Here is a 280,829-nt window from a genome sequence, read left to right on the forward strand (position 1 = left end):
AGGTGCTTGAAGTTTCTAGCAGCGTGGGACGGGAGGAGCGCGACCCTCCCGCCGGCTGCGCGAAGGTGGCAGGAAAGCACGTGAGCGTCTCGAGGTTTGTTGTCTAACGCAATTAACCAATTACTTCCAGGTCAAGAGGGGGCAAAGCTATAAATGCTGCCTGCTGCTCCAACCGTGTTTGCTCAGGGGTGGCGCGGGAGCAGGAAGAGTCGGGCGCGGGGCTGTAACTCGGACTTTAAAGAAAGCAAACGTCAAGAAGTGGTTCCTGCTTCACGGGGAGCTGTGGCAGCATGGGCCTGGTCCGTGCCCTCCCTGGGCGCTGCTGGAGGTGTCGCCGAGCAGGAAACGCTGGGAGCAGCTGGCAATTTTACCGCTGAATTGCTGGGATCTGCACGGAGAGATGCTTCCAAGGAGGGGCCAGGCTCACGTATTTCCCCCCGAATTCTGTACATCAGGTTTTCCTGATTCTCATAACCTGTGCAGGACTTAACCTGGAGGAGGCGCGAGTGGCGAGTGTCGCTGCCCTGCTGCAGAATGGCCCCAAGCACTGCTGGCAGGCGTGGGGATGCTTTGGAAGGTGGCACGGGCTGGGTGGGTTTGCCCTCAGCCCCTGTTGTCAGAGCACACTGCCCGCTTACTTAAAAAGAGGGGAAAAAAGCGCAGGAGAGATCAGCGCCGCTTCCTCCGCGCTCCGACGAGAACGGACACGTCGGGCGGTGCGGATCAAGGCAGGAATTTTCCACGGGGCCTTGGAGAATTCGGCTCCGATGGAAAGATAAACGGAGCGCGGAGCGGGTGCCGCTACCCCGGCCCTGGGGCACGGCGGGCAGGATGGCACCCTGCCCCTCGGAGGGACACCGGCAGCACTGTGTGTCTGTCATGCTTGGACGGACAGCCGGACGCCCGCGGGGTTCCTCCGTGTCCGCTCCGCTAGCGGCCCTGCGTGGGGCTTTTCCAGGACACGACCCACGGAGGTGTCACCTCACCCGGGTCCTCGGCTCCTAAACCAGCAGAGCCGGCGTCATCGAGGGCATTAATTGGCATTAAGGGACACGCTCTTCCCAAGGGGCAAATTAGCCCACTGAAAAATTAACGAGTCCCTGGCCCCACAGTCCGAAGGGATGAGGAGGAGCTGCGTCAACTCGCCGCCCCGTTTAACCACCTCTCCCCGGGAGCAGCTGCTGGAGCGAATCCTGTCGGCATCCTCAAAGCGAGGGGGACCCTGCCAAGCTGGGTGCAACTTCTGGCTCCCGCTCCTCTCCGTCTGGGTTTCTCCCCGGCCGTTTTAGATCCCGCAGCCTTTCCTACGGTCCCTGATGACCCGGAGCAGGTGGGTGCTCTCGCCCCAGGGATACGAGGGTGATGCTGGACGCTCTGGAGCCGCCTTGGACACTTTTGCTGCACGTGGTGAGCTGAGCGCTTGTGCCACCACACACAGAATCGAGTCGTTTTGCTGTCCCCCTCCCTCTCTGCCAGCCTGCAATCAGGGACCTCCTGCAAAGAGGCCACGACAGGATCCAGCAAGTCTCACAGAACGTGCTGGCCACTGGCAGCCCTTCCTGCCTTGTCCGCAGGACAGAGCTCCTCCATTTGCTGCCCCTGCTGGAACATCTGCCCCCTCTTACCACCATGCGGCGTGCCAAGGCAGGCTCTGCCCGGGGTGAAGTACCGCTCCAGACACCCAGCACAGCACCAGGGGAGGCAGCGTGACCCCTTCGCCGATCAGTAGTGGGGAGTTTTCCTTCATGGTTTTAGAAGCATCTATATAAAATCTATTTTAAGGCTCTTAATCATAGCAGGAGCTTGGCCGCTCTCGGCTGTCCAGCGCTTGGGGGAAGCTTTGTGCTGCTGCAACCTTTTACTGTGGCGATCCTGAGTCACCGGCCACAAATCTGACCAGATGTTTGAGCAGACCGCAGGCGGGAGAGGTCCGAGCCCCGCTGCTTTTTCCAGGCACTTGGGTGTCCAGATGAGGGGTGAGGAAGCCCTGGAGCAGCCTCTGCCTTTCACCACGGGCCATGTGTGGCCTCAAACCACGGCCGCGCTGCCTCTTACCCTGCAGCACGGTCCCACAGGGGGGAAGGTTTGCGAGGGAAGGGGCCGTAAGCCTGGGGGAACCCCGCTCATCTGCGGTGGCAAGCAGCCAGGTGGACACCCCAGGTTGCCTCGCCACCCAGCATGATTTTAGGAAGCGAAGGGGACTCCTGGAGGACGGGGTAAATTGATTTAACACAAGTATTCAACAAGCCTTGCTTTTTCTGCATGAGCTGCCTGCTTCTGAGCTGGAGGCAGTTACCCTGCCTTATCTCCTATCAGCTCAGCTGAATGAAACTTCCCCCAAACATCACAAAAAGCTCATTTGGGCAGCTTTGCCTTCAAGTTAGGACTTTAAAAAGAACAGGCCACACATTCTGCCCTTTTCCCTGCCATCGCCTCCCTCCACGTCCAGTTAGCACACAGACAGACGTACTGCACGCTGTTTTAATTTTCAATCACATTTTTTGAAAATGAATTCCAAGATACAGTACGGCATCTTAGTGTTCTACACAAAGCAAGCTTTCAGCAAAAGTTTGGAGGATCTTAAGATGGTGTAAAAATATATCTTAAATAAAATAGTTTCTATAGGAGAGCAAGCCGTGTTGTACATCTCTAGGTCCTTAGAATAATTTACAGAAGGCAGAGGCCTGGTTGTACAATCCACACACTAGAAAAGAGTTAGTGTACATTCATGCTACAAAGTTAGAAAAGGTGGAAGTTCCAGATGATTGGGGCAGATCTCCGAACCAAAGCAGCGGATGCAACGAGTGCACGAACAAGCGCCGCGTATTCCAACGCGAGGAAGTTTAACACCTCCAGTCAATAAAGTCAGGAAGCAGATTATGAAGACTCACCTTCCGAGAGTCGTTCTACGTATTGTAACTCGTTCCTTTTGCTTGGCCAAAAAGAACAACTTCTATCAATAAAGGACTAGCTGTCTTACTTACTAGCTCCAAACTGGAACAAAGAAGTCAGATCTCCATTTTCAGTGCTACAGACTAAAGATCAAGGCTGTTCCTGCAGTTCTAACCACGGAAGAGGATCATACTGTGGTCCGAAAAGACAACTGCACGACTCCCCAGCCGTTTTTAAAAAAGAATTAGCATCTAAACACTCAGGCTGCTGAGCACAACACAGCAAACAGAACAGTCGCCCCTCCAATCGTGATAAAACCACGCCTAACCAGAGCATCGAGTCTGGTACATATTCTAAGTGGAAGGAGAAAAAAAAAAGATCTGTCCACAGATTTCCCTTGGGGGGGTTGGCACACTTTTTGGGCAAGTAACAGAAAAGTTTTGCCAGCCAGGATTTTGGACAGAGCCGTGTTCCAGAGCAGAAGAGGCAGCGCTAGGCTCACAGTAACTGGATACAACAGCTGCATCTAGTGGCGAGGGTCTGGTCGCAGGGCAGCACGCTGAGCTCTGCGGGCAAACCCGAGCGCAGCAGCCCTGTGGGCTGGGGGCTGGCAGCGGCGCGAAGGCTGAGTGCAGGCATGTAGGAACTGGGCTGTGAAAACGCTGCGTTAGTTATTTTCCTCACCTCGTTCTGAGGATAGCGTTGGAGCTCATGCCAACATGCTCCTAGTGCAGCTAATGAAGGGAAAGTGTACGCACCCCACTCCAGGAGGATCAGAACACTCTGGCAGCTCTCAGCACACAACACGGACCAGTCTTTGCAAAGACGGCTCCGTTTAATTTGTAGAAACGCCTGTAAAATAACTACGTTAAACAATTTCCAGAATAAAAAGCCTTCGATACTTTCTGTACCAAAGGCAGTGACCACTGGCCTTTCAAAGGCCATCTCTAAAATGAAGAAACAGATCGTAGCAAAGTCCCTTAAAGCGTTTAATATCCTAGATTGCAAGCCTTAAGGACTCGTTTAGTTTCTTACACCACTGAGATGGTTTCGTTTCCACACCTCGCCCCTTTTTATTTCCAAACTACAGTTCTACTCCTGCGCAAACTGTTCTGCAGTGTCTGGTCTGCACATACTACAAGGAGATGCATATAATCTAATTTACACTGTTTCTTAAATAAAAAAAAACATTTATTAATCAAGAATACTTTTAAATCCAGGAGTGGGGAGAAGAACTCGAGAAGCCTTACACGCTGGGCCTTAGCCTACTCCGCAGCACCCCTGAGGGAACGCGATGTTGAACACTGCGCACCCACCCCAGAACAGAACACTCTCCAAGAAGAAAGTCAAACGCATGACAGGAGGGGGCTTTGAAAAGGTAGGAAGGCAAAATGGTCATTAAGATCCGCCTAAAAACAGCTAAATAGTGCAGTGAAATGCTTTTAAATACCACAGACACCTCCAGTGACTGGCAGCCAGTTTTATGAGAAGCTCTGAAGACAATTTCTAGCTGAGCTCTACTGAACTGGGCGTTCCCAGCCGGAGTCCCAAGAGGCGGGCCTGGCCTACCACGAGCACGGCCAGATTCAGTTCGGGAGCAGCGTGTTCCGATCTTCATTTGCCCCTCTTGCCGCGGCCTCTCCTGGAAGAAGGTTTGCCTGTGCCCCCCATGGAGGAGCTGGCGGAAGATGCCACCGCAATGTTGATCTGTCCTTCCTGAATCTCCTGCCGGGTCTCAGCTGGGAGGTGATTGATTTTCTGTTGCGTCTCCAAGTAGAACATGACATCTCGCAACTGCTCCTGGATCTCCGAGATCTGCAGGTCCTTCTGCTCGCAGGTTTCCTTTAACACTCTCTCCTCTTCCTTAAGCTTGTTCTGGAGCAAGGCTTGATTCGCTCGCAAACACTTATTCAGTTCTTGTTCCTCCTTCAGCTCGTTGGAAAGTTTAGCCACTTTGTTATTCAGCTGAGAACACCTTGCAAGTAGAAGCACAAGTCAGGAAAAGCAGTGTATTACACTAAATTACACATTACTGCATCCTTTTTTATTTCCAGTCCTTAGGGAAACTGTCTCCCCAACTGTCCCCAGCCCCACCAAGACCGCCCAGAACTTGGTTTGGGCCTTTTGGCAACAGATGGGCAAAGGGAGGAAACACAAAAGGACTGAACCTCCCCCCCCAGGATATTTCTACCCAGTTTAATGCTTGCTAACACCCGCTTGCCTGCACGGTGCTACCTGCACATAAACCAGGATGCTGTGGGAGCAGAACCACACCTTTGACCCTCAAACAGCATAACCCAGGAGAGCCCTTTCCCTTGCGAGTTGGGCAATTCCACCTCGTACCAAAGACTAAAAGTGCAGGCAACGGACAGGATGTGGGGGGAGCACGGGACTGTAACCTTGAACGTGCATCTGCAACTCCAAGAACGGGTGCCAGAAAGGGCACAGGAATTACAAGTGGTCCTGACAGCTAAGGGCAGCCAGGGATTGGAGATAATGGCTCCTGCCAAACTGTAAGTACAAGACCCTGGAGACGGCCCCTCACTCAGGAGTGAGGTGCTCCCACAAGGATGTCAGTACCTTCCTGCTCCACAGACAGTTCTTTCCCATTCGTAACAAGTCAGTGCTTTTCCCCTGAAAGTTTGCTGGCATCACACAGACCCTGCTTTCCACTCCTCAAGGTGAGGTTCACGAGCTACCACTCACTAGTTTGAGTCCCTGCTCCCACCGGGGCTGTGGAGAGGCAGCAATGCCGGGAGCCTGGCGGGCTGGGAAGAACAGACCACGCAGCCCCACCTAGGGAGCTGGAACACGCTGATCTGCGCTCTGTCCATGCCTGCCATCCTTCATCTAAGCACCTCCTAAGATCTACATTTTTCTCGGTGCCGGGTGAGATGCCTCTGTTGGGCTGCCTTTCTCCTCTTCGGATGCATCCACCGACTGCAAAACAGACCGGCGTCTACTTCTGAGCAGGCAGAGGAAGGATTACTGAAAGCTAAATATGCAGACCGTGTAAAAAGAGCCACGGGCCCAAAAGCTGCGTTCCACTCAACAGGCACTTTCAAGTTGGGAACACCTACAGAAATGAGAGCTTTTTATAAATGAGCGGAGTTCTCAGTAAACCAGTTTAAATAGCTCAGAGTTGCCCAAGAATAGCAAGATTCTTTTTTTTTTTTTTCCTCCTTTTTGGATGTCAGCGTGCAGAGCTTTAATGGCTGCATGGAACTAAACCTGGCAGCGGTACCCACTTCCTTTCGACAGACTGCTTTTCTTTGAGCAAGTCATTCAGCCTCTGTTCCAGACTGTCACACTTCTCAATGGTCTCTTTAAATTTGGTCTTCATGTTGTTAATCTGTAAAAACAAACACACAGGCATTTCAAACAGATCAAAGTCCTGTGCACTTTCATTATGACATTCATTTTTCTGGTGTGGTTTCTAGACTTTGACCAATTACTATATCCAGGTAAGCAACAGCTTTGAGGCAAGAAAAGGCTTAATTTTGATTAAGACCCTCTGCGTTACACTTTGCGGTGCCCGACAAGGAACCACGTTGCCGTGGAAGTTGCTCCTACAGAACAGCAACTCTGGCTGCAGAGCTGCGCCAGGGACCCCACTCAATAACAGCAACAAAACCCACCACCTATATCAGCTCCTGAACTTCTTAGTGACTGCAGTTCAGCATTTATACAAAAGGCATCTGAGAGAACGGCTACCGGTAAACTTAAATTTCCACCTGAGAGCTTTACAATGCGGAGCTTTTGCTCATTTTAAACTAAATGTCAAATAAGTATGGTCAAAGTCTGAAAACAAACGTGCTACTCCACTCAGCACTGACTCAGCAGCGCGCTGTCATAAGACAGTGACCTACTGACATGAATATCCTGCTCATGTCAAAGGCAAATGGAAACACATTGGATTCGTCTCCTCCTCTACTTCGAAACTAGAGACCACTGCTGCTGAAAAAAGCATGCTCCCATTCTCTAGGCACTACACAGAACACATCGAAACTTTTAACGTACGATTTAGAGGAGATCTATAGACAGAAATACTTGTTTCCCCTCTATAAACGTCAAAGTATGCTTGCATGTACTGGAGAGAGGAATTTAAAGGAAAAATGCTTTCCTGGAGGAGCAATCTGGATAAATGTCAGTGTCAGCACACACGCTGTCTTCGCTGGTGCCAGAGTCAGTACAGAGCAGGTTTTAAGCCTTCCGGCCTTAATCACCGAATGTTTATGCAGCTGATGGTTAATTTGGGGAAGTAGCGTGAGCACTGATAATGGAATACACTGCAGAGTGGCACTGATCCAGGCACGACTTCCACGGTGTGAGTGCCATGAATAAAACTGTAAGGATCTTTAAACGCAAAGCCACATTTAAGGTGTATATCACAGTCGTTTCATCACAGTTGTTTCACTTTGCAGTTGCTTTGCGGATCATGTTTCCTGGTCACGTGCAACACAATTTTTGCTACACCTTTTCTGGGGATGTCTGTGAGATTTCTGGGTCTGTTCTTTAGACCAAAGTCGCTGACCACTATTTCACTGGTCCTAATTTCTGCATTTAGGATGCTACATAACCACACGTACTACATAGTTAATTAGAAGTCATGCAGGAAGTTCAAGTAAGGACTCAACCTTAAATCCTGACTCACTTTAAACCTAGCTGAAAGGATCTACGTAGAGTGAAAAGCATTAAAATATTCTCTCTGGATTTTTGCTCCTGACATTTTGAAGCAGCCCTGCCTACAGAATGCTTTATGGGAGGAGACTGCGAACTTTTCCCACTGGGTGATGAGGAAAGGTAGGGGATCACAAAGAAAGGGCAAATCAATATGCATTTGGAGCAGAAAGACAGCCGAGCAAATTAAAGTCATACTGTCCATGCTACACTAACCTTCCCCAGAGAAAAACGTCAGTGTGAGACTGATGGCATCAGCGAGCAGGGATCCTGCAGCAGCGCAGACTTGTTTCCACCACTGCTGCAGCTTCCCGAGCAGCACGTTTAAATCAACCTTAAATCTAGGTGGCAATCTACCTACTTCTGCATCACTGAGCAGCAAATTGCTAGATGTGAGCACTGAGATAAGGGATACATCTCGGAGCCAATTTTCTCAGCTGGTAGCGAAACAGGCTACGCGAGGTCACGTCACGCGACGCGCAGGCTGCGTGAGACGCCGAGCAGCTCCACTTCCCATCCGACTTCCCAGCGGCCAGCACCTTGTTTCAGCGGAGCTCCAAACATCCCCAGAGCAGGGCTCACCTCTTCGGCCGTGTCCTTTTCTATCCGGACGATCTTGTTTTCCCAGTAGATGCGCTGTGATTCCAGCTGGCTCGTTAGCAAATAGGAGTACTACAAACACAGAAGCACGCGCAGAGCCGTCAGCTTTTCCTAAGGGTGGCCGCACCGACTGAGAAGCCCAAAAGGCTCCGATGTAAAAAATCGATTTAATCGAAGGAGATTGAGCACAGAGGGCAGTCTGAACATACGTGCAATCTGCAGATCCAGCAGATAGGCGTTTCACCAATTTGATTTCAGAATTCAATCACATGATTTTCTGGAATCAAGTGAAGTCCTCAGAGCACAACAGCAAGGACCAGGTGAAAGTGCCACCAAGCTGTACCCACTACCACACCAAATACTTTTTAAAGAGACAGAATCCCTCACTGTAGTAACAATAGGGCTCAAAATCTTGCACTCCACAGGAAAATGAAGCATCAATCATCTCTGCCATGAGTCTGAGATCCCAGAGGCCAAGTTCCCCATTTCTAGCCCAAAACCCAAGGGGGAAAGGGTAAATGCACACATCTGGCTTCACTGTAAGAGCATCTCTGGCAAAGCATCCCCAGCTGTGTATAGCTATTCACATTTACTGTTCTCCAACAAGTACAGCCCATTCCAGTGTTATTCTGGCATTTGAACAAGGATGTGCGCCTTACATCCCCTCTTTTCCCTCCTGGTTCTGCAAATGAGTTATGAGAAGGTTGGAAAACGTGATCGTTTCTTACCATCAGGCTAAGAAGCAGAGCATTAGGCATTCGCTGTGGAATTAAACATGTGCAAAAAGCCTTGAATGCTCTCAGTAGTATCAGGGGGCCAAGACACACTGCCAAATTCATTCTCTCTGCAAACATTTAGATCTCATAAGCCAGACAGAGAGGTCTTTGACGTACTTTAAGCACTGACCTCCTGGCAATAAGGGTTAAAAAATAGCTGGGTTTGCATCTAAATGTTACATAGAAAACTCAGGGAAAAACAAACAAATATTTATTTGAGCAATAAGCTCACAAAGGCTGGTCTCTACAGGCTTCTCCTCTACAGATAACCTTGTGTCTAATGCGACTGAAATCCTGCTGCAGTATATCCGCTCACTGAAGCGGTAATTTGAGTTTCCCTTTAAAATAGATCACTGGCAAGGGAAAACTTGCATGAACCTTTGTTTTACCCTTCTAGTTAGTGTGGGAGAAGCCGGCCAGCAGGCACAAAAAATCATTGTCTGTTGAGCGGACGGGAGCAGAGCAGGGCTGGTGTCAGACAGGGCTGTCAGCTTTCTTTGATAGCCAAAGTAGACACGCAGCTATGGATTCCTACTTACTTGCTTGGCGTACAAATCAAACTAATCAAATCAACAGCTCCTTACCCATCCTGGGGCCTTATGCCAAGTCACAGCTCCACTAGGAAGGGTCTGAGAGTGAGTCCGGGCATTTGGACCCATTTCTCTTTGCAATGACCTCAGTGTTTGTAGCAGCATAAGCAGCTAAATCTCCAATCTACTGGTGAACACAGGACGAGACTGCAGCCAGCTTACTCTTAGCTGCATTGGCTCTGCAGAGCCAAAAGGAGTTTTTTTTTTTTTTTTAAAAAAAAAGTAAAAATATCCTGCTTCTTTCTGAAGATGATTGCCTACATGCAGGGAGCAGGTCTGCTGCATAAGCTGATGTCATTTTCTTGTATTCATATCTGATTTGAAACATTTCCACACGGCAGCACAAAGCAGAGCCCGACGAGCCAAAATATTTACCTCTAATTGTAAGGCATCAATTTTCTCCTCCTGACACATATCTCCCTCGCACTCATACTGAACTATCTTCCCATCAGTTTTACTTGCAACCAGCCGGTGGACGTAGTTATCTGAAGAGAGAAAATTCAACCAAAAAGGAGTTTTATGCTTAAGAACACCCAGGTTGACACCAGTGGAAACACTTCATGCAGCACAATTAACCACGCAGACTGCTGCAGCAGCACATTAGCACGGCAGCAAGCCAACAACAGATGAATTTGTTATTTAGCAGGCTTTGCATAGACACCTTGCAGGGTATTTATTACCACAACCCATTCTCATACCTGAGGGCAAATTGATGGAAAGGGAGTAACAAACACATTCCACGGAGGCTACAGGACCGCTCCAGTTCGTTATGGAATCGTGTTCTCCCTCTCCCATCTGCTACAGACCCACGAAAACTGCTATTAGAGAGGAGATGGATGTTCCCAAAAGAGGAAGGATTAGTACGGATGCAGACCCCTTAACCTCCAAGCAAACTGTCACTAGCGTTCTTCCTAACACTGCTGGGGTCCCAGAAGCTGTTTTACAACCAAGGTCATCCTACAAGGGTGGGGGGGGGGGGGGGAAGAGAGAGCGCTCACCTCCAGCGTAGTCCCAGACTCTGTGGTTGGTCAACTGCATTGCGTAGGTGTGCTGGGTCTCCTCGAAGTGTTTGTAAGCGTGTCGGCTCACGTAGCGGCCGCAGCCTATGTGCCCACATATTAAACAGATCCAGAGGTTCTGCAGAGAGAACGGGAAAGCTCTGTCCTCGCAATACCGTCAAACGGCGGCACCGGCGCCTTGAGAAAGCACCATCTGACACCAACGGCCTGCTGATGCTGTGCACAGCCAGGAACCTCCTTAAAACGCGAACAGTTTGCTTTCCCCCCCCCCTCCAGGAAACCTCATTCAGGTGGAAGAGTAAGGAGAAGGAGCCTGCAGATGCCAGGCACCTTGACAGACTACCACAGGCATGGATGGAAGAACGGCCTTGATTAACGGAGGTGGCAGCCTGACAGAACCACAAAAACAAGCTCTGAAGAGCACAGACTAGAAGGGAGCACCGAGTTCAGCGTTCGTTTGGCCCCCTGCTATCACACACATCTTATCTCAGGCACCGATCAGTTTATTACGCATTAACGCTCTCTAAGAACTGAGAACGTTTGTCACAGCAGGAAACCTGGGAGATACCATCCCTTCCCAGTACTGATTCCAGCTCAAAAGGAAAGCAGCTACACCACTGACTGGTGAAGTGAACCCAAAAGGAGCCACAGAAGTACCCTCAGAAGCACCTAGAGCAGCTGTGCAGTCAGATCTAGTCTAGATCTCACTCACCATCCACCCACCTACTTACTTCTTGAACTCCACACTCAAAACACTTGTTCTCTTCCACTGGCTCAGGCGTTTGGCAGTATCTGCAGACAGGACACCTAGAGGGCAATAAGCAGCATGATTAGACACACGGTGCTCCAACTTAATATTAAGGTAATTAAAACCAGAGCCAGAGAGCTCCGAGTGAATGCCTTATGCTGTGGGACACTCCCTGTGCGCACGCATCTTTCAGCTCCCATTTAGCCCTCGCAATCTTGCCTCCATTCCACAAAAGGCTACTGCTTTTAAGCCACTAAGTGCCAGAAGAACAAGCCAGTTTTTCCAAAGCCATTTCGGTCTCAAGTCAGCGCTCTAGTGACGTGAGCGATACGCGCAGAGCAACGTTCAGGTCCCAGAAGGGCTCTTCCACACCCTTCTCATACGGTGAAGGCAGTCAGATTTTATACCAAAGAGACTTCTCTTCTCGTTGTCACTTTATTTCTTGGACATTCTCCATTATTGCAGAGGTTTCCATGCAGCAGCTACACGCGGCTGTGGAAGGACGCTGTAACTACAGCGTGCTACGGGGAGCTGAGTACCAGCGAGGTGCCTGCACTCTGCAACACAGCTTAGTGCTGAAACATCCCTAAGGACATGGGGGGGTGGAACGCTGCCTCGATTTCAGCCCAACCAAAGGGATTCAGGCCCAGCCCTTCTGGAACAATGTCTAAGTCTACCCTAGAAGAATCCATAGCGGGCACCCTGCTATCATTTCTTCTGAAACACCACCGCTGTGCTGCCGGGAAGACAGAACCAGGACCAGAAAGGACGTTTGTCCAGGCCTCAACCACCACAAGCTCAGCTGGGGAGCGAGGTAACTCAGGCTCGGGATCCTGCTGCCAGCACTGGTTACGTATTCTTCATTAGCTGCTGGATAAGCTACAGAAATATTCAAGAGAGGAGAGCACGGGATTGCAGCGAGCTTTCTATACAAATTCTGGCACTTACAGCCTCTGAGGCACCTAAGCAAAGCGGACAGGGATTTTCCTCTACTGTTCTCCTAGACTGGGAGCAGAAGTTCTGCTGAAGTTGTACGTTAGATATCTAAGTGTTATTCTGGATCTCGATCCTACACTGGCTAAGCTCTACTGCTTCAAATTTAAACTGCTTTTGATTTATGGGGCAAAGCAGCCAATAAACCTTAACAGCTACAAATCCGATAAATCCCACCGAAGTTCATTTACTTTGCCTCACAAATGATTTCCTAGGCCTACGTTTTTCCTCGCACTCTATCACAGAATCAGGCGGTCGGTGGTACCAGTATCAGAGAAGAGAACGCAGCGAAGAGGAGCAGCCTTCTGCTGCAGTACCTGTGACCGCCTGACGTGCAGTAAAGCGGCAGTGCCCAGAAGAATGCCAGCTGTGCGCGACTGATAACGCCTGGGTGCCAACCGGGGGGCTCAGACACCTGAAATCCTACCTCTGGCGACGCGAAGGATGGCAGGAGCAAGAACAGGAAAGGGTTAGCAGCGGCCAGAGAGGAGCTGCTTTAAGGACAGACACAGCCCCAAGCCCAGCGCTGCCCCGTGGTGGCCCTGAGCCACAGACACAGGGCAGCTGCCCCCGCCAGGAGCACAGCCTGCCCTTGCTCAGCCCACGCCCCCTTTAACAACGCTGCCTGCCCAGAGCAGCTGCCTCCTCCTCCTCCTGATTTACAGAGTGATCTTGTCCTTATTCTTTCCTCCCTGCCTCCATTTGTCTGGTTTTCCAGCCCTGCCCCCCTGCACAGCCTGCTCCAGCCCAGCTTTTCCTCACCCTCTGAGCTTCCAAGTGAAGGGAGGCGAGGCTGCTGCCCTGCGTGTTCCCAAAAGTTCCCAAAAGGATTTCCAGGCTCCAGCAAGCGGCGCTCGTCTGTCTGCAGTGCAGCCTCAGCCACGCCAGGGAAACTAACCCCCAAACAGACACAGGAGGCTGCACAAAACAGGGCTGCGTGCGTGCAATGCTGTTTGTCCCACTATTTTTATCCTACAACATTTTAAGACAATCTGCATTATTTTACAGCTGCCTCGTTGCCTCAGCAGCGAGGCTCACAGGAAACATCGCTCCATTACTTTTGGCTGGGAGATTTCTCCCTGGGAGTCCCTTAACGGGAAGAAAAAGAGCATCAGAACTGGCAGCAATTCCTGCCCCCACACTTCGATGAGAGGAACCGGTCTTGTCAGCACGTAGCCACCACAATCGGAGCAGGGTTTTAGATGTGGAAATAAAAAAAAAAAAAAAGAAAGCCTCTTACGTGGTGTCCTCCCAGCGCTGCAGACACTGGCTGTGAAAGCTGTGGTTACACAGCGTGGTGAGGATCCCGTTCACGGACTCGTCCATCCTCTCCAGGCACACCGTGCATTTTGGCAGCTCGGTCAGATCCATCACGGGCAGGCTGGCCCCCTTCGAAAGAACAAGCGGAGACAAATTGCTCAGCGCCCTCCGATCACCACAAGCGAAGCACCCACACAGGAGAGGTCAAACATCTCTCGCTACTGGCGGCACTAGGGTACAAAAACAGAACCAAGTGATCCTGTGAGCCTATGCGGCAGGGAGAAATTTACCAGGAAAGGAGGCAATTCAGCGCTCCACAGAGCACAGCCTCACGGCAGCGCAGGGTCAGCGCGGCTGCTGCAGTCCCACCACCTTTTTTGGATCCACCAGACCACCGCACCTGGCAGGGTTAGGTCAGAGACGCTGCACAAGTGAGGCGCGAAGCTTACAGAGTCACCAAACAACCTCTCCCAAGCAGAAACAGCACTGGAATGTGAAACGGGCTTCGGATCGAAGCAGCGAAGCGCTTCTTGCGGCGTTCCGTCCGGCAGAAGTGACCCTGGTAAGCCTGCCAGGTCCAGGGGCAAAGAGAGGAGAAAACAAAAACTTACGTCTTCCGACTTGAAGACCTCAGCGCGCTCCACGTACACCAGCTGGCACACGTCCTCCTCGATGGAGTTGAACTGCCGGCCGTTGCACGCCATGTAGAAGCTGTCTGCGTCAGCCTGCGCGCACGACGAGGGGAGGCGGTTAAAGAGAGAAGGCTCGCAGCTGAGACGGCCGAGGGAGAGGAGGAATCGGCTGCGTCCTCTCCCCCCCCCCCTCCACCCGGCCTCAGAAGCGCAGAGGTTTCAGAGGACGGGTTCTGCCAGCAGGCACCGCACCTCGGGCTGGGCTCAGCGCTGCCACCCGAGGACACGAAGCGGAGCCGCGCTGGCTGCTCCAACACCCGAGCGCTCGGCAGGAGCAACGGATTTCCCTTCAGCACCCGCCTCGCTCCTCGTCAGCGATTTCAGCGCGTTTGCAAAGCGAATTCGGTCTCTTTGTAAAAGTTGACGAGGGCCCCGTCGCAGGACCCCGATACTGGGCTCAGGGAAGGGGACGGGCTGACTGAGGGCAAGGATCCACTCACTCGTAGCAGCTCGGGCAGGCTCCGAGCTGCTTGTAAAGAGGCAGAACCAAACCCAACCCTACCAAACCTCACCCGTTTTCAGGGAGTAACCTCCCCGAACCCTTCGCCTCGCAGACAGTCGCACACGGGGGGAGCTGAACGCCACGTTCCCTTGCCCCTCGTCGCAGGAGGCAGGTAACTAAAAAACCCACGGGGTTTGCTTTTGCTACCTGCAGGCAGCCGTCAGGGGTCACTGGGGAACAGGGCTGGGGGGATTCTTCTTTACAGGAATTTCAGGGTGACTTGTTCGTGGTTTTGAGGCTGTTCAGCGCTAGGTATTTGAAACTGGATACGGAGACACACAAAATGCGTCTTCGCGGCCACCGCACATAGCACGGCTTGCACGCAAACACTGCATCCGCACAACAGGCACAGAAAACATCTCGTGGCCGGGGGAAGCGCTGAGCAAAACGTCCCTCCCGACCCCAAAATCGGTTATTTGGGGCCAGTGAAAGGAGGGTACAGGTGAGGGAGCGCACACAGGAACCGGCAGGGGGAACGCTCAAAGCCCCACGTTCAAGAAGAGCAGTGGGCAGCGCCCGGTGCCACCCGGCCCTCAGTTTCGGGGGCAGACCGTCCTTTTCCTGCTGCATTGGCAGGGGCTGGGAAACCACGCGGTTCCTCAGCAGACCAAGTTTTTCCTAGAATAGGAAACAAACCCCCCCCCCGGCTGGGCTCTTTCTGCTCAGCTCTCTCTGAACGTGCTCCGACGGCAGAGAACAGGGTGTCCGGGTAGGCCTAACAGCTTTTAAATCTCCTGCCGCCAAGAAATCGGCTAGACAGACCGTGCAGACGCTTCCCTGCGGGTCAGGGTGTGGGAAGAACCCCAGCGAGCAGCCCCAGGGAGGCGCTGGGCAGTAGGACAGAGCTGCGTCACCGAGGGTAAAGCACGAGGTTGGCTAAGAGCTGGCCAGCAAAGCCACGCAGCAGCTGTACAGCCCTCCTGAGGCACAGGGGCTCCCAGCTCTTACCTGGGAGCTGAACTTGATCAGCACCATGTACTGGTTGGGAGTGGAGTCTCGGATGATTTTCATGTGCTCGATGACCTCGTAGAAGGAGGCCACGAACTTCATCAGGTCGTGGCTGGTCATGGTAGCGGGCACCGTGAGGATGCAGAGCATGGCGCTGCGCCTGACGTCCTCCTTCAGGGAGGTCATCTTGCTGGGAAGGGAACGGTTACACGGCCTCACGTCACTCCAGAGGGGCCAGAGGCACAGCTTTTATCACCCTTCCCGCAGCCGCAGCCACTAGGATAGTTTTGTTGTCAATCCGAACGCTCTTTTGCACGTTTACAAACGGTTACAGAGAAGCAAGGGGCTGCTGGAGCCTTAAATACCCACACGAAACTCTCACTTTTTAGCAAAGGATCAAAACAGCACCTCCAATAAATGACGGCTGCGTCGGGAAGAATCTGTCACCTGTTTTTCTCTAAGAGCAGTTGAAGCTGGCAAGCCACAGACGCTCAGAACTACTCGCAGAACAAACGAGCCACGTTTGTTGCCATTTCAAACGCTCATTTTGTGTCTCCCGACAGCTCTCAGGCAGACCCGAGACGGAATTTCTCCTGCAATCGCCAGGGAAGGGAGTGGAATTATAAGCCCTGAAACACGGGACGAAGCCTCCTGCTTCAGCGAGCTCCTCAGGCCTGCCGCCAAGACCCTGCGGACCGCAATTTAACCGCGGGATTCCTTGAAAAACTGTCATTTTTTTCTTTTCTAGGAACCCCATTTCTTACAGCCAGCCCCCGGCAGGAGCCCCGAGCCAACCCCGAGCTCCAGCACCACCCCAGGCCCGTGGGTGCGGGGTCACCCTTCCTGCCTGCCGCAGCCCGGGGCGACCGACCCGCCCTTCCTGCTGGCCTCACCGTGAGTCAGGCGTCCTTACTTTGTTTTGTACAGGTGCATGATGCCGTGAACGATTTCAACCGAGGGATTTCCGCTGAAGAAGGAGATCTGGTCAGGGAGCTGCTTCGAAGGCGAGTCCGGAGCAGCCTCGCACTCTTTGCTTTGCTCGTCGGGTTTGGCTTTGTCCTCAGCAGACGCCGCCTCCGAAGATTTCTTTCCTTCCACGGCGCCTTTTGTTTCATCTTTCACAAACCAAAAGCTTTCAGATTACTAACCACGCAACGAGAAATGCTTAATGTTCTCCAAGCACAGCCTGCACGAACGCAACAAGAGCGAGAAGTCAAACTGCGAGGAGGCAAATTGTGCCCCTGGAAGGTGGCAGAACGAGACCCAGCTCAGCTTTTTTGTTCTGCGGGAAACTCGGGAGCTGCCAAAGGCCCCGTGCAAGCCCCCGGCAGGACCCCAGCGTGTGAGTCAAGCTGGGCAGGTTCTGTTCAGTGCCCCGTTTAGACCCCGACTGGTGCCGGTACCGGCAAAGAGCCACCCGCACAGCTTTACCGAGCACAAGCAAGGCGAGCCCCACGTTTTCGGTTCCCCCTGTGCTGCTCTGAGGGCAGCGGGGACACCGCCGCGACCCGGGCGCTGCCGTGAGCGGGCACTCCTGCCCTTAAACCCCCACCCGGGGCACACCCAAACCCCTGCAGCCCCCCCCCCTCTAGATGCCAGCCCCTCCCCGCAGCCCCACCGGGACCAGCAGGCTCCTGCCGGTACCGGGCACCCCCCCCCGCCCCGTACCTGCCCGCGGCCGGATGGTCTCGATGATGACATCGGTGAGCTCCCTGCGGCCCAGGTGCTGGTGCAGGATGGCCGCCCGCTCTCCGGGGCCCTTCCCCTGCAGGCAGGCCGGGGCCGCGCCGCTGCTGTCCGCCGCCATGTCGGGAGCTGTTGGGGGGGGGGGGGGGGGAGAGGAGGCGTCAAGGCCTAGTACCCGGTACCGGGCCTACCGAGCCCACCGGGCCCAGGCCGCACTCACCGGCCGCGCTGTAGGCGAAGCCGGCGGGCAGCGGCGAGTGCTCGCCCAGCTCGAGGCGGATCACCACCAGCGACACGCTCATCGGTGGGCCCGGCACGGCCCCGCCGCCGCCGCCGCCGCCGCCGCCGCCGCCCCCGGGAGCTCTGAGGCGCCGCTTCCGCCTCGCGCACCTCTCCCCTCTGACCCCACCGGGTCACGCCGGCGCGATGACGTCACGAGGGGGCGGGGCTCGGTGGCCGGGGGAGAGGGGGCTCGCCGCGGGGCTCGCGCGCTCCTCGCGAGAGTTGGCGGTGAGTTCTCGCGAGATTTTGGGGGCGGGTGGAGGGCGCGGTGAAGCCGTCCCCGGTGCCTGGCAAGGCCCGGCCTGAGGGGGGGGCGGGGTGAGGGGCTTGGGGGGGGGGAAGGGCCGCGGTTGTCGCCCCCTCACCCCCCCGGCCCTGGGGCCTCTGTGACCCCCGGGGGGTGTGGGTGGGGGGAATGGGGGGGCTGCTCGCTGCGAGAGGTGGGGGTCGTCGTTCTGCCTGGGCAGGCTGCCCCACAGCCGCAGGCCGCAGTGGGCCGCAGGGCCAGGCCTCGTCGCCTTCGCCCAAAGTGCCCCAAAACGCCCCCAAAGCACCGCGACGTGTCTCAAAACGGCCCAAAATGCCCCCAAAACATCACAAAACACCCACAAAATGGCTCAAAATGCCCCCCAAACACCCCAAAACACCATAAAGCACCCCAAATAGGCCCAAAATACCCCCAAAACACCACAAAGTGCCTCAAAATGGCACAAAATGCCCCTCAGGGGCCACAAAACACCACAAAGTGCCTCAAAATGGCCCAAAATGCTCCTAAAACGCCCCCAAGACACCACAAAGTGCCCCAAAACAGCCCCAAATGCCCCTGAAATGCCCCCGAAACACCACAAAGTGCCTCAAAATGGCCCAAAATGACCCCCAAGAGCCACAAAACACCACAAAGTGCCTCAAAATGGCCCAAAACACCGCAAAATGGACCCAAACACCTCAAAATGCCCCCCAAATGCCCCAGAACACCACAAAATGGCGAAAAATACCCCTAAAATACCCCCAAAACACCACAGTGCCCCAAAATGGCCCCAAATGCCCCCAAAACACCACAAAGTGCCGCAAAATGGCCCAAAATGACCCCCAAGAGCCACAAAACACCACAAAGTGCCTCAAAACGACCCAAAACGCCACAAAACGGCCCCAAACGCCACAAAACGGCCCAAAACGCCTCAAAACGCCCCCCAAACGCCCCGAAACAGCACAAAACGGCCCAAAATGCCCCTAAAACGCCCCAAACCACCACAAAACGGACCCAAACACCCCCAAACGCCTCAAAATGCCCCCAAACACCTCAGTCCGTTCCCCTCCCGCCTGCTCCTCAGTGCCCCGCCGCCCCCTCAGAGCCGCGCTGGGTGTCGGGCGCTGCCCTGGCCGTCGCCGTGACCCCCTCCTGTTTCCACAGGGCCGGGACATGTTCCTGAGGCGCGCTGCCCGCACCCCCTGCCCGCGCTGGGCCGGGGCCCCGCCGCACGCTGCCCCCGCCTCAGCCCGGCGGAGGCGATCCGGCCGGAGCCCTTACAGAGCCGTGGTCTTGGACGCGAGCGGGGTGCTCCTCCCGGCCCCGCACAGGACAGCCGCGGGTGCGTGCTCTCGTTTCTCATTTGGTCTTCTCGTTCCTGTGCGTGTAGGCAAAATACATTTCACACGTCTCCGGCAGTCAGCTCTGCCGCAGGTGAGATGTTCGAGAGCCTGCGGTGGCTGCGATGGTCACCGCTCGCTGTGCGACGTTCCCAGTTGCGCCACCAGAAGCAGCTGGCAACCGTGTCGACATCTCCAGGCCAGAGCCAGGCCACTTCTGGTGATAAAACGGCCCTGTAATGGCACTGGTTGATAGCACCTAACGCTGGTGTCCTGCAGGACATAAAGAGCTGTGTTTTCACCCCAAGGGTACCACACTAAAAGTAAAGATCAGGTTCTTTGGCTGGGGAAATGCTAAACCTCTTATCTCTGTGTCTTGGTAAATTACCTCAGCCCATCACGTCGATTCTCGTTAGTCTTATCTATCAGGTTTTAGGTTTGTAGAGGGATTTCAAGCTAGTTTCCCAGTTCTGATGATGCCATATGTGCTCTTTCCTCGCTTTCTTACTTTTCTTTACATAGACTGGGAGGCCCGGAATTGTATTCCAGCCGGCACCATCCAACGAGCTGTAACCTCTGGAGGGGAAAACAGTCCCTCTCTCAAGTACTCAAGAGGAGAGCTGACGACTGTGGAGTTTTTGCAGGAGCTGGGACAGCAGTGCTTTGAGATTGTAAGCCAACTACCCCTTCCTCTCTTTGTGCTTCCTGACTGCATGGAAAGGGGATCCTGCAATGTGGGAACCTGGTGGTTCAGTAAGGAAAGAGGAGCTTTTAAAATAAATCCTTCAATGGAAGGGTTTGGATTTACCGTCTGGGAAGCATTGCTGTCTGATCAGGGCAGGCTTCTCACTGCCATTATCATTCTGCTACCCAGGCAGGATGGTGAGCAGAATTTGCCTTCATTTCCACCAGCTTCTTCCTCCGTATTTCATAACTTTCTGATTTGAAGACACCTCTGGGATCACCTGAGATGAGAAATCAGAGAATCGAAGACCAGCTGAAAGGCTTTTGCTGCTAGGTCATGCATGAACGTGCTTGACAGATGGAGACTGGTCTCTGAGTAGGGTTCTTAGGATCAGTAGAAGCCTGATGAGGTCTTTTTGAAACATCTGAGTCTGAAATGCAGATTCCTTTCCCTCCTGTTGAACGGTAATCCAGTATTTATCTCTAACCTGCCTCGATTCCATGACAGGATCAGCTTTAGCCTATTCCTCTTTGCCAAAATCAGCTCTTTAGCTCTGCTGCTGCTGTAGAATTAGTAACCTGAGAACCAGATTTGGTCTAAGCAATTTAGCTGGGAGATTCCCTGTCTGCCTTCTGCTGCCAGAGGAAGCGGGGCAGCAAGATAAGATGATCGGGCAATCTACCTACCCAACCGCTCTCATTTCCCTTCCTGTTCAAAAACCATTTATGGCTAATTATCATTCTTGGGGGTTTCTCTGGTTTCTTAGGCAAACGTCTGTGTTCCAGTGGACTCTTTTCTCTCCAACTTAATCAGGCGTGAGATGATAAAACAGCTCCCCACAATGGCAGAAGCAGTACAGTGTATCCGTGCGGAAGGCCTTAAGACAGCTCTTCTGAGCAACAGCTTCCGTCTGTCAAACGGAGAGAGCTTTCTGCCCCTAGACCAGCAGCACTTCGATGTGGTAAGCCTGGATGGATTACAGGGTGTGTTTCTGAAGCTAGGACTGTAGAGAGCAGTAACTGAAATTCTTTGCATGCAGGTAGCAAAGGAAAGGCTACCAGCAGCACCAATTAGCAGAGGTACAATTAGCAGTCACCTGAATCATGTCCTGTCAGCCCTCTGGTCCTCGTGTCCTTTGTTTCACACATTCCTTCGCCTGTCAGCCTCACCCCCACCCTCCTGTCCTCCGTTTCCAACACTGCACAGACGCTGTGGTCACAGCAGACGCGTGCATAACCCATTGCTTGTCGCCACAGGTAGTTGAAGCTCATCGGGAAGGAAAGTGCAAGCCAGATCCTCGTATCTACGAGCTGTGCTTGGAGCGCTTGGGCGTTCGGCCTCAGGAATCCATCTTCCTCGACAGCAGCAGCCAGAGCCTACAAACAGCGGCCCGGCTTGGCATCAAAACAGTGAAGGTACAAAGCAGTGGAACCAGCTCAAGCTGTGGGCACGGTTTCTAAGCCCAGCAGCTGTGTTTGACTTGAGTGGCCCAGGATTTTCAAATGGAAAAGTGGCAGACTCACGTTGCCAAGCCTTTTGTTTCAGCCTGTCCTTATTCCTCCAGGATGTGGCAGGGTTAAAGGGGAGGATTACTGGCAGAATCCTTACTGGCACGTTTCTTTCATAGCTCTAAACCCTACAGCCAGCATAACCGGGGAGAAGTTGCTTCTCTTTCGTGGACCTCGTTTCCCTGTTAGAGAAACAGCCCTAACCGTATGGTTGAGACAACCACACCCATCTGATGTGAGATTGTAAAACATATTTAATAAATTTCTGGGAACTGAGGCTTCAAGAATCTGCCACCCGGGCAATGGTTAACTCTCGGGCTTTGGAGATAGAGAGCACAGGGGTTTTACTTTGGTGAGGGGACCACTGGGAGAAGGGTAAGTACGGGACCGGTGGGAAGAGTGAACTCGGCTCCCCGGGGTGGCACGTGGGGAATTCCAGCTTTTATCCCAGCCCAAGCTCACGGTGCCAATGTCACTGCGAGAGGTACATCGTGGGGACAGAGACCGAGGTGGGAGGCTCAGCGAGTGCTGGTAATGACACTTGGTGCTGGCTGAGGCTGACCAGTGAATTCCTGCACGCCTCTGAATCAGTGCCATTAGGCTCACAGATAAATGCATCACAAGCGCGCAGAGCTCCTTTCCTAGGCAAGTTTATCTTCTAACTCCCTCTCTCCTTCTTTCAGGTCGATGATCTAGAAGTAGCACTCGAAGAGCTGGAAACCCATCTGGGCTTTCCTTTACAAGGCTTTGTGCCATATACTTGTTCAGTGAGAGCAACCGTGGAAATTCCAAAAGATCGTCTGCAAAAGTACCTTGAAAATGTCTTCAGCGAGCAGGCAGCAGGTAGTGCAGCACTTTTTGCTCTCCAGCCTGAACACTCACGTATCCTGGAGCCGTTGGCTCTTTCTGTCATATGGCAGATGGATTGAAAATAATATTAAGGAAAGGTTTCAGTGATCCGTCACTGCTGGACTGGGAAGCAACATTTTAGGACTTCATTATCTGGGAGGCGTTGAGCACAAGTTGCCAAAGAGATGCCAGGAATATTCCTGACCTGTGTCCATCTGTGAGCTGCTGCTGTGGCCCCCAGGGGTCTGTGGCTGAGGAGCAAAGTGTAGGTTCCTGATTGCTGCAAATGAGTTTCCAGAACCAAGCATGGGAAGGGAAAGTAAAACCTGGAGAAATGGTGAGAAATAATCGCAGATATTGCTTGTGTTTCCTGACCCTCTGCTCTGATCTCTCCAGGTCCGCTGGTGTTACGGCAGTTTGGCCGCGGCTGGGCTGCCCGGACCTATTACGTCCGGTTTGGAGCCCGCTCGCTGGTGCTGAAGAAGGAGCTCCCTGACGGCCAGCTTCCCCCAGGCCCTGCTGTCAGCAGAGAATACAGGTGAGAAGGCAGCTCTGCTCCTCACGCCAGCTGGCTGGCAGAGACTGTAGTCCCAAACCAGCTTGCTGTGCCAGAGATCTCTGCCTCGGCAGGACTCTTGCGGAAGGCTGTGCCGATATTCCCGTGATTTCCCAGAGTGTATTGGATTGATCTTGAGGCTTTGGGCCTAAGACTTTGGCGTGCTTCTCTTCCCCCACCTCGAGCCACCTTACTTTAGCGCCTGTAAAACTGAGCACAGGGCTCTTTTTAATATTGTGCATCTGCCTAGCGACAGTGCAGTTCAGTTACTGATTCCCTAATGCCTTTCTGTGCTGAAACGGCTCTCTGACTTGCCCTGGCAGGGTACTGAAGGCACTCTCTGAGGCTGGTGTTCCCGTTCCCACTGTACTTGCTCTCTGTGAGGACAGCAGGTAATCTTGTCCCTCAGCTTTCCCTCTCCGCTTGACAGCTTCAGCCAGATTCCCCCAAGGAGCGGGGAGAAGGAGTGCTCCTGTCAGGGTGGGTCAGGTGTAAGAACCCAGGCAGGCAAATGTGTGTTTCTGTGGGTTTGCAGAGCAAAGGCACAGCGACAGATCTTGCTGGCCCGCAACTCCTAGGATGGTTTTGTGAAGTGTTCACAGAGTGATTCCGGCCCTCTCCCTCCCACCTGCTTTCCCGTGGCTGTGCTGGTGTTTGCCATGCTCAGCCGTGTGGTAGCATCGCTGCCTGCTGCTAAGCAGCTGTCGGGATCTGCCCCGGGAGCTGCTGTGTCTCCCAGCCCCGACTCCTAAATTGTACTGATCTAATCAGTGTTTGCCCAGTCTTGGCTCGTTTTGGGCGCATCCTTATTTTAGCGCTTAATCAAAATGCTCTCTTCCCCTGAAAAGCAGCTATAAAAATGTTGTAGTGCTTCCCACTGACTCGGTGTGCTCAGGTAAGGAGGTGATTTTTAAAACTGCCAGCTTCTGGGGGCTGGAGGGGCTGCACTGGTCACGCCACAGCCACGTGCCACCGGCTGGCAGCCCGAGGTAGGCTTGAGCCCAGGCCACAGCTGGGCGTGAGCGCCCAGGGAGCAGTGCTCTGGAGGCTGCTCTTCCCCTCGGAGTGCAGGTAAAGTCTGGGGGCTTGTTCCTGGTGCAGGTGAGACCTGCAGGGTGGTAGGTAGCGGGATTAACCTCGGACACACCAGTTCCACCTTGCTTCCCCAGCACCCTTGGCGCGCCCTTCTACCTGATGGAGCACTGCGCCGGCCACATCTACAGCGACGCCTCCCTGGCAGCGCTGCTGCCCAGCCAGCGGGGGGCCGCCTACGCTGCCATGAGCCGAGCCCTCGCCAAGATCCACAGCGTAGACCTCGGAGCAGCCCGGCTGGAGGACTACGGGGAGCGTGGTGAGAGAAGGCTTTGTATCCCTGTCACCGTTTTCTCTTCCCGGGTACCAGCATCTCGAGGGACAGGCTCAAGTACAGGACTTGGACCAAACCTGGGGAAACCTGCAAAGGCGTGCGGAAGAGTGCCTGCATCGCCAGGCCTCTTGGGGGGGCGTGGAAAGCTGCTTCAAATTCTCCAGGTCTGTGTTTCCTGTTCGTAGCCCCCGGAGCTTCCTGCCATCGGCAAGAGCTGCACTGTGGGTGTAGGAGTGACTCGTTTGCTGCCATCTCTGAGCACACAAAACTCTGCTCAGCTCCTCCAGATTCTCTGCAGGGCTACCTCAGCTTCTCAGAGCTGGCGGAAAGGTTACGTTGTTGTCCAGGATTTGATTATTTCCACCAGAATATCAAATCCAGCGCCCGGATATGAATGTATGGGACCCCTGGAAACCACAGTTAAACTCTCGTAGCTTCTCTCAGGGTGCTGGACTGAGACCTGCTTGGCTGTTTGACTGTTTCAGCACGTTTCTTTTATTTATCTCTTCTGAAAGCTCCCTGTGCCTGTTCTTTTCCCTGAGAGCCTTCGTTCCTTCGTTACAGGTAATTACATTCAGCAGCAAGTTGATTCCTGGACAAAGCAGTATCGAGCTGTGGAAACTGATGTCATTCCAGCCATGGAGAGGCTCATCAAGTGGCTGCCTCTGCATTTTCCTGACTCTCAGAAGGTGACGGTTGTGCACGGTGACTTCAGGTACTGCTTGGCTGACAGCATTTCTGTGGAACACCTCCTAGGTGGTAGAGGGGGAGCAAAAGTGCTCCCGTATCTTCCCCCTACTGATCCTCTCCCGGGAAAACTGGGGGCAGAAACCGGCAGCACAAACACCGGTCTAACGCTGGGGAATCACAAGCTGTTCCTCGGAACTCAGTGCTGGTGCAGGCAGCAATGATATTTGGTGTTTACGGAGCTTGTGAGGCTGCTGAGGCGTTGCAGGAGGTACGGCAAAACCTGCCTGCTGCCAGCCTTAGACATACAGTCATCCAGGAGCGGTGTGGCTGGGATCAGAGGTGCTCTCTGCACCCTGGCAGGATTACTGCCCTCTCTGTTTCGTCCTCAGTGGGCTGCTGCCCTCTCCTGGGGGTCAAATTGTTGAAGGCCGTACTACACACAAGCTGCAGAACATGACGGGGGAGGGCCTCGAGTTACTGCGTGCCCTTAAAGTGACCAGAAGATCTCCCTGGTCAGCGATTTGCCAGCTTTGCTTTTTGGCTAGCCTGTCCTGGAACATGTTAATGATCCAAGGCCCCACATAAGTGGGTTTCGTTCTTCAAAGTGCAGTTCAGTTCATCATTAACCAGGGAGTTCGCTGTTGAGTAATCTCTGTCCTCCTTGACCTATGCTTGCAGAAATAAATTATATTTCACTTGCATAACCTCTCAGAGGACTCAGCAATTTTTGCACAGAGTGAAGAGCACTGGAAGGTACCTACTGCTGCTGAGCCCTGGGATTTTTTTTTCTGCCTCTTGAGACTTTTCTGATCTCTTTTTTCCCTCTGATACAGGGTGGACAACCTGGTCTTTCACCCAGAGAGGCCAGAAGTCCTTGCTGTCCTTGGCTGGAAGCTTTCAACTCTAGGAGATCCCATCTCCGATTTGGCGAATAACTGTATGGCCTTCTTCCTGCCACCTCACTTTAACGCACCGAGAGGTACAGAGAGGGGCAAAGGCACGTTTGACACACACAGAGAGGAACCAGAGTTCTGAAACAGATTAGCTCCTGCCCTTAGAGAGCTCAGCTGGCAGTTGGCTCACTGCAGTTCGGAAGGGCTGTGGATCGTGTACCATATTCCCTGCTCTGCCCTTTCTCTGAAGAGCCCTACGTTCCTCCAGGGCAGAAGCATTTTTCTGCACTGCAGAGGTCCCTGTGCCACGATCACCCCGTCCCCAGTTTGTCTCCTGCCTGCCGCCCGTGTGGTGAGGAAGTGCCCCCGGTGTGAGCCCTGCTGCGCGCTCCACAAATCCTGCTTGGTGCTGGCCCCGGGTCCCTGCACACAGATCGTTGTTAGCAAGCAGAACCGCGTTCAAAAATCAGTCTGGATTCTTCTCCCTCTCCCTGCAGCCCCTGCAGGGCTCTGCCACAAGGCTCCTGGTTCCCCTAGGAAGGGCCGAGCTGCCCAGTGCCTGCTGACTCGTTTTGCCCCTCGTGTCTTCCAGGCTCGGCGCGGTGGGGTCTGGGGCACCTGGGGGTCCCCACTGCAGAGGAGTATTGCCAGATGTACTGCGGCCACAGGGGAGTGGAGCGCCCCGAGAACTTTCATTTCTACATGGCCTTTGCCTTCTTCCGACTGGCCGCAGTGCTGCAGGGACGCTACAAACGCTCTCTGGCAGGTGAGGAGCCCAACCAACACGGCCCAGTTCTGCGCAGGTCTCTGAAATTTCGGGCAGTAAAGCAGAGCCTGGCGTGCCTGAGAGGCAGCCGGGTCAGCAGGAGAGCAAGGCAGTCCTGGGCTTTGAGGACAGCACGTTTTGTGGTCCAGTCGTGTCCTGCAAACATTAAAAAGGTCCAAAGGGGGGCACGCAGAGGGCGCTTCCCCAGCTGCTGCTTTTTTGGTGGATGTAAGGACTGCGTTTGCCTTCTGTGCTGATCGGAGGTTGGGTGCTCACTTCGTTCTTGGGAGGACTCAGCAGAGGCCAGAGCTCAGAGACGTGTCCTACAGGCGGAGCTCTCAGACTTCTGAAGTAAGCCCCAGCCTCAGAGCACCCGGGAAGCAGGGAGGTGGTGTGGGCTCTCGGTGCTGTTTATCTGCATACATCAGGTCTGGCCTGGGAGTTTTTATCAGAGGAAAATAAGATGTTGTTTGCAAATTCCTTAGAAGAGAGTCTCCCCGAGTCCTTCTGTGCTGGCCTGGACGAGGACACGTGGCTCTGTTTGGGATGTGGCTGTGTCACACGGGTGCCTTCTTCTTCTCTCCTCCCCAGGGAGGCCAGCGCCAGGTGAAAGCCGCCCGGAGGACGCAGAGTTGGTGGCAGACCTGGCCTGGGACTTTGCCATCAAAGAAGGATTCCGTGTGTTTGAGAGCCTCCCTGCTGCAAAGCCTTGTGCACGGCGTTACAGCACCTGGGCCAGGCAGGGGCCGTTCCTCAGCAGGAGCTGTGGCACCCGGCCGTGTCCCGGGGCTGCCTCCGTGCCCCAGGTCCCCCCCTCACTTCCCTCAGCAGCTTCTTGGGGATGGCCCAGGGTCTTTACTGCAGGCTGGAAAGGATCTTGGATGTCCAGGGGAGTTTTCTGATTTCCCAGCCCAGGTGGACTCTGCGACCTCTTCTAGACCTGCAGGTGAGCCATCTGCCTTCCGAAAGCAGCTCTGCTCCCTTACACCGGCGTGGAGGGTCGCGGCATGCCTCTAAGTGCCTTTGCATTCCTAATCGCATCAGACACTTGGCGCTCAGAGTCCTGTGACTTGGAGAAATTGCTGGCTACAGAGTTGGTATTCTAGGAACCAGCAGTTTGAGAAGCTGGCGCTCCCTTCCCAGATTAGCAGGTTACGGCCAGGCCAGCTCTGATAAATGGGGCTGCTCCCCCAGAGCACTGCCACCAACGCTGACGGAGGCCCAGAAATTGGGACCTTTCAGTCCCGTGCTGCCAGCCCAGTGCTTGCTCACTCCCTTCTCCCGGCAGGGCTGTCTCTGGGAGGGAAAGGCCGAGTTAATATTCTTTGTAACAGTGCCTCCTGGTGCACTGGCTGGGGATGGCCCTTCAGCAGGGCAGGGAGCTGCTGGCGTGCTCCACGTTTCCTCCTGTTTGTTCCCTTAGCCTGCTCTCCCGGCAGGGGCTGTCCCTGCAGGCTCCCCTGTCAGCAACCAACTTATCCCTGCCCGGTGATAAGCGTGTGATCAGACAGAGCAGGCTCTGGGATGCTGCTTGGACTTTGGCCCTGCCACCGTCCTGGGCTCTCCCGAACGTAGCGGGTGCTGCTGCAGCCCTGGCCCCTCGGAGTGGAGGGACGTCGGTTCTGCCCGGTGTGGCGGTGAGGAGGCGGAAAGCAGCTACCCAAATGACTCACCGGGTCGTGTTTGGGGTCAGTGGCAGAGATGAGGGAGTACCAGCAAGTCCCGAACGGTAGAATTTTAAGGACACATCTCTTCTTTCTGCCGGCGCAAGGCAGGGCAGGCCAAAAAAGAGGTACGAGGACGCCTGGGTCCCCTGCCCAGGCTCTGCAAACCGATTTCTCTGTGCTGCCACTTCCCGGTGCTGCTGGCGGACGCGGGGTGGCTCAGTGTGCCTGCGGCTCTGGGCTGGCTCGTGTTCCGAACGGATTTGCTGGGAGTGGTGTCTCGTAAGTAATCGTTCCCAGTGCGTGTCATGAAGGCAAACATCGCTCTCCTCGAGTTGCTGCCGAGAATTGGGCTCTTAACGTACTCCAGTGACCTTATCGAACGCAGTGGGTTACTTAACTGCCTTTTAACTGCCAAAAAAAAAAAAAAAAACCAATCCCCGTCTGCTGCTGAGCCTTTCAGAAACGTTTCCTTGTGCTCACGCAGCAAAAACCAGCCTCTCAGGGTGCTTAGCAGCTAATCCCGGAGAAGCCGGAGGAGAGGAAGCCGGCTGCAGGCAGTTTGGAAGTGCTGAGAGGAGCACATCCCCTCGCCCTTCTTCCAGACGCTCATCTTCAGACGTGGGGGAGAGTCCCCAGGTCTTCAAACGCCAGGGCTGCCGCTCCGTCCCTCCTCCATGCCCTGGGCTTGTGGTGCAGACACCGCTCCTGGCCTGGGGGAGCAGAGCCCCCTCGTCCCTCTCGTCCCTGCCTTCTCCCCGTCCATCCCACCGCTTCTTCCCTTGGCATCGCCCCTGCACTGTCAGCTGTGGAAGCACGTCCTAAAGCTGGGGGGAGGAGGCCCGGGGTGGGGTCCTGCTGCCTGCAGAGAAAAGATAACAGCAGTGGGGCCTTAAAGAGCTGAGCAGGCCCGGCCGAGGGCTGCCACAGCGCTCCCAGGCTGGGCAAGAGCCAAGGGAAAGGGCCAGCTGGCGCTGCGGGGGCAGGGCTCGTCCCTGCGAGATGAAATTCGGCTGAACAAGGCAGCGCCTGGGCTGATCCTGCCATGCCCTGCACGGGAGCGCTCAGCTCCCAGAGGCTGCCCATGCTCGCAGTCCCCCCGGGGAGGGCTTCTCGAGGGGAGCACAGCAAAGCTCAGCCCCTCTCTGAGCACACACGAGTGCCTCTGGCCGAGGCGGCGGGCCCGCGGCTGCAGTGTCACGGCTGGGGAAGAGCCAGGGGAGGACGGAGAAGGACGTGATGTGTCTCGTCCTCTTCCAGCAGGCAGGGTGCCAGAGCCAGAGCAGTGGCTCCGATGCTGGCTGGGCAGGCCGTGGATCAGGCTAGCCAGGTGAGCAGGCGCGTACACCTCGCAGCTGATCCTCCTGTGGCCCAGGTAAAGCAGCAGGGGGACACCTGCCCTTTGGGGCCGGGAGGGGCGCACCGGGAATGTCACACAGGCACTGCAGCCTGGGGCCAAAGAGCCCAAGGGGAGATTTGTCCTGTTTGCTCTGGGATCCTGGGTGAGGATATTTCCCCAGGGCGTTCGGAAGGAGCTGAGGCATTTGCTGCCGGGCTTCCCTGGTCCTGCAGTCCCTTACTTGCCCTGCGTGGGCGTGGATCTCGCTCTCGCACAGGTCTCTGGAGCAGAGCGTCGCAGCCGTGCGGACCCCAGCCCAGGCCTGAGCCCCACGCCCAGCTGAAGGTCCCACGAAGGTCTGGCCGAAGGTCCCGTCTGCCTCACAGGACAGCACGCTCCAAACCGGAGCTGAGACAGCGCTGGGGAGCCTCGGGTGTGAGGCTAAACCGGCCCCTCCGGCGTGGGAGGGGTCGTGTGGTATCTGCAGCCTGGGAGCTTTTGAGTTTCAGTGGTGTTCGCTGTTATCAGGCTCGATAGCTGCGGGGCAAATTCCGTCCCTGGGTCACGAGGCTGCGGGCACGAGCCTTGCAGCGGGGAGAGCTGGGCCAGGTTTGGAAACGAAGGAGATGGAGCAGAGCCTCTCGCCTTCAGCACATCTCCAGCACCCCGTGGGTGCTGGGACTCCAGTGGTGGGGGAACTGGATCAGGTCCTGGAGGACTCTGGCTTCTGGGGAGTCCCCGGAGCTGAGACCCCTGGAACTGGGAGGAACCGGGAGGACTCCACGGCCCCGGGGCTGCAGTGGGTCTCTCGGGGTTTCCCTGGGGCGATGCAGATCAGCGGGGGCTTCCAGTGCTCCACACGGACCAGCAGCAGGGAGGACTGGGGGCTTGCGATCGTGGTAATTCCTGGGCGCTTTACGTGTTCTCTGGCATTAATTCAATATTAAAGTGCTGGACGTAATTCTTGGCATTCACCGGCTTAACAAGTTCGTCTCTTCGGTATCCTCCGCCCGTTTTGCTCCCGTTGGGAACTCCGCTGGGGACGGTGGGATGTGGCGGCGTCCTCGCACTGACGTGGGTGGTGACGCCCGGCGCTGGCTCCTCCAGCACGGGAGCACCCTCGCAGCCCAGGTCCGCAAAACCACGTTATTGCAGCGCCCCTGCTGCCAGGGGAACGAGGGGTGCTGCGGGAGGGCCCTGGGCCGGCTGTGCCCTCGTCCCGCAGGCGAGCGGGACCCCAGGCCGAGCCTCAGAGGCCGGGGCTCCCCGGGGGGGCGTCTCCTCGGTGCCCGCGGGGAGAACCCCACGAACGGGGCCTGGGTTGGAGCCGCTGAGCCCCCGGGGGGGGGAGCGGGCTCGGGGCGGGCGGAGCCTGGGGGGCAGCGGCGGCGCCCGCCTCGGGCTGCACGTGCGGGCACGCGGGTGGGCGGGGCGAGGCGAGGCGGGGGCGTGGTTACGAGCGGCGGGGGGCGTGGTTACGAGCGGCGGGGGCGTGGCGCTGAGCGGCGGGGAGCGCGGTGGTGAATGGCGGGGGGCGTGGCGCTAGGCCGCGGGAGGGGGCGTGGCCACGCAGAAAAGGGGCGTGGCGCGGCGGGGGGCGTGGCGCGTGTGGCGGCGCCGTGCTGTCGGTGCGGCGATGCTGCGGCTGGCCCTGCGCTCGTCCCGGCTCTGCCGGGGCCCGGCCCGCTCCGGGGCTCCGCTCTCGGCCGCCGCCGCCTCGCCCATCCCCGCGCCCAACCCGCGGCCCGAGATCGCCTACGACAAGGTAGGGCCGGCCCGGGGGGGCGGCAAGGGCTGCGCGGGGGCGAGCTGGCGGGGGGAAAGCGGGGGGGGCTGTCCCGACACGGCTGGGGGTGTCACGATATGGGGGGGGGGTGTCCCGGCGCGGGAGGCTGTCACGACGCAGGCGGGTGTCCCGGTATGGCTGGGTGGGTGTCCCGACACGGCTGGGGGCTGTCCCGACATGGGTGGGTGTCCCGACATGGCTGGGCCGGCGTCCCGACGCGGGTGGGTGGGTGTCCCGATACGGGTGGGTGATCCGACACGGGCGGGTGTCGCGACGCGGGCCGGGCGCTCCTTCCCCGCGGCCGTGGTCTGGAGCTCGGCGAGAGCGGGCCCGCCCCGGGCCGGCCCCGCGGCCCCGGCCCCGGCCCCGGCCGTCCCCGCAGGTCCCCGCGGGTCCCCGCAGGTCCCCGGGCTGCCCGACACCCGCTGCCGGGGCGATGCAGCCCCAGTGCCGCGGGTGAAACGGGGCGCGGTGCCGGCGCCCGGAGCGTTTCCCCCCTCTCCCGAGGCTCCCCGGGGCTTCGGAAGGACCCGGTGAGAGGGGAACCGCCGCGCTGCGGCTCCTTTTTGTTGGCTGGCGGCTGCCGGTCCGCCTAGGCCAGAAAATCGCCTTCAGATCCGCGCGGTTTTGGAGCCCCCGCAAGCTGAGTCCCTTGAATTAAACAGCCTGCTAAGAAGCCATCAGACAAATACAGCTCGCAGCGACTCCTCCTAGGTCTGGCTCCGAGGCGTGACACTGCTTCGCTTTCTTCCTTACAGATCTTCATAAATAACGAGTGGCACGATGCGGTCAGTAAAAAAACCTTCCCAACTATCAACCCAGCGACAGGAGAAGTTATCTGCCAGGTTGCCGAGGGCGATAAGGTAAATATTCCCTCTGAGGTCTGTTTGTTTGCAGCACGCAGGGATTGCGGAGCGGCTGACCTGCACCAATGCTGCATCCAGTGCTGCTGCTGTCCTTCCCGAGCAGTGCTCTCACAAAACCCTCCGGCTTTGCCTCTTCCCAGTGGCAAGCTGGGACTGGAAAGGGTGGGGAGGAACAGACGTGGTGTGGAGTGGAGCCTGTGCTGGGAGGAGCAGCCGTGGGTGGAAGCTGCTGGGCCAGGAGGGGTGAACGCTGAGACCCCTGCTGTGGTGGGAGCGTGACCCAGAGTCATGGCAGGAGAGGAAACAGAAGGCCAGGGTTGCCTGAACGGCCTCCACGTGCTGTACACGTGTAGTGGGAGACCGTCCCCAGCCCAGGGAAGTAAAAAAACGAAAGAAAAAGGGTTGGGAGCAGCCATATGATTGCCCTGTGCTTTATGCAAGGCCCTCCTAGGAGTCTGTGGCACAGCAAGGTTTTGTTTCCCAGCAATTTGGGGCTCATCCTCCAGTCTGGAAACTCGTCTGTATTCCCCAGGGGAGGGGTGAGCGAGGGAACCCTTTGTTGTTTGCTTGTCCGCGGCACAGTGGCTTGTCTTGGTGAGACCATTACAGCAAGGCAGAACAGAAAAACAACTAAAAGCAAATTAATGTCCCGACTGGGCAAAATGAGGGATTAGAGATACTTGATACTTACTTATCAAGGAAAAAAGTGCTTTAGAATGTGCTAGTGAAACCAAATCCTGAAAGAGTGTCAAAGCAGACTTCTAAAGCTCTTTCCTTGCCTTGTTCTAGGACGCAAACATTAACCCAGCAGATGATATTGCAGAAATAACGTCAATATTTGCACTCCACATAGCTGAAATAAGAGGCACGGGTGGTGTTTCCTCCTGGAGCCCAGGGAGGGCATCAGCTGCGTTGTGAGAGGGAGGCCGGGGCTGGTTGCTCCCTTCTCAACCCCCTTGCTTGGACTCCTCTACAGGCCGATGTGGACAAGGCTGTTAAGGCAGCCAGGGCAGCTTTCCAGCTGGGCTCGCCTTGGAGGAGGATGGACGCTTCTCACCGCGGGAAGCTGCTGAATCGCCTGGCTGACCTGATTGAGAGGGACCGGGCTTACCTGGCGGTGCGTATCGCGCTCCGTGGTCCCTCAGCCGGGGCAGAGACGGGTGGTGTGCCCCCTTCGGTGTGGTGAGGACGTCAGCCACAGCTAACTCTGAGCTGCTTGGGAACCTGAAAGTTCAAAAGCCAACATGCAGAACTGACACGAAGAGCAAACCGAGAATCAAATCTAAATCTGTACGTGTGATATTCCTCGTCTCGTGCTTCAGGCAATCCCAATGTCTTTTGTAGGCGCTGGAAACTCTGGATAATGGCAAACCGTACTCCATCGCCTACTTGGTGGATCTGGACATGGTAGTCAAATGTCTCAGGTAGGCATGGAGGCTACGGTGACAGCGCGGTCGCTTCACGCCCCGAGCTCCTGCTTAGCTGGCCTGTGGAAAGTGAACCTTTGATGCCTCTGATTCAGGCTGGTTCTGACCCCTTGGTATTATCTGGCCCTTTCAGTCTCTGTTTCCATCTTTCTTTTTTTTTTTTTTTTTTGTTATGAAAATTCGTTGTGTTTGTACTTCCTGTGATTTTTCCAAAGGGCTTTTGTTATATGCATGCTGCTCTCTTACCATATGCAGAACTTGCACAAATCTGTGGTGCAGTGCAGGAGTGACACAACAGATGCCATACAAATTGCTGGCAAACGTGCGAGACGAAAGTTTGCATTTACTGTCCACTCTTAAGATCACCTTCCTGGGAAATACTTGCGTTAGTGTGCACTTTATGAAGCGACCGAAGAAGGGAGGAAAGCAAAGAGCTGGAGGAAATCTTCCTTGTTTTCTGTTTTCAATTCAGTGACCAAAACTTTGTTGTTGCCAGGTACTTTGCAGGCTGGGCTGATAAATTCCACGGCAAAACCATCCCTTTAGACGGAGACTTCTTCTGCTACACGAGACATGAGCCAGTGGGAGTCTGTGGACAGATAATCCCCGTAAGTAAAATGTATCAATAGGTCTTGAAATAGTATTTCAGAAAATGAGTGTTACAGCGAAGAGGTATCTTAAAGTGCAAGTCTGTTGTGAAGCGCTGCTTCCTTCCAATGCTAAAAATAGAGTGATCCTGGCTCCAGCTGGGAGGGCTGTTACTTTGCTCTGGCAGCACAGGCCTACTTGTTGATTTCATGGGGTCTGGGTAAGATTTATTTTGTATCTGCTGCTGCTGCTGCTGCAAAAAAAAAAGAGAATATTAGCCCCTTTATTAGCTCAGAGCCACAGTTAAGTTTAAACTTATGTTTTTAATGCTAGGTAGTAGTTTGTACAATGAGGAAACGGAGCACTAGCATGCGAAATTCAGTTTTATGTAACTGGTCTTATTTCTGTAACTGGTAGCAAGCAGAGCAAAGAGGTTTGTCAACAGCAAGGCCTCATGTATGCAACGATCCCTGGACGGTGATACCTGCTTGTAGGAGTAGCCACATTCTGGTTGTTGCATGCTGTGTTTGCACGGGTTTTGTGTCTGCATTGCACAAGAGCTGAATGGAAATGCCTCACCGCTCTGTGAGCACTGCCCTGTCGTTACAAAGGGTTCCTTTCAAAACACGTAAAAAAAAAAACATTTAATGGCTAAACGGAGAGTAAAGATTAATTCCAAAAAAGCTGTGGTTTCGCAGTGGTACTGAGAGGCTTCACACGTCAGTACAGTTTTCCTGGGCAAGCAGAAGACAGTGCTTGAAAAGGAGCCAAAAACCGCAGCTAGGGAAGGATCAGAGGCTGCTTCCATAGGTGCTGCACCTCCAGATTTGAATAAAGCTCGCTCGTTACTCGCTCGGTAATTGGAACTTGCAAGCTCAGACCAGCAAATCTCTCCTTGTTTTCCAGTGGAACTTCCCGCTGTTGATGCAGGCATGGAAACTGGGGCCTGCCCTGGCTACCGGGAACGTGATCGTGATGAAAGTGGCGGAGCAAACCCCCCTGAGTGCCCTCTACATAGCTAATCTGATCAAGGAGGTGAGGGGAAGGGCTGGGTTTCCGTCGGCTGACTCGCTGGCACTGCTGGAGTTCGGGGTAACACAGCCAAACTGGAGGGCACGTGACAGGAATAGAGGAGGGCTGTCTGGTCTGGAGAAAGGCTGGATTGTCTTGGATATCTTAGCGTTTGGGTATCTTAGCGTTTGGTTCAGCAAAAAAAACACATTCAAACACCTTCATCCTCATAAATGCATATGCAGAGGACATCCCCCTGGATTTAGGGAAGGACTCTGAGGTTCAATTGAATAAACTTCAGGGTGATTAGAGAGCTAAAATACGTGCCAAAATAAAAGCTAAAATAATGTATAACTCTAAGCCATGTTTAGGGTGCAGGGTGGGGCGAGGAGTTGTCCCGGTTCTTGCAAATTAAACGTTAAAACTGAAGACCTGGGAAATGAAAATGAGCTAGGAAAGGCTCTGTTCTTTGTGGGAGGCATTTCGGAGCGTTACTAACAGCCGAATGTAGGTGAAAGCCTTGATTCGTGGAAGGAATAATGTTGCCCTCTCCTGCTGTGAACCTGCAGGCCGGATTCCCCCCAGGCGTGGTGAACATCATCCCCGGCTACGGGCCCACTGCGGGGGCTGCCATCTCTTCCCACATGGACGTAGATAAAGTGGCCTTCACTGGCTCCACAGAGGTAAGGGGGGGCCTTTACCTTTAAGCCCTCGGGACGTAAAGATTATCTCGTGTCTGTATTGCTTCTTTTGTACAAAATACTGGAGGTGCATCACCTTCTACAACTTCCTTCGAGAAATACAGCTGACTTTACAGCATGACATTTAATTCTCCTTTGTGCAAGACTCTTTTTAGGTGCTTTCTTTAGAGTATTTCCTATTGTTTTCCTTGATCTGCTTTGTTCTAGAGGTGAAACTCTAGGCGGACTTCCCTTAAAGCCCTGACAATGAAGGGATTACTGTCAAACTGCTGACTGCCACCTAAAACCAGCCGCCCTGCCGGGTGTTGCTGCGGGCTGGAGGCAGTCCCTAACGCCTCTTCTCCTGGTGCAGGTCGGGCACCTGATCCAGAAGGCTGCAGCAGAGAGTAACCTGAAGCGGGTGACACTGGAGCTTGGAGGAAAGAGTCCAAATATCATCATGTCTGATGCCGACAGTAAGCACCTGCTAGCGGAGCGTTTGGTCTGTGCGTTTCACGCTGGCTTTCTGCAAGCAGAGCTGGAGGGGAAAAGAAAGCTCTCCTACGTCGTGTGTCCCCAGCTCTGACACCACCTGGCTGTTCTCTCTCCGTGAAGTCTCTGTGCCTCCTGCTGCAGCTGCCGCATTTGTGATCAGGGCTTCTTCACTCCCACTTCTTTCCCAGTACTGGGAAGAAGCTCAGTTATCAACAAATGAGAATTGTTTCAGTATCTTCCTTCAGTTTTCTCAGTTCTGTTTTTCTTTCTCTCTCTTAGTGCTTACCGCCCTTTTCTGTTCTTATGCAGTTCTGGTTCTCTCATCTCTTGCATATGAATTCATTTTTGATCTGGATGAACCAAACGCATTAGTAAGGAAGGAAATTCTACTAGAGCCAAACCAACTCATCTTTAATATCTGTTAATTTCAAATAATAACTATAATCTGCCTCAGATCAGATTTTTTTTTTCTATTATGGGGTGCACTAATGGATCTTTATGCTGATTAAATCTGTATCTAACTACCAAAGCATAGAAAATGCCCGTCAGCTGAAAGGACCTTGTGTCACTGATGCTCCAGTAGCTAGCATGATAATAGTTCAAAAAAAGTCACTTACTGACTTGGGCTGGTTTTGTCTTCCTCTTCTCCCCCATCTTAGTGGACTGGGCTGTGGATCAAGCCCACTTTGCCCTCTTCTTCAACCAAGGGCAGTGCTGCTGTGCCGGATCCCGAACGTACGTCCAGGAAGATATATACCATGAGTTTGTGGAGAAGAGTGTTGAGAAGGCCAAGTCCAGGGTGGTTGGAAACCCGTTTGACTCTAAAACGGAGCAGGGACCTCAGGTGAGAGCAGGAAATGTCTGGAACTGTTATTTCATGAAATTATCCCAATCTTGAGTCATTGTGCATCGGTAGGTCAGGATCAGGGCTATGCTCCAGTCTCCCAAATAATCTCCTTTGAACTGTGCCCATTACCTCCGTGTGCAGGAGGGAGAAGTTAATTAACCATTCTGGTTATTCCAAAACCTCCACTTGAAACTGGCACTTAAAAATCCTCATCTCCCTTGGAAGCTTGCTTGGCAGCCTATTGAAATGGGGAACTGCGAGAGCCCAGTTGCATGCCGGAGAGGCTGCAGCCAAATCCTTTTTTACCCCCAGCAAACATCAAGCTGACCTGTCTGTCCTGATGGCTCTTAGGTGGATGAAGAGCAGTATAAGAAGATCCTCGGTTACATTAGTACCGGGAAGCGTGAAGGAGCCAAGCTGCTGTGCGGTGGCAGCCCCGCTGCAGACAGAGGCTACTTCATCCAGCCAACTGTCTTCGGCGAAGTGCAGGACAACATGACGATCGCCAGGGAGGAGGTGAGACCTGCGGCACCTTTCTGCTGTCAGCTTCGCACTTCTTTCTTGCTTTGCACCCACCGGTGTAACACGAACCAGGTCTGCAAGCACTGGACATTCACAAAATGAGAACAGAAAGAGAGACTTGGCACTTTTTAGGAAGTTACCACAGCAAAATTCCCTCCAAATTACATGCTGGGTGCTTCATAATATGGGAAGTGACCACAGTGATACTTTGAATGTAGCGTCCTGTGTAACTTCCAACATACACACATAACTCCAGCATCAACCACAGCCTCTCCTGGGATCACTTCACAGTTTTTCACTTGATCTGTTTGGATCTTGCAGATATTTGGGCCTGTCATGCAGATTCTGAAGTTCAAAACAATTGAGGAAGTAATTGAGAGAGCAAACGACTCCAAGTATGGTCTAGCAGCAGCAGTCTTTACGAAGGACCTTGACAAAGCTAACTATGTGTCTCAGGCCCTGCGAGCTGGAACAGTTTGGTGAGCCTTGACACTTTTTTCTCCTTAAACTGCTGGCAGCTTTCATGTGCGCTGTGATTTCTTGTTACACTTGCTCTTTGTTAGCCTGTCTCTGCTTTGGATCAAATTTTACAAGTACCTCACTGAATGTAATGTCAGACCTTCAACTGCAGTGCTACTTTTGGTGAAATTTAGGAATATTAAGTTTCCATGCTCTCATTGTGAATTAGTGAGTGGGATGGGGGAGCAGAACTCCAGCAGTGCAGTTGGCAATGACAGCAGCTCCTGCAGGGCTCTGGGCTTGTGTGATGCAAGACACGAATTGATTTCATGGTGTTCTGTTTCCTGGCTGATAAAGATGAGGTTCCAGTATTGATTAAATTTGCTGGTTGAGATAACTAAGAAATGGGGAAATCGTGCCTAGAAATTCATCCGTCCCTCTGCTGTAAACAGCTGAGATGTCCATTTGCTGTGGAAAAAGCTCTTCTGTTAACCTGTTCTGAAGCTATAGGTGCTTAACTCATGCTTTCCTTTTCAGGGTGAACTGCTATGATGTGTTTGGTGCACAAGCCCCATTTGGTGGCTACAAAGCATCTGGGAATGGGCGAGAGCTGGGAGAATATGGTCTGGAGGCATATGTAGAGGTGAAAAATGTGAGTATCCCCCTATGTGAGTTCTTCTCAAACATCTGCTATAGCTCCAAATTGTCTCTGTACCTGCTGGCGTGGGCCTGAGAGTTACCGTTCTTTCTAATGCTTGAACCGAACTTGGAGCTGTGCTTCTGAAGTAACCACAAACAAAACTCCGTGCAACTATTTAAATCAGAAAGCTAGTCTTGTTTTGTACAGCTTTAGAAAACAAGGGTATGTGACCTGACTGAGTGATTACCAATTGCCTGCACCACTTGGCACAGTTTAGCTGTCTCTCACTGTAAGGAGTGGAAGCGTGCTGGCTTCTCTGCAAGCTTATTTCGTGGAGAGCCTGCGCTGGGGGCGAGCGTCAGTGGGGTGGAAGCTTCTGTGTGTCCAAACTGGCAGATGAATACTGGGCACTTACCGCTCAGGAGGAGGAATCTGAGCAGTGACCCCCAGCATTAATGCCGCTCTCTGGAGCAGCATTGCTGGCGTTGGGCAATCCGCAGACGGAGTAATTTCCTGGAAGGCGAGGCAGAAGGGCTGGCACTCGGTCTTGCTCGCAGCTGTGGTGTCTGACAGGTGATGGAGCTCGTGGGCTGCGGTGGTTTGCCTGCGGCTCCCGAGTCACAACCCAGCACGAGGTGTGGAACAGCTCAGGGCCTCCGGCGTGTGCCTGGCAGGGAGCTCGTGTGGTGTGGGAGCAGGCATGGTCGGCTGTGCTCTGCTGGGGCTCCTCTCTCCCAGCGAGCAGGGACACCTCTGGAGAGGTGCAGGGACACCTCTGGAGAGGAGCAGGGACCACCTCTGAGCTTCCCCCTGCCTCTTAGGACAGGTCTCCTGACCCCGGTCAGTGACCGCTGCCGGGGACACGCTGTCCTCTGGCTCGGGTTCCCTTCGGTGCGGTGCTGCTGCCCTTCAGGGGAATACAACTGGCTGCTGCCTGCAGGAAAGTGACCTGTGACTTTTGTTTTCCCTAGGTAACGATCAAAATTCCACAGAAAAACTCCTAAAGGACAACAGCCTCCCCCACGTTTGGAGAACACGTATGCAGCTTTGTGAGAAATAAAGCAAAGGAAACCTCTTTAACACGCAAAGCTTAGGTGGCAGCCGTGTTAACTCTGCGTTAAGAAATTATGCTTCGGAAGGTGCCCGGAGGAGCTCTGTCTTCAGAATACTGCAGCCACTTGGTAACAGGGCCATACTCCTGTTGCAGCTGATGAAAGTGTTGGGTTTATTCCCTCAGAAAATCATTTATTTGCTTGTTTGCGGTAGGCTTTGTAAGCGCTTCACAGCCCCAGTGCAGCGTGGGGGGGTGCTCCCCTTTTGTACCTGTGCACAATAAACAGTTTTGTCACTAAAGCTGCCCCTGCCTTCTGTTGGAGCACGGGGCGGGTGGCAGTGAGCTAAGGAGGGACTCGGATATAGTGCGATTGTTGATTATTTGTGTGCGATTATTGATTTCATGTGTGCGATTTATTGATTTATTCACTTTTATTCGTGCTTTTCACTCCCGGGGCGGGGCCCGGTACCGCCGCCCCTCAGGGCCTCGCCTCAGATCCGCGGGCGGTGCCACCTCAGCTCTCGCGAGACTTCGCGTCTGAGTGGGGGGGAGGGGGGGAAGCGGCTATAGGGGGCGTGGCCTCAGGGCTCCCTTGGCCCCGCCTCCGCCGTTCATCAGCCCTTCCCCTCGCGTGACGTCATCAGTTGGCACCGAGCTCCAGTCAGGCCCCCGGGGCCCTCCACAGCCCCTCGGTGCTTCCAGAGCCGCCCTCAACGCCCGCCTGCGCCCCCCCCTCCCGCCTCAGCGGCGCCCCGGAAAATTCCGAGGAGGCCACGAGCGGCGAGCGGAGACCTCGCGCCTTCCCTCAGCGCCGCCCTTGGCGGCGGAGAGAGCCGCTCGGCTGGCCGCGCCGCCAGGCGGGGCTGCCCGGCGGAGGTGCCGGCGATGCCTGGCTCGCGGGCGGCGGCTCCGGGGCTGAGCGGCGGCGCTGGGCCCGCCCGCGGCCTTCCCTGCGGCGCTGCCGGCCCCCGGCCCGCCCGGCCGGGGATGAGGCGCTGCGGAGCTCGGCCGGGGCTGCCCGTGGCCTAGCGCGGCCCCCGGGCCCTCGCCGCCGCCGCCTCCCGCTGCCGCCTCCGCCGCCCGTTCCCCGGTGCCGGTGCCCGTCCCCTGGGCCCCGCGGGAGGATGTCGGGGGAGCACGACATGGACAGGACGATCAAGGTACGGGGGAGGCGGCGGGGGGGGCGGCCCGGCTGGGCCTGCTGCTCGGTACCGGGCACCGGGCGGGGGGGAACGGGACCGGCGTCCCGGTGCTCGGGGCCGTGAGGTGCTGAGCCCCGGGGCCGTGAGGTGCGGGCTCCCCGTGTTTGGGCCCCGCGGCTCCGGGCGTTCCGGGGTTGGGGTGAGGCCCCCGTGGAGCCCGGCGCTTCCCCGGCGCTCCGGTCCTTTCCCGGGGGTTGCTGAGGGCGGCTCTGAGGTAAAATAAGAGGGAAGCGAGGCACTGGAGGCTCTCCGGGGGCTCCTTGCCTTGTGCACAGCGTTCGCTGTCGCACAGACTCCAGGAGCCTCAAAAAACGCAAATAAAGTCAATAAATGCTTCCTCTGACGAGATGGGTTGCGAAAGGACGTACACAAAAACTTCCCGCATATCGGTGTCTGCCTCCTTTCCCTGCTACCTGCCACTGCGCCTTTATCTTCGCAGAAATAAACAACCCCAAAACCCCGCTCTGCTGCGTATGCGCAGGCATGGTCCTGTACCTGCCCCCTGCCCCTCTCAGTTCAGAGGGGTCCGGATTGAGATCAGATCCTGGGAAGTGTTTTGGGGTTTTAGGCGTAGTCTGAGTCCAGAACACAATTTAGCCCTTTCAGGCATAACACAGAGTTCTCTGCTTCACAAATACCTGGTTATTGTTTGGTTATTATTATACTTTATTTCCAACTTTCCCCCGGTACTCGGTGGAAGCGGGGAAGCGCCTTGGCCAGCTTTCAGGCTGCCGGGGCCCGGATCGCTGACGGCCTGGGAGGAAGCTCGAGACGTTGCGCTGGGTGCCCTGAGCTTAACGAGAAGGAATTGAGCTGTTGAAAAGAGCTCAGCCCTTTTTGCTCCCATTAATTTTTTGGAATCGAATGTATTTTAAATTAGTTTACTCCTTTTGCCCGCTGGAAATTAATGTGAGGGGTGATCTTGGCATGCAACCCGAGGTGTAAAGTTCCTTTCCACCTGCATCCTGAAGGAAACGGCAAGGCGTTCAGGCTTGCTAGATGAAATAAACGTCGACGTTTTCGGAGAGCAGCTTTTAATCCGTACATTGGAAATATTTCATGCAGTTTGAATGTTGTGAACCCATGCTGATTCGCATCAACGTACAGCCTTGATGCTAGATTTGGAGCTCTTGCCTCTGAGGGAGGAGGAGATGTAAGCAATTCTCTACACTGATGAACAGCAAAGTTCTCAAATACTGCATTTCACGTCACTAGGAACGGTGAATAGTGTCTCTTCATTACCAGATCATTCGTTTTTACTGCCAAATTCTAAAGCTACTTTTGTGTGAGGATTGGAATCCTCATAAAAATGCAGGGGGAAAAAAAAAGTTGGCTTTTTACTTAAAACAACAGTGAATGCCCAGAATATGAAAGAGGAAATAAATTATCCTGTATTAAAAATTAACGGATCTGTGGTAATCGAACTTGTCCCTCAGGAGCTGAGAACTGCCCGGTCTTATTCTCACGTCATTTGACTCAGAGAGCACACGCTTCCCAGTTCCCGATCATCGTCTTTGTTGTGCCTCGCTGAAATGGATAAAACGGTCTCTGTGCCGTAGCAGAAGGGGCACGAGGTAGCAGAAACTGTTTTGCCCAGATTGGGTTTGTGTGTGGGGACGGGATCTCTTCTTAATCCAACCTGTGCAGCTGAAAAGGTGGATACAGCTGCGGGGCAGGTGGTTTCAAAGCCCTTCTTCGGTTTTGGAACAGGAGCAGCAGACTTCCAAGCTCTGCTGTAAAAACCTAACTGGTTATCGCTTAACCGTGGTGTTTCTCCAGAGCACTTCAGCATTGCTTCACCCGTTCAGCAGGCTGGCTGTCTTCAAAAATCAGATGAGCCTGAGCTTGAAAACACGTGCATGAGAAAGTGCTCGACGGTTTGGAAGAAGCCTTTCTCTGCTCAGTAATGCTTTTCTGAAACTGCTTTCATTCGAACTGTAATGCCTTCAGTTCTGCGTCTGAATAGCGGGAAACTTAAATCGGCTTTTCCCTTACATGCCTGTCACAAGTCGGTAAAATTCGTGTTAATTAAATTGATAAGAGAAAGTTTCTGTGTGCTTCTACTTGGAAACAACAAACCATGTATGATCCACTCTTCTTTTTCTTCCCCTTTCTTTTAAAACCCTTCCAAAAATCTCCAGTTAAAAGCAAACCTTAACTTCTTCCTTTCCACCTCTCCCGCTGGTCACTTACGATTTACGCAGTGCCCACTGCAGACTGCATCAAAAATGAATTTTCCCATTCCTCTCTGCCTTTACCCTCTGTAACCCCTTCAGGTACTGCCTTAAATATCAGCTTCCCTCCGAAGGACTGCAGGTTGTGAAGGAAAGCGAAGGAAAGGGGGAGCGCTGACCTGCAGGAGGTTGCTTTGCGGGCGGGCAACTTCGTTTTTTTCCCCGTGCGTCTGGTGCCAGCTCTTGCTACCGCCTGCTCCTGTTGGGATTTAGCAGGCACCTTTCTGAAAGCTGCTTCTCGACGCATGTAGCAACGCTGATAGAAGCACGAATGCGGAGTTTTGCGGCGTGTGTTACGCCGTGACTCCAGTTTGTGCCGCCGCGGTCCCGGCCCGCGCGGGGACGCGTTGGAGCGTGGCAGCGCCCGGGCTGTGTCGTAACAAAGCCGAGCCCTGTTCGCGTGGATTTGGACAAAAGGATTACGAACAGGAGCTCGGCTCGTTATCAGACAAGCCAAAACTAGTCCCGTGGCGTTGTATGTGCAGTAGCGTGATGCCAAAGGTTTGCAAACCCGAAGAATACAGAAAAGTGATTTGCCTTTTTAGTGTATGACCCAAAAGTACGTAAAAATGATGAAATTGGGCCTTGGTATTAATTTGCGATTGCTCATTTCTAGGCAGAAAGCTGCTTTTTCCCTTCCCAACTCTTAAAGTGCCCTTTATATGTTTCTTTGTTAAAACCACAGGGTCCTGTTTGCTGCTCTCAGTAATCCTGCCTCAAAGTGCTGGGGCGAGCAGTCCCCGCAGCACAGAGCCCATTTTGTGCCGAGATACACTGCGTTACTTTGTGAGCATTTGCACTTGTGCTTAATTCCCCTTGGGGAAGCAAAACCCAGGCTCTTTCTGCGCTCTGCTATCTTGCAAATCAGGTCTGCTGAGCTGGTTTTTTTGGATGGGACTCAGTAATTTATTTTTTTTTTCATTCTCTTCTCCCTCCCTCTTCTCCTTCTCGCATAGGAAACGTCCATTTTAGAGGAGTACAACATTAACTGGACGCAGAAGCTGGGAGCTGGGATCAGCGGTCCCGTTAGGTAAGGCGCCGCGCCGCAGGTCTCTCTGTGCTCTCAGCCGGGGAGAAGCCAACAGCAGAGTGCTGTGATGGCGCTGAAGGCTCCTTCTGAGCAAATAAATGTCCGTGCACTCCGCGTGGGTCGCGGTGGGTGTGTGAGCAAGGCGTTGGCTTTTACTGGGTACGGCCGAGGAACGAATTCGGCTTGCTCCCGTCTCGCTGCCGTGCTCCTGAAGCAAGGCAGCCACGGGAATCGGCTGCGAGAGGACGGCGCCAGCAAGCGCTGCTCAGACACCTTCGTCCTCCTGCTGCCCCTGCCAGGGCGGTGCAAAGGTCTGCCCCGGTGTCGTCACTCGGGGCTGCAGCTATTTTTACCAGCTGGTTTATCAGATCATCGCGCGAGGCCCAGGCAGGTAGCGCCACCAGCTCCGCGCCCAGCACCGGGCCTGCCCGCCCTGGGCTTCTAACCGCGGCAGGCACCGGGTGCTTTCTGTAAAACAAAACACGTTCCCTTTTCGACGAGCTCTCTGCCTTCTGGGAGCAGGGATTTGCGCTCAAGCTCCGGGAAACAAATGTCTGGGCGCTCGGCAGGGCGATTGTCTGCTGCCACCATTCGTCTTCCTGTCGAGGCAGTTGCTCTCTCCTCATCCATTTTCTGCTGCTGCATTGCCTGTGATCTTTATGAAAATACCCCTTTGTTCTCGGTGCTGCTCGCTGCCCGTTAACGTGTGGGCCCTCTCCACTGGCGCAGCTCAATTGTTAGCGTTAAATGGGGGAAAGAGGGAAAAAACCGCGTGCGGCACAGTTGGTGGCCCCGCCAAAACGAGGATTTCCACTCAGAAACGCTTTATTTATCGCAGGCTGCGTCCTCCACCGGGGATGCTCAGGCTGCCACTGTGGGGTTTGGGGTTTTTTCCGTCAAAAGTGGCTCCTCACGTTGAGTGGACGGAGTGCCTTCAGCTCGCCCGCAGTTGCTCTGAGTTCTCTCTTTGTGCTGCTCAAAACAGAGCTTTGTGTCAGGCATAACGTGCCTGATTGCGTGGGGGGCCGAAAGCCGAGGCTTTCGGGCTGGGACATGGAGGCAGGTGCCCTGTACGTTGCAGACCGTGGGTACTCCTGTTAATTTCCGTGCGCAGAGCAAGCTCGTAGCTGCAGATCAATTGCTTGAAGTGTCTCGTTAACACCCCTGCTGACTGAATGATTTTATTGCTGTAATACCAGAGTCTGCGTGAAAAAATCCTCTCAGGAGCGCTTTGCACTGAAAATCCTTCTCGATCGTCCAAAAGCTAGAAATGAGGTACGGTTCCCGGTTGTACTGCCTGCCTTCTGACGCGCCGCGGAGGCTCTCCCCTCCGGGGAACGGCTGCGGCGGTTCCAAACCCCGCGCTCTGCGGATCCCGCTGCGCAGGATTCCTCCCCTTTGGTCCTCCAGGCTCGCTGCGCTCGGTCCCTGGAGCACGAGGTGGTGGGTGAAACACGGGGGGGGGTGGTTTCTGGCCCTGAATTTGCCGTGGGTGTGAGCTGTGTTTGCACAAAAAGAACCTGTAGAGCTGCATTTCGAAGCTCGAGTTCTCCATGTCCCGCGCAACGTAACATCAATAGTTTAGAAGAAATTCTGTTTCCATACATCGCTCTCGGATGCCAGTACCGTAAGAATTGCCAAGAATGCCTCAAGTTGCGCTCTAAATTGTACGGGTTTGGCTGAATGTGAGAAAGTAACTAAGCTCCCCGCTGCTGTTTGTGACTTTCTGTGGCTGACGTGCCAAGGCGTCAGCTGTCAGTCCATTCAGAATGACAGGCGTTGGTTCAAGTTTTCATGACAGTGAAGAAACGGTCACTATTGTCCTCAAAGTTTTAAGCAATTTCCGCTTCCTGTTGGGGAGCAAGTTCTCATTTAAAATTCCCGTGGGAAAAAAAGTTGGTAGACAAGGAGCATCAGACCTTGCCCTGACCTGGCCGTCCGGGTAGCTTTAAATGGGGTGGAATTCCTGAGGTCCCTGCTTCAGCGAGTCTGAACAGATGAGGCTCCGTGTGTCCCGAGTGCTAGCCTAGTCCACTTGGCCATAAAAGCAGTTGGATTATGGAATTTCAGGTTTTATTAACGAATTTCCAGATACTTGTCAGTTGAAATCATATTTTTATTGCAGCTTTAAGGCTAGTCCTACCTTGAAATGTCTTAGTCTGAGCGGTGTAATGGCTGCTGGTCACCTATATAAATCCTTGGGGGTGTTTCTTATTTTTTGAATGACTGAAGGGCAGTTTTAAACTGCGTGTGAGTGGTGCTGAGCGCAGCAGAGCCACAGGTGGGCTCCTGAGTGCTGGGCAGAGGGGGGCAGAGCTGCTCGGGCGCGTCGCTGCGTACAGTAACGTTTCTTCCCTTCTCTTCAAGGTACGTCTGCACATGATGTGTGCAACACATCCCAATATTGTTCAAATTATTGAAGTTTATGCTAACAGTGTGCAGTTCCCACATGAATCCAGCCCAAGGTAAGATTACATAGGGTGATTCACTCCCACAGCTTGCTTTCCATGTTTAGGCCAAGGTATAGTGGAGTTGGCTTTTTTTTTTTTTCTTTTTCCCCTAATCACCGTGTAACCAAAATGAACATTTATGGAGCTTTCCAGACATGATATTTGTACTTCAGGCTACGCAACACTTATTACCCATCACCACCCTTCCCCCTCGATGCCCAAGCCTTTGCATATTTAAATGAATTTGCGTCCTTCAGTGCTGGTTTTGAATACGCCTTCGTTTCTTAGGTCTTCCATTGATCCAGTCTGTGATACCTGCATTGTCTGAGAGGATAAAATAGCTTCCAGCTTCTGTCCTGCTTCAGTATTACTTTAGAAGCTTGAATTGAATTGTTTGTAACCTTTCAGGGTCCTTCTGCTTTCAAAGCACTGTTAAAGCAGGATTGGAGCTGCAACTTTTGTTGCTACCTGGAATCCTAAGGGAGATCCTTTCATATGATGGTGAGACAGCGGAAAACAGTGCCAGTCTTCCTTTAAAAACAAAACAAAGGAAGAATTGTTTCTCAAAATACCAGGTGCTGCCCTGTAAACCCTAATACATCGTCCTGCTTGAAACAAACATTGCAAAACGTGAACCAGACACGTGATTTTTCATACGTTAATGTGGCCTGGGATAAAAGAAGTCTTCATATTGGTTGTTAGCTGGGGCAGGGGGGGATAGCTGGGAGAAATAAAGACCCGAGACCTGTTTTAGTCTGATGATTTTGCTGTGTGGTGAGTACTAGAAGTTAGTTTCTTGAGGATCGCCACACTTCCTATTCCCTGTCCTTCACAATGATGGCAGTAGAGCTGCAAATTGAAATCGGGAGGTGCAGCAGAGTGTCCAGACTCAAAAGCATCGAGGATTACTCTTGACCTCCTGCTTTTCAGTTGCCACGAGCACGGTTAGCACCTAGGCAGCTAGCTAGGCAAGCTGGTGCGTCTGCGAGGATGGGCGCAGACGGGTGCAGGCTGTGCTCTCAGCCAGCCCGGGTTTGGAAGCTGTTTAACGTGTTTAATGCAAGACTCTGCCTGCCCTATTATTGTCTGAGAGCAGATGACACACCGATGTGTCTAGATGGCTTCCAGGCCCAGACTGGCTCACCGGTGGGAAGCCGCAGTGGAGCTTGCATCTGTCTGAATGCATCCACGTAGACGTCCTCGGTGTCTGCTCCAGCTGGAGGTGGGAGCCCAGCACGGAGAGCAAACTGCAGGCTCCTGGCTGACCATCAGTGCGTCGGATCGTGCTGGGAGCCAGAAAGTCCTGCAGCTTGCGTGGTTAAAGTCAAAACTACTGCCCCAAAATGGCTAGAACGACTGTAGAAGCAGCAAGTGTATGTGTCTCTTTTGGCCTGCATCAGTAGATACGAAGTGTGCATTATTAGCTTAGCAATTATGTTTTGGTTTTTTTTTGATTATTTTTAATGTAACGACATGAAATGCTTTTAAACAGGGCTCGGCTCCTAATTGTAATGGAGATGATGGAAGGGGGAGAGCTATTTCACAGAATCAGCCAGCACCGGCACTTTACTGAGAAGCAAGCAAGCCAAGTAACAAAGCAGGCAAGTCATAATCCATGTATAAGCGAACCCATGAATGATAATGGCTAAAGTATTTAACAATTTCCTGGGGCGGGGGGAGTGGGGAAAAAGGAAGCTAAAATAATCCTCCGTTCTGATCCAACGATCATTGCCTGCTTTGTTATAACCTGACAATGCCAGAGTTTTAAGAGAAGCAAAGAATCTGAAGGTGTGGGCTAGCTCTGCTGGGTTGGGACCCTGATGTCTCTGCTGTCCTTAGCTTTGCTTTTCCTAACGTGGTCTGCAGAACGCAGAGAACTCTCTTCCCTCACAATCTTCCTGCTGTATGCCTCGCTGTTGTTCTCAAAGCGTTGCCTCCGATCCTCCGCAGGCTCTCAGCAGATAACGCGAGGCTCCTGAGCTCCGGTTTGGGAATGGCTCTTGGCCACGCCACGGTCTGAGCGTTTCGTTCGCCCCTCGGGTGGGGCAGTGCAGGCAGTAACGCTCGTGTGCCCTGGGCTGGTGGTTTGGAACCTGGGTGCTGTTTGGTTTTGTGTGTTGGTTTTTTGCCTGTCACGTCAGGTCCCTAAAGGATCCTATAGCTATAGCTCATGTTTTCTGTGCTCTTTGTTCTGCTTTCCTTCTTCCCTCTCCGTTTCTTTAGGCAGCTCATTCTTGAAAGCTGTGTTTTTAGAGGCTCCACGATATTTACTGGGTGTCCATAGGCTGTTTGTGGCTTGGCTGTGAGCACCTTACGCTGCTAGAGCAGGCAGAAGGGTCTCTGGGGGACTCAGTGCAGTGGTTCAGTGTCAGTTTGCCTCGGTTCCAGGTGGGCTTGTTCCCTCTCCCAGCTGTTGGGTGACTTGTGGTGGCCAGCCAGGGAGCCTGGGTTAGTGGGAAGGCTGCAGGAGAGGCGGTGTGGGTGCGTGCTGGGATGTCCTCTCCAGGGAGCCCCAGCAGAGGAGCAGCACGTTCCTGCAAGGAACCACAAGGCATAAAGATGTTGCTGTCAGAATGGCTGCGCCCTTTCTTATGCGCAGGAATCGGCACCCCAGCATGAACTGAGGGCCCGAGTTGCCTTCGTGTGCTTCTTGCAGAGGTGGTAGTGACGTTCCTAACAAAAGATTTACAAACTGTAGGTGAGAGACTCTGTTGCAGATACGAGGCAGTGAATATCCTGTTCCCACACCAGTGGTCACTGCAGGGAATGAAGGAAAGAGAACCTGAAAGGAGATCTCACAGCATTTGAAGTAAATTGACACGATTGTTTATGAAGATACCCCTATCCTGATCTCCTGCCTCCCCCTAAGCTGGGGAGATAATGTTTGGTACTGAGGCAAAATGGAGGGCCCCATCATTTCGTCTTAATTTTCTGTCCTGTGCTTTGAGTTTTCTAATGAAATGCTAATTGTGCCGTTACCGCTTTGGCTGCATCCAGCAAAGAAATTAGGAGGAATTACCGAGCTCTTGACAGTTTATTGCCATGTCTTTTGAGGGATTTGATTTTGGCAGTGCAAGGCAGTTTCTAGGATTAACCTGTTGGAAAAATCTTGTAAAGCTATGTAAAAAGATGAGATCTGAATTGAATGATGATTTTGTGTGCGCTTAGGTATTCACGTGCCAAGTAACTCTTTGCATTACTGTTTATACAAATTTACTTTGGAAGAGACATTAAAGCCTTATTCTTTCACCTGGTGGTTCTTCACAGCTGTCTTCAACTACAGATCTTAGCTCCTTGTACCCAGTAATAATAGTTAAAACCTTGTGAGGCAACCTCGTTTTATCTGAGTGTGCTCGTGTTTGTTCCTGAGCTGCGTTAACACTGGAGTTCTTCCGTCACAGTCATTTGCAGTGTTTTACGGGCTCAGCGCTTTGCCCAGGGTGCTGTGTGTGGGTACAATCCTCCAGCAGGAATACCTCTAAATAAGGGTTGTGGGGCTCTGCCTTACTTTTCCTTCAGTAATGCTATTTAAGTATTTATGCTTTGTTTTTCTTTAAATTGATTGCACTTTTAAATGTACGGTCTGCAGAGCTTTCACGACTAGGTTACAGGCTTCTAAACCATGGCAGCGTAAGCAGTTGTCTTTCAAAGAACCAAGTAATGCATTTCTGTGTCGTACTACATGAAAGGAATAAACTGCAGGCACTACCTTCCAGAATTAAAGGACAACGTTGCCTGAATGTTGGCTCTTAAGTCAGTAACAAATGCGATAAAGTATTTGCAGAAATATTGAAGCAAGAACTCACTGTTAAACAGAATGTTGTCGCTGGAGAGCGTGCAAGCACGTTTAGTGGCCCTGTAGGCCTGGCACAGCTTATAAGGGGACACTGTCGTGATCCATTGCACTTCTGGGGGTTGTGGCAAAGCCCTGAGTTGGTCAAACTAAAGAGGTTGGGAAGCCGAATATAACTTAGCTTTTGTTTTCCGTTTGCTTTGAGTGAAATGCAAACTGAGTAGCTCGGTCGGTTTCATTTCCCAGTCCTCACGCTTTCCTGCACTATTGCTCTGTATGGCCGGGGTTGTCTTCACTGAGAATCCTACCCAGGTGGAATTAAAAAGGTTGGGGCCTAAGCGGTGTCGGCAATGTCCTTTTTCAAGCTAAAATAACTCTCCTGAAGCAGGAGTTCTGTAATTGTAGTTGATTTATTGTGCCCTTTTTCAGATAGCTTTGGCTTTGCAGCATTGCCACTCACTAAACATTGCACATAGAGACCTCAAGCCTGAGAATCTCCTCTTCAAGGATAACTCTTTGGTAAGGTTAAGACGTGATATTCTTTTTGTACTGCTGAATTCTGTAAAATGGCTCAATGTTGATTTTCAGAATAGCTTAAAAATGTAAACCATCATTAATGCAATGTTTTGGTGACAAAAAGGAACGATTTCTTTGGCTTCGTGCTTTTCCATACTCTGATCTGCCTCAAGTACAGATCCGAGAACAGTGCTGCTGGTGTTCAGTGTGGGTCAGGTTCTCCACCTCAGCACAGAATCCTGCTGGGATGAGGAGAAAATTCTCTTTGCCCACTTCTCCCCCTCGTGTCATCAGGATGTTTTACACGTGCAGTGTAGGTGCTTTGACTGAAGCATGCTACCATGCTGCCTCTTTCTTTCCTCTCCTGCTCATAACCACCCTGCATACGCAGCGACCTCCCTACAATGCATTTAGTGCTCTCCAAAGCTGAGAGGGGGCTGCTTTGGTCCAGAGCACCCAGGAAGACAAAAATGATTGTTGCAAAGATCATTTTACCATCTTTTAGCTGCTTTGTGGAATGATAAAGGTATAAATATAAAAGAGGAATACATGTGGCAAAGGGAAGATGAGTAGGAAGCCATAAGGATGTGGTAGAAAAACTGATTTTATGCTGAAACCTCTTCTCCTTGTTTTAGGATGCACCCGTTAAATTGTGTGACTTTGGATTTGCCAAAGTAGACCAAGGTGACTTGATGACACCACAGTTCACTCCATATTACGTAGCACCTCAGGTAATGAATGATTACAGTTCTAGGTTACAGGGGGATAATGATCTTTATTGCCTGTATCTTCAAAAAAATGTAATTTATAAAGCCCTTGCTGTCTTATTGAAGGCTTCTGGGTGCAGGAATCTTGAGGAGATGTATAGGAGCCACCTTTCAAGGTTGAGTGCTACAGTGATGAGATCACGAGGCAGATTTCCCAGACTGAGCTCTTAGTGTTGACTTCCTGCTGATGCCTCTCGACTCTCCCAGTCCTGACTCCTACCAGTGAGATTACTCCAGCATTTTAAAAACTGGCCTCTTATAGCGTTAAAGGAATTGGTTTGGAAAAGTCCCTGCTTCGCAGTCCTCCTTCTAGCTCAGGCTCACACAAGGTTATGAGCTTCAAAATGACCGTGCTGAGACAATAAGGTGCTGTAAAGGCAATTGCTTAGAAGGGGGGCAGTGTCAGAGGGTTATCCTTTGACTTGGCCCCCTTGTCATTATGCATTAGGACATAATTTATAGTTACAGACAGGCTGGTTTTTGTAGTGCTGCTTTACCCACTTTTTCTTTTGTGCTTTGTGTTGAAATCCTGAAGAAAAGATGATAAAACGGCAGATAAATACTTAATTATGGTACTGAGCATGTCGGCAGCCTTACTGACTAGGAAGAGCAGCTGCAAAGATCAGACCATGCAGCCACAGCTGAGTGCCCTGAACGTTTCCTCAGCTGGAGCTTTGTGGTGAAGGGCATATGCACTACAGATAGGGTTTTTAAAACTAAGTCAGCTACCAAGAGCATATAAAGTTTTTTCCTAAGTATATTTAAACTGTAGATTTTTGTAGAAACTCACAGATTTGATCAGGGAGGGGCAAATTTGACTTGATTTGTTCATGGGGGAGGCACAAAGGGACATCTCTGGAGCTAGGGTTACCCGCCAAACACACTTCAAATTCCAGTTCCAAAGCATGGAGGTGTTAGAACTTCTTGGACAAAACAGGTGAGAGCAATTGCTTTAATTCAGGCACAGCTGGGGGCTTCACCTAAAGTAGCAAAATATTTCAGGTGGAGTTTTCCCCCATGTAGTAAGTTTCAGTCTTTCTTAGAACAGTTTGAGTTTGGTAGAATCTTCAGTAGCCAGAATAAATCCACCAGTGGGAAATGATGAGACATCTTTGGCGTAGGCATTGTTGTTTGTGGTATCTGTAAATGAGGTGTATTTTGCAGTTTTTTTCCTCTCACTGCAACAGGTATTGGAGGCACAAAGACGACATCAGAAAGAAAAATCCGGTATTATCCCCACCTCACCGACACCTTACACTTACAACAAGGTAAGCTATGAAACAGTCTACATGTCAAGATCTTTAAAGCATATTGTTTTGGCTTTTTTTTCCCTCCACAGGCGTGTCTGCTGTAAATGTAGTTTATAGACACAGTTTATCACCTGAGACAATAAACTTTGTCATCAAATTTCACAGTTATGACCAGGAGCAATAAAGTTTTGATCTCTATGACACAGGTACATTAAAGATACATTAATATCTTCTCTGTAAACCCATCACAGAACCTCTCCAGCCCCTCAGCTCCCCAAATCTGCCCTTGGGCAGCTTTCCACCGTCACCTGAGCCTGGAGTTCAGGACTCTCCTTGCACTTGGCTGCGTGTTCCTGCCCCTCCTTGCACTGGCATAAGCCAGCGGGGTTCCCATGGAGGACTGATAGGGCTGGAACCCAAGCCAGGAGAGGAGGAAAGATCAGCCGCACAAATGCTGGTGTTGGCAGGAAAGAAATACTGCGGCTGCTTGAGCAGGGTCAGAGCAAGGCCTTCCAGCCCCAGCCTGCACCGTGCCAAAACCAAGTGATGACAGAGCTGAAGGATGGGGTCCAGTCGAAGTCTGGGCTGCTGCGGCCCTCTTCCCTCCTTTGGTCACGTTGGTGTTGCATGAACACACGGTGATCCAGGTGGGAATGGGTCTGGCTTTCAGCTTCTTTTCTGAGGTGCTTTTTGGCTGGATCCACCCCCAGCTGGGCCTGTTCTGTACCTCACATGCAGTAACTGGTGCGGGGCAGGGAGGGGAGCGTGGAGGGCAGTTGAGAGCACAGCGTCAGCAGCTGTGCAGCTCCGGACCTTCTGGAGCCTCTTCAGCTCCACAGTTTTTGCTACAGACCTCTCTGAACAAGTATTTCTGGCAGCTCATTTGTTTGATGGTGTTCAGTATTTCAGTCACACATTCTTAAAAAAGTGACTGTCTAGTGCCCTGGTTCACGTTCTGACGGTCAGAGACAAGGGTTCAGACTATGTAGCGTTCTTATTCACGTTCTGACGGTCAGAGGGAAGGGTTCAGATACCCCAAGAGATGCAGTGAGCACGCAGCTGGCTTGTGCCTGACACGCTGCCTGTTTCCAGGCAATTCACTGCTGCATAGCAGAGCGTTACAGGAGTGTGCTCTGTAAACAAGAGAGCTTGGGTGCTGGAAGTAGTTTGGTTTGGCAGCATCGTGTGCTTATATATTTGCCAGAAAGATATTTTAAAATACACTTTTAAAACAAATTACCGGGTAGAAATAGCAAACTGGTAGATTTCTCTTAAAGGAGGGGATAAAACATAAAGCAGCTAATGGGGAGAAAAATACTTAGTAAAATTTATTTCTGATGTAACTTTGACTTTAGGAGAGAGGAGGAGCAAGTCTGTAAAGGTGTTTGGATGGGTCTTTAGGAGGAGGCTGAGCTGTGCTTCTGTTTTTGTAGGGAGTTGTGTAAAGCTTTTAACGTAGGTACACCACTGCTTGCTGCAAATCGCGCCCCCAAGTGATCGTTTCCTTGCTTTCAGAGCTGTGACTTGTGGTCCCTGGGTGTCATTATTTACGTGATGCTGTGTGGGTACCCTCCGTTCTACTCCAAACACCACAGTCGGACAATTCCAAAGGACATGCGGAAAAAGATCATGACAGGGAGTTTTGAATTTCCAGAGGAGGAGTGGAGCCAGATCTCAGAGATGGCGAAAGACATTGTGCGAAAGTGAGTCGCTTGAGGAAAATGTGGTATTGCTCTTTGCTTGTATTAAGAAATCGGAAAATCACATAAAAGTACGTGGTCACAAAGGGATTATTTTTCCAAGGGCGGGGTAAACTGTCTGCAGAACATACAGCTGAAAAAGTTTCTGTGTTCAACACGAAAGAAGTTTGGTAATATTTTTCCCCCCTCTTTTCTTTTCTCCCTAACTGTTGCGTGCAAATTTTGATGTTTCCCGTGTCTAAAGTTGCTAGAGTACTGTGCACGTAGTCTGCGGAGGGAGTGGGTACGCTGCCTTGCCTCAGAAGAATATAGGCAGCTGGCTGGCACGTCTGCCAGCTCTACGTGGGCATCTCCTGTGGCGGTGTCTAAACTCCTGTTAGCATCAAGGCCTAATAGAAACCGGACAACTGAGTACAGTAGATCTGTCCCTTAGAAGCCTGTGCACACACTACACAGCCTAAAAGGAGTCGAGAAGGAAGCATGGGAAGGGGGGTTAAGATCTGTCACAAGGTGTCAGACTACGAGATGAGGTTTTCCACTGATATTTTATTCTAAAAGGTTCTGGGAGCTGTTTTTTCATGCAATACACGTCTCTCGATTGCAAGCATTTCACACGTTGTGATCCAGTGAGCCTGTTTGAAAGCAATGTCCTGACCTCACTTCATTTTTTAAAGCAAGAGGGACTTACTGCCTTTGTTTGCATCACCAGAGGAACTGGGAGGATAAAAGCAATATAAATAGAAAAAAAAATCAATCTGTTAAACAATTTAAAACTGTTGCTGTCTTTTCTGATGTAATGTAAAGCCTCCAAGGACTTAGCACAGTTTGGAAGGGGTGCTGAGACCTGTTTATAGCAGTGCAGGAGAGCCCGCAATCTTTCAACACACAAACTGCAGGTTATGCTGCAGTGAAAATTCTGGTTAAACCAAGGTCAACAGTCAAAAGATGTAATTGTGTTTTAAAATAGCCATGAAACTCAGCTCGCGGAATGCTGTCACTTGTTTTCATTTAACTCGATTCTCTGAAGAACGCTGTCAGGGCTCCCTTTCCTGCCTGCCTGTCTTTTCCGTCCGGAGTCTGAATTGGAGTTTGCAGTGCAGGAATACGTTGAGAATTTTGGAGGATTTTCCACGTTATTTATGTATGCAGCTATTCGAGTGGAGCCTTGCTTTTGGAGGTCACGTTTTGCATTCAAGTGACCGCTTCCTTTCAGGCGTGTCGAGTTGATTTCTGACCTCAAGCTTTACAAGTTGGAGCGCTTGAGAATGGATTAGGACTTTGAAAGCCGATGCAGAAGGAATGCATGTGTCTTGGGTCTTGGATTAATTCTGAACCGACGACCTGTTTGGCAGCGTGGCTTTGCCAGTGAAATTTGTGAGCTAGCCTGTGGTCCTGCTGACATTTTGTAAAAGTTATTTCCACTTCCTTGGTGCATTAAACAATTCTGCTCTGCAGCCAGGAAGCTGATTTAGAGCACTGAGAAAGCGCGACAAACTCATCAAGTCATTCTGTTTCTGATTTAGACACTTGGAACAACTTGTCAGTGCTCTGTGTGAAATGTTACTTATTTTTACTAAACAGTTACGATTATCATGAGAACGTGAGGTTATCCACAAAAACTCTTTCCACGTTCTCGTTCCAGTCAAAATTAACTCCATGGGCTTTTCCGAGGTTTCAGAATAATGTCACTTTTTATTTCGAGTTGCTGTAGCTCGTCAAAGCATCTGTTGCTTGAGGCTTTTAGAAAGGAAAAAAGCCAAGGGGTTGCCTGGTGAAAGCAGCTAACTCAGAGAACAGGTTTCCAGCTTTGAAACTTTGCCTTGCTTCGCCCTGCCCAGAGTCCTTGGTATGCATAGAGACTGTCATGCAGAGCGTGTTGTTTCCAGTTTATCTGGAAGGTAATTTCCCACATGGGAGGATGTTAATACAGAGTTCAGCTGAGCACAGTTTTACCAAAATGGTCTTCAGTGCCTGTCTTTACGCTGAGTTGCTGAATACAACTGAGTGAGCTGTGCGAGCATTACAGTATCAACTGCAGCAAGGGGCGGTGAGGCTGACAGAAAGTCAGACTGCCTTGGGGTCAGCTTCGTGTTTTAGTTATTAGGAGTGGTTTCTTTTTTGGTCTCTCTAATGTTTAGAGATTGCTAAGTGCTCTGATCCCAGACAGAGCAGCGTGCTGTAAATCAACAATGACCGCTTTACGGACTGATTGACTCCTCTCCCAGGCTGCTGAAGGTCAAACCTGAGGAACGGCTGACCATTGAAGGTGTGCTGGACCATCCCTGGCTCAACTCCACGGAGGCACTTGATAACATCCTACCCTCTGCCCAGCTGATGATGGACAAGGTCTAAGCAATGTTTCGTTTTATCAGGAATGTTGCACAGAGGAGCTGGATATCTCCTGGGTGGTTTGAGTGTTTTCTTTCACGTAGTGTTCTGCAGACAAAGAGCTTCCCTTCTGCTTTAACGAGAGCCAGAGATATTTGTAAGAAAATGGAAACTGTTTGGTTTGAGGTTCATGCCAGGAGGAGAAGCTCCAGGACTGTCAGTAAGGAGCAGCTCTGTGCTAACAAGTGGAAAACAGAGTACGGCAGTAAAAATGACTGCGGACTCTTCTGTAGGTCTTTGCTCTTTTTTCCCCATGTTTTATATCTGACTATAGCTATGACCTCATGAATTAGAAGCAAATGAGTACCCCTCCTTGCTTTTTTTAAATGCTGCACAAATAGGAGTACAGTCAGCTCTCATAAGCGTATGAACATGAGACAGGGATGATTCTTCGTCCTGTTCAGCCTCTGTGAGGTTGGGGTATATTTTACTACAGTCAGTGATGGCAGTTCTAAACGTGTCTTGTGTAATGCAAGCCTAATTTTTGTTACACATCTCTGAAATGGATAGGATAAATGAATAGGATTTTGATGCTTTTTTTTTCTTTATTCTTTCTGTCCATGGCTAACATTGTCCATATATTGTCCTTTAATTCCCAAAGGAGCTAATTATAACATCAAGCACAACTCTTCTCGTTCCAGGCAATGGTTGCAGGGATACAACAGGCTCATGCAGAACAACTTGCGAACATGAGAATCCAAGACCTCAAAGTCAGTCTCAAACCCCTTCACTCCGTCAACAACCCCATCCTGCGCAAAAGGAAATTGCTGGGGTAACTCTCTAAAGCTTTTTCTGAAAGATCAAGATGTAGGCAGCTGTGATGCCTGGAGAGTGACTTAAAGTGTGTTACGGGTTCATTCAATTGTAACCATGCTCCTAAATTTCTGATTTGGTTTACACACTCTTCATGCTGAAGTGGATTGTTGGATTCAAGTGATACTAGAATAATACAGTGCCTCTTTCAAGATCTGCCAGTGCAGGCAGGAAGGAGATGGAGTAGCGTTATTATATTATACAGGCAGTGGAACAGATCCATTATGAGAAGAAGAGGCACACGTTGAATAGGGAAGGGCAAACTGGGAGAAAGAATTAAAGAATTCCAAGATTTTTTTCAGATCCTGACATCTGACACTTATGTTACCAAAAAAAAAAAATAAAGTAACCTCTCTTTGGGTTACCTGTCTGAAAAATAGAAAAATGTATTTTAGAATTATCCTTCAATTAATTTGAATTAATATTTATTTTTCTTCATATTTAAAGCGGTCTCATAATGCAGCACATTGTAATAATTAATGCTAAATCTGTCTCTCTTTCACAGCTCTCCAGACAGTGAGAGAGCTGTACTGGTACAGTTACGCAACGTGTAATGGACTCGAGTTGCATTCCAATTGTAATTGTTTCCTCCTTGTCCTTCTGCAGCACTAAGCCGAAGGATGGTGTTTACATCCATGACCCGGAGAATGGAAGTAACGATTCCAATGTGGCTCTGGAAAAGCTCAGAGATGTGATTGCTCAGTGCATTCTACCGCAGGCTGGTAAAGGTTGCCACTTTTAAGAAAGTTACATTCGTAAATATGCAAGGCACTGACTTCGTGCTGTGCCTCACGATCAGTCTGGATTAGCAGTGAAGAAGGATAGATGAGCTGTCTTCTTCAAAAAGAAGACAAAGCTCCTGTCGTCCTAGTCTGTCTTGTTTCTGTGGACACCAGTTTTAGTGCATGTGTAATAATTAGTGCCAACAGTAACATGTGGAGCTGTTAAAATAACTTTGAGACAGGAGTGTCTGCTTTCAAGCCAGTTTCTTAGTTTGCATGAAGCAAGGGGGAGTAACTGTAGGTGTTGCTGTTTACTGAAGCTCTGAGTGTTGCTGAGAGGCAGAATGACAAACCTCCTGTTCATCTTTGTTCTCCTAAACAGGAGAGAATGAAGATGAGAAGCTGAATGAAGTGATGCAGGAGGCATGGAAATATAATCGGGAGTGTAAATTGCTGCGAGACACTCTTCAGAGCTTCAGCTGGAATGGTGAGGAGCTCCTTTTTCATTCAGAGTGGTGCTAATGCAGAGTGAAGGAGAGAGAGCAGGGACCTTATTATATGGAAATGAAAACAAACTTGAGTTTGTGCCTCGCTGATTGAGGTTTCCAGTTTCAGCCCTTCTCCAACATGGCTATTTTAGAAATGAGGTTTGAAGTTCTGCTTTAAAATTCCTCTTTGAGGTTCAGGGTAGAGTTTTCAAAGGCACCAAGTCATTTGGGAACTTAATAGCACAGATGGATCATCACTTCAGAAAGTGCTTTAGCTGATCCGAGCTGGTTTCCTTCCAGCTGTTTATTATCCTCTTTCTGTTGGAGGCTGCTGCCCTTATCTATGTCAGCACAACATCTCTTCTATTCAATTTAGAGAGGAAATGGAATTAAACTAGGCCAGCTGCTTTTGGGAGTGTCTGATGGCTCCGTGACAAACCAGGGCAGTGGCACCAGCCAAGTTCACAAGGCTTGGCCATGTCTCTTCCTTAATTTTTTTTCTTTTTATTTTTAATTTAAGTTTTTAAGTTCTCTTTTTTAATGGAACTAGAGATCTTAACTGATTTGGTGGCCTTGCAAATGTTGTCCTAAGTGTCTCTGTATTTTGTGTTCGGCCAGCGTACGATGCCAGCCATAATTACTTTCCTCCTTGTGCCCAGCACCTGCTGACTACCTCTTCTTTTCCTTTCAGGCAGAGGATTCACAGATAAAGTGGATCGACTAAAACTGGCAGAAATAGTAAAACAAGTTATTGAAGAGCAGACAAACTCCCATGACTCTCAATAGCTGGAGCTTCTTAATCTTATTTTTTTTACCATTTAAGATTTATTCTTTAACTGTAAAAAGTATTTTTATGTAAATTAATAAATCATAATTATTTCATGAAATTTCCATACTGCTTGAAAATGCTGTATAGTTGTAGATACAAAAAATCATTGGTACTGTAATATTTTTTTAAAACTCAGTTCCTTGAGGTATATATGATCACTTACGTACTGTTAATCATGAGTCCCCCAGATGGGGCAAATTGTATTGTTAAAGACCATTCTTTTTCTTAATAACCAGTTGCAGAAGCTGCCTTCCATCTGCTATACATACAGCCAGCTGCAGTGACTATAGATGTGAACAAGACAGCCACAGTTTCTCAACACCCTGCTCAGTAAGTACTTGAAGCCAGTGCTGTGAAATACGAACTTCCTAGCTACCCTTTGCACCTAAATTCTGAGTCTTCATGTAGAGGCAACAAAATAGCCTTCTGTTTCGCTAGATGACCCAAGAGCGTGCTTGGCCTTGCCAAGGGCACCTGAGTCCATACGCTTGCTGCATTTTTCAGTTCTGATCAGTAGCCCTCTTTCTTTCTTCTGTAACCCATCTTCCTTGGACCTACTTTAAGGCTTAATGGCCATTCAGCATAAAACTCCTCTTTTTACCATACCGTTCAATGGCGGAATCAAAGAATGTTCTAGTTACTTATGCACAAGTTATTTTTATTTTCATGATGGGATCTTCTGTAGACAACAGTAAGCGTGGGGTCTTTTTTTTTTTTTTTTGTCCCCAGATCAGAAGTTCTGTTTCCACCTTATTTTTTCCACTCTAGAAGATCCAACTTTTGTTTTCAGACTTGTCCTCTTGTTTGAAAGAGATCATCCTGGCAAGGGTCATAGTGCTGCTGTGTGAATCCACCAGTGATCCTTCTCTTGTGTCACCATCTGGAGTCCAAGCTCCCCCTCTCTTTGATGCCTTCGAGCTCCTCCTGGCGGAGCAACAGATGCAGGGCTGCTCCTTGACACATGTCCTTATGCTGCCTGGACCATGAGGCTGCCCAGGGCAGATTCTTACACTAGTCTGGAACATTGGCTCCAAAAGCTGCTTTTTTATTTTAATGAAACAAACAAATGAAAAGAATCTGTACATATTTCTAGTTTTCTACCTTCTGACACTTTTCTTTCTTTTGAGACTGGTCGAAGGCTTTTTATAGAGATATTTTGGTACTAAACCTGTGCAGACATTGAATGAGTTTGGTCTGCAGACTGAAGTGCCAATTCAGGGCTATTAGTAACGACTCTTGAACATTATTGTTATATTTCATAGCTCGTTAATTTTGGGTTTACATTTACAAACCTGAGCCATGAATCTCCCAATCTACTCTTACGACAGTCCAGCCTTGTTCTTTTTTGTCTTTTTTCTATAACAGACTTCCTTGTAACCTTTAGCTTGGATGGCAAACCAGTGTCTGACTCTTTCTATGAAATTTTTTAAGCAGTAACTTAGTTTTTCTACATGAAGGAGATGCTTCATTTCCCATTCTTCGTCAGCACCTTGTCAGCTTTCTTTTAATCCTGTTGAGAGTTTTCCAATGCTTGATTTATTCCACAGTAAGAACCACAGTCCCTATTTAACCATCACTTTCTCTGATGGAAATGGGGAGTTTTTTGCATAAGCCAGAATTGTACTTCTGACACTACATGGAATATTTGTGTACTGACATGCATTGACAACTGTAGAGAATTAGCAGGTGACAAGAGTATTTGTCGTTTCTTGGTAGTATCAGCAAGTTTGCAGGCCCTATGTGCATTTCTGTCCTTGCCCTAAATTCCAGGTCATGTCAACATCCATGCAATCTTGAAATGTATAGATCATTTCCTTTTAAACTTGAAATCTGTGTGGTGTGTGTGTTTGTTTTTCCTCTGGGAAATCTCAGTGTATGGGAACTTTTAAGCATGGAAAATAGAGAGCAAGGAAATCTCTTGCGTTTGAATGGGAGTGCAGAAAACTCCCTACAAAAGCACTTTGCAGCTCTACCCTCTGAGGAGGAAGATACTCTGGCAGTTTCTGGGGAGTCAGAACTTCTGAGCAGAAAAATGGATCAGATTGTAGCTACTCTCATTGTTAACACAGTGCATTCAGCAGGCTACTGCCACGCCACAGTCTGCTGAGATCCAAGCAGCTTGTGAGCACTGCGGAGTGTAACACACTGCGACTTCTTTTTTCTCTGGCAGGTTGCTCTAGTGTTAACGATGACAGTAGCAAGGCTTGTACGCTGATGTGTAATGGTCTTTGGGACATGGCTTCAGCCTACTTCTGCAGTACCAAGAGAGGTTTGTACAGTGGGGAGCACCTTGGAGGGAGAGCAGCTGCTGCTCGCTGCCATCCAAGGCAGCTTAGAAATCAGCAGACGGGATCTGTGTGCGCCTCCTCTCCTGATGCTCTCCGCACGTACGCAACAGAGTCATTTCAAGCAGTTACTGGTAGTGAGGTGGGTACACTTGTGATTGACTGTGAGGTGTTTTGGTGTCTGGAGGGAAGTCGCATTTCTAAGGGCTTTTGTGATGAGGAACTGCGTTTTATGGGTTTACTGTTGATTTTAGTGTCTGTGAGAAGTAAGAATGGCCTGATCTGAAATGGAGGTAGGGAGGGACAGATTTAAGAAAATCCAATTTGAAAATTCGAGGTCAAATGGTTTTATTTCTATGAGAAAGTTGATTATTTTACTCTTGAAAACAAGTTGTTTTAGATTTCAAAATTAAATAGACTTGAATGGATCTAATTGACTTATTTTAAAGTTATATTTTACTTTATTCTTCCTGTGTTTTGTATTTTTCAGTTGACATAAATGCAAGATAACCTTGTCTTGATTATGTAACATTTTAGTTTGTAATAAATCTACTGATGCTTTACAGCAGACTGTGAATATTGTACATATCTTGAGATGGAAGAGTTGCGTGGGAACAAAGAAGACATTCTTTGTAAAAACACTAAAAGGATATGGGAAAGCTATGTGCTTTTTTTTTCTTAGAGTTTTATTTAAGACAAGAATCTCAGAAATCATTTGACCTTTTCAAAATTTTATGTATATCTGACTTCTCCTGTGACTTGATTATTTTAAGGTATATATTTGAAAGGTTAGGAGAATTTGACTAGGAGAAAGAGTTTTTGATTGGAAATAGCAACATGTCAAAGTTTTGCTGTCATTACTTCAGTTTTTTCTTTAAGAAATCTGAATCTGTCATCATCTGCCATGTTTAACTTCTGTGTATTAAAATGTTTGCATTTCTCCTTTCCAGCGTTACCTGTACCATGTTAGTTTATTTCGGATCAGTATTATATTGTAAATATTACGCATCAATGTATATAAATGATTTTACTAAACTTAAAAGTTACTGGCTTCTTTTTTTTGGTCCCCAAGTCTCTTTAGCACAGAAGGGAGAGGACGGTGGTGCCCAGAGCCCCGGAGCTGTGCTGCTGTGCTCCTTGCTGCCTCAGCACCATCAGAAACCGCTGCTGGTAGGCATTTGCTTCAGTAACACAATTCTTTGAGGTGAATGAGCATCCAACAAGATAGGCTGGGTAAAGCCCTAGGAATTCGTGTGCTCTGCCTGGTGACGTAGCCTGAAAAGCGTCTCTAAATGCCATTAGATGGCAGCAGGACATCCCCGCTGCTGCAGGTTAACCTCTGAAGGTCTATGTTTGTTGTTTTTTTTTTCTTGTAGCTACAGCTTCCAGGGAAGGAAATTGGTCTGTGCAGCTCGAGTAGCACTTAGTGTTTATGACATTCCCCCTGTTGAGTGTAACAACTCCTCCATCCTGCCAAGAGCGTTCCAGGTGTCTGTAGGAGAGGAGGACGACCATGGCAGGGCACTGTGGCAGGAGTGGCAGCTGCTGAGAAACCGGTAGGTGAGAAGTAGGTTGGCCTTTGTTCGGGCTGGTGGGGAGTGAGAGAACAATTTCCAAGTATCCCAGGTGTATTTAAGGCAGCCAAATGCTCTATAAAAGTAGAAGAAAAGACCCTTTTGTACTCACAGAAGAAGGTTGCCTGGCCCAAGGTATGCCTCTCCCTTTCCAGCAAGGAAACTTCCCTTGAACGGTTAAAACTTGGTGACAAGCACTCAGCTGAGTGATGTGCCCTGCAAGGATATCTGTCAACAGCCACTGCAGGCTCTCACCCTGCACCGAACCCATTAGCAACCAAATCCTCGTTGTTTTCCTGGTAATCTTCTGTTGCTTTCCACTTAGGAAGGCTTAATCCCCTTTTAACCAAATTGCTGTAGCAGCACTGGCTCGTCGCGCTCTCAGCAAACGGGGTCAGCCCAAGCAGGGCGCAGCAGGCTCTTAGCGGTGGGATGGGATGGTATTTAACGGGATGCTGCTCCTGCTGGTGCCTGGAGCGCAGCTCCTGTCCTCCCCGTGGAATGTTTGTGTTCAAAGTGGAGCTGGAGAAACGGCCTCTCCTCAGGCCCTTCCGTTCCAGCCGGCCGCCAGCCCCAAGAACGGCTCAGCTTCGCCTCCCACCCCGTGCCAGTGGCCGTGGCTCCAGCCGGACGCAGCCGTGGGTCGTGCCAAGGTGTCTCCTGATGGGGAGCAGGGTTCTCCTCGTGCTGGGCTGCTTCCTGCTCCTGGGGCTCCTGCTGCCATGTGGAGACTGCAGCCCCCGGCCCACCTGGGGCAGCACATCCTACGAGATAGTATTTCCAAGGAAACTTGGCCCCAAGGCAGGGAAAGCCAGCCGGGACAGCGTGTCCTACGTCATCAGCATTCAGGGGGTAAATTATACCATTCACCTCAGGCAGAAGAAAGACTTCATAATAAAAAACCTCCCTATATTCACTCGTGACTCTCAAGGGAAAATCATGATCGAACAGCCTCGTGTGCTAGCAGATTGCTATTACCGCGGCTACGTGGAAGGCATCCCAGACTCCATGGTGACTCTGACTACCTGCTCTGGGCTCAGAGGACTGCTGCAGATTGGAAACTTGAGCTACAGCATCGAGCCCCTGGCAGCTTCCTCTGCATCTGAGCATCTTCTGTTGCAGAGGGAGGTGGCGGTTCCTGGAACGGTGATCTACAAAACACCCCAGAGAGGCAGACAATTTCCAGGTCGTGGTACAGCAAAAGGGCAGTTCCAGCCCTGGGGGCGCATGCGGTATCTGGAACTCCTTGTCGTGGTGGACAAGGAAGGGTTTGACGCTTTTGGTGGACATATAACTGACGTGACATTGGAAGTTATTGAAATAATCAATCTGGTGGATGGGCTGTTTTCTTCTTTCCGCCTTCGCGTGTTATTAGCTGTGCTAGAGATTTGGACAGAGAAGAACCCTATCAGCATTACCAAAAACGTAACTGAGGTCCTTCACAATTTTAATCTTTGGCAGATCCAGCAAAGCCCTACGCATGTTGCGCATGATGTGGGGTGTCTGTTTGCCTCCTTGGACTTTGGTCACAGCACGAGAGCATTGTACAGGAGCGGCAAATCGAACTTCGCCAGTGCCTGTGATAGAAAACGCGCTTCTGCTGTTGTTTCGTTTGCCAAGCGGACTTACATGGAGACTGCTGTCCATGTCGCCCACGAGTTGGGGTATGTCCTCGGCATTGATCATGATGACAAGTACTGCAGGTGTGGAAATGCCTCTAAATGCATCATGAACGCACAGAGCACAGTGAGCTACGAATTCAGCAACTGCAGCACAAGGTACTATTTTGATTTTATAGCGTCAGGGCGAGGACACTGTCTGAATAACATCCCAGCATCAGTAACGACGTTTGTACCGCAGCGCTGTGGGAACGGTGTCCTGGAGCTCGGGGAGGAGTGTGACTGTGGCTCAGAAGCACGGTGTAAATTGGACCCTTGTTGTGATAACAACTGCCAAAAGAAAGAAGGAGCCGTTTGCACTTCTGGACTCTGCTGCAAGAATTGCAAGCCTCTCCCAGAAGGAGAAGTGTGCAGGGAGAGCACCGACCCGTGTGACCTGCCTGAATATTGCAATGGGATATCTGAGCATTGCCCAGCGGATGTGGCCAAGCAAGATGGGACGGTGTGCGCTGAGGATGGCTACTGTTACTCAGGCAAATGCAAATCACGCACGTTACAGTGTAAGAAAATCTTTGGCGAGAAAGCAGAGCCTGCCCCACTAAAATGTTACAAGGAGCTGAACGTGAAAGGGGATCGGTTTGGCAATTGCTGGGGAGATGGGCTAGATACCAAATTTCAGAAATGTAAGCTAGAAAATGTCCTGTGTGGGAGGGTGCAGTGTACTAATGTTAGGCACCTACCTTGGCTGGAAGAGCACTCAACCATCATTCAAACCCCAGTGGACGGTACCTTGTGCTGGGGCACAGACTACCACTTGGGCATGGACACCATGGATGCTGGAGTCGTTGAGGATGGCACGCAGTGCGGGGTGAAGAAGATCTGCATTAACCGGACGTGCATCCTGAGGGAGAAGTACTTGGCACTCAGCTGTTCTGCCCAGAGAACATGCGGAGGAAAAGGCATTTGCAACACCAAAGGAAACTGCCACTGCAACAGTGGCTGGGCACCTCCCAGCTGCCAGTTTGTTGGCTTTGGGGGAAGCATCGACAGTGGGCCTACGCCAGTCACTAAAAAGGGGCTTTTAAAATTCATCGTCAGGATTACCATGCTAACCGTTACCGGTGTGGTACTCGCAGCACTTGTCATTGACCGTGTGAGAAAGCTCAGAGCATCCCGAGTATTAAGCAGGGCGGTCGGATGCTTTCAGTCTAGAGAACAGGCTCCTGAGGGGGATGTGAAGGACTAGGTGGAAGAGGACAGCGCTAAACCAGCTGAGAGGCAAAACTGCCCTGCATAGGACCTCATGTGGCAGCAGTGGAAAGCAGGACTCAGCTTCAGCCTCACAGCTGCAATGGACATATTTAAAATTGATCTACATTCAAGTGTACAGTTAGAATAGCTGTAGAATAGCAAAAAGAAATTGTTTTCATACACCTCAGTAGGAGAAAGAAATTGACTGAAATGACAGAGGGACTCAGGTTAGTTTGAAATGCTCCTGCACGTTTGCACTGGCGGCCGCAACTGAGACAGGCGTCAGTTGTTGTAGAGGGACAGGTGATGCACTTTGAGGAGTGCTGTTGTGGTTAAGTCTCAGAAACTGCGCTTCGCAGGTGATCTTTGGGCAGGGATTCCCCTTTTGGGAGGAGGTAGAGCGGGTATTGAGGACACCCAGCTCCTCAAATCTCACGGAGCAGCAAGGGAAGAGCGGCGGCAGCTCCCCAGCTGCCTCAGCCCTCAGAGTGCCCCAGAGAGCAAAGCGTAGCAGGGCCGTGTGGCCTTCATCCCTGTCACCTCACGGCATGGCAGCCAGGAGGGCCGCGGCCTTTCCGGAACCTTCTTGAGCAGTGCTGAGGGGATCAGCTGCAGGGCACCAGCTGTGAGGTGCCAGCTCTGCCATGGCCACCAATTGAGCACCTCGAGGGAGATAGGATCGAGATGGCTGTACAAGGGTTGGCAGAGCCCTCACCGAGGTGTCTGACCTCCATTTTGAAGGCCGTGGTGGTGAGGTGGCTCCAGGCAGGTCATGGTGGCCGGGCGAAAGCCCTGCTCCTCAGGCTGGGTGTCTGGGCAGCGCTGGCGGCTCCTCTCCTCCCCGGGGCAGGCAGCCATCGCCTGCCACCCGGCTATGCTGTGCATGAGATAATCCGGCCAAAAAAGCTGTCCCCCGTGGTAGGCCGGGCAGCATCGGGAGAGGTGTCCTATGTCATCAGGGTGGAGGGTGAGAACCGCGTCGTCCACCTCACGCAGACGAGGGGACTTGTGGTGAAAAACCTGCCGGTCATCACCTACAGCCCCCGAGGGAGGAGGGTGGTGGAGCAGCCCCACGTCCCCGAGGAGTGCTACTACCTGGGCTACGTGGAGGGCAGCCCCGGCTCCCTCGTGGCGCTGAGCACCTGCTCGGGTCTGAGGGGACGGCTGAAAATCGGGAACCTGAGCTACGGCATCGAACCTGTGCCGGAGTCCCTGACCTTCCAGCACCTTCTCTATCGACGAAAGACAACCCAGGACAAGTCTTCGACGTGTGGATTGACTGTTGAAGCAATCCAAAAGCAACCAGGCTGGATGGGTATTAAAATACCCTCAACGAAGCAAGACTTTTCTCAGAGACTGATGCACACCAGGTATGTCGAGATATTTATTGTGGTGGACTACCAGCTGTTTTATTTCCAAGGGAGCAACGAAACCTCTGTGATGCTTCTGGTTACAGATACAATCAATTTATCAGAAACGTACTATTATCCTCTGAAGGTTCGCATCTGTCTGATTGGGCTGGAGATTTGGACGCATGGCAACTTAATCAGGTACAGCCTGGATATACAAGAAGTTCTTACAGATTTTAATAACTGGGGAAATATAGATCTTTCTAATAGGATGAAATATGACGTTGCACATTTATTTACTTACACAGACTTCGGACTTGTCGTTGGGCTGGCCTACGTAGGTAGCATCTGCTACCCTGGTTATCAGTCAGGTGTTGTGTCTCACATACGAAGAGATTTCATAACCTTTTCAATTATTTTCACTCACGAGCTGGGTCACAATCTGGGGATGGAGCACGACAAAAAAGAGTGTGTGTGTGGAAAAGCCACCAAGTGCTACATGACGGGCGAGTCGCTCCATGGCGCCGCAGCTTTCAGCAACTGCAGCCTTCAGAGCTTTTTAGACCTGCTCAGCAGAGGGGACGGTGAATGCTTAAACAACATCCCCGAGCCCAACAGATTTTTCTATTTTAAGCATTGTGGCAACAAGGTGATAGATGAGGGAGAGCAGTGTGACTGCGGGGGGCCGCAGCACTGCCGAGGTAACCCCTGCTGCTACCAAGATTGCAGGCTGAAGCCGGGGGCTGTCTGCTCTGTTGGGCAGTGTTGTCAGAAATGCCGCTTCCGTGCTGCAGGATACAAGTGCAGGTCAGAGGTGGATGAGTGTGACTTACCCGAGTATTGCAATGGGACTTCCGAGTGGTGCCCAGAGGATCTGTACATGCATGACGGGACACAATGCAGCGACGATGGCTACTGCTACCGTGGGAAATGTGCAACCTATGACAAGCTATGCAGAAAAGTCTTTGGGATCGAAGCTCGGGGTGCTCCAGAAAGTTGCTTCAAAGAGCAGAACACGAAAGGGGATCGATTTGGCAACTGTGGTGGTGATGGGAATGAAGTTGCTTTTGTGGAATGTAAACCCCAAAATGCTCTGTGCGGAAGGCTGCAGTGTGTGAATGTAAGGAGGATACCCTTTCTGGAGGGGTCTGAAACCATCATTCAGATGCCAGGGTCTGAGGGTTGGTGCTGGGGCACAGCCTACCGTGCTGGCGTAGATACACCTGATATAGGAGGAGGACTTGATGGCACCAAGTGTGGTCAAGAAAAGATCTGTATTAACAAGACGTGCACAGATGCCGTGGTCAGAACAAAGTGTGATGCAAAGGTTTTGTGCCAGGGGAAAGGGGTTTGCAACAACCTTGAACACTGCCACTGCAAAGCTGGCTGGGCCCCCCCTTACTGCCAGTTCCATGGCCTGGGAGGGAGCGTGGACAGTGGCCCCCCACCACACTTAATAATCTCCACGGCAGAGGCTGTCCAAAATAAAGCTTTTGGGACTGCAATAGGGATCGCTGTTCCCGTTGCCATCATTCTGATCGCTCTCATCATTGCTGCAATCAAATACATAAACGTAATAGCTGCATTTTTCACTACAAGTTCATCCACAGAGGTATCTGAGACTCCTGAAGGTGAGGAGCAGAACAAGGAAGATGACGACAATGTTTAAAGGAATGAAAGCGGTGGGAGACCCATCAGCTGAGCTTTGGAAAGGAGTGCAGGCCCCATGGGTATCTCTGAAACCAGACTGCTAGTCCCAGGAGATCTGTACAAAGTATTTTACACAATGTAACTGTGTAAACTGTATAAAAGTTACTTACACAAAACTTGAGTATTTCCTCTTGTACTACCAACTATGTAAATAAATTTGGGTTGGAACCGAAAAGTGAAGCTATGAGAATTTAAAGAGCATAAAAGTTATAGGGTTGTTTTCCTCTCAATGTAGCTAAAAACCTGTTTTATTTTCTATAGAATGGTGGGGCCTTAGTGAGTAATTCACTTGAGCATCTAGACAAGCACGGACAGATTCATGCAAAGTCCTGCTCTGGTTCATGAGAGATGCTCCACTGGCTTGAGGAAGCTTTTTCTGAGTATTGTAGCTGAGCACAAGTTGGCAAGACCAGAAGGGAGATGTGGGAAAAGTCAAGGCATGGAAGTGAGTGCTGTTTTTTTTCTGCTACTTTACAACTTTTCATTCCATGCAGCTGGCTATCAGCTGGGTACATGTTCTTATTTTTATATTGAATCAAAAGTCAGAGATTTAAAAATATTCACCTTTGCTTTAATGATAACTTGTAATGGCAAATACCTGACAAACAGTTAAAAAATTAAAACATCCTTTGAGCATCTGCCCTCAGAGGAGCTGTACTAGGTCTCTGAGCTGTTGTACATAATTCAATGCATTTCTAGAGATATTTCCATAAGGAGGAATTCTGTAGTACTGAAGAAGATTGACCATGTTTAAAGAATCCCTTTAAAGTCCATACAAATCTGTAAAATAAATAACTACCTTCACTGAAAGTGCTTTTCTGACAGATCTGCTCAGGCTCTTCCAGCACAACGGTTACCTGTGCTGCTGACAACAGTGCACACCAAGACAGCCGCTACCAGTTCTAGCTGACGTTGCTGAAATGAGATGAGGCCCCGCTGGCACGCTGCCTGTTCTCCTTTCGCTGCAGGATGCATCAGAGCAGGGTGGACGTGGACACCTCTGCGTCTGGAGGGCTGGCAGGGAGCGTGCTGTCGTAGAACTTCTTCTGGGAGCGCAGGAGAGGAGTCTGAGTGTCAACGTCGCGGCAGGCGTTGCGTTTGAGAGAGAGGAAGACGTGCTGCGTCCAGCCATACACAATGCAGTTCAGAAGTCCCTGGGAAGCTGCTGTCAGTGCCTGGGAGAGACAGCAGCAGAGATCAGGGCTGTCTTGTCAGCCAGCACTGCACAGCACTCAGAGGCTCCCTCCCAGGCTGTCAAACCTGGCACATTTTGTCAGGCCTCCCACTTCCAGCACGATTTTATCTATCTGCATCCCCATACGATACAGGAATCTTGTGGTTATTTTAATAATCTTTGCGAAATGCTGCCTCAGGCACATCGGGCAGCTGGACAAGTGTTGGGAAGGAATTACACTTAGAGACTTTCACAGAAAGTGAAAAACCTAACTGAATTCTGAGGATCCCTTCCAGTCCTATTTGCTATGATCTCCACGATGCTGTGATTTTGGTTACTGAGACCTTTTTAAGCCTGTGAAAAACATAGCAACTAACAAAGATCTTTGCCAACCAAAAGCATAAATCTGACTTAAGCTCATACAGCAGTCATGTTTGTAGCTAGAAAAAAAGTTTGTTGAGCAGAGATTAGAAACAGGCAAACATTAACAGATGATAATTCCAAGTAGAGAAGGCAAAACGTAGGAGGTTGCAGATGAAGACTTTACCTGTAGAATGAGAAGAGCCATGTAGATTTTGCTGCTTGTTGAAACCACCAGCTTCAGAATTCCAAGTAGGACAGCTGTGAAAAGGGAATGTCAAAAGGGTATTGCTTTAACCCCACCTCTTTTGAGTTTCATTGCCAGGCACTACGTCTCCCGAGAATATTGTGAAAGTAACTCAGTTCTCTGCTGACCTGGGGCCCAACAGCAGAAGAAAGCGATGGGGTAGAAAACCACGCGTTGTTCCACCATCTTTATCATCGCCCACTGCTGGTCTCCCAGGAATCCTGTGGAGTTTACAAACCTCTTGTACAAACCTCGGGCTTGAACGAGTACAACCTAAAAAAAATAAGCATATATCACTGCTTGAATTTTGGACACATGCTCTGATCTCGCTTGTTTATCTAGGACAGAGTATCCCATGTTTTTTAGCTAAATCCTCATTTCAATCTACGAAACCTTTTCACGCTGTGCAACAGGGTACTCCCTGGGGCAGAGCAGTTGCTTTGCACGTGACCTTTTCTGAACTGAGGACACTTAATTCATTTGCTCTCTTGCACAGGAGCTGGCCTGTGCACTAGGCGATCCCTGCTGCCATTCTCTGAGCCTCCTCTACCTGCTAAATCCTTTCTGAGATGGGCTGAGAGAACACAGGGCTGCAGATGGATTTATATGGTGGCACAATGAAATTATCCCTTCCCCCTTCCCCTTCCAGAAGGGGGACAGCACCACGCAGTTCATCCCCTGACATTGTCTGGCCGATGGCACCATCCAGGCAAACTTGGGAGACTGATGAACATGCACACAAAGTGACCTCTTACTCATGTAAAGATGAAAGGGGGCAAAACTTCCCATCTTTCACACCGCTAGCGTGCAAGGACTACGTTTCTTACCAGAATGGCTACGAAGCTGATCAGAAAGGAAACGAGGAAGACCCCCACACCATAGAAATGCATCACATGGCAAACAGAGCCATTCAACGTCAGTGGCTCGCTGGTGGGCACAGCTACTTCTGTGTGCATCAGGAGACATCTGCGGGGAGAAAGGAAACTGAGCTCTTGCCGTGCCTCAGAAGTGGTGAGGCTCTTTCAGAGAGAGGCCTGAAGCTTACCCGTGCTTCTGACTGAAGTTCTGGTAGCAATTGCTGTTGTTGCCCAGGCAAAACACAGGCACCATGAGAAGAAAAGGGACAAGGCTGGGAGGAGAGAGGACAACAGCGCAGTTACTGCATTGCAATTCTCCTGCCCCCAGCCAAACACTCCTTGTTCTGTCTCCTGTCACTACAGAGGACTTGGAAATTGTTTTTATTGATGCTGCTCTGGGGGAGTATTTTACCAGCTTTGCTAACTTCCACACTTTCACTCATATAGGCAATTAGTAAAGGGAGCACTTTCTGAAAAAAGAAAGATACATATATATATTATTTTATACAGTTATAACTAACTTGGCTGGAGAAAGGCCCTTACATCCAAAGACTCTTGCTCCGAGTTTGTTAGGTCACTGCTGTCATTGATGAGCTAACTGACAAACACGGGTTTTAGTGAAATTTGCTCCAAAACAAGCAGGAAGCAGGGATCAGGACACTGCAGTTTACCAAACCCGCATCGTTCTGCCAGAAATGAATCTTACCTGGACAAGATCGTTGCTGCTCGGCCAATGCAACTCACGTAATCTACAACCTGCAAAGTCCAAAGAGCTTAATTAAATGATCGTTTCCGTACAGCCACTGGCTCCCAGGAACCAGCTCCCAGGGAGTGCTTCAGCAGCTCTGGATCCTACAGATGCTGGTTAATCCCCAGACCAAGTACAAATGCTTCTTCCCACTTTGCTCTGAATTAACACCGCCAAGCTCAGTGTGCGCTGATGTGCCAAAGGAACAACCGACACCTCCACCAGCTCACTGACGTGTTCCCCTTCAAAGCCAGGGCTGAGAAGGGCACTTTGAGCCAGACAAGTGGCAGACACTTGGTGAGCTCCCTGGTGCAACTTGCTCGTTCTTCGTACTGCTCATTCATTCAACCCAACCCTGTTCCTCAGAAACTTCATGTTTTGATGAAGAAATGCAGGCAGCCTGGAGTGTCCTGGCCTCAGCTCACCAGGAAATCCTCTGGTAGCTGGCATCCACACACCAGCCGTGACAATACAAGGCAGGCACAGCTGTAGTGTCGGGGAACTTATTGTAGGTGCTGCGTTTTGAATGGGAGTCAGGAAGGAAACCAATCCTGCAAGCGGATCCAAACCCTACAGACAAGAGCCCTTGAAACAGAGCGATCTGCCCAGCCTGCTGCTCCTGCACAGACAGGTGGAGGATCTGAGACATGGTTTGCTGCCCACAGCAAAGGTCTGGGGAAGAGAAAAGCTATATACAGGGATGGGGCTGATGTGTTCAGTGGGAAGAGCTGCATAAGGAGTCTGCTATCTTGCAGTAACACAGCAGGAGGAACTGCAGTTAGAGCAGTGGCGGTGCCTCACTGTTTAGCCAGGTGTGAGGAACGAAACGACTGCAGGCAGAGATTTTGATCACATGGCAAGTGAAGTGTTTGTTTAGCCTGTAAGTCAACGAGTATTTTTTGAGCACTACGTCCTTGTTCCTCGGTTCCCAGCGATCGCACCGGCTCCCAGATGGGCTTTTGTAAAGGTCAGCGACGATGAAGGCAGGACCGCCCGTTGTTCACGGAGCCAACCCCTCCTTTTATCACTAGCTCCCTTCCGTCACACCTCCCATCTCAAGCTCTTACAATACACTGCTGATGCTCTCAAAGCCTGTACGACGCCTGGGGAGGCCAGAAATTGCCAGTTCTCAGTTCCGGACTCTCCAGGCTCCCTCTGCTTTCCTGTCCCCTAGCGAGTCATCGCCCTGCCATGCACTGGCAGAAGGCAGTGACAGCAACAAACCAGCTACTCGACTGGTGCAAACTGCTCTGCTGTGGGAGAACTTCACCGATCCTGAGCTTTCTCTGCTCTGAGATGTACAATGCTGTTTGCTTTTGCCTGTTTTGGCCTTTCAAGCCCAATCCTTCACCGAGATCCTAGAGCAGCCCAAGCTGTAACTCTGCTGACCTCAGTGGCACGGCAAGATACGCCAATTCACCCAGCCGGCCTTCAGCACCCCCGTGGCAAGGTCTGCTGCCTTGTATGCACCTCCCAAACCCCACCAGAACCCCCCAGGTACGTCTCGGTCCCCAGCGGCTGCTGTACGTCAGTCCTACTCACCGTGGGGGGCATCCTGTTAAGGCTCTGATTGTATTTCATCTTCAGGTCCCTGTACAGATGCCAGGTGTAGTTGACAGTGTACAGAAAAGAGGCCACGTAGAACACCTGAGGAACACAAACAGCCAGGATTTCAGCCCTCTGACAAGAGCTCCTGCGGCAGCTTTGGTTCATGGCTGATGAACGATGGGCCAAAGGCAGGGTATTAAACAGCGTGGTGGGCTGCTGAAGGTGCGGGTCCCACACAGCACCGGCGCAGGATGGATGTGCACCCACAGCCCTCCCGAGCCCCTGTGCTCATCTGCTGGGCTGCAGAGGGACACACCCTGGGAAGAGCCAGGCAGAGGAGGGGGGCTCGCCTCGTCCTGCACAAAGGGGGCTTCACTTTGGCCCCAAGTCAGGGACAGGAGGACTCTTACAAATACACATCTTTGTGACTTGGGTCATCTTTTGCCCCAAATTCTGACAACGCAAAAAGGTTCAAAGGCACTTCAACCTTCTCTGTGCTGCATCCACTGGACAACACAACACGGACACGGCAATGAGATTTTTTTTTTCCTCATGCGGTGAGCTCACTGCCCAGTGAATTCACGGAAATGGAAAACAATAGTATACGTAAAGAGGAAAGCGGGGGCAGAGACTACAACAATTGCACAGTGAGCCAGACTTAACATGCTCAGAATCCTTTTCCCTCCATGGAAAAAAAAAGAGGAAAGAAAAGCTATAAAACAGTTTCCCACAACGAGTTTCCCAGCCCTTGATTGCAGCTTGAGGAAAAACCAAATACCTAAAATCTCCTGTAAAGAGAACAAATCTTTCTCGCGTTTTTTTCTGGATCCCCAGCCATGGTTGTTTTGAGGCAGCCAAGTACAAACAGAGCCACCTAACCTTACTATATATATGCGTGTGCTGGGCTTGTTACAGGAAACACATGCTTCAGTGGCAAAGAGGAAGGGCTGGACAAGTGAATTTTTTCTGTGGAGTTGCTACCCTCTGCCAGAGAAGCAAGGAGCCCAGGTTTGTCAGCCTGGTATCACCAAAGTCCAGGAATAAGTCACTAAATAAACTCGGTCTCCTTCACTGAGGGTGCAAACGCTCTTGGCTGGTTCTCAAGAGGCTGAGTCTGAGGGACTGCAACACTGCAGCACGAACGTTACAGTGACTTCCCAGCTCATTAGAGGAGGTTTAATGAGGGTTTGTTGCCCTTCTTCAATTACTTCCAGAGAAGGTCATCAAAGCAGCCCACAAAGAGAATTCTCTCGCACTTCAAAATGCCTCGGAGAGCTCACAAAGTGCCAGCGCTACATTCTTTTTTGGGAGAGGGAACCCAAAACCACTTGTGAAGCTGCCTGAAGGCAGGAGGAGCAGGGAGTTCTGCTCCCCTGAGCCCCACCTCGGGGGCTGCGGACAGTCCTGCAGCGCTCACCCGGAGGAGATAAAGGGAGACACGAGAGCCCTTCATTATAACACTTCTGTGGCTCCCCATTGTGCTCAGCGGCGTGAGCGGAGCTTGCCAGGACGTTATTAGGCCACTGGAACTGAACTGGAAGAATGTGGGGGAACCGTGCAATTATAACCACAACCTCTGTTCTGGGCTTCACCATTGCAATGCAAAGGCAAAGCAGGGAGAAGGAACGAGCAAAGGCAAGGGATGGCAGAAGGCACTATTTACATTTAATAGCATGAGTTCAACCAAGAGCCTGGGGCCAAAACAGGAAAAGTCCATGAAATAAAGCCACCTCCTCCTTCACGACACGGTACGGATGCTAGGGGAGTTCCCCTGGCAGTAGCTTCAGCCCTTGGCGACAACGTGATGATCAACAGCTTGCATAAGCCAAAACGCTGCCCTGATCCTAAAGCGATCCCTTGAGACCACCAAACCACACGGAGCATGGTGTGGGTCTGCAAACACCAGTGCTAAGCACTGCTGAGCCTGTCCCACCCCTGTCACTCAGCGCATTTTACAGCTTTTAGGTGTCTGTGTGCAAACCAGCCAGGTGAATTTACGGGACACCCAGGAATGCAACCCTTGCAAGACTTCTCTGCGCGCAGGCTGGACAGGGCCGGGAGCCATTTGTTCATTTCCTTTGGTTACAGATCACTTATATTCTTCAGAAGGCGCTGGTCAAACCTGTTGCTGGCTCCTACTTACGCACGAGATGTTCCCACCGCACACGGGCACTGCTGGGGTTGAGGAAGGAGGTGTCCTGCGCCGCGTCACGTGCGCCGTGCGGGCACTGTTGCTATGGCAAGTGCTCCGTTTGTTTTAATTTCTCCCAGAGCAAACAGCAGCCAGAGCTCTTGCCAGACACAAGCCGGCTCGGCTGTCCCCGTGGCTGAGCTCGGGATGGGGCAGGCACCCCGCACACCGCCCCACAGCACCCTGACCGTCCCCGTGGGGCTGGGACGAAGGCAGGTCCTGCAAGGATTCACCCGGGGCCAGCTCTGCCTACTCACACTGCTGTTCCCTGCGTGGAAATAAAGCTCCTGCATTGCCCCTTCCCTTAGAAGCTTCGACACAGGCTGGAAAAGCAAGAGCAGGAAAGAGCCAGAAGTGCACAAGGTCATAGCACGTTCTCCATGTCTGCACTGAGAAATGATGCTGTGTTGTCTATATCCAAGCTGCTTCTCCTCCAGCACTGCAGTCTGTCTTCTCCAGGCCATAAGAAACTCACTGCAGCACTGAACTTCAAGAGCTGTCCCCCAGGCAAAGCTGCGAGGGAAACATGTCTACAACCCCTCTGCAACCTCAGTCCTGCCAGCTCCTCCTGCTTTCAGGCTCTGAAAAGCCTCTCCCGAGCTGTTCTCACTTTCCCCTGTACCATCATCTAAAAGACATCTTTGACACCGTTCTGCTTCATTCCCAGATAACCAAATCACCCTGCGGTGAACATATTGCGCTGCTTCGCCAGCAGCACAGCTTGAGAAAGCAGAGAGAAGCCAGAAGTGGAGCAGCTGCTCTCTAAGCTCTACTCACCATCACAATACAACATCACCCAGACACAGCTGTGAAATAACGCCAGGCTGCAGACACCCGTCCCCAGACACACACGGTGTGAGCACTTCCACAGCCACTTGCTCTTCCCAGCCACGTTTTTGTGGGCGCTTTAAAAGGAAACTGTTAAGGCCAGAGGTCACCGCTCACAAACCACCGCCCTGGCCCCGGCTCAGCTGTGCCCCGCAGCTTTTCAAGAGCAGTGAATTGCAGGGCCTAAAGTCGAAGTGGGAACTTGGTGAGACAAGAGCAAACCGTCAGGAAAACAGCATTTCCCTCATTCCGCTCCAGTTAGTCTCAGAAATCATCCCAAAGTGCTGGAAAGCAGCCGAAATCGCTGGGGCATGGGGCTGAGGTTGCACAGATAGAGCAGCCCCTGAACATCCTCAGGACTTGAGAGAGCACAGGGCCAGGTCAGTGAGAGCAGGAAGGGCACGGCTCTTTGAGAAATGCGTTCAGTCCGAGCCCAAGCGAATGGCAGAACGGATCTGCTCCTGCCCAGGCTGGAGGAAGCACGAAGAGAAATAGGAAAGCTGCAGCATGGGAGGCACAGAGATAATCTTTGGCGCGGGACCAACAGGAAATAGATAAAGCCCCATCTACTCACTTTGCAGAAGTAACCCAAACACTGCAACCACAAAATCCCATGCTCTCTTTGCCTTCCTTATTGCCTCTCGCAAGCCAGCCGTACCTAAAACCAAGCACCGTTATCTCTGTCGTACAAACGAGGCGAAGAGATCTGATAAGTTGAGTTCGCACAGGGAGCCTCTGCCAAAGCCCGTCTGGAAACAGCTCCCCACAGCCACGCTCTGATCACCGGCGAGGCTAATTACAGTAATGGGCTCAAAATCATGAATTGTGATGCCAAGGCTACTCACTTGTCCCGTGGCTTGCAGGTTGTAGCAGATGAGATCGTGCTTGGAGGTCGGTGTGCTATAGAGCAGCGCCCCGGTGAGCCAGCACATACCCAGGAACAGGTCGGAGAGGCTCAGGTAGAAAAGAGGGCGAACCTGGGGAAAGCGAAATTGGTCAGCAGGTCCGGGCGGTGCTCACAACAGCCCCGCGACTGCCGACAGCAGCAGCTTGTCCCCCTTGCCTAGATGTGCTGTCACTTCTGGCAGGGCAGCAATCCCGGCAGAGAAAAGCCCTGCTCGTTCTTGCTCTTGTATCTGCTTCTGTGCCGACACCCTGCCCTAATCACCCTCTCTGCCGTAGCAATGCCCCGGATCCAAGAGCAGCATCAAACCTTACAGAAAGTATTTCAAACCTTACAGAAAGTATTTCAAAGGCCTGTGGTGCTACAGCTTGGCAGAATGAGGCAGGTGTGCAGGGAGAAGCGATGTTGTCTAGGAAATCAATTGATGGGGAAACTTCTGGGAAACACAAACCCTCCTTCAGGTCTGAAATAACCTGAAAAGGGCATTTTTCCTATGTGTTTCGTGGCATTTCAGCTGGTGACTAAGGCTGAACCTATTTTACATGCCAATGCAGCAAGGACACTTTCCAGAAGGCCTCGATTTTGAGATTTTTTTCAGGGAACTGAGCCTTTGGGTGAAATTTGCCCCAGTATTGTCCTTTAAGTAAATGCCTGCCGAGAGCAGATCGAGTTCTGGAGCTAGCCTGGACATCATTGCATTTATGAACGTCTCTCTGAGCAGCGATAAATCCAGGCTTTTCCTCGGTGGTGCAGAGCTGAAGCACCAGCAGGCAGGGGCACGACAGGCTGGGGACACTTCCAGGTTGCGAGCACGGCACGTTAGGGCCAAGCAGCTCTCAAATAAGCAAAGCAGCAACCTTCTCACCCAAACACGAGACCCCTTTCTCTAGCACCACGTGTCCTCAGAGGGAAGCACCGCTACTGGCTGAGGAGCTCTTTTGGCACGGACCTAAATGAAGGAGGTGGCACAGTCGTAAGCGAAAGGCAGCATGGTTCTCACTTACAGAAGGGAAAAGAAGAAACAAACGGTATTTATAAAATAGAGGAAGGGAATGTAAAGACGTAATCATTCAGAGGAGCTGCCAGGCTGGAGCTGCCAGGCTGGAGCACAGCTGTTGATCTTGCTCTGCCTGGTCATCGCCCAGGGACATCTGCCTGCAGAGAACCTGTTGACATGACAGAGGAAATTCCGTGTTCATCGCTTGCCATCATCTCTTCTGAATGATTTAGCTCATGCTGAAGTTTTATTGACTCCGTAGAGACCGAAAGCAAGTTTCAAGAACGCAATATTTGATTTCCTCAGCTGGGGGTAGGAGGGGAAGTGTTTATAATATTTTTCTCCTCCCAGCCTCCAGAGCTGTTTATTTCTTACTCTGGAGTCTCATGACACAGGGAATAAACTATTTGTGGCAAGCTTTGATACGGATTTCTTCCAGCCCCTTTGTTTACAAATTTGCCCACAGGACCAGAAATGTGGGGACAAGAGAATGGGGAAGTTACTGAAGATTTTGCTGCTTTTGAAACACCAGCAATGGATCCCGCTGGCAGCAGAACAGCCTGGAAGCCTGATGCCGACGGGTCACTCTGGCTGGGATCCATCCTTCCTATCCGGATTTGCAATAATCTGAGCAGAAACATCTGGACTCCCTCGAGCAGGAACGGTCCATCTGCAACTTAGAGCCATGTGCAACTCATAAACAGCAAAAGTGCAGCTCCCGGGCCGCAGCCACATCATATGACTGATAGCACAAGGGCTCCCGAGTGATGCGGGCTTGTAGCCATGGAAGTCAACGGGCTGAGGCTGCTGAGTCACAGCGGGACCCCTGCCAAGCCCAGCTCCACGCCGCACCAGAGGGGAGGACCCCAGGGCAGAACCAGGCCTGGTGCTGTGCAGGTGCAGGCGATGTGGTCTGTGGATCTTGAGCACAGGGTTCTTGACCACTTTTGGTAAGCACCTTGTGCAGCACGAGCTCAGGAAGGCGTCCATCCCAGCACCAAGGCGAAGTCCCAGCTTTCCTTCCTCCCTGGGAATGCACCGAGATCTCCGCAGCTTGTTCTGGATGTGCTGTTTCCATGAAGCTCTGGCTACCTGGGAGCAAAACTGCCCTGCACGCTGCAAGCAGTGCAAATTTGCCCTGGAAACCTGGACGCGGGTTCTCCAGCCCACACTGCTTCAACCAGCGAAGTCTCGGTGTTAGCCTGACTGCATGACTTCCTTCTCTGAGGATAATTTACTGCATTCCCTGGTCTGTGGGCTGCAGATCAAACCCACGATGTATGATGGACATTGAAGACAAGGGAAGTACAAAGACAGCTTTGTTACAACATAGCTGCCAGCTTCACCATCCTACTGCTCTTAGCAGTAACCTGTTATCTGCGCGGCCCACAGACCGGGCTGCCAGACAGCTGCAAATCCCAGACAAAGAATTGCAGCTTCACATAGCTCTGTGCACCGATAAGTCCCGGACAGACAGACGGGCTGTGTGTAGACAGCAAAAGCCCTGCAAGCTTGGGCTGGAGGTCTGTGATTACCAGCACGCCTGATGCATCCCAGATGTGCTGGATTCCCTGCACACATGATCTGCACGTGTGATGCACTTGGGATGTGCCAGGCGCTGCTGCGTGGGCAATGTTAACCGCTCCTGTGCACGGCCAAGGGGAATCTTTCAGGGCCTCCCTGGGGAGCTCAGCACAACAAACTGGTCTGGTTTTGTCGGAACCTTGCAGCACCTCTGCCAGCACCAGTTTTAGCTGCACACCTGCCTGTCAAAAAGCCTCGGACATACTCAAAGACATACCCCTGTGCTGCACGCGTTTCCTACAGGGGCATCCCCACCCACTGCGCACCTCCCCAGCCCCAAAACCAAATCCACGGGACGTCGGCGGGAGCTGCAGGACGGCGCTAAGGGACCTGCTCCTCCCCGCGCAGGTACAGCCCAAGGTCAGCCTCACACGTGTGTCAGCACGGACACAGGCTCTTGGCCAGCCCTTTGCCTCCTGGCTGTAATAAACAAGGTTTAATTAACCACAGCGCCCGCGGCCCACGCGGCCCAGCTCCTCGCCGTGGCTCTGAGGAGGCGCAGTCCTTACCTCGGGGGACCTCACGGCATTCTGGAAGATGGCGTAGGCAATGATTGAGCTGGAACCTGTAACGCTGACAAAACAAAGCCCACGTTGGCACAGGGGGCTCACCGGGACGAGCAGATTTCTGTTTCCCCCCCCCCCCCCCCCCCCAAAAAAAAAAGCAGTCGCGGCACCACCACCTCCATGAAGCCGGTTACCTGAGCATGGCCATGGTGAACTGGATCCACTGCAGAGCCGAGTACACCTGGGGGACACGGAGCGCCGTCAGGGACCTCCTGCGGGCACCCCACGGCCCCACGACCGCGGGGAGCCCCCGGGGGCCAGGACCGAGCCCCCGGGGGCCAGGACCGAGCCCCCGGGGGCCGACCGTGAGGGGACGGGGCTCGCTCACCTCCTGCCAGCCCCCGTCCAGCCGGGACGATGTCGCCGGGAGGGCCATGGGCAGCCACCGGGCACCCACCGGGAACCCACGCCCGCCGCCGCCGCCTCGCCGCTCCCGGGGCTCCGCGCACCGCCCGCGCTCCGCCCCGGGGCCACACCGCGCCCGGCCCGCCCCGCGGGTCCGGCCCCCAGCGCTCGTGGCCGGCCGAGGGGGGAGCGAAACGGGGCCGGTGGCGGCGGCGTGGGGACCCCGCAGCCCCCGCGGGAGCTTCGGCTCCGGCCGCGGTAACGGCGTGCGGCTCCCGGAGCGGAAAGTGCTGGCGGCGCCACCCCTCCAGCAGCGACCCGAGGCGACCCTGCTTAGCTTCGCCACGCTGCCGCGCCGCGTAGCGCCCACCGGAGGGCGGCCCTGGGCGGGAACGGCTGAGGGGGCGGCGGGCGACGCTGAGGGGCCGGGGGCGGCCGCCACGGTCTCCTCAGGAGCCTTCCCCCCGCTCCCACCCTGCTCGGGGCCCTTGCTCAGCTTTTGCCTTCCCACTGAGCCCGAAGATCACCGGCAGTTTCTCTAGAAAGCAGTTTAAACGGCAGCTATTAATTGGAACCGGTTTATTATTATTATTATTACAGCATTTTTCAATACATCTCATCTTGCGGCAACGCCTGCTCCTTGTACCCACCCCGAGATTCAAAAGGCAGCAAAGCTCCCTCAGAAATGAGTTTTGCCCAGCTGGAAGCGTAGCCTCGAGGCAGAACGCGCAGCAGGTGTTCCTCTCAGCCTGTGACCCTGATCAGCAGCGCAGCGTCTCACAGCAGCCGTCTGAGCTCCCCAGGGCGCAGGCAGCACCCGCAACACCTGCTTGCCTGATCCCCTGGGCTAGGTACCTCCATGAAAGCAGGTGGAGCTTTTACGGAATTAATACTTTTGCTTCCTGTCACAAGACCTCGTTTTCAAACACTTAAAACTCTGCCGAATGCTGTTGAAGCTTTAGTTTGAGTGCCATTTGCTTCTGAGGACTGGGCTAGAGAAGATATTTTGTTCACATTGACTACCGCTTGGAACTTTTCAGTGTCTGTATTTGTCTCCCTCTCTTCCGAATCGAGGAGATGAAGACTGGACAGGAAGGATGGGCAAAAAGCACAGGCACCGGATGTCCTTTTCATGGGGAAGCTCACCCAAATTTACCTCATCAGCCTCTGAAAAAAGCACGTTTTTGCACCGGCGAGTCTACTTGTGATAGCACCTCGAGGCGATCTGCCCTTGCGCCCCACTCGCATCGCTCGCTCAGCCAGGACATCGCAATGGGGTTCAGGAGGACGCTTGCTGAAAACGGCTGCTCTGGCCAGGAGATGCAGGGCAAGTTCTGGTAACAAAGGACCCGGCTTCACCGCGCCTGCCAGCAGCTGGCTGCTGCCGAAGGCAAACAGAGACAGGAGCCGCTGGAGGAGAAGGCAGAAAGAGGAAACTCCGGGTCTCTTGGTCAACAACAGGTAAGAAAAGCAAGACTCGGATAAGAAGCCCTATTGGGAAGGCAAAAGGTAGGATGAGGGGTAAAGGGAATAAAACCCCAGGGCACTAAAACCAGGGGAAGGTGGGGACAGGGGCATCAAGTCTGTACCTTTTAAAACAGGTAAGATAGAACGTGAGACTGAATTTTGTTATTTGTTTGCTAGGGAACATCTGTAAAAACCACCAGGAATGTGCTTCAGGCCAATCTAATATTTTTTTTTTGTCTACTTTAACACTGTTATTTAATAATATTACACAATACTGGGAGCTTGCTTTAAGGTGATTTTTCCAACATTTAGAATACTGTATTTTTAAGGAATGTCTTGATTTTGTAACTGACAATATCAGAAGGAAATCTGCTGCTCTCTTGAAGACAGCGGGAAGTTTTCTTGCATAAGGAGAACTGGTTAGGACTCTTGACAGTGTTTCACAGCTTGTACAAAGTTATCCAACGTATTAGAGCTCATCTTTTTCGTTATTCTTCTTCAGGAAAGAAGCAAGGATATTGAGGCTTTTCTGGAGCTCCTCCTTTTTTCCATCACTCATTTTGTTCTTCTCGATCAGTTTTGTGATTCGGACGACTTCATTAGCAGCAAACTCTTCTCCCTGCTCCAGTATCTTGCTCATAATTTTCAAGTATTGCTCAGCTGACTTCTTCTCAGTTTCTTTTGCTTTTTCTAAACTTTGTTGCCCCTTTTTCAGGAGGGACTGCCGCTCTGATTTTTCAGTGGTACTCACAAACTTGCTGGCCAGCACGTCATACTCTTTTAGGCAGCCCGGCATCCCCAGATAGATACCATTACTCTTCAGCCAGCGCTGAATAGCCCCGGCTTTAATTTGGCCAGTGTAAGGTAAAGGATTGTCAAAGTCACCATCCTGGAACAAGTAAAAAATAGGGAACTTTTCCTTATCCATCTTGTACTTTTCACCCAGCTCAGTGTTCAGTTTATCACCGTAATCTGTCAGGAGAAAACAACACAGAAAAACACAGTATATTAAGCTAATGAAAAAATTAATTTAGGATTCTCTTGTATACAAACTGACAAATATTTGTCTCCAGAGTTTCAACAATTCCTAACAACCTCTTTGCCAGGAAATGCCATACGCTGGAAAAAAAAAACACTCCAGAAGATCATTTGGGCAAGGCAGACCATCATTAGGTTTTCCCAAGAAAAATAAAAGATTCTAATCGTGTTTGTCTTTGACTATGTTAGCACAAGACATCGCCAAAACCTCCAGGAACAAACCCAGTCATCGTTATGGGAAATTAATGGTGGTTTTTTTTTTTTTTCTTGTTTTGTTCTTTCATATTACAGTTAAATGGATTTCTTTTTTCCTGGTCTATGTGCAGAGAGCACACCCCCTTGTATTTTAGTTCCAACAGCATTCCAAGCAACAGGATGTTTTTACTTCTCACATAAATTCCACTTATTCTTGAGGACAAAAACCATAACTTAAGGGATGTCAACCATGCTGCTTAGGTAAATCAACGTGTGCTTAGCAATGCCAGTGCGGTTCAGCTTTCCAGTTAGGCAATTCCTGTAGGCTTAAATCCTTAATTCTACCTGCAAAGCAAGAACAAGTAAGGTGGCAATGATCCGTTCCTCACGGCTTTCCCAATGAAGTCAACAACAAGAACACCGACTTACGCCAGCCACGGTGCAACAGCTGCTTTCTGAGCCTTAGCAGCAGTAATGAGTTATCCGCAGTAATGAATGCTATCAATGAATTAATCATATCGCTTTGATTTGTTTGACCAGGCTTATGGCTAAAACCCAGTTCTTGTACGGTCTGTTCCCTGAAAATGGACGAAAAGGTTTATTTCAGTAAAAACAAAAAAAAAAGGGAAGGAAGAAGAGCGCTGTGAATGAGGAGGGTGGCACCCACTCGAGCCGTGGGCTGACTTGCTTCATTAACCAGCCGACAGCAGAGCGCAGCACTCCCACACTCGCTGCAGGAGGCACGACGGCGGAGCCCTGCTACCAGCCAGAGCGGGGACACTCGGTGTTTCGGTCTGACAGCGCCGTGCCGATCTCGTCTCCCGCTACCAGAATTACCTCAGAGCCTATTTTGATCAGAAACTGCAGCGGATTTTACTTTCTCGCCACCAACCTGTAGCGTACGAATCTGTTCAGAGCTCCTCACCTGATATTCCCACTTCAGCCACCAGAAGATCTTCACTGGAGCCTGAGCTCTCTGCCAGCTTTTTGAACTCATCTTGTTTCTCACCGTAAGGATATTGCGTATCGAATTTCACCAGGACAAACTTATGCTTCGGAATTACCTAAAATAATAAGAAAGAGAGGAAAAAAGACAAAACTTAAAATTTCAGGTTTGAGCAATCTACAAGCCACCTAAGGTTGTTTTAGCTTTTTCATATTTTCCTGCGCAACGAGTAGGTGCAGAGGGAGATGGAAATTTTTTAATTATAGCCTTTGAAAAGTGACTCACTGCAGCATGAGCGAAAACTGCGTGTACGTATCCCTATAGCAGATGATGAAGACGGCACACGATAGGTTCGGGGGATCTGATAACGATTTTAATTATACATGATTTGCTTATTGTAAACCTGATCAGTGCCTTGGAAGCAAGTCAGTGAAAAGGCTTCCAGTGGGACTTTAGGAGGATAGAGGACAGATCTAAGGCCGTTCCGAAGCGTCCCAGCATGAGAACTGCAGCTCAGAAAGGAGGTACGGGCAGGAGCGGAAACGCTGCTCTGGTTCAGTACATGGTGTTGGTGCTTTAATCGATTCCTCTCCACTTGTGCCGTTGCTTTTGAATTTCGCTCTGCTAAATGAGCTCGGATGTATGTGAATCTGCCACCTGGTCTGGGCTCTGTTCTCCCTCCAGGAGAAGACCTTGCAACATCTTTCCTCTAGTGAATGCAATCGGCTTGCAGCGCGGGTCCCCACCTACGCCAGCACCCTGCGAGTGCTGCTCAAGCAGGGACACAGCAGCTGCTTGCAACACTTCACGAGCCTGCAGCTCAGGGCCTGTTGATCTCACAGCTTATTTACTGTCCTTGTAAGAAGTGAACGCAGCATGTGTTACAGCTTTGCCATTTCTGCTGGTCTCTTAAAGCTCCTCTTGCAGCACACTGCCAATTACTTCAAATTCTCCTCCTAAGGAGCTAAGGGCTGTAGAATGCAGTAGCCTTAAAACACCAAAAATGGTTTGTCACAGCAGAAAAATCAGGAGGGGGCTGCTGGCGTGTGGCAAGAGCTATTTGCTGGTGTCAGAGCAGTTTGTTTAGGGCAGACACTTTTTAAACAGCTCAGCTGATCGTTGTCTCTCCTGCCCACATCGCTAAAGAAGCGCCCGCGTTGATCCTGCAATACGACGGCTCCCTTTCGACGGGCTCCTGTCCATCTCCCTAGCACCCAGCTGTGCCATCCCTCACAGCACTGGTCACTGCTGACTTAAAAACCCTTCCAGGCTCTTGGAAGACACTTTCATCAAAGCGATTTTTTTTGGGGGGGGGGGGGGGGAATAAAAAAATAAAGACGAGACCCCCAACCGAGCGTGCAACCCCTCCGCCTGCCAGCAGCCCGGCCCCTCCTGCTCCATCCACACAAACCCCAGGGAAATGGCTGAGAGCGGGGGGACTGCCCGCGGCCCCGAGGAGCTGCCTCGCCGTGGGACCCCGGCACGGGGGGAGCAGGGCAGGGGCCGGGTGGCGGCGGCGCTGCTGCGCCCGCAGGGAGCCGAACCCCGCCGGGCGCCGAGCCCCGCGCGGAGCCGCCGGCCGCGCTGAGCCTCCCCGCGGCCCCGGCTCCACTTGGAGCGCTCCGATTGGCTGCCCGCCTCCTCGGCCGCTCTGCCATTGGCTACCCGCCGCCACTGCCGCTCTCCCATTGGCTGCGCCCGGATCCTCGGCCATCCCGCGAGCCCCGCGCCGCGCCGGCTCTGCCCCGGCTGCCCCCCTCTCCGCGCCCCCGGCTCCCCGGCCCCCAACCCCGGCTCCTTCCCCCGGGCCCCCCGCGGCGCTCGGGGCCGGAGCGCGGCGGCTCTCCCTGCACGGCCTCGGCCCCCCCCCCCCCAATCTTCCAATCCCCGACCCCTGCGGGCCCGGCAGCCCCCCCGGCGGTACCTTGTAGAAGGTGAGCGAGTCGAGGGGCACGGAGCCCTTGGTGTGCAGGGCGCGGCCGCCGGGCAGCGCCAGGCCCAGCAGGCAGCCGAGGAGCAGGGAGCCGGCGGCGGCCGCCGCAGCCATGGCGGAGAGCGGAGGGAGTGGGGCGGCGGTCACGTGGCCGTGCGGAGCGCCCGCCGCCGCCACCGGGGCCCGGCCCCCCCCCCCCCCCCCCCCCCGGGCGGCCAAGAGGGGAGCGGGGGTACGGGGGGCGGGTATCGGGTGCGGGCAGCCGGCAGCGGGTCCTGAGCGGCCCCGGGGGGGGGTCACAGCGCTTTGAGGGGAGCCCCGGTGCTTTCCCCGTGCCCTCACTGAGAGGCGGGACAAAAAAAAGCTTCAGCAGCAGCGACAGCGGGGCACGGCCAAGAGGAACCACGGAGACAGAGCCCTGAACCCCCCTCCTCCCTCGAGCAGGCAGCGCTTTGAACCCCAGCTACACGCAGGAGAAAAGCAAGGTGCATTTTTCTCCCCCCCGCTTTCCTCTTTATTCAGCCCAGGTAACTTGATTTCCCACTTGCCCAGCGCCAGAACCTGTGGCTTCACCAAGAAGCTAACAAGGAAAAGAGCGTAGATGAGCGCTGCGGTTACTTCCCGACCATCCAAATGGAAAAATGAAAGAGGCAGCAAGACTGATTCGTAACGAAACTGACTTTTATATAAATTATAAACCCATCCAGTTTAAAGCAGATCGTTTGCAGTTGTGTCACTTAAGTCCGTAGAAGGCTGAGGCATATGTATCTTCTACAGTCATAAATTACAATGAATAATCAATCAAGGAAGAGAAAGTTCAGATAAGGCTGCAGATACAACAAAAAAAATCCCATTTAAGATTACTAACGGTTAAAATAACATCATGATTATCAATGATTGCAAAATATAAATGCAACTCTCGAACAGTTAAAATTGGTAAAAAGTACAAAAATGATGGGGAACACGAACAGGCATTGTACATTTTCTTCGGTATGTAGACAAAGCAGAGTAAGAGATTCCTGACCTTCATCTACATTAGATACCAACTTAAAGCAAAGAGGTGAGGAAATCTGTAAAAGGATCGTGGCTCATGATCCCAGTAGTATAAAAGCAGTATTTTTTCTCAGTCTGTAAACAGTAGTCTTGGTAGCTTTTTCTAAGTATGTTTTTCAATTCATCATCAAAACCAAACCAAACCAAACCAAAAACAAACCCCAGGAGTGGAAAAGGGTGAAACAGCAGCAATGGTTTATAGCTTGAACTTCTTACCAAGTCCCAGTGGGACACATTCTGGAAGGGAAATGCTCTTTTGTAAGAAATATATAATATATTTACCTGTACACAATTTATAAGGAGAGAGAAGTTCTCCCTCTCCCTCAAGCAAGCCCCCAGATAATCGGTACACAGTCATTTTTGCACCCCCACTGACTCCTCCCAGAGAGGAGTTACAGCGTGCGACGAGATGGCGTCTGGTTTATAAAACACTGAGTAATCCAAGTTGTATTTGACAAGTTTATCATTCACCTGTGGCCAGACCTGGAAGCAGGACAGCAGGCAACACACGCAGTCAGCATTCCCCCCGTGCTGGCTTGTGGAAGGTCTGAGGGAGCAGCCACCAGAGCTGAGCCCCGCTGTCATCTCTTCTCAGACAACACACATCCCCTCCCTCACCTCCCCCCAGCAGTTTCAATTCTGCTTTTAAGGGAGCTGATGCAGAAAACTTTTTTTTTTTTTTAAAGCAAGTTCTGCTTTCCGGCCCACAGGGTTTTAAAAGCTTGGTTTTGTTAACCCTGCTTCACTTTTGTCGCTGTTGCTTATTGATACAACTGGTCGAGTTCAACCTGTCGCAGCAGCAGTGCAAGGAAACTCCAGCGTGAGTCAGCCTCTGGACGAGGATGCTGTGCCAACTGCGTTCAGTGCTGGTGTTTGCAAGAAGCCCTACCTAGGTTTGCACTGCCATGGGGAGGGGATGGGACAGGAATATCAGCAATGGCAATGTCTCCTTTAACGAAAACGGGCAGTGCAGATTTCTGGCTCAGTGCTTCTCCGTGAGTTGCATAATCTCAGCACATACCCTACACATTTCAAAGCATCAGTGTCAGTCATCAGTCTTGCTTTAATTTAAGCAACACACCCTTCTTTCAAAAATGGTATTTCTATACAACGTATAAGACAGTTCAGTTTGTTCAGGAAAAGGATTACTCTAAAAACAGACTTAACACGTTTTGGTATTCCTCCAACTCAGAGCACTTACCAGACATCGCCGTTAAACCACCAGGACATCCCTTACAATTTCGACAACCTGCAGACAGCCTTCTTTCCCTTTCAGGATGGGGCAAAAGCAAAACTAAATCCAGCAAGAGCAGCAATGTGAATTTTTTTTTTTTTACACAGGGGATTTATTTTAAAAAAATACTCTCATCAACATTCTAGCATTTCTAACAAAACGTATTCGGAAGAGATGACAAAAGTAGGATTGTCAGCTCTCTTAGAACTTTAAATATAGACTTCAGTTACTAGCTGCTTTAGATCAGAAGATGAGGAATCTGTTGAAGTCCGACCTGTCCCTCAGATTGTAGGTGCAACGTGTACTTTTTTGCTTACCAGTTTTAGGCTGCATTGCTCCTTTAAAATGAAAAAAAAAAAACACAAACAGCAGAAATGCAGATTCAGAAGGAGCAGATGATGCAATTGCACTTTCTAAGAGAATGCCTAATGAGCTAGTACTCGAATAATCAAAGATCAACTGCAAAAAGCAAGCATACAGTTATAAAAAGTATTCTCAGCCTCATACCACAGCGGAAGCAAAAGTTACCTCTGCCAACTTAAAACCAAAGCCAACAGGATTTAATTTCTATGAAAATATTTAAGTCTTAAAGTTTCAGTAATCTAAATACACTTCTTTAGAAGTCATGATGATTGCTGCTTTACATTAAATTGACATGAAATTAGAACGCAGTGTCAGACTTCACTGCACCTATTATATACACGGTCTCTGGTTTTGTCTTTTTTTTCTTCCTGAAACGCTAATTCCCATCTCTTTCTAGAACTTAACGGCCAAGTTTGCTCCTCATCAGCTTTGCAGTTCTTCTGAACACAAACCCACCCCTTTCCTCCAGCAGCTGGCTCCACGCTCGGCCCTTAGCACAAGGTGCCTCGCCACAGGCACGGCTCACTCCCACCCTACAGCAGAGGGCTGGGCAATGCGGGACGGCTGCGTGCAGGGGGTGTTCCCCCAGCGCGGCCTCGCACCTCCCTGCTGGACCAACACCCCGAAGTCGGTAGGACCAGGCGGCTTGTGGACAAAATAGGCAGCTCCGAAACTGGCTCGTTTCATTGGGGGTGGCTGAATGCGGGCATCTACGATTTCTGCATTTCTAAGGCAAGGACCATACAAAAATTATAAACACTGTATGGTGATGAAAATACAACTCCTTTGAGATATATACTTTACACTGGATTTCTATTGCTGCTTCTAAAGACCATCTCCAGTTGCTTCTAGAGATCAAAAGGGAAGAAAGTTAAATTTTCTCCTGTTGTAATATGCTTATGAACATGTATAAAAAGTGGTCAAACCCCGAGAAGGGTCCCTGCTTCTTGTTTATATACAATAATTTAAGTCAGCTGAATACATCTGTAATACCTAGAAAAACTGTTTTATGATTTTAAGTCCTTCATGCATTATGAGGAAGTTCTGGATTAAAGTGATGGTATATCGGATGTTGCTTCTGTCTGGGACTCTGGTGTCACTCCCCTGTGGAGTCTGTCAAGGATTTCTCAAATCTTTAGTTTTTTAATAGTGTCAAGTCTCTTTTTCAGCAGCTCTCCAATTTCCTGAACTGAGTGATGGTAACTGCTCTGGACCTTTCCTTGCACAGTCTTTGTAAACTTTTTTTCTTCCTGCAAAATGCAAAAGAGAAACCATTCACTCAACAGCAATTGTTTGAATTCTACGATTAAACATCCCATACCACCTCAGCAAACACCAGTAAGAATTTCATTAGGATCACAGTAAGTTTACAAAGGGAATATCATCAGGAAAGAGTAAGCAGCACCTGGTCAGCACCAGTAATTCCTGCAGATACTGGGATTCCCCTGACAGGTCTGGTAACGTTATCATTTCTTCAACAGCTCTGGAAACAATCTCATGAAATTTATGGCTGAAATTCAGGGTGCATATAGCACTTTGAGTCAGTATGTATTAAAGTAGAGAATTCCTTATACAGAGAGCTGAAGTCACACAGCAAATGGATGCCGACCACCTAACGCTCTTACACCAAATTCCAGAAGCATGGCGAGTCGCACTGGATTCACGTATCACCCATTCAGCAGCACTGGTGTACCCTGTCCTTCCCAAAGGGATTAAATTCCCTTCCACATGCAGTTTTCTATTACCCCAAACTAAGGGGCTTTTGGGAGGGTCACCATCACGAGACATTGCTTGCACTGCTCCTGCGTGGGCAAAGTTAGTCATCACTGACCTAGCACGAACGATGGTGTTTCTGTATGCAGGAGGAGCAAATCTTGGTACTCAGGGCAGCAGCCAAAACGGCTGTTCTGTCAAGAGGTGACTTGCTACCAGGATGTCTTTTGCAGACCCTTTTATAGGCAGTAATCAGGAAAGCCGAGTGCCTTCCGATGCATGAAAAGTCTCACATCAGCAGCAAGTTTTGGCAGGCACATCGCCAGTAACACTCCATTCCTGAATCACAGCAGAATTTTCACTAACTCTTGAACCCAAGTACTTTTTGAAAGTGCTTTCTGAACACACAGGGCTGCAAACACAGCTCTGGCTTTGATAAGAGCTACACAGATGGCCTGTACCTGGGTTTACTGTGACAACATCAAAACCAAATGGAATAGGAACCATGAATAAACACAGGAAAAGTCACAGACTCCCACAGGTGCTTCTGTTCAAATCTACATGAATCTAATCTGTGGATTTTGCGAGTCTGCCTTGTGTAGCAATTTGATGCCTTGCATGAGGAAGGGAATATGGAGGAATTTGCTGACTCAAAGAACCAGAATAATCACAAAGATCTCAACAATTACCTGAAAACAACCTAGCCCTCTAAAGCTGAAACTTTTGATATTAAGAACATGTACTTTTTATTTTTTATTCAAATTTACAAGAAGTACAGTCTAAGGAATTTCCTTGCTTTATCAGCTTTTGTTTGTTTTTAAGTATATATATTTTATATATTTTTTATTTTTACATAAGATACTTCTACATCAGTCTATAACAAGACAAGGGAAATCATCATAAGAAGCCAATCTTTCTCGCTAGGCCTATGTTTCATATGTTTAAATTTGGCATGTGGCTTGGCACGCACACTGCCTATTTCCCCTGCTTTTGGTTTTCCCTACATAGCCAGAAGTGGGAAAAAAAGGTGCCACTCATTTTTCCATAAAGATCAACTAAATGTTACCAGGGAAGTGACTAATCTGCAGTACACGAATCTCAAAAGTTTCCCGGAATAAGTATTTTGCATCCCTTATGGCATACTAAAAGACAGATGAACAGAGTAAGTCACATCACAGACAAAAATAATGTTAAAAACTTATGATTTTCTTCACTATCATATAAAATGAAACTAATTAAAAACCCCTGTGCTTAAATCCCATTTGTTAAGATTATTCTGCATAGGGAGCAAGAGTTGATCAGCTGAGGAAAAGTCACTTTGCCGGATGACAAACTATAAAAAACTAGTTTACCGCTCTAAAACTCAATGTGGTCCCTCATATCTGGTTAACAGCCATTAAGTCAATCCTAACAGGTTTCTATCTGTCACACAAGTATACAGAGCACTCCAGAGCAATGCAAGTTCTTACCTGTAAAAGCAGAGTGTCCTTGAGGGACAACTCTTCAAGTTTTAGTGCAGTCAGAATTATTTCAAGCCCTTTGATGTGATCTATTACATTGGAAGTTAACGTCTGTAGTTCGGTAACATAGTCCAGAAAGTGTGTAAATACAGGTGGCTATAAAAACAAATACATCCTTTTAATTTATAAACATATGTTAATGCCTCTTCAAATGACTATTCTGTATTACAACTCACTTTGTAACACCTACCTCATTTTACTCCTCCCCCACAACATTGCTAAGCCTAAACCTACCTACCCAGAGAAACACTACTAGTTAACTACCTTACTGCAGCACATTCAGGAAGGAAGGCCTGTGATAATTTAAGCTGTATTTTTAACTAAAAAGCTCTCGTGATGTCAGAGATGTGGCACACTTGCTATTTGATTTTAAACAGAAAAGGAATTTTAAAAAAAATCAGTAAACTACTTAAACTCTTAACCTACATCAGACTCTACAAGGCAAAAAGTTTATGCAAAACAGTTAATGTCATCTATCCTGATTTTTCTTTCAGTGTAAATTACTGGATTGAGGGATGGGGGTAGAAGAGAAAAAGGCATGTTGTCTACCATAGCTACACTGCTTTCTTTTTTTTTCTTCTTCTTTTTTTGCAGGTTGGATTTAAAAGGTCGGAGGACACTGTCACAGTAACTTGATACCCACAGGGTGATGGAGATCGTCTGGAAAAAGAGGTACAAGTATGTTACGAGTTGCATTTACTTTAGAAAGTGGCTTCTAAACTTATTTTACTGTACCTAGTGAAAAGACTCAGAGTAGTTAGAATAAGAGTGGTTAGAATACACAAGAGCTCCACTTTCATGACTGACTGACACCAAAGAACTTTCACTGTTTTAGTCCCAACATTTCCACTCTAAAGTATGCCAAAATTTCCATTTTCCAACAAAGAAAATAATACCTCAACAAAGAAGACTAAGTTTTCTAACAGGTTTGGCTGAGTTTTCAAGGTGCCATCTCTGACTTCAATCAAGTCACCTTTACATTTATTGAACAAGTCTGAAAAGAAAAAAGAGAAGCCTTATTCAGGACACGCAGATGAACTTAAATGCTCATTTTCTGTGCAGCACGCATCTCAGTGTAGTTATCAGTCCTCTGATAGCTTTGCACGGATAGTGATAAATTTTGCCAAAGCCTCTCAAGTAGGTCTAGCTGTAAAGTTTCCTCTAAACTGTATTTCGTTACAAATGGTATCTCCACACCACACTTGGACCAAGTACCAGGGAGACAACAGTTGCTAAGACTAAGCTGTAAGGTAATGAAGTGACAGAGCATAATGACATCTCTGGCATGCAACAACTTCACGATCAAACAAGTCACGTGGATGCTCAGCCTTGCTTTCAAGCACATTTCAAAAGGGTCTGCAGATGCATTAACGCATTTTCACATATTTGCAGCACACTCAGGACCTTTTAACATGAAGCAGTAACTACCACTACTTATTCTTGGGTTACTACTTACCTGTTAGTCGTTCTATTAAAGATTTGAAACTATTCCCTATCCTCTCCTGGATTTCTGCTGAATCTTCTGAAAGAAAATAAAAACAAATAAATGAATAAAAGTAATTCTAAACTACAAGTTCTGTATTTTCTGCTTTCAGAAAACCAAGAGGCATTTAAATGTAAGTGTTAGCAGTGAAAAGCCAATGCAACTGCTTTCAAAGAATATCTTGTATTATATCAACATACACTGTACAAAAACGAAGAGTCCAATAAAACATTAAATTAAGGTGTCATCTCCAAGATAAGTGTCATTCAAAAATTAACACGCAAGTAACAGTTTGGGTCCACATGATCCAATGCCTAACAGTTTTCAAACCAAGCGGAGACATATCACACCCTCCCACCACACATCGTGACAATCTGGTTACACCCCTGCCCCTCAAACACTTACCTAAGCCATTGGTATCTAGTTCATAAATATCACTAACAAGATAAAACAAGCTAGTCAGGCATTGACAGCTGCCATTACTGAAGAAGCCAGCCATTCGGGTAGGAGGAGGGCCAAGGACAGGATACTAGGCAAGAAGCAAAGAAAAAGATAAAGATGTTGCAGCTTTTCCTTATCCAGAACACAGTGTTTGCCTCTGGCACATCTCTCAGTCAGATTCATACACTACAAACTCAGGGTCAGTTAAGTGCATTCTGCAGCCTGCTGGACGTTACCAGATGCATTCAGTTTCTCTGCTTGCATTCACGTTCATTTAATATTTGAGGATAGCGTTTTCCTTAATGGGTACCTGAATTTTTTGTTCTAGAAACTTCTTCCCTGAATCCACTGCCGCTTCCAGCTGCTGAAGCAGAGATCGAATTGTATCAATCTTGGATGAGACGCCGTTCTCTGCAGTCTTTTCAGAGTTCTTTGGTTGAATAGTGTGACTAAGAGTTGGGAGTCCGCTTACTAGCCTTAAAGTTAAAGACCGGATTCGCAACCACATGGTTTCTTCTTCCAGTGAGAGTTTCCTATGTTCTTCAGAAATGTCCCTAGAGAAAGGCACCAAACGTTTTCAGGAAAATGCAAAGTTTGCACTCAGGTACAAAAGCCTATCCCAAAGTTACTGAATAATGCATTAAGAGGAAGAAGTGGTCAGAAATTCAGAAAATTGTATTAATATGTAAAAAGGCAGCACTGCTAGAAGCGATGAATGAAGGTTAAGTTTGCAGTTAGCCAGCCTAGAGAACATTTAAGTACAGGTGTTGCCCTGAAAGGATCTCCTTCACCATATGCTGTAGGAAAATGTGCGAGACTGCAGCTGAGAATATTTCTACTCACCTGTCTTTTGGATCCCAATTAAACAAGACTGTCAGATCTCTGTTGTCACGCAAATCTTTCCACGGAATGTCATCCTCTTCTGGACTCAGACTCATGGACTTGATACTTTCTTCTAAACTGGTTGATCTGGTAAGGGCAAGTAACATGAAATCAAACATCTGATCACCGGAAACAAAAATAACAGCTAACACACCGCATTCTCTCCACTGAGAGAATCTCAACTCTTCAGATGTCAGCAATGTTACTTACACACCATACAGAGAAGGATGCTCAACGAGACAGCAACTAAGAGAGTAGCTTTCACTTTCTGCCAAAGAGCCGCAAGCACAACTTACTAAGGTCTCTTCTGGCCAACGTTTACTTATGCATCGATCTTCATTTCTCCCTGTGCAAGGTATTACACTCACTGCTGCTGTACTTACATATTTGCTTCAAGTAAGAGGTCTAACAACATCCGTTCTGTGCGAACTTGCGCAAAGTGAAGGGAGGAATTCAGCCGGTTTCTAAATGCAATGAATTCCGGGATCTTCTCAAACGCGCCGTACTTGTAGGCTTGAATGATATATTCTGAGGTCTACAAGAAAACACACACCAGCTCTGTATTAGTTACTTCTATAAATTCAAGACAAGAGTTTAACAAGGTCACTGCCAAGAAATCGCATTTCTGTGGCTTTCATTAACCCCGAGGTACAGAATCTGGCAGATACTCAGACCCTGGGAGAAGCCTGTAGTTTTGCTGCTTTAGTTTAATAATGCTCAGCCACTCCACTAGGTAGTGTCATTTGGTAACCAGACCAACACTGAACAAGATCAGGTTCCTGCAGCCACAAACTGAAAGATACTTATAGATGGGGAAAGATGATTTTAGAAGGCTCTTTTATTTTTTGTTTTTTAAAGAAAGATGCGTTTTTCAAATCATTATTTCATTTTAAGAAGTACTTTCAGACAAAATAAATACATCCCAGATTTCCTGGAATTGACTTGGATGTGCATCACACATTACCACAACACAGATTAAAAAAATTACTCACACATTTTTTTGTCTCTTTTTTATTAGATTTTTAATACAATATCACAAAATAACATCACGAAGCACATACATATTACAATACAGTCTAAGCACCAAAGGAAACTATCAGGGTCCATAAGACAGATCGCTTCCCTTCTGATGAAATGCAGCTACACAAGGCACGCAACTAATATTTCACATAAGTCCAAGCAATCTCCAGAAGGAGATTTATGTGATGAAGGAGCCCCAAACAAGCACCATATTTCAATGAAAATTTCTAACCGCACAGACAGAGTGAACAATTTATGCTCCCAGTCAAGACAGATGGCTGTCTTTTTAAATCAGAATTACTCCACAAGTGAGAAATTCTGGCAAATCAAATATTTTCTTCTGAATATGACTATGGAATGCACCGAAGATGAGAGGCACCAAAAAGACCCCTGGATAATGGAAATCTGTACTGTACTAGCAGACTCAACCTGTCGGAAAGGCTCACAGACTAGAAGCTAGCACTCTCAAATAAAAACCACCTTTTTTTTTTTTCCTCCCTCCAAAATACAAAATGTCCTCTAGGTAGCTCTGTCTTTTTCCTAAGCAATTTGGTTACTTGTACTGTATGAAAAAAATATGCCAAATATTCAGCAACATACCCTCTGATATACAGCCTTGCAGAGTTCATTGTCAGGCTACGGGATTGCGCTATGGTAGCTAATTCAACTGCATCGACGTGGTTTTTAAATCCCCATAGGACACGTTGGTGCTCTGTTTGCCTGCAGTATCTGGAGAAATTAAAGACGGACGGACACAAGAAAATTAGAGAGATTACTTGTGATTCTGCATATTTAAAGGAGGACTATCTTGAGAAGGATGAAATTGCCTTTTTAGCATCGGCCAAATATAGCAATACCGTCTTCTCTCTCCTCCCTGTCCTTGGCATCCTCTCCCAGAGCAGAAATATTATGTCAGGATTGCACAGCAGCTTAGATGGCTGCTACTTATGGGACCCACTCTTAAACAGGATTCACTTCAGACTGTGAAGTTCACCAAGTCAGAAGGAAAACCTACTTATCCAAAGCAACCACTTTGCATCAGTAGCTATATATTTTTTTTTATATCAGATTTGTTCATACCCCATCCTTCCTGTTCTAAGCAGAGCCCCATGCACAGAACACACGGGACACGCTCTCTACCTTGTAGCAGACACTCCAGCTAGCATAAACACCCTAGAGAGGGGCAGGCAGCAGCCGAACTCAGGTAAGAAGGTAACCTTGAAAGGATAGTCCTCCGTTAACACTGCAGTTAGATACTGTTACGGGACTTGAATGGGAAGCTGATTATCAGGACCCTGAGGGTGAAGTGGCAACGCCAGCAGAACCCCTGGAGCACGGAAACTGGTGGCATATTTTGACCTTGTGATACCAGAGACACATCTTACGGTACAGACCCTGTTTTTTCCTCTCCGTTCTTGACACACCGTCATCTTAGATGAGCAGTGCCCTGCACTGAGCATTCTCCTCCTGAAATTTGTACCTCATGGTTGTCTTTACGGACACTTGCTATTTGCAAATGAACATGGCTTTTGATGAGTTTCCCACTAAAAAGATGATTCTGAATTCTGGAATCGTCCAGAACACGAGAGATTTGGCTCCTCAAGAACAACAATGGCTCACAGTCCTCCGGTTGCAATACTGTCTCCAAGAAGAGACACGACACAAGTGGATTCCAGAGACGCATCCCTGTCGTGTAGCATGAAGCATTATATGATGCTTATTGCGTCATTTTCCCTGCTCTTGCAATTTCAGCCTTTTAAGGTGTGGTAGCGAGGCAGGTCGAACAATTCAGGCACCGCTTTTTCAGCATTTCTCAGTTGTTTGTTGAGTAGCATTTTCCTGGCGACAGCACTTGGCACGTGGCTCAGTGGGTCTTTCAGCGTACGTATGCTGAGCTGCTGGAGTCAGTCAGCTTGTGCTCCGCTAGCATCTTCACCATTCATGCCAAAAAGAATAACCTTCTTCTACTTCACTCAGAGGGTTTTCCCTGGAGAGATGATTCCTTGCTGCTTTACAACACAGCGTTCCCAAGCAGACAAATCACATCTGGTAGTTTTTTCAGTTCACTTTTATCACCTGGCACACTGCAGTGAAACATTTTATTTGGACAGTTGGTTCCAGGTATGCTTTTCGTCAAAAAGTCACTCGGTGGATGTTAAATGAGACTGAACAAGTCACTCCTCATTAAAAAAAAAAGCTGCCAGTACCAACAACAGACATTTAGGAGAAAGCTGGTTGGATCCAGAGCTTCGCTCCAGCACAACACATCGCACCCAGGAACCCCAAGAATCTTAGCAAGTAGAATCAGTGCTTAAACAATCAGCAAGTGAGGGAAGCAGACGAGAGCAAGCTCCAACCTCATGATCCATGTGCATCCCCCTCCCTACAGTGAAATTTGTGTCAGACAGGTCACAGTAACTCAGCAGCTACCTTTCAGGCACAGGTAAATGGCAACTGGTAATTTGTACCTAGGAATAACCCGGGCTGCGGCAGCACAAGGATACTGTTCTGAGGGATTACTGCCTAAGCATCTTTAGGCATCTTTCCTATTCAGTACAGACAGCTCTTGTATGTTACCTACTGCTGGGACAGTGCAAAAGCAAGTTGTATGACCACTGGCTAAGCTGCTGCAAAGGCTCTGTAACTGGAAGAGTTACAATTGGATCACACCTTTGTTTCTTACAACATAAACTGAGTATTTTCTTCACCTACTTCTCACAGAGGATCAGACCATATGACATAAATACAGGGACATATTCCCACTCCTCAGAACGGGACTGCCTCGCAAGGTTTAGGGAGGTGGACTAGCATTGTGCACGTAGTTCCCTACCACTATTCTGGACTATAGCTGGTTCTATTTGCCCGATGCATTTCCATTGAGATTTCAGAAGTGAGTTATTTCATTGTTCCCCTACCCAGCCCGTTTTTCATGATTCCATGGGAATGCTGAAACAGAATTGATTTTTCTTGTCAATGTAGCTCACAGTGTTCTTTTCAAGCAAGACTAATGACAAGCACAGCTACGAAGCAGCAAGCTACGAGTATGACAGATGCCTAGCTCATGGCACGCATCTTAGGAAGCACCTGATCTCCTGGAGGAATTCAGCTACTCTCCTCCCTTGTCTCCTCCATTCCAGTACCAAGGTTCTCATTCAAGACCACTTTCTTTTAATCCACACCACTTTCTGGGGGCAAATTGAACAAAGCAGGTCACTCCCGTTAATACAAGACCAGGCTTTGCAATTTGATCCTACCACTTGAAAATAATGCAGTTAGAGTTGTCGGTTCAAAAGTCAGTTCTTCCCCTCTGAAATTCTCCCACCTTGTTCCTTGCACTTTCACTACGTTTTATGACAATGTGCGTCCCCCACACCGCTGTGTGCCCAGGACAGTCATCCCTAAGACATTCTGCTTCAGTGAGTGTGATACAAAGGACTCGCACATATGCCCTCAACATCCTGACCCACCATCCCCGAGGCTACTGTACGACTTTCCACAGTCCTGCCGTCATATGACTTCTGGCACTTATTTACCACATTACATTTCACTTACTTTCTTAAATAACAAGCCATTCATTTAAAAGTAATCATACCTTTTTTTTTTTTTTGAGAAGTATTCAAATTGGCTTGTATAAATAGAAAGCTAAAGGAAAACTCCATCAAACAGTAAATTACAAATTCTTGTAAAAACACAAAGTTGCATGAACTATTCCTGTGTTACTACCCACTACAGTTCTGTAAGCCCTTACATAGGACACAGGCTTCTGTTAAGGCATTCTCAACATAACCGCTCTGTTACGAGGATGCAGAAGTTTCATTCAACTTACATCTTTCTGGTTGGAGTGGAAAAACCTGAGTGCAAAATTGCAGGATTGGGATGCAGCAGCATAATGGCCCAGCGACTCTGCATAGCGTGTCAGAAGATAGCTGCAACACAACACAACGCAAGTCAAACATCAGCACACGTGCTGGGGAATCCTTAATTTCAAATCCAGCTCTGAACAGAGACCTGCAGCCTACTTCAGCTTTATTAAAGACTCTGGAGACTTAACAGGGGAGTATTCACAACGTTCGTGTTAGGATTTAAGCTTTTAACAGTAAAGAAAGGATTTTTTTTTTCCTAACACAAACAAAAAAAGACTTCCTCCATCCAGCTTAAGTGAGCACAAATTTTACTTATTTAGATACCCACAAACACACTAACCAAGGCGAGGACATTTGGTGTGTATGCTTTAACTAGCACTCCCACACTTTGCTGAGCAATGACACAAGCAGGAACACCTGGCTACAACTGACATCAAGATATACACATCTCACAAGTTTCAGACTGTTTAGTTAATATTCTCACGATCCAGAACTGACCAAAATCACCCAGGAAAGATACTCCACTAGAGGCGGACCACACTGTAGTAGATGTGTCTCACATAATTCCAGAATACTTTTACAGAACACTGTGAAAATCTGACAATCTGCTAACTTTCAGCAGCATAGACAACAGGAGATCTCAGGACTTGTTAGTGGAAATGACCACCACCAATTATTCTCAGTATATACTACCCACCCGATGGTGTCGTGCTGTATGTGTTTTGCATCAAGGCTGGAGTAGAGCTCCGCAACAGGTTCAAATGCACCAAGCCTGCAGTAGATTCGAATTAGCAGCAATTTAAACTGAGCATTAGAAGGACTATGAGATAACCCTTCTTCTAAGAAAGTGAGGCACTGCCACACAGCTGTTTCTTCACCTGGTGACAAAGATAAAACACATGCAGGTATGATCAGGGAGGAACACGTAACACTGACAGCACAATTCACCTTGGCATCAAAGCTTCTTTCCTCATTTTACACTTCTCTCAACATTTAAACATGGGGATGACATTCATCTGTCATGTTGCTGCCCTTACAACATAGCACCCACCCCAGCATCATAGCTGTTCTCCGAAAGAAAGGTGGAAAAGTAACTCTGCACAGGGAATATCCAGCTCAAACCTGCAGAGCACAACCCTCACACGCTGGGGACAGACTCTGGAATTAACGGGCAGAGCAGATGTGGCATACAGGAATACTGAAGACAGAGCAGCACATCCCAGCAAACGTCTAGAAGCCAGGGATCCAGAAGGCAAAGTATGTCAGGGAGGGAAAGAAATACTCGCAAAACATCTGCGGTATCAGAAGGGAGCTGTCAGCATAACTCGTGCAAAGGGACAGAAAAAACAAGTATCTACGTGGGAAACTCAGAACAAACTCCTGGGGACAGCACTGAGCTGCAGGAGTCAGCAGCAAAGCTCTGCCAGGACCTACACAAATTAATCAAAAAAATTCCTTTAGAGGTCAGTGATATTAAGCTCAAATGCCAGCTGAACAAAGAAGCTCCTGAAATACCTCAGAGTGAAAAAAAATACAGAAAGCTACGGGACTAACAAGGCACGCCAGGTACACACCGGCCACTGGGACCCAAGTCTCCCTACCACAACCATCCCAGGTAGCATTAAGCAATTTTACAAACATACCTTCCTCTAGCCACAGATCAAGCAGCAGGTGAACTGCAAGCAGACAGTAATAATCTGAAAACTGCAACTCAGTTTTCAAACATGTTTTCCCTAAAAAGAAAAACAAAGTCACCCTGAGTTGCATAGCTAAAATATTTGTCACTACAGTGCTGTCAGCTGTTTCTCACGTTGCCAGCATTATCAAGTGACACAGCCATCTGGCAGATGATAACCACTGCTTAATTTCTAAAGAAAACTCCGGATTTTATAACTGAAACAGCTGTACACATGCTATGTCAATCCATACATTTTTTCCAATTCATTCTGCTTGAAATGCGAAACCAGCACATTTTTTTGTCTCCCATTGTAGCTCTTTTGTTCTTGGATTCAAACTCCAGATAGAAGCACTGAAAGAAAACAGCTCTTCAAACAAACTCTGTTATTTTTTCTGGTAATGATGAAATTTCTGCTCATGACTTTGAAAAATAATTCTGGCCACCTCATACGTTGACACTTGATGGAATAAGAAAGGACTTCGACGACTGCAAGATTAAAAAATAAATATTAACGCCTATGTTTTTGTCCTACATACACCAGTGACAAAACCTGGCTGTGCTTAAAGGCACGCGCAAGTTTGCAAGCATACAAATGGACCATCTGAGCTACACAGGAATGCCTCATTTTCTTTACAATTGAAAAGAAAGAAAATTAAAAGGAAATATATTTATTCAGGTACACCACGGTTGTAGCCAGAAAGGAGAGCACAGTACTATCTAGCTGCACGATGGCTGCTATACACCAGCGATACAGGCCGGAGCTTGTGTTGTTCTGTTCCCCTGGAAAAACTGAATTTTTACTCACAAAGAGTTGCGAGCGAACTGCAACCACTAGTTTCAAGATTTTTTCCTCACCGAACTCCAATCCATGGCGGTATCTTAACATCAACTCGCGGACCGCAGTCAGCTTTTCCTTCTTATCCATGGCGTGATAGATCCCGAGCAACCTGGTGAGCTGCACCACACACAAGTGCTGCTGGAGGGCTTTGATATCAGCTGGCAGTGCAACTTCGCTCTCTGCTGTCGCTGACAGGGGGATTACTTCCAGCAATTGACTGATGAACTGAAAGAGAAACACAGTTGTTAAATTCTGCAGGGCCTCTGGGACTGCATGAACAGAAGATGACATTTCCTCCCTCAAACCAAGAAAAGAAATGAGGTGGAAGTGTCGGTATAAACCCTGACATCACACTGCCATCAGTGGTTTTCTGGGGACCTGCGTGGAGGAGGTGATGAGCACGTTAGGGTTTTGCTTAACAGCCTAGTGAGTTTCATCAAGCAGAGGGGAAAAGAAAAATCTCAGGAAAGTTTCCAATACATTGACACACAGGGATCTCAAGCACTTGTTAACACTCACACTAATAACCTATGCGATTAAAATAGTTACCAAAAGGCTTTACAGCACGCTTACAGGAAATGGTGGTTGTGTACTAGCTATATTTTCTCTCAACTCTGAAGCAATGCAGTGCGCCCAGTGAGGTCATCATCTTTGACTAATGACTTTTTCAAATTAAGTTGTAAGAAAAGCAGCCTCTTGTTTACAACTTTATTTAATGGGAGACAGCAGGCTTCTCACAACGAGAAGTGAACAGTTTTTTTTTCCTTGCTTTAAAATTCAGTAGTGTTTACAGACTTAAAAATGAGTTAAAGCCAATGAATTCAGCCTTACTACATTTGGTCTTGAAACGTAAGAACTGCAAATTCTGGGGAAAACAAAAATAGAACAAAACATTCATGACATCTAGGTAAAAGCAACAGATGGCCACGCACAAAAATTCTAGTTTTCCCATAGATTTTGATGAAGATTTTGTTGAAAATATTTTCAGTTTGAGATTTTACTGAGGTGGGCAAGGGCAAGCAAATCACTACATTGCATACTTCAGTTCATGCCTCCAGAAATTCAAGATTGATATTACGGCAATTATTTTTGGAGTATCTGCATATTGGCCCAGCAAGATCACCACATTCTCAGCTACTGAACTGTAACTTTGTTAAGAACTCTTAAAAAAACAAATAACACTCGTTCAATGCTTCCAGACTCACAGGTTACCTTGCAATGGTACCCTCACTTCCAGAACTGTGAGTTAATTATACTACTGACCGCATCTGTTGCCAGTGGGGTAAGAACACACCTTCTGACTTAAAATATCAGCAGTAACACATACAGGCCAAGGCCATCTTTCTCCTTATTAGTAAGGTTGTAGGAAGAGCTTACATTACCAGTCAAAAAATATTTTAGTAAGCTATGAAAAACAACAACACTCTCTGCACTTTGTTTACAAACATTTTATCAACAGCTGTCTAGCCTTAGCCAGCGCTAAGTTTTATACAATGGCTTGGAGAAACAATGGGAAAGGGTGACGGGATTCCCAGCTGCTGAAGTCATTAAATGAGCTGCTCATGACTCTGCACAAACGGGCTTTTCAATTAAAGGGAGCTTGTTTCAGAAAGATTCTGGATAAGTTGCAATAGGTCCCTCGGTCTCCCCTTGATCAGCATCAGTGTGCCAATTCTTCAGCACTGCAGCAGAGCCAAGCAAGACACCTAAGTAGCACCCTACCTGCATCGATAAGAAAGTGGATCTTTCCAATTCAATATACAACTTTAACAGGAAAAGCATGGCGTTGGTAGGAAGGGAAAGGAGAAGGATGCTTTGTGTAACAGCAAATACATCTCTCCTATTCGCTATTCCAAACAGACCCAAATTCAGCTTTTCTCTCTCTCTTAATATGACCCAGAGGTGTCTCAAGAGAAAGGTACAAGAGGGCAAACAAGCACTGCAGTTCCTGCCACCATCTTAGTCTTTACTTACTTTCGTGTATTGGCTGGATGGGAGGAGACCCACAAATACTTTGAGATCAGTAAAACAGCAGGGTTTGTCCCCAAATTTTTTGAAGTATTGGAACATTAGTTCTTCTGGATCACCTAGGAAAAAGGCCAGTTCATCTTTTTAATGTGCTCCATTAAAAGCTGAACCTATGAAATCACTGTGAGAAATCTTTAACTCATTTTTTCTTTGAGATCACAAACTGAGTTACAGAACAAATAGCCGCACACTACTGTGGATTTTAACCAGAGGCTCAATGTCTTTGATAACCAAGGAGAGAGAGACAAAATCCTAAGAGCTTCATTCAAGCTACTTTGGCCGATAAGAGCTCAGCATAACAGGCATGCATACAGTGTCTCTGCTTATCTAGTCAGTTATTTTTGGATGGAAATACAGAAGGAATCAGTAAGCACAGATGTTGCTGTAATCATACTCTCTCCTTCACCGACTCCTTAACTGCAATTTTTAAATGCAAGTCGTTAAGAAAACAAATCCTGGTAATATCGGGAAAAAAAAAAAAAAGAAAGAACACCCAGAGATTATTACAGCTAAACAGAACGACTTTCTACAAAAGCAGTGCATCAGGAATGCACTTTTCATCAAAACGTAATGGATCATATGCTCTTAAAATCCAGTAGGTCCTTTTAAATGTTTCCCTGATTGCTTTTACAAGCCTGGAGTAGTCTGAACTACCTTCCTTTCTTCAAGCCTTGTCTTCTAATGCTTTCAAAACTCTTTACATACTGAAACCAGCAGAGATTTTAATACCACGTTACTGAATTAAGTTCACACTGAATACAAAGAGCTGAGTTCTCCCCCAAAGATTAATTTATCATCCAGTTAGCGGCTCTTACCTAGTTTATATTCATCATTACAACCTCTGCAACGCAAACGTCTAATCAGCTCCAGTTTAGCTAAATATGGTCCCCGAAGTGGCCGAGCGCTCTTGGATTCTTCTGTTATCCTCTCTTCTATAAATTTCACAGCTTGCTCTATAGAATAGTGTACCTCTCCTTCCAAAGACCTGCGCAATTACAGAAGCAAAAGATTCCTTGATTTCTTTCCCCATTCCTAGGGCACTGAAAACACGTGCTCAGCATATTCCCAGAACACTCTTAAGGAAATCTGGCACGATGGATTCTCTAATTCAATCACCGTGAAAAATACGAACTGGAAGAGCTCTATAGTATACAAACCACTTTATACAGCTGTTTCCAACAGACTATTGCCAGCCTCCAAAATAAAACAGGGAGAAGACATCATTTGGAGCCTGACGCCAGGAAGTCACCCAAAGACGGGGACAACACTATACTCAGTACATGAAGGCAAGAAGTTCTCTGTATCACAAAGGAAAAACAAATCCACTGCAGAACTGTTAACTTACTGTTCTTCTTCCAGCGGAGGTGCCCAGGATTCATCTATGAGTTGAAACACTGAATCAAAGTAAGTTATATAGAACTGCCAATCATCTGAGCTGAAACAAAAAGCAGGCACAGAACAAAAAGTTTAGGGAACTGCCAAAACAGTAATTCACTTCTAAAACTGCATTCCTTGCACAAACTGAATTTAAGGAATATCATATTTATATTACAAAAAACACAAGCGTACTAAGAATCACTTCTCCTTTAAAAGGTCTCACATCTGAGAAGAATGCCATTATCCTGAGTTTCTTGAAATGTATTAAAGGAGACAATTTCCATAAAGAATTGAGACAAGTTACAAATTCTCAGCTTAATATTTACATTCCAACCAGAGGACTCAGCTCATGAATATCTCCACAAAATGCTAAACCATAAGTTTCACCTCCCTGTGTTCAGAACAATTCCAGAGTACAGAATAGGAGATGTCACGTACAAAGAGGTAAAGCTGCAAATAAAATGTCCTTATACTAACTAGTTCTACTCATTGTCAGTGTGGCGAGATGGTTTCTCCCCTTACTACTTTCAAGTGTTGCATAAAACAGACTCTTATTTTCCTCCAGTTCTGCCTTCTGCAAGTATATCTATCAAACATTAGTACCAAGAACAACTTCTCGGGAAGAAACATTTTGCTGTCTCTTTGGACAGTGGATACAGGACCTTCTAATCTCCAAGACTCTGTATTTAACTTGTAGTTAAGCTTAGGACATAGCTAAATACAAAGACCAAACGACAAATCTCTCCTGACAGTTCCAAGAGACAGATTTGGTCTATTAGCATGCTCTCTTCTGATGCATCTGTTCAAAGCATTGCATGCAAGTCCCAGGATAAAGTCTGGCCAAGTGAGAGAAATGAAGTACCAGAAAATTAGACACAAATGCAGTTGTTCTCCTCTCCCACCATAAAAAAAAAAAAAGAGCTGGACAGCCAGCACAGCCTTCAGAAATAAGAAGGGAAACAAGTTTATTGCATGAACATGTCACTGAACTCAGCCTTCAGTCAAAGAGAAACCAACTACGCTACTGACACAGACTCTCCCTGCGAACTTCACCACTGTCCTTTAGCATTCTCTTTTGTTGCCTTCTTCCTCAGGCTTTGGAGTGTAAATGTTTGGAAATGCTCTGAGAACCTGATATTCTTCTGCTTTAACAACCATTTATGAGAACCACTAAACAACGCAATTCACAGCCAGCCAGGATTTTTCCTTCAGCTCTCACAGTAGGATTGCAAAATCATCATCTCACTTTTTCAGCAGCAGCCTTCTCGACAGCGCGTTGCACTCTGGCCACCTACACAGCTTCTTGTACATTGCCATACACTTATTTTCGCGGCTTTGGAGCTCACTTGTTAACTTCTCTAAATTAAAAACAGAAGGGCAAATTTAATTAATCAATGCATTTCCTTCTCTACTTTCTGAATAAAGCATCTTCTTACAGCCAAGGATACAAAGCAGTAATGCAACAGAAGAAAGGCCCTCAGAGTAAGGCCAGATTTCCTATGGGAATCTTCACATCCCAATTCCTTAAAACTGCAAAAGCATTTTAATCCCCAGAAAGAAAGAGTCCATAAGAACGTAGGATAAAATTCGTCACTGAATATAACACTTAGGTACCATAAGCAGTTCAGTAAAGGCAAACTGCAGAAGATCACCTCCAGAGTTTGCTTCAATGTTTGAAACTGATGCTAAGAGTCAGGCTTGCTTACAGCTTTTTTGTAGCCAGTGGACAAACCCGAAGCAAAAAGAACTACTGTTCCACCACACAACTGTGATAATTAATTGACAGAAAAAGTTACCTCCTAGTTTTCCTCTCACAACATCTAAGGCTTCCTGATACTTCTCCAAACGTTCCAGAATCATGTAGTAAAGTTCGACCTTAAAAGAAAGCTCAGAATGCAATGAAATTTGCTAGTAAAACAAATACAGGTATGCCAAGAAATAAAGTGACTCTTGTTACTGTCATTAGGAGATAGCAAGGACTGCAAAGCTATCTTTAGCATCCCAGAGGGTGGAACACTCAGGAATTTAGGTCTTTTTTCCATTCTCAGTCCTAAAGTTTCTCTTGGGGCCTCCCAGGGAGCAAAAACAAGTACTTCATCTGTCAAATCAAATGCCAAAAAAATTCCTTGGCCACACTCTTACGCATCTCTCCCAGCCCTCTGCTCTGTTTTCCTTCTGTCCCACCACATTCGCATTACTTCCAGAACACTACTGATTATCATCTCAGAGAATCGTTAAAATAATCAGCTTCCTTTAACGCTGCATTCCTTGTCTCAATAACATTCAAGTCAAGCTGAAAATATCTGCAAGCCTTACTTCAGCCTCAGCTTCGATCTTATCTTCTTTCACCATTTTTTCCACCATTCTTTCAGCTAGTGGCAAAAACATCGTCTTCGAGAGGTTTTCATCCTGCGCTGAAATAGACTAAAGAGAGGAAGAAATACTGTAACAGTTCCAACTGCCCCACTAGAAGAGGAAAGAAGGTAAATCAGATGCTTTAACCCCATACCCCCAACCCACGCCTTCAGAACAACCACCTACAACGTGCAGAGAGCAACCCTGCTCTCTCTGCCTTAAACAAGCATCCTGAAACCCTCGCTCTCAATTACATTGGATAGAGAATCCAGACAAGCAAGATGCCCAGCAAATAACATGTAGCACGAACATGCTTTTATTTTCCATGGTATGGTATTTCAGAGAATGTAACTAACGCCTCTGTGCTTATTTTTTTTTTGCTTGGCCAACACTTTGTCAGCAGATTCAAGCAGCAGTCGACCAACCTAACAGCAGCACAGCTGAGCTGCTGTTACTGCACGCTTTCCGCGGTCTGAAAGACGTGCTAAGCCCAGAACTCCTAGAACCTTTATAGCCTAGTGACAGAGAAGAACAGTTCTGTCTACGGGGGTACAGATGCTATTCGTTACCTTTCTAACTTAAGGAACAGTAGGGTACTAGTCTAGATAAGAGAAGAACTCAAACTGTATAACCATGTTTATACAGACCAGTTAAGCTGCATTAAAAAACACTGCATTTGTTTTTGACCATTTCAGTAATGTGGTTTCAGGAGGGTTCCATCCTCCCAGCATCATACAAAAATGGTTAAAACAGACATTTTACTTAAAATATCTCTATATTTTCACTCAAAGCGTTTCTATGTTTGCACTATACCTGCAGTGAAAGTCAAACTCATTTGCAACACTGTACTTACCTGCATGATCAGGCTCATCACGGACCAAAAATAGTAAGGATTTTTGGGTACAATCTTATAAAGTGCCATTCCAGCCTGAAAAATAGAAGACGGAATAATCCTAAACCACATCTGTTTACAAACTCTCATGACAGACAACACAAGTTAAGCGGCAATGACGGCAAGAAATAACTTAGAATTAGCAGCTAGAGCAGAGGATTTTTATTAACCCATAAGCCCTTCCAATACCTAACTTACTGCTGAAGAAGAAGAAAGAAGGTGAAACCATTTCGAAGATCAAATACTTTGTGCAAGTCTGACAAGGAACAGCAGTGAGCATGTGCACGTCTGACTGCCTGAACAGATGACAGCTTTAATTAGAAATGGTAACTGCATCAGGAAGCCGAAGACTTACTCTTTAAGAGCAAGGAAGATGTTTCCAGCGTGGATTGTCACTAGCACGCTCGGTTAGTGCTAAAAGGCACACTAAAAATCACACGCCTTCCTCAGGTAAGCAACTGCCCTTCACTCGTTTCAGACACACACACACTGAGATACCGGAGATACGAGGTGACCTGTACACGCAGAGCAGCGCTTACACAAAGGTCAAGCTGAAAGCTTGGCTGCATCAAAGCGGAACTAAAGCATTCAAGATTTTCTAGCCTAGCACAGAAACAGTTGTTCTAGCGTTTCTCTCACAGATTTCCAGTGTCTGTATAGAATGACAGACAATGCTTTTTCCCCAACAATTTTAATTGTAAGAGATTATACATAATAGTATACTATTCCTTCCGTAGGACTTCTCTGCTCATTTTCTGACTGTATTCTCAGTTTGCACTTCCCATTATTTTCAGCTGAAATACCCAGAACACAGGCAACTGAGGGTTATTTTCACTCTCCAACCAGTTAGCATGCCTGTGCTACATCCCTTACTACAGCTAAAGCAAGGCTCTGGTGATACTCAGTCTTACACAGCCTAGTGCTGATATATCAGTGATCTCAGGCTCCTAGGAAATTCTGAACCTTAAAATATAAGGAAAGGAGAGTACATGTTCCGCTTGAAGCTAATAAAGCCTTTAAAACAGAATATATGGACAGGAATACCTACAATTAGTTTTTAATCAGAAAAAAATCATAGTATAATTTGCTCGAATTTTCGGAAACACTCCCCCCCCCCCCAAAACAACACATTATTAGTACTAGGTTTGCTATAACCAACATACATAAAGTTCTTATTTGAGCTACTATAACTCAGGCTGATCAGTAAAAGAGTATTTAAAGCCTACACATAATAACAAACTGAAACAAGCAAAAAATTGAGACCAAAACTAACTTCATACAGGCATTTATCACAGCATCTCTGAAAATTTCTGGTTACGGATAAGTGGACTATCAGATAGAACGTAGCTCCACTTGGAGAGGCACTAGAATATGGTTTAAATTAACCTTGACCTTTTGGATATTCAGCTACACAATATATATCAAGCAGGAAGAACCTTGGCAAATTTCACTTACATCAATAACTTTGTCCCTGTCTATACTTCGATCTCAAGCAGCATTCTTAGAACGGAGAACACCACTACTGCTCAATATACCCTTTTAGGTATTTAAACCACTCTTGTACAAAAATTCAAGTCACCTTAACGCAGTGGGAGCAACAGGGAGTTTAGGAGTCATTTACTTGGCTCTGTGCTTTTTTATACAGAAGAGTGAGCGCACATGCTCTGAAAAGAATCTTCCATTTATAGGCATTCTCCAGGCACCTAATTTGGAAGGGCTGAAAACAAAGCTAACCAGTACGACAACGTTCTGCCAGCTGAGACGGTGTACTTAAAGAAAGCACTTTTAAGTTTCTCTTCACTGAGTTATGACCTATACAAGCCTACTTTTATGTAGGATTTCAGAGGCAAAAGCACAGGCAAGATAGTTCTTCCTAAACAGGGCAGCAAATGAAGCAAGAAAGCAAGTTTGAAAACATGGATCAGGCTATCTCGCTAGATCTTCTTGTACCTACTCCCTAACTCCTTCATAATACGCTGCCTCATAGGTAACTACCATACTGTGCAACCCGAATTGACAAAAACCTCCCATCCCCAAATCGTCAGCATATCCTGTCAGTTCAGATATGCACGCGAAAGGCACAATTATCACACCTCTTGTGAGGAAAAGGAAGCGTTCGTCTTCATGTAATCTTTTCCCTAAGATAACGGCTTTCTCAGCCCTTCCGTAAAAACTAGGGGACTAACTCCTGCGCTAGGCTCAGCCTTAGCTTTCTGGATGATTACATGCAACTTGAAGAAGCCTTACCAGTACGATAAAGACTTCAAGTGACACCTCAGAACAACCAGAACACAAATCGTTGATCGTACCTGTTGCATCTTCTTGTATTCTCCAACCCTGGCATAGGCCATGAAGAGATGAGAGTGATACTCTTCGCTGTTGGGGACCTTCTTCACAGCTGCCTCATACAGTTTAGTTACCAGCTCCGCTAAACCAAAACCACAGGTTTGAGTTGAGACACATTTGGGATTAAATTTAAAGCACGGCTACCTAAAATTAGCATCAGTGATACTCTGAAGAGTAATCTAATTATGCTCATCGACCACAGAAATTGTACTCTCTCCCGGAAGACCCCATGCACTACAAACAGGGGAAGTGCTCAAAGAAACAAAAATAGTTTAACAGCAACAACTGATCAGAAATACTTCTAAGTCTTGCCTTAAGCAAATTTATCTATTTTGGACCATTAAACTAAAACAAGACTTCCAGTCCTGGCAGAACGATGCCTCCACGTAAATTATGCATCAAAACACAAAGCATTTTCAGAGCCTAATATCCAATTATTTACTCTTATCACAGGTTCATCCATGTTAGTCATATCCTGTTCTTTCTCAATTGCCTGTTTTAATACCTTTAACAAGTGAAATACTTCACACCATACTTCTTAACAACAGGCCTATCATGACACAATACTTATGATACTATGATATGTAAAACTTTACGAAAAAAACAGAAGGACGAAAAACAATCACTTCTCAGTGTAGTATTAAAAACCAAAATATAGTTTGTCTTTCATTGTTTTCACATGGTTTACATATCACTGATGTACATATGTAAGATATCTAATTTCAATTTTCTTACACGACCAGAAGTGGAAGTACTTAACAACCACTTTTCCCTTTCTGAGTTATAAACCTCGAAGTTAAAGACCTGAGCTTAGTGTTTAAGCGAGCTGCTTAGAATCACAGGAAGGCTTTTGACATTTTCCAGGTTTTCTCTATTTTGAGGTCACAGCACACAAAAATTTCGTAGTGTTTAAAACGTAACACTTTAACTACACAGAAAGAAATACAGTAGAAGGGCATAAGCAGTTGCTATACATCAAAAAATGGTTGCAGATTGATACAACACATCTATTTCTACAAAAGTTGTTTCACCCCGTTGTTATTTGCTCCAGTGATTCAACAGTAAACATTGCTACCACCACCAAGACCCACAAGAAGCTGCCAGAAACAACAACTGTTTAGAGATGCAGATAAGCAGCATGTGAGCTCTGGCTTCTCTCAGAAGAGGACATGCAGTTTTACTCCGTCATCCACAATTTACTAATTTAAAATAACATACTGCTATGAGGATCTGCATTCAAACGAGAGGCCAGGATTTCCCTTCTGTTACACAGCTTCTCAGGACCTGAACCCCTCAACTACAGCCTAACAGCATGAAGCACACTCCAAATCATAGCCTGTAGGATTTGTCATCTCTGTGACATACAATGACAAAGAGTTGTAACAGGCATCATTTACATTCCCTGAACCTCTTAATAATATGCCCATACTTGAACTCTGGACTTTGCACATTTCTCAAAAAACTGTGGGTCACATACACTTTAGCAAAATGTAAATAACTATGATTTTTAAGAGAGGCAAAGGAAAAAGCTTACGTCTATGCATTTCCCGGTAAAGAATTGTTAGTGCTTGCAAGGAATTGTCATCTGTGGGCTCAAGTGCTGCTACTTCTTGTGCCAGAGCATACGCTTCATCCTGCTTGCCAGTCCTCTGCAAGCCAATTGCCTTTAGAACCTATTGATACAACACAGAGACAGCTGTTAAAAACACAGTTGGCAGTTACCAGTGAAAATCCTCTCATTCCTCGTGAGGAGAGGGTTTGCCCAAGCACCTAATTACTTCTACAGAACTCAAGTTTTTATGGAGCTTCTAATCCATATGGCTGCGCAGGAAAATTTCCAAATGCAAGCTGCATCAAATAGTGTGGCTTTGCATTTCTTAACACGCATGCAGGCCACTAAGGCATCAGCTGCAGCTCAGATTCTCCTACCTGCAGGCTGAAAACTGACCAGTCCTGCCAATTTTCATTTTTTTTTTCTTTTAATAACTGCCCAGAGACAAGTGACAGAAACGAGATTCAGGTCAATGACACTCACTTCAGCTTGGGAAGCTTCCAAAATGTAGAAGTGGTATGAACTGCAGAGGAAAATCCACAGGGAAAAGAGAAAGGTAGAAAGATACTCAAATGTTCAGGAAAGCGAGGAACCAAACTCCTTTACCTTCAGCAGGGGCACAAGGAGGGCAGCAACCAAGACAGAAGAGTGGATGCCTCAGAAACCTCCTTGCTAGGATTCGCTAAGGAATACTCCTTCCAAGTGAAAGCTTTGCTCCAAACTACTGCAAAGAAGCACCTCAACCTCATGTCTAAAAGAGGCATTTTTAAGGCACAGCTCATCTGCCCTGGTTGCTTGCAGTGGCTCTGGCAGGGCTCTAGACAATCAGCACGGGTGTAGCCACATACACCAGTCATCAGAGGCACCTCCCTAGGAGGATCTGTATGATTTTTCAAACACAAAATTGAGAGACTTCTGTGTTCCTGAGGGTTCAGAACGCACTGTGGTCTCTAGAAGCTCACAGGCACTGCAAGAAAAGCCCAGCGAAACGCTCCGGGTCTCAAACCACACTCAGCAAACGAGCTCAGCGAGCACCAATCCCGCTTACCTTTGCGCAGTGAAGATCCTTGTGTTTTTTGAGCAGTTTATCTGCTTGCTGGATTGCCATTTTATTATTGCCATTATCAAGATAATCTGCGTAAGAAGAACATACACAGAATTATAACAGACCACCGGACCATTCGGGAAGTCTACCTCTAACTTTATCGCAGGGTATGTGCTGTCAGGCCGGTAGTGCAAAACCCATTTTCCTTGCACAATTACTACTAAGCCAAACATTCAGGAAACATGTCACTTTGTAGCCCGAGTATTCATCTCTAGTCATTCACACAAACAAGCTTTTGTAATTACTCCACGTAGCTCATTACACCAACAAAAGAGCTGTACAATAGAACGAGTTGTGCTGCAATAGCTCTTCACGAGCGAGGGAGCTTACGCTCTTTGCTTCAGTAAAAGCAGAAATTAATTTGGTGCGCCTTTGGGAGACTCTGAATGACTTCTAACACACAGCAGGTTAGGAATCATATACTCGCAATCTATCAAAGTGCTGTGAGAAGACCTACTTGTCCACATGGTCTGTATTTCAGCAGAACGAGCCTGTCCCCTAACAGGGTATCACCGTGCTTTAACCAGAGAAGTTTTAAAACCAAAAAAGTGGAGCGAGGACATCCCACTACCCAGTAACGCTTCAGCTGTAGAAAAGCTCTGCCTCAGGACCACTTCCTTCTTCTTTCAGCTTTGTATTATAAATTTCAGCTCCATCTACAGCACGTTATCATGTTTCAGACAATGACAAACCAGCAATTTTCGATTAGAACATGTACCCTCCGTGCTTCCCCTCCTTCCAAAATTCATACGCGCTAACCTAAACCTTCAGAAGAGCTGAGCTGCACCTGACGTGCCAACAGGGACGGGTCTGCTCACGCTGTTCTGGCCTCTCCCCTGACAGGTTATGAGCAGAGAGAATGCTAGACCACTGAAGTTACATCACACACCTCTTTTCTTCAAGACTGTGGTTCTTATGAGAGAGCTCTCACTAAGTCAAGAGGTGGCCTTTAGTAACGCCTTGGTATATTGTACGAAATGTGCATCTACACTGATGAGATTTACATATCCAGCAGCTTTAACATTTGCTTCCATAGCCAAGTGGTACAAATTTGAAGTAGAGCTAATTGGACTCCTGAGACCATCCAGACAAAACCTCAAATGAGGCAGCCTGCCCACACTAACCAAAAGAAAATGTTGATGTACAAAATATACAGATGGTTTGAAACCCTAATATTCTGCCTTCACACGGGCTAGTTGGCCATTTTAACTTACTGAAGCCCGTGCGTCACCTTTTAACATTAAAACTTCAGCACAGACTTCTCAGTGAGAAAGTTTTAAAAACTCTGCAACAGAGCATCCTGGTGATCTCTCCATACACAGGCAGAGATGTCTTGATTTAAGGATCTGTGTTGCATGGCTCACTTACACACAAATTACCCACCAGTCTGCGTTGCCTGTGTTGGAGTTGTCTAACAACGAGCTGAACCGATAAGATCTCTGCTTTAGGTCTTCTGAAGTAAATCAAATAAACCACAAACCTCTCTAAACTGCAGCAGAATAAAAAGACTGTGTTTTGCTAACAACAAGTAAGTTTGTTGGAAGCCAAAGGAGCTGGCAACTTCCAAAGAAATTCAAAGTAAAGGAAAATATTTAAGTCCACATTGGTTGCAGGTCTGTAGGTGGATACGTTCGATGGTTGCAAACGCAACACATGAACCTCCAGGTGAAGGCAGACAAATTAAGATGAAAGATAAACATACCTGTCAAGGAACCCCAAGCAATCAAGGCATAAGGCGCAACCTTAAAAGCACTTTTTAAAGTAAAGAATCAGACTTTTAACCTCATGCTGTGTATCTCCGGTTTATGACTTTTGTGAAATCACGTACGAATGATTCCAATCTGAACTGCAATCCTACGGTGCACTTAATGCTTTCCAGACCTAGGAGAAAGCACTTCTAAAGCTCTCTCAGTAAAAGCCACGCTCTGTGAAGTCCATACAGTGAAATACATCTCAACATCACCTGCTTTAATCTCAGTTAAATTTAACACATTTTTATTTTAAGAACATTTCAGACGTTGCCGTATTTATTAGTGTGCAATTACTTGTGTAATCACAGCACGTACAAGAAAGTTAGGGAAAAAAAACGTTAGATACACTGCACAACTGCAACCATAATCACGCGACAAACTTTAAAACAACAATTTTGTTTGACTAAAAGTGCAATCATTCAGCCTTCCTTGATTTCACTGGGACCCAACACAGATGGGAATCTAAATTGAAAGGTTCTCACTGCGAGAGCAGTGCCGGGCAGCAAAGGACGATCCCAAGGCACGCTCATCCCAAAATAAGGGCAGCTCTCCGTGTGTTTATAGGGACAGTTTTCTTCTGATACTGGGGGGGAAGAACATTTTCTGAAATCTCTATCCATTCTTGTATTTTTGAAGGAATGACACCGTAGCCTGGGGAATCGTTTTTTCTTTTCTTTCCCTACATCTGCATGAACAGAAACTTGCCTACGATTTCTTAAGCAATCCCAACTGCAGGCAGCAACCTTGGGAACATTCAGGGACGGCTCAGCACAAGAGGTTTCCTAACAATACCGTCTCCTTGCAGCTACCTCACTCTCGTCTTCAAATGGATTTTTGTAGTAATACAGACAGCCCGTGCCGCTACACCCCAACACACAACCTCGACGCATCCGCCTGGTTGGGTCTGAAGAAAGAATTAATTTCCAGCTGCCGAAGCAGCCCGACGCGCCAGGACGGAGCTCGGGCCCCGCTCACCGCCCGCTCCCCCTCAGCGGGAGGCGAAGGGACCGGGGGGCTCCCCCCCCCCCAAAAAAAAAAAAAGCGGTGAGACCCAGCCCTGCCCCGCAGCGAGCCGGGACCCCCGCTGCAGCCCCCCCAAACCCCCCGGGAGAGCCGCGACCCTCCCCGGCAGCCGCGGCCGTCCCCGGGCCGCGGGGCTCCGCCGAGGGGGGCGGCGGGGAAAGGAAAGGAAGGCAAGAGAAGAGGCTGCCCGGAGGCCCGCTGGCTGCCCCGCGAGGCCTCCTCGCACCGCCGGGAGCCGTCAGGGGAAGGGGCGGCGGGGTCCGTACCGTAGATGGGCCGCAGGCGCCGGTCGTTGGGGTCCTGCACATGGCCCCGCGCCGCCATGATGAGAGCGCAGAACCGCAGTGCGCAGCCGCCGCGCCGGGCCGGGGGCGGGGGGAAGGGGCCGGGCCGGGCCCGATGGCTGCCCGCACGCAGCGCCGCCACACGGCGGCTCCTCAGGGGGCTCCCGAGCCGCCGGGGGTGCCTCGTCGTTGCTTTCCCATCCCCTCCCTTCCCTTCCCTGCGGCCAGCACGCCTGGGCAGAGGCGGGTGGCTCCCCCGGGACCGCCCTGGCGTGCCCCCCTGCAGCCGCCCGCTCTCCGTTGCCTGTGGGTTTTTTTGCCCCGCTTTGGGTTTTTTTGTTTTTTTTTTTTTTGGTCGCAAAATTGCCGTGCCGTTTGGTTTTGGGGCGTGTAGGTAGGGCTCGTGGAGGCTGCCTGGTGATGTGAGTGAAAATTCACCTGAACTGCGCGCCTCTGTGGGAGCGGGGGGTCAGGCTGGATTTTATTTAGTTCATTTTATTTAGTTCATGTGCCCCGGCTGGTCCTGCTGCACTCAGCAGCGCTTTTTGCACGCTTTCTGCACACCTCATGGCTTCAAGTTGCTCCCTGCCAGGCCGAGTGTTGGTGGGAGAAGCTGAGAACAAGCAGCACGTGTGTCCTTTGTGAGCAGCACTTGGCCATGCTATGCACAGACCCTAGCATGCGTCTTGGCAAGAAGTCAGCAATTCCTAAGATAGCAGGCATACTTTTCCTTTAGTAGGAACCTATGCGAATAATTTAATATTGTATTGCAAGATGTGTATAACTAGTGCTTGAAGAACAGGAGTGATAGATACCAACTGGACACCAAAAATCTGTAAAACATTGTGTAAGTTGAGTTATAATTTGGCCTCCTAACTTAAACTCTCTGTGGTATTTACAGCTGATTGACTCTGTTAGTCATTACTCATCTTCTATCTGCCTGCATCTTGAATGCGGTGAAGACAAAGTATGTGTTCTTTCACTTAAGGAGAAAGGAGTGTAAAGATGGATGTCATCCTCTAGGTAATCTTTTTTCCCTTACCTATTAGAAGTTTGACTGACAGCTGAGAACAAACACTGAATTAGATAAACTCTCTGCATCTGTGCTCATTAGGTAGCATTTGTGGATGCAAAAATATACGGTTAGCTTTGCGTGAGCACCCATTTCTTGATGGATGCAGTGACAGTGTATACAAGTGGAACTACTGTCAGGAGTTATTGTTCTGTTCAATTTAATGTTCAATCCTTAGTTTCTTGCGAAACTCATTTTGTAATTTTTACTTGATGTAATTATCATTTCTCTAAAAAATTATAGTGACTATTTGCTTCTTTTTCATTCTTTTGTAGTAACTGCCTGTAGATTGCAAAGCTCGCTTTTGCAGAGACCTTTTCCAGCACAGATCACCAGCTCCCTTTCTTCCTACTGTTACTCACAGAAACTCAGCACCATTCTTTTGTGAGCTCAGGCTCGTGTTTGCTTTAGGTTTCAGAAAAGGCAAGGTGAGGCATTACTCAGGGAGCAATGCCTGATCCTGGCTGGGTTATTAATGTGATTAACTTGCATCTGCTTGTCAGTGCTGAAATTTGTGCCATCTGCAGCTGCGTGTCGCACCCTCCCAGCACGTCCCATGTCCCCGAACACAGAGCCTGGGGGGCTGCACTCTCCTGATGGCCTCTGCCAGGCTCCCTGAAGAGCCTGGCACAGACGTGGTATACCTGCGAGACAGTGCCAAAACTGATGCGTTTTGTTTTGCTTGAAGTTTTAAGAACACTGGCATATCTCGAGACCATAGTAAAGGTGTTAGACTTTTTCCTGTGTAAATATGGGAGGTAATTTTTTTTGAAACCATAAACTCAGTTTCCCAGAGGGGTCCAACTTTTCCACTGAGCGGAACATGATGTAGGAGATTAGGATGCTCTAAGTGTTTACCAACATTCTTTCCTGCTATTTTTTAATGGAATTAATAGAGAAATTCACCATTTAGTCAAGAGACTGGTAACCGGAAGTCAAACATTCACAATCAAGTCATAGGAATGACACTCTGTGAGAAATTCATCCAATCTGGGGAATTTTGGTAGAGTCCGTGATGTGGACTTGCTTAGTTTAATGCACTTTTCAGAAAACAGATGTTTTACTTGGGGAAGGGAAAACAAATAATACACAGAAATCTGCACAGGCCAGTTCCTTTATTTCAAGGGCTTATAATGCCTCGGTGACCTTTTGTTCTCAAGACAGTGCCTCATCAGATGAGGGCTGCAAGCAGGAGCAGGGAAGTTTGTCAGTGGTTGCACTTGTTTGGAGAAGTTGGATTCCTTTTAGATGATTACACAATTAGCAGCACTTGTTAGCAAGCATTTTTAAGTTAAAGCTGGGTTTGACCAGAGGTTGCTTCACTTCCCTATTGAAGACAAGTCTTGCAGGGGATTAACTTGTGCTGGCGGGGTGGCTCCCAGGGTGCTTTCCCCCAGGCACCCATCCACAAGATCCTTTCCTGGCTTCCCCAGACCTTGTGCCTCCAAAGTTCAGCTGTGTGCTTACCTTCCAGACATCGCACCTTGTGTGCTGTGTGGGAGAGGGATTTCCCTCGATAACTTCATGTGGAAAAAACACTTCTAGATGCCTTCTGACAAAATGCGGAACTTCAACGCCCAAACATGTGTGGTGTTCATGTGGTCTGCTCGTCTCTTCCTTGTGCCTTGAGACAAAGGCATTGGTTTGCTTCAGGATATGCTTTGAAAACACTCTCTTGATGAATCTTAAATGCAGTTAGCTTCCCTTGTGAGGTATAGATTCCCTCCCAAACCCAGTACAGGAGGGAATAGAATCAAAAACCGAGAAAATACATTGTTATGGTTTATTGGCACCTAAAAAGGCATCAAAGTGAAAAATCAGAGCTTCAAAGTAGTGAAGGTTATGAATTTTATAGTGTAGCCTTTTTCAAAATTGTCACTGCACCCTTTTGAAGTGCTGTGCTGTATTTTGCTCCGTAGCCTGTTACACGGTCATGCTTGGTTACCTGCAATTTTCCTGAAGTTTGACATGAAGGCCTGTCAAGGAGTTTGATTTCTTTTGCTCAGCGTTTGATCCTGGAATTCAGAACATGCTACGGTGCTGCGATTGGTTAGGTGAGGTACCACCGGCCGTTTTACAGCCCTTTGGCCCATTGGGGACAGGTCCAGTTTTTATGCATTTTGCTCAAGAATGAGGCGCTCGGTTTGGAGAGGCGCCAGGAGAGGCCGCAGGAACGGCTCCGCAGCAGATATTAGACGTGAGAGGAGCCAGGGTTTGGTTTAGGAAGGCAAAACCTCTGGAAGCAATGAACCCTGCTGCACCACCACTGAGGTGGCTGGGGAGCCGTGGTGGGGCTGGCTTTGGTACAAGAGCGAGCTGGTTTTGGAAGGGGCACGTGTGTAAACATGTATTTTGTTTATACATATGTTTATACATATTTATTTATACACAGAGCCGGATTGCTCGAGGCGCGAGGCCCGCGGGCGGTGAGGTGAGGTGGGGTGAGGTGAGGTGAGGTGGGGTGAGGCTCTCCCCCCCCCCCCCCCCCCCCAAATCCCCTCAGGCCGGGGCCCGGCGGGGCGGGGCCAAACTTCAAATCCCCACGGGGGGCGGAGCCCTCAACCCGGTGACGTCTACGCCAGCCAATCAGCACCGAGGGCCGTTCGAGTAGTGACCGGCACCCAATTAAACCAATCAGCTGGCGGCGGGGGCTTGCCGCCAGCCAATGGGAAGGCGGGAGGCGGGCGCGGCGGGGCCGGTCGGAAGCGCGGGGCCGGGCCCGGCAGCGGCGGCTGGCGGAGGAGCCGGGTGAGGGGCGGGGGGCGCCGGGCCCTGAGGGGCTGGGGGGGGGGGTCGGGGTCTCGCCCCCCGCTGAGGGCAAGGAGCCGTCGGGGGCCGCTGAGGCGCCTTGGGGAGCGGGGCCCGAAGCCCCCAGCACCGGGCGGGCTCGGGGCCGGCGGCTGTGGGGGGCACCGGGGGCTACGGGGGGCACCGGGGCCTGAGGGGAGCGGGCGGCGGTGGCGGCCCCGGGGCGCGGTGGCGGTCATGCGGGGGCCGCTGGGTTGTGTGGGGGCCGCTGACCGAGCCTCTCCTTCAGCTCTCGCCCCCAAAATGGCCACGGCTGCGGTGCCGGAGGGGGAAACCCGGCTGTGCGGCAACTGGTAAGAAACGGAACCGGGCGGCGGGGTGCCGGGAGGCAGCGGTCAGCCCAGCCTGGGAGAGGTGCCGGGGTTTGGGTTCTCTCTTCAGGCGTTAACGCGTTACGGAGGGGTTTGCCCAGCCGTTACTCGCCCTCCTGACGCGCCTGGGCAGAAACCGAGGCGTTCGGATAAAAAGGGAGGCTTGGTTGGCAGTGAGGTGTTCGTGAAGTGCGCGGCCTGAAGGTTTCTAAACAGTTGTGTGGCTCAGAAGCAAAGATGTAAAAAAAAAAAAAATTAAAAAAAGAATCAGTAGGTGTATGTGAAGCGGCAGTTGTTTTGCTTTGATAAGTTATCTTTCCTTAGAAGCTCCAGCATTGGTAATACATTTATTGATAACGGTGTCATTTCAGAAGTTGCATCTTTGCAACTTGTATCATCTGTATGCAACTTTGCAGTTGTATCATCTCTTTGCCAGCAAATAAACATCACGTTTTTTTTCCGAAGAGGACATTGGAATCTGCACAGCTTCTTGCAGTGTCCACCTGGTTTGGTTGCCAGAAGTTATGTGCAGCTTGGGCACCGCTGCTGGACTTTGTTGCTTTGCCAGGCTGCTTGCTTCTTGGGGCCTGGCAGGGGAGAAGAGTGATCAGATGTAGTGTTTTGTCCTTGTGGCAGGGGAAGGTACAAAGCAGAAGGCTGTAAAGGTAAAGATCCAGCACAACAGAATCAGTTACTGAATTTTTTTCAGTGTTGGACTTCTCATTGCCGAGCTATGCGAAGCTATGCCTTTCTTGTCAGGAAGAAACTTTTATTTTCTCAGATAAATCTATTAACTCAAACGCGGTGGTTAACTTCTATATGCTGTAAAATTTATCTTTCACGTAAAGAAACTAATGTGCCATGAATTTTCACGCGTAAGATAAGTTGTGACCTTTGCATGTTAAATACATTCATATCCTGATTACGTAGGAACCTGGAAGTCTGGTTGGGCTCATCTTTCTTTTTAGTAGCTTGGTTCTATAAACTATGAAATCGTATAAAGAAAAAATTGTACGAAAGCTTTTTGAATAAAAGCTTAAAATTGTTGTCAGTGTGTTTTCTGAAACCTGACCTCTGTGATTCTTCTCATAGCAAAAAGGATATTCCTGTTCCTAATTTCACCATTCATGAAATCCACTGTAGCAGAAACCTCGAAGTGTGCCGCTACTGCAGTGAATCGATCCCCAAGTCTGAAATGAAGAACCACATCGAATCGGAACACGTGCAGGTGACGAACGCAGTTCTCCCCTAAAGTTGCTGATTTCTGCGGCACTTAATGTAATGAGATCTGTTTATTGCAGGTTACCTGCAAGTGTAGCATGAAGGTAGAAAAAAGCCTCTTGGAGGATCATGAGGTTGGTGCACTTTATAATTACGGACACTTGGAAGATACTCTGGTATTTCCAAGCACTGATTCTTGAGTCTTTCTGTCAGCAAAGACCTGGATTCCAACCTGCGATTTATGCATCACTTTTATTTAACCATGCTTTCTAAATTCATATGCTTTAAAAGAATTTGGTGGGAAACGGCTCAAGCCTTCGTATCAAAGTGGTATTTTTGTCCTTGTTAGTGACTGAGATGAAAAATGGTGTAATACTTCAGAAGTACAGGGTACAACTAACTCATTTTTTTTTATTCCATTAACGTTATGCATTTCTGTCTCTATTGCTGCCACTGTGTGAGTTTTAATATGTTGCTGTATCCAAATAGACTTTTAAAAACCAGTGCTATTTTTGAGTTACTGAATCCAGTTCTCTGCTGCCGCAGTCAATCTTGTTATTTTTGGTATTTTACCTTCCTTTGGGCTTATTTAAAGATAATTCTGGAAGCGTCCTGCAGGTCTGCTTATTGGTGAGGAAAGAATTACTTTCTTTGAAGATGTGTCCAGTCAAGAGGACTGGAAGTAGTTCATCCTGCAAGTGTGCGTGTAGTAAACGTGCTGTAAATCTGCTCCCAGATATAACACAATAACACATTTTTTTAGCTGTGCTCAATGAAATGCGGCTAGTGCTGGTTGTCAATAGCACATCTAACTCTAGCTTGAAGAAGCACTGTGTGAATCTGCTGTTCAAGCATTACAGATTTAGACAATATTCTGAATGTTTGGAGTGCTTCAGCTGGCATCTTTATGAGTACACAGGTTATACAACGTGCTGTTCTTTTATTTCTCACGAAGTATCTTATTTCAGGCTGCTCTTCGGTGTAGCTTTGTATCTGGATAAAGAAACAATAGGCTGCTCAGCTCTCCAGCGAACTGAGAAGCTCCCCCAGCTCTGCCTCAGTTTTCCATGTGTGAAGAATAATCTCTCTTTCTTTTTTTAGGCATCAGCGTGCCCTTTGCGTCCTGCAGTCTGCCAGCATTGTGACATCCAGCTAACTTTCAATAAGCTTCAGGATCATGAAAGTTACTGTGGAGCTAGGACTGAGATATGTAGTGGGTGTGGTCTTAACGTAATGGTAAAAGATCTGAAAGAGCACCCTCGAGTCTGTGGGAAAGAGGTGAAACAAGCAAGAGTAAGCAGAACAGTGCCTCGCTTTGAGGACGAGGATGCGGACGCGCACTTGCGCGCCCTTCGAGACATTAGAAACCAGCTAAGATCAGATAACTACCCCGGGCCTTTGTGGAGAATGCCCAGGGTGCTAGAAAGGCAGATTTATAGCAGCTGTGTAGGAGACAAAACAATTAAGGACATTAGGAGAAGAAATGTTTCAGCAGTACAAAGAAGTCAAAGTCAAGGTAAGGTGTAGATGGGAGTAACCGTTTGCTTCTAATTTGACAGCTGACCCAAGTAAAAGGTTTTGTAACTGATTTATGAGAAAATACTTAGTAATGGAAGCTGCGGAGGCAATGTGACCGCTACTGTTTTGCTGTGGAACAGAACTGCAAATGTATAAGCCTCTTGGATGGAGGAGTGCTGAGATACCTGGTGCGAAAGCCCAATGCGCTGCCTCTTCTATTGCTCAGAAAGTATCTAGCTTGAAAAATGAAATTGGAGTTGTTTGCTCACTGCAAATTCTGTCAATTTTTATTTAGCAGCTGCCTCTTCTTCAGTTAAGTAGAAGGGTAGGTAAGATCTGTGTGCGGGTTCACACACCTAGTGCGCAGCGTCTCTGCAGTAACAGCCTGTCTGGACGTAGCTGAGACTGGTAGAAACGCCTCTGCTCGCTCCTAAGCCTCTAATCTCCTACCTCCACGTGCCGAGGGGCCTGTCACGTTTCAGACATGCCCTTTCCACGAGCTCTCTGCTGAATGTGTGCTCTGCTTTGTGTTGTGGGCCGCTCGGCGGGTTTAACACTGCAGAACACTAAATTACAGTCGGCTGTAGAGGACTGCCTGGCTTGTAGAAATAACTTCTGGGCTTAGTTCATGAAGCTAAAGGCGTGGAGCGCTGTAGCTTGTCAACTTGTGTTGAATCCCAAGCTGTGCTCACAGTTAGGATTTTTATGCGCGTGTAAGCTTTGTGTAAAATTCTGGTGTAATCAGGACGAGCGAAGTGCCAGCGATATTGGAAATGTGGTGGTGTAGGGGAGGAGCGTAGCCTGTCTTTGGACACCGTCAGCTCCGTCTTGGGTGCTGTTCTGAACACTGCTGTTTTCGGCGTAACTTTACTAGCAGGAAACATTTTGGGGATTTTTATTTTGTGCATGCATAGTCCCCCCTCCTGTCAAATGCAGTATTACAAGGGGTTAGTTTCCCCACCCGTATCTTGAAGAAAAGGCCCGGACCGCAGCGTTACGACTGAGGGTAGGTTACGGAGCTTTCCCCAGTGACCTCATTTAGCTCCCATCACGCTTGGGCTCAGGCCTTACCTGAGCTTTTGATGTAAGAGGAACAGCTTTCTTTTTCCCCCCTTTATCTGCTTGTTACAAACAAAAATAGGATGGCTGTTTTCCTTTTTCCTCCCAGTTGATACAAGGGGTGTCCTAGGCTTTGAAGCACTGAACTCCTTGAGTGTCCACGTGCGAAGCGCTCTTGGTTGAACTAGTCTAACGTACTTAAGTGAACTGCTTGTTGCAGGCTTAACGTTCTCTAAAATTTATGATATTTATATTTTGAAGAGCATGAACTGGAGCAGTGGGAGAGAAATAAAAACACTAACTCACTTTGTGGAGAGCGGAACGCCAATTTGGACTACATGCTGGCCCTTAGCCTACAAAATGAGAATCCTCACAACGATGCTGCCGCGGAAATTCACAGTGACTTCTGGGAGCACTACTACACCAAAGAGTCTGTGCCATCTGCCTGCCCTGATGAACCAGACAACTCAAATATCTTTTCTTGTGACTCTTCATTGTCTCTTAGCACTTCAAACCACATAAAAAGTAAGTATAAATGCTGTTTGTTTTTTCCCTTAAAGTTTGAGGGAGGGGAGAGAGAGTTCTTGGGTTCAGAGTGTCAAAGATTGTCTATTGACGTCTTTAAAACATCAGAACGAGTCTTTGAGACTCCCTCTAAGTCATTTTTAGATATCTAATGCATAGGAGATTAGATGCTCCATGAAGACCATATTCTAGACTTTTTTTCTTCCCTAGATTTTGTCTTCTGCTTCCTCAAAAATAGTAATGCCTCTTTGAAAGAAACTAAAGACAGCAAGGGAAGAAATAAAGAAAAGAAGAAATAAAAGCTATACTGGATCTTTGGTCTTGCTATGTTCACCCAGAAATTCTTTTCAAATCAGAACAGTTTGGAACAGTAAAGGGAAAGGGGGTGATGCTATTCCAGGGATGCAGAAGTGCCTTCAGTTCCAAGTGAAGCGCTTGTGTACCCAACTTGATGTTGTTCTCGGGTGATTTTTAGAAACAGAAAGCGGTGAGAGATTTATAGCAATTTTAGGTGACAGGGAAGGGAGACCTGGGTGAGTCCTGAAGTGCTGATTTATTTTGAAAGGAAAAATGGTGCTAAAGGATTTACCCGAGGTGGTAATACGCTTTTGTACCAAACCATTTGACGTATTTCTGACCCCAAAAGATTGTTCTGACTCTGGGTGATGTGAAACTTGCTCGTGAAATTCAGCAAGTGGAACTAGAGTAACGTTTTCCTTAGCATTTGCTCTGGCTGCCGTCCTGTGGCACAACGGAGGTCTGTTGCGTAGGGATTCTGAAGCTGAGTTGATCCGATTGCAGCTGACTTTTTTGTGGTAGAGGATATAACTGTCATTACTTTGCAGGTGACGAGATCATGTTGCCGTGTGAGTTTTGTGAGGAGCTCTACCCTGCTGAAGATCTGATTCTTCATCAGGTGTAGTACTTCTCTTTGTGCTGTACCCAGGGACTTGCAGTTAAGCCTTTTGTCTGTTACTGTGACCGAACAAGGGCGCAGTGTTCACTCGGTGATACTGTCAGGAGCCTAGCAATTTTATCTTTGCATAGCATGCTTTTTAAAACCCGTATATGCTAAACGTGGTAGCTAACTTCTCCGTTTTAATTGCCTAACAGACAGGTTGTAACCCAGCAAGTGCCTTTGCCTCGTTCAGTAAAAGAAGTTCCTCTCCAAACCCACGGAAATGCGACGGGCTGCAAGATCTTGGTTCCAAAAGCTGTAGGTCTGTTTATTTGCCCCAGCACCAAGCTGTCCAGGCAGAAGCAAACATCATCATTCCCTGTGAGTTTTGTGGCATCCAGCTAGAAGAGGAGATCCTCTTCCATCATCAGGTAACAAACAGAACTTGATCTGTTCTGCTGCGTGTAGTCGTTCGAGAAGTATTCCAAGTGCTGTGCCTTTAGGGGTGGGACGTTTCAGGAATCAGTGCAACTGTCCCCTGTATCAGGTCTTCCTGAAGCCTCTTGGTTCCGTCTGATCTGTTGTGGTATGCTGGGGCTCTTACTGAAAAAGGAACAATCGCTTTGAAAGCTCATATGGAAACTGAAGAAAAGGCCCTGAAATTGCACAGTATAAATGTTTGGCTTGTGTGTAAAAGTTAGGCTGAAACCAGGACGTGTGAATCGAAGCTAAGGGGGAGAGGCGTGCAAGCCTACACCCTGGGTAGGTAAGAGAGGAAGGAGACGACACAGACTGCAAGTCTGGGAAGTGGAGAAATGCCTTGGAGGGTAAGATGTAAAGAGAGAGTAAGGGTGAAAGCAGGTATGTATCTGAAGCTGGGCCTGAGAGAAAAGCGGTGCCTTTATGAAGTGGTGGGCGCCGCAGATTGCTGTTCAGGGTATTCTGCTTCTTCCGTACGTTGCTGCCCGATCCTGCTACTCCGGAAAGAATACCAGCTCTTGGTACTGCTGGAACTGCTGCTGCTTTTTAAGAATGATGGACAGGTGCCAAGTAGGCCGCTCGGTGCTTTAGTGCTTATTCAGAACGCCCAATAACAGACCATATGGTCACCGGTCGGTTGGCAGCGAGGCCCCGCGTTGCGGGGCGGTTCTGTTCAGCAGGGCTGGCTGATGCTGCCAGGTCCATTTTGCCTTAGGTCCGATGGTAGCGAGCAGCTTTTCCTACGCTGTATGACACCCACACCTTCTCTCACGCAACAAGCCAGTGTATGCCTCTTCCTAAAGCCAACCCCCTGATAGCCTCAGTGCTTTTGGAGGGTGGTGCTTTGCGATGTTTTTACAAGAATAAATTTGAACGAGCCGTCATTTAAATCCCTGTGGTTTGCTCCAGGATCAATGTGACTTGCGCCCAGCCACAGCCAGCCCAGCGGACAGCTTTCCATCGCAGCAGTCGGCCTCTCCTCAAGACAACAGAGAGAGAAGGGAATCGCCAGAGCTGGTTCGGAGGCGAATCAGGCATCAAGGTGTGGGTGACACACAGATTTTTATGCATGTTGCTTTGCTTTATACTTGCAGGAGCGCTGTTTGTGTTCCAAGCTGAGTAGACGTTATCTTCTTCTGTCTCCAAAGTGTTAAAGTCTTCAGTCACCTCCCATTGTTCTAGTTTTATGCAGGAAGGATTAAATCTCTGAAATTCAGTATCCTCGCAGCTCTTGGTTATAGAGCCTTAAGCTGCTGGACTGGAAGTTAGGTCTTATTTTGCTATCTGAATGAACGTTGCATTTCCTGCTCCTAAAGCGCTCTGTTGGTGTCCTCTCAGGAGATGTTTCTCCTCGGTGCATAGAAGGCTTCAGGCAGCAGAGGCTCAGTTACCCTGCGCGAGGGACCAGGTCGCTGAGTAACGCGGCAAACGCCAGGAACGCGCCACCGACCTCGTCGGGAACGGTGAGAGCCAGCGAGGCTCTGAACGCGAGGGGGAAGCCGAGGAAGGTGGCCGGGAACGAGGGGAGGCAGAAGAGCAGAGGTGCGGGCGAACCTGGCGGGACAGCGCCACGCGTGAGACCGAGCCCGAACTTCCATTCGGAAGCCTTCACGTCCGGCTTCTCCGGTACTTCTCCAGCCCGCCCCAGGTAACGCCTTTGTTTGCTGAGGTGCTGAAAACTGCTTCAAGCAGCTGCCATAAATACAGGAATGTTGTGATGCCTTCACGGCTCAGTGCCTGCTTTCTTTGCTGCTTAATCCAGCTTGCTTTAGAAGTAGCCTGAACCACCTATGGTTTTTCTTATGTTTTTGTTAGTTTTTTCTTGCAGTGCGTGTGTATCACTGAGGTGCTTAAAGGCAATTGTGTAGAGGGTTTGGGTCTTCTGCTACGGAAATAACTGTTAAGATTCAGGAGAATTAAGGGCTTTTCCCTAGAGCTTCTAGACTCCCTGGTGGGGAGAGACTGTGCTTATTTGGCAGTGAGAGCACAAGTCAGTAGGCTTGCTTTGTCTGAAAGTGTCCCTGTTCTTCCTCTGCAGCATCAGAAGTGAAGGAGGGAGGAGTCTGGGGCTGTCGGATGTGCCAGGCGGCTTGAGGAGCAGGAATGTAAAGGTAAGACAGCCAGGGCGAGTGGTGCTCTGCTCCGTGCTCTCGATGCTTCTGTTTCAGAGTACCTCAGCAGCCAGCTCTTCAGTCTTTCAGTGTACAGATGTGTGAACGTGCTGGTGATTTGCTTGCGGCATGCTTGGCTCATCCCGTTGGGTGGGACTGGTTAGGAAGAGAGGATGTTTCCTGGTGGTTATCCCCCAGGTTGGTGCCGAGGGGAGCCATTCACCTGCCTCCTGCTGTGGGGATTGTGCCAGGCTGAGGAGCTACTCGCAGTCCTTTCTGCTGCAGTGAGAGTTTTATCCATTGCTTTTTATCCAGTACTCTTTGAAAACGGCATTTTTTTTTTTCCACCTCTCCTTTAGGCAAAGCCCCAAAGCCCTGAGTTTGGTTATCTGGAGGACGAGTGATCTACCGCATATATGAAAACCATGCCTAGCACTCTACGCACTCTTACTATGCACTATAGTACTTATTTATCTGAGCGCAAGTAATTGCTACATTGCCATGTCACTGAAGACTTTATATGAATTTAAATTTTTATGGGCAGTGATCATTTTATATGTATTTTTAATTTGTGAGAGTATACTACAGGTTTTTACTTCTGTGATCTACACTAAGCAACATCCCAAGCTGCGTGTTTGCTAACGGGCTTCTGCCTAGGGAACCCCATCGTCCGTGTTTCCATAGGGCTTTTCGCAACACCGTCTGAAGGAGAATTTCTTCACCCTTTCTGTAAGCATGTTTCCTGCTGCTCGTGTGCTAGTTATTCTGCAGACAGCAGCGCTCTACGAAGACCACCACAGCGAGCTCCCAGCCAGGATGCGGTAGGGGATGAGGGGGGCTTAGGGCTGAGAGCCCCTTGTCCGAAAGGCATGGGGGATGGCGCACAGCAGCTTCGTGCTGGGGCCTTGTGCTGTGGTGGGGGCTGCGCCCTCGCTGCATGTCCCGGTTTGTTACCGGAGGGCCTAGGACGTGGCTGGGGGAACCCCGAGTTCTGTGGTGGGTGAGCTCTGATCCCGGGCTGGCGCAGTGAAATGCTTTTTAATGCTGTATTTGTCAGTGCTTTTTAAACTCCTTGTAATAAATTTTATCTAATGATATCCTGAAATGTTGTGCAGTAAAAGCTGTTGCATGAAGTGCTGTTACACGGCAGAAGGGTGTGCAAATGCTCTGTGAGGGTAAGTTTTATCAGCCCAGGCTTAATGATAGCCTATTCAGAATCACGGTGCGCAGGCTTCGCTAATTTGTGTTCCGTTATTACCTGCACTAGGTCTTTGTCAATGTGCTTTATGAGAGCTGTTAGCATCCCCTGTGCTTTGGCACAGCGTAAGGGAAGTAGTAGTGCACAGGCTGGAGCAGGCAGGGCTTAGATAATGACTGTGGGCATCAGCCTCAGGCTATTAACTGGGGACAGCAGATGGGTATTAGCAGGGCTAATTAGCCAGCCACTCTTCTAGGGCAAGGCTGGCATTAGAGGCCTCGCTGCACGCTGAGGGCCAGAGCTCCGCTGCCAGCGGTGTCACACAAGCTGCAGCACGGAACAAGGCTAACGATCGCTGAGGTGAGCCTGCTTCTAAAATAAAGACATCTTACGGATGCTTCCACCAAAATGTAAGTGTTTATTTATACAAGAAAGGCAGAATAAAGGTATTAAAAAACAGGTGGTAACCAACCTTGCAATGGCATTTCTGGGGAAAACTGGCAAGGTAAAGGAACCTACGCTGGCTCTGCTATTTTATGAGAAGGTAGCAGGATGGCTTGGTTAGTATGAAAAACTACTCAGCTGATGCCATGGCTTAGTTTGCATTATTTCTCATGCCTAAGAAATAGTGCACTTTCTCCATTAAGAGAAGCATTAGCAATCATTTTACTTGCTTTTCCTTTTGTACAAAATATTTACATTTCTCTTGCAAGTAAATATAAATTACAGTCTATTAACCCATAAAAGCAGGTAGGCTGCAACTTCAGTTCTAGTAGTTCTAATCTTCTGCATCGATACAGCTTCATCATTGGAGGATTTTTTTAATTATTATTTCCAGCCCCAAATAAGGACACAATACATCTAAAGGGATGTTAAGAATCTCCTTTATGCAGTGTACACTGTATGGCCAAGAGCACTTAACAGGTTAATGCTGTGTACGGTACCGAGATGGACACACACCAAGCTAGAACTAATACCCAGCTTCAGTTTTTCCATTGTTGAGTATAATTTTACATTCTGAATGAGTATATATAAAAAGTCACAAACCAATCTTTGTTTTGACAAACAAGCCTATTACAGACACTGTCAAGTTCATTTTAAGCACAAGTAATGATGATTAGAAAAGCTTTTAATTGAAAGGCCATTTGTGCTGCAGTCCAAACCACTGCAGCACGTCCTTCCTAGTAACTTAAAAAAAAAACAAACAAAACCAATCAAACACTACAACTTATCCTCTTACCGGGATCAGAGTATTCTTCAGGACAAAAAAAAAGTCAATGAAGGTTATTTATTAGTGTGACAATTTTCCTGTACAAGGAGCTTAATTTACACAGCAAGGTGTAAACAGCATTGACTAAGTTTGTTATTTGTAATCATAAATAATTAACTGTAATAAATACGTATCAAGTAATTTTACAGCACACTTTCCAGGGCCAAGATGCAAATATGTTTCTCTCAAATGTGCCCTCTGGAAGGAGAAGCCAGACATAAGCAGCAGTTACCTTACAGCTGTAATCATAGCCTTGGAACCATTGGCATACTGAGTTCTCAAACCCCTGCGCGTGAGGTATTTGACTGCACTGCAAGTCCCCCCAGCGGATTAAGGGCTTGAAAAGAGAGTTAATTGAAAGCCAACACAGCAATTGCAATTCCATCACCAGGAAGAAACCCCAACCACCTCATTGTCAGCAGCACCAGTTCTGCCACGAAATGCAGTTGACGCTCTTCACTTTTCCTTGCAGCACCTGTTTGAGACTGCACATCCCAGATGGGAATAAAATGGCCCCAAGCCCGCCCTTCTGCTCAGTTTTCCCCTTTGTCATTGTAAACGTTACCTGTGTTTGCACTTACTCTGAATGATTTCTCAGCTACATATATGCTTCTACCAGGAAATGGACAAGATTCAGGAGTAAATATTCTTCCTACATGTATCTGTTCCTGTGAAAGGAAGGGACATACGCAATAGAAGGGTAACAGCTTTCCTAACCACAGGATTTGGAGACTCTGTATGCCAACAACTATTTCTACAACTGTTGCACACACTTCTTCCCATTCACTCACAGAAGAACAAGAATATACACACTTGTTTAGGCTTTTCTCTTTCATACTCACATTTTATCTTCCAAGTACCACACGCTCATAATTCCCAATATTCACAATAATATACAATAAATACAGGTTTTTCAGTTCCCATGACCTCTGACAAGCCAAATTAGTGTATGCTGTCTTCTAAAGAGACATAAAATACCAACCTTAAAGTACAGTTACACGCACACCATCATAAACCTCTCGTGTGGCTGATGTGCAAACACATCAGAAGAAAAATAAATAACTCGTGGCTCAGTACTGGCACTTAACTTACATATAGTACCGAGCCGAGGAGCACAGCAGTAGTTTCAGTATGTTTTCTTCAGTTCTTTAGCACGCAGGCAATTCTCACTCGTGTCTGGCTCTACGAGATTAACAAAGCAACGCCTTACTTTTAAATGCACCCACTACCATGCGACGCGTCTACAGGAGCGAAGGAAGACGCACACGATGTGCTGTTTTGAAACCACCGCACAACATACTTTGAAACAAGAAAGTTAAACTTGGAGAACTGCTCTCTCCCCACAGTCTTCCATTATCTTTCCGTACAAAATAGAAGCTTTATCTTCAAACAAGTAACCTTGTGCCTTCCCCCTCACCTCACTCTCCTTTTAGGTGTCACTTTTCTAGGATAATTTACTCTTAGATCAAAGACCAATCATTTTTGAGTACAAATACGAGTTACAGGTGTTTTACTCAGCACTTGTCAGGCCACCCCTGCAGCACGGTGTCCAGTTCTGGTCCTCACAATCCACAAAGATGAGGACAGAATGGAGCGGGTCCAAAGGAGGGCCACAATGATCAAAGTGCTGGAGAACCTGCCCTGTGAGGAAAGCCTGAAGGTGTTAAGTCTGTTCACCCTGAAGAAGACTCCGATGGGACCTCAGCACCGTATTCCAGTACTTAAAGGGTGGCCACAAAGAGAACAGGAGGCTCTCTCCTCCCAGGGAGCCACATGGAAAAGAGACAGGGCAACAGGTACAAGCTGCACTGGGAAAGGTTTCATCTTGGTATAAAAAAGAAGGATTTTAGAGTGAGAACAATCAATCCCTGGAACAGCCTCCCCAGGGACGGTGGTAGAATCCCCATCACCGGAGGTTTTCAAGATGCGACTGGACTGGGTGTTGGATGAGCTCATCCAGGCTCCCTTTGCACAGGACCTGGAGATCTTTCCAGGTCCCTTCCAACCTGGGCAGCCCTGTGATTCTACAGCTGTGATTATTCTGAAAGCTCGTTTGGAAACGGGGTAAAGTCACAGATCATAAGCTTGAACTGTGGTATCTTACACCATACAGAGAGAAGCCATTTTGTTTCTGCTAATATTTTAATTACAATAAATTATTTTAGTACTAAGCAAAGCAGACATTTAAGAACGCCTAGGGCAAGAACCCCACTGAATTATGGCCCTTTTCACTCTCGTTCTCTCGATTATAAACTTTCCTAATCAAGTGTCCAGCTGAAAGCCCACGTTAATTGTGGCAGCTACCCGTGTGCTTGCTTATAATTAAAAAGTTACAAGAAAATGGTGGAAACATAAACATGCAGTTTGGCAGCCTTTCCTGCTCTAAAACTCAAGCAAGTGCTGGAAGCCCTGCACGTTCTCTTGACTGCAGAAAGAACAGGTACTGTGCTCAGCTCCGCAGGCACCCAGCGGTGATTCCCTCCCCACGTCTGGTTCCTTCCCCTTTGTACTCAGAAATGTTTTGAGGGAGAGCGATCCATGAGCCTTTACCCCTGAGTTCTCCCAAACTCAGACCATCCTCACTTTTGTTGTGTTGGCATGGGTAATACCATCCTAAATTACAAAATTAGAAATGTACATGTTTAAAGGTTTTTCAAAATTAAATTATACACAAACTGGTCTTTACTAAACTATCCTACAAATATTCCACAAACAAGGCAGCAAAATAACCAGTCCACCACAAAATCTACAAATACAAAATGTAAGTCTTCCAGTAATTATCGTAACGGGAACAAAAGTTCAGAAAATAAATTAACCTCCAGCTTGTCACACAGTGTTACAGGAGGTATTTTTAAGTGAATTGAAGGGTTCCGACATTAGCAGTTATGAAACAATCCAGAGTCACCTCTAGGCGTTCCCTTCTTCTCTCAGCCGCTGAGTGGGTCCTCCCGGTAGTGGATGGCGTATCGGAGCTTCTCCAGCATTATGTCCAGCGAGGAGTACTGAGGAAGTTTGATCATAAACATGCACGTTTCGACACGGATGTACCGCGAGTCTGGAGAACCTGCAGGGGAAGGAGCAGCAGCTGGTTGAATACATCCTCTGCTTCTCACCTTATTCTGCAAAAGCATCCTTCCCCACCCCAATGCTTGTTAGGAACAAATATCAAAAGAATAAAGTTCTCTGTAATTCTCTGAACCCTAAACAGTGCTGTCCCTTTTGCCCAGTTCTAAGGCCAATTTCCTTTAGTTCCATCATTTTAAAAAGCGTGCAAGACAAATATAGAAAATCTTACTGTCTCCAGAGGGCAATGTGTTTAGTTGTTAAAATTAAATATTTATTTTTTTACAGAATTACATGGTTTAAAAACAGGTTCTCTTTTCTTATTTGCAGCCATAACTACCTGCCTCTTTTTTCATTTTTTTTTGTACATTAAATCCATGTTTAAATTAAAAAGGGGGAACTGAAGACTAGGACCATTATGTGAGCAGAGCTGATTTTCTGTGCCTTCAGAGACAGCAAACACACCTGCAGCTCCATCAGGGGGTGCAATTTTCATGGGGTAAGGCGGGACGTGGGCAGTGTCGGGACCTCCATCCTTGCAGGGACACGTGAAAGGGATTCGTTCCTGGTTACAGGCAAACTTTATGAACTTGCAGAGCTCCTCCTGGGTGAACATCTCCAACGCACTCCAGAAAAACTCGATGTGCTGATCAGTTTCCATCAGTCCCACCTGGTACATGGTGTGCGCCTAACAGAGAAAAGAGCAAAATGTCCACTGCTGCTTGCTCCTCCCTTGGCAGGTCTTCCTCACTTAGACTAAGAGGATAAAAGGCGATGGTAACTGCACCTCCCTCCCCAGAGTCTTCTGCCTTATCAAAATCATGAAGAAATCCAACCACAGTAGACCATTAATATACACAGTTCCGTATCTTTTCAGCCCATCAGCTTTTGTTACAGGCTCATCCTAGTCTGTCTCCCCTGCAGTGCTGGTAGAATACATTGCTTTTTTGTTTAATATGCAGGGCTGGTGCAGTTCATCATTGCTGCTGCTTAAGGAAAACAAAACAAGACTAATACTCTTTGTTGAGAATATTCTATGCATAAAAAACTTTTTTAATGGCATATTTCTTATGGTGTTGAAATAAAAGTATTTACAACCAGAAATTGTTGAACATCAATTTTAGATTTTCAGAGGTTAACTGCTACTTGAAATAGGGGCAGCAGCTCTTTCAGCCCTTAAGTTCAATGACAAATGTTGAGTAAAGCTCAATAAAACAGAGATGAAATTAAGATTTGATACATAAAGAAAAAAAAAGTAAACTCATTTACTTTTATAATAACAGTCCCACCACTGTTATTCTCTGAAACCCGTGAAATCTTAAAAACTTCTTTGGGGACAGAGGGGTGTCCAAGTAGAGGGCGGTGTGCCATACAGACCGTCACAGTATAACACAAGCAGAAGGTTCTCCTCTGACACCTTCCACGGGGAAAGATCCTCCTCTGCTTGTCAGTCTGACAGGTTTTGCCAAAGAAGCTGCAGTTCTTCATACCTTGAGAAACTCCAGGTTGATGTATGGAAGCCCACACGTCCTCAGCTCCATCTCAAGAGGGGTCAGCGTAGTCAGAAGCTGCAGGGGAATGATTGACCCAAGTCCAGCACGCACTGCAGTCATGCACTCCGGAGTCTGCAGCTCACGCATCCTCAAGCTCCTGATTGCAGTTGCATAAACATCTTTGTTCTCCCATCTGCTAGGGCAGAGATTCAAGACAAGAAAGGAAAGTGCTTAGGAACCCACCTGCGCTACCCCCAAACCATTACTTACAGGAGGGTTTTATGGGGAGGTTGTTTTTGAATAATTGACTGAGCATTTAGTTATTTACATTCTGATGCCTCCCAACTCAAGTCCACTTCAGCTTTCTCCTCCTTTCTTACACTCACGTCACCCATTTCTCACAAGCCTTGTAACTGTGGGAGTTTACTTAAGCCAGCAGGCAGTCGATAAGCACTGCTCCTCAACCATCTATTTCTTACAGAACAAAAAACAAGTAGTGCCAGAGATCCCAAGTTCCTGCCAACAAATGTGAAGTGTTCCCAGCTTGTTCTAGCCTTCAGCTGGTTACAAAAGCTTCTTGGGAGAGCTTGGCTCTTGGAAAATTATTCCAGAGATGCTTTTCTTGCACGTAACCCACTGCAACATCCTGCCAAGGAAGCTGTTACTCACCCCACTGGAACGTGCCTGCCTCTGGGACAAAGCTCCACTTCTTCCCCTGTCATGGTCAGGTAGGTGAATTTGCAGCATGGCTTATTAGGGCAGTCAGGGCTCTCTGTCGCTAGATGCTGCGAAGCGATTTCTGCACACAGAGCTTCCAGTTCAGTCTCATCATTTATCTACCACAAAACACAGGAACAGTACCTGATGACCAACATGTCACAGCATCTCATCCCTGTGAGTCAGGTAAGGCATCACCACGATGTACGAAGTGCATTGATTATATCACCTGGAGACATCATGGACACCAACAGGCAGTAACTGCTTTGGTTAGTTACTGTCTGGTTTAGTGGTGTAGAGTTTCAGCAAACATTTCAGAAGCCTTCATCCCACTGCACCTGGCAGCGCATGAGATTGGCTTGGAAAAACCTCTCATCAGGATGTAAAATACTGCACACACAAAATAAACACTTTGTGACCCTGCTCAAGTGACTACTAGCAACGAAGTTGACCGTTACCAGTCAGTAAACGTAGCTGTTGTTAGAACACAGTGCTTATGGGCGAAGATCTGAAGAAGAGAAAAAAATTGCTTACATTTTCAAATTTTTTTACATAGTTGTAGGTGAGGATGTCAGCTTCCTGGAGATCAACATCGGGATCCAATGGCTCTCCTACCAGGGTCTTCCAGAATGAGGGCAGGAGGTCAAGTGGCAGGGGAACATCTGCTCGTATTGCAATACCCAAAAGCTGCCCAAAGAAGTGAAATAGCTGCTCCTCTGCATAGGTTATAGGGCTTGGCGTCAAGATGTATTTCCCCTTTAGGGAAAAAAAAATAAAAAGTGAGTATACAAACCAACATTTAACAATTGATGTTACCCTGCAGGTCCACAAATTAATGTGACTGTGAAAATACTGATTTGAACAAGATGAATACCACTGAATTGTCTAAGAGAGGATTTGCTCAATTGGAAGGGACCTTAAAGATCACCTAGCTCCACCCCCCTGCCATGGACAGGGATGCCACAGACTAGATCACGTTGGCCAAGGCCCCATTCAACCTGGCCTTGAACACATGCATGCATGGAAGGTAAGGCAACTTCATGTCTTGCACTGAGACACCACACCTTGTTCTTATTGACTGCAGAGCTTGGGCACAGCAGCAGAAGGGAGAGCGAGGAGCTCTGCAACTCTTTACAAACTTGCCAAAGGAAGTGACGGAAAGATCCACCTGCAAGAGAGAGGCAAAATAATGAAGTGCTCTCTTAGCCTTGTTACCTTTGCCATTTAATTCAGGATTTGCTGTTCTCCTTGAAATCATGTTTCAAGCCTTAGATTACACGCTTAACCTCTCTGACTGCACACACGTGGCTTAAACAATGGTGGCGTAGATGCCTGCCCTGCCAGCCTATTATCCATGCCCAAGTTCACATTTTAATAGTTTAATTACATGCAAAGATATTCATTGAATTGCCTCCTGCTGAATCCCTAAATGCTGCTTTGTCTTCCAGCACTCTATGTGTAAGACTAGCACGAACACTTGTTACACCAGTTGGCCTGCAAATGGAATTCATAACTCGATTAGAAGATGACGGGTGCTATCTTCATAACAACAGGGTCCTGCAGGCAGTGTGTTTCCCCAGCTAAAAGCAGTGAGGCAATGTATTAGAAGTCATTATAAATACTAAGCTGTGGGAGCAGCATTTATCTCTTCAGAGATATTGTCAGTAACAACCATGGACCTTCAAAAGAAAATTCCCCTTGAGAGAAGGCATCAGGTGGCCCTTTGTCCAGTAATAGGTACAAAAAGTTCACGGAGTTGCATGCTCACACAATTCCCTGTTTTATTAAATAAAAGATGAAAATAAACCGGCTTGCTTAATTACTGGAAGATTTTTTCCCATTTTTTTTTCCATCTGCAGGACTAAAAACATAAAGGTAATGCTGCTCCTTAAAGTTAAGGAGCCACATTCTGGTACAAACTGGGATTCCACTTGGAGTAAATTCTCACAGCTGTTCCCAATGTCACCCACGCCGGTAACTCTTTAATCCCGACTTACTTGTACCATGAACCTCCTCCCCTGTGAACCGAATGTTGAAAGCATACGTAGGGTCTCCACCGCTGGCGAGTTTAACACAGAGCTGTGAGGATGGCACGCAGGCGAGCTGTCTTGCTGCCTGACAGAAATAGGAATTTTCTGAAGAACGGATCTCCCCTATTGAAAAACAAATAAAGATAAAATCCTCATACTCAGGGTATTTTGCATTAACAACGTATCTGAGCTTTGTTAAGACAGATTTGACATGCTACAATGGATTAAAACGACTTTTGAGGAGGATAAATGTTTCTCATACCTCCAACTATTTCCAGGGGATCCAGGGTGATTTCTGGGGCCGCATGATCTGCAGTTCTTTGGACAGTGGCATTCAGCACTCTGTTCATTACAGTTACTTTTGTGTCATAAAAGATTAAACCTAAATAAAGAAATGCATATTCCAATTAATTCAATTTTAATCTATCCTTCTACTATCTTGTTTTCTGAAAATCTTCAGTAGCCAATGATCTTCATTAGGTAGCTAAGAAATGGCTAATACACATTTTCAAATTTATTTGGAAGTATTTGCTACTGATGCTTACTAGAAGAAGTGCACTGGATTAGGACACTGATGAACACAATCCTACTGTTATATAAATAGATCCTAGCAACTCCACCAGAAATCCTGTTAATCAGAAACACTGCCAAATAGCTTTCAGAAATCAGCGATGTTTTGACAGTAATGCTGGAGGAAATGAAACAAGATAAAAAGTAGTGCTGTCACATTGTCTTTATGGAGAGCCCAGACTTATGGGGGAAAAGAACTCTGGTGAACACTCCTCACTTCTCCATACTAGCTTCCCAAGCCTTTTTTTTTTTTTTTTTTTTTTTTTTTTTTTTTTTTTGTGTGCAAAGGCTTTTGTTTTGGCCCAGCTAACACCTTTGGTGAATTCTGTATCTTCTCCTTTTTCAGATTAAAACAAACTACAGCAAGTTCTTGCAAGAATCATCCCCCCTACACCACCTCCCACCTTTAAAAAAACAAAACCAATAAAAAACTAAGTACCACCCTTGGGTTAATGCTATTTTGGACATGTGACAGCTTATCAGTCTAAGAATGCGACCAATAAGCCAATGTTAGTGCACTGAAATCACCATCTTGCGTTCCCTCTCCCCTCCATACTGTCATTTCTGTCACACATTTACATGCATTAAAGTTTTTTGCAACATATATTAAGTAGTTCAACACGGTGCATAGCACAGCCTTTCAGGCAACTGCCATTCTCCCCGAGAAACTGACCTTTGGCCTCTTGCAGCAACGCAGCGATACTGTTACTGTACATCTCAGTCTGCCGAAGCTCCACCAGCGGTAAGAAGAACGTCTCTAACGTTGTATTGAGAGACTGCAGCAGTGCAAACCGTAGGCGTAGACTTTCAACAGGAACATCTGAAGTGGGAAAAATTCAGTCAGAAATAAAGATATCCCCTACCTGTTGTAACGCCCATCCTCCCAGTGGATTCAGTCCAGGAGCCACAGGAGCTTCCTTCGAAAGCAGCCCCTCCTGACGCCTGCACATCAACAAGAGGGCTGACAACACAAGAGCAGCAGTGACCCATGACTTCCCTTCCTGGATGTTAAACTCCTGGGTATCTGAGTCCACTGTCTCTCATCATCATTAAATCTGCATTCATGTGGAAAAGCTCTTAAAAGTAACTTCATGCTTCGAACAGATTTAGGTGACTAAAGTCTCCCTAGGTCCAGAATTGAAATCCGACCTTTTTTTCCCTCTTTCAAACTAAACTCAGATATCTTCCTGTAACAGCCTGGAAGGTATGCTTGGAGAGCACAGAACAGTTGCAGTGCATTTCTAGGGATCTGGACTCAGTGTTCCCCATAGCTCATAGTCTGCATCTCCAAAGGAATGTCCCACCTGTCTGGGACAAAAGCACCAAAGCAAAAGCACCCTATCATAAGCACCAAAGCAAAAGGTCAGTTGTAACCCTGTGTTCAGTCACTTCAAGCTTGGAATCTCTCTCTGCTCAGTAAACAGACCTGAGAAAACTAATCTCTCGTGTGAAACCAGGGAGCCTGGATATCCCTGGGAGCCTCTCTTCAAAAGATTCAGCAGTTCCAGCAGGTGCCTTTCCTGACAAACCCATAAACAGCATAGGAGTAAGAACACAAAGAAAGAACACTACAAAGCAATTCTAAACGCTATAGTCTGTACATACTTAACAGACAGGAAATTCTGGGATCTGCTGCATCAGCTGGATCCAAATAGACTTCATGGGGATGGAGCCGTGCTGGTGTAATCGCAAGGTGGCGACAAAGCCTGTTAATGTACTGAACCAGGGCCACGTCCATCTCCAGAGTCCATTTCCGGGACGCTTTCTGAGCATGTCTTGCATCAATGCAGGCGCACCTGAAACGTAAGAGGCATTACGCCTGTTGAAATGCAAAGGCAATACTGCTTACTAAGAGCATGTTGAGCACAATACCGGGTAGGGTGCTCAACTTCTTTCTTCCTTTTCTTAAGGGGAGCTGTTTCATTACAAGAATTACAGTGTGAGAACAAGAACTGATTTATCACCTGCTTTGTCTCACTACTATTAAATAAGAAAAAAAGAAAAGCATATTAAACTTACCTGCTGCACTAACCACTTCAGGTTTAGAAGGAGATATAGGGAAAGGAAATGGATGCAGTTAGCTTGTGGACTGACACAGGAAGATAAGGAAGATTCATTTAAGGGACTTTCTTCCTGTACAATATTAACAAGGAAGTAACAGTTCCCTCTCTGACATTATTACTGATCCAGTAAGAACGCCGCCAGTTTAAATAAATACCCAACAACAGAACAGAAAGTCATTGCAGAAGGAGACCAGAGACTGCTGCCAGATCAATTTACAGTTCTCATTAGGCCCATTTATTATGCAATGTGGAAGTAATAAGGACAGTGTGGCATATGATTTTTTGTTAGCTTTAGTGTGTACAAGTCAGGAACCTGCACTTTTACATCACAGTGACTCTTTGAACGGATGTTTTAAGAATCTCACCAACAATTTTCTCTACACGTCTTGCAGCCATGCATAGAAGTTTGCTTGTTACTAACACACTGGTTAAAGCTACGTGGAATAGGAACACTTGGGATCAATTTGTTTAAAGCAAGCACAATTAATCAGTATCACCTTTCCATAACAGTTTCCAAAACTTACCGTTCAAAGTGTAGATCATATCCACAGGACAGAATAGCTCTCCACACACTACGGATATCCTGTTTAGATCGGTCAACGACAAATCTGTGAAATCCATCCAGCGTCAAATACTTCTCCTCAGGAACTGAACGTAGAGATACAACCATCAGAGAGTTAATGACTTCCTATAGAGTCTACACACCACACAGGAAAATGATTGGTGTACAAGACGACTTCCTCCTGGTTTTACCCAGCTCACCATGCCTCACTTCTCAAGTAGTTCTAAACGCTGTGCTACTCACAAGTCCAATCTAGCCTGGAATCTAACCTAAGAAAGTCTGGAATCTAACCCAAGAAAAACACACAACTAAATTATCCCAATCCAAAACAATTAGAAGCAAAGACAAACCAAATCATTACTTTGTTTAAGCATGCCAATCCAAAATGTATTTTCTTTTTAAGATGTAACACTGTAGAAAAGTTTTATAGGGCTACTACCTTCCTGTTTCTTTGTGGGAGACTTTTCAGGGTCCTTCTCTTCAGGTTTGCTCTTCTCAGGAGATTTTGGCTTTACAGTAGGTTTCTTCTCACTTAAAGCCGTTCGGCTAAGGGACAAAATTAATATTAGAATTAAAGTTTCCCTACGCCTGTTCAAAAAACCCCAAACATTACTCAAATGCCTTTTTCGCTCTCAAAGACACATTTTCCTCGTACAATCAGTACAAGGAAATACAGAGGGAGGGCAAAAAGCCTAGATCCTGAAGAGAAATCAAAAACTGCCAGTAGGCAGAAGACACTAACCTGACACTATTGAGCACAGACTTCTCTTTTGTAGGTGGTTTGGTAACTGGGCGCTTGGTGCTCACAACTTTCACTGGATGCTGCTCTTTGCCTGCCTTGTTGTACTTGCTCTTGTCAAATTTCGGCTTGGGCACACCATATTTCCTTAAGATCTTCCAACACAGAAAAATGAATAATTAACTGATACTTTGGAGTTACACAAAAAGACGCTGAAAACAGTTTTCAAAGCACTACCTGAGTAAGCTGGTCCTCCAGCACCTTCTTTGGAGGGCGGACGTTTGTGAAGAACACATGAAGAAGATTTCCAGGAGTTTGAGAATTTATCTGCTCTTTACTAAGATAGATATCAGCAACCTTAATTGGTTTTGTTGGAGTTAGGCTCAGCATTTGCTCAGAATGGATGCAGCTTTTAAATATTTCTGTGAGGACTTCCCGAGCACCTGGGACCAGTTTTTCACCTAATACAAAAATGCAATAGAGTACAAAATACCGTAGCAACTCTTTAGGATTTGGAACACGAGAAAACATTTTACATTCAGCTAGAATATTACATTACACACCACCTGCTCTGAGAAAAAATCACTTAGAAAAATTCTACTAGCAGATCTGACCTCTCTGCACTTTAATACCCCATTTATAATAGAGAATTGAATGCCTTCTCTTTTGGCCCAATACTGTAATTATTATGAGCGATCAGATAATCTGACACTTGTATATCATAGTGTGAGATATTTGCCTGTATGAAAAGCACATACCTTTTATTGACTTATCATTGAAATAGTCTTCTAGTGCTGGGCTCCCCTGTGTGTCAAATAAACTCTGATTTACTGTAGAAACCGTTAAAATCTCTTCAGTTGACATTTCCATCAGTTCATCTTCACCATCCAGACTTGACAAACCAATGAGGTCACTACTGTTAAACAGACTGGCCCGGATTTTCTCTATTTTAGCTCTTGACCTTATCTGTAAAAAATAATCAAAATTAATTAATAGGAATTCTGACAGAACAAGTTAACTTTCACTTATATTAATTTGGATCTTAAGCTTTCTCCCCTCCCCATGTAAATAACCACTACTGAATTTCTTTTACTATTCTTCTACATTAATCACTTGATAAGAGAATTCAGGTTCTACCTAGAAGACATCCCTTCTAAGAACACCTGGCCACTCAAACCATTATGCTGTGATTAATCATGCTCAGCTGAAACAGCTGTTGCTTGGTTCTTAGTCTGGAGACAGCCCTTAGAGATATCAGATAAGGAGCTGAAAGTTTCACAGAGGTAACCTGTTGTTATTTCCAACTCTGCTGTCTTTGCTTTGATTCTCCATTTGGAAAAATATTTACATTAGCACAGACCTTGAATTCTCAGCTACACAGAATTGGGAGCAGGAGCAATAATTTCCTTTGATTCTGAGAATAACCACCACACATCATTGTCAGTGCAGCTACAGACTTGGAGTAGGTTTCAATGCGAATATGCCGACAACTTTCCATATGCACTTTATGGTTTATTTCAAATCTGGTGTCTTTTCGTCAATTAATAACTTAAAAATAGCAATTGAAGGTTCTCTCTTTGAATAAGCTGATTTTCTTCTAGAATGGAAACTGATATAATCCCAGACTATGCAAAAATGTCTCTCTCAATTCACCAACTATCAGAAATGGCAGTGCTTTGGTAAGGTGCTGATAAATCTGCAGCATGCTGTTAGTGGAAGAGAAGAGTTCTTGCGCATAGCTGAAAACCTGGAGTGACCTGACATCAATGACAACCACCTACAATGTTTTTAAAAATTAATTTTGAATCACACCAACAAAATTTATCACCTCTTCTACATTAAATCTGTAGAGGAATCTGTAGATGGTTTAAAATTTGTGAAAACGTAGTCATTAAAGAATTGCTTTGTGGGTCAAACCTATCTCAAAATTAATCACCAGCAGTGGCCAGTAGCAAATCTTTCAAGAAATTTATATGAAAGAGGAACTGAATAGATCTCTGCCTTTACATATTCTCTCAGCCTCCAGAAACCAGTGGTTAAAACACTTCCTAAGTTGAAGGCTGCAGACTGCTGTGCTTTATAGCTACCGATCTGCATGTCCTCCATGAATTTTATCCCTTATCAGTTCATTTCTGCTCTTGGCCTCCACAACACCTTGTGGCAATGAACTCTACAACTTGGAACATGCAAGAGTACTTCATTCTGTTTTAAACTTGCTACTTGCTAAACCCCATGCCCCATCTTCTGATGGATAGCGACTAAGTCTGTGAATGGTACACAGAAAGCCAGTGGAGAAGAAAACTATGTTCCTCGGTCCTCCTGTCCAAGCTGAGAACTCCTAGTCTCCTTAGTCTCTCATGCACACTGACATACCTGTATTCTGCACCTGTGCTGAGCTACACCGTACTAACGGTACCTTCCACTCTCCGTCGTTCAAGTCACGGCCTCAGTTAAGCAAAAGAATTTTCACAAAAGGAAACATACAACACCCTTTTCTTAATAGTCAGATCATGGTGCTATACATAAACTGACATTATTACTACTTTTTGCTAAAGACAAACAAGAAAACCATGACCAAAGAAGTATCCCTCCTGATTGAAGGCTATTACCTCCACTACTGCAAAACCTTTGATTGGCCGTGACAGAAGCGGCTGGTTGTCCAGGGATGTGACTGTGTACATCGATCCGACATCAGACACAGATGCTGTTTCCACATTGTCAAGCGGCTCCCCAAGACTGCCAAGGCTGCCAAGGCTTCCAGTACTGCAGTGTGAAAGATCCAAACTCTCCTGGCTGGAAACAACGTGTGGTTCTAGCAGTCCTGGTGGGATGGCCAGCTCCAGTCCTGCTTGAAACTGGTCAACTGAGATGTCACTAACGGTCCGAGAAATGCCCTGCGAGCTGCAGAGGGAAGCCTGGCTTGTAGACGCTGAAGCACTAACACTCATAGCAGGCGTGACACTGCTAGAGCTGCTGATATCCAAACTGTCTGCACTGCTGGAGATGGTTGGCTTTTCCAGTTCAGTTCTGCATTCTCCTCCTTCTGCTTTGTCCTTGATTTTTTTGGGATCCTCTTCTTGCAAAGGGATGTAGATTTCATCCTTGAAGACTCCACCATGTGCGTTACACGCCTTTCTGATTGCATTTCTGACGGTACTCTCCTCCAAGTGAGTTGGTATTCCAGAAATGACAAGCAAGCGGCTATGAGCTGTCGGACCTACTAGTGGCTTGACATGCATCTGCCACAGCATCGTTTGTCACACCCAGCCCTTGTGGATCCTTTTTAGTTAGGTGTCTGAGAATTATAAGCAGAGTCAGTGCTCTATGAAACCATAACATATCCTCAGGCTTGCTTCCTCCTATACTGAGGATTGCAGCGTCTGTTTCAGCCGCTCTGGATGAAGACCGTTTGCCTGAAGATGATGTCTTTTCCCGCTTCATTTTGACTTTTTTCCTCTTTGACAGCAGGCTTGGACTCTGTGGCGTCTGTCCTGGAGAAGACGATGATGAGGAAGAAGAGTCGCTAAGATTTGGTGCACTTGTTGAAGACATCACGTTAGCTGTTACACTCATATTGATAGGTAAGGTTACTTCTGCTACAGCAAGGCAGACTTCCATCAGAGCATGAAAGTAGGTAGAAAATCTTCCTTGGTCAGCTGCTCCAACACCAGAACCACCACACGCATTTCCAGACACCCAATTTTGTGTTTCTTCATCATACAACTTGTGAAGTTCTGACTGCAGGGCCATGAGCATTGCTAGGCAGGGATTTAGCTGAAGGGCGATAGAAGACGACAATCCTGCTGGATTTTTTTTCTGCTCCAGATTGTGAATTTTGCGAAGCAACTCAGCCAAGAGATGAAATATCAATTCCTTCACGCATGCTGCCATGTCAGTTGTCCAGAGAAAGTTCCCTGTGTGTAGAAGGTAAGGCACTGGAGTTAGCACTGTTTCAATGGGAGTAGCTTTAATGTTACTGCTACAACTCACATAATGAGAAAAGGTCACCCCGATGGATGTGCATCAGTTGTAAGAAAACCTGAATGGCTAATTCAAGAAGTACACAGAAACATAAAAATTCAATATAACGGAAGACATCAGAAACACTACTGTCATTTTTCTTTTCTTCCCCTAAAGTCTCCAGCTGAATCAGCACATTATTTGTGTTCGTTGCTAAGTAAATACCACCTTCTCACCTAAAAATTCCACTACTTGTAAGAGAACTGAAGCAGGAATAGTATCCAGTTCATCTTCTGATTTCCCATCTCCATCTTCCAATTTCCAAGTTAACAGCTGTTCTGTGAATGCCATTGCCAGGGGGAACTCAAGGGGAAGAGAATGCAGGACAAGCACAGCTCCAGGAGGAGGAGATACTCCTAAGCAAAAAGGTCAGTGAAAACACCATGACTACAGACATTGCAAAAGTAAAAGTAATACTGTATCTGTTAAGATTATTTTTTGAAGCTAAATTTATGCTAAACGAGAACCTTCCTTACTAAGTAGTGGCAATATAGGAAGCTCCTACACAGGTAATGATTATATTTGCCTCAATTTTAAGAATACAGTTTAAAATTTTTTAAAATATATTTATTTTTACCTAGTTTGATGTGGACCTTGTCCGTAGGGGTGATCACTGAAGGGTACTGATTGGTTGTCGGGGGAGGCGTTAGGCCTGTGTTGGTTGGAGAGGCATCTCGAGGATAACACACTGCTTCGATTAGGTTTAACTGGCCGTTCCTCTTCACTTTATGCCCAAGCCCGTAGACGAGCACTCGAGCCCAAGGAGCTTTATACAGGGAAGAGCTAAGAAAAGACCAAGAACAATGCAGCTGGAATGTAACTACTAAAAATCCCAACTCAGTCAAGAAGAAACACCGCAGTATTTATCCCACCTCCCAGAAAATGACTCTCTGAGAACAGAAAAATCTGCAAAATGAGCACCTACGTACTCAGGGTTCACAGAGGCTCAGCAGCACGGGCAGCATTACTTTCATCTTGGCCACTCACAGCCCCTCGGTTACTTACTCTTTGCGGAATCCAGACTGGCTTTCCTTACAGGACACAATTACAAATGCAGCCCCAGGAAAATTAACATCCATATTGACTTTGGATTCTGAGATTGGGAATTCTTCAGCAGGAAACTGTTCAGGTGCAGTCTGTAATGTAACATTTCATAATGAAAGTCCCCAAGCAGCAGCAGCAGCAAACCATCCCCCTCTTTTTCAAATAAAATATAGCACCACAAATAACGATATAGGGTGAAACTGCTTCATTTTAACATGATCCAGTGTATTGCTACTGCTTGTGTTTTCAGTGTGCCCAGTATGATCAGAACAGCAATATAATCCAGCCAGAGAAACAATTCAGTGCGACAGACAGTATTATGGAAGTTACAATCACATGTTCCTACTAAGGCAGGCCTTGAAAACAACACTGCTCACAAAACTTTACTAAATATTTTACCTGCAAAAAAGAGCAGATCTGTTTAGTAAGGTCTAACAAGCTCTCCTCTCCTTGATGCAGTGTCCGGGTAATGGCTACAGTAAGCCACTCTCTGATGGCTTGCGAATTGCCCTGGTAGAAGAGGTCCGTGGCAGCACAGTTCTGGGAATGTATGCAGTGTTGCAGAGACTGGGCCAAAAGAATAGAACTTGAACTGATTGTTCCATCTGTAATAACAAGTAAAATATGACAAATTTGGAGATCACCTCAAAATGTTTATGCAGCCTGTGAGACAGTGAAAAGAAGTTTTTAAACAAGCTGCTAACTTTCACTCCTGAGCAAGTTCAAACCTCCTCCTCCCAAAGGTCAGCAGGAGAATGAATCCTTCAAAGACCAAACCTACTCCCTGATGCCGTTGGTTCCAGATGGGATAGCCCTCTAAATGCCAGCTGTATTCTTCACCTGCCTTAAACCAGCCCTCAGAGAGGCCTGTCAGACACACACGGAGCTGTACGGGTTCACAGCTGACTCATTTTGTCCCATATACAAAAGCGGGCACATTTCCATTAACTGCGTAAGTACAGCAAGGACAAATGATCAGAAGTGCTTTCTTCCCCACTCATTCTAGATGAGGTGAGAGCGGCTTTATCTGCCCTCAGGCTTTCCCCACATACAGACAGGACTGCTGTTGGGTGGCCCCAAGTGGGTCTCAAACCAACATCCCACTGTTGTTGTTCTGGGAGAAGCTGAAGAAAGTCAAAGTGCAGCGCACAAAGTAGTGGGCAATTCATGAAAACCCCAGTTTGGAAACTGTATGTATTAGCAAGACTTAGACTAAAACTATTTTTAAACCAGGGGAAAAAAAAGAAAAGAAAAAGAAAAGCTTGTAAAATTATTCTCCAAGCCATGCAAAGTAATGCTGTTCTTTGCAAGAGGATCTTTTACAATGCAGCATCTGTTAGAAGTAGCCAAGTTTCAAAGACATTGGAGGAGGGAACAGCACTCTTTCAATGGTAATTATTTACTTCCAAATATTAATAGCCTATTATTTAGCAATTCATACTTCCTCCTTATGCGCCAGCCATGTTACACACATCTCTCTGCATGCAGAATAGCTTTGTCACAATAATTGCCTTTAACAACACTCACTTGAATTAGCCCAAGATCCTTTTCCATGATTCAGCACATATATTTTCTAATGAGATCTGTGATTCCAGTAGGAAAAGGACAAACCACTTTGTAAAATGAAGAGTTGAATTTTGAGAACTGTGAGACCCAACTGGCATTTAGTTTCCTTACAGGTATCCCGTATGGGTACTTTCCTCACCCCCACCCCACCCTACTCCCTAAACAGAAGGCCACTGACGACAAAGGGAGAGGAGCACACTGAACGGAATCTTTGGAGGGTCTCTGAACTTTCTTGAGCACTTATAAATTAGATCACGAGCAAGAATTTCACTTTAACACCATATCACTAAGGTAATTACGTCAGGAGTCCATTGAGACATCTATTCAAATGCTATCATTAACAGCTAATTAATAAGTGCCAAACTTTAGTGTTTTTTTTTTTGCCCCAGAAGACTATTGTACCAAAAAACTGCTGTGACAAAAATCAGTGCTTACCAGGAAGAGGTGGTGCAAGAAGTTGGTTGGATAGTAACTGCAGGTGCTCCAGAGTGATATCACGAATAGCGGGAATATGAAACAGACGGGTAAACATATGTGGAGATTTGGGGGCAAAAATATTGAGAAGAGCCATGCGGCAGTAGAGCTTGGCCAGCGCAGCTTCACTTCGCAGAAGTTCTCTAGAAAACACAAATATCAAAATATTTGATTGCTTCAACACACTTAAAATATGAGCCGTATCCAGCAAACTGCCTTTGTATCCAAATATATATACTTGATTTATTCTGACTTAAATGGTTGAAGTAGACCCAAATCTTTCTTACTTATATAGCCCATCTAATTATTGTACCCAATTAAGGCATCTGAATAAGTCAACTCTCCACAAAGTCAGTAGAGTGTTCTTAAGCTTTCAGATAGCAACTGATTGATGGTACAAGAAGTGTAGGCTTCACGAAAAATAGCTGTTAGACAGGAATACATAAAAACGCTTTCACGTGGCAAAGTATCACTTTGCATTAAACAAAATATGCCATTTTCTATGCTATTGCTCTCAAACTCCATTACAGTCTTCCTGCAAATTTAAGCCCCAGGAGACTGCTCAGTTTGTGTAAAAACAGCTGCACGTCACTGATGACAAAAATCAAGGTCCTTTACTGTTTCATGTCTTTAAAATCTTTGGGAGAAAAATACTCATAAAACCTATTCCGGGAAGAAAAAAAATCTCATCTGTAAACAAATCAGACAATATGCTTTGAGTTTGAAGTAATTTTTCCTATCAAATTCCCGTGTAATTTCTATTTAATACTAGCAACTTTTGCATTAAAATCAGTCCTGCAAATGAGAAACACAATCTAAAGAGGTCAAAAGAGTCCTGTATTTAATGGTGAAATTCAGGTTTCTACAGTTATGCAAGAATGAACCCACAATAACTGAACGCACTACATAAGCTTTCTGCAAAGCTAAATTGCTTAGGTTTAGCGTTTATACAGAAAGATCATTTCTCTTTATTAAAATGCTTCCATCAAGACCGTTATAATCAATTTCTTTTATTTACAAAAACCAACTCACTACATACTAAAACATGAAGCTTTAATTAATCTTTGTTAGCTTTAACCCAAGAACTACAATAAGATTCAGAAGCTTACTATTGCTCAATACAAGTCTCTACTGCAGCCTTGCTTTATCTGACTCAGTCTACAGAATTTCATATAATGCAAATGCTTTCTAAATTTATTTCTTTTTTACCTGTGAATTTGGATATTGGTATTATCCAGGGTAACCAATCCATTTGTTGCAGTCCTCCTATAGCCAGCAGGTGGCCTTTCTAACATGTCAATAGGATACCAGTATCTAACCAGAACTCCTTCACTTCTGAGATATGTCTCTACTTGTACCAATTCATTTACCTGGAACACCAAAAACAACACTGTCAAACACAGTAATGATATTTGTTCTCCAAAAACGAGCACCAAATCAGCATTGTAAGCAGTTCAGTATAGCTAATAATATTTGCTCATAGATGTGCGATGCTGATCTTTCAAGTGCCTTCCCAACGTATCTTTACTCACTGAATCAACATCCAGAACAACGCCATGAAGACCAAATGTCTTCAGCATCCCACGAATAGCAAACTTGGGTAAAGCTGTTCCAACAGCACTGCTGGTGACATTGTTACTGTCAGGAGAGCGAGTCACTACTGTGAGACCTGGACAGAAAAGAACACAAAGGCTCAGCACTTGCCTCAGGCAAACAATTTGTACAGCAAATCCCTAGTACCAGAGCCCCTTAGCATTTTAAGGCACTTTTGCTGACCTTACCTTTTCGTACTTTATCAATTGTAAATTTGTTTGCTTCATCTTTGATATCCTCAATGGTAGGAAGGTAGAGGTCTCTTGGGATGCCCCCATTTTCCTCGTAGAGAAATTCTACAGTTTGTCGTGCTATATCAACCATTCCTGGCAGACAGAAGGGAGCGCGAGTTATTTTCCCCATCGACTTGGGATAAGTGCTCCCGATGGACTAAGAATTCTTGTTGTCGCTGACATTATAGGCAGCTGAGGAACTTAATCACTTAAATACTCTTTCAGTCAGGATGACAGACAGGGAGCGGAGCTTTTGTGACAGAGACTCATATGTTCTACACCAATGCTCAGAATTCTCACTTTGCTTTTACTGTGACTTTCTCAAAAAACAGCCATCTTGCCAGAACTGTATTTCACTTACAAACCCCTCCTTATTAAAGTTTCTCAAAAGACTGGCACTGATGTAGCCATAGACAGAAAATCCATGTAGATAATCTCTTCCCAAATGATTATTCTAAAGTATTTCTGCATTCATGTATAATTTCACAACAAATTCCTCCACAATTTCTAAAGACATTTTCCCTATTTAAAAGTTAACTCTAAAGGTTAACTCAAGTAAAAGGGTTAAGTAAGGAAAAATCATGATCTCAAAACGAATTCTGAACACTTTTCAAAAACAGCAAGTGAAGACATTTATTTTCCAGCCTCAAATACAGTAAAGACATACAAAACGCAGGGCACATCACATGAACCTACGTGCACAGAAAGAAACTTAGCCATACCTAACTGCAAAGCTCCTTTAATCTGATCCAAACCAGACTTCCTCTCAGCCTCATTACGGAATCTTCTTCTAATCGTAGGGAACACTTTAGTTTCCCAGGCTTTAACCAACAGGGCATAGTGATCCTCCTACAAGGAGAAAAGTTATTTAGTGTACAAAAAGGAAAGGAAAGTTATTAACCATTCTACTTTCCTTAAGGAAGCAGGGTAAACACTTGTGTAGCAAAACTTAAAAAGATCTGAATTACAAGATCCATATTCAGACTGCAAGTTAGAGCAGGCAGGTCTTGCCACATTGCTCACCCTGGGAATATCATCGTCATCGTCGTCATCGCTTTCATCATCCGCAATAGGAGGGGGATGAGGATCAGGCCCTGATGTGATGAAGTTCTCGTAGCTTAGTTCCATTTTATAGTGGCAAGACGTGTCACTGTCATATTCTGTAAAGTACACATGGAAATCATGAGACTATAGCAAACTGGAAGGCACGTGAAAGTATTCAATGAGGTTTTTGAAATATATTGCATCCATATAAAGGAAGGCTAAAGTAACATTTGTTTTTTAAATTGCTCTGTCTAAATGAAATAAGCATGCATTTTCCAATATTTATTGTACTGCTTTTGTATTGTACCGCTTTACCTAAATAGGCAGTACCTAAGAAATGCAGTCAGGATGTGCTTAAATCCTGTTTAATTGATTGTAATTTTTTCTCTAACTTTTTTAAAAAAACATTAATCGTCACTTTACGTTGTTGAGCTGTAGCAACAGCAGCAATTCTACAGGGAGGTCCATGGGTCCCGGGATCAGAAGCTATACTGGTGCCAGCATCATTATCGCTATCAGAAGCCATGGCAAAAGGCAGTGCTTCAAAGTTGGCGCTTATTTCTTCAGCTAGGTCAATACACAGATCAGCAGCATTCCTGTGAGCTTGTCCTTCAGCATAGGCAAATTGGCGAGATCCAAAGTTAGCACGGACTTTCGTGTTCTGGAACGAGACGCAGGTAAAGAATTAAAATTACCTGTGGGTTTCTCTGGTCCTTCTCTTTGCTCTTTAAGAGCTCAGCCAAAAGGATAAGCTGATCACACCTCCATGACACATGTTTTGCCAGCATTGTTAGCTATAAACTGGATGCAGCAGGGAGAGCATTAAGCTGCCAACCGCAACTTTGAACTTTCTCTTTTATCTAGCTTCCTGATACAGCATACTTCATGGCAAGGTCACTGCTGAGAAGAAATAATAATAGGAAGGCTACTAGCACAGAACAGTACAGTCTCATCAAGCCAGCTGCATGTTTAGTGTCCTCAAGGACAAAAAGTTCCAAATAGTAATAAAACAAACATGCACACTGGGAAGGGAATGAGAACTCAACCTAAGTAACGGTAAAAACTATCACTCTACTATTTTATAGATGGAAATACTAAAAAGGAAGTATTGAGCTTGCTTTACCTAATGCTTGTGGAAGGGTTATTATATATTCAGCACTATGTATTGGGCTAGTTTTGTCTCAACCTCTTTAGTGAGGATGTATCAATGCATTAAAATAGATATTGAGATATTTATATATCAACCCATATATTTATGTTCAAAACTTACCTTTTTCTGTATGTGGACAACCGGCCACATTCCACCTGAGACATCTTCTAGGTATGGCCCAAGTCGCTGCCCACAATACGTAAAATAAACTCTGCCTTTAGCTGGTTGTCCCGGAGGGGGCGGAGTTCCTTCTGTTCTTTCCCATCCAATTCCAGCCACATCACCTATCAAAATATATAATCACCAAAAGAACAGCATGGATTTATCTGTTTTCTCATCCAGGTTCTCTTACATTTAGGAGATTTTTTGATATACCAGTTAAAAAGAAATTAGCTGTACTGTTACATACCAGGAGAAAGAGTCACATCCAATCTAACACTCTTCCACTGTAGCAAGCTGGACCCATTGTAATGCACTGCTCGCCCATTGCTAAGAATTAATACAAGATGATGATTATTAAAAAGAGCACTGAAACAAATAAGGATTACAACTCGATAGCAACTGAAGTCTACATACCTACAATACTGGCAAAAGGCAACTCAACATTCGTTATTTTGACAAAGGAACATTCTAGTTCATCACTTTAGTATTTCATTTAAATTGTACATGCTGCCTACCACAATGTGCTTACAATATTCTCTCTAAGGAGCATATGAATTTACTGTGCAAAACTGCTTTTTGATGTACATCTAACATACTTGTGAAAAAGACAGGTGCCCACTGGATTTGTCCAAGCCCCGTCCCGTTTCTCTGCTTCTGTAGCAAATCCAAATGAAACTATTGGACCAGTGTCATCATCTGTATCTCCATAGGAAACTATTTCAATTTCCCAGTAGAATGATGGTGCCTAAAAATAGTAGAAAAAAAAGTTAATTACAAGATACAGGTAAAATAGAAAAATTCCTGTCTTATCATGAACGACTGAGTATTAAGTAAACCAAGCTGTTGTATGGTTGTGAATTCTTACCTGTACTGGAACTGGTGAAGTGGCATAAATAAATGTGCCCCGAGGAAGTCCCCCACCAGCACTAGGATCAGCCAAGAATGTCACAGCTGTGAGATGTGATGAAAACATGCATGCTCGTACAGGGGGAAACACTCTTGATGGGCTCCAAGTGATTTCTTTGGGCTGTAAGCAAGAACAGAACATTTGACTCTTACTACAGTTGAAGTCATCTTGCAAAGTCCAATGGTACGTTATTTTATGAAATTCACATTTAAGACAGCACATGCAACTACCGAAACTACAATCACAAGAAATCACATCCCATTACACAAATTCATATTAAAATATTTAAATAAAATCCAACCGCTTTGGCTCCAACACCACAAGCAGACCCTCTGCACTCAGTGGCTGACTTCATTTGCAAGGGGCAGAATACTCATCACTGCTTCTGTGCTCACCTGTCTTCTGTCTGCTTGGAGTGGAGGAGGTGGAGGTCGAGCACAGTCACGATACAACATTCTTAACCGTTCACACTGCATTTCTACAACAAGGAGCCTCTCCCCTGTAACAACAAGCCAAGTCATGAGGTTGCAAGCAAAACTAGTAACTTCAAGTCCAACAATTCCATATTTATAACTGTAATAGAAACAAACATGCCATTTACATTTTAAGATATGTAATTAAACAGTGTCTCTCACCTAATCAACAAAATTAATGACAAAATCCAATTTTATACAAGCAATGGTTTTCATCTTGCTTAATTTCTATTTTGTAAGTAAAGACATTATTATGTGAGAACTTAAATAGAAATCAATAATATTATCAAAGAATAAAGAGTAGCTTAAAATAGAGGCAAGAGCAGTAGAGAGACTTCAGAAGCATAGCACCAAAGAGCTAGTCCTAGGACTCGCATCTCCTGTGACAACAGCATAATCGTATTTTGGCCTAAATTTTATGCCTAATGTTGAAATGATTTAGCCTGATTATTAGCTACCCTTATATTACTCTTACAACACATCTACCACTGACAAGACAGCTGTACTGCGCTAGCTATCATAAACTAAGTAGCTGGAGGACAAAATATGGAAATGATTTTAAAAACAGTTACGTCTCTGAACTCAACAGGACAAAGCTGCAAGGATGTGTTGAACACCTACCAGGGCTGCACTCCTGTGCTACTAAATTAAGAACTTCTACAGCAGCTGGACACTGTTGAATGAATTCTTCACAGAACGAGCTGTCTTCTAACAGCTGAGCCATCACCAGGCATGCTCTTAATGGAAAAACAGTATGTTTAAAGTATTACAAAAGAGTACAATACATGTAAAGACAACTTTGAATTCTGTGAACTCAGGACTGTTTTTAAAAAAAGGCAGAATGTTTACTGATCTATTTTTTTTTATCTGGATGCTTAGCTATCCATTGGAACTTCCGGTGACAGCTTTTGTCTGCTTCCTAGCATTTACTTGCATAAAGCATTTGCTCAGTATATTGCCAGTGTTACAGAGGACACTTCATTTTTGATGCTCTTTTTAAGAGCATCCAGGCACTAAATGTACTTAAAGAAGCCAACAGGAATTTTCACATCGTCCCTTGATGTCATATGTCAGTACCAACAGAGGAAGAAAACAAGAACCCGTGCAATTTGCTTGAACATTTTTTGTATGGCAATGAAACAGACTGGAGTGCTTCAGAAAAACAACTCACCTGGTTCTTATTTCAGCAAGAAGCCGGACCACTGCCATTACTGGAGTTGAGCCATCTCCTGTTGCAGGAAGTGAGGTGTGAATAGATAGACTTCCCTCCTGAGGAAGCAACATGGACTGGACTGCCTGTACTACCTTCTCAGTAATGGACAGTTTATGAAGAGGCAATGCCTGATGGTGGGGGGGCACGGTAAAAAGTTAAATTCAAGTAGTTAGTTTCTAAGAAATGAGGGCGTTTTATTACCTGGAGTTAATTCTCATTTTGTACTATCACAAAAACAGCACCAAACCACCAACCAAAGAAAGCAAAAAAAAAAAAAAAAAAATCACACACAAAACCCACCACAGTATGCAATGGAACATCTTTAAGCATCAAAAGGTGAATATTCACGTTACTTGCATGAAAACTTAAATTATTAAGAGATGGTTAAAATGAGGCAAACTTCACAAGCCATCTTTAATCAAAGATGAAAAAGACATTTTACATGCTGCGGATTAATTGCCAGTATGCTGTGACAAAACAAAAACCAAAACACAACTGATATTATACTTTATATTGGATTCTTAAAGCTACCGTACCTCAGATCTTGGAACACAGAGCCTAGACAATGGAATAGTTAGTGTGTCTGATGCTTGTGAGGTCTTTCTACTGTCTATACTGGTAGGTGGAAATTTGACCGTTGCTATACCTTCTTGTTCATTAATAGATGCCACAACTCCAACGCTTCCTGCTATTCCTTTACCTAAAACCTACAACCAAAGAATGTTTACATAAGATTTACAGTTTCACAAACAAGAAACACTGAGTGCTTAACACCACGCAGAAACTCAACACACAGCTGCAGTCACCATGTGTTACTGAAACTGCTTCACAATTGCAGGCAATCTGCACACTGCTTCAGTTATACCAATGCAGGCAAAACACGGTCAAAAGCATCAATTGTCATTTAAAGGTACAAAATGTGAAAGGCAGCAGATTACCTGAACTTCAGAACCTATTTTAATTGTCTCCTTAAAGCCACCCAGAGCACAAAGGGCAGCTACTGCCTGTCGAGCAATTCTTTGAAGTTTAGCAAGTTTCCTTCCACTGCTACTCCCATTCTCCAAAATACTCTCTGCATATTTCCCAAGTTGTGGAATGTACATCAGAGCCCGAGACAGAACCTGAAGACAGAAGCAGAAATACCAGATAATGACTTCAAAGCACAATTCAAACAAAACCCAACACCCCAAGCCTCCAGCCCACACAGTCTCAGAAGAATTATTTTTGTTCTCAAAGAGAATTATGTAACTCAGAATATTCTAAGTCCTCTGAAGTGTGAGTACCATCAAAGCTAGCTCTGTTCCCTAATAACTTTTAGAATCACAGAGATATACATACAATCTTGGCAAAAGTCTTCACTTACGGAGTTAGCCTAAGCAACGGATTACGTGCTAGAGCTATTAGAGGAACATAAAAGCAATACACCATATACTTTCTGGCCAACGCTGTAGACCTTCAGAGGTCATGCCAGAAAGGACTCCATAGCAGAGGCAGAGTAGCTACCTAGCAAAGGCAAGATAACTACATACAAGAAAATGCATTACTGTTGAAATTACAGGGGCTTACAAGTAACGATATTTTCTTTGCTGCTGGATAATCTTTGATTATTATCTGGCATCTTCATCTTCAAGTGGGATAGATACAGACTACTGGAAAGGGCTACTCAGTGACACATCCTGGTTCAAAATGTTACAAAACGGCAGTTTTCCGAACTACTCCAGTTTGCTGATAATTAAGTTCTCTTAATTACTGAGTATATTCTTGGTGTACAATTTGGTATGCGATCTTCTGTTTGCTTACCTTTTCAGCAGTTGTTGTCCATATCTGAGCTGCATTTGATTCTGGTGCCATCAACAAGCTATGTAGCAAAGCGATCACCTCTGCTGCCATGCTGTTTGCAACATGACCACTGATGAATGGTCTTACAGGGTCCGTCCTATACGGAAAGGAAAGAAAAATTTACAAAACAATAGAAGGAAAGAACATTCAGCTATCAGCAACAATATACAGCATAAAAAAGGGAAGTTTATGAACCTCCGAGCTATTTTTGAGTGCTACAAATATCAGAATATATAAAGTAGAATGTATACTACGTATAGAATCAAAGTGACCTACCTGGCAAGCTCAGAATTTCTCTCTCTGCAAATAGATGTCTGTGCAGTCTTCTTTTTGTCCCCAGTGGACATCCCACTAGTTGTTTCTGGATTGACAGCTTCTATGGGTGGCCCAACACTAACTATCAGACCGGACTGTGCCCACTTAGTTGCCTTGCGAAGAGCTGCAGCAGCTTCTTCTGTAATAACTTCACAGCAGCCACTCTGAAAATAGTTGTCATAAGAGAAATAATGTTAGCTCTATTTAGCTACAGTGCATTGGCATTTAACTCTACTCCTTCTGAATACACAAAAGCACTGTGAACAAATCAAAACATCCTCCTCTGCATGCATTATCAGTTGTTAGACAAACTTTTTTTTCTCCCCCATGTACAAAGATCAGGTATTAATGTGGAGTCAGTGAGTTTAGATGTTCTGTTCTTAGCATAATAGTTTTTCTTCTCTGACCAGAAAACAATACACAAAAAAACCAGCAAATAAGTACTCATGAATATTTCTGTAAAAATACTCAAGAGAATGTCTGAAAATATAATATAAAAACGGAGTTTAAATAGGTAGCTTAAAGTCCACACCAAGAACAGGCATTAAACACTTATGGAAAGTGAACATTAAAGGAGCTTAAACGACACACAACAGTTAAAGAAAGTATTAGCTGAACTTTTTCAGCATTTGTTACTATTTACATCAACAACTATCTAAAGCTAACATTATATACAGTTTTCCTTCTAAACTGTTTTGGAAGCTAAAAAAAGAAAAAAACACGTAACGGGATTTAACATCCGTGAAAACAGAGCTCTGTCTGGCCACCAATTTTTAAGACTTTGAGTAATTCTTTATCTTTTCTTACTTTAGTCATGTCACGATCCATTTTCACCACTTTCTCCATATTGGCTCCAGTTCCAAGTCTAAATGGACGACCTTCTGAGCTACTATTAGAGTGAAAACGAAAACACATTAGCTTTACTTGCATTGGTGGAAAAAAAAAGTCTCAATTATACAGCCCAATTTAATGTACTACGCTTATTTTTAAATGATTTCAAATCAACCCTTGCAACTGCACTGCTCAACAGCAACACTTGATAAATCAGAACACACCCAATTGCACTGTAATTTACAACAGGAATTAACTGCTATTGAATGCAGTTATTTGCTAGCAATTTAACCCTTCTCTCCTCAAAAAGAAGCCTAATGAAATTGATTTTTACTGAACACAAATGCCTAAGGGTGCTGAGTTAAACTTTTTTCTAAGAGTATCCAACAACTGTATCTTTTAGTGTCATTTTAAAGCATGGGTACAAAACTGACAGAGTGGGAGGAGATGAGACAAACAGTGCAAAACGCAGAAGGTGATAATGTTGGTTATTTGACAAATCTAGGCGGATATGACTGCATACTAAGAATACCGAAGAAGCTATTGAAGAAGCTAGCAAGTTATTATCCAATGTATGCGTTATTAAAAGCAAAACTTTTAAAGCCATTTTTTCCCATAGTTCTGAGAGTCCTACATAATCTAATACTATAACAAGATACGCTCAATTTTTCTGATGGAATATCATTTAAGTAGCTAATTTGTCATGTGATCTTTTAATGATACATCAAAACGTTTTTATGTTCTTTTGCTAGTGTTTTACTAGCTTGTAAGCAAGACAAAAAGAAAACATGTCAAGCTCCATCACACCCCTCCTCTTTCTTTTACATATCTGTATGCACTGGTCCGTTTTAGCTTTGCTGCTCTAATCAATAGTCTTCTACAAAAGAGACAAGATCAGGAAACATTTAGATCCTTTCTGCTGCTGCCCTTCCAGAAATTCAGTACAGTGATGTACATTTTAATCCAGGTAAGAGCATACCCTGCATAAGCCCTATAAACAATTTTTGCATTGTGTTATTATTTGCCAGGAAATACAATACATTGGGAAGACCTTTTGCTTTCCCATTTACTGTTATGTCTAGGATGCATTTTTTCCTACAGCTGTAGCACTTAGAGAAAAAAGGAGAAAAAGAAATGGAATTGGCTGTTAATTCCAATCCAATGAGTTAAGATTACCTCAGTAATGGCTGAAGCACTTCATGGGATGACTGGTCTTCCCGTTTATGAATAAAAATAGAAAGTTTGCCATCCACTGCCTCACTTTCTTCTCCAGGATCTTTATCGCCTTTTATGGAATTCTTAGGGCTGGTTTTTGCTAAAGCAGTATCTGGTTCAGAGGCAGTTGGAGAAAGAACTGTCTGGCATCCTTGAATTAGAAAGGAATAAACAAATAGATAGATAGTATGAGTGCCATTAACAAACTTTCTTGGCCTGGAAGCTAATGCTAAAAAAACCCTCGAGATGCATCTGTCACTGTGACATAGATCCTAGTCAGAAAACAGTTAAAAGTGGCAGATAGAAGTGTTACAGAAATATCATAATCTTCGAACACCAACATATCATATACCTTTTCCTACGCAAGCCTTCTGTCAACACAGAAGCTCTTTGCAGAAACAGGACTTGCTTGGCAATTTCTCAAATTAGCATGACACCAAAAGATGCTGGTACCTGGTACTACATAATCTGCCAGCTTCGCTAAGAGCAGAGACGCGATCTTGGAGGCTGGGTCACTTGGATCATCCTGTTCACTGTTCAGTGAGGGTACAGAGTAACTCCAGGGAGGCAGTTCCACATTTCCACAGTCTTCAACACTCATGAGAGGTAGTGCAGCACGACACAACTGGAGGATTATAAGAACCAATTTTGGAGAAGGACGTTGATCCAAGAGAAGTGACAGAAGTTTGGACACGCAGGCTGGCTGGCTCAGGATTGCTTTACCTATGTGACTCCTGAAAGGGGGAGGAAAAAAAATCTGAATAAGTGCTGTTAAAAAAAAGGAATGCTTGACTGTGATCTTAAAATGATAAACAAATGAATTTATTATTTACAAGATATATTTAAAAAAACACATCTGACAAGACTTGATCTGCAAAGGTTCTTACATAACGCTCAATAGCACTGATTAAACACCAAGACTGAAAAAGCGTCAGTTTATAGTCAGCTTTCAGAATGGTTTGAAAGTTCCCTTACCTTCACTTCTGTCAGAAACAAACAAGAACCCCCACCTGCTTTCTTACATAGAAAAATATATATATATTCCAGAAACAAAGGCCTAGTACCTTGACAGGTCATTAAGAAGACTGAGAACATCTTGAAGTGCATCATTTCCTGCAGCTTGATTACCACAACACTCTGTAGCTCGTGCAAGGTGATTGGTAAGAAGGCTGGAGACCTGACGAGCCAGACCAGAGTGAACAGCTTCTGTGGAACCACCTTTAAAAGTGATCCAAGGACACACAATTATAAGTAACAAAGAGGGATGTACGTATCTACAGGTTCCTTCCCCCCTCAAAGTGAAAAATAGTCAAAAATATTTGTTTTGTTCCAGCACATTTAAACATAAAATGATGTTTTAAATTAAAAATAAAGCCTAATAAAACATCTATATCCAATCAGGCAACAGCCATAGGTCTATACATTTAAGCATGTTTTAAGGTGAATCCTAACATAGGAGAAATACACAAGTGATTATTCAAGGCCCTTAGGTTCTCTGCTTATACCAGAGCCAAGTGGCAGAACTAAAATTATCTGCAGCACTTATACATTCCTCTGAGTGCAGTTAAAGCATGTTTCTCTCTAAGCAGAAAGAATGGATAATGTTCCACTGCACAGGAATTCTTTGTTCATGTGTGAAGAAAAGTACTCAAAATGAAAATCAGAACCAACAGAACCCAAAGGCCACAGAAGTTTCAGGTATCTTTAAGTGCCAAGTACTGATTTCTTACAGCATGGAAGTTGACATATAGCTACTAAGAATTGCTGGAACGAGGAGAAAAATATTCTAGTGGTATTACCCACTAGAACAATCAGAACTACTACATTCGACTTTAATTTTCTCAATACCAAGTCTTTGTCACTTAAATAAATCTGGAACAGACACAAGGTGAGGTGATGGTGGGGAAGCTAGAATTAAAAACAAAAAAACACCACACAACATCAACAAGATAACAACTTTTGTATCCATTTGCATGTTCTAAGGAACCCAAACACTACTGAAGTCAGCGAACGAATGCCCTATTTTACATACATGTTTAAACCATGTCTTATGCACTTGCACAGTTCTCAAGCACACAACAGAAGTACAACTGGCAGTGTTCCTACCTTCCTCTTTCTCCCATTCAACGCATCGATTGGCTAGCACCTGAAAGGCAGCCCAAGCCATGGTGGCCACCTTCTGTTTCTTAGTCTGTTTTTCATTTGAACTGGATTCCGTCTGGCTGCTTAAACTGCAGAGCCGGTCCATAAGCTGTACCAGGCCACTACGTACCAAACATTTCTCTTCGCTCCTGTATCAGGAGAAAAATTCAGACTTTACCGAAGTAACTTTTCAGTCAATAACAACAGACTCAAAGGTAATCAAGAACTTGCAAAGTAATTAATTGCCGAGTTAACAGCGGAATTAGATGGTTTTGCCTCTCCCTTTCCCTCCCCAGATGAAATTCTGTATGCTGGGACAATTTAACAGGATGTTCTCAGATACTCCTCATTATGAAAAAAGGAAGTATACTTATACTATTCAACGCTTCTCCTTGTGGGAAAACCTAATAAGGACAACTGCAGATCCTTTCCTTCCCTTTCTGTAGGAAATACTTTCGTACCTTGTGTAAGGTATAGTGCATAGGAGGCCAATGCTATTTGCACAAGCAATGGGGTAGCGAGCACACAGTGAGACCACGGACGTCATAGTCTCTCCAAAAGCTTCCTGGACTTGTTCCACCATCCCACCACACGTGAGCTCTTCAATTCTGTTAGCAGCAAGACATTTGAAATCATAATTTTCTAGGTTAAATAAAATGAGCTTCCAAATATAGCTTTAGAAGAGTTATCATATATTAAGAATTACCCAAGGAAGATTTAAAAGCAAAACAGCAAGTCACTAATGTTTTAATACGAGATACATGTAAACAAGGTAGTAAGGAAGTTTTACCTGAGACATGACTGAAACTTGATTACATACAAAATGCTTGCAAAATATTCATCAAATCTAGATGATAGTGTTAGTATTGGCTATATCTACACTAATGCCTAATTGAAGTGAATTTAGTATCTGCCAAGATAATAAGATACCCTATAAACCCACCTGTGAATGTCACATCAGTATGAAAGGAAAAGTTCACCTACTGCCAAATAAAAGCATTTCTTAAAAGCTTCCGCCTTTTCACCCCAGAAAGTCTAATATAAGTGGTAGTTAAAAGCTTAGTTCTGCAAACTTGAGCCCGCACAACTAATCACTTCTCACAGTTTGTTTTATGCAATACAACTTGCTACTTTCTACAGAGACCAAAACATTAAATTATTTTTAGAGAAAAACAAACAAACCTTGGTCCTCCTTGAAGTACCATGGTCACTGGGCCTACAAGATGTGTCACACCACCAACTCGAACAGCTGCTGTCAGCAACTCTCTCATGTGCACTAGGGCTTGCTTCCGTGTGTTCCCACGACGCCACCTGGTCTGAGCAGCTAGCAGAAAACTACTGCTGGATACCTATGAGATATTATATTTATTTTTCTTGTTAAATGACACACAAACAAGACACCTCCCTTCAGCACAGAAGTTTGAATTTGAAAACATAATGGATTTAGAACATTTTAAATGACTCACCGCTTGGTCAGGATTTGTTCCAATGAAAGCAAACAGTTGCCCCAGTAAGACACTGTATGTAGGTTTATCTCTGCTATCCTCAATGGTCAGTGACTGCAGAAGAGTGAAAGAGCTACTTCTGTGGCTGGTAACATGGCGTCTCCTATGAGAACATAAGATAATTAGGCACGGTTGCAGTTACGTTGACCCAATTAAAACAACAACAACAAAAATAATGGGAAACTTTGCAAGCATACCACTTAACAACACAGGCCACATCATTGTAAAGCAGCTTAGTAGAATAAAGCCTTGTATACCTTTGACTTGATCTAGCAAACTCAATATCTTCGTTACCAATCATTTCTAAGTCAGATGGTGCTGACATACTGCGAAGGAAGACGGGCTGGCGGACTGCATGAGATATCACTTTTGTTTCAGATGCCGATTTACAGGCTGCAACGTTATACAATATGAAAGAACATTACTCCTGGTGTAGTAGGTTATTTACTAACTGCTTTTAAAAATCACTGTGGACATTCCAGTAAAAAATGGATGGGGAAAACACCCTTGCACTTGCAACTCAGTTCAGAGATTTTCTTATTCTATGTTTTCAGATATTGTTTCAAGTTAATTATGTTTTGATCAGGTTGAACTTCCTCCTCCTCCAATAAAGCAGGAGACTAACATTTAAATTCAACATATTATTACTCAGATCTTAATTTACCATCATACGGCAATCAGAAAAACAAAGATTCAACTTAATTTACTGCAAAAGAGCTTATTTAATTTGAAAAGGTAAAAAAAGTTTAATTTTAAGGGAAAGTAACAGAAGGAATAAATTATATCTTTGGCTATATCTTGGGGGGTGAAGAAAAAAAAAGCACAATGCTGGTAATGAGATGTTTACCTGGAGTCTCTGCAGGGGTACCAGATATACTTCTTGTGATGCCAGACTGTGCTGCAATAGTGACATGTAATAACAACTCTGCTCTGTTCATCAAGCTCTTAACTAATGTTTTTGTTTTTGCCAGGGGATGATAGGTCCTCTGAATCAGTGAATTCACCTCTTGAAAAAACTTCTCCCTAAGATTGTGAAAAAGAAAGACAGAAGAAAACTCAGTTACGTTGTACTGCCTTCTGGAAACCTGTGAGACAAGTTATTTTAAAAAAGACACAGCGTCAAACTACTTTTTATGCCAAAGTAGAAAGAACGAAAATTAAAGAACTAACTAGACGATTTGTTAAATAAGTATTCCCAGCTGTAGGTACTAATATTAATTACTTAGGCCAAGCGTTTCTAAAATTTTAATCATATTGCCAGACAGACAGAAAAATTAAGTTTGTAAGTATCTGTATCCCTGATTAGAAGTTCATCTGAATGTTTCCGATTCCAAAAATTGTTTTTTCTCCATAGGTTCACAAGCTTTTTAATGCATCAGAAATGTTTTGAAAACATTTAGTGCCAGCTTCTATTTCACACCATTAAGTGTCAGATGGTATAATGAGATTGAAGGGCCAACTTCGGTAAGTATTTTATGTACACATGCAACCTTAATCCTGCATACCTTCTTACAGAACTCACAGAAATTCCACAGCTGCTTAAAACGGTGCACTCAACATCCAGCTACTAACCTTAATGCCAGGACCACATTCTCGAGATCACTTCCATCAAAAGAAACTTCTTTCATTGAACACAGAAGTTCCAGTTCTTTTATCTTGCTCTAATCAAAGCGAAGGAAAGGGATGAACATGTATTGAAAGAGCAGCCTAAAGCATGAGCACACACAGCAGCCGCAATGCTTACCTCATTGAAGTGATAATCATAAAAGAACGGAACATTGTTCTCCAGCTTTCCATGCATGGCATCATCTACCTCATTCTGCCATTTCTGTTCCAGCTCAGCCACACTCTAATAAAGAAACAAAAATAAGACTTACTGCACTTGTTCATCTTAATAAATAGAAGAGATCTTTAAAGAAAGAATATATATTTTGTATTTTTAGGTTTCTACAATGTTCTTAATGCACCTTTATTCCCAAACAAACAAGACAATGTTTTATCTGTGTAATTTTATTTTTACCTGTAGTTGTCTCTCCATGGCATTTAACTTCTTAAAAGTCTCTCCCATAATTTTACAAAGTAAATCATATTCCTCAGCATGTTCTTCCTGATACTGGAAGTTTATCAGGGACTGGAGTGCATCAACCAAATTCAAGTGTTTAATCACACACGAAACTACCATCTCCTCCATTACTTCAGGCTGAATCACTTCCCTAGGGTTACAGGTAAATCCAAGCTGATTAAGCAAGAATAATGAACAAACTTTGACAAATCATATTTGCAACTTGCTAGACATTGCATTCACAAACAGGTATTTACAGCATATTAAATGCATATCACAAAGCTGGCAGGCATGCTGCATCCTTACCGTTGCTTTTTACCTCACTTTGGCACCAAACATTTCAAACAATAAAAATCAAGTTAGCAAAAACAGAGCAAAACAATGATTACTTACTTTATACTAGGTCTAAATTGAGGCCGAGCACGTCCAGAAATTTCCCTGAGTTTTATCATGATTCCTGGAGGCAGCCTAATCCTAGGCAGATCAAAATAGTGTCCAACGGGAGGCACTAGAACATCAGAAGGATATGTAAATTCTCTGTCTTCATCTATAGTAAGAGGCAGTGGAGAAGGACTTGGTGTAAGGGCTGGAGATATTACACCATTAGCTTCCACCTGCCACTGGCACCTGGAAAAATAAGATAAATGGATGAAAAGGATATCTATATATAGAGAGAGTTTCCTCTCCCCCGCCCCCCAAACTCTCCCTCTTCATTCAGGAAGAGGCATCAGACAACATATTAAAGAGAAAAACTATACATAGCTTTATTTCATAACACAGAAAGTGTGGCTTGTATCAAACATGTCCCAATTCTCCTCTAAATAATCTAAAGTAAACTATACTCTACAGAATATTGCCTTCATTTTGGGCAACACAATTGTTGAACAAATTGTGCACGACAAATTACCAAAACTATAACCTTAAAACATGGCACTTGAGCAGAGATACAAACGCCATACTCCTTTAGAAAAGTACATGGGAACTGAGACAAAATTTTTGTTTGTTTACCTTTGTAATAGTTTAGATCTGAGAAGCTCTTGACAGGTTTCTTCATCTTTGGTAATTTCCGGTCCATTGTATAAAATTCGAAGCATAGAACAAGCTAACACAGAAAGGCCAAGTGCCAGGTCAACTAAGAATGGCAAGCCTCCTGACACATCCTCTGAAGACTCCTGTAGTAGGAATAGCAATAAGTTGCACTAGTCAATCTACCATGAAGTCCTTCCCTAACATATTTCAAAACAGGATATCTATATATCCTGTGTAGAGGTATACTGAAAAAATGCTTTAACAATTAAAAGCAATACATAAGAACAACTCAAGACAACAATGAAAAGATTTGAGCAATATTTTTTTCCTGAACCAAGATAAAAAAGTGGTAAAGTTATTTTTGGTTCAATCAGTCCTTGGCCTGCATATCTTTCACCTCAGACCTGATCCTAGCTCCTCAGGAGTGGGATTCAAGTTCCCCCCACCCCCCATTTGGAAATGGAGTTATTCCATCAACAATCTCTTCAGAGAAATGCTCATCTACAAGCAGCAACAGATGTTAGTGACTTCATCCAAGTCCAGTGTCAATGACAAGAGATAGATAAGACATCTTCATAAAGCACTAAGCATGCTACAGACCATGCTGCAGGGCATCTCTAGCCAAGGATGCTAAATGTCTAAAACAGAGATCTTTTACACTGTAGAAACGTCTTGTTTTACAACCAAAACCAGTAAGCTGTTACTGTTTTAAATCTTAATACTAAGCCTCATTTTTGAAGCGTACTTCTATTAGATTTAACGTATGTAACAGAAGATAAGTTTAAGCTGAACCTGTCCCATGGAATCTGTCACGTTTGAGTACCTGTGCTCGAACAGTGCAAGCAAAGCCCCACATAGCTTTGTCTGGAGTGTTGTGCTCACGACCACTCCGCATTTCAAAGGAGAAGGTGACCGTATCTCCTTCCACCTTAAAATTTTGAAGGGGAGGAGGAGGGAAAACAAAACAAAACAAAGAGATACATTTAAGAATTGAAGCAGACAGAGGCTTTTCATAAAAGTGGCTTAATTTATGGAATAATATTTTCCATGACAGTTATCTAAGTACTGTTTTTATCTTCAATTATATACTTTGATTTAAATTTCTTCTCTTTTTGTAAGAGTATCTTTTAGTGGACAAATAATACTTTAACTTTGCTGATGGCTAGTTATAGTGAAACAACAAAAAGGTCGTAGAGTCACAAGTAGAATTTACCAAGTCAACCCATGTTACATGGCCTTAATTTTCATCAAAACACTTCACTTGTCTGCAAAAAACAGGCAATAATCAATAACTCCCTTCCTTAAGGCAGGAAGGCAGACAAGCTCCTCAAGACAAACATCAACGTGTTAATAGAAGATTTTGCTAAATGAACAATATGAAATCTAGGTCTGAAAATTCACCGAAATTCCATTAATTACTAACAATGGAGTGCTTGTCTGAAGTCGCCTTCCAGTTCATTACTTCTTACTCTTCTTTTTGGCATTGCATTTTGTTATGTATACAAGCTCAGATTTAGCAGGGACAATGTAGCAGCACAAACACAATAAAAAAACACTGAACACAATCTGAGGAAATGTAGTGCAAAATTCTTGAAATACTGAAGTTTTGACAAGTTTGAGATATTTTTCAATCTTAGTTTTACTGCAAAAAAAGTATCCAATATAATTTTAAAACATTACACGAATGGTCAGAGAGTTGCTACATTTACAACTTGTTATATTTGTGGGCTATCACGAGAAAAAAAATGCAATCGTGCCCATGGGCCTTGAGAAAATATGCACAGCCTCAGACTGGGCAAGAATTCCTCCTAGAAAGATAGACTTATGAGAACAGTAATGCCATTAGAGATTCCAAGACTTGGAACACACTACTAGTAAATTCCAGTAAGGGGTAACAGAACAAGGTAAACTCAAAGAGAAGAATCACACATACTTTATGGGTAAGTTAAAAGTTGTTCCTCAAGGACATAACAGCCCACTTAAGAAGCAATCTCATCATGGATAACCATACACTTAAAAGCTTGGACTTCATTGCTCTAAGGTTTAAAACAGACTTGACAGGGTTTCCAAACAGGATTTTTCTATGTGAAATATTGTTGGATATAATACTGTACCTTTACTAAGTCTTTCGGCCAACCAGTTCCTAAGACACTACGGCTGCCATATCCCAGTGTATTGCCTCCATACTCAGCAACCTTCCTACTGTTTGTGTTAGGACCAGCATAGATCACCAACTTCAAAACATAAAATACACTGTTAGACTGTAAGAGAAAAACAAGAAAATCTAATAATAATAATAATACTTAGCACTTACACCGCGCTTCATATTTTCAAAGCGCTTTATCTACATTAACAAATCCTCACAACAGCCCTGTGAGGTGAGTTGGCAAGTATTATTATCCCCATTTTACAGATGGGGAAACTGAGGCAGAGAGGAAGTTCAATGACTTGCCCCCAAGGTCACATAGCAAGTCAGCAGCATAACTGGGAGCAGAAAAATCAGGAGAAATCCTAATCTCCAGTCCTCATGCTGAGCTAACTAGCATATACTGCCTCTAAAAATAAAGGGCTCCCATTGAAGTCGGTATTTTATCAGTGACTTCACTGGGAACACAATAAGACCCAAAGATTTCTGGAGGAGTTTAACCAGTAGTGAGTGACATTAATGACAGTCAGTATCACAGGACTTGCTCTATAATGTTGAGGAATATATGGCAACAATTAATAAGCAGCACAAGTAGCTCTCTGATTATACAAAGAAAAATGGGTGCTATTAGCCGTGCTCTTGAAATTGAAGATAGTTGTTCCTATTAATCCATGTAAACAAACTATTAATCTAAAAAAGTAACCTTTCTAGTTCTGCCCAGTTTAAACAAACTGTGATCTACAAAGTAGGCAGCTAGATTAAAATTTGAGAAATAACAAAAATATGATCAACAGCAATAATGAGAAGGAAATCAAACTTTGAGAATCTGAGCCATCATGAAATGAGCTTAAAAAAGTGGAAGAGTTATGAGTTCATGGAGAAAAACAAAAGGCCCACACCTCTGGAGCTAGCAGGTGTTTCAATATTTTATCTATTTAATAACTACCACTACTTCTGACATCTGTGGCAAAAACTTTTCTAATTATAGAGTCTAACTCTTAACAAAGAGATCCACACTATTGATAGGTTTTAAACAGTGAAACAACCACTGGATATTGTGTTCTGAAACAACATACCAGAGGAATTAGGCACATACTATTTTTGGATTGTTTCTTCAAGAATAATAGAAACGAAACAGGAATTGTATATCTTCACTTCCCTGCCTTTTCATGTCAACAACTTGTACATTTTCTATCACTCAGTCTAGTCTTCTTTGTGCTGAGAACTCAAGGACTCCTTTAAAAAGTTAGTGAATAACTAACTTGTGAAAAGTGTGAAACTTGTGCAATGCAAGAAATAACCTCTCTGCATTCTGTACTTTACAACCTTGAAGCAAGTAGACCGTAATATTAGTGCACACTAATATCTTATCAGTTAAAACCTCCTTCATTACCCTGACCGTTAGCAGTAAGGTGCCAAGAAAGCCAAGGGGCAGAAAAGATGAAAATGAGAAGTGCTGCTCACAGAAATATATATGAAAGAAGGAATTTCTGAATCGGCCCTGGCTTACCTTGTCATAATCATATTGTGAAGAGCATCTGTTGTCAAATCTAAGATATAAACAGCGGGCTCCTGGTATATGTACAGTTTCTTTAAACTTATAGTTATCCCTGACAGGATGAACTGTTTCTACAGTTTTCCCAGCAGCCCAGGGAGCAGGGATCTTCAAGCCTGTAAGAAAACCTGGTTCTTCCTTCTCTTCCAGCATTCTGAAATAACAGCAAAAAATCAGTTTCTGAAATTCAACACACAGAATTGTGCTATATATTCAAACATCAAATTATAAAGTACTTACAAACACCTCTCAGTATTGATACATAGAGACACAGAATAGTGACTCCTGATTTTATGCATAGTTGTACTGAAGGAACATGCAAAATTTAAACAGCATGAACTCCCTATAATACAGATAACTATGCCAATCTTTAACTTGTCAAATCTGAACTTTTCCCTACACTTGCAAATTTCCAAATTATGGTAAACAAGTTACACATACCATAAAAAAAAGAGTAAATAGTATTATGTAAGGACTAAAACATATGATTGGTAATGCTAAAAAAATCGTTCTGGGACAGTACTCAAAATTGATTACATTGTCATAAAAAGAATACGCTTATTATTTCACTGAAGCTCATAATTTGGAGGAGGAACGAAAATAAACTCTGAGTTTTCACACAGCATATTATATGTAATCACAAGTTGTTCAATACTACAGATTCTGCAATACTACAAATAGATATGATGAGCATGTTTTATCTAATTTAGATGAGCTTTTCTGTTTCTAAGCAGAGACTGCTCAGCTTTGAGTTGAGACGGGATTTTAATGCAGAACTTAAAATTGCTGTATTACTCTATGTAAATTAAACCACTTAATCTTTCCAATATTGTTTTAATACTGTATTTCATGACCCTAGAGTAATTTACATCTTCTCATGATGGTTTTCCTTAGTCTAATTTCTTCTAAGAGGAGCATCTAGAATTAATACCTAATGCTTGAGGTAAAGGAAAAGGCAAAATAAATCAAACCCTGTGGAAACACCCTGAAGAGATCAAACACTTAATTCCATATGCCAAACAATTTTAGAATGAACCACCTTTTATAAAGACTTCTATATCTCTCAGACAGCCTTATATAATAAAAAAAATCAAAGCTCTAATAATTTTATTTTTTTAATTTTTAAGAATGCTGCTTTAAGATTTATTCCACAACAATGGTCAAATGAATATTACAGTTAATGTTATTCCATGAACAGACCCAAATGTGAAAAGAAAATCACCTCTCATCAGGTAACAACTTCCCTTTCTGTTCTGACACACCACTGGGTGAACTGTTTAGTTCTGAGAAAACTGGAGACTGAGTTTTAAGCAGCAGTGCAGTCTGTAAGACAAAACATACAATGTTAGAAATGTGCAAATAGCAAACTATTTTAAGACTGAGTTACTGAAATGTTATGAATTATACTGTATGCTGTTATTGGCAATTAATGATTACTTGGTACTACAGCTGCTAGTGCTTTTGGCACTGCTGAACAATTCTTAAACTATGACCTGTGCATCACTTACTGCAGAAAGTTGACCAAGATCTACAGCATTTTAGAATACCTACAGTGGAAAAGATGTCGCATGTGATTGCTGACACAAAGGCCATACCTGACTTGTGTAAAGAACCAGCTGCACCAGCTGAGGCATCAAGGCATCAGCCATAGTTAAAGTTTGCAAATTTGGATGCATCAGAGATGTCAGAAGGACAGGAAGCAGATGACCAAGCATAGTGGCCTTTGTAATTTGTTCCAGGCCTTTTAATCTGTAAAAATCAAGGTTTACATAGTAACAACTATTTTCATAATATATAGTATCTCTACTATTCTTAGTAATCTGTTTAACTTTGTAACTGTACAACCAAATAATTCAAAATTAGTAGAAAACATTTACATTGTATTTAAAAAAAAAACTTTTGTCTTGAAGACAGTTTCTCTGAAGTGTTAGCATCCCAGTTTTTGCTGTCAATTCGTATTAAACAATGACAGAGCAGAAAACGGTAAATCAAGAGTTTAATAATTACTCAGCAAACGATAAAGTCCCATGTGGATGGGATGAAAGTCCACATCAAACAAATATTTGTTCAGTATGTATACTAAGTTCCTAGCACACGTAGCTCAAAGTACTGTAAAAGAACCTCCATCTGCAAAACAATATTTGAGCATGAAACCCATCTGAAAAAATCTCATAGAACTTTTATTGTCAATTAATAAAAAAAGCATGTCCAGCTACTAGGAGTGTAAACAATTTTAAAAAGAGAAATTTGAAAATTGCCCTAGCTTATAGGAATATTCTCAGCTGACAAATTAGTTTCCTGTTACCCTGCTCATAAACACCATTGTCACTGACTGAAAACTTACAAATTTGAAGAGTTCCTACTACAATCTACTAAGCTGACAGTACCAACATGGAGAGTCTGATTCTACATTCTTCAAAACGTAAGTGCTAAGCAAATGCTTTATTAACAAACAGTTCCTACACATTCAAAGCTCAAGTATGAAGTTATAACAATGAATAAGTAATGCTACATGCACTTGCACAAAAAGCCACAAAAGCCAGTACCTTACTGTTTTCAAGTTAGCTTGTCTTACCTTTGCTCTCTATCAGCAATGTCACTGTTAATTAGTGCTGTAGTGACTTGCTGCAGCATTTCTAAGACTTCATCACATCCCGTCAGAATTTGCGTAGCAAGAGACAAAATGCTGGTCTTTAGCTCCTACGTGCAAGAAGAGTTAAGATACTTAAATTCTTAGAGCATAGAAAAAAAACAATGACTGAACAAAATGATGGATTTCCAAATTAAAATAATGATAATGTGACCTGGCAGGCCTGCAGCAGTAGATTCATCCAAGACTTAAATTTGATTAATGCTAAGCCCCAAAGTGCTGGGAGAAACTAGGTGCATATTACAGCATGCACATCCAGTTTCTAGAGGGAAGGAATCCCCGAGTCCAGCATAGGAAAGAGAGCTGTTAGCCAGCCAAGGTACAGCATTGGTGAGAGAATGTCCTAGCAGGTATGAGGATCACTGTAGAAAGAGAAGCTGAACAATGAAAACATGGGTGAATAGTGAAACAAGAAAAGTACTACAATATTTAGCATTTACTCAACGAGCCCAAACGAATAACTTTCAACTGCTATGGATTACAAAAACACAGTCTCAAAGAGTAGCAAGACAAAACCAGCTCAACAAACAATACCAGAAATTCAGAAGTCAATGCTTTCACAGAGGAATTATTACTGTTACAAAAACTACTATTATAAGACAGTCTGCACAATAGGACAAACCTGGCTTCTGTGAGTTCAAGACTATTCCAGCAGCAATACGAAACGGCAGTATTTTAACAGACCTTATACCATCAAAGCAACCAACCCTTGTCCTCTAACAGTCTCTTTGCCACAAACACTGATGGATGATGGTTTACATAGAGACAAAAGATGGTTCTGCATAAACTTTGTAATTACAACTATGAAAAAGTCAGAAGCCAGGTAAGGGAAACGAGAAAATCCTTTTCTATGTAAACCTGAAAAATACTTCTTCAGGTTGCATAATGATGATGGAGAGAAGGCAAGATGTGGGGGTAATATGATTAGAAATGATTCCTGGCACATGAATTTCCTGACTAGCACATATCTATTAAAATGCATTTTTAACCTCATGAAACATATATTAAAGAAATGAAATATTTGCTCTAACATTACAGAGCACAAGCTGGAATTTCAAACAGAAGAACTGCAGGCCTTAGCTCAAGAACAGGAAAAAAATGCCTACAATAATTTAACTATACCAAGAGTAAAAGAACTGACAAAACAGCTTAAGAATGCATAACAGAAACAAGGGGTGTCAGAGGAATATTGACTGTAGAGAGCCATGCTGGAATAAAACTTGGTGTTTACCTGTACCTTCAATGTCTCTCCCTGCAAGGAGCTGTCACTGTCATCATTTTCATCAGGTTTAATCAAAATAGTGTTACTGAGGAGGTGGTTCTGTACAGCCATCAGATACCGCAAGCATGAAGATGCAGCCTTTAACATAAATAAGCACACTGTACATTATCTAAACACTTTAATCAATCTTGACGCAGGCAACCCTTTTACTTAGGAATAGGAAAGAGGGAAAAAAAGTGTAGGAAAAGGACAAGCAAAACCAAAATGCTGTTTCCTTTGAACAGCTTTTTTTTGCTGATTTACTACAAGCTTTTTAATTCACGTGTAAGAAAAACTAGTTGCAAAATACTGAATGTTGTGAGATAGCATGCAAAGCATATAAAGCATTAACATTGTAGTTAAATATATAGCACTAGTAGTAATGCTAATTAGTAGTAATACATAGTATTATTATAGTAATACAGTACATAAAGTACAGTAATTTTAATGCCACTATACAGCTAAACTTTGTTCACATTGCTGAGGGCGATGGTTCCGTGCTACTACTCTTCCCAACCTGCTGCAGTATAGGCCATGACTTCCTGTCCCACCCCACATTTGCTTGCGAGCTCCCTTGCCTTTCCAAGCAGCCAGATCAGGGAGCCGATCCCACTGAAAACATGTATGCATAGTATGTATAAAAAAAACACAACTTCCATTCATTTTTCATCTATAAATGATAGTCTTTTCTGCTTGTGTGAATCATTATTCAAAACAGCAAAGTTTATTTTCAAGTTGTTGTGAAGCTTTGACGATTGAGACATAAAATGCCTTTAAACTGAGAAAGCTACTGAAGCAATAGGGAAATATGCCCATCAGTAATGCTAAAACTGGTTTACGTAACAATTTACTTTGCCATAAGAAATTGTTTCTTCCTTCTCTGCATAGGATAAGCAAAATACATTCTTAAACCTTATTTGTTAAGACACATAACTATGAAAGTTACACCCTTATATACTCAGTAAAGGTGATGGATTTGAGGAGGAAGAGAAGCCAAGTGCATTTTTTTTTTTTTTTTAAATCAAAACACATCTTACTTACAGGCACAGTTGAAAGAAGCTTTTGAAAATCATCTTTAGATACAGTTTGGCACTTGGTGATTAAGACACAAGATTCTCGGACAACAATCTTGAGAATGTAGTGCAACAGCTCATCATTTAGTCTTTAAAAATGCAGGAAAAATGCAAAAATATTAATAAACTAATTATTGTATATTTTATATAGCTCATTTCAACAGTCTCTGGAATCTGCATCATAAATCACGTTAAACTAAAACAGGTATCTGTTCAATTTCAGAGATTCAGACCCAAAGAAAACCAAGCCCAAAATGTTTTAACGCCAATGTAAAAGAATATTATTGACTTTCTGCACTGCACTGTTAGAAGTCTATGACTTGCTGGGCCAAGTCTTTTTTAGGAGTCGTTACTTGAGGTACTAGAGATTGACAGTTTTACTGCTGAAAAGCCACCTAACAGTGATATGGAAAGCAGTACCATAATGTCTTACTTATGAATTATCACCTACATTTACTACATGCATGGTAAACATCAGGGAATCCAAGCCTAGGTTCACACACAGAGGTTTCTAAAGTTTACCCTAAAACCTCAAACCTCTCTCTCTCTCTCATTCTAATGAAATCCTACCCGCTATGGACACAAAGATAGCATTTGAGGTCACACTGCTCTTAAGATAACAAGCAACTTCAGCAGAATTTTATTCCAAGTTTATCTAAACCAAGTAACAGAGGTACACAACGTATAAACCAAGGGGGGGAAGGAAGCATATTGTTTCATTTTACCTATAATGATCATCATCTTCACTTCCAAATCTGTTGTTCTGAAGCTGTTCAGCTAAATTAGTCAGGATAACATCACGAAGTTGAGAGAGACCACTATTTCTCTCTCCTAAAACAGAATGCAAAAAACTTTTGCAGAACAGAACTTTACAGAGTTTGTTTATTTCTATTTCCTCAAATATCGTGCTGAATGTATGCTGCTTCTCAGAAATAGCTCTATTTACAGTGTAACCCAATCCCCTGTTGATATTATAGGCTATTAAAACCTACTGTGCACATAGTGCAATTTTAAATCCCAAAGATGTTGATGCCTGAACATGTTGCTATGAGGTAACAAATTACCATGCATTAACTGCTTCTGCGTCCAGACAACCATTTCACAATGAACATAAGCAGATTCTTACTCTTTTCACTGAGGACTAAAATTACTTCTGGTTACTGTAGAATTGCCAGGTATCATTAACTGCTAACTAAGTGTTCTAAAATATAAGCTAGACCAGAAAAATCATTAATACTGACAAAAGAAAGCTTTAATCCTTTTAAGTTTCAAACAGCTTCCTTGCAAGTGAAATTTCCTTTTCTACAACTAACACGCACTTGTCCATGTAGCCATTCAGAAAGCAGCTTCAGATTTTGAAGCATTCCATAATTTTTCCTAGGAGAGGCTGGATTTAAAAACAGACTGTACTCAGTATTCTGAACTGGCTTTCCTCCAAAGGAGAAGTATTTTCATATTTTATTTTCAATTAGAAATTCTCACCTTCAGTTAAGACCAATTTCAATAAATTATTGATTTCTGCTTCTCCAGGATACAGGATATTTAAACCAGAGCTAAAAGAAAAAACAAAAGTAGTATTATCTAACATACATAAGAATGAACAAGATCTCAACGGACTTGTGAAAATAGCATCACAGAATCCCAGCTCAGTATCTGATGTACCATTTAGAATTACTAGGCAATAGCTTCTTCCAGCTTAGAAAGAAATGAAGCGTCATGAAATAAGCATCTGCTTTCTCTCAGAAATTCTGGTAATCAACTATGTTTTATTGTTAATTTAGGTCCAAAAGCTTCTCCAAGAGCTAATTGCTTCCCTCTGAGAAATTCCACATTAATAACTTGTATATATGACAGCACAAACATTTTTCAATAAACAGACGTCAGAAAAAAATGGATGCTGGCTTAGAGAGTGAGTCAAACAACTCTGGTGATGGGACAAGAGAACAACAGAAGATACAACAGCCAGTAATCAGGAACTCACTACTGTTGAAGTTTTATGTAAGGAGCCAATCTTTAAGGGTAAGTTTTCATCTAAACTAAGCAGAAAATCCTAGAACTAGCACCTCAGGAACGGCGCAGCTATGTTTGAATACTCTTTGTGGAGACGTTTTACCCCTCTCACTTGTGATGAACTTCATCCTTTCTACACAAATTACCACATCAAGGTAGAAAAAAATCACAGTAACCTATCTGGAGTACTTTGCAGCAGTCTGAAGTGTTGAAACTATTATGCAGGCTTTTTTCCTTCTACAATTTCCCCCTGTCCCCACACCCTTTTAAAAGTATTTCTTTTATAGAGAAGAAAACTGGTATGCTTTTCAGCTTCGTACTGAGAGTAAAGGTTATTGCAGCTCCCCACCCTCTGGCTCATGCTGACCAACTTGTGATTCTAACACCAGGAAAAGTTATCATACACTGCAAACTAAGTATGAGGTTTCTATTGGTATCTTAATCCCACAGTCAGAAGACGAGAGGAAGAAAGACATTACCTACTCCCCACTTCTGATTCTGTATAATTAAGTCTTTGGAAGATACAGAATTAAACAACAAAAATGCAGCTGCTGTCCATAGAGTTGATGCGATACACTTCCCCCACCCAAGAAGGGAGAACCTAAAAAAAGCTACATGATACCAAAGATGTGCTATTATTATTCTTCACTCATTCACATAGTTGCATAAAGCCACAGAAATTTGGGATGTCATGATTCATACCCCCCAAAAAATAATAAAAAAAAACCTCAAGCAGGTTGATTTTCTAAAGATTTAGTTCTCAACCTCTGGACAGCTTCCCACTTGAAAGCAGATTATATTCGTGCTTGGGACATTTGAAACAGCATTCCCTGCCCTTGAGTTTTTCATTATCTCATTTTTGTGATATACAATCACAATTTTTACTGGTTTTCAATAAGCATTGAAGAAAAGCATTCTAAAGATATTCAATAAAAAGCAACAAATTAGAAGAAGTATGTCAAGAAAGTAATTACTGTTATTTGACTCATCAGGGCAAACATACTGCATTTGCCTTCTTCCACAAATATAGACTGAAATAATTTTAATCACACTAAATTAATCTAAATTGTATTACATAAAAATGTAACCGCTGAATACAACTTGAAAGTTTATCTGTTGTAACATTATTTGACAAAAAATATTTACCTAATAGCTAGGCAAACCTCCTTCTGAATTTCAGAGCAAATCTGGTCCCTCGGTGCCATCAACAACTGCCAAAGTAAAAGGCCCGACCTTCTAACAATATCTCTGTTTCTTTCAGTTTGTGGGCTGAAGAAGAATTTAAAAACCACCTAAGAAAAATTAAACACAACAACAGTAAAAACCATGCAAACAACATTCAAGTTCTCATTTTCTGTAGTTTCTCAAACTATTTGCCTAGGTCGCTAACAGTCTCAGTCAGAAATTGAAGTTTCATTCCCAAAATTCAGTATTTTAGCAACCAGACAAGCTATTTTTCTTCTTCCATCTCCTGGCAGAAGAAATTAAGAAGTAAATATGTAACTTATCTGTATTCCACCTTTAACTGGAAAGGTGGCAGTTATGTTTAAACTAGCACTCTCAAGTGGGTGTATAAGATACTGCAAAGCCTCTGCTAGGCGAATCTACATTAAATTGGATGCAATTGGATGGAGTTGGGGAGATGTTCTTGTACCTGAAAGACAACAAGGATGCAGCGTATTATACAAGTATCTCCATTCACCATAGCTTTCTCCCATAATGTCACAGATACTGCTGAGATGATGTGCTTCAATTGGATGCTGCTTCCCCAAAAAATTTGTTATGGGCAGATTGTTGCTGGCTGCAAGCAGATTGAGTTGGTGGATACACATGGCACCAACATGGTGCAGTAACTGGTTAATAACCTCATTTGTGGTTGTTGCATCCCCTAGAAGAAGAAGAGCAGTTTAAACACTGGCTACAAATAGATTATAAGATTAGAATTTGCTTCTAAAATGCATTATATCATCAACATCTTTAACTTCAGGACTCCCGCCCACATTATAAACAAAAGAGAATTACATGCAGCATTTTTTAATGTGCTAAAGGTAACAATAAGCTGGAAACTTCCAACTTTTTTTTAAAAAGTTTATTAAAGCAATGACCAAGTAACTGATCAAGGAACTTTTCAAGGATGAGCTCAGATTTTAATGTAAATTCTCAGAAGGTAGTTTCTGTATATTTATTCTATGATAATCACACATTTCACTTCCACTTTACACAAAATGCTGACTTCTATGTTTGCCTCACCTTTGGGCTCTGTAATGATATGGCTAACTCCCAGCCTCTGACAGACACAATGGAATGCCTGGTTCCCAGGATTACACCACTGATCGATGTAATCATTAGAGCACGTCCATATCATGTTATTCATAGTATCGTAACAGGCACCTAAGGAAAATATTTTGCAGAGCAAACTTTAGAATATAAAAAAAGACTGAAGTATTTTATAGCAGATATAAATCTAATTATTAAGCTTTAAAAATTCTGTTACGTGTCACAGTAATTTAATAATAATGCATTAGAATGAAAAACATTAATGGAAATCTTTTAAGAAAGGAATGAAGTAAATACACATCCTTTTTGATGTCTCAAGTAAACATACAACCCCATCCTTTTCAGGTAAATACTCCAGTGCTTATTATTTAAAATAAGTATGTAACATATATTATTACTCCACAAACTTATCACACATTGCCACAAGTACATGAACTGAAAATAGCTGAGGTCATCAGACACCAGCAACTTTAAGAAAAAGTGTGCATGTGTGGGGGAATTTTACTACTACTGTCAACTATTAAGCATCTTACAATTTGTTTGAAAAGCCTCGTGGTTAATATATAATATTTTTACTAAAACTGACAGTTTGCATGGTGCAAGTTGGTCAGTCAGTCATAGGGAAATCAGAAACAAATACAATGTCTTTCTGGCTACGTTGCATTTAAGTATTTTAAAATATAGAGATAAGATGAGAGAAGAGAACGCTTTTTTTAACCTGCTTAAGATTCTTTTCTGCTACAGTTAACATTTTTCTGGAGATTGTATGCAGCTGAAACTGCAAAGAAAAACACTGAAAATTTCCTCAGGGAATTCTGAACTTTCAAAAATGTAAAGTTTACAAAATTTTACAACAAGCACAAAACCTCACCATCTGCAGAATCTATTACTGTAAATTGAAATCCAACTAGCTTAAGGGTTGGATATGTCTAGTTCCTAAAAACAGATCATCTTCTTACCAAGTCCTGGTACTAGAGCACCACGTCCAAGTGAACTTCCTGCAGCATCAATGAGATCTGCTCGGCTTGTGAACTGCCCGTCCGAGATATTGAACACCAAGCTCGAAGCAAGAACTACACAGAAAAAAGTCTCCAATAAATTTCTGAGAAGTTTATTGCATTTCAGAAAAGCAAGGACTTAAAGTCTGCCACAAATGTATCTGACTTACTTTTTAAAGATGACAAAGCACTCGTTCCTCCAAAGAGTGAACGTGTTGCAGAACTGCCTGATCCACCTGGGGGTGGGACCAACATCACCAAGTATGTTCCACATGTGTATATTGGAGTCTTTCTCAACATTTTCAGTGGCAGCCCACAACTAGTGTTAGCAGCTGAAACGTCAAACAAAAATCAACATGTCTTCATAACCTGAAAAACTTACAATAACAGGCAGCAAACAAGGAAGATTTATATTTGGAGTTTTAAATAAAAAAAATATGGAAATTCACATAAGCTGTATTTTGCAGCATTCAGAAGATGAGTGTAGGGGTGGCCTCATAATCCCACATATCAGTGTCAATCCCCAGAAGGAAACAATTTCACAGGTTATTTAACTAAAGAGAACAACTTAATTAATAAAGGTAACAATCTCGTTTGCAAACCAGGAAAATTAGGAGGCTAAAATACAAGTTTAAAGAAAACTGTTTTTAAGACTTATGTGGTGATAAACATATTGAAAGCAGTTTTAGAGCTTCTTATAGAGTTTTTCTAAACATAAAGAGACAATTTAAGATTCACTACGCACTTACTATTTTTAAAGTTCTCCTGCTCAACATGAAATGTATAGTCATAACGATCTAGCTCCTGTCACAGCTGATCCACACTTTTCTGAGCACTGACTAAAGAACTGGCCAAGAATAACTGCTGATTCTTCTCCTGCACCACACTAGTTAACTAGCAAAATAGAGTCTTTAAATTATCTCTTCAAGCTAACTCTTTGTCAATTTCCCTATAGGAATATATATTTCCTGCTGAGGTATTTTCATTAAAATTAATTATAATTGTTTAAAATTGAAGAAAGTAAGCTCATTTAGTTTCAGATGTGTGTATGAATGAAAGAGGAAGAAAAGAAACTAAGGATAAACTGAATAAAATCTTAAGATAAATGTTAGAGCTCCAGATCATCCTGAAAGCTAGCACTGTTCATCCATAATTCCCTAATTAACTTGTGTAGTTTCTACAGGTCTGTAAAAGAACATCCAGACATTCTGCAAATTTTAATCAAAAAAGCAAAACTACCTCTAACAGTCAACTTGCTTATGAAGCAAGAGTTTCATTTGCTAAATTGCAGTCCATTTTTATATATCAATTCAAAGCCCAGTTGTACTTGCATCACAAAGTGCAATTATCAATCTGATCAAGTGTGGCATAAACCCGTCCTATAACTGAGTAGGTCACCAAAAAGGAAGCTATGTATACAAGCATTTTCTCTAGTTCTTTGTTCTTAAACTTTTCCCACAATCAGTGACTGATTTAGCAAAGGAACTTGTAATTCAAACATTAACCAAATACTGCATATATATTTCTAATACTTATCATGGAAAGAAATGCAAGGTGTTTTTTTTTTTTTTTTTTAACGTGTCGTAAGAGATTAGTAATTACTGGAACTGACTATATGTTAAGAACCAAAATATGAAAAATTACTGAGTCAGTAAAATCTCTTCTGACCTGCTTGGTCCTCTTTCAAAGTATTAGAGATGGTAGAGCCAGTGAGAGCAGCCAGTGTTGCTGACGGGGAAGCTCTGTACCTAGACAGCCTACTGAGAAGCATCTCATTTATACTCTTTGCGGATTCACCCTCTTTTCTCATTAATATAATGCGTTCTTGTAGAGGATTTGCTATACATATGCCATTTTCTATCTATTAAATAGAGAAAGAAAAAAAATACTTTTAGACATTAAAGTCCATAGGAGACCAATTAACAATGAATAAGTGAACAATATTATATATTGAGTAGGAATAGGAATATACACTTAAACCTTAGCGTCAAATTTCTTGGGGGGAAAAAAGTTATGAAAACTACACAGATGTATATTTATTTCACTGGTGACTTGAAGATTCAGAAGAATATCTTCCACCTGTTCTGCTCTTGAAGACAGAACTACTTGCCACAGTTTTAAGTTTATTTATGGAACTTTACTTTAAAAATATTTGAAGTCTCTGTAAGCTTAATATTGTTTCACTGGCAAGTTTTTGTAAAGAGAGGCCTTACATCATTTACTAATCATTTACTAGCCAGGAAGTATAAGTGATGATTTTCTTAAACCACATCTCTTAATGAAGAGAAGATCTGATTTGCTGCATTAGATATTTTCCATAAACATTGTGCTCCCAAAGCCTATCACTTTCAGCTCTATCACCCCACGAAGTACAGAGGCTGTACAACAGCTACTGAGTACAAGTACAGATATTGCTCCCAAAGTACTCCATCAAAGCTAAAGCCCTGTATAATTCTAATTTTCAAAACTAGATGTTTATGAATTGCTCTAAGCTCTTCTCTGTAAATAAATCTTTAGACTGAGATGCTTCATTGTCAAATTAAAATACACACAGAAATGTATGCACACGTGTATACATACACATCTATATACACATGCATATACATATGAGCTGTTGAGAGAAAAGGGTGTTCAAACTACTGATACATTTCTCCAGGCTTATTTTGCATTTGGTTTTACACTAACATCAATGAGTGCCATACAACGTAAAAACATTTCAGGTTGTAAAATGCAGAGTAGACAAAACAATTCTATTTGTAACTCATGGGTACTGACTAGCTTTTAACACAATGAAGCAGATCCACAGTAAACAACACTTTAAATCTTAGTACACTGAATTACTGTCTCAGCATAAAACTTAATTACTAATTATAATAAAGTATGTTTTACATTACAAGACAATTCATATTGTGAGTGTGATAGTCGTATGCCCTCTGAAGATAGAGCTGAACAATACACTTTCTGTTCTGTTATTTTGTAAACACATTACAAAGAGCTATTCAAATTACTTATCAATATTCAAACCTATTATGTTTTTTTGAAAATACTGATATTTAATTAAGCAGCAGTCACGCTACCAACTTCAGGGTCACAGAAGACAACTAAATTTGCTTACTATAAGTTCAAAAACGTCCATAAAGACCGAGTGGCCTTTTGGTGTTTTTTTCGTTGAGGCTTGCAGGAGACCAAATCCAGTAGAAGTATGTACCATCTGAAGAAAGATGCACGGTAGTCATAGTACTGCCAACTGGAAAGTGATTTACTGGCATTGGGATTATTTGACATACCTACAAGACAGAAAGAGCACCTTAATAGTTCTGATTTTGAAGTCTGTTCTTCTGAATACAAGCAGCATACTTAGATACATAAGATCAAATGAAGTTAGTCCACAAGAGGCTTTTTAATGGACATAACATTACATGAATTTGTTTTGAAGAGCTGCTGTGCAACATTTGCCAAATTGATCTATTGCATACAAAACAGCTTGCACACCTAAACATCTGACATGCTTAAAAATAAAAGGATTAGCTCTTTTCACTCAAATGACTGAAAGCATACTCACAGTACCAAAAGGAAAACGCACATACTAAAAATTTATCTACTTTCTGCAACTTCTCTGAAGCATTACTTGTAACTTTGGAAGAGGATGGGAATCCAAACAGTTTCAGGAAATACACTGGACATGAATATGTAAATCCATCCTTAAAACCAAGACAGGGAAAAACAAAAAAGCAAACTACAAAGTAAAAAACTATCCATTTTTACAAAGGATGACAGTTGGTTGTTTACAAAACCCAATTAAATCAGAAACAAAACCTGAATAATGGCTGTTCAGGAAGAACATGTTTTCAGTTGAAGTCAATTTTTGCTATTGTTTATAATACGATCATACTATACTCTCTCTTACAATACTACCATAACACAATACAGCTAACGTCTATGTGCATATATGCGTATACATACACACGTGTGCAGACAGTAGTATCTATAGTACAACTTACAAGTTCTACAAGGCAATTTTTTAACTGGGGTTTATAAAAGGCAATTTCACAAAGTAAAATGAAGAAACTTCAAGCACAACACTACTTAAGAGTTAGAAGTGACTGTGATAACTTAAGAATGTTTTCTTACGCTAACTCTGCAATGAACATACTAGCTGTTCCTTTTACCTGAAGGGTATGCTGATCCACAACCTGGAAAAGGGAGTGAGGCTTATTATCAAAAGAGACGGGCCGATGAAGAAGTTTGTTGTTGCCAAAAGCAACCCACCCAGTCTCCAGCTCCTCGTTACGGCAGTACACAAAACCACTGACAAAAAAAGCAGTACATTAAAACTCTTTAAAACTCTGCAGGTTTCTTGTTTGCTCATTCTTCTAAGAAGAATTCACAACCACATTCCTGAACTTTGACTGAACTTAAATTCAAGTCAATTTAGGTCAGCAATTTCCGTTGCAAAGGTTTTAAGCGTAAGAAGTCTCATGACTTCTAAGCAATAAAGAAGCAAGGAGGTACAGTTAGTCAAATCTGCACTAATTTATACAGTGAATTACATAATTAGAAAACAAATACTTACAAATCCAGCAATCTTACAGCTATACATAAAAATAGTCTTTAGAAACACTCTCTCAGAGAAAAATGAACCAACTTAATATACATTCAAAAATAAAAATTTGAAATACCAGCTATTCTGCTACTATACTTCTTTGCAGAAGACTAGACTACGTGGCCTCCAGAGGTCCCTTTAAACCTACATTATTCTATGATTCTAGAGAAAACACTCGAGATGACTTTCAGATAAGACCAAAACATTAGAATAACTCTTAATGAAAACGTGTAACATACTCTAATCTTGTTACTCCTAACATTTGAGAAAGGTTTACCAAAATAACAATTTACATTCTTCCAAACAGATCTGCAGACTAGCAAATATTCAACAATGCTGTCACTTACCGCAAAGTACCATGTAATCCAGATCCCAGTTTGCTTATTCCTCTGCCCACTGAATTAGTTGTATAAAGATAGAGCCCATCTGCTGCAAGACAGCGTCCTAAGTCTGCATCTGAATCAGAAAGAAAGAATAGAGCAGAGACCTTTGATATAACACAAAACTAGAAATTCTCCATGGTCATTACACTTCTGCTGTAGCTACAAGAGCTACTGAAAACCAACAGATGTTCAAGACAGGTCAAAACTGACAAGTCAGAACCACTTTTTTTAAATATTGAATTTATTATTCAGTGTTCTAAGAGATACCATAACCTAGTCAAAACTCATTCTTTTTACTGCAGCTTCTTTACCTTTCATTCAACCTTTAAAGTGGTGTCTGGATTGCACACAACTTGCACAAACACTGTAAGGCTAATTTAAATTTCCAAGTGTTGCCAAATAAAAGGAATTAGGTACTAGTCACCCAGCTTCCCTTCTGAGACAATAAATGATGTTAGTTCATTTGAATCATGAAAAAAAACAGTGTATCATCTATTTCTGAATAATTTTCTTTTCCTGTGTATTATGCTCTCATTTTAGTGTTAAAGACCAGTCTTCTGGTATTGCTGAAATATATCACATTAAGATATTAATTTATATATAAACAAGATATGTCTATATATATTTAACAGAAGCTTGGGCCATAAGTTTAAACTGGCTCTTCTGCACACTATTCAGAACTGTAAATACTGTAGGAACCAGACTAGCATATCCAACTGTGCATAGGAACACAGGACTAAACAACAGAACTCATGTCGAGTGGAAAATTCCTTTACCTAAATATAAAATAATTTGGGCATTTGCTATTAAAACGCTTTCAGAATGACACAAAGGAGCAGAAGATCATTCTCTCCTGGTTTTGCAACAGGTAATGTTCAGGACCCAGAACTAGAAGATAAAATAGAAGTAAGATTTATGACTACACAAGCTCAGGACAACCACCGCTGCTCTAACATACTGTTTGCGTGGAAGACGTAATCTAATCTTGAGCCTTGATCTAATTTCTCGTGCAACACCATGCTTCTCTTACAGCAGTCCCTTCCACCTCTGAACTTTGCTAAATTGAGACAAAACGTATTTCTACCACAGCTCAGTCACTCACAAAGTAGTAATTATTAACAATCAAGAACAGACACACAGGACAAAGCCTTGTAACAGGGCTGTCAATAAACCATTTCAGTCAACCTACTTAAGTTCACATAATCCGAACAGTCATCTAGGGGAAGAAAAAATATCTAGTCACTCTCACAGCAAGAAAACTTCTTCCAGATATAGATGTCTTCATTGAATTTGCACATAGCCTAAAATGACAACTCAGATTTGTAATTTCCTACAGCTTGCATTAAACTTAATGAGATGTCATCAAAGCTTGACCTAATATTTCAAAAGCTACATGAAGCCTCTTAATTATTGCAAAAACAGTAAGCAGGCAAAGCGGAAAAACTGAAAATTAATTCAGGAAAAGAAATACAAGGCAAAACATTAAAAATAACCATACAAGACCGATTCAACAGAAACAAAAGGAAAACAGGGAAAGGGGGGAAAAAAACAATGAACTTGTACTTCTAAAAATAAACATGCTCTGCCAGCGATAGCTATTGAATACAGTGATACTGCACAGGACAAATAGATTACACTTACTGAAAAGCTAATGAGTGGATAATATCCATAAATCAGTTTGACCTCTCTGTAAAATTCCCACTGAAGTCAGAGAGGGTCACTATAGCTACAGCTTTTGAAGGTTTGCTCCAACTTGATTACTGGACAATTCAAAAAGGGAAGCTGATCTTCAGAAACCAAAAAGTAACACTTTTCTGAACCCTAACAACTTGTATTTGAAAAAAATGATAAGTCTGGTGTGTTAACATTAGTTACGTTAGTGTAGCTTAAGATTTACCCTCTTCATTTTAATACAAAACTATAAAAAGGATACTTTTTTCTATCTGATCCCCAAATCAATTTACAAAAAGTCATTCACGTATCTAGCTAGATTAGCTTAATAAGAACGGGTATGACAAGCCGAACAATGTACATCACTTAGTACGCCTGAAATGTCAGGTCCATGTTTTCAAAACTTCAGTTTTGTATATTCACACTACGACAACAAAGTGCCCAAGCCACTGCTGCTCTCCCCCCTTGTTATATCTTAGGCTTGGGGATGCTCTTGTGATGTCCAGTTCTCCCCCCAGATGGCCTTTCTAAGCCCTTCAGCTTTCAGTTATTTGACACGTACTGTAGTTGCTTTAATGTGACTTCCAGCAGAAAAGAAGAAATCCTTTTCAACTCTAAAGCCTTACATTATTTTTTTAAAAATTTTTTATTTTTTAAATTATCACCACAAAAAGTATTCTTGTCCTCCTCCGCTGATACTGACAGACACAAAATAATTTACCTTTATTTTCACCGCTGGAACTACTGTTAGCATCCGGTGCAGGTAACATGTCTTCGAAGCCCCAAGACACTATATGCTTTCCTCCAAGCAAACAAGAGGGTGATCCAGGTCCCCCCTCCAAAAGCAACAACCTTAAAGCACAAAAAATAAGTTGCACAGAAAACAGTGATAGCAAAAATTACCTACATCAAAAGTTAAGATGAAGATTTTTTTAAAAAACTTTTTTAAAGAAGTATTATTTCCTCTGTCAGAGTTCGTAAGATGCTTACAAGAATCATCAATATTTCATTAAAAAAATAGTGGATCCTTTTAGATTTTACTTCCTAATGTTTTCCTTCTGCAACTGAGTAAACTTCAATCTTTCCTAGAGCTTTCAAAAACCCTAAAGCCTTTTAATCACATTTAAAGACATTAATCCGTAAATGCATTTACACATTTTCAGAGCTGGTGCAAAAGTGCTACAATTAGAAAAAGTCACTACAAACCTGTATAATACATCAGCCACAGGCAAGGATCCTAGATCAGTCTGTTTCTGTAATAGATGCACTGTATGAACAAAGGTTTTCAGCGACCCTCTAAAAGGATAAGAAAAACATGAATAAAAGATGTCTATCGAAACAAGACTGAATGCACACAAACAGCATCTACGTAGAATATAATATCCAGCACCATAAAGAGAGAATATCCGAGATATTTCATCAAGATTCTTTTCTAATTTGCATTTCTTTTCTGGATGATTTTCATCCTTTTGTGGAGGAAGTGAAAAGAGGAAGAGAGGGTAACATAAAGGCAGCGTGCTGGCAAACCGCCCCTCTGAGTCACCCTGTCTTTTTGGAAGAAGATGAAGCCCCATGCAGGTAGGGAGAGCAGCAGCTGTGTCATAAACAACATGTGCAGAAAAAGCAATCTAGGCACATGATAAAAGGCCTCAGGTTTGCATCTACTACAGGCAGCTACTTCCAATATTTCTTGTAGCTGATTAACCGTTTTCAGATCTTCCAACCTAATCTGCGGGTCTTCCTGGGGCTGAGCCAAAAGGATTAGTAAGAGCTGCTGCAGACCACACTCAGAGATGGCTTTCTTGAATAAAAGAAAATACCAAACTAATTAGTTTATTATTGAGAGTCTGATTACTTTGCTTCCAAACACGAAGTTGGAAGCTTTTCCCCTTCTGAAGCGATAGATTTAAGTGTATACAAGGACCAGACACTTCAGAAAACAAAACTAAACCTAAGTAAAAGTCATTTCTGATCCTGCCTAAAAATGTGCTGCTTTAAAATTTTACTGTGGTATTTACAAACAGATGGAGTTTGTAATTCTAATTGTAGTGCTTGCTCATTCATAAGATTAATTTTTTTTTTTTTTTTTGGGGGGGAGCAGGGATGAGAACTTATGGAATCTGTATGTTAACACGGAGGAAAACACTGTATTTCTGTAGAAATGAGATACAGAGGTGTTTAAAAATGTGTTCTACAGTTTCTACTTGAAAGATCAACATATTATTAGGAAGAAGTTACATTTTCTGAAAGAAGTGGTTGGCTTTATTTCCAGGCACAATAGCCTAGCTAAATACAAGGTTCTTGACTGCGTCTTGGATATAATAGCCAGTTATGAATTGATTTCTCCAGAAGCATGACTGATGAATTGAAGAGATCCCTACCAAGCACTCTGCTGAACACAGCCTTTTGCTTTCTGCCACATATGGTTGGCCTTGGCTCTTTAACTCTCTTACGGCCATTGTCTCCCCCTGCACCTCCAAGAACATGTTTTCCCCACTTTTATCTTCAACCTAATGCTTTCACTGATAAAATTCAGCTTGAAGAAAATAACACTGAATACTTCAAAGCACCTTAATTCATTATTTAAATCAATATTCATCCTGTTTTATTTTTAGTAATGTGAAGCACCCAAAATTGCAACTAGGAATCTCAAGAATCATCTCATTTTGAAGGCTTTTTCCTTTACCAAAAGTACCCAACACACAACGTTCACACTTAAATGAAAAATGCAGGGCTTTCACAGGTAACAAAGCATGTTAGGATGTTACAACTCAGTAAGCAATGCAAGGCAGATTTGCAAGGAAAATACAAGACCATCTTTCATTTGAAAAGCTGCATCTGAAATGTAGGTCTTTTACAGAGTCACCCAGAAAAGAACAGGCCATAGCTTCTGAAAACTGACATCTAGGAGAGGGAGGAAAAAAAAAAGATCCTGTTTACCAAATCCAAACAACTTATTTATCTGAGCTACATTCAAGTGCTTTGCTTTTCAGATAAGGTAGCTGCCAGTGCTCAAGCGTTTGCCGCATACAGTAGATTTCTTCGACTTCACTAGAACAAGTCCAATAGAAATTGTTTTTCATTTGAAGAAATGCTTCTTAAAGTAAATTGTGACAACTCCTGAGAACTTCAACATCTTAAAGCAGAGTTAAACTTGACAGAGAAGGATGCAATCTAAGAAACGTTAAACATTAAGGCCAAGATTTGCAAAAGGCAACTCATGACTGCAGACCCACCTTCACATGGCTGAATTTTGTGGTCCTATCTGTTTCCCCAGGCCCCATTCCCCAAAACCAGAAGGATCTAGAAGGACGTCAATAATGTCAATAAACCATTTCAGTCAACCTATATTAAAGGCTGTAATGGCCATTTTGTCCTAGATTGCCTAATGCCGTGCTAAACCCATAAGCACAGGACAGTTCAACCTACAGTAGCCGAATTCCTCACTGGCAACCAAATGAAAAAATGCCTCGATATGTTTCAGAGGGCAACAGTGAAATCTGAAATGAATTGTCCTGCATCTTGGCAGCGATGCTTTCTACTTCTTCATCTGAAGAAAGATGCATAAGCTACAGGACTAATGGGGCAGTGCAAAGGGAAAAGAGAGACAACTTCTCTCCACGATAAAAACACTTGGAACCATTCCTAGAAGAGATCATTGAAGTAGAAGCAGCAATATGCACAAGAGACATTTCTAATGTAGATCCTTCTGTTTTTACATATGCTAAACACACGCAAAAAATAAATGCTTATTTTACCAGTTTTACCTTTTCCAAAGGAGTATTTAAATATTAGAGAGAAAAACACTAACGTAAACCAAAAATGAACGTCAACAATACAGTCACATCATTTTTGATTCCTACCTTGAAATATAAACACTTACTATCCACATCAACCACAACTTCATCTCAATCCAGTTTCCTTACCTTGCACAAGCCAAGGCAACTAGGGCGGCAGCAGCATTTTCTTTTTGCTTATATGGAATCTGATGGCCCGAAACAGAAGTCTCTTCCAGCCAGGAGCACAGCAGAGACTCTATCCCATTGAGACAGTCAGCTGGTTCCTTAGTCAAGCTCAAAGGCTGGCAGTCTCGAAGGCAATTCAATAGCACCTCAGCAGTTATGTTACAGAGGGAAGGGTCTGTTCTACTTTGAGACTGAATGAGGGGAAAGACCAGGAGAAGCCCCATTCGGGAAGTGAAGGGCGCCTGTTCGGGCTGTTGTAACAAGCCTTGACGCTTGAGCAAGGCCAGTGCTTCTTCGTCCCCCGAGCTCTCCCGGTCGTGCTGCTCCTCCAAGGCCAGCTGGCGCTGGGCGTTCCAGAGTCCGCGCAGGGCGTTCAGTCGGTACTCCAGCAGGCGAGCGTAAGCATTGCTCTGGTTCCCACACACGGAGCGTAACCGCTCAGCTAGCTCGGTCGGGTTCTTGGTCTCAAACGTCAGGATCTGGAAGGAGGGAAAACATTGGCATTTAGGCAGGTTCTCTAAGGAAAAAAAAGTTAACATGCCTCTAGTATATCTAGACAAGCTGTCCTCTACAAGAGACCGTAGGATTTTTGTTTCGTTATTTAAAATTAAAAAATTCTGCGCATTAAGAAAAGTTAAATTGGAGGACAAAGAACAGGCGAGTGGTGTGCAGTCTGTTATTGCTGAGTCGGCACTGCTGCTGAAGCTGGGGATTGAGGTTTTTAAACTTTCAAACATGGTGCTAAAACAACAATAATACAGATTTTAAAAGAAAAACACGTGAAATATCTTAAAAGCTCCAGTGTGACAGGGTTTTGAGACAATTTTGCTAGGAAATTCAAGGACTGAGCGGTGGTGGCAAGTTTAGAACCCCTCTATGAAAAACAGTAGGTGAAGGTATTTTGTAATAGGAATCTGTATGTTCTAGTTCTAGAGCTTTTCAAACCAAAACACCATCTGTTCTGTAAACCAAATTAACAGCCTAGTTACATGCTCTCCCTTCCCTGTTTTTTTCCCTCCCCAATCTGATCATATTACACTCAGCTATCTTCTTCAAAATATATCCAGTTGCTGCCATAGTTTAAAAACCCGAAAGCCTCATCATCATTTCAGACAGGAAAAAAAAGAAGGTCTTTTTGGCACTTCTAAGCAGAATTGGAAACAAAGCTGCAACAGAAAATAAGCAAGCGGTAACAGAAAAACATATTTATGGGTTAGTACCCAGCCTGGTACTTGAGGGAACTCACAATTTTGGGTGATTTACAGACAAATTCTCCTTACAGAATACAACAGTTGAGATCAGCAAAGTCACTTTAGCTCTGGCAACCTCAAGGAGAGCAACGAGCTCCACATTTCCTGATACTTTGGATCCAGCGTCCAAAGGGCTCCTGCCTGCAGGCCTCGCTGCCCTCAGCCACCCCAAACACACTTCTCAGCCCATCTGCACGCTCTGAGCCTTTCCTTCCCTCCCCCTGTTTACACGCTAAGGGAAGGAAAATGTGATAGATGAAGAAGTGCAATGGGTAACTTCATGCAGTTTTTATTATTATAGGCAGCAGTTATACAGAATATGAAATAGATGGTTGCCTAATTCTACAATTTCGAACAGCTTGATAAAATGCTTCAGGACAAATCACATCTGCCATTTCTACAAACACCCTTGCTAAAGTCAATTAAACAGCTTTTCAGTACAGCCCAAACACTTCCCATTGGAGTCATGAAAAGTTCACTTTAAAGTGCAATTCCAAAGTGCAATTCACATAATAATTACATTTGAATAGACGTTAGGATTGAGCTTCTGAAAACTCAATCTCTTTTATTAATTTCTTCAAAGAGATTAAGAATACCAATCCCTAAATGATATATTATGTATTTAAAATAACTACCTCCTGTTAATTTGTATGTTCCATTGTCTCAAAAATAAGCTTAATTGTTTTCTATTATAGATGCAATTGCATTCTAAAACGGTTTGCTTTTGACTTCCTTGAACTGAACTAAGTATGTGACAGGTCCTCAGCTAAGCAGTAACAAGCTGCGGCAGAGGAGGAAAGAACCAACGTTTTCAACTTGAGTGAAATGCTGAAGAAAAGAAGTCTACGGTCCTTAGCTGAACTAATAACAAAGACACCCCAAAAGACAAGTCCTGATGCGCCTGCCTGACTTTCCCTTTAGATCACAACAAGCACTACAGCTACAGATTGGAAGGGGTCGCCCGTGTCTTGTCCCCTTTCTGTAAGGTAGTGGAACCCCACAATCCATGCCAGGTAATATTGCATAATTTAGGTGGGCACGACTTTTTTTTTTTTTTTTTTTTTTTTTTTTTTAAGTCCCTCTATATCACTGTATTAATTCATGAACTTTGTGCAACCTTGTTTGGACTTTGAGCTAAATCTGCGCCTAGCATGTAATAATAAACAGAGGGTTTAAATATTCAAACACTCAGACATGTGAGAATTGAGTTATTTCAGCCAAATTGCAAAGTCAACCAAAGAGAGAGTTCCAGCTGGAACTCAGAAACGTTTTTTAGTTTCCTCTAAGTTACCAATGTTACATTTGATAGGTTCTCTTCGATAAAACTGTAACCAAACTGTTACGGAAAGTTATGCGTTTGGGATATTAACCCTGAAATTTTGTCACTTCCTAGTGTCCAGCTGAAGGCACACTTACGAGAAGCGGTCACTCTGGGTTCCACTCTCTTATTTCTCAGGTCCCACGGTTTAGCTGAGTCTTCATTGTATTGACTAGAGGTAAATCCTCAGAGACATCCTCAAGAAGAGCTTCAAGACTAAAATTTTCAGTGACTGGCTCCAACCAACAATTTGGGAACTTTCAGGGTTCAGAGGTACACACCAGGGAACCATCCCACTTCTGGTTATCAAAACACCCCTCTTCCTGACCTGACACCGACAGAGCTTCAGCTGCTCTGTGCTATCCATACTGCTTCCCTTCGCACAGTCTGAAGGCTTCCCAAGGGAACCACGGCCCTTACTGAGGTTTTCTCGGCACGCTGACTAGTTTCTCACATCTTCAGGCAAAGCTCGTTATTTTGAAGTCTATCTGAAGTCAAAGCGGGTTAAAGTAAAGTGGAAAAAAAAAACATTCACAAAGTCCAAAGCAGACAATGCAACTACCAGTGTTTACAAAAGACAGATGAAGAAAGGAAATAGTATAAATTATTTTAGAATAGATTTTCTAGGATTCATTCAGAGAGGTCTGTCCCTTCCTTTACCCAGCTGATTCACTGCAGCTCTCCCTAGGACGTGGCTCCCAGAGGCTGCCATTCTAAACACTTCTAGCCGCAGGCTGCACCACTAAAGAGGTTTTCTTCTGGCTATGAAACCTGGCCTACTCCGCCAAACCTCCCTTTTACCCACCCCTCCAGCAAAATTAATCCTTCTCCCCCAAATTAGGTTATTCTTTTCCTACCCATAGATGATCTGAACATTCTCATTGTTAAAAGAGGCAGAGATTCATTTCCCTGCGGATGCACACGGCTGTTACCCAAGCTGTCCTCCCTGATACTCCACTGAACAGCGATTACTCATCCAACAAGGGGTGAAAGTCCCTTTCCCTGCCTCTTGGGTGCCTCAATACTTACATCTGAGTTTGGGCTCTGATTTAGGACTGCTTTCCAGCATCCTTTCATTAGTGCTATTTGGGCACCTTGGCTCTGCATTTACCTTTGCAACACTTGGGGAGATCTCAGAAGCAAAGAGAACCGAACACCAGCACAGCACAAGCAGTCACCCGAACCAGTAAATCAGTCACCTCGCAGCACCGCTCGTTTCTGAGTAACCAAGCTTAAACAGAATCTAAAAGCTTGGAAAGGAGGGAACAAATCACTTCACTTTGCCATAAAACAAGTTACCCAAGCACCTACATCTCAAAAGGCAGCCTCTAACAGAAATAGCAGCTCAGCAGTAACACCATCGCACTGGCATAAATAAAGGAAAGAACCATACATATGTGCAAAGGAAGAACTCTAAATAAAATGCGAACAGACAGATTATATTCAGAATTGGCAAATGATAGAAGAAAACTCAGAAGATAAATAGCCAAGCTACAAAAATAATGCACATTAACGTGCTAAGGAAATAAGAACCCAAAAAAAGTGAAGATGCTGTTTAGCAATTAGTATACCGTAGCCATTTAAGAAAGACAAATACAAAGAGAATTGAGGAAAATAAATTTAAGATCTGTCTACTTTAAGTACATTGGTAGAGTTAAAATAGTTCAATTCCTGCTTTTAGAGAAGACAAATTCACATTTCCCATAGGAACAATCAATAATATTAAGCAAACAAAAGAAACTGCACTGTAATAGAAATGGAAAGTTTTATAGAATAGCTTCTGGTGGAAAAAAAGAACAACTCAAAACGTCACTTACCTCGCAAACATTCAATAACCAAGGCACCAGAATTAGGGGAAGAAATAAAACATTTCTCAAGAGGATCTTTGTCTAAATCTGATTTTGTAAGTAGGGTAAACATCATGTTGATAGTTTTTGTAAATAAGAATTCTATTCTTCAGTCCCTTTGAAAACACAGTGACTACCCTGTGACTGTGACCATCACATTTTGCAACTTTAAGCCTACTTCGTTAGCAAAACTACCTTTGAAAAGTTTTGGTTTTGAAAGTCTCACGCTTAATAGCCTGAAATCACATGTAGTTAAACACTGTGTTAATAAAAACTTAATTGTCACTACTTTTAGAGTATCTTGTCTTTATATGTTATTTCTTTATTCAATATTTAAAATCAATTTTAATAAATATTTTAACAAGAAAATGAGTGATCCAAAAGTTCAACCAGTCTGTTCACTGACATCTTCAACATTGAGAAGCAAGAGACAGATCTAATTCTAGATGACCGGCTATGGGGTGGCTGTCATCTGTCCTGCCGTATCCAATTTTTGTCCCATTTCACCCGGGACAAGACTTTACCCAGAGACTTCTTCCCATTAAACATTTTTTTTGTCGGTGCTGTTCCAGAAAGCAGCCAGCGGCACCTACAACTGTTAGGGTGAAGAGCTTCTCTACCGACAGCGAGCACGGGACACGCTACAATTAAGACACGCTAATCTACACGAAGAGCTTTAGCTTGAGGTTTTATGACCACATTAAGTAAATTTAGAAGTGAGCTGCCACTAAAAGGCAGCTTTTTCCTCCAGCTACAATTCCTGTCCCCTCTTGCTGTCCCTGGTGCTGGCAGGAGCGCTGTGCTTTCACAACCAGCCCCCCTCCCCTACTGTTTTTGTTTTGTTTGATTCTTTTATTTTCTCTTTTTAAGCTAGATTTTTGGCGTAGCCCAGTTACCAGGTGTGGAGCGGTAGGCAGAATGGAAAGAAGTAGAATGGAAATGGAAGAAGAAAATGCCTGGCCAATGACAGATGTGAACACTTTTTTTTAAATCAGTCTCATGCTGAATATGCTGCTTTCATTCAGTGTTAATTCTCTTACATACGGAATTGACGAACAATGACGCTGCTCACAAAGGTGTACTTTCTCCTCAAGTTATAAGAGCTTTCACTTGCAATATATCTCTAAAACAGCATTTAGTTCTTTCTCTACGTAATTAAATTGGCTGAACTTTGCACATAAAGAGAGCAACTCTCTGAAAATGGTGGCACATTTACCAATATCATTTACGTCCATAATATCCCCCGAGCATTAAATACGCATTATCCTAATCTCACAGAAGGGGGAACAAACCATAGAGAAAGGCAGAAACAACCCCAAAATCATAAGATATCGTTAACAGAGGCATAAGAGTTAAGTGCAATACTTCCAACACCATGCTACAGCTATAAGGTCATTTCTTGTGCACCACAGCATTAACATACAGGGAGCACCGCTTGCTTACTTGGTTCTTTTGACCCTACAACTAAAATCATATAGGGAGGACTGAATTCCAAGATTTATAGAATGTTCTATAAAAGAAATACCAGAATCTACAGTTTTAAGATAGCCTGAAAATTGAAATACACATCAAAATGTAAGCTGCTTCCATAAACAACATTGTATACATACTTTTAGTCCTCCACTTTCTGTTGTTCTGCCGGGTAACAGCATTTCTGCTCACAGCAATTTCTGGAGACACACAGCGGGAAGCTGTCTTACTGAAAAACACTGCCTTGATTTCTTTTAAATCATTTTTCTCAACCCTCTATAGGGCTTGTTTGTTATGACTGTGTGTTTATATTTATATATGTGCAAACACTTTCATCCTGATGTTTTATATACTGAAAATTTGCGGTTTCTTAGGAGCTGCTACATGCTTCCATTATGCAGTTAGTGTTGCAATGGAGAACTCCAATGTCACAGAGATGCACTTCCCATTTAAAATCAGAAGTTTCAAGACCATTCTGGTTTTTTTTCCTGCTCCAAGGAATTTTAACTGTATCACCTTGCTCAAGGCCTCTATCGATTCATAAGCCTGGATATAGCAGCACTGCTTTTTAACAACTCAGCTAAAAGCATGTACTATTCTCCCTTGTGAAAGCATTAGAAACCTAATTGCTTGCTCTGAAATAAGCACGAAAAACCCATACCTTTTTACTGCACACACAATATTGTGCCAGACCATCTTTTTGTACCTGTACAAATTCATTAAACAACCTTGATATCTGAGACGAATTGCAGCATTTGAAGGGGATGCCAAAGGCAGGAGCAGGAACGCGACCAGCCCGACAGACACGCCTGGATCAGCGGTTCCCCAGCGAGAGGCCGTAACCCCAAGAAGGGTCACCCACCTCGTAAAAAGCCAATTGTTTACGTTGGCATTAGAGACTTTTAGCTTGACAGAAGTGAAGCTCGGAGATGGAAGTAGGGTCGCAACCAGAAAGGTTTGGGAAGCACTGACCTAGATAATTACCCTCTCCTTCAGGAGTCAGGGAAAAGCAACAAAACGTTTCTGCTAATCCACGAGGGAAGCGGGTGAAAGTTTCAAGTGTAGCAGACACCTCCAAGACGAAATCATTTTGACCAAAAACACGAGTTGTCACAGGATTGGCACGTTCTGCTCAAATAGTGCTGGACTTCTCGCTACGTGGCTAGCCCAGACCTTACTGGGCAAAAGAAGAAAAACCACCACCTTATTTTTAATTAAATGTAGGTGTGGAAAAATAATCTATCAACAGCACAGAGAGACAACTGCCCACTGCCCAGCGGCACCTCATATCCTGTCCTACAATAACGGAGATCGATGTGAATCAAAATATTAAATGAGGACAGGAATACAGGATCCAGACAGCTACTGCTGCTGGAAATGCAGCCCCTACCTCATGTTAGAGCAAACAAAGGAAAACCAGATATCCAAATGACTATTATTTCTGTTAGGCTGTTATATAAAACAGAGAGCTTACAAGTTACAGGGGTGGAGTGGCACATAAGGTTGTTCTACTTTATACTGTGCCTAGGTATTAAAGATTTGTCTTTACCCCACCTACTACCTTGAGGAAAAATATAACTGAACATATCGCTAATTAAGCTGAAAAACTGTTGATGCTGCACTTTTAAAACTAATGAAGTACTGGACACAAATGGAAGAGCAGGAACAAGTCCTCCTTAAACGGCAGGATAACAACGGCAATGTATGGCAGCCAAATGAAACTGTCTAGAAACAAGTTTATCACCTGGAGGCTATGTAACAGCCTCTATGAACAACCACTGTTCAGTAATGCCCTTCTTATTACATTACCAAGGGTTAGCATTTACACAATTAACAATTTATATTGCTGGCATTCTCGTAAGACACAGCACATGACTCTTGCACAACGGCAGATTAAACTACGTGTTTTAAGGGACTGCTACCTTCAGACATACCTCCTGGCCCCGTCCCAAGGGTTACTGGCTCTGCGAAAGACATTTGACTGGGAGGATTCTGGAAGCGGTGCAGATTCCCCCGTGGCACATGAAAGAACGGCTCACCTTCCATTAAGCTGCCCCTCCTGCGCAGGCATCGACATCTGAGGCAGAGACTGGGCAAAATGTCATGGCAACATCTTCAGCTGCTAGCCAGCCACATACGGCTGTCTCCAAGAAGCAGAAGACCTTATGCACTTTGAAAGTCATTCCTCTGTACAAAAGGCTTGTATCGCTAACTAATCTAGGTCTCTTCCTAGCAAGAGGGCCTGATCGGGAAACCCTTACCAGAAGTGGTTTCTAACATTACAGAAATCTATCAACGTTAAAAACAAATCAACTTTTTTTTTTTTTTTTTTTTTTTAAAAGCACCCTTTTTCTTTGTGGTAATACATCTTTGCAAATATGCTGACAGTCAGTCTGAAAAGTTGGTATACGTCATTTACAGCACATAAAAATTAAAAATAAAAAACAAATGACACTTGGAATTAAAAGGTACCCCTAGAACAAATTACCTTCACATGAAAGAATGCTAACACTTTTGGAACCTACTATTAATGGGAAAATTTTATATGTGTGTGTGTTTATATGTGTATATATATATATATATATATATATATATATAAATACATACACACACTGAGCTAAATAGATATTAGAAAAATCATTTGGGAGTTGAAAGGGGTCTAAATTTTCATAAACCCTTTTTGGTATAATGCCAGTACTGTAACACGTTTTCCCTGCTTTTCATTTTATAAGTAGACAAAACCTTTGAACAGAAGGACAAAGGAAGCACGTGCAAGTACACTGACATTACTCACCAATATGCTCTTTAAAGGGATATTTAAGCAAAACAGACCAGAATTATACTTTCAAAACAAAACAAAGAGTATCCATTTAAATGTAAACCATTTTTAATTAACCACTTCATATAGAAGAGTCAATCAGGGTTCTCACTGCCACTGACAAAGCACAAGAAGTGTATCAAAGAAGTTTACTGATCAAAGCAGCAGCTGCAGCATCTCCTACCTTTGTCCAATAACACATCCCAAGAGATTTCCATTTGGACCGTTTTCAATTATATTTATTACATTGCAGCTATGAGTATGAACAGTGCAAATGAGCTGCTCATTGTATTAGTCAATAACATGACCACACTCCAATAAGATGCATGCACCTATTTCCACAAAATGGCTCCTCAAAGCCATTCCAGTTTACCAAGGTAACCCTTCATCTAAAAGATACACAAAAAAAAGAAAGTTACGAGCAAATTAACTTATATTACTTGAAATTTCAAGTCTTTTTTTTTTTTAAAAACACCCCCCAACCAGCGTCAAAAACTATAAACCACTTTACAAACAAGCCTTGAAAAATAAGTCACTTGTAGCCATCTATTCTTTCAGTGAAAGGAGAGAAAATGCTTCAATATTTTTAAGACCATAGATCAAAATGAGAACTGTAGCAAAAAGTAATGTTTATTTATTTTAAAGTTTTATGCTGCAAGCATGTGTAACAGGAAAAAAAATGGAACAGAAAGGATTCTGTTAATCAACGACACTGGACTGCTGAAACACTCATCATAAAAGTGTCATAAAGGCCGAGGCACAGACCCTTCCCAGCCCTAACAAAAGATTCTTCAGTGCTCAAGTGTTTGTCAAGTTTCATGCTGGAACATATTCCTGGTATAGACTGTAAGATCTTAAAAGCTAAGGTGTTTTTGTTTGTTTTTAACGGGTATCCTCCTTTATTACCATCTAGCCCTAACAACGCTGTTTTCCTCACACATTCATCAGACTCGATGCTGTAATGGAATGGAATCGAAATACATTCTTGAATAGGAGCTGCGCTGAATGCCAGAGGGGACTCTGATCACAAGGGAGAATCGTTTCCCGTTTGTGCACAGGGATGTCATCCACCTTAAAATCCCGTCCCGTCCCGCTCATGTGACGCTCGCCAACATCCATTTCACGGGAGCAGCTAGCGCTCCCATCCCAGTCCCCGCTGCCACACCGCGCAGAAAAGAAAACGCGCTCTCAGCAAGAAATATCTTCCCTTCGATAAGGCAGTTGGAAGTTCTCACAAACGCCGTCGAGGCCACACGTCACGATCTGAACAAGGAGGCTGTCAGAGCTGCCAGCCCCTGCACCTGGCCTGGCACAGGGCTTCTTCTCCGCAACACCCCCGTGTCGGCAGCCAAAGCCTCGTGAAGGGTTTTGAGGCCTAAATGCCCGCGACCAAGCAGAGGCCACAGATAAAGCTGCCGCTGAACCATCCCCTGGCTCCAGCACGCAGCTCCTCTGACAAAGACCCTGTGTCATTGCAAGCCACCCTGCTGGAGAGGAGGGCGGGGTGAAAGCAGAGAAGGGAGGCACGCAGCGAAAAAAATGCAGCCTGCGAAACAGAAGCAACCTACAAGCTGTGACATTCAGCCCTTCGCCGTCCTCCTCAGATAAAACAGCGCCATAAAATCTGCCGCCAGCAGTTCTGAGAAAGCAAAAAGCTGGAAGGAAAATCCCAGCCCCTCTCCTGGGTCTTTAGCGGCAATCTCTGGCAGCCTAACCCCCAAACACCCCAGTATCCCAAGCACCCGCCTGTAAAACTGGCTGATTACCAACCACCTCACAGCAAAAAGACACAGAGCTGTAAACAACGGAGCTGAAGGCCACCTCAGAAAGACACGAGCATGGCTCTTACTGCCTAACCCGGCATTCACAGCCGGGCGATGCTTCACCCTCCATCTTCGCCAGCTCCTCTCCACCAGAGGAACCAGGCAAAAAAAACTCTGCCCCGGTGCCAGGCGGCTCCATAGCCCTCCCTGGGCGCTCTCCCCCCTCACCATCATCACCCTCCTCCTCCTCCTCATCCTCGGCGCCCCCTGCCCGATCCCTCCCGTTTTTCTCGGCCTCCCCCCCCTCACCTCCAGCTCGGTGTCGCCGGGCTCGGCCACCCCGATGATCTCGCTGGGCAGCTCGGCCAGGTCGGTGACGCGGATCAGCCCGTCGTGCAGGAAGATGGTCTCCTCCTTCACCGACAGCCACTGCGCCGAGTCGCTGGCCGCCGCCGCCGCCGCTGAGGCGGCCGCCGGGGACCCCATGGCGCGGCCGGCGGGGGGGCTCGGCAGGGCTGAGGCGAGGCGGCTGCCGCTACCCCCCCATGACGGGGGCAGGGCGGGGGCAGCGGGACGCCCAGCGGCCGGGGCACCGGGCAGCCGGAGGGCGGCGAGCGGCGGCGGCGGCGGGGGAGGCAGCAGCGAAGCGCGGCGAGGTGCCGCCAGCGGGCCGGGGGGCGTCCGGGAGCCGCCGGGAGCCGCCCGCAAACCGCCGCGTCCCGCTCCCTCCTCACAGACACAGGTGACAGCGCGACGCCATGTTGGGGGCTGAGGCGGGCCCGGCATGCACCGCGCGGGGAACAATACACCCTCCCCGAGCTCCCCCCCCCTCCACCTCCGGGTCCGCCCCCGGCACCCTTGGGTGCCGCCCCGAGGGCTCGGGAGACGCCCCCGGCACCCCGCCTCCGGGGCGCCCAGCACGCCTCAACCGGCTCCCGGCGCGGTCCGGCGGCTCCCCTCAGTGCCTCGGCCCGCCCCGAGGGCCGCTCCCCTCGGCCCTGCCCCGCTCCCCTCAGCCCCGCTCCAGCCCCTTCAACGCCCGGCTCCCTCAGCGCCCTGCCCCGGGAGTGGCTCCCCTCACAGCTTTCCCCCCTCTCTCGGCTGCTCAAAGCCTCTCAGAAACCCGCAGGACTCGCCAGCAAGCAGCTGTGTGCCCTCCAGTCCGTTCCTCCACATTTATCTGTGTTCACCACACCGCCATACGTGTGGAGAGAAAGGAGATCAAAATAAAAAATCGAGCCTTTTCTCTCTTCTGTGCACCGTTGTGTAACCTTGCCTATTTTCCATCGGTCTAATTTCACACACAGTTGGTTCAGCCCCCACCCGAGCCTGTGCAGTGCGTGTCACAGGCAGGTGTACCTGGCTGTTCAGCAGGGTAGCAGGGACAAATCCTGTTAACGAGGGAGATAGGATGATAAATGATAAATATTTTGGTGTATAATTGCTGAGGGGATTCCCATTGTGAGTGGCTGCTTTTCATCAAACAGTGACTGCACAACTGAACAGAGGTGGAGCACAACACATTTACTTACCTGTTTGATCAGATTAAACTGTTTAATATATTAGTGCACCATAACAAACATACCGTGGTGTTTGGGTAAAAACAAAAGCCGAAGTAAGGTGAGGTCTACTGGTGGTGGTGGATGACCCATTAAATCTTGCTGAGAAGAAGCTTTTTGGCACGTGATGGCCGAGCACACGACCTACAGCCCACACAGAGACTTTTGTGCTGCTGATTCAGCAGCAGGAGCACACACCCAGCTGCCTGCTCTGCCGATGAGGTCAGGTCAGAGTCAGACCCGGGTAAATTCATGTGAGCCATGGGTTACTCATCTGTGTGGTATCCCACATCATTTGGTCGCATATCACTGCCATTCAGCTATCGGAGAGCGGAAGAGTCTTCAGGCTTGGCTTTATTATCTAATTATTTTCCTCTGCACTGGAGAGTCTCGCTTTGGAATGAGAGAGGAGACTATGGAGAGTTGGGATCAACAGTTTTTGTAAGAGACTGTTCGTGGGCATCTGTTATTTTTGGTGAAGACCTGACACAGGGAGCAACCGCTGCAGATGGGCACAGCCACAGATAGGAAATCCACCCTGATCCTCCCTCGGGAGCCCGCCTGGTACTCAGAAGAGAGAGAATGCTGAGCTCTGAAGATTCTATGGCAGGTGGGACGTGGCAGCTGAGTTCTGGCTGTTGAGATAAGCTGTGCTCACAAGGTCTCCTTGGAGGAATGGGAAAGCTGCTGAGGTTAGATTAGTCACAATATTTCATTGCAAGATAGTGACTAGTGTTATTGTTTTGTTGCCAGAGTGGGAGTTTTATATTGTTTTCATTCATTCATATGAGACAGAAATAGAGGAAGAGAAAAGAAAAGTGTGTATGCATTTCAGTGTTATACTGAAAAAAATTGTCTTTACATTTTCTAATATCATCATGGTACCAGTTGGAACATCTACTGCAAAATCAATACAAATAGCAGGGTTGGGAGTAAAATGTGATGTTCACAAGCAACACTCATGCCAGAAAGGCTTGTCAACAAAAAAGATTTGCAACGTTTTCTAGAGGTGGCCTGGTTTTGGATGCGTCTGTTGTTCTCTAAAAGTCTGTCTCATAGCTGGGTAACCCCAGGCGGAAAATTCTTTGTCTCCAGCTCTCACAGGCTCCTTCCAGGGCTTTACGGACTGCTCTGTCCCAGAGGAATATGGTTGTCACAGCAGCTCCCAGATGGAGAATCGGGGTTTGATATAGCTGTCGATTCAATCCACTAATTGCTTTGAAATATAATCCAAGGCCTTGTGTTTGAATAAAGAGCTGACTCGGAGCTAGAAGAAAGCCATGTGTAACTCTGGATGCGTTCATGCCAGGCTAAGCACAGAAGGAGGTGCATGGCTGAATTATGTACTGGCCAGAGGCTATGCTTTGTCACTTGCTTGGGGCTTGGCAGACGGTTTCTCGCAGCACAGGCAGGCTCTGAGGATCCCAATCCACGCGTTTCTGTGTGAGGTAAGTAACCTGAGCTGCCCCGAGTGAAACGCAGGCCGCTTAACTGCGAACTGCAGATAGTGCAGGCGTTTTAGACATCCCTTTTAGGTGTATTTGTGGGAAGATATCCCAAGCTGAACAAAAGCTATGTTTACCATTTCATAGTTACTTATTTATTTATTTGGAGTTCTTCTGAATTTTAGAGTTTTTGATTTGAAAATTTAAAGTTAAAAAACAGTTACTGAATTAATCTAATGCCATAAAATTGAGAACCATGTCCTGTCCCGCCGCAGCACAGTTTAATAAAATAATCACTGGCTAGTGTAAGATTTACTAAATTGTCTTGCATGGCCACCATTCAGGAGCTAACAGCATATTGTGTGATCTACGGGCTTACAAAGCATGGAATGCTGACATCGCTTTACACATGAAATTTTCAGTATTAAGGCCCTGATCCTGTAACAAATTCTGCAAATGCAGTGCTATTTGTCTAGCATCTGGTGCAGAAGATCTTGTATAATATAATGAAAAAAAATATGATTTTTGTTCTGCATGTCACCAGAAAATGTCAGCCACTGTAACTTTGCTGTAGCATTCAGAGGCATACTGCAACAACTACAGAGAAGTCTGGTACTACGTTATGGGAGATGGTATGACTTCTAAAAAAGACTAGAATAACTTTGTGACGTAAATCCTCAAGGCGAGGATATAAAATCCTTGTGCTGTCAAATAGACTTGCACAGAAAATCAGTCTTTTGCTCTGTTTTTGAGCAGATGGGGCAGCTGCCTACGGCTGGGGCTGCAGTCCTGCCTGGAGGCTGGGCTCCAGAGCGAGCTTCCTTTTGCACTGGTCCCAGTCCTACAGCTGAATGTGTCCTTGGGCTTCTCTGCATCACAGTGGCTGAGGTTTAGCAGGAGAGGCTCGTGGTCTATTCAGCCCTGTGGGCTGAAAATGGAAATTCACTCTTCTTGCCTCAAAACGACTATTTCTTATTATGCAGTGGAATTTAAAAGAGCATTGTCTTGGCCTCCAGTTTAATTTTACTTTGACACAATTGTAATATATATGGTGGAAATTCTTTTCATCCTAAGGCTTTGCTGTACATCTTTCTGTTCATTTAGAAATGGCCATTTTAGTTTTAATTTCCATTGTGGCACTAAGAAATGTGTGAACGAGAAGAAGTAGTTGCTATTTTAATGTGATCTGCAATAACCAGATTTCCATACCCGGAATCCTGGCTCCTCTGCCTCATATATGCTATTTAGAGAGCCCGAATGCCATCATTAATAATGCCACTACGCAAGGAATACTGGCGCTTCTTGGCACACTGACTGTGGTTAGAAAATACAGTTTCTTCATTTATTTCCATGTAAAACTTACAAAGGACTGAAATGGAAAAAGTCAGTATTTGACAGAGGAGAAAGGACAAACTAGACAGTGAAATGAAACAATCTCAAATTTCAAAAATGTATTTTAATTGCAAGGGAAAAATATTCACATTTTTCTTGTTTTGGTATATTAATAATCCTTGAAGAAGACTGATTTATGGCAAGGAAGAACACAAAAAAAATGAGTAAGGGCAATTGTAATATAGGAAACAAGTATGATACCTACATACAAACATAGCCTTGGTGAAATTGGGCATGAAATAAATGTAAATGTAAATTAGAGAGTCATAATAAAAATGCTAGAATGTTTTCTTAGAGGTCATCTAATCCAGTGCTGTGACCCAAGCGGTAACTACTCTGTTTGTGACACTTGTCCCATCCAGAGTCCAACTGCAATCTCTTCCATTGTTCAATTGTCGTTACTTTTAGGGAGTTTCCTAATGCTTAATTGAATTTCTGCTACTGTAATTTAAACCTTTTTGGTTTTGTTCCAACAGTTGTAGTCACGGAAAACAGCTTATTTCCTTCCCCATATGTGCAGTCTTTTTCACGTGTGAAGGCTGTGACCACAACTCCTCTGTCGTCTCCGCATTGATAGATCCACTTCTCTCAAACTTTGTAGGCTGTGTATTCTGGAATTCTTGTCGTTCTTCCAATAGTTCTTTAGATAAGGCCTTTCCAGCACAAAATGCTCTGGATGGATTACTACCTTCTGTGTTTTCCATGCAATGCTCACGTCAAGTGTTTCAATATCATATTGGCTTTCTCTGCAGCTGTGTGATATTGACTCATATGGGGCTTGTAAATGAAATAGCAACTTACACTTAAATTCTGTTTGTGCTATTTCACATGCAGAACACAAGAAAGCCAGCATTTAATATTACTCTTAGTAATCCTATTTCTCATTTTCTTATTCAAAAATTTAATGCAAGTAGCCTTTTGTGATGGGAAGTATTTAAATGCTGCCCATCAGTGAGGAAGAGTGGCTGGAAGATGAACAGATCCCTTTGCGGTTGTCCTGAATTTCTGAATCTCTAATGTCTCAGAAGACTCATTATTAATATCCAAAAATAGGTAGGTTTTAAATACAGCTATTCTGTACTGTTTTAAAATTCAACCTCCCTGAAAACTGGTGCAGTAAAATGAGGAAAAAAGTAAGTGAAAAAAATCTGCTACAATATTCTGTTTAACATTGTAAAAATACAAACGTAACGAGGTGGTTTTATATAATTCATACAAATTACTACAAGGTCCTCTTTATAAAGCATTTCTCAGGGTTTGTAATGATAAATTGTCAGTATCCCAAACAAATTGAGTGTGATCTGAGGATTTTAATATCAGTTTTCAAGAACTGGTTATGAAAATGTTAGTTTTTTTGATCAAGGTAGGCTGCAAGATCTGCAGTGTTTACTTCGTGTAGAGGAGAGGAGGGCTGCTTGGCAATGTTATTGTAATGCTGAAAGTGGTCTGCATAGAGGTGGGGCTAATACACACAAAGCCAAAATAAACCTTCTTCAGAAGTTTCTCTAGTTTCATTCATATTTACCACTTATTTTACAAGTTTTATATAAAACTCTTGGGAAGAAAAAGTGTTATAAGCTAATTTTCAATTATAGTCTCAAGAAATAGTTTGTGTTTCTACGTTTGTATTTCAATATTTTTCTATAATTTTCCATGTAAACTGGTTGAAATATTAATCCTTCAAATCTCTGTGTTTGAGAGTTATTCACTGATAACAAGAAAGAATTTCATTTACCAATACAGAACATACAGACTTTTGTTTTTTCTTCTAGGAGCATTGCCTGGTTACTCAAAGATGTCCTTTGTCCCAAGGCCGACATCTAAAATGTCCGTTTTTTTGCTATTTTGTCTTAAGAGACGTCAGCTTTAATTTTAGCAAAATCAGTATTAGTTCCACTTGGAGTTACGGGCTGATATCGTAATTTAAAATCTTTGATAGCTAAAAAATGAGAATGGATCAGTTAAACATGTAAAAGCTCTCGTCTTTAAATGCAGTATATTTTCCTCCTCTACACAAACTGTTTTACTTCACACTTGTATTTTAAAGGGACTTGCAACTTAAAGTCATCCCCAGTAGGTCACGCAGCAAATGGGACGCGTTAACCCCTGGATCATGCTGCTGTCACAGCGCCCCTGCGTACGGACAGGCAAACAGGATGTTAACTCCCTGTCCACGACTCCTGCAGGAGATGGGTGCGGTGATCTCCAAGGTTTGTGTCTGATTCATGAGACTCCCTGAAATGTTCATTCAGCGCTGATTGAAGCCTGTTGTCAAACCTGCCATCAGGCTTCCCGGGGGAGGAGAAGGATGTTCGCATCACCAAAGCCTGATGGAAATGTGAAGCATGGGGATAGCAGCTGTATCGCCAAGTGTGGAAGCATCAAGGGGTGTACTTGCGGGTGCTAAGGGGTGCGAGCGCTCCCCGCAGCCAGGCCACGACGCTGTGCCCTGGGACGTCTGCGCCTGCTGGGCACGTGGCTGCCTAGCTTCATTGCGTGGCTGGCGAGGCAAAGTTCTTGTCACTTCACGTTGAACAAGAGCTGTGTTTTACAAAACTTACATCCCTGGGAGAAAGGAGTTCTCTTTCCCCTTCAGGATGCCCCCACACAGGCACTTATTTTAGTTGACTGAGGAATGGACAGAGTTTTTACAGAATATTTAACAAAAAATGTTTTAAAAGCTGAAATTCTGGCTTTTGCAATGTAACAATACAGAGATAAAGTACATTTTTCCTTTCACTCTCCCCTGGGGATGGATGGTCTTCACTGCTACAAACTCCCGAGTACAAAGAGGATTGTGTCTGCCTGTGAAGGTACCTATCCTACCTGAATTTGCCTAATCCTGACAGACGCTAGGCAGGTCTGCCACCTTTTATTTTTCTTTTAAACCTTAGCACTTGTACAGCTTGTCATGCCAACAGTGCTTCACTGAACTGAAATTAACTGGTAATTAGAATTAAAGTCTGGAGAAAGGATATGTGGCCCAATGTGCTCATGTTCTTTGTATTCTGTAATGAAAATATATTTCCCATGAACTGTAGAGGTCAGGTCAAGAAACATCTAAATTAACTACCATCCCATCAATATCCTGTTTGTCTCTTGTCTAATATTTTCATCAGGCTTTGGCATTTTTCTACTACCCTAATCTTCCTATCCTAGCCAAAAATGCTAACTATTCCAATTCAGGAGCTACTCTTTACCGATAAGGTTGCTTAGTTTTCCTCTGTGACAAAGCAGAACTAATCAAAAAATTGAAACAAATGCACGTTGGGTGTTTCATTTCTTGTTGATAAATGTCTTGCTATCTTACAGGAAACACTTTAGGAGTAAAATAAATTGTAAGTTTTCATGGCTTTTTGGAGTGCCAGAAAGTCGAATTATCTAGGAAAACTTGTAAATATTAGGCTGGTTTAATTTCATTCATATATCTCAGTCTAAATCCATCATATGGTAAGGTTAGGAATATTTTGACACTGAGAATTTAACGTACACATAATAAATACAGCAAAATGAAATGTATGAATGGGTAAGTGGGTGGAAAGCTGGGACTACTATTACTGGCAAGAATTTGTCTATACTGCTTATTTTTTATTATTATCTGTCCTTCTGTAGCAGCTGTAAAGTTCATTCAAAACCAAAATCTTCCTGTAATGTTTTACAGACATGGAACAGAACTGCTTAAAAGTAAAACGTGAAGCGTGCCCTGGAGAGCTGAATTTGGAATTGGCCACTGCTTTTCAAGAAGTCCACTGATGGGCTGGAGAAAGTCTTGATGAGAGCAATCAGGCAACTTTAAAGTACAGCCTATGGGGAAAGCCTGAAAGGGATTGGTATGTTTAGTCTGGATAAGAGAAGACAGAGAGGAGACATGGTAATATGTGAAAGAGTGAAGCAAAGAGAGAAGAAATAAGCTGCTATTGACAGGACAAGAAGTTATGGGCTTAAACCGCAGCTGAGGAGATATAGAGCAGACATCGGGAAGCCGTTCCCATTTGTATGGTAAGGTAAAGGACTGGATCGCCTTCAGAGGTTGTGGGATTTCTGCTAGCAGAGGGCTTCAGCAATGCACTAGACAAGTATCTGTTGGGCCTGATGGGGGCGTGATCTCATGGTACAGGACAAGATGGTTTCTGATAGTCCATTTGCTGTTTTCTCTAGTCAAAGTAATTTTCATACCCGTGGCAGGGAGAAAGCAGAAGGATCTGCAGGAAGGAGAAAGAAAAAAAAAAAAAAAAAAAAAAAAAAGGGAATGTCATGTAGTAGCTTGTACGCAGGGAGAAACAGTAAAGGAGGGAATGATGGAGGAATTACTCAATGATGGCAAGAAGAAGCATTTTGCCAGCTTGTTTCCATCAAAAAAGCCTTGTTTTGTAGGTGTCATCCAGACAGAAAGGCCTGAGGCAGACATTTACTGCAAAAGGCAAGAGCTGGGTCTTTGTAAGTTTTGGATAAATGTATGCCGACCCTGTTGCAAAATCTATTCAGTTGCCCATGTCAGGACAGCAATATTGGGAATAAACTCCCAAACTCATTACCTTCTGTTCATCTAAAAATGATTTGCCTTCCATGAGCACACCTCTAAGGAGGTACAATAGGTATAACTTGCAAGGGTGTTAGAAAACAGTGGCTAGAAAGTCTGAAACAACAGGACACAAAAGAAAAAGCCAAAACTCAATTTTAAGTGAGGAGTTTTAATGAGGTGGCTTTTGAGCATTTATTATCATTGTCTTCTACTTGAAATTCACTAATCAGTTCCAAGATCCTGTGAAGACTTAATTAGCAGGTTTTTACAGGCATTGCAGCACTAACTACCCTTTTTCCTAAGAAAAGGAAGCCAGGTCAGTGAATCCCTGGCCTGAGCAAATGCTATACACTGTACTGATTTTCTCTTCAGTGGTGACAGGCATTCAAAACAAACTAAAATTGAAAGCCACTAATTGAGAACTGAAGCCATGCAGCGCAAATTGGAATGCCTTCTCCTCTGGGGAGAACAATTTTGCTCTCTGTGTGGTGTTGTTTTGCAGCTGTAAGTGCCCACAATTCCAAAGGTGCTCTTCCCTTAGTGCCGGCCTCCCCTTCCTTTCTTTCTTGAAGGACTTTGTTCTTTTCCTGTATTTTCCAGCCAATAATCTACTTTTAAAGGAAGAGTAAGAACTGCTACGCAATAAAGTCACAGCAGGTGAGCAACTTACGTTGTGTATAAATATGAGAGAGACAAACAAAAAAGGGTAGAGATGTCTACGGTGGTTTTGTTAGTGAAGGGATGTTGCTGATTTCTGTGAGAGGTGCAGTCTTGCTCTGCTTACTATGACTCACCTGTTTTTCCTTCTGTTCCTTACAGACAGATGGCATAAGCCAGTAAAGGCCAAATAAATCATCATTTCACAGACCTGTGATGGACTGGCCCCCAGATGAGGCCAGGATGGCTGGAAATATTTTCATGCTGCTAGAGGTAGGACAGTTTCTTTGTAATATTGTAGAGTTGAGTTTATTAATGCTGCGTTTGAATGTCAACTGTTAATAAAATCCCGGTCTTGACAGGTAAAATCACTCTTCTGAAATTGTTTTATAAACCCTTGGCTTTATGCTTAACAACATAGCAGCATTTGTTTAAAAAGAGCATCACAAGTAGCCTGCAGATAAACCATGAAGAACAGTTAATTACCCTTCAAGTAAAATAACTTCCTGAGCAATCAGACAATGGAAGAACTGAGAGCAGCACTATCTGTCAGTCTTCAAGGCCAACCAGCTCTTTGGAGGACTATACCAGCATCACTGCCGTCATTAGATTATCGGTTCGCAAATAGACATCAGCTCAGCCTTTCGCACCCAATAGGGTGGCCATATTACGTGCGTTGTGCTCATCACTCCATTCTTCCATCGCTGTCATAGGGCTATGGATTGTGCATGACAAATTCTAACAATTATTCTTAAAAATCCCCAGGAGACAGCTGCACTGACAGGCTCATGCTGGGACACTCTTCTCAGGTACTTGTGAAATCAGCCATTATTTCAAGTAAGCCCGAGCCACATAATTTTTTATGGTGTTTGTATTATTTTCATTTTTTGATTCAAGCTGCTAGCCGGTTTGGAGATTAATGGAGATTAATGGGTTGCCTGCGTTAGAAGATGATTACATGATGATGCTAGGCATCGACTTGATGAAGTCCTGTTTATTTACAAACCATGAAAAAGCGTACTTTCCCAGAGTATTGGATTAGATAAACCACAGATTTTTGTGTACAATACTTTGACCAAAGCCGGTATTTTCATCCTGTGTGCTGCTAGTATATGCATGTGTTTGCTTCTTTTCTCTCACACAAATTTAAAGCTCCAGATTTCCAATGCCCTTTCTGCACTTTCTGTGCTAGTTCAGAGGGAAACCATGTGGATAATGTGCAATGTACAGAAGTTTTGCCATGTGTTGGAGCAACAGTTGCTGTTTCGGTTCTCTGATTCTAGAGAGGTGTTTGTTTATTTTTTGTGCTTATTTTAAGGAACAGCCATGGTTGCCCACTAACTTCTACAAAATTCCATGAAGCAGATTTTCATTTCAGCTTAGCAGGACATTTACACCAGTAATTTGAATGCTGATTTTACCCAAACGTCTCCCATGAAACATTTTGAGTGTGCATTATTCTTTTTAGGGCCTGCATACTAGCTTGTTCTGAAACATAACCACCCTTCCTTGTGTATAAAGGACATAAACTTTCTGCCTAGGACTATTTTTGCACATTTAGTCTTTGTATTTTTTTCCTCATGTGAAAATGAACCTTTTGAACAATAGGATGCCATACGTTATACCTGAAGACCTTAATTTTAAAAACAATTACATTCTAAGTGCACCTGTCAAGCAAGTGAAAAACCTCTAGATCACATAGGACTGACAGAATAGATGAAGATGTAATTGCTGCTAGTTTAGTCTCCTATTTTCTTCGTGAGGCTTTAAAGCCTTTCTCTAGTGCTGCTTGGTGTGGTTCTCAGCATCCCACTGGCTTGCTCCAATGGACTGGATAAATCATTTTACCTTTGCGTACAGTTTCTCAGTGTTATAATGGCAGTTTTTACCTCTGTTGGGTGTCACAAAGCCAATGTGCTCAGTGTGTGTAAAGTAGGAGAAGTTTTTTATTACAACTGTTAGAAAAATTCTGCAGGCAGTGCTAGGAACTGCTAATTGGTAAGAATGCAGAAACACAATGTCACTGGAGATTCTAAATCGTTTAGCTGACTGCCTTGTACAAACATAATAGACTAACCTCTACAGTTATGAATTTGAAAAAAAAAAACTATGAAAAAACAGCTAAACAAGTAAGAAATTTCATGGTTGCTTAATGGTAAGCATGTTAAATTCCGCATGTAACCCTCACAGACCAGCCCTCTTGCATGACTCAGTGCAAATGCTGACTACAGCCAGTGGAACTGGCTTACTTTGTTCAATTAGTGGCTTCCTGAGCAATACAAAACAATACATTGAGAACTACTGAATAAGATCCTGATACAAATATGGATTTAATTGCTCTGATTGCTTAAACAATATGAGTTGTCAAGCGCCTAGTGCAGGCTGTAACGTATGAGGACTAGAGGAACCAAATTAGCAGGTAAGTAGTTCCCATTTTCCTGCATCCTCACATAAGTTACTGGGAACTTTACATGCATTAGGAGCTACTAATATTTGTAGGTTGGTATACTGCTTAATGCCCTGAACAGCACAGGAAAATTGTGTCATCTCTTATCCTTATAGAGCTTTAAGAGATGTCAGTAACACAACCTTCATAGCCAGAGACAGGGCAGAACTCTGCTGTCCAGTTTCAAACTGAGCAGGATAATTGCTTGCCTAGTTTTAAGCAGTGGTTAGAAAACTACTTTTTGTTGTTCTTAATAGGGAGAAATCAAGAAGCCCTCTTTGCTTTAAGACAAGAACAAATTGCACTGAAAGAATATACAGAGAACCCAGAACAAATTGTGTTAGTAAAATCTCTTGGATGGGGTTTCCAAATGCTTGAATTATTTAAAATGAGATAAGACTCAGCAGTAGAAGAGTGGAAGGAGTTATCTTGCACTTGCTAGAGGAAGGCTGCCTAGGTCAGCTCTTGTCTGTGAACAGTTTCTCAGCTGATCTTGCCTACATTTTCTGTGAGGTTAAAGCAGAGCTTTTTCCAGGTGGTGAAGACAAATAAACCATTCCCAAGTTCTCCTTATTCTTTATTGAGCTTGTGAGAAGATCCCAAAGGACTTCTCCCAGAAGCGGGGCTGGGTATACATATGGCAATAGTTCTGTGAGCTATGACGAGAGGAAAGACAAGGATCAGGCAGAAATACGCTGAGAAAAAAAAAGGTTCAGCTGCCCCTGGGAGACAAGGCACATCCTGCAGGTATGCTATAGCAGAGGTGAACTCAGTAACTGACTGCTGGATATCTGGGCATATTTCAGCAGAGAAAGGGATCCAAGAAAACAATAGCAGCTTCTCTTACGGTTAAAAAAATAAAAATAAAAGCATGTCTAACCTGAAATGCCAAAAGGTAACATTCTTCACAAACCTGGCACTGGGGAGTACCTTGTCTTGCAACTGAGCTTCAGTTTCCCCTAAGGCTCCTGGTCCCAGTAGCTAAGCTAATGCCTGCCTCCCGAGACGGCCAGCCAACACAGCAGCTGGGACAGGCCTCTCTGGCCTGGACTCAATCCACCAGGTCATTTCACAGGCAGCTAATAGGTAAAAATAGGCGCCCACAGCTAATAAGGCATCACGTCTTATTACCAATTCCCTGAGAAAGCCAATATCCCTCCGTCTTTCCTCTCACAAGGATGCTTTATTATAATTACATATCACTTTATTAGGCAGCTGAAGCAAAGAGCACATTTGATGCTAATGAAGTGCTGCTGTGGTTGAGTCTGTCACTATTTTTGGACCTGCACATCTCCAGCACTTTTCATTGGGTGACTGAGGCTTTGGATGTCTCTAGCTTCTTCTGTGGGGGATGCTCAGTGAAAAGCAATGACTCAGCTAGCCAGGACTGCAGATCTGTTTACATGCTCAGAATGAGAAAAGCTGTGGGACAGCAAGAACGCGCACAAAAGCTTTTATTTGATGGAAGTATTTTTCAGGTAGCGGACAGTGTTATCTAGATTGAAAAATCCTTCTGAACATTCACAGTGTTTCTCAGTTGGCCATCTGAACAGACCTCGTTTTTCCTCTTTTCCATCCCCTAGTCCAAAGCATTTCAGAGAAATGCTGGATTTCACAGAACTCAGGGAACATATTTTAGAGGTTAAGAGTGAGACAAATCACAGCTGTCCACAGGCTACTTTTCCCTATGAAAAATGAGGGCTTTGCTGTCCCCAATTTTTTGCTGTGAAGCCTGAGGAGATGCTTGGCACTGTAAAGGCTTGATTTGATGTTAAAATTTGCAACCAGCAATTTAAAATTTGTTAAATTGTTAAATTTGCAACCAGCATCTCCAGAAGCTGGCCTGCTCCCACGTCCTTTGTACTGACACCAACATTCATCTGGGCCAACAGTGACTCAGTGCTGGTTTAGATCCCTGAAGGAAATATTCATCCCCCCCCTCTCCCCCCCTCGCAGGGCTGTGTTTCGGGCTGGTTTAGCTCCTTGCTCACCACCTAGTCAGACAAGTGACAGTAGTGGGGCAAAGCAGGCAGCAGCGCACGAGACCATCCCTCTGCACCAAGACCTAGGGAGACAACTGAATTACATTACCAAATCACATCCTGACAGCACACCGGGAGTCACAGCCTCCCTGTTCAGTAAACAAGGTTAATGGTTCTCAGTGTTATTTCACATCGTCTGATACACAAACGAGGAATGTATCAAAGTAATTGATAATTACGGAAAATACCATTACGTCTAAATGCCTAGCTATTCTTAGAGGAGCCAGCAGAACTATTTTATTACAACTTCCCCATTCCCAGAGAGGAGGGGAAGGAGGGAAGCACCAGCACCTCTCAAGTGTTCTCTTAGACCACAACTGTGCAACTGAATCTTGGTTTGCAGACTTTGCAGTACTGCATGGAGCTACAAATTATACTGATAAGGAGGTCTACTTTCTTGTTTTACCCTTTACCCATTTAAGTATTCCTACACAGACTTTTTTCTTTAAGTCAGATTTCTGAACATTGTTTTTCCTTTGGTAGTACCGGTAAATTTATTTTAGTGCCAGCAGAGATGCGTGCAACACTTTTTAGTCTTTTTAGAGCTGATTTATGTAAACAGGCCAGCCCGATCACTGCAGTAAAATCTCACGCCAATTTAAGAAACCTCTGACTATACCCCTCACCCACCACACCACGTACAACAGAAGATGCAACTCATCACAAATGTAGTTCTGACGGCAGCAAGAAATAAACGGATTCCTGGAGCAGCACAGGGCAGAACCTAGCAGAGTGTCATGAGACGCACACCCAGGCAGCAGCCAGGAGTGCTGCATTCAGACAAAAGCTTGCTCATTGGCTCCCTCTGCTGAACCAAGCTAACATTAAATCTTTTACATTATCAAGAGGATGGTAGATTAATTAGTGTTATATACCTCCACACTCTGCAAGACCAGCCAGCATTTAGCTATAAAAATGAGCACAGTCCCTCATGCGCAAGAACCCAGAGCCAGGTATTCTCCAAGTGTTTTGACTTTTTTTCCTCCCATTGCTTCTGGAGCACATAAAGCCTGACCCCTCCTTCCTCATCAATGCTCTCATGACTAGTATGAGACAAGATGCAGGCTTCCGCCTCGGTGAAGGCTCGTTACTCCCTTTTCTAGCCCCTTTTCATGAAGCTCCGATGAATTAGACGAAATCTCAACTCCCTGTCAAGTTTGACCCCATTGGCTACTTTCAGCTACGAATTAATGGGAAGGCAGATGGTGCAGTTATATAAGCCTGGTTTCCTGCCTAAGTCTGGCTAAGAAAGAGCTCAAACATGCCAGATTTGTTAATAATGTACGTCCTCAGTTTCTGTAAGAGCAGAGCTATTACTGCCCAAACATCCTCTTTCAGGTATCTGATAGCTGACCTCAACAGAGAAAGCAGGCAGACACGATGAACTTTCTCTACTCTTTCTGCTGCTAGTTTCTAAGATAGGAAAATTTGTTGACTCCCCAAGTCTCCCAGGATAGCGATATACTTGCCTTTCACTGAAAATGTTACAGCTTTTTAACTAGTTTCTCACACTACAGAATTAAAAATCATGCTTTTGCTTATATCTACACAGGTACTGCAGCGGCGAGGATTTTTGCTTCCCAACTGAAGGTGTTACAGCCCACAGATAAACAGGAAACAAACATGGGGTTCGGGAAGGAACATATGTTCCAAATTTTGTTGATTCCAAAGCTAAGTTACCCTGCAAAACTCACTTTAGACTATCCCCAGTGTTGCCACTTAAAAATGCAAGGCACAGCTCCTGAAATGCCTCTGAGAAGTTGCTATATTTGCCAAGGTTTATGTAGTGATTGATGGATCAAAGCTGTTCATCAGAAATACCATTTCAACAAAGCTATATACAAACTTTAAAATGCTAATGAGTCACCCGGCAGTGGGTTGTTGCTATGACCTTGGTCTTCACAGAAGGTACCTGAAGCCCTGGTTTCAGCAGTAAGGATGCAGAGAACTCCACCAGCACAGACACCGAGCTGGATGTTTATCCTGGAACATGTCCTGAAGGGTAGTCGGCCAGCATTTACATCCTCTATTCCCAGAAGATAACTCGTTTATTTTTTCTGCAACTCATTTATAGCGAAGCAATTTGAAGTGCAACTGCTTATTCTCTTCTGTTTGTCCCAGATAGGGTAAGAAAAAAACAAAACCAATCAAAAAGCCCCAAACCTCACAAAAACGAAACAAAGCACCACCACTCCCCAAACCGTAAGCACTCACTCAAAATTCTAGTCATCTGCATACAGTCCCTCAGAATTTTATACCACAAGTAGTTTTACTATCCTTTAAGCAACTATTTGTAAGGTTTACACAACACATGCAATTATGGAATGCAATGAAGACACCAGAAATCCTTGCGTTTTCCCCTCAAATTTAATGTGGTGCTTTCAGAACAGTTAGAACACCAATTTGTGAGGATAGACTCCGTTTGAGAGAGAGAATGTAGAACGCAGGTACCCACGGAGCTGAGGCACCTTCTTGATTTGTGCAAGGATCTGGGAATCCACTGCCTTCTGGTCCTTCTTGCGTTGCTCCGTTATCTCGTATTTCTAGGACGTACAAAGAATAATGTTACAATCCTACAGAATGACTTCAGACTCTTCCAGAGAGATGAGAAAATCCAGGGCAAACCCTGAATTCTGGCATTTTCAGGAAATGTTTTCTCCGTTTGTTCTAAATACGGGAAAGGTGGTAGGAGACCGGAGGTGGTGGAGAGAACTGAAGCCACCGTTTGGCTTATGCTGCAGGTGATCAGAGCCAGCAGCACGCTGTTGGCAGTATCATGGCAGTAAAGGTGTTTCTCGGTCAAAAACAAAAAGAAATACACAAAAACAAAACAAGCAAAAAAACCATAAACCTACATTCAACTAGAATAATCACTGCTGCTGTTCTGTTAAGGTAGAAGCAGAAAACAACCGCCAGATTTAGAAGGGTTCATCTCAATGCTACTGTAATTCATTTTAACAGCATCACCCTACTTTATAGGGGACCACTTAAAACAAAAATTGTCTGTTTCACAGAATTTCTCCCTTTCCAGCCTGGCTTTAAGTAACAAGGACATTTGCAAAGAACAAGCAATGGTTTTCCTTACTTCTTTTTCAGTGTCAAAGATCTCTCCTTCCTGGTGCTTGGGCTTCCGCAGCCTCTTCTTCTTGAAGTATGCATCAGTGAGGTGCTTGGGAATTTTCACTCCAGAAATATCCACCTTTGTGGAAGTAGCAATAACAAACTTCTGGTGGGCTCTGCGCAGAGGGACACGATTGATGACCAAGGGTCCTAAAGGCACAAGACAGACAGAGGATAAAAGGTTAGCTTTTCTGGCAACAGCCACCACTCCGAAGTTGCATTTTTGTGGTATGTGAGATGCTTACAGCTAAAAGTCTGAACAAGTCAACAAAACCCTTGCCTGCAGCCTCTAGAGAAGTCAAGGCCGCTTCCCAATCTCTTCCAGATATTACAGCTTCATCATCTCCTGTTCACCTCCCCCGAAAGTCACAAAACATGACTCCTCATAGTTACATGAGCAGATAACACACCAGACCATCCGCGCGCAGCTCAGAAACACTACTAACCCAGGGACACGCTGGGACTAAACCCCCCGCTTTTTATTTTTACCTGTAACAAGCAACAGGCCGGTAGAAAGCTGCTTCAGAAAGACGACACGCTGAAAAGAGATGAGATGACGTTAGTCCTCCGGTCCCAGCGTTACATCTTCCCTGACATTTGGAAAATACTGCAGCCAAACCGGGATCGTGTCCACGCTCAGCCCGTGCTGCTGCTACACGTGTTGATGAAGTAGCCATGGATGCAACTGCGCCACATGACAGGTAGCCACCACACGACCTGAGCTACCAACATTTGTCAGGGTACAGCTTTGCTGGTGTTACCACACAATAATGGGATGAATTCAAAAAAAATATATGTAATTCTTCCTAACAGCTAGCCAAAGTTTTGGTCTCATTGCAACAGGAATACGAACAGGCATCAGCCCTGCTATTCTGCAGCGCCGAATTAGCATGACACGGATCTACACTTTTTAAAATTGCAGCAGGACTCCCTTCATCTTGTATAGAGAACTGGATTGGCCTGTCTTACTTCTAGCTCTGTGTAGAAGGCGAGTAGTTTAAAGACTATTTCTCTGAAAGGCAGGACAGGAGAAAGCCATCTAGACAGCACACGCAGAACACAATCGCGTTTGCAGATTCACACCTGGTGGCTGACCATGAAACCAGCTGGTTGTTCCAGATGACACGGTCAAAATGGTTTCAGCACAGAAGTGCTGCAAAGCTGCTGTGTGAGCCAACGCGGACAGAACACAAGAACGCTCCCATTTACCTTGCCCCTGTGACGACCAGTCAGAAGGATAAGAACAGTTCCTGGCGTAATCGAGGCCCGCAGCTTCCTCTTGTGTTGGCAAAAGGGCTTTTTGCCATGGCTCAAAAGCTTGCGAGGAACATCTTCAGTTGGATAGTATCTGGGCTAGAAGAAAAGGAACAAAAACGTTCTACCAACCTGTATTCCACGAGACAGAATCTGAAACATACTGAAAGCTTTCTTTCTTCTACAAGAGATACTGTTTTCTCTAAAGATGACCGCTCTAGGAATGTTCTTCTGCAACCAGCTCTTCAGGAACAGTCCGTAGCAGTGTTTGCTACACAACCATATAACTACAGAAGTTGTGGATTCTCTATTTCTGAGCGTCGGGATCTGTATTTCTGAGCATACTTCCAGTTCAGCCCAGCAATGCACCTGGCAAAGAATAACCCACCTCTGCCTGCTAACCGTTCTCTGAATCGCAGGCATCTCCCCAAAGAACTACAGTCAACAGACTTGTACCAAGCAGGTAACTGCACACAGCTCAGCGATACACGGCGGGGGCTGAGACTACTGCTGGCCACAGTGAGGCTGCTGCACGACCCTGTTCAGGAGGCACAGCATCTAGCCAAAAGTTACGTGCTACAGCCCTACACCGTCAGCACCTCGGCTTTTTCTTACCATTTTGCGGACTTTAACCACACGGCTGCCCCCATTCTTGTCTCCGCCAACTGGCTTGCTGAGAGTTGCACGAGGCTTTTCTTTCTTTTTCTTTTCTATCTGTAAGCAAGTAAAATGTAAAAAAAAATAAAATAAAATTTCAAACCAAAGTCACCATGAAAAGCTGTCTGACAGCACGACTACTTAAACACAGTGTTTACCATCATTATACCTTTGTTTCTGGAGCAGTGTACTTGCGCTTATACAGTGCTTTCCTGGCATACATGGCTGACCGGGAGTATTTCCCAATACCCCGGGCCAAGACAGGGTTGCGGCTGGCATGATGCTTCTTATGCTTCCTTGTCTTGTTGCCTGCTTTCTCCTGGCCTGGCTTCTTCTCTCCTGTCTTCTGGGCCGGTTTCTTCTCACCCGCCATCTGTGGATGCGAACAGAACACCAAACATGCATTACAAGATGCGCAGAGCGGCATTTGAGACGCCAAACCCAATAGAAAGAATCACAAATTAACCCTCTGCACCATTCTAACAGTTCTCCGCCAGATTCTACATACACTGCAAATGAGAACGCTGCAGAGCTGAAAGCCACCCTCCGCGCTGCTCAGGACCGCTGCGAGGTGACCCTACACCTCACCACGGGGCAGCCCGGGAGGATGCAGACGCACAGCACCCTTCCGTCCCCCGCAAGCACCCTACGCTTAGGGACCCTGCAGCCCTTCTGGGCTTGCTGAGCCCCGCCACACCGCAGAGCTCCGCTGCCGCTCCCCGGCCGCCAGCTCGGCGCTGCTCAGCGCCCCCGGCCCCAAGCCAAGCCCCGGTCCCGGCCCCCTGCCAGGCCCCGGGAGGCTCCGGCCGCGGCTCCGCCCGGCCCCCGCGCTCCGCCGCAGCCCATCCGCCCCCGCTCCGCCCCCGCTCCCCGCCGCAGCCCTCCCGGAGCCCCATCGCAGCGCCCCGCGGGCGGATGGCGGCGGATGGCGGCCGGCGGGGCCCGGCACTGCGCGGCGCAGCTCCGCCATCCTACCTTCCGGGGAGGGAAAGGGGCCTACGTCCGGGCACCCGCTCCTAAAGCCAGCGCCGCGCCTGACGTCACCGCGCCGGCCGCAGGGCACGCCGGGACTTGTAGTTTCCCTCGGGTCGCTGTCCGCTATCACGGGGACCCCCTCCCCCCCTCGCCCCCTCCCCCCCGTTACCTCAGCGCAAGGCCGGGGCGAGACCCCCCGGGCCGGGCCCCTCCCCCCCCGGTTCCCCGCGGGCCCCGGGGGGGGGGGGAGGCAGCACCGGCCGGGCCCCCCCCCCGCCCCGTTGAGGGGCGGTGTCGCGCGGCGATGTCGCGGCGGTGACGCAGGGCGGGCCGCGCCGCGCTGTGCGGGGCCCGAGGCCGCCGGCGGTCGCGGCCGAGGGGGGGGGGGAGAAGCCCGGGGGGGGCCTGAGGAGAGCCCGGGGGGGGGCCTGAGGGGGGCCCGGGGGGGTCCATGTGAGCAGCGGCCGAGCAGCGGGGGGAGGCCGCAGCCCCGGCTCCCGGCGGTCACCATGACATCGCGGAGGTGAGCGGGGCGGCCCCGGGGGCCTGGGGCTGGTGGTGGTGGGGGGGGGGGGGGGGTGGCGGCGCGGTCCCCCTGAGGCGGTGGGGTGGGGGCGCCGGTGGTCGTGACGGGAAGGGGGGGGGGGGGGGGTTTGAGGGCCGTAGAGCAGTAAGAGGCGCTTTGCTGACGGGCCCGGCCTGCAATTTTGGTGCCTCTCCTCAGGCAGCTCCCTCTAAGGCGCGAGGTGCGCGGCACCGCGCTGTGCCCGCCCTTCCTCGCGGTGCCAAATTTTGGGTGCGCGGTGCCAGGGGTTGGGCTGGGGGATCCTTGTGGGTCCCTTCCCGCTCGGGATGTTCTGTGGTTCTGCTGGGCGTGGGTTGGTTTTGCAGCCCAGAGGGGGTCGGAATGAGGTCTGGGGTCTTCCCAGGAGCATCTCTGGTTATTCTGGGGGTTGTCCCCCCTCACACGCCGCCACGAGCCGCCGGGTCCTTTGGGCGCAGCCCGGCACGTCCCTTGGGAAACCCTCGCTGGCCGTCTCGAGGCCAGGAGCGACGCTCAGGAGCTTAGATTTTAAGTTGTGAGCGAGGCTGAGAAATAATTCGGATTATAAACCGATGAGCCTAAAAATAGGGGTAATTAAAGCACCGCTCCCCACCTCCGTGGCGCTGTGGTTGTGACAGCTGAGACCCAGCACCGATTTTCTCTCTCCTGCTGTTGAGGAGATGATTAGAAAAGCCCCGTTGTGGCATGGAAAAATGTATTGATTTTCTTCTGTTCTCGGCCTCTTCAATTTGGTGAGAGAAGCGTGTTGGCAGCGAATGCCTTGTAAAACACGGATTCTGCAGATCTTTTCCTGGCTGTGCGAAATGCAGCCGTATCCCTTGCTAAATAATAATAAAACAAAAAAGTTGCAAGGCTGCGTTTTCAACCACGTCGTGGGTTTCAGCAAAAGGTTCCTTGCTTAGCTGATACCGCTGTGCTTTTGTAAGCGAGACCCCGACTATTTTATCTTTTCTGCCAATATTTCAGTCTCACTGTAAGTTAATAATGGACTTGGGAGGGTGAGCTGCTGAACGCCCCCCACCAGAGCTGCTGCGAGGAGCATGCCCTGCCCAGCGAGGGCAGTCGGTTTAATTAGAGCGTGGGATTGCGTGTGCGTGTTGCTTTCTTGATCGTACATCTTAGCAGTGATGGCCTTTGCTTGGGATAGCCTCTGCACCTGCTCGTAATAGAGGTTGAAGAAGGAAAGAAGAAAAAAAGAGGCTGAAACGCATTCCATCCCTATAAAAGGAAGCGTGAGAGAAAGTCCTCCGTGGGGGTTGTGTTACCGGTATCTGCGCCCGCAGCCCCCTTGCTCGCTCTGCCAGCTTTGGAAGGGATGCGGCCACCGAGGTTCAAAAGCACACATGTGATGGCAGAACTTCAATGGAGAGATCTTGATCGCCGGGCCGGAACCGTTTAACAGAGATCACTAACACCCCCATTTTTCTATTTGGGGTGGCTGACAAATGCATCTTCCTACTCAAAGCCAAAAATACAAGGATGAGGGAGCAGGGGAACAAGTTACCATCAGAACAAAAGTTACATAAAGTGCAGTAAGCGCCTCGCTCACCCAGATGTAGTTTTCCTTTTGCTGCACTTCGTAACTTTTCGCCACCTTGAGCAGGAGTGTCGGTGTGAGGGGGTGACGTTTTTGTTTGTTAAACAATCTGTCATGGTTTTCACCTATCTTTTAAGCACAAGATGTGCACAAGGTCCCTTCTGTTTATTGAGTTACGAATTTTCGGTTATTTAATGTTCGTAACAGCTTGTGTACAGTTACTAGTTACTTCCAGGTGCGTTAAGGTTTAGGGTGAGTGACAGGAGATAAATTAATTGCGCTTTATGGAATGTCACAGTAGAATAAACCTGTAAGGCTGATTCCAATAATTTCTCCTCTTTGTGTTTATATATTTTTGGATGTAAAATTGAAACTGCACAAAGGTGTCTCTTGAATCCCATGTGTATTTTAAATGATTGTAAACCGTTCAAAATGTTGTCACGCCTTTGTTGTTGTCTTTCCCTAATGGAAGTAAAATTTTGGGGCTGGAAGCGTGGCAAATGGATTATCAGCTCTTTGAGTCCAACTATCGTACTCTAAAATACATTACTTAATGGTCAGTTCATCCTAGGTACTGTTGCTTGTATGGTTTCTCTTGTGATACTGCATCAAAACAGAACTTTTCTTGACCTCGAGATAGTCGTTAGATAAATGTAGGATTACTTACTGATTTATTCTCTTTTGCTTTAATAACTTGGAAGTATTTTTTAATGTATTCTTTTCAAGAGCCGTGGTGCATAGGTTTGGTTTTCTTCAGTTAGAGGTACAGTGGCATTCACTAGATTTTTTTTTTAGTGCAAGCAGGATATCCTTAATTAGAAAAAAAAAAAAAGCAAGATGAACAAGAGGGATCGTTTACTTTTGAAATGAAATTGGTGCATAGGTAATCCTTATTCCCATTTAAATGACTTGCTAGAGGTTTGAATGTTCTAGAACCTCTAAAACTGCCCAACACGTTTGCATGGAAGCTGTGCCTGGATGGAGTAGGCTGGGCCGGGGCTTGGTAGAATATTGTCACCTTCAGCGCAGGAGGAGTTGCTGAACCGATTGAAGTCATGAAGTCAGAACCCTAAATTTAGATAGGCACTCGCGTGTTTTGCTGTTACAGCAATTTGCTGTGAAACGTTGGCTGGATCAGGAACAATTAGAAACGCTGTGCGATTTTTGCGGAGATGGAGCACTTCTGCAACTGGAAGGAGGCTGGCTGCAGAGCCTTTTTGCCCTCATGTTCTGCTTTACTTCAGAGAAAGTAAGGACCCGGCGCACAAAGAGGAGTCTCCGTGCTCTTTCTGCAGATGCAGAAGTGCGTTTTTGTTTGTGCCCTGCGCAGTGCCTGATTCACAGCAGCGCTGAAGGATGAAGGAGATCATTTAATCGCCAAATAAAAGCCTGACAAAACCACTAGAACAGTTCTGAGTTGCTGCGTTCGCATCTCTGTTCCCGGGCTGCGTGGTGATTCTTGTTTTGTTTTTAGGTTTGTCGCCTTAAAAAGTCCTTTCATCCGGAGCACAGGTGTAGTTCGGAGCTGCAGGAGTGAAATAAAATTCTTCACTTATAGCTAAGAGGCAACGCAGATGCGTTAACCGAATGGCTAAGAATAAGTCTCAAAAGCTAATGCCATAGGTGGGGACACAGCTTCTTGGCTATAGACCATATACAGCCCTGCTCTGGCTGGGCACTATATTAGTCACTCATTAGGCTGCCTGTGGGTGGTGAATATTGATACCAGATTCCTCGGTGCTTGTATTTAAGCGCGGCGTGTTTGGACCGGACAAATTGCCGTGGTGTTTACAAGGCAGAGCAGCGGCCTTGGGTCTGGCACCTCGTTCCCTTGAGGAAGGTGGAAGAAGGCTGGGCAACCGAACAGGTCGTCCCCAAGAGAGTTCCTTTTGACCCCCGTCGGTCGGTGGTCAAGCTGTGCACTGAAGGATGAGGTTTTGTTTCATCTTTAACCTTTAAAATGTTGTCCGGTGTTTTGTTTTAAGTATTTTTCCTGATTGCTTTTAGGTTTCTTTGAGTGTTCTGCCTTCCAGGAGTAGGGAAAACGTGTGACTTGTGGTCCCTGATTGTACTGCATGCCTCTCTTTGATATCACTGTAGTCTGAGCAGTCCAAATAGGTATAGCTCTAGGTCTTTGACTTGCAAAGAATCTCTTACCAATATGTAAAATTGCAATATAATATGAAAAGAATAATATATACCTTTTACTAAGATAGAAATTCTTACCAGTTTAGGAGCAGAATTCAGTACTGTTTTTGAAACTGTTGTATTGTTCTGTTTAGTCCTGACATATAAATTAACTTAGAAAACCAGATCTTCTATTTATTTATTTGTTCTCTTTATTTTTAACTTCACGTAGATGGTTTCATCCGAATATTACTGGGGTGGAGGCAGAAAACCTACTGTTAACAAGAGGAGTCGATGGCAGTTTTTTGGCACGGCCCAGCAAAAGTAACCCAGGAGACTTTACGCTCTCTGTGAGGTACGTTTCAGCGTCTTCCTTCTCAAATGGGTAGGGGTGTCCATTTGATGCTGTTCTTCTGGGAAAGAGTCACAAATGAACTATTTGTAGGAGATGAAATAATGCACAGATCCCTTTTTAGTTTGTTGTTCGCTTTTTTTTTCTTTCTTTCCCCCAAACCCCTCTCTTTTCCATGAAGAAGTTCCCAAATATCTTTACCGACTTGGGGATACAAATATTGCAGAGAGGTGGAAAAGTTTTGGGGAAGCAGAAGTAAATTCATAATTGCATGACTTTATGCCCTTTAAAAATCTACTTGATAACCATAGAAAAGTAGCAGAGTGTGTCTGAATTGCTGATCAAACACCTGCAAGGAAATGCTGCTCTGACTTTTTTCCTATAGGAAAAGTCAGCATGTCTTTAATTGCAACTGCGGTGCTGTTTCAGCTTCCAAAATAGATCTTTTGTAACGCTTGTCCTACTGACACCGTGTACAGGGGTAGGGGCAAAGAAAGGAGGGCAGAGGAAGTAGATGAAGGAAAAAGGAAAAGCAGGCTTGGTGATAAGAATGGTGCTGCTTGGATACCTTTGACATAACAGGCCCTGTTTAACGGATGAGGGAGCTGCTCTTCGTGAATACTAGAGACTCAAGGAGCAAACGGCCCTCATCAGGCAAAGGCAGCTGTTTGGTAAGGGAGGGATCCTAGAAATGAGTGTGAAATCCTAGCAAAAGTAGGAAAGAAGCTCTGATGGACATCCTGAGAAAGCTGGGTGCTTCTTTCCCTACCCCTCCACCCCTCGTGCTTGTGCGTGCAGTTCTTGGGGGCTTGAGGGATTTCTGTTGGATATCGTGGGACCACAGAGCTTATACGGGCTTGGAGAATCCCCGTTATGGAATTAAGTTTTTTTTTTCTTGGACAGCCACTTCCCCTTCTCGCAAGCCACCAAGATGTGGCTGAAGTACATACACTTCAGAGCTGCACTAGGTTAGCTATTTTGCAAGGTTTCTGTTGGAAAGCGATACAAAGTCTGGATTTCTCCAACTTGGACAACAAAACAATAAACGTAAAGGTGATTGATTGGAAATCAGCTGATTTGTACGGTTTCTTCCTTTGTTTCAAACGTTAGACGAACTGGAGCTGTCACCCACATCAAGATCCAGAACACAGGAGACTACTATGACCTCTACGGAGGAGAGAAGTTTGCTACGTTGGCTGAGTTAGTGCAGTATTACATGGAACACCATGGGCAGCTCAAAGAAAAGAACGGAGACGTCATAGAGCTGAAGTATCCGCTGAACTGTGCTGATCCTACGTCTGAAAGGTCAGAAATAGTGGTGGAAGCCTCGGTATCCCTGCACTTCTTCATAAATGCACGTTATCTCCTTAGGGTTGGCTTCCGTTTGGTGAGGGTAGCCACTGTCATACTGAAAGTAATCCCCCTGATTTCAGCGAGGTTACTTGAAAAGCAGACTGATAACATGGTTAAAGGTAAAACAGTCTATGCTGAAAAAAATTGGTCTTGAAGCTTTCCTCCTGGCATGATACAATACTAAAAAAGGAAGACAAAGTTGCCTTGGTTTTTACTGGGAGAAAGTTTTTTTTATAGGAATTTTCCAAGTGCTTCCTGAAGTCGTTATGCCTTGGAATTCCTTGCAGTAATATTTCTGGGGGTAATTTTATACGCCTTTTTTTTTCCAGCAGTGGGCATAAGTTTAGGAAGGTGAATGGCATGCAAATATTCAGACTGCTCAAACTCATGGTTTTAGGAGCATGGCTCATAAGGAGAACCTGAGACTTTTGACATACTGAGGAAGTCTGTGCATGTCAGAAGTAAACCTCTGTGGCCAGTAGATGTCAGAATTTGAAAAAAACACAAGGAAAAATATTATCAAAGATACAGGTTTATTGGGAAAGCGTGTCCTTATGAAGGAAATAGAACGAGTAAATGCCTCGACTGAGGAAAAGGTTGCTGTGTAAGCTCGCATTTATTGGGCACCAGGGAATCCATTTGGACTGTTGTAGGGGATCCAAATCAAAGCTTTGTTTGAAGCTTGCATGAAATGCAAATTTCAGTGCTTGTGGAAGTGCCTGCTTTGAAGTGCTTTGTAATCACTTGTGTGTATGTACATGTATGCTTCCAAGCGTTAGGGTTCTTTTTATAAATGTTGAGGCTTTCTTTAGACCTGGACACTGTTGTTCAGTGCACAATTCAGTGTAAGTGTTTCACTTTGTAATAACTATTTAGACCCAGTGGATTCAGCCATGGAATGACAAGCTGCGTACCTGTCTGTGTGTTACTTTCTTTAAAGGTGGTTTCATGGGCATCTCTCTGGAAGAGAAGCTGAAAAACTCTTAACAGAAAAAGGAAAACATGGAAGCTTTCTTGTGCGTGAGAGTCAAAGCCACCCTGGGGACTTTGTTCTTTCTGTCCGGACAGGAGATGATAAAGGAGAGAGTAACGATGGGAAATCTAAAGTGACACACGTCATGATTCACTGCCAGGTATGACGAAGCAGGAGCTTCTTTAACAGCACTACTTCCATGGGCAGTGGGTTTATGCTAACAGGAGGGCCGTTCTACACTTCCCTAGAGACCAAACTGTATTTTCCCTTTTTCCTCTGGTACTGTATGTGCGATACGTATCATCTGTTTGATCGTATTGACTAATTCGATAGCTTCAGAATTGGAGGAGTGTTATTTTTTTTGACTGCTTGCCTGGCTGGATCGTGTTGTACTATACTGTGCTGTCAAGTACCTTTTAATAGGTTTGCTTTTGATTGCATCAGAAGTCTGTCTTAAATCCTTTGCTGATGGAGCTTTTCATGTTCATGAACCTTCTGAAGTGAGCTGCAGTCTCCTGTATAGATTGTATAAAAATAGGGGTAATTGGACAAACAGAGATCTATTCAAGTCCATCTGTTTCCCCTGTCATTTTATAATGCCTCATCTGAGAACGATCAGCATCCTGTAAGCAAAGTATTTAATCTAAGGAACGCTTTTAAATCTAAAGCTTGAATTTAATATAGGGTAGTTCATTTAAATATTCATTTAAATATTATTAAGTTACGGTCTTGGTATTTTCATACATGCCCATGGGTTGATGTTAAATGTTCAAATCTGTGACTTCTTGTGTTAATTGTATAACAATTGACAAATTGAAACAGATGTGTTTTGTAGAACCTGAGCATAAGAGAGACCTTAAGACATCAGGTAGCGTGCCTTATCGAGGCTGTCCCGTTCTGCATTAAGGCAAAATTAACTATTCCTTGGACAAAGAACATTCACATTTAATTGTCGATTCTTGTATTTATGCTAACCTTTCAAGAAAACTTTGCTTTGCAGTTAATTACCGGTAGCATTCATGACATTAACGAAAAACCAGAATCACTTCACCAAAATAAGCGTGGTGGCAGTTAATGCTTGCCTTTCAGGACTGAATCGTAATGTGAATTGATTTCCAAAGCTGTCCCCTGCATTCTAATCCCGTAGTAGCTCAGGTAGCCTGCTCGAGCTGACTGAGCCTCGGCTCAGGAGGAGCCGTTTCTCCTGGAAGGGCAGACAAAGTGACTTCAATCAGGCGACACAAAGGATGTTGTCCTCCGTAATGTATGTGTGCGCTTCTTGTTTACCAGCCATTAGCAGAAGGGTTTTACTAGATTTTTCTGTGTGTGTTTTTAAAGAGAATTTCTCTGATATTGCATAGCCTAAAGATGATATCAGTGTAGATGAAGTGCGTTTATTTTGACGACTGAGCATCTGTCTTTCAAGGATCTAAAATACGATGTTGGTGGAGGGGAGAAATTTGACTCTCTGACAGATCTAGTGGAGCATTATAAGAAGAACCCTATGGTAGAAACTTTGGGCACGGTATTGCAACTCAAGCAGGTGAGTGAATGGAGAAAACAGCAATAAATTTTGTTAGCTTCAGCATATATTGTTGGGGAAGAGAAGGTTTTTCCATGTGTTCTATGAGACATTTTTTTCTTTTTGTATTGTGAAAATGAATGGAACTCAATGACAAACTTGGTCATATAAGTCTAAGCTGGAATAGTTTTTGTCTGCCAGTGGCAGGCTCGTGTTTGTGAGGCGAGTAAAACTTTCCTTGGCTTCATTATGGTCCATAGGGATCACAAGACCAGTCCAGAAATGAGACAACTTTAGGTATTGAAGAACAACCATGAGACTTTATCTAAAAACATTTGTTCCCTGTCCCCTTCCTCTTTACCCTCACTGCCCCTCGGTGTGTGAATGGTAAAGTTGTGAAGTCCGAATAGATGTCTGGATCCTAGAATTGCCTACTTAAAATATACTTAGCATAGGGGATTTGTGTTTTAACTATCTTCTGTATCGTTATACCTCTGTTTAATATTTTGTGTCTTTCTTAGCCTCTGAATACCACCCGTATTAACGCTGCAGAGATTGAAAGCAGAGTGCGAGAGCTAAGCAAGCTAGCAGAGACTACAGATAAAGTCAAGCAGGGCTTCTGGGAAGAATTTGAGGTACTTCATTACATTTCAAATGTTATCAAAAATCTGTACTGCTTAAAAGAGGTCTGTTACTGCCTTCCTGACATTGGCTCGTCTCTACCTCCATCACTTCAGATCCCTTGCTCCCTTCTCCTGTGTCGGGTAGATCGCATCTTAAAACTTACCAGTTCCACTCCCGTGTCTGCTAATAAACAGATTGAAATATTTGACCTTTTTCCTGAGAGGTAGTTACGTTCTTCAGGGTGTTCATTCAATACCTAAGCACAGTCCCTCCTGTGTATCTTCCCCATCACGAGGGAGCCTTACTACAGCTGGCATCATACCTGGCCCACCAGGACGATTAATTGGACTCATTCCTGGCTCCCTTTTCTCCATGTGGACAGGAGGAGGCTCGTAGGCTGGATTTATATTTCTGGAGGCAAAGGCCTGATTCCTAGCCTGTGTTATTCTTGGTGACACAGGTACCAGTACAGTAGCAGTATCCTCACAAACAAGCTCTGAGGTGAAGCAGCGTTGATTATGTATATTCCTTGGGCTCTCGGAGATTTATTTTTGTTTTGTTTTCTCTGGAAATTTCATTTCCTTCCCAGTAAGTAGCAGTTCCTTTCCTTCTCTCTTCTCCTCATACCCCTCGTGTGTGTACCATAGCTGTGCTGGCCCAGCCTTCCCTCCTTTGAATGAAGTCCTAGTGATTTCAGGGAGCTACTCTAGATTTGAGAGCAAATACAGCTGAAACTGGTAATTTCTCAAGTAGAGAAAATTAAGTGTGAATGCTGTGTAATGTATTCCAAGCAACTCGAGTCTAGCCTGGGTCCTAACCCTTCTCTGACAACTGGAGTGACTTAACTGCACGCATGTGATGGTCATAGCCAAAAGCGTTACACGTGGCTTAAATATAACGAGCTGACTTCTCTCTCTATCTCATACACCCCCATAGTGGATTGTGGAACTCCACCAGCAGATGGCAACAGGAAACTGGAAAGTCCTGTGATCTAAGATTTTTAACAGAGAGGCTGCTTTTGGCTTTGTAATGCTATTTTAAGAAACTTCTCAAAAAGTGATGGATTTGCAAAGCGCTATTTTGATGAAACACTTTTTGTCCAGGCACATTCATCAGCTCAATGCGCTCCAGTCTGCTCTTGTTGTCCGTAGGGACTGCACTCTGAGACCATTGGTGAGAGTTGGAAAAAAAAGAGGTGACAAATTTCTCTATAAGTGTGGGTGCAATGTAATAGTTGAGGTCACGGCAGGCGGGGCTGAAAATCGCAAACAGTTCTCATCTATGGCTTGTGAACCTCTCGGGGAGGTGACCTGGCCTCAACTCTGAGTTGTCTCTCTCGTGGAGGTCAACATGTGAACTTGGACATGGGGCAGGCACATCAGGAAGCTTAGCCCCCCCTGCTCTGATGGCTAGAGCCTGCATTTGGGAGTCAACTGCTTTTTGCTGAGGCTGGTTAGTGGTGTGCCGCGTCCTCTCATGGCAATTGATATACATTGTGCTGTGATCACGGTGTTGTGTAGCCTGAACGTGCATTTCCAGGTTAGCCATGCAGTGTCTGCTAGTTTCCTTAGACTCCAAGCACGCCTTACTTGTATTTAGAGGGCATAAAAAGGAGAAGGTATCCCTGGTTGGCCTGCCCTTCTTGTAATTGGTGCTGGCTCACCAGGGACTGAGAGTTAATGTTGTTTTCTTGAGGGAAGCGCTCTCGTACAGTGCGTTTAGGAACGGATCGTTGACTTGTCAAAATGACTGGGCTGTTACCTGGCACGTATGACTTCTCTGCTGACCTGTGGCCTTTGTGGAATAAACTTGTAATGGATTTATCAGTTGGTTCTTAGAAGCAAGGTGCTTTCCTGTCCCACGACTTTCCTGAAGAAAAGTATTTGCTAGCAAGCCTGAAGTCTTAGAGGAAAAGTAAATAAATGGTAAATATTTACTGAGACATTCCACCTCTTTTTCCTTTTCACTACTGTTAGTGAGGTCAGCCCTAAACCTTATTTTTTTTCCACCTTGTTTTGCGGTGTTTCTGGAGGCAAGGCAATCTCAGAGCAGTTTCAATGTCACGCTTTCTCATTCACCTCAGGTAAGCTGTGGCTGTCGGTCTTGGTGGGAGGAGGCAGGGGGCAAACTCCAGGCTGTCCGTGGATCTCTGCATGGCCTGTTTATCATTTGGCGGCCCAGATGGTGCCTGTAAATTACTTGTCTTCAGGCATATTGAAGAATGTGCCTCGTCCTGTTAGCCACCAGGCAGAAATGTTGACAGTCTTTGTAACACTTTTGCTTCTGGAAAATGACTGTTTGGTGAGCTTAGTGCTTGGGTGGTGGAATGAATTTGAGGACTGTGCTTTGGATTTATCGCTGCATTGTTTACATCTCGTAACGGGCTTCGTAGAGTCTCTGCTGCTCGTGGACCTCTCCTCTGGTATGCTCAGAGCAGTAACGATTAACTGTATGAAGCGAGGATGTTTGAAGTTAGTTTCAACACACTTAATTGTTTCCATTTTTTGACCTGCTGCCAAAGTTTAGCTTTTGGTTCTTTTGCTTGGTGTTCCACCTGGCCGAGACTCAGAAGTATTGTTCTGTAAAGGTGCTCTGTGATGATGGCACTTGAAAGACCTGCAGTGTGGTGAGAGGTGAGCTTGCTGCAAAGTGCTGTTTCACCCATCGCCGGGAGCAGCGAGCACACTTGATGGCATCGTGCTTTCTGTCTGTGCTTCACAAACACAAAACCTCACAGCTCTGCTGTATTGCTCTTGTCCTTTGGTTTCCCTGGCTTTAGGATGAGCCTAATTGTCCAAGGTCACCAAGTGAGGCAGTAACAATCAGAGACTGAAACAGAAGTGAGCAAATGTGCCTGAAACGCCCAAGCTTTAAAGTAAGAGCAATCTCTGAAGGAGTATTAAGGGTGGTATTAGTAAAGGGAGCATCTTCCAAGGCCTGAGTGTTTCTTCTAGTCAGGCCGGTACTGCTTTGGGGATTAAAACTTGGACCAAAGGCACTGAGATTCTGGTCCCTCCAGCTTCCTTGCAAGGATGTGGATTTGCTCCTAAGCAACGCTTATGAAGTATGGAAGTGCTGTTGTCCTTGTCGTTATTAATTGTGAACCAGACATTGAGAAATTGGGGCCTTGCCAACGGGAGAAATCCCCGTGCAGTTTTATTGTTTCTGCTCAAGGATGATTTATGGATAACCACGTTTGGAGCTACCTAACACCTCCCCAGCCCCTAGCGTGGTAATGTGGGAAGGTCTGTGCAAGGTTTTGTACTGGTTTAATGAAATGGCTTTGTGTCGACAGGAGAGATCAGCTCGAGCACTTGGCAAGTGATACCTGGCCGTGGGTGGTGCACTGGTGGCTTTTTGTTCGGTTTTGTTTTTCCCTCAGGTGTTGTGTGTTGACATTGTTCTGGGCACTTTACTCATCTCATCTTCCTTTGGAAGTGCTGTAGTGTTCCCATGTGGGCTTTGGCCTTGGCGATTTGATGACTAGGGTCAGGTAGGAGGTTTTGGGTTGGTCTGGCTGCAGCTTGGAGGATCTGTTCTAGTGGCACTGCGGTGACACAACCTTCCTATCTCAGGGGCTTGGCTGGGGGCTTTCCAGCAGTGTGGCTACAGGTTGGCTGCAGCTGAAGCAGGGGAGGAAGGCAGGTAAGGGCTAGAGGAAGCCAGCACAGCTCAGGTAATGAATCCAGGATTACAAAGCATCTTACTCCTTTGCAGGTTGGCAATGGAAATTGATAAATGTTTCTGGTCGGACCTGCTCTGTAGAATGCTGCTCATGTTACCTGATTTATTTTGAGTGCCTTTTCAGGATTTCAACACGTGAAATTTTGTTACGGTCTTTAGCAGACAGTTATGCCTTCTTTGCACAGTGTTTTTACAGCTAAAAAATTTAAGGGACCAACTTGAGTCTGCTTGGTCAGAACAATATCGTGAAGACTTTTAGGTTATAGTTTGTGGCTTAATGAAATTTTGTATTCATAGATGTATATAATTTATTGAGTGGAAAACTCAGTAAAACTCAATTGCCTTGTCATTCATGCTCCTGTGTTTCTGTCACCGTCGTTTCATACCTTGGAAGCAGTGCTGTACTTAGTCTGAATGGAGAAACCGACTGGAGAAACCTGGGATCTCCCTCCCCCTTCCTTTCTCTCTCTCTGACTATTGATTGGCATTATAATCAAGTATCATCCTTTTTGCGAGGAAAGGGTAACTGTAATTGTGGTGAAACAGCCTCTACCTCTTTTTTATGCTTTTATTGAAACCGGTTATTTTTGCTGTTTTCATTTAGACTCTACAGCAGCAAGAATGCAAACTTCTCTATAGTCGTAAAGAAGGTCAGCGTCAAGAAAACAAAAACAAAAATAGATACAAAAACATATTACCCTGTAAGTACTGATTTCCCTCTTTATAAAATAAGCCTGTTACTTTTCTCTGCTTTATTTTTTAAGCTGGTGAATCCAGAGTTAATTAAACATCAGAGCGCTTTCTCTTCTCTTTAATGATAACTTCCACTTTTATGTTATCAATATTAGTCCGTACAATTTCCAATCTCCGTTCAAACATTTGCACTTGGTACATGCAGATATTTTGATTCCCTAATATTTGTCTCCAGCTTTCATTTAAAAGCGTCACATCTCTAAACTGTTATTCAGCTAACTGGAATGCTCACACTTAAGAGGATTAATTGGTGGTACAAAACTGCATGGTGCAAATCCTGCAGTGTTTGAGCCCACTTGTGTTGACTTAGATAAACACTCGTGTTGGTCCAGGTTGTTAGGAACTGGACACTTGTTTAAAGAAGTGGGGAAGAGGAAAGGCTGAGTATTCTAGCTGCTAATTTACAGAATGTGACAATTTAGTTGTTTCTGGTAGCAATAAGAAATGTACCCATCTGTTGAATATTTAAAAGTAGCTGTATGTTCACAGTTGTAGGATGCAGCTGCTTAACATATGTATGTGTGCACGTATTCTTCCAGTTGATCACACCAGAGTTGTTCTACACGATGGTGATCCGAATGAACCTGTTTCAGACTATATCAATGCTAACATTATTATGGTAAGTAGGCTCCTACCTACAGCCCATGCCTACTTTTTAACTTGCTCTCCTAGATTGAAGTTAGTCTTCTAAAAATCACATTTGTCACTGTTTGTTAAATTGTTTTTGTCTCTAGCCCGAGTTTGAAACCAAGTGCAACAACTCGAAGCCAAAAAAAAGCTACATTGCTACTCAAGGTTGCCTACAGAATACAGTGAATGATTTTTGGAGGATGGTCTTCCAGGAGAATTCTCGAGTTATTGTTATGACAACAAAAGAAGTTGAAAGAGGAAAGGTAAAAACAGAATCTTGAACTGGCCTCAGGAAAGGTCATGGCATTTGTGTGCAAGTAAGGACTGAACAGACCTGGTTATATTAACTCACGTGCTGAAGTCTGCTGTGCCACCACGGTCTTGGGAGACCTGTTTCTGGAAGGTGCTGGGTGTTCCTCTCCTATTGGTACCTGTGGGAATTGAGGGTATGCTCCTGTCATATCACAACGTCCTCCCTTTTGTAAGGTTTGACTGATTAAATTTTAGCTGAATGTGAACCTTTGCATTATAAAGTTATTCAGGGAATGAGACACTGGAAGGCTGGATGTTGTAGCCAGTTCTGCATACTTGAAGGGGTAGATTCCCTGTTTCTTTTTTGTTTTGTTTTTTAAAAAAATATGTTGCCATTTATTTTAGCTTACCAAGTCTGTATAGACTTTACTAAAAAAGCAAGTTGTGGGATTTTATTCCTATAAAGATGAATTTAGAGGATATGAGGATGTTGCTTTTTAACTAGAAACTGCAGTGTAATAGCCCAACATCACCTCATTCAGGTCACACTTGCTAGACTGTACTGGAAGGTTGTTCTCTCTTTTGACTTTACTTTCTGTGCTTGAATTTGATAAGATTCTCGTGTGCTGAGCTAGCGATTCTGGCTGTAAATGTACCAGGTTAAGAATCTCGCAGTCAGGGATGATTTAGCACTTCTGTTCCTGAAGTTGGGTCCTTTGACTGCTCCGTTCTTCACGAACACAGCTTCCTATTCAGCCTCTGTGGTCTGTGAGCACCTTGCACACTGCTCTGGCAATATTTACTGCGTTAAAAGAGGAAGTTTTTCCTACAGTGGTGGATTCCAGGAACCTCACTTTTACCTTTAAATTACAGAGATCATCTTATTCACTGTCTTCTGGCAAATCTGAAGCTGTTACTTTTCGTCTGGGTTCTAATGACATATGGCAGGAAAAAATAAGAAGCAACTTAATTCTGATACTCTGGCAATGCTCAGATCCCAATTCCCTTGTGTAGTGTAGCTCTGTCCTTGGAACGTGTTGCTTCAGATCTTCTTAATGTTTCCTGAATAGTTTTTTTTTTTTTCAGTTTCTCTCCTTTTTTTCACATACCATTGTCCACCTTTTTCATTAAACCATTGATTTGTTTCTGAAGGAAAAGCTCTTTTCACAGGTTAGTGTCACTTTTCAAAAAAAAGTTCATGTGGAAAGTACAGCTAATATTTTTCTGTGGATGGCTGATAACTGCAGGAGTTCCTTACCGCTGCCATAAAAGAAAAGCCTGCATAAATGTGCAGAAGACAACTAGCTGTAGATTTTTTGGGCTTTTTTTCTTCATCTAAGTGTCACAGCTTCCATTGCTGTTGTTTGTAGAAACCAAAGGATCTATTTTGTGGATTTTATTTTATTTTATGTTAGGATTAGTAAACTTCCATTCATTACCCCTTATAAAGGAGCGTGATTTGTGTTTTCTTCCTAAGAGTGCTCTGAAGGAGAGAGAAGCTACCCCTTTCCAGTGACCTTCCTCTTAGATCTTTCTCTTGGAAGAAGAAAAATAAATTATGGGGTTGCTTTGGAAGAGCTGCCTTGAATATGCCTCTTTATTTTGGATAACCTACTAATGGGGCTGTGCTATTCTTCACTTTCTCTATGATTCTTTCCAAATTGTGCTAAGCCTGCTTACTGCGCTCTGGCTGTATAAAACACTTTAATGCCTGATTACTTAATCAGTGCTGCATACATTGATTTTTTTATTTTTTTTTTCTTGGTGCCTATTTAAATTCTTCAACAATTGCAAATAGCAGTTCTGATAGAAAACAAAAGCTTTTTTTTATCTCAGGCCAAGATGCTTTCAGTTATGCAGGAAGGAGAGAAATCTCTGGATCAGAGATGACTTTAAGAGCACTTTGCTTAAGAAAGTGAGGAACTGTGAGATGTCTTAGATCTGCCCAGGGTTCCGAACATGTTTTACAATGCACTAAAGAAGCAGCAAACAAATGCTCACAAATTAGAAGTGGTGTTTTGTACGCAGTAGTCCATTAGGCTGATAATACATGCATCCATTCTGTCAGAGTAATGCTTGTTTTAACATCGGATGTTCTGGCTTGGACTTGCTGTACCAGCTGGTCTTGTGTTCAGGGTTCTGCACTGAACGTCAGCTTTTCTTTAGCTTGTGCCCTTTTGGAGAAGGCAGGGGAAAAAGGGCAAAAGTAACAAAAGAAAACAAACAAAAAAACACCACCAAAAAAAAAAGACATCTTGTCTAAGTAGGGAATTATGTGCTTAAGCTTCTCTTACTTGATATTTTGAAACCACTAGCTGGGTAGAGGTATAAGTAACTTTATTTTAATCCCTGGGCTTTGAAACTATTAAGGCAAAACAGGTACTAAGATGATCATGAAACCTGCTGAAAGGAGAGATTGAATGTATCTCTTTGTCTGAAATAATGCAGTCTTTTGTTATGGGGAAAAGAAACTTTCCCCTCAAATGTACTTCACCTTGGCAGCTAGCTGTCCGGTCGGTGCTAGTAATTGCCTTCTGTGTATTCAGAAATGAAAGCTTTCAGAAAAGTGTTTGTTTAACCAGTTTACGAACCAGTCTTTCTTCTTGTTGATTACTTTTTTTAATCTTTTTTAAAAAATTATCTTAAATCTTGCAGAGTAAGTGCGTCAAGTACTGGCCTGATGAATATTCCCTAAAGGAGTACGGTGTTATGCGCGTTAGGAACGTTAAGGAGAGTGCAGCACACGATTACACGCTAAGAGAGCTTAAGCTTTCTAAAGTTGGGCAGGTAAGTATGTCAGTAACTCTGTCCTTTTAATCTAGGTTGCAAATCAGGAAGAGAATGCAGAAAGACTACTTCTCTGGAATCAATAAAAGCACTAGGAGATTAATAAATTGAGCCCTGCCTCTTTCTTTGAAGCTCCAGCTTTAGCTCCATACATCTTCCTCTTTGTCCTTGGGCTAACTGAACATTCTTATACCTAAACACTTTTTGGTACAAGATGCCTGGCTACAGAGCTTTAAGGAAATCTGGAAAGAAGCATGATAGTGCTTTTAAGTAATTGCACTTCAGTCCAGCTAAGCATTTGTTGTTGTCCTTTCATGGAGATGGTTGTAGTTGAAGACACTGGTTGTATGGGGTCCAGAATCTAGAAGGAGCACTTAAAGCATGTCAAAGGTGAGGAAGTGAACAGTGAACTAGTGTGGAAATAGCACGTCCTTGTTAAGGAACAATTCGGATGAGGGTGCAAAATAATTGGGGAAGAAGCAAATAGACAGGATGTATTAGACTGATGTGTCCGTGGGCTTGGAACAGAGTGCGAAGAAGCGTGTAAGATAAATGACACTATGACATACGTGAATGAGGAGTCTGGCAGTTGAAGGGCATTCACCATTGGTTACCCTCAGACAGGGCTTTGCCATGGCTTCAAAAGGTGAGGATGGAAATGTTGGAAGCAGCTACATGAGAAAAAGAGGAAGCTATGGAAGCTGGTGGTGTGATTGACTTGTCAGACCTGGAAGAACTCTGGCCTGTTCCCTCCTTTAAATGAGTTGTGGTGCCGTGGATACTGAGCAGAAGGTTGGATATGCCACCTTCTGATCTGACTCAACTTTGCCAAGTAAATGCTTTTAGCTGGATTTTGATTTGAATGATTTTGTTTTCACATGTTGGCATCTTCCTTCCAGGGGAACACAGAGAGAACAGTCTGGCAGTATCACTTCAGAACTTGGCCCGATCACGGAGTCCCAAGTGACCCTGGTGGCGTGCTAGACTTTCTAGAGGAGGTGCACCATAAGCAAGAAAGCATTTCTGACGCAGGACCAGTAGTGGTCCACTGCAGGTACAGTGATGTGCTAAGCCCCTCCATCAGTAGGGTTCTGTTGGATCCTTTTTTGGGGAGGGGTGGCAGGGAAAAGCTGAAAACTTTAAAGGAAGGCAACTTTCCCATTGAGCTCTTCAGACTTCTATCTGCCAGGGTGTTTGTGCTTTGCTTTTGGGGAAATTACGTATGTTGGTTGGATGTCAAATGGTTATCTTCTAAGCAGGCTGTCTTTCAGAGTGTGCATGTCTGTATCAATAAGAATTTATGGTGTTGTATGAGGTGGTGCCAGTCTTGCCTGGATATATTTCAGGTCATGGGATGTATTCCAGCTCATGGGAATTCTGGTCTCCAATTCCACTTTTTATGAGTGAGATAGCACTCCTCATTCTCAACATATAAATGATTTTTTTTTTTGTAAAGCAAATTCTTGTAGTGCTTTCTGGTTCAAGGTTGTTAATAAACCCCACCATACAGAAACTGCTGTTATGACTTCTGTCTCTTCTGTGAAAGTTAGGTCTGTAGTCACTTTTGTCTGCATGGTTTGGTTTTTGGCTTTGGTTAATAGTTAGGAAATCTAATGTTTCTTAAATGTTGGACTCGTAGCTTGGGTAGGTGTTCTGGTGTTTGTTCAGAGAGAGCAAAGTGATTAATTTTTCTTCTTTTACAGTGCTGGAATTGGGCGAACGGGAACTTTCATTGTGATTGATATTCTTATTGACATAATCAGAGAAAAAGGTAGGTTTCCTGCCACTTTTATTTTCTGCTGGGATATTGACGTAGGTCACCGATGCGTCACAGTAAAACAATTGCAAGGGCATTCAGCTGTGCTGTGTTCTGCTGGAACAAGTGACCAGACCAGTCTGTCCTCCAAAGGCGAAGTTTATTTTATTGTTCCTAACATCATGATGATTTTTCACAGGTGTGGACTGTGATATTGATGTTCCAAAGACCATTCAGATGGTGAGATCACAACGGTCAGGAATGGTTCAGACAGAAGCACAGTACAGATTTATTTACATGGCAGTACAGCACTACATTGAAACGCTACAGCGCAGAATTGAAGAGGAGCAGGTATAGTTGTCCTAAAGTATGAAAAGTAAAAGTGTAAAGCATAAAATGTTACATAGGAGCATGTTATCATGGGAGCGGGGAGCAGAGTTGCTCATTTGCTTGCCTGCTGACTGTGGAACCAATGCGTTGTGAAAAGACTGGGTTTGGAACCTGTGTTCAGAGATGGTAGCCTGTACTTCAGTTCACTGCGCTTAAGAACTACTTAAACTATTAGATAGAATTAGAAAACTAAAATTAAAGCAGTGTATATTGGACTGAAAGATTTTAAAGAGTGAGTTTGGTGATCCTGCAGTACATTGTCCAACAAAAGTCACTTAGAGTGATTTGGTGTGATGAGAAGAACTTCGGAATGTGTGGTGACAAACACGAGACCCCACCTCATTCCTCCTGTTCAGGTACCCCATTGCACCTTCTGTAAAGGACTGTAGGATTTGAGTGCATAGTTTTGTTATAAAGAACTCACTTTCTACCCCCCATTGCTTTCCCTTTCTAGCCTAACCTCTGGTCATCTGGGATTTTTATCTTTTTGTTTCAGAATTTCATTATCTTTCCTTCTGCAGCTGGCGTGCTGATCAGGAGATAAAACCAGGTAGCTGATCAGGCAGGTGTGGGGAGCTTCATGTTCATGGTTAGTGCAGTGCCAGGTGTGAGATGTAATCCCTCTTTTAGAGATGGAATGTGCCAGCTCAGCCTTTGCACTCTTGTGTGGCTTCTGGCTTCTTTGGAGTGTGGCAGAGCTTGTTTTACATTTGCCTATGTGATGTAGATGCATTCAGCAGAGAAGGTAGAGACTTTATTCCTCTCCCCAGGACAGCTGTTGTGTGCTCTGATGCTGATTAGACACAAAGTGAAGAACAAGAACTCCCTCAGGTGTACTTTTTTTTCCCCCTTTGTCATCTGACTGCACCTTAGAGCTCCCTCCTACCTCTGCATGGGTGTTATGCAAGCCTTGTATCTTCGGCTTTTGAATATGGTCTCTTTCTGCTACTGCCATTTACGAAGCAGTTCTGTAACTTCTTGATTGCTGTGATGTGTTTTGGATGGTATTTTGATATTGAGAGGAGCAGTGCATTTCTCCTCTAGTCATCAGGCCGGGTTAGTTCTGTTTCATCCTCTGTTAGATTACTGGCTCTGGAGGCACAAGAATAAAAATTTCTTGATTTGGAAATTGAGCATCGCTTCACGTCACGAGGTCTTGACCTGTAAGGGCTGGTGGCAACCACAGGAATAAAACAGTACGGTGATTTTCAGACAGAAGCAACACTTTGACTATAGGAACTAATATTCGGGGGCAGAGGGAAACGATGGCAAATTGGGAATGCTACAAAGCATGTTTTTGGAGATCAGAAAAAAATTGTTTATGTAGATCAGTACAGTACTGTAGGAAATGCCTGAATTTCACCCCGAAAAGATAGCTTGGGAATGAAACTTGGCGTATTGAGAAGCTGTAACTTCTTGAACCTTCTTCTCTACATTTGCTTCAATTACAGTTACACACAGTAAAACCTGAAAGCTGAACAAAGCTGGTGAAGTGAGTTAAGGCACATACATAGGAAAGAGTATGAGGTTGCGCTGCCTGTCTGCTTCTCAAGTTGGATGAACACAAGCCAGCTCTGATGAAGAAACTGGGCAGCTGCATTAGCTGGGCAAACAGCGCCTCTTGTCACGCAGCACTTGCAGCCAGCTGCGGTGAAGTGGCTGTGTACGTTTAGCTGTGGCCATTCACAGACGTGCCTGCATTTTTTTATATTCAGAAAAAAAATCCTGCTTTGCCAGCATTCCCCGTTGGCATTGCAATGCTGAGGTTTCTTAGACTTAAGCGTAGTGTTAGATATTGCCTGTCATCTTACAAGCGGAGAAAAAAAGCAAATCGGATTTATTTTATTTATTTATTTTCCCCTGGAGATGTTTTTATTCTCTTACATCTAGGAAACAAGTAGTTCTTACCACATTTCTTTTCTTATGAATTTGAAAGGATAACTGCAGTGAATTAAGCTGAAGGAAGTGAAGCCAGATACCTACTTTATCTTGGCTTATCTGTTTCAATCAGCTTAAGTACTAGAAGAACCGATCAATTCCTTTTAATTGCTTTTACTGTATAAAATATCTATAGCTTGAACTGCCATTCGTCATGCGGTTTAAAAAAAATCAAGCTCTGGTTTTAGGCTTGAGAATATTACTGGCAGGTAGTAGGTTTGTACGCATAACACTGTCAAATGCAGCAGTTTGCACCTTTGCATTTTGTTTAAATCTTATTTTGTCTTATTTTAGCCTTCCAGGCAATTAGTCTGGGCTGGTGGTCTGTCGGAAGGTGATTTGTCAGGAGTAGGTGGGAGGCTGAGATGGGAAGAAGTTCTGTAAAATAACTTAAAAAGTTGAGCAAGCTTCAGAAGACCGTCTTGAAACACTTGAACTTAAAATGCTGTGCAGAGCTTTGTTAATGGGGAGGCAGCAGCCAGATCTCCGCAGAGGCTCTGACAGCCTCTGTTGTGAGATCGACTCAGGTCGGTCGTGTAGTACTTGTTTGAGCGTTTGAAAAACAAAACGAGACAAACAAAAAGCCAACATCCTGTAAAATTGTAAAGGAAGGCTTTAATTTAGATGTAGGTTGCAGTGTGTATGCATTGTGCATGTTTGCCTTGAAAACAAAGAAAAAGAATCCTCGGTCTTCCTGTAGCTTTGCTTGTTGGAGCCTTTGGTATCTTTAGATGAATGCCAGCAAAATTGGCTGCAGCTTGTAACATATGTTACAGAATATAAATGACAGCTTGGGTTCTTTTTATATCAAATCTAATGGCCTAGGATGTTATTTTATTAGAGGTCTCACAAACAGTGTTGTTACTCATTTGGCCACATCTTTGCGATGGAAATAAGGTCAGTGGGAGGCCCACTGGCTGGTTCTGTCTGTTAAAGAATGAAACTTGGTTTCGTCTGCCAAGTAAGACGAAGGTTTCGTACGAGTGCTGGTTCGTAAGGCTGGTGTGTTCTGCTGGAGGTGGTGGTGGGAAGAGGGATATTATTGTAAGACCTGAAGAGCCCAGTTTTTCAACAAATAAAGTCAAGCTTTAGGTCCTGTTCGTCTTGTGTGCGTTATCTACAGAACCAAGCTCTCTCGTGTTCACAGACAAACCCTTCTAAACACAAATTTGGTTAGTTATGCAAGTAATTTCTGTATTCCCTCAATTATTGTTTTCTATTAGTTATTTAAAGCTGGCTTTTTGCTGTGTTTTGTTTCACAGAAGAGTAAAAGAAAAGGTCATGAGTACACAAACATTAAATATTCTTTGTCGGACCAGACAAGTGGGGATCAGAGCCCTCTTCCACCCTGTACCCCAACCCCAACGTGTCCAGAGTAAGTTAGTTTCTGTTGTTAGTTTTGAACTGTACTAATTTTCAGTGATCTTGAATGAGTTATCACAGAACCTGCCCTTACACTGTTGCCCTGTGCTTTGCCCTTAAGCTAAATTGAGCAAAATAAATTGTCGCTGTGTTAAGTGTACACAGTTTTCTCAAACAGGATTATTCAGACTGTAACCACTTGTTTCATTTCAGAATGAGAGAGGATAGTGCTAGAGTATATGAAAATGTGGGGCTGATGCAACAGCAGAAAAGTTTCAGATGAGAAGATGTACAGAGACTTCCATGCAAAGGTAGGTATGTATGTTTGGGAGTGACTGTGCGTATCCGGCCTGGAGTTGTGGGGTTTGAAGAAAATTTATGCAAAACTGAACTGTAAGAAGACTTTCTAATGCTTGAAACGCATGTAATCCCTCCACCCTTAAGGAATTTAAATTCCGGAGACTAATTTTGATCAAGTGCATCTATATTTACCCTTTTCAAAACAACGTGGAGTATTGGCTTGGTAGTTTGTTCTTTGTCCTCATGCCCTGACTCACCAGTGACATAGGTTGGACATCTTTATTGTTCAGGAGACTGGAGTTCTGTACAATGAGTGGCAGCTACAGTCAGAGCTTTCCATATCGTTAATAAGTGGTCTTTGCTCCTGGTCGTTGCTAAGGATTTGTTCGCACCTAAAGAGATTCAGAGAACGCTTAATGTAATGCTCAGCCTCATAAAAGATGTGTTAAGCAAGATTACTGCTGTGCCTGTGTGGTGGGAGCAGATACTGGAAGAAAATAGTGAAACTGATCTAATATGATGGCCTTTTTAGTGAAGTTTTTGAACTACTGTCGGCCAAGAGTGAAATCTTCAAAATCAACGTTTGTGTACTATTGTTGTCATACTGGTAAAATTTAATCCTTGCTTTTGCTGAAAGAGAAATCTGTAGAATCTCCTTGTTATGTTTTAAGTAGCTATTACACTTTGGTTTGTGCAGTCAGACAACTGAGTATATACTGGTTATTAGCTAATCAGATATCTGATACTTTAGTTAATGGGCTGTGAATACAGCAGAGGAATAGTTTGGAATTTAAGGTGTCTTTCTTTAGTCATTTACTTCTTCTGGATTCTAACCTAAAGCCTTTCATCATCTTTTCCCCCTGTGCTTTTAAAGACCTCAGACATCCTATTTTCCCTTTTCCACTTGGTAACTGTAAGTATGCTTCATCCATTTAGTCCACAACCTCATCTTCTACATAACCTTATTCCATTTATTCCACAATCTCAAATACACAATCTCATCTTCTACTGCCAAAGTACCATGCAGCTTACGAGCAAGGTTTGAGACTCTCAGTTGAGTTTATGGCTTTCTTGAGTTAAAAGCGAGCACTTTTGTATAATGTCAGAATAAGAATGAACTGCTCTTTTTTTGTTGTTGTTTTTGTTTGCTTTTGACCTAAATAGTTTTTCTTCTCTCCTCCTTTTCTAGAAATGAATATGGTTTTTAAAAAGGTCAAGAAAGAGATGGAAGAAGCTTCACATGAATGGTGAATTCTGAAGGCTTGGTACCTTTTTAATTTACGGTTTTAATCCTTCAACAGTAGGCAAAACTTAAGACCATCTAAAGATTGTTTATATCTCTTCTCTCCAATACCTGATTTACAATTGCTTATTTTCCAAATAAAAGGAAATCCTTTCTACAATGTAGACAACTACTTTGTAGAGTCAGTTTTGAATCCAGCAAACTGTTGGACTGTCATCAATGCCTTTTTTTTTTTTTTTAATAGTATTTTTGTTTCACAGTATGGCTATTAGTTGGTTTTGGTGTTGTGTTTTTTTCTTCATTTGAGCCGTTGTGGGATTTTTGGGGGTGGGTGGTGGGAGAACAATGGTATGGATAAATCCGTTACACTAATGTAAAATACTGATGGGAACAATACTTGATCGAAAACAGTGGATCACCAGTGTGAATAGAATCAGCTACGTGGTAAAACTAGTCCTAATACATTTCAAACTCAGACCGAGTTTCATAGGGGTGAGCAGTGTATGAAGATGCTTTTTGTGGTAACTGATGGCTTTGAGTACAACTTAGCTGAGTGGCTGGACGGGCTATTTTGGAGGAATTTTGTAAGGTAGTCTTTACATCAAATGAAGTTTCTTTTTATGCGATCTCGACCCAAAATAGAAATTTACTGTATCTCTCAAAAGGCACAATGGCCTAGTGGTTTGTGAGGATACTGTCTCTGTTAATTTGTCTGTGTTCATCTATTAAGCAGGAGATTGGACTTGTAGAGTGAAAGGAATTTTAAAAGTTGCATGCTAACACCTTGACAGCACATTAAAAAGAGTGAAACAAGTCACCCACTGCGCAGGCTCTTACCTTAAGGTAACCCTCTTCCCTCCTTCTCCTGGGGAGCTGGGAGCTGCTAGGCCTTCTGGTTTGGTTCGGTTTTGTCTTTAGTAAGGCCTTACGATAGTGTAAGTGGCTAAATTAAAGTTGCGTGGGGGAAGCAGTGCATGGAAGCTCGCTATCCACTGCAATTGCCTTAGCTGAAAAGGGCAGCGTGGGCAGCCAGGCCAGCAGGCTTGTCCCGGTTCGTTTCATCAGACAGGAGTTTGTCACCGTTCTACCTGAAGTGCCTTTCAGAGCTGCATTAAAATTGCCGTTCCTGTTCATCTGAAACCACTTCCGATTGTTGTCAGTGAAACAAAACCCTCTTCTAGAGGCTCTAGAACTAAGAGCGGCCGTTAAGCTGCCAGGTAATTGGGTTTCTTCACTTGGTTTGCTCTGTCTTATACCTGGAGCAGAAGCTCCCCTCGGAGCCGTCCCCGACGGCGTGTGTGCACTAGCGACAGAATCGGTGCCTAGGGGTAGGTGCCAGTGGTGTCTTACCAACGTCTCTCCCCGTGTTTTTGGGGAAGACTTAGGCAGTTAAGGAATTATTGCCATTTTCCTACAGCACGTGCAGATGGCGAGCACTGCGTTGAGTTGCTGTATGCGAGGGTGCGGGGCCAATGACATGGCGTTACCGGCCTTCCTCGCGAAATGATGCTGAAGCCTGGAATGTAATTAATGCAGCTTTGTGAAAGGTTAAGTGGGAGATTACATTACCTTTTCCTGAGAGTGCTTTGCAAAATCAAATATTTGAACACTTGGAACTGAATGAAGGTGCTTCTTTAATGTTAAGCAGAATTTTTGTTACTTTGCCTATTGTCCTTTTTGTCTTTTGAGGTTTTAGGTTTTTTTGGAACTCCTGTCACCAGCGTACCATAATGTGTTTCAGTGTCATTGCCTTACAGTCTAGTCATGATATTTGTGCCCTATCTTGATCTAAAATTTCTCGTCATGATGAGAGAGAAATCTATTCATCTGGTAGTGAGATACCTACTTTACATTGCCTGCCTCTTTTCCTGTCCCTATTTACAGCTTCATCCTGCTGAACAGGGATCAGTTATAAGTGTTGGTATTTACATAGAGCAATTGACAGCAATCTCAATATTTGTCTAAAACTTTGTGTAGAGTTGGACAACTTCTACACTTCATACGTTACAGCGAGGTGGAAGGTGGTTCAGGTTTGGAGCTACTCTGTGCTGAACTGAAATGTCAAAAGAAAAGTCAAGAGAAACAAGAAGGATCCTGAATGAATCTGAACTCTGTTACCAACTTGGTTAATGTGATGTGTCTTAAATGATTGACCTGTATAAACAGTCATCAGTTCCATGGCCAACAAAACGTTGCCTCTTATAACCTTATGTTAGCTGTTTAGAACCTGCCACTGTAGGATTTTTTCCTTTTTTTTTTGGAGCCAGGGTATTCGTACTCCAGAATGTGTGTTAATCCTGGGGAGCATGCAGCAGAAGAATGTCAATGGGAGGGGAGCAGAATCTGAAGGATTGTGAATACTCCGCTTCTTTTTAGTGGAGTGTTGGGCCCTGCTGAATACCAAAGGGTAAACCTTGCAAAATAAAATCTGTCTGCCTTTCATGCACAAGCAAGAGAGGGATCATTCTTAGAGCGTTTTTTAAATTATTTTAAACAATGGTTGGATTTTATGACGGATGAAGTGAGAAAGAGAAATGTCCTTTGGTTCAGAGGAGATGAGCGAATACGGGAGCTTCACGTATTTCTGGGGAGTTGTTTAGAGACATTTTGTGCATTGATCTACAAGCTGTTGCTGTTATCAGTGGAACGGAAAAGGGATGCGGTTCTGAAGTCTTCTGGTCTAGGAGACTTTACACCACAAGGGAAACTTTAACCCAACTCCTAAGGCACAATAATTTATGCCAGCATGAATTTGCTGCTGACTTCATTTTACTGAATGTTTTATAGCATACACTTTAATTTCAGCTAACTGTTGTTAGGACTGATTGGATCTCCTATTAATCCTGACCAAACTTTACTTTTCCCTCTTGAGATATGTGTCTGAAACCTAATTAACCAGGGTATGGCTAACGAAGTTATAAAACCTGTTTCCTTTTTGATTGTAGGGATGGGAAAAATCACAGCTGGTACTAGGATGCGTTGTCAGGTTTTGGTTTTCCATTATTTCAAATTAATTTTTTAATGTTCCCTTTTAAATAGTGAAACATGTAATTAATAATTTCAAGCCTGTTTATTTATGACATTATTGTGATTTGTTTATTACAGTACTAAAGACTAATGAAAAAGGATCCTCTTACTAGGTGGAGTAGACCTTGCATTTATTTTTTTTCCTGCAATGTATGAAGTATTGTACCAGAGTATTAAATGAAATTGTAATATTTTATTGAAAAAATCTCTATCCTTTAAAAGGAATACATTTAGGATGTCATCAATTTGATGTGAATCATGTAAATGTTGATAATGCGCTGTTTATTATACATCTAGTGTTTCAAAAGACTTGCTTATTGCCTTTTGCCCACATACGTTCTGTAGACCATTTACAATTGTCAAAATGTGACATTAAAATAATAGTTCATGTATAGAAATATCGGTGGTTGTCCATTGTTTTCTGTGCTGGTATTTATGGGTCTTAGCTCAGTTGCTCTGCTAGCTGCATTGTGATTTTTACTGCTGCGAAGCTATGCTATCAGAAATAAAAGCATATCTGTAAACATCAGAACTTCCAGAAAAAAAAAAAAGAGGAAAAAAAAAGGAAATAAAACCAGTTTTCTTAACACGGCTTGTCAGTTACTCTGTTCTCCAGCTTCCAGTGGTGTATGGGCACCAATCTTCAGGTCTCGGTGTTAGAGCTTCTGAGCTGCGGTGCTGCTGAGCCCCCCGGGATGGGATGTCCTTCCGCAGAGCCCGCGGAGCACAACTCCTGTTAAATATGATGTTAAATGTGATGTGAGTGTGCAGTTTTGTTCCCGTCCTCCTCTGCTGGCTGGCTGCCCCGTGGCAGGGTCTGCGTGCCTCCCAGGTACAGCCCCTGCGGTCAGCCCTCGTTGGCTCGTGGCCGGGGCGTCCTGCACCCGGGCTCCTGCAGTGCTGGCGTGCTGCAGCTCCCTCCTGCTGTCCCCTCCTGCTCCACCTCCCAAAAACTGGCCCTCGCTGTTTCTGTGCTGGTGTTTGAGCTTGGTGCGGAGCACCCTCAAAAACGGGGTAGGGATCAGCCTCTCTTTTGCTGAGTATTTGTACATAATCAATCAGTTTTAATTGCGGGAGAGGAACAGCAATCCTGTTCTTTCTCTGTCCTCGTCACACTTCGCTGCAACCTCTTCTTCCACGGGGGGAGCGGGGAGGGAGCCGTTGCTCCCCTGCTGCTCCTTCCTTCCTTCCAGATCTTTCAACTCGAGCACCATTTGTCTTCGGGGCTCTGCTGTTTCCTGAGATCCTCGTCTGCCAGCACCACGCGGCGACTCAAAAGAGGGACTGGTGCTTTGCACAGGAGCCGTGTTGTGCCTCAGGCTCCTTTCTGCCAGCTGCTGCTACCATACTTCAAAAGCTGTCAACATTTCTCACTTTGTAGCACTTGGAGCTAGGCAATTCCGAAAAAGTAATGTTCTACCTGTTCTCTGAGCAGGAGCAGAGGAGCGGACGTGTGCCCTGAGTCCAAGTATTGTGTCTTCTGTCTAATTTTAGGTCCACCGATGCTGCTTTTTCGTTCTGAAAGCAGTTGGGAATGCTCCCACCAGGCATGTCGTTGCTGTTGCTGCTTCCCAGAAACTAGGCAGCCGGAGTCGTCAGCAGCTTCGCTAAAATAGGAGGGTTTTGGTTCAACGAAATTGAACGAAACGTTAGTGCTCCCCTTGATCCAGCTTATAGGGGTCGAGTGGAAAAAAAGCAGATGTGCCATCCCGCAGCTTCTCAGGAAATAAATGCGGTGCTGTAACACAGACAACATGGGCGATGGTGGTTGAACACAGCAAATACCAGCCGAATTTGTAGTAAAACAAGCTTAATGGCAAGGCGTAGAGATAATCTACCAGAAAGCCAGGAAGGAGGCAAAGCCCCGTGGTTGAGGCCTCTGCAGCTTCAAAACCACGCTGAATTCAAATGAGGGCAGTGGCTATGTAGAGCAGCTTGGTTTTAAGGCGATTATCCTGCAGAGTAAGACTTTTTTATGAATGTGCCTAACAGTCTGCATCCACCTCTGTGTATGGCAGTGGTTTTATAATCACTTTCAGAGTCTGCGGGGAGGGGGGGGCTGACAAAAACCAAACACGACAGTGAGGCAGTGATTATAGACTTCGACTATTTTGGGTTCAGAAGTCCCTTTAACTGGACGCTCTGCTACAGTAGTTTGTTCTTGTTGCAAACTGCTGGTGTCTTGGTGTGCTCATGCAGCCGTCCTCATCCCGGGTGCTTGTGAGCATTTGGGGGAAATGAAGCCAAACCTGGTCATAAGATTATCTTCAAACTGGAAACAAGCCCTGGAGTCTCTTGTTCGGAGGTGGGTCTCAGCCTTCACTGCCTTCACCCAGCCTTCACCCAGCCTTCACTGAAGCCCGGATGACTGGGTAGTGCTCAAGGGCAAGTTTGCCTCCATAAAACCTTGAGACTTTGGCTGACTGCAGTACAAGCTTCAGTGCAGGCAGTATTTAGTTTAGGTGAGCTCTGAAACGAGCCTTCTGTTATAAAGGAAGATTCATCATGCTGTTCTGGTCCTGTAATAGGAAGAGCTGAGCGGGTCACGAAATCCTGCCGGAGAGGAAAAGGAAGGTGCCCTTCAGTCAGCCTGTTTGCTGTTCCCAAAGCAAATGTTTTTCCTGTGCACCTCTGCTGGCACAGCTGAGGCAAGTCAAGGGCTCCATTTTCAGGGCAGCAATTCTCATTTCATGTCCGTATGCATCGCATGCACCTGATTGTGCTTCTTAATCCTTTTTGTGCTGTCCCTTCACTTGGAGTCACCTTTGAGCCCATCGCATGGCTTTGTGCCTCAAGTCTGGAATCTTCCTTTGCCCTTTGTCGTTGCCAAAGGATCAAATGTGTATTTTTATTTTTTTTTTGGTCTTTTGTAACGGTTAGGAAAAATACCTTCAAAGGTTTCTTAATTTGCTGATTGCTTCCTGTTTTCCCCTTGGAGTAAGACTTGGAATAACAATTCACAGATCAAAACGTTTGATCTGAAAGGAGCCCAGCTCTGCCAGCGAATGCCTCCAAGTCACAGAGGGGCTGCCGTGCTTTCAGTGCGCCCCGTCCTGACAGCCCGCTGTCCTTCTCGGCTGCCTGCACGTCTGCTCCTAACGGGGGAAGCATTTTCGGGTTCTGATGCTGTTGCTTTTCTCAGTTTCTTTGTGTCATTTTATGTGAACTGACAGGGGGGAGAACTCTCTAGTCTCTCCCGTGCTGTGATTCCTTCTGGCCTTTTTTGTTTAGCAGTGCTATGTCTGGGCTTAGCTTGTGGTTGTGTTTTTTTTTTCTGGCCAGAGTCTTTAATCTGACGGATCCTTGGAAGTCCCACGTGTGTTTATGGCTATGAATGATAACGAAAGGGATGTAAAGTGCTGTGTAACAAACAGGAGAGAGAAGCAGTGGCTTTTTCAGACTGGTTGATCTCATTTCTCCTTGTGCGTTTGAGATTTCACATTTGTGGAGTGGGGGAGCATCCTTTCAGGAAGCGAACGGCTGTGTCCATCCTGGTGGCTCAACTGTGGGTGTGCAGAGCCGGCGTAAGGCTGGCTGGGCAAGAGCTGTTTGTGCCCAACATCTCATAAATCTGCCCTCAGCCTGCCTGGCTGCAGCGATTCCAGCTCATGCGTGGATCTCGGTGGAAATGCCACCAAGCGGGAGGTGGGCAGGGCCCCCCCGGCCCTGCTGCTGCTGAAAACCTTGTTTGGTTCAGCAGGGCAGGAAAGGTTTGTGCTTCCAAGAGAGAAGCAGCCAGCTGTCCTGCGTGGGCTGCTCTGGACGTGTGTCCACCCTGTCCTTCCCCAGGGGGAGTCCCTTGGGGAGACAGCTTTGGATCCAGACTGCACCCGGACACATCTCCCCACCGCTGTCCCCGTGCTCCTGGCATCCTGATTGTGCTGGTACCACCGTCCTGATTTAGCATAGCAGAAAGCTGCTTCAACTGGGGTATTTGTGTAGGCTTTTGGGCAAACAGCAAACCTCCCTGAGATGTATCATCTTTGCAGATCTCCCCCCCGCCCGTGTCAAGGCTGTGTTTCCATGTCCACCTGCCTCGAGTGCCGCAGTCGGTGTGTCGTTGTCTCAGAGCGATCTGCTCACACGCCTTCAGCCTCCCGGAGCCCTCCTGTTAATCACAGATGTTTCGGTGGCTCGGGTTATTGTAATTAACGGCCTCTCTGCACACTGCAGTCAGTTCGCGTTTCTCATGGCTCATGAGCTCGGGGAAGTGCAGCGCTTTCCGAGCGTCTTCGCTGAAGAGCTCCGCGCTGCCGATTCGGGTGTCCTGCACTAACCTGCTCCCCGTGTAGCCTTCAGCTGTCTCGGTGGTGTGATGCTGAGGCTCCCGTCGTCCTGTAATAAAGAGATTTGGCTGAATAGCGTATGAAACTTGAAATCGATGCCTAAGGGCTCTCCCACAGGGATCTGTCTGAAAGTTAACCTTTTGATTCATGGCACTTCATAATTGTACAAATCGTCGGTGGCCGCGCTGAATTCCTATTAGCTTTGGTCCATTTCCCAGGCCTGGGTCTGCATAGCAATGTCGGTGTCTGGACAATCTGCTCCCAGGATCCGGTGGAATTGATCAAAACTCTTTGAGGGGTGACTTTGGAGATGTGTTTCTGCATAACAGAGGTGTTTAAGGAAAAAAAAAACCAGTAGGCTGGCACTCACATCGCTCTCCTCAGGCATGGGTCACCGGATGGACTTGGTCTGGACCGTGGTGCTCTTACAAGGGGCAAGAAAAATACAAAGCTTCTTCCCCAGACAGTTCCAGCCGTTGATGGAAAACAAGGTACAGAGCCAGCACGTTGTCATCACCCTCCGGGACGAGTGTCCTCCGTGATCAGATGTGACAGTCTGTGCTCCGTCCTTCCCAAAGGAGCAGTCCCACGCCACGTGGCCGTCTCCTGCCCTCCAAGCATGAAGCTATTTCGGTTGCAGTGCGTAATAACCGCATGGAGAGGCCTTCGTGGTCATGCAGCGTGGCAGAGGGGATGAAGAAGGAGCCCTCATCCTGCCCGCTGCCTGGGCTCAGCCCCCTGTTGCTGTCCTTGTCCTCCCTCTCGGTCGGTGTCACCACGGGAGGGGCAGGGGAGGATGTTTTTTTGGGGGGTTCAAGCATCTCCTCCCGGGGCCTTGGAGCCTTTCCCCTTGTTTCACGAAGGGTGCAGTGGTGGGGGGCTTCCTTCGCAAGGCTGCCTGCCTGTTCCTTGGCCCAGAGCTAAGTGTTTCTGACACGCGGCGTGCTCAGAGCCCTGGCGCCGGCTCAGGGCCGCCGGGGAGAGGCTTTGTTCCAGCCTGCGCTGCCAAGGGGCTGATCGCTGCCGCGTGAGCGCCCGCAGCTCGGCGGCAGGAGCCCTCGTGCTTAAACACCTCCATCTCCCTGGGGCAGCAGGCTGCATTAAGCACGTTCACCAGGCTCCAGCTCCGCAGTATGTGACCCTTGGAGACACAGAGGATAATAAACCGTGCTGCTCTGTCAGGTACATTGTGGAAATAAGCACCGCCGAGATCTCCAGCCTCTTGAACATTACCCCGGCGGGCGCCATAAGGACCTAGCAGAGGTGTTTATGTGCGGTTCACCTGGCTGGAGAGCCCCCGGGCTGTCCCCAGCACCCAGCCCCGCTGCGGGACCCTGCATCTCGTCCCCGTGGTCCTCGGCGTGCTGGCAACAAGCTCCTGGTGCCGCGCTGGGGCTGGCGCGCCGCAGCCCCTTCATCTCTATTAATAGCCACTTCCTCGCCGAGGGTTTTCATGCTTCCGTGCGCCGGGGGAAGGTTGCTTTCAAATTCTCTTCCTATCACTCACAATAAATGGCGTGTCAGCTCCGGGATAAATAGGCAAGATGGGGAAGGCGTTGCCATAGTGACGGAGGGATTTCGGTGATTGGTATCCATGGCGATTGTTGCTAAATTCCGAGCGAGTTTAAAAACGCTTTATTTAAAAGATAATGAGAGCGCCGCTGCCTGCGGTGCGCTGGGGAGCGTGCGTGTGTGTCCGCACACGTGCCTGCACGCGAGCTGCCAGAAGGAAGCCTCGTCGGGCGTAAGGAAGGGGGGAAAGTTATTTTAAGGCCGTTCTGCCGTGGGGAACGGTGCCAGCGGGGTGGCACGAGCCCTCCTACCCCAACCTGCCGCCACAGTGCCCTCGGTGGCACCTGGCCCCAAGCGGTGACAGCTTTTCCTTGGGGACCTGGCTGGTGGCAGCTTGGATTTTTTATTTTCACTTACAGCCTGCAAACACCTGGCCTGAATGCCTGGGAAAGGTCCGTGTAATGGTGGTCCATGTGATCCTGAGCACCCCTTGCTTTCTTTTAGGGAAAATAGTCATGTTTTAGGCAAAGGACCCAGTGAGAGGGCTGAGTGCTAGTGGCATTTGGTTTGACAGGTGGCATTTCTTTCCCCCTGCTGCCCCAAACAGCCTTTTCCTGAGGCTGCACCTCCCTGGGGAGCCCCGGGGAAGATCACCTCTGCTTTTCAGTGTGCTTGCACCAGGGATTAAAACAACAACGCGGCGTTTTGCTCTGGTTCGGTGCCTTCCCTCCCGCTAGCCCCGCACGCTGACCTTTGTTCGTCAGCGGTTGGTATTTGGAGGTTTTGGAGAGTGTCCTGCATTGGGGCCCAGCCTGGGTGCTGCGGGGGCTTTCTGGGGACGCCTGCTGCCACCGTGCTTGGCTCCTGCTGCGAGACGACAGCGCCGAGCGGCGTGCACAACCCGACGCGCTCGGCCTCGACCGGCTGCGTGAGCCCCGCTTCGCCTGCTGCTGCGGCGGCGCCTGGCTGCCCCGCCGCTGAATCACGGCAGCTGATGTAATTTGGGGGGCAGTCGTCACCAAGGGCAATGTTTCGTACCTGCTTGAGATATTCAATTACTTCGTATTTCTGACGGAAACGCAGCCTCGGTTTGATGTCTCGGTGCCCAAAGCAAGCAGCGCCGGAGCGTGGCAGCTGTTGAAAATAAAAAGCTGCCTGGCATTTTGGGACGGACTCTGGGGCAGAGGGGGGCGATGTGCCCGAGTCCCCCCAGGCAGAGTTGCTTCTCGGGGGATTGTATCAGCTCTGGCACACGCTAAGTTCCATTTTTTTTGGTATTTTTTTGTCATTTGGAGCTGAAAAATGAAGCGCGTGCGAGCGATCATTACAGCGTTCACCGAGTTTGTTAAAGGATCTCTTCATTTGCCAGTTTGCACAACTCCCTTTCCAGGCTGCTGGGCATGATAAAATGTGGCCATTCAGCCTGTCAGGGAGATAATTGGTTGGCATTATGAATCATAAAAGTATGGTCCCCCCTGGAATTTTATCCTGACACTTGATTTAATTTTTCTTGACACCACATCCATTATACCACGTCGGCCTGCTCTTGATAGCTGGATTTGCAGATCGCGGTAAGGACCTAGCGTTACTTACAGAGCAAAGCTGCTGTTAGTGGGAGGCTTTGCTCCGTGCCAAGGAAGCCCCTTCTCCTCTTCTGAGGAAAATCAGCACAAAGCTGAAACCCTACAAAAGTGCCAGGGGGAAAGCAGGATGCTCCCTCCTGCCTGAAAATGCCCTGCGAGCCTGTGGGGACAGGTGGTAGTAAGGGCTGCTGACTTGACTGCAAAATCCACTTGGAGCTAACAGATTCCCCGAGCTCTGTCGGAGGGAAAAGGAGTTGTTTTTTGTTTTACCCAGCCTTACTCGATATTTCTGTGCTCTACAAGAGGTGACAGCGTGCATTCTGCTAAGCTGGCTGCTGCAAAAACGGGCGAGACGCTTTGCGTGGCGGTGGTGTGGTCCCCTGCCCGCGATAACTGGAGGGACGGGATGGGATGGGATGGGATGGGACGGGACGGGACGGGACGGGACGGGACGAGACATGGAGCAGGGATCTGCTGGGTCCACAGGGCCACCCACAGCTCCCCTCCCTCCTGGCACACCCGCCTCTCACGCAGCCTGGTAATTAGCGTGAGTGTAGGATCCTATTAATTGCAGCAATTATGATGTTTAGATTTCTGGGTTAATTGGTAATATCTGCTGTAACATTTTTTCCCTCCGGATATTTTTGATCGCAGTAATTAACCTCCCCCGTTCAGCAGAGCAGGCTTTCAGCACTTTGCTCTCCAGCCACCCGCAGCCAGGATCCTTCCTCCACATCAGAGCACTCCATGCACCCACGGCAGGATCCGGCCAGGCTCTGCTATGGGACATGGCTTTTATCCTTCGGGATAAGCGTGTCCTGTTGTCTCACCCTGGGGGACACGGAGGGGCTGCATGTCCCCATGCTGGTGGGAGCTGCTCCAGGCATCCCCTTGCCCAGGGGCTGCAGCAGAGGAATTCCCATGGCAATGGGACCCTGGCCCACGTGGAGCCAGATGCTGTCCCTTGGAGATCCCCAGCGTGCTGAGCACTCCGCTCACCTCTGGGCACTTCAAGAGGATGGCTGGGAAATGGGCACAGGGGTTGTACTGCAGAGAGCTGGGGGGCTTGGGGCAAATCTGTCTCCTCCACACGTTTATTTGAATTATCCGCAGGAAGCACAGCAAAGCAGAGGCCACGCTGACTTGCCTTTGATCCGGCTAATAAAGCCACTGCCATGCTGCGCGTTTTTAGGAGGAGGCTGGATCGTTACAGCTTCGTTTTCTTATTATTTCTGCAGTGACAAATGGGAGGTGGAGATGGGACTGCGAGTGCCAAGCCCAGCTGTGTAATTATAGTGCCCTTCCATTTCCCCAGTCCCCTCGTGCAAGCCTGGCAGTAAATGATGATGGATGTCTTGCTCCGGCTGCTGGCTGGGGCTGGGGATCGGGAGCTGGGGAAGGAACAGGGTTTGTAAAGGTCAGCGTGTCGGTCCCGCGCTGCTTCCTTCCTGCCCTATCACACCAACTGGCATGGATCTGTGAAAGCCCAGGCTTTCAGCAGGTTTGCTCTTAACATGCTGCTGCTGTCCTGAATTGCTTTCTCATCGATCGCACAAACGGCAGCTGGCTGCTGGCACCCAGGACAGGAGGACTTTGGGCAGGCAGCAGTGCAAGGGGCAGTGCAAAGGGCAAGAGAGGCGTGATATTGGGGCTGGGGCTCTGGGCTCTGCTGGAAGGCTGGGAGCTCGGCCAACAAATATTCAGATATTCCAGAATTTCTCTATTTTTGAAGGAGCCCAAATCAATATCCCTCATTTTCTCAGGAACACCCTTTTTTGAATCCCTCCCTGTGGAGATGCCCATCTCCTGGGGTGAGCTGGATGCCCGAGCAGCTCTTGGGCCAGCAGGTCCACCCGGGGCATTTTGTGTGCCACCAACACGCGTTTGGTTTTTAAGAGACATTCTCCTGCCGGGCAGAAGCCAGGAGCTGTAGCTAGGGAGGGTGACAGGCAAGCCTGGCAGCTGGAGGGTAAAATGCTCCATTTGTGTTCCTTGTGCTTTCAGCAAAAACCTGGACAAAAGCCTGGGATCTTCAAAGGCGCTGAATGCAGACGGCTGCAGAGCTTCCGAGGCAAGGCTCTTCATTTCCACCAGGCTGGGGCAGCATCCTTTGAAAATCCCAGCTTAATCCAAGGCAAGCCACAGCTTGCTTTATATTTTAATTGGTGCTTTATCCATCTTCTATTTTAAATTAGAGGAAGAGCGGAAACCTGAGGCGCAGCTGTATGGCGTGGGCTGGACCAGTGGCTCACCAACCTGGGGCAACACGTGTCTCCTGCCCAGAACCACGCCGGCAGGGCCGTAATTTTTCAGGGGATTATCCTTCATAATCGCCTTTTAGAATAATTTGGGTGAAAGCGATGCTTCTTTGTGATGTTTACGTTCCCTGCTGTTGGCAAAGCAACAGAAGGTGCAGGTCTGCTCCGGGTAGGTGCCATCAGGGCCTGGGGAGCCTTTGCTGGGGGATGAGGGACCAAGGCCGAGGCCGTGGCTGTGCTCTGTGGATTTCGGGTCAGGCTTCAGCCTCTGGGTTTGATTTCCCACCACGGCAGTACCCATATGAAAATTGCTTCTTTGTGCAGGTTCAGCAGCTCATGAGGACCATGGGGCGTTTCCCCCTAGTACCCACTGCTCATGGCTGCCCCTCAGCCCGTCTGGCTGGGGAAACGATCGCTCCTCGTCCCCACGATGGGCTGTCGGCACCATGCCACGTCTTCCCCGAGGAAAGCCAGGGACGAAATTCTTTCTCCCCACCTGGACAATAATCGCAGCCTGCTTTCGGCAGGATAAGTGATTGATTACGAAGCGAGTGGAAGTAATTCTTGACTGTCTTAGTTATTGACTTTGCAATGATCCCGTGATTATTATTATTTTTTAGTTAGTGCTGCGAGGTGCGAGCTGAGCTGCCTGCAGATGCTGCGGGCTGCTCTGCCAGCCGTTTATCATTCCAGTCATTAGCACTTTGCTTGCTTTTCCGTTTTCATTTTTTTACAGGAAATTTGCCTCCCCCCCGCCTTCGAGTAAGCTAAAACGATGTTGCAAACTGAATTGGCAAATGCCTAATTAACTGCACCGATTAATACAGCGGGCTGGAGGAAGCTCTGCGTACAGAGGCCAACTGGAACAGCTCACGTCAGAGGCTGCGGGCGCTGCTTTGCCATCGGCCCCAAGCTGAATCTCAACAGCAAGGGGCTGCAGAGCAATGGGGGGCTGGAGGGGTGGGCACTGCCTCTCTGTGCCCTCCAGGAGCTGTTTTCTGGCCAGTCCTGCCTGGCTTTCTGCTCCAGTGCCACTTCCAGTGCTTGGAGGTGCTGGGTTGCAGACACTGGGGCAACTCGGCCTGTGGAGCCTCACTCTGAGGCCCGGTGGCTGAGCACCAACCCGGGTGCCTAACGCCGGGGACGTGCCCTTCATCTTCCTCCCTCACAGTTTGGTCTGCATGAAGCTTGGAGGGCTGGAGGGGGGGACCCAGGGGACCACGTCCCTGTCCTGCTGGTTTTCACCCCAAAGCCAGCCCCATGCCAGCCCCCAGCCACTGCTCTCCTTCCCCTGCAGCCCTTGGAGGTCTTCACACCTGGGCTGCGCTCAGCAGGCAGTGACTTTCCCCTTCCCTTGGAGGTTGCAGCACATCAGAGAGGCTTTGCGAGGAGACGGAGGTGGCAGCCTGCCAGCGGGAGCAAAGGGGCCGGGGGCTCAGCGCCTCCTTCCCCCGGAGCCGCTGCTGATTGCGGTGAGCGCCTGCACGCACGTGTTGGCCTTGGTGCGGTGGTAGGCCTTGGTGGGGACATGTTTTGGGGCAGCCCCCTTGTACAGCCCCAAACAGGGGCTCCGATCCAGGGTCTGCGTGGTGGCAGGGGGCTGTTTGCAAAGACCAAGCCCGGTGTCTGCGGTGTCCACGTAACCACACCATGGATGTGGTGCCAGCAGCCTCCCCGCCGCCCAGGGGCTGCGCTGCCCTCCCTGAGCCCTCCTTCGTGCACGTCTGGCTTTTGGTTCACAGCAGAATTTCTAGCACCTTCCTCTTCCAAGCCTGCTGTTTCTCAGTTGCCTGTTACAGAGCTTGCTGCTGATTTCCCGGGAGAGGAAGAAAAACTCAGGCAGAAATACGGTATGGAAAATAGCTGTCGCCGGGCATAGCCATTGCAGGGGCTGGGGCCCTGTTGGAAGCTTCGGAAATAGAGTGATGTGTGTGTGTGCCTCCAGATATGGTGGGAGGAGAGAGAAACCCGAAATTACTCTCACCAGATGTCTCCCCTTTCCCCAGCACTCCATGTGAATGGCTTTTAAGGCCAGAAGGAATTTTTTGGTCCGAGATCTCGCGTTACCCTGGAATAAAGCACTGCCCTGACGAGCAGATCCATGAGAGGAAAACTCTATTGAACTCAGCTTTGAGGAGCCAGCTTCCTATTTAAACCCATCCAGGGAGGGCAAACACACCCCAGTGCTCACAGGGCTGGCCCTGCATGCAGGCTGAGGCTCTGTGGGTGCCCCTGCTCCATCAGAGCCTCATGGGACCCCTCGTCACCCCGTTATCTGACGGCTCGCCGGGCTGTGAGGCCAGTTCCCCTCTCTGATGCTTGGGCAGCTGCTAAGCAGCTGTTTAGAGGTCTAACAGGTTCGGTGTTGATTTTTATATCGTTCCAGCTTCTTCATCAAAATGTCATCCGCAGCGGCATCTGACGCCCAGTTGCATTGGTAAACTAATTTTGGAGTCTCATAAAAGGATCAGGTTGGTTTAATGAAATCTGCTTTTCATAAACCCGTGGTGATTGGCACTAATTAAATTTCACCTCTTCATTAAGTGAGGCCTGTTTCAGCTATTCCGTTGTTTTGCCTGGCTTCAATGTCAGACCAACGAGTTCCAAGACGACACGGATTGTTTTCACACACAGGAAAATAAATGACAGTGCTGCAGTTTAAAGTAGCCTTTTAAAGATCTCTCCCATGCTCCTGGACATAAAAAGGCAAAAGTACCAATCTAGAAATAGCTCCTTGGGCAGCTCTTTAAAAAGGTTTTGCTTCAATTGCTCCAGATCTTGCTGCATTTTAAAGCCTTTAGCACTGATAATCTCTGTTTATTGGCTTAGTGTGGTTCATGGTGCAATATGAAATGTCTCATCATGCTATGGCGTGAATACATCTCCTAATTCTTCCTCTTCCATACTAAATAAACCTGATTTTTCGGTGTTATTGTCGGCACTTGCAGCCCAGCTGTTGCCTCCTGGGTGGATGCTGTTTCCTGGCCGCCTCTCTCCCAGACTCATCGTGCCCGATGGTGGTGGTTGCAGGTTCCTCACTGAGCGCCTCCCGCTCTCCCTGCCTGCTGGTTGGGCTGCTAGCATCCATTCGGTTCTGTACCTTGCAGTCAAAAAAATAAAATAAATCGTAAAACCTGGTTATGCTTTCCTTCTGAGTTAGGCTTTAATGAATTTCTTTCCCTGCTGTGCCATTGTGGCTTTTTCAATAATTAAGTAAATGTCGGTGAGCAGTGCCCAGTTCTCGCCCCTTCTCTTTTTGGTTAAATTGCTTCTCCTAGCTGATGCGGTGCTTGTGCCTCCAGCTTCTGCTCCCTGCAGTTTTAAAGCAGAGAGGCAGCATGAGCACATGAGGCTTCCCCAGCTCAATCTGGGGGGGCTGAGCACATCGAAGGGGGTCACCGTGCCTGTGTCTCTCATCTTCACTCCCATGTCCCATCCCTCTGCGAGCCACCACGCAGGGGCACGGTGCAGAGCCCGGGTCAGGGACCCTCTCATGCCTTCGGAAGCCCTCAGGCTTCAGTTTTAGAGGTGCCTAGGGGCTGAAGCAGGGCTTGCGGGGTTTTTGGGGAAGATGATGGCAAACTTTGGGAGGGAGAACAGCAGAAACATCTGAATTTGTGACAAGTGCCTTCAGGGAGGTGCCTGCATCCCTGTCTGTGAGCACGGGGAGGTCTGGGTGCGGCGCAGTGTGCAAGCACAGCTACGAGTGTGCAGGGGCGTGCAGGCACAGCAGGGGGCTTGCTGACAAGCGCATCCTACAGAACCCGCCTCTGGCGAGCGTTTTTATGCCTTTAGATTATCCTCCTGTGGTGCGTTTGGGAAGCGGTTAGCAGATCGTTTTATGGGGGAAAAAAACCCATCTCCTTTGAGAGGACGTGTTATGTTTCTTAAGCTGTGCTGTGAGAGCTTTGAGCGCACTTCCAAAGTGATTTGCTCTGAAATACCGCACTGGGTTTGTTCCCCTCTTTTTTCTTTTCTTTTGGGGCCAAAGAAGAGAGGGAGAGGAGGAAGAGATGCTTCAGCACATTGGGCTGAACAACAGACTTTGGGGATGCCAGGCGATATCGGGCTGTGTTCTGGGGAAGGTGTTGCAGCCCCCCTGCCAGGCCGGCCCCCCACATGCTGTGCCAACCCCTTGGGCTTGAAGGCAAGGTGCAGGGCAGCACAGGCCAGGCTGTAAAGGAAAAAAAAAAAAAAAGAAAAAAAAAAAAGAAAAAAAAGCAAGCTGCAGAAGAACCCAATTTCCTTTCCACCCTTTCTTGCTGGTTTGCTTGCAGCCCCCTTGCTGCACTGCGGAGCAGGTGGACACGTGCGGTCCTTCTGTCTCCTGCTCATGAACAATCCCACAGGCATGCCTTTTGGGTTGTTTCTTTTAAATTCTTTTGAGTGGGGAGGTTTCAATGAATTTTAAATAAGCTCTTGAAGCTGTGCGCTAGAACCTAACGAGGCAGAATAACAATTATGCCGATGTAAATGAGGAGTAGCTGCAGGGAAGGAAAGGGTGGCGTGGGGTTGAGGCTGGTGTCAAGAGATCGGGACCCAGCTGCGTGGCAGGGGCAGAATTAAAGCTGTTTCCTTCGGGTGGTGGTTGGGGCTATCAGAGGGAGCACTGGTGGTTATAGGATGAAGAGTATGAAGAGCATGTGCTTGGAGGAGATGCACACAAGGGCAGCAGCTGGCAATGCAGGCGGTCTCTGGTGTCCCTGGCAGAGCCAGGGTGCTCAGAGCTTCTCTGCAGGGTCCTTTTTGGGACCTTGTGTGCTGCATTTTGTCCCTGCTGCTCCGTCTCTGGACACCTCCGTCTGTGCCAGTGGAAAGGGCAGCCCCGGCCGGTGCCATCCTGCGAGCTGCTGCGCCAAAACCCCTCCCTTCCTGCAAAGGCCCTGTCCCTCTGCCTCGTCCCCATCTACTCAGGTCAGAAAATAAGGGCCGCTGATTTTCCTCGTGAGAGTCCTGCCTCTTGCCAACTCGATGGGGGTTATTAATGTTGTCTTTGTCCTGGCCACTTGGGAACTGAAGACCATTTAGCCCTTCTAAATTTCCTCCATGTTGTTTTCATTTCAGCTCCATTTTCTCTCTATTAAGTTTAATAGTGCTTGCTGTCTTCTTCCACGTAGCAACTAAAACCCTTAAATGCAAACGTAGGTGCAGGATGCTCGCCAGTCCTGCTCAGCACCCATCGCCCAGCACCACCACAGCCCTGGGGTCACCCATCACCGCTTCAGCTCCTTCCTGACAGCTCTGGGAAGGGAACCTCTTTCTTTTTATAGCCAGCTTTGATAGCACAGAGCGAAATTCCTGGAATCTGGGTGGCTGAGGAGCTGTGCTGAACCTCTCCTGGCGGTGCGAGGGCGGTGCGAGCCGGCTGCAGCCCCGGTGCCAAATGTTGCAGGATGGTGCAAAGCCCTCCCGGCTCCGCCGTGCTTCTCGGGTCTCCTCCCTGCCCTGGGGCTGTCGCGCTTCTGGCTCTTTGCTAAATGGAGCAGACAAGCGCTGCTCAAAGCTGCCATGCAGGCAGACGTCCTCAAAGCGTGCGGTTTCCCTGGGTGCCCAATTCGGCTGTACCAGGGCTGGGTTTTGACTTCGCGATGAGACTCGGAGGAGCACAGAAAATCCTCTCTGTTGGTTGAAATCCGCTGCTCTGTGGTGTGGGGTTGGCGGTAACTTGGCACCATGGTTGTCTGCTCCTCGGCACACGGGTTGGGAATGCTGATGGGGAGGGATGGCCAAAATGTGCCGGAGAGGGTCTCTTCTGAGCCTGCTTGCCCCAAAAAAGGCAGGTTTGTGTGGCTGCCCTGTCCTTCTGCTGCTCCAGCGCGGCGCGAGCTGTCAGGCCACTTGATGAAGCACTAAGGGTTTTAAAGGTAATTAAAGTTCCTGCAAGTCGCCGTGCTCAAGCAGCGAGGCAGGCGCGCGCCTGCACGGGGCCGGCTGCAGCTGGGCAGGGAGCGGCCGGAGGAGGCAGCAGAAAAAGGCAAAACGAGTGTTTAACGCATTTGGGGGAGAATCGAAGCCAGCTGATGCTGCAAGGAGTGCCTCGAGGCAGGGGCAGGGGGGCTGTGGGCGGGAGGGGGCCGGCACGCAGCCCGGCTGTTGTAAAATTTCTGTTCCTACCACGTCCCCGACTTCTGTGTTTTTAATTTAGTGGCCGATTCTGCAGCAGATAAATCCAGGGCAGGTTTGTAAATGCTGCATTGCTGGCAGCCAAAACACAAATATGCCCTGAACTGCTGCCAAGCAGGAAGAAGCAGAAAAAGCTCCGTGTCGGGATTTACAGCCCTGGAAAAGAGGAGGCTGCCGCAGCCGGGTCGGGCACACCGGAGCTGCTGGGCCTGCCCCAGGCTCTGCTCCTGGGGGCACGAGGAGAAACCCTGAGGCAGCTGCCCACAGCGCCAGGGGGGTCCTGGAAAGGGAAACCCCTGGAAGGTTTTTCTATGTGGGTCCAGAATTCAGAGGGACCAAAAGGTGGGGAGAAACCCAGAGATTTGTGTGGGGCCGTGGTGGATGCTCCGCTCTGCGCATGCGGCTTCGCAGCCGGCCTTTGGGATCAATCCGGAGGTGTTTTGTCCTGCGGCGGGCTGCTGGGCGCTGCTCTGCGCGGCTCACTTATCTCGCTGCCAAGGCACATAACGCTGCAGATAACGGGGATCGATTCGGCGGCGCTGGCGGCAGCAGCAGCACGGCCCTGCCTGTCCCCAGGTGCCACCGCGGGATGGGGCACGGCCGGCAGCACGGGGCTGGGGCCGGTGCTGGTGTGGGTGAGGAAGGGGCTGAGTTCCCCAAAGAGCCCAGGTTTGACCCCCTGGGAGACAATTACGAATCGTGGTCAGGTTTTGCATGGAAATTCAGGTTAGATTTTACAGGGGCATGGGTGGGCACAGCTCAGGGACCCCATCAGCAGCTCCTGCCCCCACTCAGGGTTATTTTAGGATCTTTTTCTCCCGCCGTCTCAAGGGGAGGTGGCTGTGGGCCAGGCAGGACCTGGCACTGGGGAAGCTTTTGCCAAAGCCTTGATTTTGGGGACGTGCACGTCTCCAACTGGGTCACCTCCTGCCCGGAGCTGTGCCGGAGCTGGAGGGGGCCGTGGGATTTAGGCCACCCATCAGGACACACCGTGTGTCACAGGCGTCCCTGAGGGGCTGTCACCAGGCTGCTGTCACCGGGCTGCAGCACGGCCACAGATTTATAGCCACCACGGCAGGCTGAAGGAGGATGGAGGATTTGTGTCTTTGCTGGCTAAGCTCCTGTGATGGCAGACAAGAGGTGGCCACCTCCACCCGTAACCAGGAATCCTGCTCTTACTGCACAAACACACTCAATGTGGCCGTCGGGACAAGCAGAGGAGAGGAGGGGGCTGCAGCCCAGAGCCGTGGATGAGCAGGGTGGGAAATGGTTGCCCAGCAGGAATCCCACTGCTCCCCACACCGCAGGAAATCCTCACCCAGCCGTGCCCCTTCCACCGTCGGCTGCACGCGTGCGGGCGCATCCAAGCACTCTTGGAAATCGGGTCGCTTGAATCCGTTCCTGGAAGAACAAGCCTGTTTGAACAAACGTTTCTGCAATTAGCAGCTGTGGGAGCAGCTTGGCACGGCGGGAGGCAGCTCCCGGCGCTGGGGCGGGCTGGGGGCAGCCCCGCAGCTGCCTCCGACCCCATCGCTCCCAGCGGAGGAGGCACCGGCGGGGCTGCCTCTCCAGCCAGCTCCCTGCAAGCCTGCACGGCTCCTCGCTGTGCTCAGCGCTAACTCCTGACGGGGAGCAGATAACAGGGGTGGAAGGAGCTATTTTTTCTTGCAACGAGGCCAATCCTTGCAGCCTTCCACCGCTGCCAACGTTTGGTGCTGTTGGCACCGAGGCGCTGGCTGGAAGCGCGGCGTGCCGAAGCCCAGGCAGCTGCTCCTGGCGGCTGAGTTTGTTCCGTTCTGCCACAGCTTCCATTTTCCCGGGGGGAGGCAGAGGCAGGGCTGGCTTCTCACCTGGAAGCACTGGCTTGTCAGTCTGGATGGGGATGTGCTCGGATTTACGGCCGTGGGTCTCCCGGTTAAAGGGGTCGAGCGTGGGTGCGAGCCCACTGCCGGGCACCATTCCTCAGCCTGCTGTTTTCTCTGAGTGCTTTTGTGTTCAAGAGTATCCAAACCCTGGGAGGTGGGTTTTTTGTTTGTTTGTTTGTTTTTCTTTTAGCAGCAGTGAGACAGCCCCACGGCACCCAGGAGCAAAGCAACTGGTGCTGGCACGTCTCTCCTGCGGAGGAGCTGCAGGTGGCGGTGAGGACACTCACGCGCGAGCCTCCTGGTTTAACCCCTCCAGGTGCTCTCTGCCTGGCTTGGCAGTGCAGGATCTCTGCAGGCTGCTCTCACGGCAGGTTTTTTCGGGCAGAACAGCCCGTCTGCAGCTCGTGAGCTGCTCTCCTTGTCCCTCCGTGCTCAGCCCCGGCTCCGCACCACGTGAGAAACTCCGCTGCTGCCGCTTCCATTGGTAAAAGCCAAACTGCTCGCCCGGCCGTGAGCAGTGAGCGATGCCCTGCAGCCCTGCTGGGGGGAAGAAGGAGCAGGAGAGCAGGGCCCTGCGTTTCCAGGTGGTTGCTGGTTGCTTTGGGGCTGGGGACAGCCTCCTGCAAAGCCCCTGCGTGGCGGCGCCGTGCTCACGATGCTGTTTCGCTGGGGCTCGATGGCAGTATTGATTTCCCAGCTTGTTAAACACGCTGCTCGTGCTGGAAGAGGTCCCTGCTCGCTCACCTCTGCCCGTGGCAGTGCAGTGCTGGTGGCTTAACCTCCGCGCTGCCATGGGAGAAACAGATTTTGGGGTGGTCAGACCCGTACGGATTCAGATTCGTATGGAAAAGAGAGCGAATACAGGACGGGGAGAGGTCTCCGTGCAACCTGCTGTCCCCCAGCACGTTTTCGGGCACAGGGAGGGGACCTCAGCCCTGGCTCCCTGGGGACCAGGGGACGATGCTCAGCACCTTGTGCTTTGCACCCTCCTGGGGCAGCAGGATGCTGGGTGGCAGAGGTTGCTTTGGTTCACGCAGCTCATGGACCTGGGGATGGGGAGCTGGCAGGTGGCGAAGCTCTCCGGCTGGTTGGTTTTTTTAGCTTTTTAACACTGATTCTAGGGACTTGTTAATCCCTGTGTTAACTGTAACCGTCAGGGCTCCTGCTCTTCATCCCTGCTAGACACTGCTCACGTGCCATCTCTTGGGGCACCAGAGGGATGTCCCCATAAGGCTCCCTGCGGGTTTCAAACACTGTCATTTCCCCTCTCTTGAAACAAGGGACTTTCTGCCTGGGTTGACAAAGGAGACCTGCTTTGGAGCCCCTGAAAACCCCAAGGGAAACCGGTAACAGATAAACCCAGGAGGATGAGACCCAAAGCACCGTGCCGGAGAGCCCTGGGGCTGGTGGCCTGGGGTGTGGAGCCGGCACCTGGTGCCACGGAGGTGACACCCAGCGGGTCCGGGCATGGGATCGGCTTTGCGACCAGGGCTGGGTGTGGGGAAACATGGGTGCTGCGCCCACCCCAGGTGCCCGTCACGTATTTTGGGGCTGTGGGGTCAGTGCCTGCGCAGATGGGGTTGCAGCCACCCTCTCGCACCCCTTCCCCTCCGGCTGGCGGCTGCGGCAGCCGCGGCGTCGCAGCCTCCGGCCGTGGGGAGCGGGGAGGGGAGGGAGAGGCTCTATTTTAATGCGCCGCTGTGGGTTGGTGACCTAGAAAAGCAGCTCGCGGAGCAAGAGTGTGAAGTCCAACCTCCCCCGCTGCAAGCGGCGCTGCCGTGCCGCCGAGCGCGGGGTGACCTAAATAAAGCGCTGGGGGAGGCGGCGGGGGGTGCCCCTCTGCTGGACCCCCCCACCCCGGGACATGGGGGCACCCAAGGGCCACGGCCCTGGGTCCCAGAGGGGACAGGAGGTGGGTGCCAGCAGCAAAGCCCTGCGCTGGCTGGGACGTGGGGGACGTGGCACGTGGGGACACCGGTGGCCGCGGCGGCCCTCGGACCATCCATCAAGATTGCCAGCAGCGACAGCGCTTGGTTATCGGGAATGTATTGGCAGTGCTGTAGGGAAGCTCTGCCACGAGTTCACGGGTCGGAGGGGAGATAGAGCTCCTTCCTCTCCTCTTCTCAGCGCGGCCTATCAGAAATAATTTAAATAATTTAGAGCTTGCAGGCGTGTACTCTTCGCAGGCTCTAAACTGAAACGAAGCCTGGTTATTCGCAGCCGAAAGCGGCAAGTTTCTGGGCTGCTGCGTCCAGCCGAGCAGAAGATACGCCAATTAATTAAATCAGTAAATAAGTTATACTAATCCCATTAACAAAAGAGGAGCTGGAGATTAAATCTTTTATGGCACTTACTGCAAAATTAATGCAGCCAGTCTTTTAGGAAATATATTCTTCCCCTCACCTCACCGAGGATAATAGTGCAGTTATATAGGACAGAGCGTTATCAGAAATGAAAAATGAATGTAAAACTAGCACATATCTTATTAAAAGAGTGTAATGAGCTGGCTGCGGTGCCTCCACGATCGAACGGGGCTGGCTGAGCCTGGGGCTGTGCAGCTCGGGGGGCTGGGGGCTGCGGCTCCTGCCTGCCCGTGCCACAGGGGGCTGCAGGTAGGGGGAACGGGGTGCCCTGAGGGATTTGGGGTCTCCCCATGGGCTTCCTCGTGCCGTGGTGGCTGGGGAGGGGGTGTTCTCCTGGGGCTGCCAGCACCTGGGCTGGGGGGATGCTGGGGGCTTCGGTTGTTTGGCAGCCCCGTGTGAGCCTGCCTGCGACGCGCTCCGGTCGGCCGCTGCTGCGGGGCTTTAGGTTCTGCATCTCCTGGTGCGGGACCTCAGGATCACATCCATCAGGTTTACGTCTGGGTCGTGGTGCTCCAGCAAGGGCAGAGCAGCGGCCGCAGGCCGGCTCCTCGCCAGCTCCTTTCCTCCTCTTCTCTTTCAGTATTTGGAAAGATTGGTGAAGAGTTGCTGAGCTAACCAGCTACGGGCACTGTGCCAGCCACGGGGCAGGGGGACAGCAAATCCCCTGTCACCAGCTCTCGGAGCAGCGGGGGGTCCCCGTGACCCCCTGGCACCTGAGTCAAGTGGCAATGGGGAAAGCTTGCTTTCCTTTTAATATATATAAATATTATTATTTTTTTTTTTTTGAAATTCCAGTGCTTTACCTGTGGGAAGGAACATCCCCAGGAGGGCGGCAGGGCTGAGAGCTCTGCTTTTCCAGAGCAGCCTGTGCCACGGTGCGGGGCTGCGGTCTGGCACCCGCCTCCGCCCCCTCTCCATCGCGTCCCGCTGCGCTGTGCCTGCCAGCCGGCCACGCTGCACGACCCCGATGTGTCAGGGGAAAAGCTCCAGTTCCCTTCCACCGGGGAGCAAAATGCCTGTAAAACACCCTTCTGCAAAAACGCCTGAGCATAACGCTGAACGCATCCCCTGCTCCTCGCAGAGACGTCACGGGAGCGCGACCCACGGAGGTGTCGTTCCTGTGCCACCGTCACCCCCTCGGGAGGGGTTCAGCGCTCCCGGATCTGCCTGGAGGTTTCGTAGCGTTGGCAGAATGAATTTGTCATGTTAGCGGCAGTGACGCACACCCGTGGAGAGCTGAGGCACCCAGGGGTGCGTGGGGCAGGGGGAGAGGGGCTTGGCTGCGGCACCCGCTGCATTTGGGGTTCGGCACAGCCTGGCTATCTCCCAGGCACCCAAAGCTGGGCACACTCGGGTCTAATTTTGGCAGGTGCTTCAGCTTTCCCCATGCTGACCCTTCCCCTGGGGCTGGGAGGCTCTGAAGGACAAGCCGTGGTGGTGGCTGAGTGTTAATGAAGGCGGGAGGTTAACGAGCCCTCAGGGGCAGCACCAATGCACCTGGGCAGGAGCCGAAGCTCGTGGGACTTGCTGTCACGTCTTGGGGACCCACGGGCATGGGTGAGCTTGGGAAGAGCTCAGCTCTGTGGGATTTCGAGGCAACAAGTGCTCTGTGGGGTGAGCAGGCTGCCAGCAGACCCCCACCAGGGTTTGGGGCTGCGCACCGGGGACTGGTCCTGCTCCAGGGGGTTTCCCTGGCTCTGGGTTTAGCAGTGGCTGTTAACTCGCTCTGGGCTTTGCGTGCCCAAGCTCAGAGTCCAGAGGTTTCCACGAGAGCCTCTGCAGCGCTTCTAATCCCAATTAAAAGCACTGAAGAAAAAATTGTTTGAGAAACCCACATTCCTTTGCCAGTCCCCTGTGCCGCCATGGCCAGCCCTGCGCCACAGCGACCCTGCTGTGGTGCCGGCTCCGCATCTGCTCCCCATCACCCCCATTAGCTGTGCCTAACTGGGCTATAAAATGTGGGGAGAGCTTTTTTCTTGGGGTGATAGCTGAGCCAGCCCCATGCCACATGCAGTGCTCTCGATGCTTCGATTTCCCAGCGTGGCTCCAAGCTCCCCACGTGGAGCAGGGAAAGGTGCAGCCGAGGAGGGGGAGCAGGGCCTGGACCCACCGGGTGCCCGGGAGTCTCCGCAGCCACATATTCCCCTTTCCCCCCCCCTTGGTGCCGCTGAAAGCAGTGTGGGTGCTGAGCTGAGCGCTTCGCTGCACGCTGAGCTGGGTCGCAAGGTGGGATATAACGAGTCCTCGGCAATTAGGGGGCCTGCAGCCATAAAAATAAACCTGCGAGGAAATAAATAAATAACACCGCCGCGCTTTGATCTGCTGCATGAGATGCCAGACTGCCAAAATGTATTTATAATTCAACAAAATTCAAGGCGGCTCTTTTATTTTTAGCACACGGGCTGTCTTGGCTGCCCGGGGAATGAAAGTGCCAGGTATTCAGAACAGATAATTGCAGGTGTTCCTTTTTGTCTTTCAGGAAAGCAGGTTTTAGATCTGATTTTCAGATTCCTACCCGAGCTCTCTCCTTTCTGAACCTCCAAGGAGCGTGTCAGGGCATATCAGCTTGAAAGTGCTGCGCTCGTCTCTCCAACTACTTTGCATAAAGCGACGCGTTTTCTCGCTAAATAAAAATACCTAGTTGTGCCTGGAACAGGATAAGATGTCCGCCAAGCAGCTACTCCAACGCCAATCAATACTCAGCCCCGAGCGGAGGGCAGGAACACGCTCCGTCCTTCCGCTCCGCTGCCTCTCCAGGGATTTTGTTTTTAAGTTGGAGAAAAGTAGAATTTTCTTGAAGGACTTTATTGGAAGTGGGTACAAATGTTCTTGCTTGAATGGTGCAGTCCGGCTATAGGGACGAGAAATGTTCCTTCCTGCCCCGAATTGGGCATCGCGTGGCTGCGGCTGAGCGTTGCTCAGAGCCCGCTGCTTGCGGAGGCAGCCCTGGGTGATGCCTCCCCACTCGGCTTCTGGCAGTGCTAAGAGCCCCGGAGAGCTTGGGGAGGGGGCTCAGCCTGGTGCAGGACCCCCTGTGCTGCTTAAACCCCGGTGCACGGAGCCGAAACCCCACGGGAGGCAGCAGCGGGGGGTCTGGCAGCTGGGCTTTGGCTGATGCGGCCCCATATTGAGTGGGGCACGGGGTATGGGGGGGGTGCTGGCACAGGCAGCTGGGGGCTAAATCCAGGTGGGGCGGGGGGGTCAGAAAACTGCTGGGACACCTCCAGGGGTGGGGATGGGAGATCCCTAGGGATGGGATGGGAGAACCCTGGGGATGGGATGGGAGATTCCTAGGGATGGGGATGGGGTGGGATGGGGTGGGGTGGGGTGAGATGGGATGGGGTTGGTGATGGGATGGGATGGGAGATCCCTTGGGATGGGGATGGGGTGGGAGATGGGGTGGGGTGGAAGATCCCTAGGGATGGGGTGGGGTGAGATGGGATGGGGAAGGGGTGGGGTGGGAGAGCCTTAGGGATGGGATGGGAGATCCCTAGGGATGGGGTGGGGTGGGGTGGGGTGAGACGGAATGGGGAAGGGGTGGGGTGGGAGATCGCTAGGGATGGGATAGGAGATGCCCAGGGATGGGGATGGGGTGAGATGGAATGGGGTGGGGTGGGAGATCCGCAGGGATGGGTTAGGGATGGGATGGGATGGGATGGGATGGGATGGGATGGGATGGGATGGGATGGGGGGGGCCAGGGGGCTGCCGCTGGCTGTGCCCGGGCCGGGGGCGGCTCCCAGGGCGGGCAGCAGAGCGGGGCCGCCCCGGCCGTGTCCCCTCCCCGCGCCGCCCCCTCCCCGCTCCGCAGTGCTGCCGGAGCCGCGCTGCGCCGAGCCGAGCCGAGCCGTTCCCGGCCCAGGTAGGGGGGCTCAGCCCCGCCGCCCCCCGTCCCCGGGCTTGGGGTCCCGGGGGGCTGCGGGGCCGGGAGCGGGGTGCTGAGCCGTGCCGGGATTGTGTTAATTCGGATTCCAGGCAGGAGCCGTCCCCCAGCAATCGGCGCCGCTCCGCTTCGCTGCCGGAGAGCTCCGTGCGGCATCGCTCCGGGGGGCTGGAAAAGTGTGGGGGTCGGGTGGTCCCCTCCTCCTGGGGGGCTGCAATGAAAAGCAGGGGTACGGGGCTTCGAAACATGGAGAGCTGGCTCCGGGGGGGCAGAGAGGATACCAGATGAACCCGCTTGCTTTAATTACTGGTGGCAAAAGCCCAGGCTGCAGCTTAGCCTGAAAATAAATAGTGTTAATGTTGTGAGACCGGGGTTTATTCGATGATGCATCGCTCATCTGGTGGGGATTGAGCTGCTTGCTTTTGCTGTAGGGGTGGACTCGAGAGCTGCCTTCAGCCCTTCCACGGGGAGCAGCCGGGGGCGATCGGGGGGCTGTGGTGCTGAGCTCCAGGCCAGGGGCTGCTGCAGCATCCTGCAGCCCTCTGTGGCCTCCCCAGGAGAGCAGCGCCGGGCCGGGAGGCTCCAGAGCTGCCCCTGGTGATGCAGTGGGATCTCTGTGCCCCCACCGTGCGAGTGGGCTGCAGGGTGGATTTCCAGACCCACCGACCCCGCTGGGAGCAACCCCCCCGGGTACAAACAGCATCCCTCGCTGCCTCCAGCCTGCTCGGCTCATTTTCCTCCTTCGCAGCCTTCCTTTTGCACCGTGCCAGCTCCCCAGGAGGGCAGAGGAGCTTGCTGAGCACGGATAAAGCAGGTTTTTGTGTGCAGCCCCCTCTGTTCAGTGCTGAAGTTTGGGGACACTTCGCCAGGGACGCGAGAGCGGGCGGCGATGCCCATCCTGGTGCTGGGCACCCTGGTCCCAGCTGTCCTGCCTGCACACAGGTGTCCCCCTGGGAGGCCGTGTCACTGCAGCTGCTGCCAATTAGTGGCAGTAGTTAATGAGTCGCTTGAGGGCTGGGCAGGTAGGAGGCTCTGCTCCCCCCAGGCACTGCCTTAAGGCCAGGTTGATTAATCCCCTGTCCTCGTTAAGCAGGGTGTGGCTGGGGCCAAGGACCAGGGGGGTTTGTAGGGTTCCTGTCCCTGCTGTACCCACCCGTGTTGGAGCAGCATCGCTCCCATCCTGCACTCATGGAGGGTACGGGCTCTCCTCTTCGGGACTGATGGCTCGGTGATGCGTGAAACCCGCAGCTTATTGAGGGTGTGGGGGCAGAAAGGAGCCGTGGTCAGTGACCGCCACCTGTGTGCGTGGCCTTGCAGCTCGTGGCTTTGCAGCCGTGAGCATCCTCTGTCCGGCGACACGGTGTGAGCCCACCCCGGTCATTGATGCTGTGCAGAGTCGTGGTGCAGACTTGGTCCTTGGCCTCTGCGGGGCAGCTTTTGGGGTCCCTCTCCAGCTCCCCAGCAGCAAGCAGGCTACACCACCTCTGAGCACGCTTTGCATCACCAGCCCTCGCCCGCTGGGCTCGTGGGTGCTTCTTGGAGTTTTACATCCCTAAACTTCCTCGAGCCGGTGTTGTGGGGGGTCCCTGTGTTGTCCTTCCATGGGATGGGGCCGGTTCATCCCCGTGGCTCCTGCACTGTGTCCCGTGAGCTGCTGCTGAGCATCCCACAGACCAGCCCTGCTGCTGCAGGAGGAGCGATGGCAGCACCACTGGTGCTCTCGGTGGCACCGCGCGGGCACTGCCTGGCCGGGGAGCCCGGCACAAGTCCCACAAACCCCAATGTGATTTATTTAATTTTTTCCCTTGTCTTTCCTTCTAGCCATTAATCAATGGGAGTAAATGCCGGTGACAGCATCGTAACAGTGCTGGGTTTGCAAAGGAGCCGTTTGAGGAGATGTCACCGTGCTTCTCAAACAGAATTGGCTGCTCGCTGCTGCTCGGCCGCCTTGGGATGGGTCTTTGGAGGGCAGGACGCCGGGAACTGGGGAGGGAGAAAAGGCAGCTTGTGGCAGGGGATGGAGCTCGAGGGGAGCAGAGGCGTTGGCCAAACCGAAGCCTTTTGTGGGGCTCGTGGTGCTGCTGCTCCAGGCTGGGCTGTGGTATGCGTTTAGCTGGGGGCAGGAGCAGCTGGGGGGTGGGTACCGTGCAGCTCGGGGGGTGTCATGGGATCGGGGCACCCAAGGGTGCCAAAACTCACAGCACTTTCATTTTCTTGTGTGCCCATCGTCTGTGCATCACTGCACCTGCACGCATCACCGTCCCCTACCTGCTGCATTTGGCCCTAATGAATTGAGGCGCACCAGGCTGTGGGGCCGCGCTTCCCTTTTACCTGCAGGGGACTCTCATGGGGCCAAAGGATGAAATAACCCGGGGTTAGCACGCGCTGGCTCTGGCTCTTTCCCGAAAGCTGAATTTCCAGGCCTCTTGGGCCCTTGCTTTTGCTGCAGTGTGGCCGGAGCACTTTGCCCCCAGCGTCTGCCCGTGCCATCCATCCCCCAAACGCATCTCCCCATGCCATCCATCCCCCAAACGCATCTCCCCATGCCATCCATCCCCCAAACGCGTCTCCCCTGAGGCCAGGAAGCAAACACCCACAGGCGGGGACGTATCCTCGGCTGGGCTCTGCGTGTCCCGGGTGGCTCTGCCCTGTCCCATGCCCCGATGTCCCTGGGTGGCTCGGGGCCAGCCGGCTCCGGTTACCGGTTCCACACCTTTCTGCCAGCAGGGATCAGCCTCTCATTTTCCTTTTTATTGAAGGAAAGTAACGTGGGGTGTTTCCTGAAGTGTGAGCCATGAAGCAGCTGGCTTCGTTTACCCCAACTCTCCGAAATGGTTTGCACCCGAGCTGAGGTGGGGTGCGTGCTGCCTCGGGGTCATTTGGGACAGGTTTGGGGTGCACGGTGGCTTGTGCAGCTCTCCTGGGCACCCAGGGGCACGGGGTGGAAATGATTTGGTGACTGTAGCTGCCGTCTGGGAGAGACACAGCCAAAAAACAGTGTGTGCTTTGGGGATGTGTGTGTGTGTGCTGGGAAACTGGGGGCTCCCGGCCCTGCAGCAAAGCCTGAAGTGGCTGGTATATGCACGGCTTCTGCACTCGCTCTTCTCGCTGCTTGGATGATGGCAAGCAGGTCACTGTCCCCAAAATCTGCACCCCAAATCCCTTGGGTGTGGGACTGGAGCCGGGGAGCCCCCTCGTGCCGCCGCGTGCCTGCGCCTCGCTTTTCCCTTCCCATCCCCAGCCAGGCAGTGCAAATCCCCAAACCCCGGCAGGGCCAGGATGACGACTGGATCCTAAAAGCGCCCGGCTGGTGGTGACACGCCGAGTGACATCTGCCTCGGCCCCCGAGCGGCGCTTTGGGGTGTTCGCCGGGGGTCCGGTGCCGGATGGCGAGCTGCCGCCGGCGCGCTGCCTGCGAGTGCCTTGCGCCGGGCGTGCGGGCAGCCTGGCAATCCTGCTCCTCCGAAGCAGATTAATCGCATCAGGCTTTGTCAATGCAAAAATTACCTCATCATTGGCACTGGCAGGTGGTGTAGAGCAGCAGACTTATTCAATATTTAAGAAAGCTGCATTGCAGAGCTGGGAAGGCTGGGGAAATAGGTTGCCTGTGTCAGTGTCTTTGCCGGCGGAGACGATCTCTGCAGGCACCGTGAAGTGCGAAACGTTGAGCTCGCCACAAAAGCCTGATTATTGCACCGGGAGCCTTTAAAACACTGAATTTTCTGTTTTCTACCCCAGTACGGCAGATATCCGGAGCGCTAACCCCGTGGTTTTTGGCCGGCCCCTCTCTGCAGATGCCCACTCGATGGGGGCAGCGGCTTCGGGTCCAGCCGGGGGGTGTCAGCACCCCCTCGTCCCCCGGTGCCCTGAGGTGGGGCAGGATGGGCTCACACCAAGGGGCTCCCACGGCCCTTCCCTGGGTGCCGCTGCTGCGTTTCAGGCACTGGCCGCGGACCTGCGAATTCTCCCCTCTCGCCCTGGCACCGTGCGGGGTGATTCAGGGATGTTCGATCCCTTTTTATCGAGGCAGGACCAAATTCATGGGCTCCGTCGCACGGAGGCAATGGAGCGGCGTGATGAGCGTCATGTGGCTCTTCCTCAAGGCCAGGAATTCAGCCCTCGCTGCTATTCCTGGCCGTGCCCGGGATGCGCCTCGCTCTTCCCCGGCTTTTTCTGCTTGTGGTTGGGGAACTTGGCTCGTCCCCACCTGCTCGGGGACCTTTGGGGTTGTGCTGGGGCTGGCAGCTCTCGCCACCGGCCGTGGTGTCTGTGCTGGAGGCAGAGCAGAGCCCTGAACCACGCGAGAGATGCTCCCAGGCTGGGTTTTGGCTGCGTTTTGGGCAGCTGGCAGGGTCGTGCCAGTGATTTCCGCAGCATGCACGTCTGGGTCTGCAGCGAGCAGGGGCCGTGTCGTTTTGGAAGACAGCCCCCCTCCCCTGCTGCCACGGGGGATTTGGGCAACCTTGGGCGGAATATTGCCATTTCAGTGAGCATTTGCCAGCCCCGCTGCCCCGTGGCTCAGGCTGCTGCAGCCTCCTGCTTGCTCGCAGGGATTGGGGTGGGGAAAGCTGCTCTGAGCCGTGGTTTTTATTCTTTGCCGTGTGCTAAAAGTGCGTACCCGAGCACTAGGACGAGCGAGAGTACTTGCTGGAAGTAATGCAAAGTAGATCTCCAAGATCTATTATTTATAGGCGAAGGGAGAGGCTCGGGTGCTCCTCCAGCTGCGGGCTCTCGTCCGCCCGCAGCGCGGCGAGGAACCCGCGGCCTCCCTGCTCTTAGAGGAAGGTGCCATGGGGGGGGGGAAAGGAGTTGTCCCCCCAGCTGAAGCACCGCTCCTCTCCAGGCCCTTTTGCTAGGAAATCCTAGGGCTTTTCCCCTCTCCTCAGCTGCACCGCTCCACTATGGGCCTCCCACCTGCCCTTGGCCACCCCTCAGCCCCGAGCGCCCAAAGCTCGTGGCCACGGCGCCCTGGAGAGGGGCAGTGTGGATTTGGGGTCATGGAGCCCCGGGTTTGGGGTCGGTGTATGTGCCCAGCAGGGCCGTAAATCACTGGTAGGAGCTCGCTGCTGCAGTGCAGGTGCTGGAGGTGGCGGCTGCGGGGCTGGAGAGGAGCGGTGTGCTTATTGAGGCGACCTTGTCCGTCCCAGCCCTCTGTTCTGGCAAACGCGCGGTCACCGTGCGAAGCCAGCGGAGCACTAATTACCCTGCATCCTCTGCTCCTCTTTCTGAAGTCGTGAAACAAAGGAGATCCTCAGATCTCTGCTAAGTCTTCGGGGAAGGACGGAAAAACCCCTGCAGCGTTGCAGAGGGGAAAGTGGAGGATGGGGATTTTCCCCCTCCCCTCCCTGCTGGGAAAGCTGCACGCTTCTCGTGGCTCGGAGTTTGGGGTTGCGGCTCCCAACACTCCCAGTGCCCCTCTTTGAGTTTTGCTGGGAGCTGGAGGTGCCTTTTACCCTACAAAGGTCTTTCTGCTGTGGTGGGGTCGT

At 46.4% G+C, this 280,829-nt stretch overlaps 13 protein-coding genes across 19 annotated transcripts; 7 read left to right on the forward strand and 6 right to left on the reverse strand.

Moving 5' to 3' along the window:
- Positions 1-2,467: 2,467 nt before the first annotated feature.
- Positions 2,468-17,793, reverse strand: BRAP (BRCA1 associated protein). The gene is made up of 12 exons (XM_035565731.2): positions 17,607-17,793; positions 17,369-17,515; positions 16,614-16,815; positions 15,701-15,890; positions 14,170-14,283; positions 13,539-13,687; positions 11,289-11,364; positions 10,537-10,675; positions 9,914-10,023; positions 8,155-8,244; positions 6,141-6,244; positions 2,468-4,867 (listed from the first exon to the last, which is right to left on the reverse strand). Exons 1-12 carry the CDS (start codon positions 17,686-17,688, stop codon positions 4,507-4,509), a joined length of 1,764 nt encoding a protein of 587 aa, XP_035421624.1. The 5' UTR covers positions 17,689-17,793; the 3' UTR covers positions 2,468-4,506.
- Positions 17,794-17,851: 58 nt separating this feature from the next.
- Positions 17,852-30,032, forward strand: ACAD10 (acyl-CoA dehydrogenase family member 10). The gene is given in 15 exon segments (XM_035565733.2): positions 17,852-17,896; positions 19,080-19,257; positions 19,778-19,926; positions 20,707-20,901; positions 21,197-21,355; positions 22,132-22,291; positions 22,694-22,835; positions 23,177-23,245; positions 24,023-24,204; positions 24,784-24,934; positions 25,743-25,888; positions 26,395-26,568; positions 27,160-27,378; positions 27,381-27,514; positions 29,849-30,032. Coding segments are annotated over 14 exon segments (2,115 nt in total). The 5' UTR covers positions 17,852-17,896; positions 19,080-19,088; the 3' UTR covers positions 29,915-30,032.
- Positions 30,033-31,127: 1,095 nt separating this feature from the next.
- Positions 31,128-40,245, forward strand: ALDH2 (aldehyde dehydrogenase 2 family member). Its single transcript, XM_035565734.1, has 13 exons — positions 31,128-31,336; positions 32,116-32,220; positions 33,200-33,340; positions 33,568-33,647; positions 34,147-34,258; positions 35,145-35,273; positions 35,819-35,932; positions 36,303-36,405; positions 37,084-37,268; positions 37,623-37,787; positions 38,115-38,272; positions 38,790-38,904; positions 39,864-40,245. The coding sequence occupies exons 1-13, from the start codon at positions 31,208-31,210 to the stop codon at positions 39,894-39,896; spliced, it is 1,569 nt and encodes a 522-aa protein (XP_035421627.1). The 5' UTR covers positions 31,128-31,207; the 3' UTR covers positions 39,897-40,245.
- Positions 40,246-40,868: 623 nt separating this feature from the next.
- MAPKAPK5 (MAPK activated protein kinase 5) lies at positions 40,869-63,850 on the forward strand. Of its 6 annotated transcripts, none has more exons than XM_035565722.2 (15): positions 40,938-41,106; positions 44,339-44,412; positions 45,612-45,687; positions 46,780-46,877; positions 48,355-48,463; positions 51,807-51,902; positions 53,126-53,206; positions 54,704-54,891; positions 57,114-57,234; positions 57,918-58,048; positions 58,696-58,817; positions 59,194-59,298; positions 60,365-60,458; positions 63,486-63,583; positions 63,790-63,850. In XM_035565722.2, exons 1-15 carry the CDS (start codon positions 41,071-41,073, stop codon positions 63,831-63,833), a joined length of 1,473 nt encoding a protein of 490 aa, XP_035421615.1. In that variant the 5' UTR covers positions 40,938-41,070; the 3' UTR covers positions 63,834-63,850. The 6 variants fall into 6 exon arrangements, 5 of the variants coding, with proteins under 5 accessions (XP_035421620.1, XP_035421615.1, XP_035421617.1 ...); XM_035565724.2 differs by lacking the exons at positions 63,486-63,583; positions 63,790-63,850 and adding exons at positions 51,085-51,174; positions 62,299-62,981; XM_035565727.2 differs by lacking the exons at positions 63,486-63,583; positions 63,790-63,850 and adding an exon at positions 51,085-51,174 and having other exon boundaries at positions 40,869-41,106; positions 58,696-58,811; positions 59,991-62,981.
- A 1,040-nt stretch (positions 63,851-64,890) lies between these two features.
- LOC118257568 (disintegrin and metalloproteinase domain-containing protein 9-like) lies at positions 64,891-66,944 on the forward strand. Its single transcript, XM_035565697.2, has one exon. The coding sequence runs from the start codon at positions 64,927-64,929 to the stop codon at positions 66,850-66,852; it is 1,926 nt and encodes a 641-aa protein (XP_035421590.2). The 5' UTR covers positions 64,891-64,926; the 3' UTR covers positions 66,853-66,944.
- Positions 66,910-69,975, forward strand: LOC118257569 (disintegrin and metalloproteinase domain-containing protein 20-like). The gene is made up of 2 exons (XM_035565698.2): positions 66,910-66,990; positions 67,467-69,975. Exons 1-2 carry the CDS (start codon positions 66,910-66,912, stop codon positions 69,873-69,875), a joined length of 2,490 nt encoding a protein of 829 aa, XP_035421591.1. The 3' UTR covers positions 69,876-69,975.
- Positions 69,976-70,469: 494 nt separating this feature from the next.
- TMEM116 (transmembrane protein 116) lies at positions 70,470-82,357 on the reverse strand. The gene is made up of 11 exons (XM_035565730.2): positions 82,249-82,357; positions 82,055-82,101; positions 81,864-81,927; positions 78,715-78,846; positions 74,845-74,949; positions 73,261-73,310; positions 72,743-72,826; positions 72,525-72,663; positions 71,826-71,970; positions 71,638-71,711; positions 70,470-71,091 (listed from the first exon to the last, which is right to left on the reverse strand). Exons 1-11 carry the CDS (start codon positions 82,294-82,296, stop codon positions 70,891-70,893), a joined length of 1,089 nt encoding a protein of 362 aa, XP_035421623.1. The 5' UTR covers positions 82,297-82,357; the 3' UTR covers positions 70,470-70,890.
- A 470-nt stretch (positions 82,358-82,827) lies between these two features.
- Positions 82,828-88,011, reverse strand: ERP29 (endoplasmic reticulum protein 29). The gene is made up of 3 exons (XM_035565748.2): positions 87,836-88,011; positions 85,891-86,029; positions 82,828-84,704 (listed from the first exon to the last, which is right to left on the reverse strand). Exons 1-3 carry the CDS (start codon positions 87,956-87,958, stop codon positions 84,202-84,204), a joined length of 765 nt encoding a protein of 254 aa, XP_035421641.1. The 5' UTR covers positions 87,959-88,011; the 3' UTR covers positions 82,828-84,201.
- A 3,279-nt stretch (positions 88,012-91,290) lies between these two features.
- NAA25 (N-alpha-acetyltransferase 25, NatB auxiliary subunit) lies at positions 91,291-118,728 on the reverse strand. The gene is made up of 24 exons (XM_035565749.2): positions 118,628-118,728; positions 115,531-115,616; positions 114,465-114,603; positions 112,894-113,012; positions 110,546-110,620; positions 109,654-109,761; positions 109,134-109,212; positions 108,584-108,695; positions 107,306-107,395; positions 106,776-106,945; positions 105,907-106,019; positions 103,950-104,157; positions 103,060-103,149; positions 102,114-102,294; positions 101,380-101,479; positions 96,917-97,068; positions 96,495-96,620; positions 95,962-96,205; positions 95,616-95,739; positions 95,184-95,249; positions 94,624-94,721; positions 94,277-94,387; positions 93,677-93,823; positions 91,291-91,744 (listed from the first exon to the last, which is right to left on the reverse strand). The coding sequence occupies exons 1-24, from the start codon at positions 118,683-118,685 to the stop codon at positions 91,622-91,624; spliced, it is 2,919 nt and encodes a 972-aa protein (XP_035421642.1). The 5' UTR covers positions 118,686-118,728; the 3' UTR covers positions 91,291-91,621.
- A 3,641-nt stretch (positions 118,729-122,369) lies between these two features.
- On the forward strand, positions 122,370-131,753 carry TRAFD1 (TRAF-type zinc finger domain containing 1). Its single transcript, XM_035565751.1, has 12 exons — positions 122,370-122,465; positions 122,755-122,818; positions 123,929-124,064; positions 124,138-124,191; positions 125,159-125,573; positions 126,896-127,159; positions 128,005-128,075; positions 128,273-128,488; positions 129,447-129,579; positions 129,876-130,185; positions 130,576-130,648; positions 131,008-131,753. The coding sequence occupies exons 2-12, from the start codon at positions 122,769-122,771 to the stop codon at positions 131,050-131,052; spliced, it is 1,767 nt and encodes a 588-aa protein (XP_035421644.1). The 5' UTR covers positions 122,370-122,465; positions 122,755-122,768; the 3' UTR covers positions 131,053-131,753.
- A 491-nt stretch (positions 131,754-132,244) lies between these two features.
- On the reverse strand, positions 132,245-204,729 carry HECTD4 (HECT domain E3 ubiquitin protein ligase 4). Its single transcript, XM_035565750.1, is given in 79 exon segments — positions 132,245-136,180; positions 136,645-136,867; positions 137,670-137,865; positions 138,342-138,508; positions 138,924-139,145; positions 139,454-139,557; positions 140,387-140,542; positions 140,682-140,801; positions 141,663-141,809; positions 142,595-142,785; positions 143,577-143,700; positions 144,054-144,160; positions 144,357-144,508; positions 144,591-144,814; positions 145,112-145,319; positions 146,963-147,577; positions 147,579-148,267; positions 148,550-148,729; positions 148,951-149,156; positions 149,379-149,509; positions 149,817-150,022; positions 151,419-151,600; positions 152,667-152,827; positions 152,990-153,126; positions 153,239-153,376; positions 154,006-154,132; positions 154,307-154,443; positions 154,751-154,988; positions 155,598-155,761; positions 155,887-155,966; positions 156,236-156,384; positions 156,505-156,666; positions 156,942-157,045; positions 157,641-157,756; positions 158,191-158,360; positions 158,769-158,939; positions 159,171-159,353; positions 160,033-160,168; positions 160,348-160,550; positions 161,194-161,275; positions 162,394-162,583; positions 162,886-163,166; positions 163,497-163,650; positions 164,539-164,723; positions 165,036-165,182; positions 165,757-165,923; positions 166,041-166,182; positions 166,337-166,472; positions 166,927-167,102; positions 167,652-167,740; positions 167,824-167,928; positions 168,100-168,292; positions 168,535-168,768; positions 169,150-169,313; positions 169,994-170,098; positions 171,285-171,404; positions 172,827-173,025; positions 174,094-174,194; positions 174,467-174,620; positions 175,447-175,571; positions 176,759-176,881; positions 177,824-177,944; positions 178,581-178,686; positions 179,338-179,408; positions 181,012-181,157; positions 181,520-181,579; positions 181,581-181,753; positions 182,116-182,256; positions 183,102-183,215; positions 183,311-183,472; positions 184,809-185,001; positions 186,256-186,303; positions 186,305-186,427; positions 187,310-187,448; positions 188,091-188,199; positions 190,519-190,649; positions 191,004-191,093; positions 193,724-194,241; positions 204,538-204,729. Coding segments are annotated over 79 exon segments (13,257 nt in total). The 5' UTR covers positions 204,715-204,729; the 3' UTR covers positions 132,245-136,043.
- Positions 204,730-220,639: 15,910 nt separating this feature from the next.
- Positions 220,640-224,432, reverse strand: RPL6 (ribosomal protein L6). 2 transcript variants are annotated; one of them, XM_035565741.1, is made up of 7 exons: positions 224,298-224,432; positions 223,492-223,695; positions 223,281-223,379; positions 222,621-222,764; positions 221,901-221,949; positions 221,377-221,561; positions 220,640-220,834 (listed from the first exon to the last, which is right to left on the reverse strand). In XM_035565741.1, exons 2-7 carry the CDS (start codon positions 223,693-223,695, stop codon positions 220,682-220,684), a joined length of 834 nt encoding a protein of 277 aa, XP_035421634.1. In that variant the 5' UTR covers positions 224,298-224,432; the 3' UTR covers positions 220,640-220,681. The 2 variants fall into 2 exon arrangements, with proteins under 2 accessions (XP_035421634.1, XP_035421633.1); XM_035565740.1 differs by lacking the exon at positions 224,298-224,432 and adding an exon at positions 223,831-224,086.
- A 290-nt stretch (positions 224,433-224,722) lies between these two features.
- Positions 224,723-251,872, forward strand: PTPN11 (protein tyrosine phosphatase non-receptor type 11). Its single transcript, XM_035565737.2, has 16 exons — positions 224,723-224,820; positions 228,759-228,881; positions 229,989-230,183; positions 231,172-231,364; positions 232,631-232,747; positions 233,248-233,361; positions 237,639-237,735; positions 238,327-238,406; positions 238,522-238,680; positions 241,325-241,456; positions 242,356-242,510; positions 243,160-243,227; positions 243,412-243,563; positions 246,803-246,915; positions 247,116-247,213; positions 248,392-251,872. The coding sequence occupies exons 1-15, from the start codon at positions 224,807-224,809 to the stop codon at positions 247,183-247,185; spliced, it is 1,782 nt and encodes a 593-aa protein (XP_035421630.1). The 5' UTR covers positions 224,723-224,806; the 3' UTR covers positions 247,186-247,213; positions 248,392-251,872.
- Positions 251,873-280,829: the final 28,957 nt, after the last annotated feature.

Source organism: Cygnus atratus, chromosome 17 (assembly GCF_013377495.2).
Source record: "Cygnus atratus isolate AKBS03 ecotype Queensland, Australia chromosome 17, CAtr_DNAZoo_HiC_assembly, whole genome shotgun sequence".
Taxonomy (NCBI): domain Eukaryota; kingdom Metazoa; phylum Chordata; class Aves; order Anseriformes; family Anatidae; genus Cygnus; species Cygnus atratus.

Bases quoted from the DNA above. Each gene is read 5' to 3' on its own strand.
- ALDH2 (XM_035565734.1), top strand. From the start codon at position 31,208: ATGCTGCGGCTGGCCCTGCGCTCGTCCCGGCTCTGCCGGGGCCCGGCC. The intron at 37,269-37,622 runs GTGAGAGCAGGA...GATGGCTCTTAG, and splicing joins AAACGGAGCAGGGACCTCAG to GTGGATGAAGAGCAGTATAA. The intron at 37,788-38,114 runs GTGAGACCTGCG...TGGATCTTGCAG, and splicing joins TGACGATCGCCAGGGAGGAG to ATATTTGGGCCTGTCATGCA.
- TRAFD1 (XM_035565751.1), top strand. From the start codon at position 122,769: ATGGCCACGGCTGCGGTGCCGGAGGGGGAAACCCGGCTGTGCGGCAAC. The intron at 125,574-126,895 runs GTAAGGTGTAGA...TATATTTTGAAG, and splicing joins ACAAAGAAGTCAAAGTCAAG to AGCATGAACTGGAGCAGTGG. The intron at 128,489-129,446 runs GTAACAAACAGA...GGTTTGCTCCAG, and splicing joins AGATCCTCTTCCATCATCAG to GATCAATGTGACTTGCGCCC.
- MAPKAPK5 (XM_035565722.2), top strand. From the start codon at position 41,071: ATGTCGGGGGAGCACGACATGGACAGGACGATCAAG. The intron at 53,207-54,703 runs GTAAGCTATGAA...CCTTGCTTTCAG, and splicing joins CACCTTACACTTACAACAAG to AGCTGTGACTTGTGGTCCCT. The intron at 59,299-60,364 runs GTGAGGAGCTCC...CTTAATAACCAG, and splicing joins TCAGAGCTTCAGCTGGAATG to TTGCAGAAGCTGCCTTCCAT.
- LOC118257569 (XM_035565698.2), top strand. From the start codon at position 66,910: ATGTGGCAGCAGTGGAAAGCAGGACTCAGCTTCAGCCTCACAGCTGCA. The intron at 66,991-67,466 runs GTACAGTTAGAA...TGAGGGGATCAG, and splicing joins AAATTGATCTACATTCAAGT to CTGCAGGGCACCAGCTGTGA.
- BRAP (XM_035565731.2), bottom strand. From the start codon at position 17,688: ATGAGCGTGTCGCTGGTGGTGATCCGCCTCGAGCTGGGCGAGCACTCG. The intron at 15,891-16,613 runs GTAAGGACGCCT...TTCCCTTCCCAG, and splicing joins ATGCACCTGTACAAAACAAA to CAAGATGACCTCCCTGAAGG. The intron at 4,868-6,140 runs GTGGGTACCGCT...TCTACTTGCAAG, and splicing joins AAGCAGTCTGTCGAAAGGAA to GTGTTCTCAGCTGAATAACA.
- LOC118257568 (XM_035565697.2), top strand. From the start codon at position 64,927: ATGATCGAACAGCCTCGTGTGCTAGCAGATTGCTATTACCGCGGCTAC.
- NAA25 (XM_035565749.2), bottom strand. From the start codon at position 118,685: ATGGCGGCGCGGGGCCATGTGCAGGACCCCAACGACCGGCGCCTGCGG. The intron at 106,946-107,305 runs GTAAGTTAACAG...GTAATTGCGCAG, and splicing joins CCTCCGCTGGAAGAAGAACA to GTCTTTGGAAGGAGAGGTAC. The intron at 97,069-101,379 runs GTAAGTTGAATG...GTTTTCTTGTAG, and splicing joins TCCACTCCAACCAGAAAGAT to ACCTCAGAATATATCATTCA.
- ERP29 (XM_035565748.2), bottom strand. From the start codon at position 87,958: ATGGCTGCGGCGGCCGCCGCCGGCTCCCTGCTCCTCGGCTGCCTGCTG. The intron at 86,030-87,835 runs GTACCGCCGGGG...TTATTATTTTAG, and splicing joins ACTCGCTCACCTTCTACAAG to GTAATTCCGAAGCATAAGTT. The intron at 84,705-85,890 runs GTGAGGAGCTCT...TTCTCCTGACAG, and splicing joins GGCTGAAGTGGGAATATCAG to ATTACGGTGATAAACTGAAC.
- RPL6 (XM_035565741.1), bottom strand. From the start codon at position 223,695: ATGGCGGGTGAGAAGAAACCGGCCCAGAAGACAGGAGAGAAGAAGCCA. The intron at 223,380-223,491 runs GTATAATGATGG...ACTTGCTTACAG, and splicing joins ACACTGCTCCAGAAACAAAG to ATAGAAAAGAAAAAGAAAGA. The intron at 221,562-221,900 runs GTAAAAATAAAA...TTGTGCCTTTAG, and splicing joins CGGCCTGTTGCTTGTTACAG to GACCCTTGGTCATCAATCGT.
- PTPN11 (XM_035565737.2), top strand. The intron at 242,511-243,159 runs GTACAGTGATGT...CTTCTTTTACAG, and splicing joins CCAGTAGTGGTCCACTGCAG to TGCTGGAATTGGGCGAACGG. The intron at 246,916-247,115 runs GTAAGTTAGTTT...GTTTCATTTCAG, and splicing joins CCAACCCCAACGTGTCCAGA to AATGAGAGAGGATAGTGCTA.
- TMEM116 (XM_035565730.2), bottom strand. From the start codon at position 82,296: ATGGCCCTCCCGGCGACATCGTCCCGGCTGGACGGGGGCTGGCAGGAG. The intron at 71,971-72,524 runs GTAAGAAACGTA...TATTTTTTTTAG, and splicing joins TCAGCTTCGTAGCCATTCTG to GTTGTACTCGTTCAAGCCCG. The intron at 71,092-71,637 runs GTAAAGTCTTCA...TGTCTCTCCCAG, and splicing joins TGGCTCTTCTCATTCTACAG to GCACTGACAGCAGCTTCCCA.